This window comes from Diuraphis noxia, unplaced genomic scaffold (assembly GCF_037042655.1).
Source record: "Diuraphis noxia isolate RWA-SAM2 unplaced genomic scaffold, SU_Dnox_SAM2 contig0002, whole genome shotgun sequence".
NCBI lineage: Eukaryota > Metazoa > Arthropoda > Insecta > Hemiptera > Aphididae > Diuraphis > Diuraphis noxia.
In genome coordinates this window covers 18,481,745-18,762,016 of record NW_028301712.1, presented here as the reverse complement: position 1 = coordinate 18,762,016, position 280,272 = coordinate 18,481,745, and the positions used below count along the sequence as shown (strand labels likewise).

At 28.3% G+C, this 280,272-nt stretch overlaps 17 protein-coding genes, 3 non-coding genes and 2 pseudogenes across 37 annotated transcripts; 6 read left to right on the top strand and 16 right to left on the bottom strand.

Moving 5' to 3' along the window:
• Nucleotides 1–5,152: 5,152 nt before the first annotated feature.
• Nucleotides 5,153–41,040, bottom strand: LOC107173271 (neurensin-1-like). Its single transcript, XM_089220232.1, has 4 exons — nucleotides 40,782–41,040; nucleotides 19,091–19,203; nucleotides 16,183–16,618; nucleotides 5,153–6,359 (listed from the first exon to the last, which is right to left on the bottom strand). The coding sequence occupies exons 3-4, from the start codon at nucleotides 16,591–16,593 to the stop codon at nucleotides 5,853–5,855; spliced, it is 918 nt and encodes a 305-aa protein (XP_089076358.1). The 5' UTR covers nucleotides 16,594–16,618; nucleotides 19,091–19,203; nucleotides 40,782–41,040; the 3' UTR covers nucleotides 5,153–5,852.
• A 5,095-nt stretch (nucleotides 41,041–46,135) lies between these two features.
• On the top strand, nucleotides 46,136–46,217 carry TRNAS-GCU (transfer RNA serine (anticodon GCU)). Its single transcript has one exon. It is a non-coding gene; the product is annotated as a tRNA-Ser (tRNA).
• A 22,279-nt stretch (nucleotides 46,218–68,496) lies between these two features.
• On the bottom strand, nucleotides 68,497–68,578 carry TRNAS-GCU (transfer RNA serine (anticodon GCU)). The gene has a single exon. It is a non-coding gene; the product is annotated as a tRNA-Ser (tRNA).
• A 19,065-nt stretch (nucleotides 68,579–87,643) lies between these two features.
• Nucleotides 87,644–101,332, bottom strand: Sf3b3 (splicing factor 3b subunit 3). 3 transcript variants are annotated; one of them, XM_089219036.1, is made up of 18 exons: nucleotides 100,908–101,332; nucleotides 99,991–100,243; nucleotides 99,328–99,498; nucleotides 99,093–99,265; nucleotides 98,458–98,712; nucleotides 95,838–96,079; nucleotides 95,597–95,775; nucleotides 93,700–93,855; nucleotides 92,499–92,806; nucleotides 91,517–91,672; nucleotides 91,180–91,449; nucleotides 90,572–91,107; nucleotides 90,386–90,502; nucleotides 90,090–90,255; nucleotides 89,810–90,022; nucleotides 89,563–89,712; nucleotides 88,112–88,309; nucleotides 87,644–88,044 (listed from the first exon to the last, which is right to left on the bottom strand). In XM_089219036.1, exons 2-18 carry the CDS (start codon nucleotides 100,214–100,216, stop codon nucleotides 87,904–87,906), a joined length of 3,657 nt encoding a protein of 1,218 aa, XP_089075162.1. In that variant the 5' UTR covers nucleotides 100,217–100,243; nucleotides 100,908–101,332; the 3' UTR covers nucleotides 87,644–87,903. The 3 variants fall into 3 exon arrangements, with proteins under 3 accessions (XP_089075162.1, XP_089075164.1, XP_089075163.1); XM_089219038.1 differs by lacking the exon at nucleotides 100,908–101,332 and adding an exon at nucleotides 100,541–100,561; XM_089219037.1 differs by lacking the exon at nucleotides 100,908–101,332 and adding an exon at nucleotides 100,336–100,485.
• A 4,023-nt stretch (nucleotides 101,333–105,355) lies between these two features.
• Nucleotides 105,356–112,777, bottom strand: mre11 (double strand break repair nuclease mre11). Of its 2 annotated transcripts, none has more exons than XM_089219755.1 (9): nucleotides 111,409–112,777; nucleotides 108,506–108,668; nucleotides 108,217–108,356; nucleotides 107,751–108,149; nucleotides 107,429–107,671; nucleotides 106,444–106,661; nucleotides 106,218–106,366; nucleotides 106,018–106,144; nucleotides 105,356–105,948 (listed from the first exon to the last, which is right to left on the bottom strand). In XM_089219755.1, exons 3-9 carry the CDS (start codon nucleotides 108,344–108,346, stop codon nucleotides 105,724–105,726), a joined length of 1,491 nt encoding a protein of 496 aa, XP_089075881.1. In that variant the 5' UTR covers nucleotides 108,347–108,356; nucleotides 108,506–108,668; nucleotides 111,409–112,777; the 3' UTR covers nucleotides 105,356–105,723. The 2 variants fall into 2 exon arrangements, with proteins under 2 accessions (XP_089075881.1, XP_015379249.1); XM_015523763.2 differs by lacking the exon at nucleotides 111,409–112,777 and adding an exon at nucleotides 108,993–109,333.
• Nucleotides 112,778–113,133: 356 nt separating this feature from the next.
• EMC8-9 (ER membrane protein complex subunit 8/9) lies at nucleotides 113,134–115,816 on the bottom strand. Its single transcript, XM_015523755.2, has 4 exons — nucleotides 115,299–115,816; nucleotides 113,821–113,890; nucleotides 113,654–113,748; nucleotides 113,134–113,574 (listed from the first exon to the last, which is right to left on the bottom strand). Exons 1-4 carry the CDS (start codon nucleotides 115,571–115,573, stop codon nucleotides 113,376–113,378), a joined length of 639 nt encoding a protein of 212 aa, XP_015379241.2. The 5' UTR covers nucleotides 115,574–115,816; the 3' UTR covers nucleotides 113,134–113,375.
• A 78-nt stretch (nucleotides 115,817–115,894) lies between these two features.
• LOC107172550 (gustatory and odorant receptor 21a-like) lies at nucleotides 115,895–126,873 on the top strand. The gene is made up of 6 exons (XM_089218330.1): nucleotides 115,895–115,946; nucleotides 118,017–118,306; nucleotides 124,735–125,043; nucleotides 126,279–126,350; nucleotides 126,457–126,546; nucleotides 126,630–126,873. Exons 1-6 carry the CDS (start codon nucleotides 115,895–115,897, stop codon nucleotides 126,690–126,692), a joined length of 876 nt encoding a protein of 291 aa, XP_089074456.1. The 3' UTR covers nucleotides 126,693–126,873.
• Mccc2 (methylcrotonyl-CoA carboxylase subunit 2) lies at nucleotides 126,577–131,476 on the bottom strand. 4 transcript variants are annotated; one of them, XM_089219269.1, is made up of 12 exons: nucleotides 131,376–131,476; nucleotides 129,607–129,785; nucleotides 129,081–129,331; nucleotides 128,778–129,018; nucleotides 128,541–128,719; nucleotides 128,040–128,244; nucleotides 127,819–127,968; nucleotides 127,545–127,611; nucleotides 127,262–127,418; nucleotides 127,039–127,153; nucleotides 126,887–126,972; nucleotides 126,577–126,814 (listed from the first exon to the last, which is right to left on the bottom strand). In XM_089219269.1, exons 2-12 carry the CDS (start codon nucleotides 129,736–129,738, stop codon nucleotides 126,697–126,699), a joined length of 1,701 nt encoding a protein of 566 aa, XP_089075395.1. In that variant the 5' UTR covers nucleotides 129,739–129,785; nucleotides 131,376–131,476; the 3' UTR covers nucleotides 126,577–126,696. The 4 variants fall into 4 exon arrangements, with proteins under 4 accessions (XP_089075395.1, XP_015379240.2, XP_015379239.2 ...); XM_015523754.2 differs by lacking the exon at nucleotides 131,376–131,476 and adding an exon at nucleotides 129,871–130,016; XM_015523753.2 differs by lacking the exon at nucleotides 131,376–131,476 and adding an exon at nucleotides 129,871–129,980 and having other exon boundaries at nucleotides 129,607–129,802.
• Nucleotides 131,477–131,932: 456 nt separating this feature from the next.
• On the top strand, nucleotides 131,933–136,798 carry LOC107173318 (meiotic nuclear division protein 1 homolog). Its single transcript, XM_015523811.2, has 5 exons — nucleotides 131,933–132,251; nucleotides 135,660–135,762; nucleotides 135,941–136,077; nucleotides 136,162–136,414; nucleotides 136,522–136,798. The coding sequence occupies exons 2-5, from the start codon at nucleotides 135,673–135,675 to the stop codon at nucleotides 136,657–136,659; spliced, it is 618 nt and encodes a 205-aa protein (XP_015379297.1). The 5' UTR covers nucleotides 131,933–132,251; nucleotides 135,660–135,672; the 3' UTR covers nucleotides 136,660–136,798.
• On the top strand, nucleotides 133,053–133,936 carry LOC107173317 (putative OPA3-like protein CG13603). The gene has a single exon (XM_015523810.2). It carries the CDS (start codon nucleotides 133,186–133,188, stop codon nucleotides 133,828–133,830), a length of 645 nt encoding a protein of 214 aa, XP_015379296.1. The 5' UTR covers nucleotides 133,053–133,185; the 3' UTR covers nucleotides 133,831–133,936.
• LOC107173319 (zinc finger HIT domain-containing protein 1) lies at nucleotides 134,657–135,383 on the bottom strand. Its single transcript, XM_015523813.2, has 2 exons — nucleotides 135,133–135,383; nucleotides 134,657–135,055 (listed from the first exon to the last, which is right to left on the bottom strand). The coding sequence occupies exons 1-2, from the start codon at nucleotides 135,381–135,383 to the stop codon at nucleotides 134,827–134,829; spliced, it is 480 nt and encodes a 159-aa protein (XP_015379299.1). The 3' UTR covers nucleotides 134,657–134,826.
• Tfb5 (transcription factor B5) lies at nucleotides 135,368–136,944 on the bottom strand. Its single transcript, XM_015523814.2, has 2 exons — nucleotides 136,716–136,944; nucleotides 135,368–135,597 (listed from the first exon to the last, which is right to left on the bottom strand). Exons 1-2 carry the CDS (start codon nucleotides 136,748–136,750, stop codon nucleotides 135,423–135,425), a joined length of 210 nt encoding a protein of 69 aa, XP_015379300.1. The 5' UTR covers nucleotides 136,751–136,944; the 3' UTR covers nucleotides 135,368–135,422.
• Nucleotides 136,945–139,387: 2,443 nt separating this feature from the next.
• Nucleotides 139,388–139,506, bottom strand: LOC149058182 (5S ribosomal RNA). The gene has a single exon (XR_016190647.1). It is a non-coding gene; the product is annotated as a 5S ribosomal RNA (ribosomal RNA).
• Nucleotides 139,507–141,954: 2,448 nt separating this feature from the next.
• On the bottom strand, nucleotides 141,955–143,890 carry LOC149058181 (uncharacterized; annotated as a pseudogene).
• An 11,973-nt stretch (nucleotides 143,891–155,863) lies between these two features.
• LOC107173303 (tubulin alpha-1 chain) lies at nucleotides 155,864–159,636 on the top strand. Its single transcript, XM_015523790.2, has 3 exons — nucleotides 155,864–156,024; nucleotides 158,096–158,318; nucleotides 158,381–159,636. Exons 1-3 carry the CDS (start codon nucleotides 156,022–156,024, stop codon nucleotides 159,505–159,507), a joined length of 1,353 nt encoding a protein of 450 aa, XP_015379276.1. The 5' UTR covers nucleotides 155,864–156,021; the 3' UTR covers nucleotides 159,508–159,636.
• LOC107173291 (uncharacterized) lies at nucleotides 158,380–167,230 on the bottom strand. Its single transcript, XM_015523774.2, has 4 exons — nucleotides 166,717–167,230; nucleotides 163,776–163,918; nucleotides 160,713–160,811; nucleotides 158,380–160,641 (listed from the first exon to the last, which is right to left on the bottom strand). Exons 1-4 carry the CDS (start codon nucleotides 166,886–166,888, stop codon nucleotides 160,546–160,548), a joined length of 510 nt encoding a protein of 169 aa, XP_015379260.1. The 5' UTR covers nucleotides 166,889–167,230; the 3' UTR covers nucleotides 158,380–160,545.
• A 1,823-nt stretch (nucleotides 167,231–169,053) lies between these two features.
• Nucleotides 169,054–183,128, bottom strand: LOC107173269 (EF-hand calcium-binding domain-containing protein 4A-like). 6 transcript variants are annotated; one of them, XM_089219984.1, is made up of 8 exons: nucleotides 182,902–183,128; nucleotides 179,934–180,045; nucleotides 178,796–178,928; nucleotides 176,640–176,826; nucleotides 175,661–175,726; nucleotides 173,576–173,749; nucleotides 173,314–173,470; nucleotides 169,054–169,361 (listed from the first exon to the last, which is right to left on the bottom strand). In XM_089219984.1, exons 1-8 carry the CDS (start codon nucleotides 182,977–182,979, stop codon nucleotides 169,306–169,308), a joined length of 963 nt encoding a protein of 320 aa, XP_089076110.1. In that variant the 5' UTR covers nucleotides 182,980–183,128; the 3' UTR covers nucleotides 169,054–169,305. The 6 variants fall into 6 exon arrangements, with proteins under 6 accessions (XP_089076110.1, XP_089076111.1, XP_089076114.1 ...); XM_089219985.1 differs by having other exon boundaries at nucleotides 178,796–178,925; XM_089219988.1 differs by having other exon boundaries at nucleotides 179,934–180,069; nucleotides 182,902–183,039.
• Nucleotides 183,129–183,229: 101 nt separating this feature from the next.
• LOC149058180 (uncharacterized) lies at nucleotides 183,230–184,771 on the bottom strand (annotated as a pseudogene).
• Nucleotides 184,772–185,650: 879 nt separating this feature from the next.
• conu (Rho GTPase-activating protein conundrum) lies at nucleotides 185,651–252,794 on the bottom strand. Of its 2 annotated transcripts, none has more exons than XM_089220393.1 (14): nucleotides 252,500–252,794; nucleotides 215,116–215,268; nucleotides 201,691–202,074; nucleotides 199,347–199,456; nucleotides 190,218–190,360; nucleotides 188,867–189,023; nucleotides 188,657–188,792; nucleotides 188,340–188,511; nucleotides 187,918–188,262; nucleotides 187,624–187,813; nucleotides 187,370–187,553; nucleotides 187,084–187,250; nucleotides 186,773–186,963; nucleotides 185,651–186,146 (listed from the first exon to the last, which is right to left on the bottom strand). In XM_089220393.1, exons 2-14 carry the CDS (start codon nucleotides 215,119–215,121, stop codon nucleotides 186,037–186,039), a joined length of 2,295 nt encoding a protein of 764 aa, XP_089076519.1. In that variant the 5' UTR covers nucleotides 215,122–215,268; nucleotides 252,500–252,794; the 3' UTR covers nucleotides 185,651–186,036. The 2 variants fall into 2 exon arrangements, with proteins under 2 accessions (XP_089076519.1, XP_089076520.1); XM_089220394.1 differs by lacking the exon at nucleotides 252,500–252,794 and adding an exon at nucleotides 219,147–219,299.
• A 12,995-nt stretch (nucleotides 252,795–265,789) lies between these two features.
• On the bottom strand, nucleotides 265,790–269,287 carry LOC107173285 (trimeric intracellular cation channel type 1B.1). Of its 6 annotated transcripts, none has more exons than XM_015523756.2 (8): nucleotides 269,135–269,287; nucleotides 268,394–268,529; nucleotides 268,161–268,317; nucleotides 267,979–268,074; nucleotides 267,824–267,912; nucleotides 267,659–267,746; nucleotides 267,467–267,587; nucleotides 265,790–266,168 (listed from the first exon to the last, which is right to left on the bottom strand). In XM_015523756.2, exons 1-8 carry the CDS (start codon nucleotides 269,141–269,143, stop codon nucleotides 266,016–266,018), a joined length of 849 nt encoding a protein of 282 aa, XP_015379242.1. In that variant the 5' UTR covers nucleotides 269,144–269,287; the 3' UTR covers nucleotides 265,790–266,015. The 6 variants fall into 6 exon arrangements, with proteins under 6 accessions (XP_015379242.1, XP_015379247.1, XP_015379244.1 ...); XM_015523761.2 differs by lacking the exon at nucleotides 269,135–269,287 and adding an exon at nucleotides 268,921–269,124; XM_015523758.2 differs by lacking the exon at nucleotides 269,135–269,287 and adding an exon at nucleotides 268,603–268,911.
• A 3,085-nt stretch (nucleotides 269,288–272,372) lies between these two features.
• On the top strand, nucleotides 272,373–278,030 carry LOC107173304 (uncharacterized). The gene is made up of 3 exons (XM_015523791.2): nucleotides 272,373–272,447; nucleotides 274,657–275,158; nucleotides 277,802–278,030. Exons 2-3 carry the CDS (start codon nucleotides 274,759–274,761, stop codon nucleotides 277,954–277,956), a joined length of 555 nt encoding a protein of 184 aa, XP_015379277.2. The 5' UTR covers nucleotides 272,373–272,447; nucleotides 274,657–274,758; the 3' UTR covers nucleotides 277,957–278,030.
• LOC107173306 (Ejaculatory bulb protein III) lies at nucleotides 278,016–279,367 on the bottom strand. Its single transcript, XM_015523792.2, has 2 exons — nucleotides 279,098–279,367; nucleotides 278,016–278,402 (listed from the first exon to the last, which is right to left on the bottom strand). Exons 1-2 carry the CDS (start codon nucleotides 279,288–279,290, stop codon nucleotides 278,200–278,202), a joined length of 396 nt encoding a protein of 131 aa, XP_015379278.1. The 5' UTR covers nucleotides 279,291–279,367; the 3' UTR covers nucleotides 278,016–278,199.
• Nucleotides 279,368–280,272: the final 905 nt, after the last annotated feature.

Below are 280,272 nucleotides of genomic sequence, written 5' to 3'. Positions count from 1 at the left end.
AAATTTTTCTTATAATGATGCTTCGAGTTTTCATTATAGCTACTTGAAGGACAACTTATGGAAAACTTAGTGTTGTATTTCTAATCCTTAGTTATAAACACAAACATTTTTATGATTTTTCAACTTTAAAATTACTTGCAAATTTTCGCGTTTTCAACAGATTTCGTAAAAATTTGTACTATAAACCCTTATAAAAAAAAATTGTGGCTAACGATTTTTAATTTATTTTAGCTACAGTAAGAACAACTCATAAGGAACCTTGTATTAAATTTTCAAGTTTTTTGGTCATCTAAAATTTTTTTACCGACACTTCAAAAAAAAATGCTCATAAAAATCGAAAATTTCAGTGCTCTATAAATAACTCAAAAAGTCAAACATTTTTGAAAATTAAACTGTAAATATATAACACTAACATTAACATTTGGTGAAAATTTCAGGTATTTACAGTGATCAGTTTTTGAATTACAAACATATAAAAAAATCGATTTGGTCGAAAACTGGTTTAGTGTAAAAATTCCCGTTTTTCTGTCATTTTTTTTTTTGTTTTCCTCGATTTTTTTGAAAATTGTTGGAAAATGTTTACTTTTGACCTGTATAATGCATCAAGGATATTCACTTTTACATCAGAAACCACCCACAAAGTTTGAAATTGAAGCATTATTTCGACTAGTTATGCTATACACAGACACACAAAAAAAACACACACACATCATTGTAAAATCAATACATTCATCACTTCGTTCAGAATCTAAAACTTACACCATAGTAAAATCAATACATTCCTCTCTCTGCTTCTTAAATATTTATCCCTGTGTAGTACATTTCATTTTAATAAATAATTATACAAATGTTATTTTATAATGTTTAAATTGACTTATTTTTTTATGATTGAAATTTGATGTATCCAAAATGATACAAAAGTTACATAGTATGTAATAGTTTTAATATCTAATTATGTATTAATTGTTTTAAAACAAAGATGTTACATAAATGTATGGTGTATTTATACGGTTGATCAATAAGCTTACAGTTTTTTAATAATTAAACTTATTTTAAAATGTACCTATAAAATACTTAAAATCTGGTATAATTATTAATTAGGAACTACATTATTCAAATGAATATTAGTTTAATTATTGTACTACAATAAATTAATAATGTTTTTTTAAACTAGATTACTTATATTACTACATGGTTAGGTTTTTTATGTAGACTAATATTATGTAATACAGTACCTATACTATACATATACTTATTATCAGCTGTGTATTGTTTACTCAGCTGTATTTGGTTATCGTAATATTACATTATCCAATCACTTATTTAATCAATTTTTCGTCAAAATAAAGTACTTCCCGGGCTACATACTCAGTACTCTATATAATATACAGTATATAGACATGTATAGTACACTTTATAGTTATTACCTAGTACCTACTTATTAAAATTAAAAACTAAAACATGATTTTTGATTAAATTATATTATTTTCAGGATATATTTAAATGTCATGTTAATATGTGATGAATGATAATGCTTAAACATTATAGTTTATTTATACCCATCCGAAAACTAAATAATATATCAGATTTGGTTAAATTATAACTTTTAGTATTTGTGACATATATGAATTAATAATAATGTATGGGATGGACTAATACTATAATTATATATTTAAGCCAGATTATGTTCTAGAAGAGAAAAAACATTTTTGGACTTTTGGTTTCTATTTATACGTTTTCTTCATAATTACGATCTGTAAGCATAATATTTTCTGTATTAAATTAGCCTGAAATAAAAAAAGAAAACCATTTTTGACTAATAATTGAGAATTCATAGATAGGGTGTGTAATAATATAATACCTATATTATGGAGGTTAAAACTTAATTAGTTCAGTATACATATAATTAATAATTTATATTAATACAAACAGAGTGTTAATCATAATTGTTATTATTTTAAGCTTTTAGATATTTTTACAAAGCTTAAAATTCCACAGTAATTGTGTTATAGAAATTACAAAAGTTAAATATTATAATATAATGACTTTTTTTATAAATGTATTATTAAATGTTGTTACTTTCTGAGACAAGGAAGATATAGAACCTATTTAGTTGTAAATTAATACAATGCGTCAAATTATCAACTTTACAGTTTACATAAACAACAATACATCTTTTTTAAGTTGATGAAAGATATTAATAAATGGCGAATAAAATGTATAATACTAAGTAAAATATAATAATTCATGTTTAAGTAAGTCTTATAATTAGTTTTAGTACTTTAATATATCCAAAAAATAAGTTATTTTTAAATATATGTATTTTTTGTAATAAATAAAATTTATTTTTTTAAATGATATAATCGTAAATATATATTTAAATAAATAAATAAAAATATTATTTAAGTATGTAGGTATCTATTTTTTTCTCCTCTTTCTTCAAATATACTTATTGTAATCATTATTATAGAATTATATTTCTAATAAAAGATATATTTAAAAAAAAATAGGTATCTATAGTAAAACTTTTCGACTTAAAGATTAAATTTGAAAAATAATTTGCTGTTAACTGTATTTTATAAATATATATTTTTTTATTATTTGTAATTATTGACCATCAAAATTTTAAATTAAATAAATTTAAACGCTGTATAGTAAACACATATCTAATAAAATTAAAAAATAAAACTTTTTAAATACATTTGGAATAGGTAGTTTATTATTTTAACTAATTTTTATTTTTTACAACCATTGAACCATGAACATTATAAATGTGAATAAACTTATATTAATATGTGTATTATGTAGACATTGTGTAGATAAATATATTGAATAAATTCATTTTTAATTTATGTGAATGTAACAAAAAATATTTGGGAAGGAACTTTTACTCTACAAAATGAACACGGCGCACCATCACAAATTACAAACAATCATCACGTGTGTTACAAAAATAAAATATACAAAAAACAGTAAACATCCTGGCATAGAAACCACGATGAATACATAGGTACATTATGATTTTATGCTTATAAAAAATAACCTTATCCAGTAATTAATTTTTGATTTAAAATATTTTTTTTTTTAAACCTGTACTGTTTAATTTATATTATAATAAATTTTTGTTACAACACAATACCAGTATATATTTGTATATTTTAGAAATATTACTATATGAATTATAAGACTTTTTTGTCATCTTCTTAGATTACATTGCTTACCAAAAAATATATATAAACATAGCGTTGACATATCGTGTACAAATCTGTGATAAAATATAAACCAATATCCAATTTTCTGCAAATAACAAACCACAGCCTTTAATTAAATCACATAAAATATTCATACCACATCACAAAAAATATTAAGATTTATTTAAATCAACATTGATATTAATTATTAAAATAAACTTAATAAATTATAATTTTCTATTATAATACAATAACATGTTATTATTAAATTTATGGTTATTTAGATTTGTATAATATATTATATTATCATGTGTAATTGGACTATATAGTATATAATAATGGTTATTCTTATAGTTAAAAAGCGGTTATATAAAGTGTATTTGTGTCATACATTGCATGCTTAATAAATAAATATTAGTTTTCTTTAAAATTTCGTATGCTAATGATGAAAAAATAAAAATAATCGATATCCAGGACAAACGTTGATTCTTCAATTACAATGCTTTTATCGCAAATTCATATGGAGAAGACATATGTCATCTGTTTATTATTATTATTATAACGACAATAGTAAACTAAAAATAAATTCTGCTGAATGCTGATGCATATCAGAAAAAGGATATTATTTTTGGTTAAAGAACTGTGTCCGATAATTCGATAGCTTTATACAATATTATACGGCACATAAATATAACTTATTGGAATTATTAAAATGCAAAATATTGCTTAAAAGTAGCATTAAACTCTGTGTGGTTTAACAAAAAATAAAATGTTTCTTCTAAATCCATAGAATCGGACGCTGTCCCATCCTGTTTACCTAGTGGACGACACATAGGCGCAAACTGGGATGGGGAGTGCTATGGAATATACCGTGTTAGCCACTCCTAAATCACCTATAGCCCATCTTAATGCTAGGCATACATTTAAAAAAAAATGTATCTTTAGGGATATGTTTAATTTGTTGATGAAATAATAATAATAATTTTTTTCTAAGACATTAACATAATAATAGGTATATTATTATTACTAGAGCTGAAGATTTGTAGAAAATTGTATTATTTTAAGTTTACTGTAAAACATACTTTATTAACATTAATTATGAATTAGATTCAATAGATTAAAATTAATAAACAACTACTAATCAATTAAATATTGAAACTTTTATTTTTGATCCTTTCCAATTTTGATTTATATTGTCTTTTTTTTTGTTATTGAACATATTTGACATCAGCTGCAGCTATAAGACTAACTAAGTCACACTTAGTATACACAATTTTTTTTTTAGATTTTATTATACCTTATTTTTTGATCATTTTATTAGATACTTAATATTACTTTTTTTGATTCAGTCAATATTACAACTTTCATATGTTTTATGAATTTTTTGTTTAGTATTAAATGTTATGAATAAGCACGAAGTCTCTAATTCAAAATATCTTGTATTTTATAGATTTTAAGCTTTTAAATTATAATTCTTAATTATACATACAGTACACATTTTTATAAAGAATTTTTCAGGTTTTATAGTGCATAGGGGTTTCTAGTATAAAATTCACATAATTCATAGTAAAAACTAATTAAATCTTCAAGTAAAGTGTTGTCATTAGTTGACTAATTTGTATTGTCGTTTAGTAAATTATATGTTGAAAATATGTTAGGTTTTTTAACGAAATTTAAACGAAGGGTTGAAAGGAATAGTCCCTTAGAGTTCGCTTAAAAAATGTTTGTAGCCTATCAAATTTAAAACTGAATTTGCACCTATGACTAATTATTAAAACAGCACCTATTTTGCGAGAGGAGATGAAATGTGATAATTATGGATTGAAACTACAATTAACCTTCTATCTCAATTATTATTTATGCAAAGCATACTTAGCTATCTTTTTTTCCAAATCTTAAGATTTTTAAGAGCATATCAGGTTGAATGTTACAAGAGTTTCTGGTTTATAATCACATCATAGTTTAAGCTTTTGAAGTACATAGAATATTATATTTTATTTAAGTCATTATCATCAAAGTAATAATAATAATAATAATAATAACAAAAACAACAATATTTTTACTATTCTTGTCTCCGTCTTACAAGTGGGTGACTTACTAAATTTATTCCCAGCAGATCACGTTTACTTCGTTAGTTTAAAAATTTAGAGTGAATTGACTAATTATGAAACTTGATGGAAAAAACATTTTCTGTGTACGAAAGTGGGTTTCTTACGATAGTCAAATTTTTTATCAAGTTTTGCTCGTATAGTATATTATAAATTAAGAATGCACATAACTCGCTTTAAAATTTGAACAATCATAAAAAAACACGGATAATACTCTTACCACCAAGCTCCATAATATCAGGTCGATTCACTCTAATTTTTAAAGTAACAGAGCTATAACGGTGATTCGCTGAGCATAAATTTGCTACGTTACGCACTCGTGAGACGTAGTCAACAAATAATTATTAATGTCCGTGTACCGTCCTCTTAATACCATTAACGGAATAGTAAATTATAAGTCACTGTTGGGTGGAAAAACACTGACTGGCACTTATGAAAATTAAGTTCTAGCCAGATTACAGCGTAGGTATATAATATAGCATAATATCAATGATTATATATATATTTGACAATATTGCGTTTGATAATTGCATATTATTATTGTTATAGTATTTCAACTGTTGTCGGCGAACTGCAGTTTTATAGCCGTCGGGTCGGGCTGTACGTTCTCCAGCGTGCCCGTGATGGGTATTCGGACGGTTTGCACTTTGGTCGGCGACGGCCGCTCTTTGCCAACCTGCAGTTTCTTGGTCGCCCGTTCTTCGTCACTGCCACTGATAGCACCGCCACCGCCGCCCCTTATCACGGACGCCCAAAACCGGATGACGGTGAACACGAGACCGACGGCGAACACCATCGAACCGATGTAACGGCACGAGGCCAAGTGATCGTTGAACGAAACGGCCCTCCGGTCGATCACCTCCATGTGGACGGACCGGCCGACCACGGGGTCCTTGGTCGGTATAAGATGACCGGCGGCCATCGCTGCCGCCCCCACGGCCATCACGGCCAGTCCGAGTACCGCGTACACGCCACTGCAGTGGCGATACCAGCGGATTTCAGGTTCCACAAAGTATTTGAAGTCGTCGACGTCGTTTCCGCCGCCACCGCCAACGCCTTCCTGCACAGCAAATATATACTTGTAAACATATAACATAACGTACCAGAACTGGACAATCTTCTAAGGTTAAAAAATATATCACTTTTTTAATGGTTTTATATTCATGTGTATGTTCCTCCAGAGAAAATCTTAAAAGTACTTTTGAAGTCAAATATTAAGCGGTAAAATACGAACATCTAAGTAAATAACAAAAGAATGGATGATCGACATATTTGATTAAAATGCAAAAAGCGTATATTTTTTCATAAAGACTATCAAAGTTTAGCTACATAAAAAGATATGGTTAATCTTAAAACTCATCCAATTAAAGTTACACGTAGTATATACGATAAAACTTGTCTCATTTTGAGACAGGAAATGATTTTTAAAAAAGTTAGCGTTGAATAGAACACATTATACATAAAGCTTCGATGAAACATTATAGATTATATCCACGGACATACGACTAGATAGTTCTCATTATATACTACCGTAGTTGTGACCGATGTTGAAGTTGGTTGCTATTTGTAAAGCAGGAAATGTTTATTTTATATTAATCATATTGTGATAACATTGTTTTGTAAACATTACCTGCACTTTGTAAATAGTGGCTCACTTGATTGATAAGAAGGAGAAGATTATCTATAGTTAGGTTATACATGTATATGATTTATGATTATATCCTATTATTATTTATTCAAGACTTTTTAGAATTGCCCTCCACATAATAATAGTAATAATTATTATATATTATATATTATAATCCCTATGGACGTCGAACTATCAATTACCATCGATCAATAGTATAATCGACATATCTCCTATAGCCGAGGGATTTATAATACCTAAATCAAATATTACTATATAGGTAAATATTAAACTATATTCAGGTCATAACGTTTTATGTGCACAGCAGTTTATTCCAAGTTCGTGAAAAAATAATATTTTTAACGGTTTGTAATTTCGTATATATACGGCGGCAGGGCGTTCTCTGACGTTTTGAAAGTTTGATTCCGTAAAATAAGTAATACATATTATGTTTTCAAATTAAAAACCAAGTAGAAACCAAGTGTTTGGAAATATTGAAATTTTAAAGTAATTATATTATATAGTTATATGATATAATGACATTTTGACGTAGATATTATAATATATTATCATTATATTATGAGCTGGTTTAATAATTTTAAATACCTACCTATCAAAATATGTTAATTTTACCAAAAATTTATAAAATAACTCACATCAAAAACAATATCATTTTGATTAAGTAACAGCTTCGTCTGTTAGTGATAAATTTAAATTCGATGATACATCATTACATACGAAAAATGATACAAAGTGATACAGATATATGTATTTATGTATAGGTAGTTACTATTGAAACTTATTTTGATTTTAGTAATAAGGTAGATTGAATTAATTTTTGCAGGAAATATTGCATTTATTATATTATTAATTTTTAATTATCTATTATAAAAGTTTATAATTTTTATATAATATATTATAGTTATTAACTTTTAAGTCAATACCGACTTGTAGCAAAACAGTGTGAATAAATTCGTGGCATACAATATAGGAAATTTATACAAAGCATAAAATTTATCTAAATGTTTCGAAAATGTCATTATGTATATATAATATAATAATATATGTAAAAGCTTGAAATCCCCACCAAAAATATTACAGAAAAATAACTAAAATTATTATTATTCGTTAAAATATTTAAGTTCGTCTATTTTAGATCTTAAAAATAATAGGTATAAAAAAAACTCGTACATTAAGTATGAAACTATTGTAAAATCAATACATCCATTGCTTTGCTCTAAATTTAAAATTTAAATTATAAAAGAAACTTCATAGTTATTTTTAAATGTATTTTACTGGATAACACTTTTACAAGGCTACAACGATATCAACATTCAAAATCGATAATGACATTTTAATGGTCAAAAGCTTTGATATAATAGTACAGTTGATAAGTATATTTATACTATAGTAGACGTTTTATTTTTCTACTATACCGTTAAAAATTGCATCGCATGACATATTTTGATCGCAACGGTTTACTTTTATGTTAAGCTTCTGCAGTCTTATATTTTTGTTGGAAATTTAATTGGTTGTTAACAGTACTGTGCATATCAAACTTTATTTCCACCGGACCATGGGATCGAGACTCACAATTACTTTGGACTTTATTCCCATTTAATGATCCCACGCTGATCTTTGACTTTGACAGCCTTTCACACTCATGTCTATATCTCGAGAACGCGTTATATAATATATATATATATATATGACCTGATGATAAGGCACGGAAAACCCACCAATTCTATAGCGAAAATTCTCAAAAACTATCGTTAATGCAGTTCAAAAACTTTTTTTATGTTCTAATTATTGACGAACAGTGATTAATATAGCGATTCGATCAAGCAGTAGTAATGACCAACCATAATAGCTATTATCAAGAAGTTCTCGTCGTAGTTTATGCTCAAAAAGTAACTATAAAAGAAACTTACATTTGCGAAAATAAAGAGTATATAACTATTATATGAAAAACACAAATCTCATTTCTATAGAGAGGACGTGTATTATACTGTGTATAGTTCTATACAGTATACACTATACACAAACATAACATTATATAGAGAATAATAAGGGTTATACAAAAAGTTTGATGTTCAATGATACATGTAAATTGAACAGAACATTTCAAACTGTGTTTGTAATAACATTGCTATACCATTACATTTTGAGAAATATTTTCCACATCTGTCTTATAAAAGTATAATATTAACAAGAAATTCTGTTCGTTGACCCAAACTTGAATCTGTACCTATTTAGAAATGGCAATGGCATTAATAAATATTAATTTATATTGTGTATAGTTACCAATCATATGTATATGTATTGAAAATTTAGTATCGTTATTAAAATATTGTAACATTTTTTTTTATGCTTTTACATCTATAAGGATTAGCCATTAAACTCCCTTTTGCAGAAAATGTATGACTTGATGCATTAATTTCGCACAACGAATGAAAACGCTTTACCATTTTGTTGCTAACGGCTAATATCATAAACTACTGGACTGATTTCAATCAAAATAAGATCAATAGACTGCTCGAATCCCTGAGATTGTTCCTAGCTTATTTTTTTTATCCAATAAAAAATATCTAGGTTACTCTAAGATAAATTAGAACACAAATTTCATTTTGGCTTATGCAAATTAAATTTTTTTAAATTTTTTTTCATGGATAATCAATGACCATTGAATCTAGGGAAAAATCAACACGGAAAAAAGCCCCAAGACAAAAATTACACAGTTAAATAAGTTAAATACAACAATAGTAAGAAACGATATGGTAAAAAATGTCAAAAATTTATTTTGATCTAAAAATCAAAAATCACTGTTATCAATTATTAAGTTTAATTATTTAATAAAATATCAAAGATCGAATTGTATAATTATGGACTATGGTATAGGTAGCCATTAAACAATTTGAGATATCTCTTTCTTCACTTGAATATTGTTTACGTATATATTTTTTAATTTATTTTGTTATACTATGCATAAATCTTTCTTTTTTTTTATTTGGTAGTAATGTACCTAATTCATTTTGAGCTTATTTTGATTCGTCATTCGCTACCTCTAATCTATAAATTTCGTTATTAATACACACACATATATATATAATAGAGGGATGGCAATGTCCTATTGATTTTGAAAATCTATGATTCCACATTTCCACCCTTCAGTTTGATTATTATTCCAATTGCCATCGTTAAATGTATACTCGTATTATGCACATTCAAAAAACTATATGGTAGGTATGTATAATTATGTATAATGTATCGTGTATTCACTACGAAATCAAGATTTATATGTAACTGACGATTAGGATTGAAAATGTATGAAAGTTGCAGTTTATATTCATAATCTTAACATTGTTATCAAAAGTCATAAATTTTAAATCATCATTATACCCAATACTCAATATTTTATAGGATTTTACGTATACTTTTGTTTATATAATATATTCTATCTACAATAATTATTTGGCATTGGTTTGATAAGGTGCTCGACCTGCAATTTGCTGTTACCTATAGTAGCTATATACTTATAATAATAATAATACTATACAGAGTGTAACAGATAGACCTGACCAAAAGAAAAAAAAATTATGCTAATTCAACGTTTGACAAAATTTTTTAATATTATATAATACCTAAATAAATAATTTAAGAAATATAGTCATGTCAGAAAATTTTCAGTCATATTTTTAAAAAGTTATCACGTTCCAAATTAATTTAACCAAAAAAAAACATTGAATTTAAAAAAAAATCTTAAAAATAAACTACTTGACTTAGATAAATCTTTTTACCATCAAAATTATTCTTATAATCAGATTCACAAACAGGTTATTTTGAATTTATCCAATATTTTTTTCATTAAGTTAATTTTTTTTATTTTCAGTACTAAAAAAAAACATAAAAAAAATGTATTACGCATGTAGCGCTAGGGGCACTCAATGAACAAAAAAAATAAAATAAAAAATATTAATTTAAACAAAAATTATTCCAATAGTTAGTACTATCTGTTATATCTTGTATACTATATTATTACTTATAACTTTTTCTGGGTCGTTTTTTATTTGTGTCAGTTTTTAACATGCGTTTATTTCAGTGTCGCTTTTTACCGACTACATTGGTCGTCGCCGGTTACAAATTATATTACTATAATAGTTACCTGTAGTATAAATATGGCATTTATTAAGTATTTTCTGTAATACGTTGTTATACAGAAAAAATAATTGATTATTATTATATTTTCTTCGTGTTTTATATTTGCATTTTGTTTTTATTTGATTCAAATTCATTACATGCCAATTCTTTAGGCTCGAAGTCAAAAAGTGATTACGTTAAAGTAACATAATATAATCTCATGCGGTATCAAAAACACATGTCATTTTCTATACTTTCACCGTTTTACATACATTTCGTTCCAATTTTATATTTCTACTACAGTATTATCATGTATATTATAATTTAAATGTTATAAAATATCGAAAATAAGATCTGATATCGGCCAATTTAGATGAGGGGAAAAGAGATTTCGTTGTCATATTGAAAATTAAATGAGTGCCAATAAGGAGGTTCATAATTCTGACTAACGAATTCGTCAACAAGAACGTAGACATGTGTAAAATGCATTTATAAATTATATCAATAGACAAAAATTCTCTTGTAAAAATAATATTGAGTAATGAGAAATTGAAATACTTAATTTTCCAAACTCTCATTTATGGTGTAACGAAACGTCTACATTTAAGAAAATGATAATAATTGTTAAATTTTTTTGTACAACCGTCTCATCCTTAATGCGATTAGCTAGTATTTGTGCATAAATATGTGAATAAAAATGTCGTCAGTACTGTCTGGCTCATAAACTGTACATTAATTATTTTTTTATAGGTACAATAAATACAATGTCATTTAAAATCAAATATTAATCTAAATGTATTTATTTTTATCATAAATCGTATGGACACTGCAGTTAGTATGACCTGTCCAGTGTCCATCCTATACCATTATAGTGCGATATATATTAGTTCATCTTATTGTTACTGCGTGTACCCAATAAAGTCCTCCAGTCAAGTTCTTTCCATTGTTAAACAATACATATACTTTTCAAATAGTTTGAAAAACCTTTAAAGTGGGTATTTTATATAACAATTTATCAAACTATTTTAAAAGTGTATAGTGTTACCAAAAGTGACAGTTTTAAAATTGCTTTTCTTATACCTACCTACTATTATTTCATACTGACATAAATACGCACATTTACGCATGTTGGAAAAATTATATTATTTTTGTAACGCGTAAATGGGTACCTAATCCTTTTATTGTTGCTTGGTTCTTATGTACTTACAACGCTTCAGCAGTCTAAATAAATTCCCTCTTTACTTGGCGGCTATTGGATGGTGGTTTTTTTTATAGAAAACCTCTATGCACAAACAAAATTATGAGATAAAATCCAATCGTGATTATATTTTAAAATGTTTATTGTATCTAAGGAAATAATGTATTTTCAACATCGTATTATTCGTTTATAAATAATACTTTACGGGTAAATGACAATAAATTTTTGTTCAGCTTCAATTAATACGCCGAATTTTGAAATAATATTAGTCATAAGTTATGACTCATAATATAATTATACGTATATATATATATGTATTTAAGATATGCTTCCCAAGTGGGTTATTATTTATCTGTAATACAATGTATTGCTTTAAAGAAAATTCTTAAATTGATGAATGAGTTAAACTAATTATTAAAATAAAATATTGAAAATATTCGAAAACCTAATTTTCTGTTTATATTTAAAATACCTATACCTACAAAAAAAAATTAATCTTTTTACTTTTGAAAAAAAATCATGCATATTTAGTTTGAATAATATACTTGGATAAAAAATTACTCTATTCCATTTTTGCTTTGAAACCGTTAAATGGTTATACTTTTTAATACCTACCTACATTTTAAAATTATATGTGGTACGTTCTTTTATCAGAAAAAAATAACACGAAATACCGATTCTATACTTGTATAGGTACTATATATCACGTACACGTGAAGCTAGGAAAAAAATGCACGCAATAAACACTGAAAACCAAGAGACGTGAAAATCGACACCATTGCAGCCCATTGATCACGACTGTCCGATTATCACGGATAAAACACATTTGATGTGTTCTAGGTATAACGGGTATATATATCACGAATGTGCTGTTGTTTAAACTAAAACGGTTAAGGATCTTAGTATGAACAACGAAAATATAATTTACTTTCACGCTTTTGTCATATTATCTACACTTTTACATCTTGGCGTATACATTTTAATTGTACTAGAGTTTATCTTATACGGACTTACGGTTGTAACGAAAATACTAAATAGAGTGGGTGAGCCCGTCAAAATCTTAGCAAGTCTCGCTTAAAACAACACACAAAGGATAAGCTATACTTTTTTATAAATAATTAATACGTTTATCTGAGTCCTGACTTTCTCCTGTAGTGTTAAAACAGTAATAATATATACCTAGAAAGGCTAGAACCTACAACATTAGAATGTATATTATTTATATTTATTTATTTAATGGACGTTTGCATATATATTGCACCTATATTGGCTACATTACATAAAATATTATTATATAAATGATTTATTATAATATTATGCTATACCATAAAAATGGTTCCAACCGGATGAAGACATTTTTTTTAACGTAACTTTCCTTGTTTAACTATAATTTTGAAACACGTAAAATACATTTAAGTTTAAACGCTAATATTAACGAAAATTACAATCTAAAACTTTTCAAGTATACAATCTAACATTTCATAATTGGAATCATTTTAATATGAACTCTATAGTAATCAATAATATTAAAAAAGCAATCAGATCACCATACAAAGTACGTAGCACTAGTGCCCCCCAGCGGGAAAAAAGCGTTGGGACTGAAGGTTGGTTTCTCCTAGTATGTTAACCTATGTTCCTCTAGTAGAACATAATACCGAAGTGCCATCCCAGTGAAAATTATTTATAATATGATCTGAATGCAATAGAATCAAAATTCTTATTATAACACCAATTAATAACTATAGAAACGTATAGGTATTATATTTTAATCAAATTAAAATAACCACAAAATATTAGGTAAATTTTTCGAAAAATGTGCAAATTATTTTATGGTTACATTATTGTTACTGGATTTCTTTTTAATGGTTTATAAAATAACACCTGTGTAATCATAACATTTTTAGAAATCTTTTTTAACGATATACTTAGATTTAATCAAATACCATTCTATTATTACTGAAAAATGTATAATATACATAATCAATAATTATTACTTATTGGGTATATTAAGCTGCGAAATCCTATTAATACACACAATATGCATAAACCAAAATAAATGGGAAGTATAGGTACACATATAATTTAAACACTTTCTGATGTACTCGTAAGTGGTCGAAATTACATTTGTACTGAATAGTATGACTATTAACCAGAATTTTATTTTTTTATTTTATCTAAGTATCTCATTTAATATACACCTGTGGAACATTAGTTGGGGCAATCATTTTTAATGTAAATTTACCGTGGTCATTGTTTAACCTAATGAATTTTATCAAAAATCAAATAAATATATTTTTTATAATACGTTAACAGTCATTTAGAAATGGATAATTTTTGTAGAACTTCAGTGCCATAGTTAATAGACGATAGTGTTATAAATAACATTTTAAACGACCTATTTAAGCTATATTAAATAAATAACTATAATAGTTTCAATTCTTAATTACCATTAATTTATAATTTTAACTGACATATCAAATATATTATCTAATCTATTACATATAAGAATAGAAAATAATATTTATTCCAAAAAAAAATAAAAAAAATATTGATTGACTAATTAAAATGCATGTCTATCTTATTGTATGTGCACTTTGAAATCATAATTATTTTGCACCTATCTACATAACATAAGTCAAAGTTTCAAAATTTTATACCTATAATGCCTTTAGAAATTTATAAGAATTATTAGTAAAACTATAAAAACAAAAATAAAAAAGATGATCACAGTAGTCAGTTTTTGAGAAGTTCTATTTAAAATTATTTAATTATTTAACTTGTATATAGAAGTATTAAATCGAAAATGAGCTTTTATAAACATACTATTTTAAGGTGAATATTTTTTATACTCCAAACATATTTTAAACTAATAATTTTTTTCCTCAACTTATTTAAATTGCTGTTTTCTTACTAGTTAATCTTTATTTTGAGTTTAGTTCAAAAAAAAAAAAAAAACATTATCTTAGGATATTATAAAATATATCCTATGAAAAATAAAATGTAAATGCCAAGAAAACGTTAAAAACTCATTAATCGTGTGATTACTGATTACTATCATAAAAAATTGTATCACAAATTATAACTGTCTAGGTAAAGACAAATCTATGTTATTATTGCTATCACTTATATAATAATAATAATATTTTTTCGAATCTACAATAATTGTTGCCTTGAAAAAAATGTCTTAGAAAATTAATAGCAATTCAAAAATAATCACAACGTTTATTGATAATATATTATAGGTACACAAGTAGTCAGTGCATTACTAACTTTCATTGGCACCCACAAAGCAATGATATTTGGCACCAATATAATTAGCATACATATAATTTAATCATTTTCCGTTTTTTAAAATGTCCTATTTGCCACACCCTTGGCACGACTCTGCTGAAGTAGTTGTATATTTGTTATCAAAGAATAATTATTCGCACATAAGTCCATATGGTATGGTCGTAATGATAATTGATTTATAAGAAGTACATAGGCGACTATTGTAAAATATAGTTTGAAATCAATTGAATGAGTATTAATTTAAAATAATAAATGTATACATATAGATAACAACAACTCTGTAAATTATAAAATAATTAATTTTTTGATAAATCTATATTAGGTTGCTATATCTAATATTTTTTTGGGGATTCCGTATATATATCACGTTGATAACTTAAGTAAATTTTTAAATAAATCAGAAAAACAAGAGGGCTTATATCATATTATTATTTGACCCAGCTTTTTGCTAAAATTATAAGAAACTATATTATGGTCTAGGCAACTTATATTAAGTTTTACGTTTAATTAATAAACAATTTATAATATAGGTAAAAAATTTAAAAATATCTCATACATTTATTTGTTTTTAAGAATCGAAATATTTCATCATAACGAAACATAAGTATACGTGCAGTACTATATACAAACCTGAAACAATTGGCGGTCATCGGGATCATCATAGAACTCATGCAAGTAACTCTTTATGCCGAAACCCGTCAGTCGTCTGTCAGTCTGATCGTGGTAAGGCAACCGGACGTCGTCGTCCTTGTCGTCCGATCGTCGTGGCTGGTTACGTTTTTTCTTGGATCGGTCGATCGACGGCAAAGGTGACGGAGACAGAGACGACGAGGACACTGTCTTCGACGAATTCGTAACGAAGCTCACACGATTCGTGTTGGCTGATTTCTTGTTGTTATGCACCAGTATTCCCTTGGCGGTGGTGGAGGTACTGGTGGCACTGGTGGGCACACGACCATTTTTAGCGGCGGGCACAGGACTTGGGCAACCACTGCAGTCCGATGACACCGCCACGGAATCGTCATCGTTATCGGACGTCATGTGAACGGTCAACACAGGTGGGCCACTGAAACAAGCACGTGTAATTCAACAACAATAACAAAATACTACGAAAAACGATACTTCCGGCTCATTCTGCAGGACAACCTATATACGATATACATGTAGTAAAAGTATGAAATTGTCACCGTGAAACAAATATCCAATCGATTCGACTAATCGTCATTCCTTTGTATTATTATATCGTAGGTACCTACGCTGGACATAATAACACGGTTGTCTGAATACATGCAAGTACTCATTAAAATACATGTTTTATACCATATAGCTACTTACCTATATAACATAAACATGGTAATCGTTTATTCAAATGTTCTCGACCATCATCATCGTTTAAAGGATAATACCACGTATATGGTTATATTAGCTACCTATATTTTACACGAAAAAACTTACCCTTGCAAGCTGCTCTACAAATTGGGTATTCATTCATACAATTTTGAATAAGCAATAATAATATTATTATATAATCAAAAGCGATTTTATTTAAGAGGACGCCACATGGGAATTTGTTTACTTATCCGTATTACAAACGTACAACTTGGACAATTTTACGTTCATAATAATACGTTTTACTGTGTAACTTTTAAAATTAGAGTGAATTTATTTCTTATAAGATTTATAGACAAGAATATTATGTAGGGTACCTCGGAGGATTTGATTGCTGTTATTATTTTTAATTACGGTATGACTATTTTTTAAACGGTTAGGTTTTTGCACATTTTAAAACGATCATAACTTGCTTAAAAATAATAACATAAATGAAATACTCCGAGATGCCTTAGATAATATTCTTCCCTTTAAATTTTTTAAGAGGTAAATTAACTTTTATTTTAAAAATTATATAGTAACATGTATTATTGTGAATGTACAATATGTCATGTTGTACGTTTGTTAAACGGACACAACAAATGCCCGTGTGGTGTCCTCTTAAGTTATAATAATATAGACACAGTCTTCGGCAACTTCCATTGATTTTTCTATTATAGATATACGTCATACTATATGTGTTGAACTCTTTTAGTCTGTCATTAATATTTTTATTTTTTTTTGAGAAATTTTACAAATCAATGAGTTAAGTTTTACAAATGAAAAATTTGAAAACCAATTTAAAAGTATAATAGTTTGTACTTATAGGGAAATATTCAAAAAAGGCATGACATTGAATATAAATATAATTAAACATTTAATATATATTTGTGAAACCTTCTAGAAGACTTAAAATAATATTATTTACCGATTTCATCTATTCGTATACCACGCATAATATATTTCCGGAACAACGTACTTTTGTCGTATTTCGATAAAATATACTATAATATCATTGTCTATTGAAGAGTTCATTCGATGAAGTAACAAGAAAATCATTTCCTTGAATAATAAGTATGTAAGAAAGGAGTAAGAACTAATCAAAAGATATATAATAAAATGAATTCTATTAAAATGGCTTTAGATTTTGGTGAGTGGGTACAGAAGAGTGAGACGTACATCTTGTACTCGTATATTAATTATATAGCTTGAAATTAGCTATCCACTGTAATATTTGTTTAATAATTTGGAGTAAATTCTTGGGGTAGGGGGACAGTCAGTGGTAAAACTAAAACTTTATAAGGTAAAAAGACACTATTGCCCACTCAGTTAAATATGTGAGGTGGTAATCGCTGCTCTTGTCCTTTCCTCTTTAGATTACGCTTATTCACCACATGCAGATATATCTATATTCGTATAATATATACGGTTTTGGGAGTGGTGTTTGTCCTGTATAAATATGTTTACCTATTTTGGGGCACAACTTAGGCTTAACTATCGTACTTACTGAATTTATTTGAAAAGTGTATTATGTTTTACGATATATAGCACAAAAATCCCAATTGCTGCGGCCGCGGCACTGACATGGTACCTATAACACATTTATACACAAACACCACCCCAAAACCATCCAACTTTGGGACACTATATCTCGTCAACGGATTAACGAAAAATGAAAATTTAAACGTGAAAATTCATTAAAAAAATATCCTTATTAATTTATGATATTGTTCATATAGGTTGCCATTTAAAAATCAAAAGTTGATAGTGGTTTACCTAATAAATATAAGGACGAAAAATATTAAAAATTTATATAGTTTAAGAACAGCATAGATCTAAAATTTTGAAAAAAAAAAATTTGTAAAAAGTAAATAATTTTTATAAATAATGAGTGTTTTGCGCGTCACGAATCACTCTGTAGTGTTATCGTAACTTACTATGTATGAGTATCATGACCCAATGACCCAGTGCTCAATTTATAGTATAATAATATGGATCGAGTGGTTTCGCCACATTGTCAGTATAGTGGGTAATCAATTAATAAATTCAAACAATAATAATACCATACCAAAATATATTGTATTTTGCTTCGTTTGTTTTCAACAGCAATTGTTTATGTTGTATGCACGTTATGCACGTTATTTACCAATGTTTTCGCAGATTTACGCACCTGTAGCTGTTACTGTCGTGGCCGTCCTATCGTCGACCCGCTGCTGCCGCGATTGCATCCGCCACTGTCGAAGTTCCATCTGCGACGCACTCACGTCTCCGAGTGTCTTGAAACTAAGTACATAGAAGCAAAATCATAGTTATTAATGAGCACCCAAATTCGCTGTGTGCAGGATTGTGGCATACCCATCGGGGAGGTTTTAGAGGATTTACCCCATCTCCACATTATCCAAATCACAAATCACTTATTTGTGCCTTTGGTACTACCTCCCCCCACAATTCATTTGAATTTAATATCCCTTATAACACTCCATCCCCTCGTTGAAAATTTCTGAGCATGCCACTGGTCATTGGTAGGTATTTGATGATAACATATATGTTTCTTATTCATCCCGGCCTTCTAACACGCGAAATACAGAGACTAAATAGTTTTATGTGGTCCTATACACAGGTTTGTAATCCAGTAGCTGATTTAAAAATCTTTTAGTTGATCATTTGTATGAAAAAAACAATTCCCCCATAATATTATAACAATTTTGAGATGGGTTTGGTTAGCCGATTTTTTTATTTTAACGGGTATAATAAGTGATTTTTACTGTACCTGAGTACCTACTTATATTATAAAATAATGTACATAATACACAATAGTTCCACAGACTAGAGATACCTATATGACTATATATAATACAATACTGGTGGACGAGGTGGCCGAGTGGTCTACTGCGTCGGCTGTAGCTCAGCTGGACCGGGTTCGATCCTCGACCATCGGGCGGCATTTTTCTCCGGGCAAGTCAGGGTGTCCGGAGAACAAGTGCCGCCATCCCCCACTCCGGAGCATGGCAGAAACCTACGAGTGCCCCAATAGAAATTCTGCCAAAACTCTCACCCACGTGTAAAACCAACCTACAGTTCCATAAGAACCTACAGTACTACCCGCTTCCCAATGGCCTTAGTTGCCGCGGGATAATTAAAAAAAAAAAAAAAATACAATAAAATACTATATACCTACCAGCGGTCTTTAAGCTTTTTGATTCGCAACCCAATTTTCTAACCATACACTTCTAAAAAAGTTAAATTGCTTAATGTCTTAGTATGCCATTGTAGGAGTAATCCGACCCGTCGAGATCCAATCTTAAAGTTTACACGACCCAAAATTGGGTAGCAACCCATATAGTTTGAAGACCACTGCTGTCTACTATAGAGCAGGGTAGATAACCCACGACACGCGTCCCAAAAGTGGTACGTTTACCAAATTTCAATGGCACACAAAAAATTAAAACTGAGAAAAATTATACTATTCTTAAAATTTTAAATTTCGCTTTTAAAAATGTCAAAGAGATAAATTATAAAAATTTTATATGTACCTATTATATTCCTATAAGTTAAATTGATTATGTTGCTATATTATATCACTATATTTATTATTTTCTAATTAGTGGCTAAAACTTTGGGCACGTAAAAAATTGTCAAACCCTTGATTGCAAAAGTTTGGCACTAGACCTAAAAAAGCATCGCTACCCTGCTATAGAGCGTTTGACATTTAACGGCAGTGCCGTGCGGTAAATTTTGTACATAATCACAATAAATTTTCTTATTGGTTATTTTTTTAAAACATGGACTTTTATGGGTTCCCAATGAATATTACGTGACAGTCTGGTTTAATATTTAACAACAATAAAACGTACCGTACCACAATAATGCGTATAACGTTGTGCGATAAACGTTTGCTAAACACGTAAACGTGAACCACATAACATTATTAAGTACATATATATAGGTATAGTAATAGTATACACGATTCATAATACAACCAGCGGAATTCAGAAGGCCATAAAAGTTACAGCTGGTGTACCTCTCGAGCTGCTGATGCAGCTATTATTTTTATAACATTTCGAACAAAGCCCGATACACGTCATGATGTATAAGATTACAAATAGGTAGGTAGGTGCTGAAATCGATCGTGTAATAAGTAATAGAAGTCGCTTTATGAAGAATGTTGCTAATGCAACGCATTCAATCCTATATACTTAGTGAATTTTCCAAACGTAAAAGGTTGCAGATGGCGTACAAAATAACATCATGAATTACTGTCGTGTAAAATGTATATATATATATATATACGCGTTATATAAAATTGATGTTAATTAATTACCAGCATTTAACTTACATTTTATGTGTATTAATTCATCTTATATCATCCATAAATATAATATAAGTAACTTGTATGTATGCGTGTTGACTGTTGGTGTTTCATTTATTTAATTAAAATGTCTGAAAGAAACTTCTATACACAATGATAATACTTATGATATTAAGATTATATTTCATAGTATTTCTTCACTAATCAATAATCAGATAATCCTTATTTATCATAAAATTATAGATATCACATTATACAAGCAAGTGCGTAATTATTGAGAAATTTCTCACGAAAATCAAATTATTTACATTTTTGATCACTATCCAACCCTATAATATTAATGCGTAGGTACTAGGTAGATAAAGTAAACCATTACTCAATAAAATTAAATTTGGTTCTAAAAACTAATTTAAAATCTAATACTTAGTTTTACTGAAAATTAATCATTTACTTAACTCTTTAAATACTTACTATTTCTATAATAAAAGTTAATCAAACTTTTTAAGTAAAAACAAAAACTAAAATATACTTAATTTTAGTTTGTTATACATAATATTCTTGAAAACGTTTACATCTATGGCCTATATATATATATATATATATATATATATGTTACGGGCAATGTGGACTACATTTTTTTTTAACCAACTGATATTATTTTTCATTATTGTTATAAATTATAAATTATAATTGTATTATAATTATAGTTTTTTTATTTTTATCATAAATTATTTATTATTTTTAAAACAATAATTATGATTACCTATATTCATATATCATATTAATATTACGAATGTTTGTAAGGAATATCAAAAGAAATTGACAAATATTATCATTTTATTTCTATTTTAAACTATAATTTTAATATTAGCTATTTATTCGTAAAATATTTAGAAGCATGACACTTGGAATTACATAATCTATCTGCTTTTTTACACTTGCATTTATTTGTTTTGCAACTCTGTGTACAAGTACACCGATCATATCCTTGTCCTCCTAAATTAGAAAAAGAGCGTGCTGCTTCTCGCAACGAATTTGAATTGGACGGCAGGTCTTTGATTTGTACACATTTTTCTTTAAAAATCGTAAATTGGTTTCTGCAGTACAGTTGTTGCAGTTTTTCTTCAGACGTGCCAATTACCGATATAAAAAATAATATTAGTTGGTTAAAAAAAAATGTGCTCCACATTTCGCGGGCAGGGCCACATTGCCTGTAACATATATATGCTCAATCTGCGGAAACGCACTGAGCATACGTACCGGCCGCAGTCGCTAGCTACCGGATGGGTGACCACCCGGGGTTTTTAGCAACATATCCTTGCCACACATACATAAACACGTGTTACAACCCTACCCACCTAAAAACCTACAAACAAATACACAAAAATAACCCCAACCGTACCACCCCACATCCAATTGCCTATGTTTGGGACTTTAATTTAATTTCATGAGATTGTGAAAAAAGCATGGTTTCAATTAAGGTAGAAATAATAGAGTTAATCTAGAACATTATGTTTTAAAATTACGCATATTATTTAAACGTAAATTCATAATTTAAATCTTCCTGATAAACTTCATTATGTTATTATCATCCTTTATAAAACAATTGACCCACTTGCGACGAATTGCGTATATTTCGTTGTATTCTCGCTATCAGATTATTGAAAACCACAAAGATATTATATAAATATGTGGTATGGTTCGATTTAAAAATATATTTTTCAAAAGTCACTCGGGATGTGCTTATAATCTGACCGTTTAGGTTTTTGACGAGTGGCTTATAGGATATAATGAGCATTTAGCCATATCCAATGAATGCCTTAGGGGCATACAGCATCATCATCGAACCATCCATTTATGTTATACGAACGAAATTAGTCTACAAATCCCGCCAGGATAGCCTATTAATTTTCGGAAGAATTCCTTTTGCTGTAACAAAATGAGTGATGTTCAAAATACGAATTCTTTATCAATTAGATAGGTATTAAATCATAGCAAGATATTTGTTCCCCAAATTCATTTGCTACAATATGATGCTGATTATATATTTATATTATACTCCAGATAAATTATACAATTGTGCAGATATTTTTTTCATCAACCAAAATTACAAATCGTATATAAAAAAAAAGTTTGAATACAAATTAGCTTAGGTACGATTATCTAGAGATATAGTATATCTAAAAATAAGTTTAATGCATGTATTTGGTTTTTATATCTCTAAATCTCTAAATAATATTTAATACAAATTCAAGTTGATGAACAGATTGAACCTGATTATTTATATTATTTGATTTAAAGCATTCACGCTATACATAGTTAATATACCCATCAGTTACAAATTCCATCTATATTCTATAATCAAATAGGATTCTGTAATTAAAAGTTTTATATCGTAAATTTGTACTGACTACTAGGTAGCAGTATATCTAACTAAAATGTTAACTAATAATGAAAGCTATAAACTACTGTAAAAAAATATAAACAATTTGAAATTCATATTAAAATCAATAAATTATTTAGGTAAAAAAAAAGTCTGGCATTATTTAAAATTATTTTGGTTGATATTAAACGTCGAAGCGTTACAGAATAAGAAACTGAGTAGGTATAGAATAAATTGAAGCGTGATTTGTATTCAAAATACCAAGTTTCCCTGATTTAGCGATGCTCGTATACTACCCAGCAGATTGCAAGGCTTAAATGGAGCTACAACATAGTTTTGTTTGAAATTATTTTAAAATATTTTTTATGTATTTTAATTAAAAAAATACAAATCACGTATAATATACAATTATTTTAAGATGTATGACGTCGTATTATTCCTCCATTTCTTCATTTTAAATCAACATAGTACATAACAAGTAACATCTTCATTGTGTATGTTTTAATGCATTAATTCAAAACTTGCTTTAAATATTTTCCTAATTTGATAATTTGTTATTAATATTCGTCAGCTACGATAATATTTAACGTAATGTTAAGCAAAGGAAATAAGAAAGTATAATTTAAAGAAGTTCAAACTGATAGAATGTACATCTTATAGCCACTGAATATAAATCGAATTCATAACACTAGAAATAGCGTCTAAATGTTCAATAATTAATCATTTTTAAAAGATGAAAACAAATGGCAGCAAAAAAAATGGATACGGATATCCATTACTCCATCACACATAACATAAATAATCTAAAATAATAAAATATTATGAATTATTAATGATACGCTTTTACGGTTTATACTTTATAGCGTTAGTTTAATAACATAGTTTTTGAATTCAACGAGAATTTACTTTACTACAATAATATAAATATATACATATACGTGTATTTTAGTGTTATATTTTATAAGAAATAGCAGATAGAAAATGTGATAGGGACAAATGGATTACCTCCATCAGTTTGAATAAAACATTTCGTTCTATAAGCGTTTACACAAAAAGTTTTTTTTTGGTACTTGGCTGACAGGCAAAAAAGTAAAAGATAAAATTAAAAATTTTTTTTTAGAAATCTAAACAACATCTATTATAGAATATATTATTTAGTAATATTAAATCTGTCTACTAATCAAAACCACATAAAAATACGATTTTTTATCTTCGAAATAATGTGTAGAACTGAAATAATAATTAAATTCTGATTTTTAATTTTTATCCAACTTAAAATACCATTTAATAATTTTAATATAATTCAGAAGCAGAATATACAATAATAATAATATAAAGACAAACGTGTTGGTGTAAAAAATAATTTTAGCACAGTGGATTAAATGTATATTTCATAATGTATAATGGTCTATGGGTCCATTATAATCAATAATAGTTGATTATAACTATAAGGAAACAATATAAAATGTGGAAGATAAAGAAAAATAGTTTATTATTCTTATATAGGCAGCAAGGTATATTTGACATTATTACCTATATGATTTAGATAGATGAAAACATATTATTATATCAATATAATGTATTAGGTACATGGACATATCCATATGTATGACTGATTATTTATAGTAATCACCTTGAGAAAAATGAGAAGGTTATCCCCGAATTTTTTAACAGCGTGTTTGAATAATATCCAATATTTTATAAGCATCAACAACAGGCCGACAGGGTTATTAGCTAACATTAGGTTTAACAGGGACTTAAATAATTTTATCGGTTTGGGTTAGAACAAAAATGTAAAATGTTGGTTTCGATTAATATATGGGTTTGACCTTTTTTTTAAAATACTTGCTATTTATTTATTTATTTAAAAATCAATTACTGTATGAATATTGTATACCTAATAAAAATTGTCATTGTATTAAGAAAATGTATTTAATGAAAGCTATTTATGGTCAGGTGCTTCAGAGTTTAAGTTATATCATATCAATAATATTAACACTAAAATAATTGGAGAGTAAAATATGTCACTATGATATGCTAAATATAATATATTATAGACTATAGTGTAATTCTTTTTTTTTTCAATATAATAATATATGACATAGCTTTCATTTTATCATTGTCTAAAAAAAATCATGAAACGCTGATCGTGTTTTTTTATTCATTAAAAATTCAAAAATAGTTGTTATGTAGATTTATTAATTTATAACATGAAGAGAAAGCTATTTCGAAATCGATTAAATTTGAATGAATGAGATCAACTATTATATTTTAAATAATACAACATACTATTGTAAAATTGTATGATTTTCACACTTTTATGACTAATGCTTATCAACGATAGGTAAGAAACACTATTTTTATTTGTTTTTTTTTTAACATTGTTTAAAATATCTATGACGACAGTTATGATGAACTGCTGTATACAAATAAATGTTATAGACGTATATTATGGAATGATCTTTGTTAAATAATTAGAGCTATATAATGTGCAACATATCCTCAGCCACACGTTGATTTCATTGCAAAGATCATTGGGCTATGAAATTGATTAGTACCAGCTAGTGCATGTTCATGAACTCATGGTGGATATATTGAACAATATTATATAAAAAAAAAATATTACATACAATTTCAACGATTATAGTGAATAGTGATTCTTATTAATATCTATTAATATTAGCATAAGTTATCAAAGTATGAAAACCATAAAATACCTATTGGTATTTTTTAAAATAAAGGTGCTATTCGCTGAATAGTATTTTTCGTATAATAGAATAATATCCAAGGATATCCGACGTCTTAAGCGTCTGAAACCATACGACTTAGTTTAAGATTTTAGATTAAGGCAGGAGACACTTCATTGGAAGTGACTCCATCAACGTGTAATATATATATATATATATTTTATGTCAAGTATGTAAAATATGTGTAATTGTCAAACATATTTATAAAGACCTTTGGGTCGTTTAAATAATAAAGCCCCAGGGCATTTAAAAAAAAAAAAAAATTCGCTGAATATTCAACTAATTTTAAAACTGTTGTCCCCCCTCATATTTTTATAAATTATTATCCAGTCTCAATAAACCTATACTTATAATTTTCATTTTAATATTTAATTTTTGTAATTTTTGAGTGCATTAAAGCTGTATAACCCGATTTTTTTTTTTTATTAAGAACTTTCAGTATAACTATTATAGTTCAACAATTACAATATTGATAGAAAGTATAACCCGAATAATACCACACGAATAGATAAATAAATATTGTATATTATGTGAACAAGCAATAAGCTCCATTAGAAAAAAAGCACACGTTGTCTTCTTGAGTTCATACATCGTATCCTTGAAATTAACTTCAAATAAAATAAATAGCGTTATGGTATGAGTAAGAAATTCAATTATGAATAGCGCGAACATTTTTTACCTGATTCTCTATTGAAATTTTATGAGTTTTACCTACCGTATATATAACGTTTATGAAACTTAACAGCTCTTAATAATATAATATTACGTTTTTCTTTAAGTGTTATCTACTAAGTAGGGTAGTTTAAATTCAAGTATAAAAATGAAATAGAAAAAAATAGGTCAGCATTTCAGCGGTGGATGTTTGTCCATCGTCCTTTCGGTCCTCGGACAGGATAGTTTAATTTTACTGTATTACGTAGATTTGAATGCAATGATTGAATTTGATAAAAAACGATTCTGAGCGGATAAGGGAATCTTTTTTATTTTATTTTATTCGTTTCGATGGTGATAAACAAAGCGTTATAAGAGTAGCTTAAGAACGATTTATATAAATAGGTAATTTTATAATTAGGAAATATCATAAAAATGAAAAAAAATATAAAATAAAAGAAAAAGCTGAAGAGTCACTCAAATGTTTTGAAAATTTTATCATGTCTAGGTAAGGTTAGGTTAGGTTAGTAAACGACCTAAATTTCAAGTTTTTACGAATATTTTTAACCGAATTACAAAAAAAAAACTCCCAAAATTAAAATGTCTATAAATAGCTCGAAAATGGCTAAATTTTTCTGAACTTTGAACCGTAAGGAACAAAATCTAAAATACAACAAAAAAGATTTCTTGTCATTTTTAATTTGAAGCAATATTTCTGGTAGAAAACGTCGTCCGTAATTATTCAAAATTATAAAATCGTGAATCGTACGTTTTTCTCTTTTATAGCTGCTTTTATTTCGAGTACCGTTTCGAAAATCAAAAAATGACCTCTCTAAAGTACCAGCTCAAGAACATTACCTTCCAGAAAAATACTCGATACTTACAACCAACATTTTATAAATATAAATAATTATTTATGTAATGAATACAGATATTTATAGTTTTATTCTGCAGACATATTTTACTATCATATTTTTATAAAATAAGTATTATATAATTTGATTTGTCATTAATCTAATAATTATAAAGTAGGAATAAATAATAAATTGTTTATAAATAAAATTAGCTAGGTACCTACCTATTTTGTTCAGACGTTTAACAATAATAACATGTTTGACGTATAAAAATGAAGAAAAATTATAAATACTTATTCATTTTTAAGTCAAGTTTTTGAAAGTTTTTTGTGGTGTTTTTGTTAATTAGTTGTGAAACTTTATGTAACATTATTGTGAACTAAAAATGATTAAATTTGTATTTTATATCATACAAACTTATATTGTAACAAAACGCATTCAATAATACAATGTCAGTAAGTCACCTTCCTTATGTTTCATAACAAAAAAAACTAGGTGTTTTTTTTTTTTTTAAATAATAAATGTAGTACCTATGGCTTCCCAACTTGGATGTACCCATCTAGTGGGCCCCAACCTCATATGCCACTGATAGTGTAGTACTTAAGCATTAATAATGCTAACAGAAAGGAGGCTGAACATAAACAAGAATAATATATACAATGATGTATCTACCTAGAAAAAGCTTTCAACACCATAAATTGGAATTTATCGATCATTTCCTTAAATAGAGCTCGGTTGAATTAGAGAGACAGGAAAGTTATTACTCAATTCTTTGTCTGTTTATAGGTACAAAGAACAAGAAAAAGTAGTTAGAATTCAGAAATCAGAAATGTAGTATGTACAGCCGAAATTGGAAGAGTACGCTATACTTATTGTCGCCATATCCATTCAATATACTTATAGAAAGAAGTTATTAAGGAACTGAAGAAAAAAGCTAAGGTTACAATCATAAACAGGAAAGTATCAGATATATTAGATTTTCTGAAAATATTGCTATGATAACTGGGGCAGTGGAAATCTTACAACACTAATTGGATTAGTTTAACGATATACTGCTACAACGCTTCCTTATGTTCTTATGAAAATAAATAAGAAGACAAAAGTTATGGTGGTGACTAAAGAGAGTATTCCTTATTAATATACAAGTAGATAATCTGCAAGTGATTACTGTATACAGCATTATAAATATTTGGTAAGCACACAGTTTGTTTGTGATAGCAGAATAGATGAAAATTTTTGTCAAAAGATTTAGCAAAAATATTAGTTACTATGAATGGATATAGTTTTAAGCCTATAATTTATAATTGGTCAAAACACCCGAAATACCTGTGGTAAAAATATACGCAATTCATTTAAATGAATTTAAGAAAAAGTAATTCCACCGGCTTTTTATTTTTACGGGCAATATCACACAGGATCAACTAGTAATAACTATTTTATTTTCTGTAACCAATGGCAACAATTTAATATATTGTAAATGAATAAAAAAATAATCTTTTTTCGTGAGTAAAATATATTCAAAATTTATATGTTAAAAGGTAAAAAGTAAGTAATAAAAAGTAACCTATAACTGATCTTGCTGAATCTATTGACGAAAATGTTATGAAAATCGGTCGGAAAAACTATGAATTGCATAATGGTTTAAATATACGTTTAAAGTCTTTGATTTTTATAATAGGTGTATTGATGAATCTAGCAGATTCTATACAGCTTTTCTCCAAATAATGCTAGTGGATTCACCCCGTCTTAAACTCTGTTAAATGGAAATAAACTACACGCATTTTAGATTCTGTATGGAAGGACGAATGCGTTGATTTTATTACAAAGTTTGTTTTTTGCGTGTTTTTGCCTTTTAGAACAAATAAAAATAATTCCATTGCTCACTTCAGCATATTTTCTGATAATTAAATGAATCTTGTTTGGTACTTTGGTGGAAGGGAAGGTGTTCAAAAGATAAAAATCTTCTTAAAAAAAGTCGAGAAAAAACCTAATAAAATACAATATTTTTCATAATTGTTTCTACCATAAACAAAAAACAGTTAACAGAAAAATAAGATTAATTTTTATAACCTTTTGAAGTTCAAATTCAAAACGAAGTTGATAATCCCACGTAAATAAATAATTTCTTATCGAACGATTTTTATTTTTTGTAATTTAAAAACCAATAACCCTGAAAATTTAATACAAGGTTCCTAGTTGGTTGTTAAAATAGCAATTCAAAATCAACCAAGATAATAGATGCTTAGACGCAATTTTTGTTTTCACTAAATTCATCAAAATCATGAAAATTTGCAAATTATTTTCTAATTAGAAATTTATAAAATTTTCAAAGAAATGTTTATAGCTTGATTTGATAATATAAAACATGTTTTTTATAAGTATTTCATACTGTGACATAAATGTCAAAAAAATATATAAACACAGTTTTAAAAAAATAAATATTTTAAGTTCAAATTTGGATGAAATTAGATGTTTAAGCTTTAAACAAATAACAACAATTTCAGTTGCTCTGTTGTGATTTGAAAATTATTATTGAGTACTTGAAATTTTCAAAGTATACCACTTTAATAATTTATGCGAAAATACAATGTTTTTGCAAAAATTAATTCAACCAACCGTATCACTAACAGTAACATAAATTATTTTAAATAATATAATAAAATATTTAAATTTACTAGATCGATAGACCATAGTCTTTGCTTCAAATTATTTTTCGTATATAATGATTTTATATCATTGATTTCAAATTAAACTCATCCAATACATTGGCTCACGCGTCGTTAAATGTATAGCAGAGCAAAGCCACCTTCTTATTGTAGGTACATCAATTTCAATAACTATTTTGTTTTCCAATTACAACCTTTTATACGGTTGAATTAAATTTCGTTTTTTTGTGGCCAACAAATCCATGTGTGAGCTCCTCTTTAAATTAAATAATTAAAATAATTTGCTCCTAGGTAGAAATTTTTGGATATAGGATACCTCACACACACACATTGCCTTTATCAATATATATATAGTTGTAGCCTGTCTACAGTAGCCATATAGGTTTTACATTTGGTATAACATAATGTGCTATTCAAAACGACTTATTGGTATATTTTATACCTTTAACATTTTATTCCTCATCAACTATTAAATAAAATATACAAGGGTATTATTAAATATTATGAATTGTGTGCTTCGAAAAGTACAATGGATTTAAATTTACTATACAACTATTATATATAGCGTTAGAAATAGTATATACATTTAGATGTTGGTGTATATCTTTTAAATATTTACATTGTGTAGTATTAAACACGTAATTTCGTAATTAATTCTACGTTCTATTTATTTGTTTCTGGTGAAAACAAACAACTTACTGAAATGTAAAGCTTTACAAATAGATATTACAAAGAACACAAAACATACAGAACTTTTCCGTTGACGTTTTAACCCGATAAAATAAAAATAATTGAGTTTGCTTATTATTACCATTTACCAAGTAACAATCACACGTTAACCATTATAAACAATACGAATCGAATTTTGAGGTTATTATATAGGATAGACGAGTTCGAAGTTCTCAAATTGTCAACTAAATTATAGCTTGGATAGATGAATATATTCGCAATCATTATAAATTTGAAATTATTAATTTTAGACGTATGAGTATTACAGTTTTTATATGAATAATAAAATATTGGAAATTCAGTTAATTGATGGCATTACCTAATTTAGTGATGGGCACTGATGGCAGATGGCTAGTACAATGTTACAATAAAAAATCTTTACAGTTTACAATACATAGTTATATAAGTCATATTTAACAAGTTAACAACAATGATTAAACATTAATAGACAAATATTTTTAGGCATTCTTCTTCACTCAATGTTCATTATACTGTTCTTTGGTTCGTTCCATACTTGAGTATGTCATCTCAAGTCTTCAGGACCTTACTATACGGCCGCCAAGTCATCAGTTTAGAGCTAATACACTTTGCGTTTCCTTTCAACATTTACGACTGCTCATCTATTCTCTATTCGTTAGGTCTACCAAGTACCAATACTATTATCTGATAGACGAATCTATGATAACTTGCTATTACTACAAATGGTTCAACCGATGCCCTTTACTTCATATATATTTATCGTATCAACTTTCGAGTAGAGTTGCCAACTTTTAATTTGGAAAATACTGGTCCAAGGAAACAAAATATAAGGTCATTATTTTCCGTTAATTTTTATTTTATATTACTTGAAACTAAATTCTATCGTCTATAACACTATTACTCAAGCTACGAGTTCCTTTATGTTCCGTTCGCTCAATCTCTCCTTATAATACTGTCTCCAAACACAACGAATTTTAGCCACAATCGTCCAATTACCTAATTAAAGTCTTGTCTAACTTTCTAATCATTTCAGAGGCTAGTTCACAATCACTGCCACTTAATTAAATATGTTGTATTTCTTTATATATTTTGTAATATTGAGCCCTGCTCGTTGTTAATTAATAAAACAAAATGACTTGGAATGCACTTAAATATCTATTGGCTATAGAAACTGAATTTGATTAAAAAAAAATATGAAAAGCAATTATTATTAAATTGAGAAAATTTAAAATGTTTTGTGACAATGTCACCCACATAACATTTTTTTAAATTATGTTGACTATTTAACATGATGAAATTGCCATTCGTCGATTTAAATATTGAATACCGACTAATAATTTATTATAATTATTGATTAATACTATGAAAATATTATCCAATATAAAAGCTATCCATTCACTTGTCTACTCACCATTCTACGTTGGTAAAACGTATATTCAATTAAATAAAAATCAATTAATGTTGAATTTTCGAAATACTCACAACCTTTTAAATTATTTTTTCTCATTCAATTTTCAGTATCTCATATACAATATACTTTATATTGGTAGGCCTTCACTTTATTATTTATTTCTATTGTATCTTTGGCGATAAGTGATTTATTTCAAATCCAAGTATGATTTTATCAATATGAAAAAATGAATGATAAACAAGGATGAACAATGCACAAGAGTAAATATATAGGTATTATTGAATTACCGTGGCACCGAGGAGGGGCAAATCGATATCAAATAACGGTGGTGATATCGTATTAGTATCGCATATTTTGTATACATTTTAATATTTCTTCAAATGTTCTTACTAATAGTAATTTCTTAAATAATTATAATGACAAATTTTGAATGTACAGATATTTTAAATTTATCTCACAGTCATCGGTCCTTGTAAAAACTATTTATGCAACGATAATAATATTATATAATATGAAAATTCAATCAAATACCTATTCTTGAATACTAAGTATAGAACCTGTGTATAAGTTTTCGATTATATTTTAATTATTTTAATCCAATAAAAACTTATTAATTGATATAGACAAATATATACAGAGTGAATCATCAAATAATATCAGCCCTACCCCATACTGCCCAAATAAAATTTAATATCGTCTCGTATTGTGTAGGCATCTTACACCTATACATACTTTTCAACCAGAGACATTTTTAATATAGTATTAACAGCAAAAAATCAACAATTAGCACTTTCTGTAACTGTTGTCTGTTAAGAACGTAAATCCCTTTTTTTGTTCTTTTACATTTTGCTATCATGTTGACAATAATCTTATCGAGAATCTGTTGAGCTATTTCATAAAGCTTTCAAATTTAAAATATCGATTTACAAAAACTTTAGTACTTGTTGAGTATTATAATTTCAAAGAATAAAATTATCTTTTAATTCTTGCATTTGATCGTGCTTCAAGGTTTTGCATGTAAAAACCTGAAATTTCAGAAGAGGTGCTACATTGGCACCACGAGTACTTAGTTCTCTCTTTTCATACAAAACTTTATACTAATTTTATTATAATTACAATATATTACATAATATGAACCTACGAATATATGATTATTGTAAACTTTTGCGTTCTTACAAAGTATTATAATAAGACGTAATTACTATCTAAACTAATTCCAAATTATCCACTGTCATAAATTGAATTTATATAAATCAAATAATGTGATAGATATTTTATTTTTAATCGCTATATGTATTCTTTATCAATATTATAATACTGACTCACACTAAAATAAATATCAAAAAAGCATTTATTACCTTATATAGTGTATAGGTAATTGATGTTATTCAATTAAAAAAAAAAAAAATTATATGATTAAGTATAACAATTTTATTACGACAAAAAAAAAATGTTCAATTTATTACTGACAAACATTGAACTGTTTTTAAATCGTAGTAGGTAATTATTTAAGTACACCCACAAATTATATGGTCGAATGAACGTTATTTAAGTCATTGTAGTAAAACAAAACCCATATATTATACAGCTATTTGGAAAAATCATAGATATATTTGCAGGCATTTAAAATATTATAAGAACGTTGTTAGCGTTATCTCATAAATACACATTTAAAAGCAAACTTAATACGATCGTCCGAGTCGTCCGACTATATAAAATAGCGCTATTCAAAGTTTAAATTCTTCAGTAACGTCATTGTGCATTAAAATAAATATCTTTAAGTCATAAGACGCCGGATAAATATAAAAAATAAGAGGAATTGTGTTAAGGGTTTGGTTTTTATTATTCAAGATATACGAGATAACTATTACTGAATACGACAGAATTATTCGTTTGAATTTTCTAAACGGTATACGTCATTATTTTACATTTTATCCAACAACTAACCAACCCTATACACTACTACCTACGTTAAACAAATATATTGACCGGAGATAGCTTTTAATAACAACCCACTCACGCTTAAACACTGTTGGCTACAATTAGGCTACAATTACCAGGTGTAATGGTACCTTCACCGTTTTCAGTAAAGTCACGGAAGCCCCATTACCAAATGGTTCACAAAACAAATAGTTTAGCAAATGGCAATTGTTAGTAACTGTTTATGGGTTATGACTTATGACGTTTCATTCCATGTTTTCATTTCGTTTGTCCGTTTGTGTGTTTGATGAGGATGTGCACCATTCCCCACGCGTGTCCCCAAATTATTTGAACCAAGGATAAATAAACACAAATAGCGTTAAAATAATATAAATTAATGTGTTTCGAAAATTGTACCTTGCCATATACCTAATTACAATCTTAAAATGCCGCTATTAAAGTTTAAAATATGCCACATCGTAATAAAAAACTGCTCATTTTATCATTGCAGATGAATGTACAATATTTCATTATCTATTATAGACTCTAGACCTCAAATGTTTAATAAAATGTAAAATAGTAAGTAACATATGAAATTAGTAAACTTATCGCAATAATGCTTTTAACTTTTGAGTGAAGAAATTCTCACGATAAAGTTATTGATTCACATAAATATTTCAAGGGAAGTGAAACGAAAATCGATTAAAAATACAGCTAATAGGATATATAATAATATATAATATGATACATTTTTACTTTGACTTCAGATTTTGAGGAGAAAGATAAATGTTATAATATTATAAGATTATTCATCGTATCTATAAATATATCAATTTTGAGAATTCTGGTAGTAGTAGCTATAGTAATTATGGTTTCAGAATAATCGATAAAAACAAAATACAAATTGAGTAAAACGGAAATTTGATAAAATACAAAACCATTTTTAGACAAAATCGATTTTGCTATTAAAAAATTAACAATTGTAGAGACATATAAATTTTAAAATTTGTATTTGATATTATTGTAGATATTTGACATATCTAGTACACTCGAGTAATATAATGCCACCTATACACATAACTTGTAAGAATTAAAGAGCTTAAGTTCTTGCTGTTGTCTATTATTTATGAAGAAATGGCCACAAAGTTTATAATTTGTAAGATATAAATATTTATTATCGTTTATACCAGTGAAGATGAGTTTATTATTAAAATAAATATAAAAAATTAATTATTAATTAATATATATAAGTTAGGTAAGCTCTGTAAAAATTAATGAAAATATCTAAGAAAACTTAAAATGGCTCAAATATACTTTTGGCCTAGCTAAAGCATCGCATCACTCTCTCTATTTACGCGTATGTAATTAGTATTGATATACCTGCAAGTAAAAGTACATATTTAACTGATAAATAAACCTTTTTCCGAACGTGTAGTGAATGATAAATTATGAACTACGATGTATTCAAGCATATAAACTAGTTATTAGCATGTATAATAGTTAACACTTAATATAAAGTTAATACTGATTGTCTAATACATATTCTAACACCCACCTAAATTTAAAAAAAAATGTATATTTTTTACAAAATAATAATTTATTACCTTAGGTAAGGTTAGGTTAGGTAATTTACCTATATTATATAGTTTTAAGAAATAATAGTATTCATTTTACTAATTTAATCATGCCAGGATGCGTTTTATCATACATATTATATAGCAAAGGATATATTATATTATATTGTTATAAATTATTGAGAGACCTAAATATAAACATAAATAAACACTACTACGGTGGTCGACGGTTCTGATAATTAAAGTTAATATTTAATCACATTTTACAAGAGATATATACAATTTTTGTTATTATTATTCAAAGAGTTAAGTTCCCCGTTCATAAACCTTAAACAATTTTCTTTTAATCTACAGTAATTCAACTGTAGCAAACAATGGTGGTGAATGGTGATGATAAAATTGTACGTTTAGCTCTCTCAGTCCCTCGTATTTACAATGATTTTCACATTGCAAGGTCTTATTTCAGAAAACTACCCACGCGTTCGCTGTGTCACGTCCAAACATTTGAAAACACTTACCAACGTTGTGTGTCGCAAAGTTTTGATAAGAAAAATATTAAACAAAAGTCAATACGGTTCCATTTGTGTAAACACCACGGGATGCGAATTAACTACTCCACAAAGTCATGACGTGGGGTAATTCTACACTATATATACGCATCATATATATGTATAATGTATGAGAACATTGCTGGTATTATTGTAGGTATAAATCAAAGACCATGGAAATGAAACCGAATTAAAGGGAATCTATTCAATATGTTAATTGAGGGAGGAATTGTTTTCTTTACAGATACATATAATATGACACACATTGTAGAAAATTTATTCATTTCGATTTTATATTATATACGTACCTAGTAGTTGATAATTCGTAATTTTGCGAATATTGTCGAATAAATACGAACTACAAAAATATAGTAATACCACTATAGTAAATAATTAATTTATCTAATTCATAACACTATAATAACATACGATTTATACATTTAAATATCAAAAAATATAGTAATATATGTATAGAGGGTAATAAACAGATATTCGTTTTGAACAGAATTGTTTCTGTATAATATTTTTACTTTTATGATCCTGTGAATCGACAATATTGTGCATTCCTATTAAGATTGAATGAAACATCAATTAATATATATCACGACATTGCAGATCATTAAATTCGGTCCATGTAATTAGTCGTCAAATAAAACTTTATTTTATACCAATTCGATAAAAATGTAATTTAAATTTTCGTTATTCGATTTACCTACTGTTATCAGTTTTTTTTTTTGCGTCATGAGACGACTTTAAATGATTAAAGAGTTCACAGTATTTTATATTAAATTTTATTTTTCTAGCAAATAAAACAATCATTATTAGACATTTATATAATAATTAAATATTTAAAAAAAAATATGCTCTTGATGTTTTACTTTAAAAAAAATATATAATAAAATTAATATGAAAATATTCACATTTTTAAGACATAATATATTATATTATTTAATGCATTATTTTTCCTCACACTCGTATTTCATAGTACAAAAAAAGATTTTTTATTTTATAATCTATCCATCCTATTAAAAAATTGTACTTATACTCTGATCGGTTTTAAAACATATCAAAGAGAGGGTGGGGAAATACCGTACTATTAACTTCTATACGTTGTAGAACTTGCAATATTTTAGGAATTTGAAATTGGATTGCGTAATTATATCACAAATATTGGCATATTCGATAATATTTACGCATTATTTAAAAATCTTAAGTTGAACCTAAAAAAAAATTCAAATTTGAATGTACTAAAATACACGATTTTGCCCAATAGGTGGGATAAAACCGTATTAGCCTTGAGGCAAAACCGTTTAGACGGTTTTATGATCTAAAATAGTAAAAATATATATAATCAGTGAGGCGCACTTTGTAATATATTTTAATTTCCCCCAAGTCCGTATACAGAGGATTAGAAGGGTTCCATCCTCCCTAAATTTTTAAAGTAGTTATACATTTATATACTTATTTTTTTATGTATATTAGTTAAAATATTTTGACCCCCTTCACTTCCCCGATAATCCACTATTGACGATTTGTTTTGCGCACATAATTACGAACTATTTTTAATAAAAAGTTATAAAGTAAATTATAACACATTGAGTTGGTTCTGAATACATACGTTTTTGTCCCAACGGTTTTGCCCCACATTAGGTGGTTTTAAATTAACAGCAATTAACTAAAAAGTATAAGCAATAGTCCTCCAAATTATATCATTAAATATACTATACTTCCTTTTCCGTAATTTGATGCAATTTTTTTTACATCAAACAAAGTTAAGTAAAACAATATATGAAAAAAAAAATAGTGATTAATACATATTTTGCGATAACAGGAATTTAAGAGGAATTATAAATGAGGTTAATAGTTATATCGATAACTATAAACATACAGTCATAGAAAAATGAACATCAATAATTTTTTTTCTACCTTCACTCATTGTTCAGATCTCATCATACTGTAATTCCTCTAGTACGGAACTACCCAGCTTTCCCCTACACATTTTTCATTTATTCGTTATCTATCATATTATTATTTTTTTTTTTTTTGTGTCTTAACATTTTTATATTTTTGCTAAACTAATGAAAAAAATATAGTATATTGTCACTACTTAACTCATTGTTAATAGCTCAGATACTTTTTAGATTGTGAGTAGTACTAGAAAGCTATTAGTTTCACAATAACGAATGTTCTTCAGTTAAAACATTTTGGAGATTGAAAAGTTTCATTCAGTTCCTTCCTCTATATATTGGAAAATATACAAAACTATATGATGAGCGAAGCAAGAATATTATGTGCCACAAACCTATAAATGATTTAGAATTTAATAAAACAAGTAAGTAAGTTTCAACAATTATTTAACTTGAAATTAAATGGTAGTTAATGAAAAATATCGCATTATATTAAAATATTTTTTTTACGTTTTATAAGATTGCTTGAGTAACAAAATTCAATCATGCAATATTATAATCAGTAACAATTTGCCCGACAACTGGCTATCGATAATAGAAGTAAATGCCTAGTGTTTATAATGTTTATATATTTTAAAAAGAACTAGACAAAACTACAAAAGACACTAGGTATCATTAAATATCTCAAACTTCGTTAGTAAATAAATGTTTGAATAATTTAAATAGTTGTGATGTAACCTACCTTTATTTAAATTAAATTATTAGTTAAGTAATAAAATGAAACTACTATATATTACTTAATTTGGTAAACATAAGTATTCAATTATCTATAAGTCTGGTAAGACAGGTGGTACTTAAAAAAATAATTGTGTGGCTAAAAATATTAATACACTCACTTAAGGTTTATCCAACGAAATTATTGTTAAAATTGAAGAATAATTTATTTTAGTACTTTTAATGAATTTAATGTTTCTGTCGATGCATACATCGAACATTTTAGATTCTGAGCGGAACGAAGAATGTATTGATTTTACAATGATGTGTGTGTTTTGACTAAATACGTAAAAATTACGACAATGTTCAAATTATCTTAGTTAGAAATTCATAAAAAATTTTCTTTTTTAATCTAAGATTTAAAAATTTAGTACAAGGCTTCCAACATATTGTTACAATAGCAGTTGAAAAATATTAAAAATACATAGGCCTGATTTATTTTTATAAGCATTTAAAGTTCAAATTTTGACTAAATACGTGAAAATTACGGCAATCTTCAAATTATCTTAGATAGGAATTCATAAAAATTTTTATTTTTCAATCTGAGATTTGAAAATTTAATTCAAGATTCCTTATTAGTTTATCTACCTTTATCAGAAAAAGAATTTAAAAAATATCCACCGGAAAATCAAATTTTTTAATAAGTAATAATAATCTATAATATTATATCCTAGACAGATAAACCATCTCCGCTCAGAATTTTTTTTTGTATAGGTACAATGATTTAATATCATTGGATTCAAATTTAATTCCATCCATTACTACAGTAACCCACTTGTAAACTACTGCACAGCAGAGATATCCACTTCCCCGTTTTTTTTAATTATTATTGGAGAATGAGTTTTAAATAATCATCATGCATTGAAATTTCGTTTACATATTTTGTGTTCCATTTATACTTTATAGAGTTTACAGAGGATAATAAAATCATTATTGGCATTTGGCCTGTAAGTACTAAATATGTTCTGCAAGACATCGCGTAAAAGCAAAATATTATTAATACACGTATATCTAAACGTTATTAGTTTATTACATATTATAATACATAGCTCTCGGTGCATTGACCTCGTTTCATTATCACGGCGATATTACTATCATTATTGTTGTTATTATTATTATTATTATTATTTATTTATTAATATTTGCCGACGGTTGATAAAAAAAAAAAAATTTGCAAAAAAATACGTTATCCGCGTTCGCCACCGTTCGATCGAATTTTTATTATACTATACAGTTTGGGAGATGACAATAATAATTAATATTAATATTGGTACCTAATAATAACTAATAATATAAAATTGATGGTGTCTTCGATATGATATTGTTATATAACGTGTGATTATCGTTTTGGTTTTTGCGCAGTATAGGTATGAGATAGAAATTTTAAAAATGAATTTTTTTTTACTCACTGGAAGCGGACGACACGGCGGCGTGGCTTTGTGTGTATACAGGTGTATGAGATCGGCGAATCCAAACGGTTTTCACCGCGTAATGATGACGGCGGTGATGATGATGACAACAATAATAATGATGATGATGACGATGGCGGAGATGATGATAACGTTGTCGGCGGCGGCACGGCGTACTCTGTCTCTCGCGAGGGGTAGCTATCGGCGTGCTGATTACACTGCGTTCGGCGAATGAATGGGAATTGCGCGCGTCTCCGCCGCCGTGGTCGTGTATAACGTTGTATTTGCGCGCACTCACACACTAACAGCGCACAATCGCAAAAACACGCAAATGCACACACACACACACACAGTTGCACTTTACATGGATGTATAATGTATATATATACTGTATACACGTATATGCACTCTACTGGCGTTCGATGCCGGCGCCGCCGCCTCTCCCAGTGTCGCCCCCGAAACAAAAATCTCGACCACGTTTTCCATAATAATGTTATTGTTGTTGTTGTTAGCAGCTCTCGTAACAGCAGCTGTACACATTACGTATACGTATACCTATTTATAATAATATTTATTATAAAACACGAAATGTTTTGGATAACACACCTCCTAAATACCTTACAATACATTAATATTATAATAATTGATATTAAGTGATTGGTACTGCACGCTGTGCACCGCTTGAACATAATATTATTGTGTACGGCAGTCGACAATAATGTTGAACCACCGCGAAGACCATATTGTCATAATATTATGTAGCTCGGTAGATGGGTAACATTAATTATATTATATTAAATATCAATAATATAACTTGAGGCCATTTATCGAACATTCAAACGCTGAAACTTTTAGAACATTTTTTAAAAAATCCCACAACAATCAAAAAAATACATAATAGGTAATACTAATATAATGTAACACTATTGTATATATATAATATGTGGTGGCGAAAAGATTGAAAAATACATCATATTCGTTTATCATTGTATATTTATATAGTATAATATCTTACACGCCAGATGTTACGATAAATTATGCGATATTATATTATTGATTAGGTACCTATATTATATTATATTATATTCGGCACTAGTTACCTATATTTTATTTCAAGTGTTTAGTACGACGATTTGACTGACGAAAAAATAATATTATTTAAAAACCAATTTAAAATTTAAATTCTTTAACCAACAATTAATATGATCGTCAATTTTGTAATTTTTCGATAATAGGATTCAATTGGATTTTTCATGTTTGTACACAGACTACAACAAACATTTGCAGTTACATTTAATTTGATTTAAAAAATTGTTTTTACAAATGAAAAACATGTATGTGTCATGGGTGGCCAGTAATATATAGGTATCCTAAAAAGAGTATAGGCGCTAATTAATATTCAAAGATATGTGGAAAATTGTATGAAATGTTTCGATTAAAATGCAATTATGGTACTAATACAATAATACATATCATTATACATACCGTTAATACATTTGTGTTGAATTCGATTTAATATGTTTGTAATAATATTATGAACTCTCCTAATAAATATGCGAATGCATAAATAGTCCCATTAAAGGTATAACCGTATAAATGGGTTATAGCCGTTATAGGTACGAGGTACCAAAATATAACTAGTAATAATTATTATTATTATGCGAATATTATGTTTTATAACCTAGTCTCAGTTGACGAATAAAATATCGACTGAATAAAATAACATAGTTTGCGCTGCTCTGATCGATATAGTGTTTATACACATTACCAGAGACCAGCCTTTATAATATGTATATATATATTATACACGTACGCAGTACGCTCCTTTTAAACTAAACGCTTTTATTTTTTATATTTAACGAGCACGCACTACGTAATTATATTATGTTATAGCGATAAAATAATAAAGAAAAAAGGCGCGTTAAATAAACATTGATGGTTATAGAATACCTAGGAATACGAAACAAAATATCGTATAGTTTTTAGACAAATATTTATTACTTTGAAATTATTATAATATATTTTATATAATATTTTCGTGCGCTGGTTTAACAGTGTATAAAGTACATTAACTAAACAAAAAACTCACCGTTTGCATTTTATACTTTAGTTGAATTATAAATTATAATACGAATTTACCTATTTTTTTCATTATTATTATTAATTATTCATTTTGTTTTAAAGGTTTTTATCGTTTGATTATTCTGCATTGATAAATCGATATTTATAACCAATTGACCTAAAAAATCTCATAACAAATGATTGTATATTTGTATGTGAACAATGAATTGTTATGCATACGTCAAATACGGGTTTCATTTATAATAAGTAAATTTAAATTACATTTTTTGGTCTTATCGTATCGGGGGACGCAACTGCACAATAAACGTTCTAATACTTAAACGTGTTATTTATAAAATTATAACCAATGGTTATAATGAAATATATATATATTACAATGATATATATATATATATATATTACAATGAAAATTTTATTTGCTCAATTATAATGTAAATTGAAAGTTTTGTATACTCGAAATTAATACAACGCATTTGAGATGCACAAAATTTTAAGGCGTTTTTAGTCTTATAACATTCCTATTAGAATTAATTAATACATTTTAATATTCAGTAGCTTGATAGTGTACGAGGACTATAATATGATAAAATAAAAAAAAATACAGGTTCTGTATTATGTGTAGGAATTCAATGATTATCGATAATTAGAATAACTTTTCAGTATTCGAAACAAGTTTTTCAGCATATTGTTTATTTTTCAAATAGTTTCTTTTTATTTGGTATACAACTATACATGTTGATATTATTTTTCAAATTTAGTGAGTTAAACTTTTCTTCTCTACTTCTCATCGTTATATTTATCACTGCAACAAAAACCTTTCGTTTGATCGTTGTTTATCAATTCAATTGTATTACCTACCTACTTATAGTAATTGGTGATTAATGGATAGAAACCAAAAATAGAAAACTGTCCTAACCTAACCTAACCTAACCTATATTGGCTACCATCCAAACTTGAACAATATTTCCAATCCGAGTCAATGAATTTAATGTTCAACTTTTTTTAAGTATTATAAAAATAATAAGTACCTATACAACATAATATTACTTATTGGATAGGTTAAACACATTTAATCAAATTCAAATATAAAATTACATTTTTTAATTTAGTTTTGTCGTATACCTAGAACGGTAATATCTACATTACTATCTATTTATAAAAATTGAAAAAGATAATCAATCAATTTTTAAAGAACGTTATTATATTAATACCTATCGTTAACAAAATAAACATTAGTATATGGCATATGCCATATGGTTGTGTATATGGTTAAACTATAAAAATTCAAAGAATTTATAAAAAAACTTTATAATTTTCGGAGGGTATGACGATTAACTTTAAATTTACGAAAACAAATTAAAACACATACAAACCTGCCAAGTAGACAAGTATATTAATGTTTCAGTTTATGTTTTTTGCGTTGCTGTTTTTTTGTTTTTTTTTTTTTTTTTTTTACAAATATGCATTGTAAATGAAGTCATTTGCACGATTACTTTCTAAAACAAAATAAGAAATAAAATGTTATTAAGGGAATTTCAAGCATGTAGTGTTCATTCCCTAGAGTTGTTACACATTTATACAACACTAAAAAATCGATTTAAAGCGAAAATAAGAGAAATAAATACGGTTTTTTATGATAGTGTACAAACATCTTTCTTAATATCCATTTCCTTCAAATGCGTGTGCGTATAATATTCATTAAATTCGTATATCCCGGTTAATTTTCAAATTTGTATCTATCAAAAAAAAAAAAAAAAAAGAACTGCCAAAATAACCTGAATCATTGATTTTATGCAAATATTTTTTTGAGAAACAAAATATATGATCAATGTTCATAATCCTACAAATTCAGTTCAGAATAACATTCAGAACTTACAATCCACTTCCGTTTCAAAACGTACAATATGTCCATCGCATAAACCACTGCAATTACCATTAATGTAATTTATTTATGATAATATAAACTAAACATTAGTGATTTAACCATTGTACACGCAATGTAGACATAAAACGATAAACATTGAGTGAACATATCGTATTTATAATTTGCATCGATAAAAGTAAGTGCTTTCATGTGATAGTTTAGAATATATTATATATATAATGGACGTTGCGACCCGCAATTATATTGTTGTCTATCAAATGTAAAAAGTTAAAATTAGGGTGACTATAGCTGTAATTATCGAAAATAAACGTGACGAGTAGATATATTTGAAACAATCTATAAAATACAAGTTCTGTTCTAAATAGAGAAACAGTAAAATTATTAAAAAATGTATCAATAGAAATGATAATATTTATATTACGATTTTTGTTTCAATTCGAGTTTTCTTCCGGGGTAGGTACAACGGTACAAGCATGATCGCCCCAGAAATTGTTCTAGGGGGGGGGGAAATTAATTTAAAAATGAATGAAGTTTTTTAGACGTTTAATGATTACATTTTGGCGCGTTATAGATAATTCTTTGGAAGACAAATTTAAAATTCTAGGAGGGGAAGTGCGCGGTCTTACCCACCCTGGGCCCTGGGGACGCCCATGGCTACAATCATTGATTATAAATAGCTTGTCACCAACTTTTATTTTCAGAGCTAGGAAAATGTTTACCGAGTACCCATGTTACAGGATTCTATTGGTATTTACCATTTGAATAAGTTTTGGTTGTATTTGTTTATAAATATGAATATAATAATTTTTTTTTTTAATGTTTTATTCAATCTGTTAAGAAAATATAAATAATAATAAATTAATAAGAACAGTTGAGGAAGTAAATAGATAATGATAATAATAATAAAAAATAAATAATAATCAAATATTGATAGTTGAGTACACACTATTAACTAGCAAACTAGCAAATAAGAGGTATAGCAGGAAAAGGTACATAATATAGTGTAGTAGGTATATACAAAATATTTTGTCACTATATTGTATGTTAAATTTTCTTCAATTTCCTAAACTCTTTTTGAATCAATAAAATAGTAAAATCGCTACAATAATATTTTCATAATAAATTTACTTAATATATTATATTATTATATAACTTGGTATATTTAAAACGTTTATACTTAAGTACTTAATAAGATATATATGTCATATATAGTATATAGATATATAAAGTTGTTTATACATTTTTTAACATAATATGAATAATATTTCTTATAAATCTGTAATAATTTTTATTTTTATTCAATCTCAGTGTTCAATTATAAAAAAAAGTATACAACAGTTTTATACATTTACCATTAAATTGTCAAAATGTCATAGTTTCCTCACCTGACGAGGTGGCCGAGTGGTTAAGGCGTTGGACTGCTAATCCAATGTGCTCTGCACGCGTGGGTTCGAATCCCATCTTCGTCGAGCGGGTAGATATTTTTTTGGAAATCTACAATATTTTTTTTTGCGTTTATCATTTTCGCAGATAATTTGTTCAATTGTGTATATAAATATAATTTCATATTATTCTACATAATATTTCTAATTTCGATTTTATATGCAAATAAAAGGGCGTTGATGGCCATTGACGGTTAACTGTAAACTGCTGTAAACATAATAATATTACAGAAAAACATTAGGTCCCGATATTATGATAAATCAAAATCCATTTCCACTAGCAAAATATATACTCTTGTAACATTAAATTTACAGTAAATAATGTGCTTACATTTATCGTATGGCACATTTTCGTTGACGTACATAAATGCTCACGTCACTTAGTAAAAATTGTTACACGTGTCATTTTTAAGTGTACTACAACACTAACTGTACAAGTAAATTAGAGGTTAGTTGTCAAATGTGTGTGCCGTGTGGTGTGTCTAGACACCTTATAATAAATTTAATTATTTATAGGCGTACCCGTGTTATCCTTAAATTAAAGTGAGTTTGTTTCCTTAACGACTTACATATTACGGTAATAAATGAGTTATAAAATGAAAGCAAATATGAAATAGGTAAGTATAGTAAATAGTAATAATATATTAATACTAATACGTATATCATAAGAGGACGTTATACCCGCATGTATTGTCTCCGTATTACAAATGCATAACATAGCAATTTTTACGCTCAGCAGAACACGTGTGAGTTATAAGTATTTTAAGATATTCAAACAATTTTAAATTTTAAAATACTCATAACTCGCTTTAAAATTAAAATATAATAAAAAGCCCACGAGAAGCCCTCGATAATCCCTAACCTTTCATTTGTATAAGAGGTAATTCACTCTAAGTTTTAAGCTCACCGAGCTAAACATGATATGCTGGGCGTAAAATTTGCTATGTTAAGCACTTGTAAGACGGAGACAACACAATATGCGGGTAAAACGTCCTCATAAGTAAGCGTTGTACGGAAAAATAGTTTGGTACCTTGATACTTTATGTATAAAATTATTTAAGCGTAAGTATAAAATCCAGCCAAAATGTTTTGTTAGTTATTGATAGTAAAACAATTATCCAGATGCATAGAATATTTTTAGTTCGTAATTTTAGTTAAATTTGTAATGCTGTTAGACTCTTATTAGACATAACTATTTTATTTAGTTCAAATTCAAGTCAACCAATATACGTAAATAAAAATACCTAACTTAATATAATCTAATGTAATAGTAATTTAATGAAATAAAAATAAATAGGGCTATAATATTATAGTTTGATTTGAAAATAGTTAAATATGACCGCGAATAAACATCATGGCAGTTAATTTTTTATAATAAAAGTAACAATAATTTTAAAATTTAAAGTTATCGAAAAAATTAACTCTTGACGGGCATTGATTAGGTAAATGTGATTATTTTGATTAGGTAAGTGAACGATGTGTTTTGGAAACCTTTCTCGCATCATCCGAATTCGGTCAAAATTGAATTTCATATTTTTAGATTCTGAACGTGATGAACGTATTTTTATATTATTTTTAATATATTTAAATATTTTTTTTTGTGTCTGTGTACAGCATAACTACTCGAAATAATGCTTCGATTTCAAACTTTGGGGGTGGTTTCCGATGTAAAAGTGAAGATCCTTGGTGCATTATAGAGATCAAAAGTAAACATTTTCCAACATTTTTCAAAAAAATCGAGAAAAACAAAAAAAAAATGACAGAAAAACGGAAATTTTTACCCAAAACCAGTTTTCGACCAAATCGATTTTTTTTATATGGTTGTAATTCAACAAGTAATCACTGTAAATACTTGAAATTTTCACCAAATGTTTATGTTAGTATTATCTATATACAGTTTAATTTTCAAATTAAATTTTGACTTTTTTTGAGTTATTTATAGACCATTGAAATTTTTGACTTTTTTGAGAATTTTTTTTTTTGAAGTGTCGGTAAAAAAATGTTGGACGACCAAAAAAACTTGAAAATTTAATACAAGGTTCCTTATGAGTTGTTCTTATTGTAGCTAAAAAAAATTAAAAATCGTAAGTCACGATTTTTTTTTAATAAGCGTTTATAGTTCAAAATTTTACGAAATCTGTCGAAAACGCGAAAATTTGCAAGTAATTTTGAAGTTGAAAAATCATAAAATTTTTTGCGTTTATAACTAAGGATTAAAAATACAACACTAAGTTTTTCATAAGTTTTCCTTTAAAGTAGTTATAGAGACAACTCGAAGCATCATTATAGGACAAATTTTAAGTGCGTTTAAATTTTAAATTTTTACGAAATAGTGTAACGATAACGATTTATCCTCAAACTATTTAAAATATTTGTTATTATTCAAAAAGTATAAGTCCTAGATACTTGAAAATTTTACCAGTTATTAGGATTGGCATTTTCTTTACATGATTTAATTTTCAAAATATTTTGACTTTTTTTGAGATATTTATAGACGACTGAAATTTTCAATTTGTCTGAAAATTTATTTTTTGAAGTGTCGATAAAATTTTTTGGCCCAATAAATATACTTGAAAATTTATTACAAATTTTCTCATAAGTTATTCTTATAGTAATTAAAAAATTATAAAAATACATAGGCACAATTTTTTTTATTAGCATTTGAAGTTCAAATATTGACTTAATACGTAAAAATTAAGGCAATGTTCAAATTATCTTAGATAGAAATTCAAAAAAAATTTTCTTTTTAAATCTAAGCTTTGAAAATTTAATACAAGATTCCTTACAAATTTGTCAATCTTTATCACAAAAAAATGTCCACCGGAAATTCAAATTAAATTTTTATTAGCATTTGAATTTCAAATATTGACAAAAATTCGTCAACACCATGAATATTTGCAAATTATTTTGTAGTTCAAAATTCATAATATTGTTTTGTATTTATATCTAAGGTTATAAAATTTAACACCAAGTTTTCCATAAGTTTTGCTTCAAATAGCTATAGAGAAAATTTGAAGCGTTTGAGTTTTAAATTTTTATGAAATCGCGTAATGATAACGATTTATCCTCAAACCAGGTATTCGTAAATCTATGATAATATAAGGTATTATGAATATGATAACTACACTAATTGATTAACCATGCCATATGCAAAATGCGTCTTAATTGAAAAATAAAATATTTGTTTCAAAATAGAATATATGACAATATTTAAATATAATATATCCTAGACTGACAAATCATCTCCGTTCAGAATCGTTTTTCGTATACAATGATACCTATCATTGCATTCAAATTTAATCCCATGCATTACATTAACCTACTGTACAGCAGAGAGACATCCACGACTTACCCGCTTTTTTTATCGTTGAGTTCATACATGGGTCATTTGTGGGTGAACACTGAACGTGTTAAATCGAGTTGTTATTTTAAACAAAAAAAATTTATAATCGGTCTGAAAACAAATAATACATCTATTGTTGATAGTTATTTCATATGGGTACACTGTATACCATATATACATACTGAAAATGATTACAAATGAAACTCTCTGTTGTTTTTGTTCAAAATACATAAAACAATTATTCGGGATCGTTTCATAAAGTAGCGAAATCTCACGATTTACATCAAACTTCTAGTTCAATGGGCATGAATATTGTAGAAAACTAGAAAATGAATGTGTACTCATCGGGATTTTACTCGTTGATCTTCCTGTCCTCCAAAACATAATGTATTATACTCTCATCGCATATATTTTTAATCAGAACACTATACTAAATCATTAATATAATTCATCTTATAGATTTTGAACAAAGCAATGAATGTATTGGTTATAAAATGAAGCTGCAGTAATTGCCCCAATGCTCTTTAATCTTTACATCTCAGACCAGCCCACCTCACCCCATACTCTAGTCGGTGACTTCGCTGACAACAAAGCCATATTAACAACCAGCTCAGACCCTGTCCTAGCTTCCTCTTACATACAAAATCATCTCAACGCTCTTGAATCGTGGTACAAAACTTGGGGAGTAAAAATGAATGAAGGTAAATCTATCCACGGTACCTTCGCACTTCGCCACGGCATATGCCAAACACTATTCCTCAATAACCAACCGCTCCCTTCTGCCCAGTGTGTACGATACCTCGGCATCCTTATTAATCGCCGCCTCACCTGGAAACTTCACATAATTAGTAAAACCCGTACACTTAACGACCGCTTCCGTCTCCTTCGTCCACTTCTAACATCTAAGCATATGAAACTCTCTAATAAACTCCTGATCTATAAACTCCTATTCAGGCCCATTTGGACTTATGGGATCCAACTATGGGGCGCTGCCAAAATCTCCAACATCAACTGCATCCAAAGATTTCAATCAAAAACTCTACGTACAATTCTTAAAGCGCCATTCTTTGTTTCTAATCTCACCCTCCACTCCGACCTCAAAATTCTGTATGTCTCTGAATTAGCGAAAATGCATTATAAACGTATCAATAGCCGCCTAGCTCACCATACAAATCCCTTAATCTCTGACCTATCACAGGTAACCCAACTAAAAGATTAAAAAGGCAGTGGTGTCGTGACCTGCTAGCCTAAGTGAATATATGTACAATAATAACCTATAGCCTAAAAAAATCTCACTCATGTCGTAGTACCTCCACTGGGAGGCCTCTACAATCCGCCAAATCTGTCATTGTATATATTATTTTTATTTTTATTTTTGTTTTATCTTAGCTTCTATCATCAATTATTCTTATTGTTCTCCTTTGAAACAGATTGAATAAAACATAATAATAAAAAAAAAAAACCCCTTTTAAAAACCAGTCAACCCAATTTTCGACAAAATAGATTTTGATGTTTTTGTTGTAATTCAAAAACAAACGGCTGTTGATACTAGATACCTTAAAATTGTAAATTTATTTAAAATATTTATTTAAGACATAATTTTTTGTACATAAATAAATTTTTACAATGCCTAATTTGGATTTTTTTTTAAATCTTATTTATGGATAATTTAAATTTCCGACACAATGCTCCTTATGGCTACTTCTAACATATTATTATACAGCAATTAAAAAAAAAAAATAAAAATATATAGTCATAATCGTGATTTTGGAATTTTTCATTTTATAGTTTTAAGTTTTTAATTGTTTTAAGTGTTTTAAGTTTTTTTTGAAAATCATTTACCTAAAACTATTGAAAATCCATTTGGAATATAAATATGCAATTTGGTTTTAAACCGACAAAAGGGATGGATCAGGCAATAACAAAAACAAAAATATATTAGAGAAACAAAAAAAATGTGTATTGATTTACCTTGAATTGAACTAAGCTTTTGGTTCGATCAATCACGATATTCTAATACCTAAATAAAATGAATAACATCGAGATAACTGGCTTCTTCGCTCTGTAGAATTATTCACATCTTATACTTTAGTGATAGGAAACAATTACTTAAAATAAACAAAACATAAAGTGATGAAATGAAGATTTAATGTGGGGTATGTACCGCAAGAAATGACGATTTCACCGATTTTTTCAATATACCTACAGCTAAATGATATTAAAAATTTACTCTTAAACAGTTTTTTTAGTTTGCTATGCTGATGACACCGTATTAATTTGCTCCGAAAATGCGTGGGAAGAGGTGTTTAACACTGTAACTGAAGATCTCAAAATTACAGAACACTGGCTTAATATAAATAACTTACTTTTAAACTACGAAAAAACCAATATTTTTTCATATTCATAGCAAATAAATGCATCACCAAACAAAAAAGATATTATACTATTAACTTGATAATACGTGCTAGGTATAAGTATGATATTAATTACCAATGTAAAAAAAAAAAGATTATGAATAACAATAAATATTTGGATGTTGGATGTAGAAATATGCTCAAATATGAAATGGAATGAACAAATTAATTCAATACTGTAAAAGATTTATAAAGAAAATGATTTATATAATAAGAGAGTTTCAAGATATCTTAATTATGAAAGATTTGAGGGTAATTTACTTGTCACTGATAGAATTAATTCTTTCATATGGAATAATAGATTACTCTCTAGATTGCAAAATACAAGTCAAAATACATTAATTAGAATCATCTTAAAAAAAAAGATAGAAAACACTATATGATTAAATATCCTAAATATCAAAAACTTATATTTAAAATAAGTAATACTTAAAAAAATCCATATTGTCCCATCACCCGTATATCATGGTGTTGGCACAAAATTAGCTAAAAATAATTATACAATACACTGTCCTCACAAAACAGGCTTATGGAAACAATTTGAATTTTTCGGAATAAAGATCCTCAATCTAATAATAATCTAATAAAATAAAACCAAAAAACTCACTCCTATTACCAGTTACTACTACGTAGGTTTAAAAGAGACTTTACTAAAAGGCTTCTTTCTGAATCTAACACTAATTAATTATTATAAAATACTTATACCTACTATTTTTTTTCTTTTTTTTTTTTAATACGCCTCAACTACCGGGGTTATTGGCGTTTCAAAATACATATTATTATAGTTTACTTAATTTTTACAAAATAAATATTAAATAGGTGAAAAATTGTTAAACTCTTTGAAAAATTCTAAAAGTGATGATGTTCTCTCTCAGTTTGGTGCAACTATTTCACACAGATTGCTGGGGAGCATCAGTTTGTGTTTAGCGTCTTTTGTGAGGAGGCATTCAGTTAAAATATGACTTATACTAATACTTTTGTATTATGGCTATTTTTTCCTTATTTTTTTTACTAATGATTTATATTTAGTTCTAGACATTTTTGAGTTCATAAATAAAAAAAGTATACTTTTAGTTTTATTACTCACTTACTCGATAAATATTATTAATTTTTCTTAATTTTATATAATTTATAACTTTTAAGCACTATACATAATATATATGTCCAATAATTATACTAATGTTTATATAATAACCATTGGACCTCGACACGAGAATACTCAGTGAGGCTCAACATTATTATTATTTTTTTTTTGAGGGATAAATAAATAGTAATAATAATAATATAATATTATACATTATTAGGGGAATGACAAAATCTTTTAACGTACCTATAGTATTATACTTACTTGCAATTTATAATCGTCAGTCCTTAATTCGTTTATTTTTTAACCACAACTCATCAGATGTGTATAGACTCGTTTCATCTAACATTAAGAGATACTCATTCACCGTAAATTGAAACTCACTTTGCTCACAACTTTAACCGAAGTCTTATTGTATTTTTTTTTTGATTGGAATACTTTTATACGCAGTATAGCCAAACTTTAAATAGGTACATTTGTGTAAATGAATTATGATGATTTATTACATTTGGAGTGACGTCATAAGGCCATTAAAATAGTTTTTATCGTGTCGTGATGCATTAAAAGTTTGAACGTATTACCTAAATAAAAATTTATCTTAAAACTATATTCAGAGTCGTTTTGAATATTTAAGTAAAAACACCCTCAATATTATATTTATTACAACTTAACAACTGTGACTTGTAAAGTACTTATGTCATTTGTCAACTACAAGGTCAACATTTTTTCTATTGAAAACGATTCTTCTTCCGAATGGAAATTTTCAAATTATATGATGGTATTATTTTTAAACATATATTGTATATTTTACATTAATAATGCAGTTGATGAAAATCTGATTTTTGAGATTTTTAAATATACTTTAAGACCATATAATTTGATATATTTTTTTTACTACTTAAATATTGTCTTGCCATGGTGATATAAACTTCTGTCCAAATAGGAACTTTATTTATGTAGGTATACTGTAAATTATTCATACATGCTAGTCGTATATATAACATGTTTATTGTTGTTAGAGAGAACCACTATGTTTTTAAGTTTTTTCTCTCTCGTCACTCTGACGTAATCGTATCAAATGTTACTTCAGTCACCAACGTAATATGATCTGTTAAATTAAAAAGATCAGTTTGACTCATAGCCATTTCCCGGAAAATATATCGAATTATATATAATAAATTTAATACAGCGTGTACCTATAGTTCCCAGCACCTACACCCTACACTGGTTAATACTAGACAGTAAAATATATTGACAATCAATTACTGAGATTATTATTCAATGAACTGTCAAATGGATCAAATGTGTAAAGCCATTTTACTCAACACATAGAGTAGTTTGGCGTGTAACTGTAATTTATATGCACTCATCATAATACTCGCATATTTACGTAGGTATATTTTACATTGAATATAAGTATTCCCTATGGGCTAGGACCCTAGGCCTATACAAAACCTGTCGTAATGATGATTGTTTATTTGATAATATTATAATATATGAAATGATTTTTTTATACGTTCCATTGTGTAATATTATATAGTTAAAAGAAATTATAATAACATAATACAAATGTATTATTGATCTATTGCAATGTATACAAGCAGCATTTTATAAGAGTAAAACAGAAAGGAAACAAAAATAAATCTTAAAAAAAAACAAAAACAAAAAATGTACATGTTCAAAATGTCAACACTCGATAGTTATATTTTTTTGAATGTCAATGATAATAAATACAAAATTTATTTTGTTAATAAGAAAAAACGGAACTACGTTAGTATCGTAGCCATGGTTATCAACATATTTTTCGTTTTTCTCTAAAAAAAAACGTACGTTACTCTGCTGTACCAATACCTATCTACATATTTAATTCACATCCATATTTTATAACTAGAGGTCGGATTTTTATGATCTTACATATTTGTTTCTAGTCTATGCAGTTAAATGGGAGTGAGAAATCTTTACGATTCATGAAACACAAAATTCATAGGAAAAAATTTATTTTGCATAAAAAAGCATATTTTATGGGTTAGAGAATATTTGAGAATATTTTTGTAATATCGGCATATAATGAATATATTTCACGTTTATCAGCACTTTGATAGGTATAATAATGTTCACCAAATAATTCTGTTTATAAATAATAAATTTCTGGGTTTTAATAAAAATTAATCGTAGGTTATTTTGTTAGCCAAAATAAATTTAAACTGAATTTTTTTTAATATTAAAAGAATATTTTGCATATTTAAGGACATAAAACATCATATATCTGGTATTGTAAAAGAATATTAAGAGAATATATTGCCTAATTTATGCGACATAAAAACATCATATTTTAAGGATTTTAAGAGATTATAAATCCGACCTCTATTTATAACTATATTTACTACTATTCATGATGGCTATGGTGAATTTTAAATAATAATAACTTAGTGAACTATCGTTGTAATTTACAGTTTAATTTAACTGGGTTAATTTCTAAGGAGTACAATATACTATATATTTTTCTCTTTGATGTAAAAGAGTTTTGAATTATACTTATATGAAATGTGTAGTAGTTTATTTATTCAATGCGCATACATCACAGAACTAAAACATAAAAAGTTAATTTTTTTTACCTCAACTTACTCCGCAATTTGAACAATTACATGCTATTACAAAAACTTTACTTTAATTATAAACACCAAGTGTAAGTTCTTAGTACTTACCTACTTCACTGTGCTTGAGTGTCTTGAGGGAAGAACCAACCAGCGAAGGCACTTCGGTGTGAATTTACAAATTATTTAGGATTTTATTTTATTTTTAATTTTTTTAATTTATACGATCTCGAGGCCATTGTCGCTTGAGTCTTCTAGGGAGTTCCCCAAGGATGGAGATGGATAGTAACTTTTTAACATAAGGATTAGTGTGGTTACGAATTCGATTTCTGAATTTAGAGTAAATAATAGCTTGACTGTTTCAATGACTTTAGGAATATGGAGATTAGTATTATAGGGTGTGATTAGAGATATAAGGAGGAGCATTGGTTATGATTCTGAGTATTTTAGATTGGAACACTTGTATTTTTTGAATATTCGATTTTTTTGCAGTGCCACAGACCTGCACCTAACCATATTGGCTTAAGGAGGAGATTGTAGATGTGAATTTTGGTTCTGAAGGATAGTTTTGAGAGCTTAACAAGGATTGGTCTGAGAGAGTAAAGTCGTTTGTTTAATATTATTTTTGTTATATGGATGTGTATAGCCCACGTTAGACGTTTGTCGAAAATTATACCTAGATATTTATCTGTGTCAGAATTTGGTATATGTTTGTTGTTTATATCGGTGTTGTACGATTGAGAACTATTACCTTTTTATCAAAACGATTGATAACGATTGTCGGCAGATCAGAGAAATAATATTTTGTAATTAAAAATCAAAGGATTGAGAACGATTTTTCGAGCGACGTTGTCATTTATCTTAACTTTTAATAATAATTTTTAGGGCTGGGATTTTGATCCAAGGCCATATTTTTTTGGTGTTTTGAAATGTTGTTGATTAAAACTTAATTTTTTGTATTTTTATTTTGCATTTCTTGACAAAATTCACCTTAAATTTGTTTATAAAATGAACGAAAATTTTTGCGATTATCAAAAGACTTTCCGCATGTTATTTGCTTTTGATTTTTGATTTTTGAAATTTTTAATATTAAACTGACAAATAAAAATATTAATATGTTGTAAATAAGTATTAATTTTTTAAATTTTGATCTTAAAAAATGCCTTAAGCTGACAAATAAGTGATAAATGATGTATTGATTTTACAATGATGTGTGTGTGTTTATTTTTATTTATCAAATTTAATTCCACGTAAATTTATTCTGTAACTAAAAACTCAAAGAAATATAGTAATTGATATCTTTTATATATATTGTATATTTTTAATTAATGTGGCAACGTTGCATAAAAGTTAGCAGGTAAAAAACTAAAAAGTTCTCAATCGTGTTATTAAAAAAGGTACAGCCGATAAGAACCGTTCTCAATCGTGTTCTATCCGTTTATATGTACTGGGGGAGGTTGGCTGTGACGAAGAGCAAAGGTAGTGTGTACAAATTTACTTTAAATTATTTTGTCCCGCCAGTGAGAGTACGTGTGTGATAGATCGTTCAGGTGGTTTTGGAGAGAGGTTGAAACTAAGCCCCGGTCGGTGTGGGAGGAGTATATTACTTTTTTGTCAGCATATTCGGGAATTTGAGTAATCGAATTGGTGGGCAGATCTGCCGAGTACAAGTTAAATAGAGTTGGAGATGCAACTGCGCCTTGAGAAACGCCAGCTAATATTGGAGAGATACTGAAGAATTATATTCCTGATCTGACATAGAAGTGTCGCTCACTTAAATATGATTTAAAGAATACGTAGTATGACGGGGTAGAGAGGATTTTAATTTGAAAAGAAGGCCAGGGTGCCAGACTTTGTTGAAGGCTTGTGAAATGTCGAGAAACACTGCTGAGGTGTAAAGTTTCTTTTCTAGGGAGCAGGCAATAGTATCAGCCATACGGTGTATTTGGTGGATAGTTGAGTGATATTCTCTAAATCCAAATTGTGTGTCAGGAATTAGTTTCTTTTCTTTGATGATTGGGTAAATTCTGATCAATATTAATTTTTCAAAAAGTGTTGAGAAGAAAGGTAATAAGCTAATAGGTCTGTATGATGAAGGGTATTGAGGGTTCCGAGAGTATTGAAGAATTGCTCAAATAATATTGGTGAGATTATTTTGTTAGGACTTTATGATAAGTAGTTTATAAGTATTTAAAGTTTTGATGAGTGGAATAGTGGACCAATATTTTGTGAGGTAATGGCGTACCACTCCACTCCGTTCTAATATACATCGTATAATTACATTGTACAATAGCAATGTATAATAATATATAATAGTATGGTTATGTACGTTATCGATTTAGATAATAATATATTTCAAATTTAAATAATTGATTAGTATCGATCTAAAAAAATCATATTATCAATCAATGTATGTACCAATCAGGACAAATCAATTGTCGAAAAGTGAAGGATATTTGGATGTTTTTTGCGTCGTCAATATTGGTATGTAAACCTAAGCAGCGTACTATATAGATCAAATATGAAAAACATATCACAATAATTTCATTCTAGTTACGACAAGAAAAGTTTCTTAATAAATAATAACGCATATTATAATATGAATGGCATATAGAAAGAGAAAAGTAGGTACGTACCTACGAGTAATAATATTGTGATGATAGAATACAGGAAGAACCTGTAGAGAACTAAAGAATCCGAATGAACTGGAATGTCTGTACACTGACGGCCATGCATCTAAAACGGTATTGGCGTTAACACTTCAAAACATTCTGATCATTCTCGAAACGCCGAGAAGTATTTCAAAAATGTTCATTTAGACAATTCTTTTTTTCTCAGAAAAGACGCATTGAATGCGTTTCGAAAATAATAAATACCTACACATAATTTATTCAATTAAACGTTTTCAATTTATGGATCTATTTTTCATTGCTGTGCATACGACTTTGATGTTAGTTGGAAATATTTGTAAGACTATGATAATTTTAATATTTTAAAATAATTAATATTTTTAAATACATTGTTTTAAAACAATCAATAAAAAAACTTGTAAGAATATGTGATATGTTGACTCAATAAACGAAGAAAAAAACTACCAATACTATTTAGGTACTTCGAGAAATTAAGTTAAATTTAATTAAATTCTCTCATTCAAATCAAACTTTTCAATGTTTTTCTGAATATATATTAATAAATGTTAATTTATGTTACTATAATTATTTATTAAATATTGATATCAAGGTTTATTGATTCTCATAATTCCTTGGACAATATTATAACATCTTTTTTATAACGATATCATTATGGATAAATATTATTCATATTCATAATAATAAATAAATAGATATTACTTCCTAAATAGTAAATACCTCTTCATAATATTATATATGATGAAAATAAGACTCAAATTGAATGTACAAAAGGTTGATAAAAGATTAAAAATTTAAAACACGATATTTATAAATTCGTGGAAAATAGTTAATTACAAAGTATTAAAATTATATCACGAGTATATAAAAGGTAGGTATATTGGTACATATTTATAAGTCACAGTTACAGTGTCATTTTTATTGAAATAAATTACTTTTTCTTAAACAGTTTATTTACTTTTAAAAAAGATTTTGATTTTTGAGTAAAGTTCGAATCTTTACAGAAACAGTCCTTGAAGATTGTTATTATTAGCCACCGTCATTTTTGTTTACCAAGAAAACAAACTTTTATCGAAGACCCATCGTTATATAATAGTATCGGTGTAACATTTCAAATGCACTCTAAATTTCAATTGAAATTAATTTTGAACTGAAACTAAGAATTCATTAAAAGTTAAAGAGAACACATTGTAATATTTAACCCAAATTTACTAAAAAAAAATAAAAACTATTGAATTTAAAAAATAAAAATTCATACCAATAATTGTGTTTATTTTTACATTATGTTTTTTAAATTTAAATTTAAATATTTTAATGTTTTATTTGAATAGATAAAAAAACGATATTATGTAGTTTTATTTTTCCACGAACAAATAATCCATGCTTATCAGACCAAAGTCTAAAATCTAAATTATACCTATATATCATATTATAACAAATATATCTGTGGTATAATTTAACTAACAATAAAATGTTCTAATCATAAATATTTTTATAAGTCTAATCCCAGCCTGCGTAGTCATAAGTTGATTTATTACTTTATATAAATGGCAACATTTTGGCAATAGATGTATAACATTTGTATCACTAAGTTTAAATGACCTAGTCAGTGAAACTTTAAATTTATTAAAAATCAAAAAATTAATTAACATTCATTTCTTGTATACGAGACGAAGGTAATGCCAATTAATAATTTTGTTATTCACCTTAAAATAACAAAAAAATATAACATATATAATATATAAAATATATATACATATATCTAAAACATAATGTCTCTTATCTCAACCAAACGTTTGACATCATTTAATTATTATAGCTTTACTTGATCCGCCTTTGTTTAAGCGCAAACGTACGTTTTCATTACGATTCCGTCTGGTGGCGTCATGTCTGCAGAATAATATTAATATAATGTACTCGGGAATTTTCTACTCTCTAGATTCCAGAAATTGTATTAAGATTTCCGTTCATTTCATTTCCCTTTGAATTATATGGTTTTACATTCAAACATAAAATATGTTTAAGCATATTATGACTAAATTCAGTATTGTGCACAGATAACTTTTAAATTATCTAGATAAGATAACCGATAACTGAATAAAAAAAACTATTTAGATAAAAGATAAGACAACTTCCTTTTTATTTAGAATAAAAAATTGATAATCATATATATGTATAGTAAAGATTTTAGGTTTTACAATACTTTTTAAATCAAATTAAATTATATTATACAAATATTTTTAATCACGTAGTTAATACTTTTTATTACTTTATATAAAAATACAATATACTTAGATTAAATTAATAAATTTGAATATAAAAAATTAAAAACATATGTATACAGGGTGTCCCGCGAGGATTTACCCATTGCGATATCTCACGAAATAATGGAGATATCAAAATTCTGGTTTTTTAATAAGATTCACGGGGATAAGAACTACAATTATTTCAATTTTAAATTTATTTTAATGTTTTTGTAAAAAATGTAAAAAATATATTTTTTTATTTAATTATTTCAAAAAATATTAAAAATAGCCATTTTGTAGGGTTTATTTTTCTGAAAATATTGACGTTTCAAAATTTTATTTTCATTAATTTCCTGATTTTTAATATTTTTCTAGTTTTGAAGAAATAAGATATGATTATAATTTATTACACTATTGGGAACACGGAAGTTATTCGGCCGGTCGTATGGGAATGCGCGCGGCGTGGTGGGTCATATGTTTGATAACATTACAGTGTTAAATAATTCGCAATTTTTCTCGAAACTGAAAAAAATATTAAAAATCAGGAAATTAATGAAAATAAATTTTGGAACGTCAATATCTTCAGAAAAATAAACTCTACAAAATGGCTATTTTAATTTTTTTTGGAAATAATTAAATAAAAAAATTTATTTTTTAACTTTTTTACCAAAACCTTAAAATCAATTAAAACATGAAATAATTGTAATTCTTATCCCTGTGAGTCCTAAACAAAACCAGAATTTCGATATCACCAAGACAAGAGTGAAGCGTTTGTGATTTTGCAAGAGTACTTATTTTATTTCGGTTTTTTTTTTTTTTTTGCATCAATTCTAAAATGAAATACTACATAATGTCTAGCATAAAAATATCCTACACTTATTAGAATACACTTATTTATTTTAAGTATAAATTTTTGTTTTTCTTGACGCCCTTCAAACTACTAGAAATATTTGAAAAAAAATATTAGTTAAATTTTTTCCTACCAGAAAAAAATGTTGAAGTAGTGAATCGGATAATTTTTAGTCTTAAAATGTGATGAAAGACAGAAAAAACACATCATAGTAAAATCAATACATTCTTCGCTCAGAATTTAATGATTAAAATGTTTTAAATATTTCAATTTTACGTTTTCATTTTTATTATACATCATAAAGAAAAGAGAAAGTTTTTTTTTTATTAATAATAAATATACTAATACAAGCCAAACCTAAAGTTTAATTATAATGATTTTTTTTTTTTAATTTTTATTCATGAATTAAAAATTATACAATTTCTAGGCATACCATTATAATAATAATTTATAGTTAAATATGTTACCAAATATGCATTCCTAATATAATATAATAGCTATTGTTTAGGTTAACAATAAACTTATTTCTCATTTCTTATTAAAGTTATTAATTAGTATCTTTCCCTATTATAATAACTGAAAATTTAAAAATATATAAACAAAAACAAGTATGAAAGTGATATATTTCTGAGTAGTTTGTACTTTAATACTTGAAGAGGATTCGAAAATGTTGAAAATGAAATGAGTTTTTTATTTATTAAATATGATAACGCTGTAAAATGTATTTATTTTTCATCAATTTTAAATTATTTTCTGGTTTAAATATTTTTATCCTCATTATTCCCATAGCTATTTAAAATATTAAATTATATACTTATTTTGTTCTTAAAAAGTTATCCGTACTACCTACGGATAACCTAACCGTATTACATTACCCAACGTAATTGATTATTTTCATAAAACTTTAAACTTCCTAGTCACCATCGTACGTGGTTTAAATGCATGAGTATACGATTTTTATTCTAACATGATTGCATAGGGGGAAAGGTCGAATCTATTTAATAAAATCATTTGTGTCATGATTTATATTAGAATTGTTAAGTCACGTTGAACTGAATATATCTATCACAGTTTTAGTTAAACATTTTAAACCAACAACCTTGTTAAAATTCGGATATATATTTATTTTTCACAGTGTACGCTGTACGCATTAAGTACCTATATGATAGAAATAAGATATTTTCAAAATTCAATAATACACTTACACGGCGTTTTAAATCGGCAAATTAGGTACATTGCTGCTTTCGAGGGTTCAATTTACAGATTATTACAAAAATTAAGATGAACTATGATTAACTTTTAAATAAAGTGTCACCATTTTATTTCTCCTTTGGGAGTTTGCCTCTGAATGTCCGACCAGTGTTCTAAGCCTGAAATTATACTTGAAGTTAAATGCGTGTGCTAGTCGGGTACAAAATTCACTATACACACAAGTCTTCTCATGCGTTTCGTCTCGCATTTATCACGACGGCAACCACCTTACATAAGTTGAATATAAATTCAATTTAAATATGCCAACCTTAAGAATGCGATCTGTATGTATAATATTAAATGGATACCATCCACCTAACTTATAACATCTTCACTCAAGTAAAAACATAACATTATTTATCATGCATACTACATTCGAGGTGAGATTTATCTAAATATTGATGGGAAATAGAGCTAGTATCTACGTAATGTTAAAATAATATAATATTAAATCAACAATTTACTAATAAAACTCGTCCGTTATTGATTCTTTGTTGTTTAATACAAATATCAACACTAATAAAATAGTTCTAACTTAGTTAAAAAAGATAAGAACTATACCTTTAAACATTTAAAAGTATGTTACAACCCATCATCCAGATTTGGATCAAAAACTTAAACCACAAATTACGTATAATTATAACCTATTATTTTAATTTTTAGATTCTGAGCGGAGCGAGGAATGTATTGGTTTTACAATGGTATTTATTTATTTTTATTTTTTATTCTGTAAACACTTTTTCTACCTTTAAACTTGCTTAAAAATATCAAGTGTAGCATTTTTTCTGAAAGGTTATGTTCTTGAGCTGGTACTTTAGAAAGGTCATTTTTCGATTTTCGAAACGGTACTCGAAATAAAAGTGGTTAAAAGAGAAAAAAGTACGATTTCGCGATTTTATTTTATTTACGGACGATATATTTATTTTTTTAATTATAACAATATAACTGTGGCTTTGTGCAAGAAGGGCCAATGTCATATTTTGACAATGATCAGGAATTAAAAAAAAAAAACATATTGGCCAAATTTTAAAATTTACAAAAAAATCTTAAATTTTATGCAGGAACTCTAAAAATCCTATTACTTAATTAAATTGCATTCTATTTCTTTGCATGGCTCTCATTTTGTTTTTAACTACAAATACACATTCGCCGTCGATTTTCATTTCCCGCGGTTGGGTGATGGTCGTTTTCACATTATCATATTTTTTACGCCATTATGTATAAGTACCTAAACTCTTCTTGGAGTTAAAACAACAATACATTTTGTTTTTGATTAATATCATTTTTATTGTTACTTTTAGTTGTTTAACGTTATTATAACATTATTTATTTTTAAATTAATTTTCATAAATAAGTAAAGTTGACAACAAGCATTCTTAAAAATATTGTAATTCTTTAGAAAAAAAGTATCAAGTTTATTTTTTTTAATCAACGAGTTTTTAACGAGTTACATTCAACTAGCTAACAAAGTAACAACTATCCTACTTAAATCCTACGCATTAAACCATAAAACAATCTCAAATTAACTTAAATACTATTATATTCTTAAAACAACCGAAATATCGGTACTAACAATAGATTTCATACAACTTTAAAATTTAAAATTTAAACAGTTTTAAAATGAGATATATTGATTTTAAATGAAACATTAATAAATTTCAATGAAATAACTAAGTACTATAATTTTACTGTTTATAATTTGTTGCTTTTTTTAATGCTTAACAAAGCTAAAACAATGTTTAATGCTCAACGCTGAATATTTAAATCGACGCTCCATTATGTTTTTAATTAAAAAAAAGATTAAAATTAGTTTTTAGTATGTAACATCTTAGTTAGGAATTAATTTAACTACCACATTTTTAAGTGTATGGTTTTTGAAAAAATCGTGTATTAATTTAAGAATAAAAAATAATATATAATTATAATTATAACTTAAGGACATTGAAAAAAAAACCCTATACAAGTTACATTTTGACTTCTCACAAAAAATGCATAGCCGATGGAATAAGTGAAATTAGCCTCCGTGGTTACCATTTACTGCATAATTATGGATGAGCGTCTATTAAACTAAATTCATATATACATAATGTATTCATCATTTACCCGAAAACAATTTCAAAATACTCATTCACCGTAAATAAATTAAAATATTAAATAATCTAAGACTCTCGTGTTTGGGAAATGTTGCTAAAAAAAATGCTATTTTAGGTATATAATACATCCATAATTTATATGTTTTTAATATAATATGATATTCTTGATGTAGAATTCAGTTCACTTATATATCGCTGGATTAAGACCGAGCATAGCCCTAAGCATAAGATTTTTTAATAGCTCATTGTAAAAGAAAAATTTTAAATTTAAAAAAAATAGTCCGCTCCGGCGGTTATAGTGTTATCTAGCCCTAGTCACGTGCCAACCTCGTCTAAAGGTTGATCCGAAACTGTTCACTTATAAAGTTGATTCTTTTTATAGATAAAAATTTAAATTTATATGCATGTCTTTATTTTCATTGCTTATATTATAAATCTTCAAAGACATCACTGCTAGTTTTTCTCCAGGTTATTTCCACCTATGATTTTGAATTTTTATGTTTCATATTGGTCGTGAAGCGTATACATTATTTATTTTTCAACATCAATGTAAGTATATACGCCGTCTCTGGATACATGTCCAAATAAATAGATAGACTATAGACTAGTTTATATAACAGGTAAACAAATCTATCTGTCCTATAGGGTTGGTAAATTTATTTTTTATCTTTAAGCCAAGATATTTTTTCCTTACGCCAAAACCGTTTAAAGGAAAAATTATTTAGGTATACCAAAGTGGTCACAGCGAAACTTTAATGTGACCCAACTATAAAGTGCTCCAGCTAATTACGCATAATTTGGGTCAACATATTGTTATCTAATCTTTAGTTTTAAACGAAGTTGTCGGCCTATCATATTTTGTAGAATAACTTGGCGTGCGTGTGTATCATTTTCATTGTATACATTTTGAAGGTCATCGCTCAATAAATAAAAATAAAAAAAAAATTATATTTTTTTATATTTAGGTATTCACGTGCATTATATGACACTATCAATAATATTTAGGATATTAAAAATCGAATCTTTCTAACTTAATATAATTAATCAATCATAATCCGTTCTCAAAATAAAATCCATCAAACCAAATTTCTTCAGTTTTGTCTGGCTTTTTAATGTAAAAGCCACTTTTTCATCGACTGCAGCCCCATCTAATATTCTTATGATCGATTATATTTATACGAAAACCAAAGTTAATCCTGAATATTTATTAGTAAATACCGAGATGATTATAAATATAATTTTGCATTAGAGTGATTTTCGTCAACACAATAATTAAACTGGATGTCAGCTCACTATTTGTTGACTATTGCAATGTATTTAAATTATCTTAGAGTAAAATCAACAATTACAAAAATTTTAGAGAATAATATTTTTAAGGTTTAACATATTTATTATTTTATTTGTATTGTTTATTTATTATTTAATATACTAATAATAATATTTATTTACTTAATAATATCGTAATATTTTACAATAGACTATGATATATTAAAATATCAGAAGTTGATCATTTCCAAACAACTGGCTGTGGCGCTATGCGGAAGTTAGAGTTCACTATAGAGTACTATATTGATTCACCTGTTTTGTTTCAAAACAATGTTATTAAGTTAAAAAATAATAAAATATAAGCTATAAAACTTAAACCTTAAACAATATTGTTCTCTATGTACATTACAAATTACTTTTCAACCAATAACAAGAGGGTATACTTAGATGTTGAGATTTAATTTGTAATTTATTAAAATAAATGAAACTGAAAAATAATAAATTCGTTGTGTAATTATTGTACTGCAAATGGAAGTATAAGGAAAAAATGTATAACCTGTACAGTGTAAACTTATTATAATTTAAAATGTAATAAGTACCTATGTAAAAGTATTTCAGCATTTTTCTATGGATAATTATTTTGAGTTCACACAATAAAATTTAGTTTAATAAACTACATAATAATATACAAATCGTTCAATTTGAGTCAACGACAAGTTGATTTATTACTATTATTATTTATTCATCCAGTCATTAATTTAAATTATTTAATTGATTGATAATAAATTATATATATATATATATTTTTATTATTTCATTAAAAATCGAATTAACTAAAATGTCCATTTTCAATATAAAAAAACCCATTAACTAAATGTCTTAAGAAAAACGAATTAAACTTGATTATTTTGAACGTTTCGGATCCCGCGTTGTCCCTTGAGCATTGTGAGTGTGACTGATCCGCAACGATCACTAAAGCAGTAAAGCCCGTAGCCTAAAGTGTAAGAATAAATAAATAAATTATTCAAAATAAATAATATTATGTATGTAGTATGTACAGTTTTATTTTTGGTTAGCTTCTTGTTTCTAAAAATTTCTAAAAATAGCTTATGGTTGAAACATCGAAATTTCTTAAAAATTATTTGAAAAATGGAACTTCTTTATTATCATAGGTGGTTTTTTCGTATATAATCTACCATTTCATTAAAATATCAATAAATACATAAATGTAGAAATACATATATTATTATATTACATAATTCGATCCTCAAATGAAAAATATATTCTCAGCGGGTTAGAAAAAAAAACTTTGACAAAATATCATTCATTACGTAAACGGTATATAAATCGCACGCTGTTATCTAATAATCTAATAACTAATTATAAAACAATACTATAATTAATTTTTATTATTTTATTATTTATAAAAAATATTTATTATGTATTACAATAATTTACAATATACTTTTAACATATCTTAGGAAATATTCAAATGGATCGTCTTTATCAATTTTTAGACACCACCATGCTTCGTTCTATTAAATATGATAGCAACAAAGATGATGACGTGCCTTGTATTTTTTTTAACTACCTATGCAGTTTACGAAGTTATAAAACTTCTCATATGCGAGTACTCGACTTTTATTTTTTAAGAGAGGCACAGTGTTCACAAAGAAGAGTTAAAATAAATTATTTTTCCTTTAAACACGCGTATAATAGTTGCATCTGACCCCATGGACTTCATTGTCTATTAAAAATTCCAACTCTTTAAATTAATTCAAACTTTGTTCAATATTCGTTGCATAATATTCGATGTAACGGTATTCAAAACTTTAAAATGTTCTATTATTTATATTATAATCTGTATGACTGTAATAATATGAACTGTATATCTATTTTTTTATAAAAAAAATGTTCATTTTCCATCGACCATCGTGTATCACAAAATAGTTTAAGAAGTAAAATATTGTAATATTGTAATTATTAGTCACCGTCAACTCTACACCCTGCGGGTAGGTATTATATATTATCATGATTATCGAAATAAAAGTGGACTTTGACTAGGATAAAGTTTGATCGTCGATTCGGTGGGAACTTGAAATGACTAGATGATAGATGCGTATAGACGACATTACAACAAGTGTGAGATAGACAGCATACTATATAACTAATATACAACATTACCCTATTGGCTATTAATGCTATTATTATTTATTACTATTCGTTTTTTAGGGAAAAAAATATTTAGATTTCAATAATTAAATTGTTCCATTGCTCAAAGTAAACATTAAAGATAAAAAAAGCGTTTGAACCCGAAACAAATCAAAATATTATGACATTCTTTTAATAATATGTTTTGGCTCCAAAATTTTGTTTATTACTACTTGGTGTTAAAGAGAACGCATATTTATCAATACTGAAAAATTGAAAAACACAGTGGAACGAAAGTTGGCGTCAGTGAAAAAAATTGCTCGATGAGTACGAGGCATATCGAACAAGTTTTTATTTTCGTGACCTCGACGAGGATGGGATTCGAACCCACGCGTGCAGAGCACATTGGATTAGCAGTCCAACGCCTTAACCACTCGGCCACCTCGTCACATGAGACATAGTTGGGAAATCAAACTATTTTATAACCCAAAATAGGTAATGTAATAAGTATACGTGTATTATACGACTACATCAGTTTGCCCGTAATAACCATAGATAAATTCTAAAATTGTGCATCGAATGAAATCGAATTATTCTGCAATGCGTTTTATTATAGAAACTAAAAGTTTATTAAATTATAACTAAAAATTGCAAAACTGGATAAACTGAACAATATAGATAGGATAGATACTATAGATTCTGCAGTAGTACTAGTTGTCACAGCTTTTATTTTTTAGTGAACTCCGACACTAAATGTGTGTTAGTCCGAAATTGAAAGTGATGTGCACTAAGGATTCGTGAAATGTGTACCTACAAAATACTAATTAATAACACTACAAGCTAGATAGTAGGTAGTAACTATATATAATTTAAATTATTTCTAGTTATCACTAATCGACGATAATTGACTATCAAGAATCTGATATCAGCTGTGATACATCAGACAACCGATGAGGACTTGAATATATTTATTTATTTTATTTAATTTCATATATACATATGAATATATCTATTAAATTTTAAATTATATATCCTACATAAGAAGGAAATGGAACTTTTGTTCTTAAGAAGAAGCGATATCATACATTAAAATATAATATAATTTATTAATAGTTTTCAAATTTATACCAAACATAAGTATATATTCAGTTCATAAAATTATAATCATATGGAAGTGTTGTAGAAGGAGGGGGCTCGGGGACTTTTTAGCCATTGTAGGTTAAAAAATATGTACCTAGTACGTATCCTTATGAAAAATAGAGGCTGAGAGATAGAATGCGCGTTTTCCATCTGGGCGAGTGTCAGTGTTTATTCCACTAAAAATACTGTTGGGGTGAATAATTAGTAGTAATATTTAATAAGTTCTATGCGTCATTGCTCATTGGTAAATTAATCTATGCTTACATTATACTTTATAGCAACGAACATTGTAACTTGGAAAATTTAAAATAATGTAGTAAAATCACATGCAATATACAGCACCGATTGTTAAAATAAAATATTTTATGATTTTGGATAAATATTCCGAAGAGTAAAATAAAAATATTTTGGGCCCTCCTTTTGTTATTGAGTTATTCTCTAGGAGACTAGGAAGACGGCGTATTGTTATTAATTTTAAGATAGGGTTTGGATTAATTTTACACCCACTGAACTGATTCTTTATGTATATACGATCACCCTTGCAACTCTGTAGGGTGGTGATGAACCAATGCTATGAATTAATCATTAATACACTAAAAACCGTTAAATACGCAATAAAAACTGGTAAAATATGCAAAAATATGCACTTCTGGTTAGGTATTTATGCTATATAATCCTAAAATGCAAAACAGCACAAGATTAATATTTTATAACTCTATACAATTACAAAACATCAATAAATATTAAATTATAGCAAATAGTATTTCTAATAAAGTTTTGTCGGTATAATATTATTTGGAGTAGTTTTTACGTTGTTGTTTTAATTAAATAGTTGGCTATTTTTTTGTGTTCTGCGTGTTTTAAAAGTAACAATGAATGTATTACCTATAGGCTATAGTACTAAATACTTTTCGTCTTAATTTTTATTCATCGACAACCACACTATTGATGAAAATATTATAACTAAATAATTAGTAATAAATGCCAAATTATAAACATCAATCTGTCTTTGAAGCGAGTATTATAAGTATTTTAAAATGTACAATTTTAAAATACTAATAACTCGCTTCAAAATTAAAATAGCGTAAAGAGCCCATGAGGTCGTCTAAATAATATCGGTGATATTATACGATTGCATACGTTTTTCCCTTTTAGTAAAACGATTTCGTACGATTTCTCTACCTAGGCCTTAAAAAAAATACTATTGCGTACGAAAATGAGTGCAACGTTGCCAACAGGTACTACTAAATTTAATTTAATTTAAAACCCATTATTTATTTTTATTTTTTTTTATTGGTCTTGAAATTTATACAATTTCTGCTTCGACTACTAGGCCATTAGCATATCACTATAAACATTAATTAATTAATTATACATATAAACCCATTATTATAGTCAATTAAAAACAATATAAAAAGCGGGTAAGTGTATGTAGGTAGCTCTGCTGTACATTAGTTGGTGCCGGTGGTGGGGCGGACCTGCTCTGACTAGGGTAGGTTAGGTTTAAATGCAATGATAGGTATCATGGTATACGAAAAACGATTCTGAACGGAGATGATTTGTCAGTCTAGGATATATTATATTAAAATATTGACATATATTCTACTTTGAAACAAATATTTTATTTTTCAATTAGGACGCATTTTGCATAAGGCATGGTTAATCAATTTTTCCAAAAACATTGCATGTAGTTATAAATTATAATAATTCATAATACCTTATATTGTCTTATAGATATACATATACCTGATTTCATAAAAATTTAAAACTCAAACGCACTTAACATTTTTCCTATAATGATGCTTCGAGTTTCCTCTATAGCTACTTGAAGGAAACCTTATGGAAAACTTAGTGTTGTATTTTTAATCCTTAGTTACAGGCCAGTCGCTAGAGCATAAGCAGGTTAGGCCATTGCCTAAGGGCGGAAACATTTTCAATGAAACTGGGGCGGCATTTTTTTTATGATGGAAAATTCGTTGTATTTAATTGTTTTATTGGTTGGCGTTGGCAATCAATAATAAATCCGAAAGATGAATATCACATTTCAAAACAACACTATAGTGTATATAAGAACAATTTGAGAAGTGGGTATCTATTATCTTATCTAATGTTGTACACAATATATTATTATTTTATATTTATCTATCTATATCTATATATAATACACGGGTTTCAATGTTGACCGGCTGCGCGCTGATCTGGAATTGCCATGATATTATCTTATCGCAGTGTCGGAGCAATTGGCAGATAAAAATAGAAAACCTTAATAATTATAACAACGTTTGATGATTTACAATAAATAAATAAATAAATAAATTCGTACTACGAATTTTGTTTTTGACTGTCGGTGGTCGGTGGTCGGTCGTCAGTCGTCACTGTTCAAACGCGCAACGACAAAGAAATACAAGTAAGTAAGTACATAATATTGTAATTATGATATTATCATATATTATAATACATATTTAATTCGCAATTTTTTTTATAAGCGCTTAAATTTCAAATATAATAAATAATATATATATTCTTTATATATATATTTATTTATTTATTATCAGTGGTGTATTGGTGTAAAAATGTTTGGGTATACGCACTTTAAGCTATATTTTATTGCAAAAAAAAATTTTCTCGCTACACTCGAAATATTAATTACATAATAGATTACAAACTACATTAAACAATTTATACTATAATCTTCGCTTATTCTATTTGTATACACAGTATTTCAGTTTGTATGTTAATTGTTAATATACTTTTAATTATTATTCAGACACTCAATCGATAAAATTTTTGATTTTAAAATTATAAAATATTTATATTAACTATTTTATTAATATTATAACTTTATAAGATTATTATTTTTATCATTATAGGTATAAGACGTTTATTAATTTATGGAAATAACAATATTGTATTAACTTTTTAAAATTTATTAAATACAACAATAATTTAAAATTAAATTTGTAAAATGTTATTCATCATATTAATAATGTGATAAAATTGTATACTGTAATATATTTAGCTTTTGATTGAAAAGGGCGGCATTACGTTTGCCGAAGGGCGGAAAATTTCTTGCGACGGGCCTGCTTAGTTATAAACACAAAACATTTTATGATTTTACAACTTCAAAATTACTTGCAAATTTTCGCGTTTTCGACAGATTTCGAATGATTTGTCAGTCTAGGATATATTATATTTAAATATTGTCATATATTCTATTTTGAAACAAATATTTTATTTTTCAATTAAGACGCATTTTGCATATGGCATGGTTAATCAATTAGTGTAGTTATCATATTCATAATACCTTATATTATCATAGATTTACGAATACCTGGTTTGAGGATAAATCGTTATCATTACGCGATTTCATAAAAATTTAAAACTCAAACGCTTCAAATTTTCTCTATAGCTATTTGAAGCAAAACTTATGGAAAACTTGGTGTTAAATTTTATAACCTTAGATATAAATACAAACAATATTATGAATTTTGAACTACAAAATAATTTGCAAATATTCATGGTGTTGACGAATTTTTGTCAATATTTGAAATTCAAATGCTAATAAAAATTTAATTTGAATTTCCGGTGGACATTTTTTTGTGATAAAGATTGACAAATTTGTAAGGAATCTTGTATTAAATTTTCAAAGCTTAGATTTAAAAAGAAAATTTTTTTTGAATTTCTATCTAAGATAATTTGAACATTGCCTTAATTTTTACGTATTAAGTCAATATTTGAACTTCAAATGCTAATAAAAAAAATTGTGCCTATGTATTTTTATAATTTTTTAATTACTATAAGAATAACTTATGAGAAAATTTGTAATAAATTTTCAAGTATTTTTATTGGGCCAAAAAATTTTATCGACACTTCAAAAAATAAATTTTCAGACAAATTGAAAATTTCAGTCGTCTATAAATATCTCAAAAAAAGTCAAAATATTTTGAAAATTAAATCATGTAAAGAAAATGCCAATCCTAATAACTGGTAAAATTTTCAAGTATCTAGGACTTATACTTTTTGAATAATAACAAATATTTTAAATAGTTTGAGGATAAATCGTTATCGTTACACTATTTCGTAAAAATTTAAAATTTAAACGCACTTAAAATTTGTCCTATAATGATGCTTCGAGTTGTCTCTATAACTACTTTAAAGGAAAACTTATGAAAAACTTAGTGTTGTATTTTTAATCCTTAGTTATAAACGCAAAAAATTTTATGATTTTTCAACTTCAAAATTACTTGCAAATTTTCGCGTTTTCGACAGATTTCGTAAAATTTTGAACTATAAACGCTTATAAAAAAAAATGTGACTAACGATTTTTAATTTTTTTTAACTACAATAAAAACAACTCATAAGGAACCTTGTATTAAATTCTCAAGTTTTTTTGGTCATCCAAAATTTTTTAACCGACACTTCAAAAGAAAATTCTCATAAAAATCGAAAATTTCAGTGGTCTATACCTCAAAAAAGTCAAAAATGTTTGAAAATTAAACTGTATATAGATAATACTAACATAAACATTTGGTGAAAATTTCAAGTATTTACAGTGATTACTTGTTGAATTACAACCATATAAAAAAAATCGATTTGGTCGAAAACTGGTTTTGCGTAAAAATTTCCGTTTTTCGGTCATTTTTTTTTTTTTTTTTGTTTTTCTCGATTTTTTTGAAAACTGTTGAAAAATGTTTACTTTTGACCTGTATAATGCATCAATTTTACTCACTTTTACATCAGAAACCACTCCCAAAGTTTGAAATTGAAGCATTATTTCAACTAGTTATGCTGCACAGATTAAAAAAAAAAACACATCATTGTAAAATCAATACATTCATCACTTCGTTCAAAATCTAAAAAATAATATAATTTAAAAAAAACTAAAAAGTAAAAACAAAAATAATATTTATAAAAACAACATTTATAGAATTATTATAAGTTAAAACCTTGGTATCAATAATCAGTCCCTGATAAAAATTTAATACATTACCATCTATTTTAAATTGGTCGTATAGTTATTACTTTTATTACATGGTTAATTTTTTGGATATCTTTAGTTAGAATAGCTTTGGATAAATTTTTTTGTACAGTGGATATTTTTATGTTGATTTCAGCCTGCATTTCTTTTAATGCTTCAATGACAAAGTATATTGGTGGATGTGTGCTATAGAATTAAGCGTTAAAAGTTCTGTAGAAACTCTCTGGACAATTTGTAGTTCTGACATTAAAGTAAGTAAAAATTATAGAATTAAGAATTATAGAATCTAGTTATTTGATGAACTTTATTTTTATGTATCAGAAGATAAACTTTATAAATTAATTTATAAAAATATAATAATACCTTTTATTTATTGAAGGTTCTTCAGCTCATATATTAGTTGGAAATATACAAATTGGTTGTATATAATTTTTTAAATATATAATCTGAAAAGTCTAGCCCATCTTCATCGGGACAATCGACTACTAGTTCAACAAACCCGTCTTAGACGGTTTGTTAAGGCAAAAATGATAGACCGAAAACATTTTTAACCGTTTTCCTAATATACTCGTATCCATAGGCGTAATCTGGGGGGCAAGAGGGGGTAACTGCCACTCCAGATATTTTATTGAGGGGGCAATAGTATCGTTTTGCCCCCCTTTAAAAGTCATAACTTAAAATTCATTTTCTATTTTATCATAGCAAAATTAAACAGCATAATGGATTGTTTAATAATTAATAATAATAGATTTATCGTTTTCACTTTTTGAGTGCCTAAGATTATTACTTATTAATAGTATCATTTTAAACCGAGCGCCTTCGTATCGTAATACTAGGAATTGCAGATAGATGACAGTGATGGCATGGTGGATTATTAGTTATTACCACAATAGCACAATTCGAACTAAGATTAGTTATATTTATATGCATTTTTAGTTTTACTACTGCTTGCCCCCCAGGATTGACTCCAAGTTACGCCACTGTTCGTATCATTCGAGTATACACTCCTCAATTTTTTATTTGAGTTTATGTATATAAAAAATGCAGTTATATGTAACAATATATGTATTTTATTTAACCGATGTGAGTTAGTAATTTATCAAATACTTCATAATGATGCCACCAAGATTGACTTAAATGGAAACGTCATCCAGAAAAGTTGTACGTTTGGAAAAACTTCCCTCGCAGCTTCGTGTACTCCATATATATTAATAGTTTGAGATGTGTGCTGTAAATATAATTCTTTAATAAATTAGATGCGCATTGAATTGTGCCATCTGAAAAATATTCTGTGCAAAACTCATAAAATTTAAATTGTCTTCAGTTGTGATACAGATAAATGATTTATGCATCGGAATGTGGATACATTTTTTACTGTTCAATTTAAAAATATCATCATTTTGCATTTCCCAAATTTTATCTATGGATTCATCAAAAGATATTGGGTATATAAGAAAGTTTTTCCGTCTTGCCATATACATGGCTTTTCGAACAGAAGAAATATTCGTATGTACAATATGTGTAGTTAAATTTGTCAGTAATTCTTTTCTTAAAATTTTGCCTGGTCGAGTTGAAATTAAATCGCTGGCTTTTCGTTTGCGATTTTCTCTGAACATTTGGCGTTCAATATTTTGAGATGTTATTGCTTTATGCTTGTGCTAACCAATTATTGCATTAACTTGAGTTATTTTGACATCAGTTAAATTGCTGGCATAACAACTTTTGTTATAACATATTCATTTTAACAATTTGTCTTTGCGTTTTCTTATAAAACAATATTTATGTGAAGAAACCACAGCTCACTCTTTCTCACGTTCTGGCATTATAATTTTTCAAGAATTCTCCATGGTTAACCCACTATTACTCACTAACACTAATACCAGCGACTTATCGAATGACAAGTAAGTCGTATACTTATATAATGATGCTAAAGTGCAGTAACACACCAGGAAATCTGATAAAATAACTGATATTTTATCTTATCTTTTAGTATTTTATAGATTATCGAAAACTATTGGCCTGGGAAAAATAGTCCAGTAACGTTTATGAAATTGTATCAAATATAAGCAATCATTTATTAAAATAAGTTATTTTACAAATTTGAACAACGGCAACGTTGCCTACGCACCCAATAATATTCTTAGGTACCTTTACATTTTATAAGAAGTCAATTCACTCTAATTTTTTAACCAACGGAGCTAAAGGTGATCTTCTGAATGTAAAATTTGCTATGTTACGTACTTGTATGACGGAGACAACATATGCGGGTATCACGTCCTCTTAAATTAATAAACCTAATAAATGTGAACTTAAATTTAATTTAATATGGTTATATATGTTTATTTAAAATAAAATAAGGTATATTTAAATTTTTGACACTAAAAAATTTTAATTAATTTTTTTATCCCTTGATATCTAAAAGGTTGATGACTCCGGTATAATATAATGTATAAGACTATAAGACATATTTTTGAGGCTCATACAAATACATTTTAAGTAAATTTATTAAATTGACATCATTGATCTGCATAAATATAATTATATAAAATATAATATATGTAAGTACGCCCACGTGTAATAGTACTCGTATTGTATACAAATTATCCGTTTGATACGCAGACATTATTCATTCACAATATAATATGCAACGTAACCATTTTTCAACGCACAGCGCCCATTGAAAATATAAAATTAAAAAAATTATGATGAATAATGAATAATATAAAAAAAATAAAAAAATGCCTGCAATTTCATATAATTCACACCGCTTTTCATAATAAAGCAATATTATATTAGATTTTCGAATGTAAGATATGAAAAGAAATTTTTATGAATTTCTGACCCAAAATAATTTGAGAAATATAGTAATTCTGACAAATGTTGTCAAAAGTATAATTTCAGAGTTCAAACGATCATAAATTAAAAACATAACTATAAACATCTAGTAATTTCAAGTATCTGCGTTATTTGTTATTGAGATTCGATTTTGTTGAAAACTGCCGGTTTTTTTTAAAGCTTTGAAGTTTTTGAAAAATAAGTGTTGCAATTTTTACGTTCCCTCCCAAACAAAAAATATTAAAAAGATTCACTTTTCTATTAGAAAAGATGCTAATTTAAAAAATCATGATATTTATACTGCTCTAAAATATGATGATATCTAGAAAAAACCACGAATCATCGTTGTAAAATCAATACATCCATCACTCCGCTCAAAATTATTGAATAAGATAAATGCCTACAAGACTACAATTTATAGGTTTTTATTTTATTGATTGCAAATACAACTCGACATCAAAGGCCATTATTTAACATGATATTATCTAATATAATTTACAACTATGGTACATTACGAGAACGCTTGAACAAAACGATTAAATTTTGTTAATTAAAATAGTTGATCTTAGGAATTTTGAGATCTTCTTGTTATAGTCTGAGTTATCAGGTTAATTTACAGGTTTGTTGTCAAGAGTAAGTATGTAAGTGAGTTATTGAGTTATACATTTCAATATTAGTTCATTGTATTATATATTATATAATAATATTATATTATATAATGTACTTAGTAGTATATTGTTCAATTGTTACATAATTAGGGAGGTAGTTAGGTACTAAGTTACTATAGCTTACTACTATCATGACAAAGTATATTTCGCGATTTCGCCATTTTATTTTCACGTTTATGATTTATTCTGTTCTGTAATTTCCCATACCAAAGTCATTCGCGGATATACATAGAAATTTTTTTTTTTTTTTTTTTGGGGGGGGGCTACGATTTTTCTTATGAACCAAAGCCGTGGGGTTAGGTTAGGTTAGGTTAGATCTCAACATTTTTAACTTAAATATACAATATATATTTTTAAAAATGTTTCTTAATATTTTTTACTGAACTGTACAATATTTTTATAATATGGCAAACATTTTAGAGGGGCTTTGCGGCTATCAGGGGGGGGGGGGGGGCTAAGCCCACCGGATATCCGCCAATGACCAAAGTATAATTTTAATCCAATAATTTACAAATTGAGGCAAATATAATAAAATTAGATTTATATTTAAATTTTGCACATTTTATTTGGTGATTATCTTTTAGAACCTAAATATAACCTATATAAGAGGTTAACATTCATTTTCTCAATAAGACGTTTAAACTTTGGAAGTTTTTAGAAATGTGTTATTTCGATAATTTGAAAGCCATTACAAACAAAATTTTGCGCTATTTTAATAATAATATTTTTTTATGTTTTTACATTTTACCTAAAGACAGGCAGACATTTTTAATTTCATATTGCCAATATTTTTTGTAGTGGCAGCCGCTTATGATACTTTACTCTTATAGTTTAAACTTTAAATACTAAGGTAATAATGTATAATTAGTTAACTGTTATAGAAGTCAAGAAACTCATTTAAAATTTGATTATTATAATATAAATTTAAATTCTCAGGAATATTAAATCAAAAGTGTATGATGTCATTCGATTTCGATAGAGCAAAAAAGTTGACAACGAAAAATAAAAAATAAATATTATTAAGTACCTAACTAATAATTTAAAATTAATTTTTAAAAATACTTCCAAAACCTTACAAACGTCTCAAGAAAATTAGTGTTTACCTTTCAAAGAATCGCCTTTATAATGTGAGGGCTGATGTAACATCACAGGGACCGTTAATGGTTTTAGTATTTATTTTGGTATAAACGTCAATCAGAATAAGTAAAAAATAATAAATGTAATTTTAATGGATTTCAGCCTTCAACTTTCAAGTGGGTATCGGTTTGATGGGTTCGTGTCGAGGTCAAGTATGACTTTTGTGTGTAGCCCTTATTCATTGCAAGCATAAAGATACCTAGTACATATATAACTCAGTTTTTCATTCTAAATGTTGAATTAAGACCAATACGTACCAACGAACAAATTTCAGATTTAAATTTAAAATGAGTCTGTACTTTTCGTGACGACGAGGACAGTAATTTAATATCTGCTACTCTGCTATAAAATGTGACGTAAAAAGTATTTCTAAATAATTTTTTCTGGCAAATAAATAGATACCTATCAATTTTCATCATTATATTTTTCATACCCAGTTTTAATTGTCCTTTTTCTTAGAAATTTTCTTACAAGCTAATAAGAAAATTATCTAGTTGAATTACAATGTTAAATAAATTATTCAATTGGTCCCGAATAATAGGGAAAGTATATACATTCTACAATTTCTATACTCTCTTATAACGTAATATTAACATTTTGAAATTTTTCTACTAAACTTTTACAAAAAAAAAAGTAAGGCATTTTATTATTCATTTAAAAAAAAATAATATTTATGCCAAAAATTCATTGTCAAATCAAATTTTCGTAACATATTTTATTGATATTTATTACGATTACGCGTTCACTTATACCGAACGGCGAACACCTGCATAGTCACAACTTCGCGTCTGTGCATTAAATAATTAATTTAAATATATAATATGTATATTGCATATAGTGTATACAGTATAGCCAATAGCCATAAAAGTATATAATCTATATATTGTATAAGTATATAATATATACAGGATGCCCCGCGAGGATTTACCCATTGTGATATCTCACGAAGTAATGGAGATATTAAAATTCTGATTTTGCTATAAGACTCGCAGGGATAAGAACTACAACTATTAGATTCTGAGCGGAGTGAAGAATATATTGATTTTGTTTAATTTGTTTTAATGTTTTGATAAAAAAATTTAAAATATATTTTTTTATTCAATTATTTCCAAAAATAAAAAATAAAAATAGCCATTTTGTAGAGTTTATTTTTTTGAAAATATTGACGTTTCAAAATTTTATTTTCATTTATTTCCTGATTGTTTATAAATAATTCCTGAAATAAAGTATATAAAGTATGATAATAACTAGGAACAATATAAGCGTTCGGCCGGCTGTACGAGCATGCACACGCGCGGCGCGGCGTTTCACATGTTTGATAATTTGCAATTTTTTTCGAAACTAAAAAAAAATTAAAAATCTAGAAATCAACGAAAATAGAACTTTGAAACATCTATATTTTCAGAAAAATAAACTCTACAAAATGGCTATTTTTTTTATTTTTTTTTTTTTGAAATAATATATATTTATTTTTTAACTTTTTCACTAAAACATTAAAATAAATTAAAATATGAAATAATTGTAGTTCTTATCCTTGTGAGTCGCATTTTGGTATCTTCATTATTTTGGGAGATATCGCAATGGGTAAATCTTCGCGAAACACTCGTATATTAGTATACATATATGTAAAAAATGGTTTGGGTTTAACACACATATAATATTGCATTATTTATTGTTTAACCCGTCGTTGGTCGCGTGGTGAGAGATTCTCTCATTACGATATTATTTTGGTCACCACTGTCTGTTATATCGGTTTATTGCCTATTAGTTGTGCTATACCTTATCAGATACAGATAATCTAAAAATAGATGGGCATTAAACGACTTTGTAATTGATTACATACTTTCAGTATCCGTTTAACGTGACTCGTATACACACAGTGAGAGAAATTCTCTATACGCGACCAAACAAGTACTTTTTTTGTGTGCATTATTTTATTATGGATAATAACATATCTGCTTGGCTTGAGGAAGCTGACGATGATATGTTAGATGATTTTGACCTCGATGAAGATGACAGTGATGGAGACGTATTAGATAATCCAGAAAATAGTTATCAATCTATTGGAAATCTATTTTTTTTAGTAATAACAATATGTATTAATGCTCGATTATTCAAATTGTAATGTGTAATGTATTTTGTAAAACAGAAAAAATATATAAATACTGAAATATATATAGTTTATAAGTGCTCATTTATATAAAATAAATGTGTTTGGTAGTTTATTACATATTATAAGACATATTGAAGAAAGTGAGAGAATCTCTCACCACGCGACCAAAGTAGTACAAAAAAAAGACGCGACCAACGACGGGTTAAATACGTAGGCGCTAAGTACCTACTTTTAAACTGTAATGGATTACATAGTTTGATACCTACTGGCTACCAATCAGTATTAATGTATTATCGTAAATGGAATTATACCTATATAAATAATTAAAAAACGAATATTAAAAAAAAAAAATGTGTAATGTTTGCATTTTGTTTCAAATAACAGTCAGTCTCAGTAGTGGTAATAAACTTACTAATAACTCCCAGGTGATACACAAAATTGATTACATATCGGTAGTAGATACTAATCTGTACATAATATAAATAATATTATCAACATGTTATTTTTATATAAACAACTAATATATATATATATATATAAATTATAATTAGCGGCCAGTCGCCACCGTAATGATTTACTTAGGCAGAGATAGGTAGATAGGTGTATAAAGTATAAACTATGGTTTAGTAATGTGATTACAATATATAACCTAACGTTAGATTATTGACAATATTACCAGATTACCCATTGGCCAATGGGGGACGTATTTGTTTGATGGACAATGAAATACGTAAATACTGAATTGTGTATTAAAGTGAAAAATATAGTAATATTTTTCCAAGATGGAAGTTTTCAACAAACAAATTAATGTAAAACTATTATTCTCATTATTCTATTCGTTTTATTTGTTCATGATTATTTCTGTGGTTAGGTTAGGTTAGTTGCATACAGGAGACATCAGCAATGTAGGTCATCATTTCTCTATTGGCTGTCACTACATAATTTCTAAATAGTGTCAAATCAAGCGGATGTAAAAAATATTTCAATTCAAAAATCGACGTGATCTACGTAAAGACCGTCTCGTGCGTGGTACCCATTTCCGGAGAAGAAATTTAACAATAATAATTTTTGTCGCCTGCAGAGATATTTCCTGCGGAACCTACAACGACGGTGAAATCGCGTGGGTTTATTTAGCCGGGTTTTTGAAGTTAATAATAATATAATATACACGGTATTGTTCGCCAAGCATTCTCTCTTCCTTTAATTCTCATATACTACAGAAGTTATTCGAATTCAGTTTTTTGAAATATTTTATTAAGTAATACGCCAACATATTAATAATATATTGCTTCATAATATTTATAGATACTCAATTTCTAAAATTAAAATGAATTTACCTCGAATAAAATTTAAAGGAAAGAAATAAAGAATATTATCCGGGGTATCTCTGAGGATTTCAGGATTTTATTGATATTATTATTTTTTTTTTAAAGTAAAGACCATTTAAAACTGTTTTCTTTTTTTTTACATTTTAAAACGATCATAATTTGCTTAAAAATATTGATATCAATAAAATCCCCCGAGATTCCAGATACCCCAGATAATATTCTTGTCTTTAATTTTTTTCAAGAGGTAATTCGCTTTTAAATGTATAGATTGAGTAGAATGTATTGTTGAAAACATAAAATTTGTCATGTTTGTTTGAATTTGAAGATGAAGACAACAAATGCCCGTCGGGTAGCCAGGGGCGTATACAAGGGGTAATGTGGGGGTCTGACCCCCCCCCCCCCTAAGCCTTTTATAAAAACATGTTCTTAGTATAAGGGAGTTGCTAGGAAACATAAAAGAAATGGATATGATTTTTGGAAGTTTTCATTTCGTCACACACAAAAAGATGGTAAACTAATGAGTAATGACTAATGACTAATGAATAATGACCAATTGGTAATCACATTAATATTTTGTTATATTTATTTCATATAATATTATATAGGAATTAGGAATAACGTATAAATATAATAAATCATTATTTATTTAAAAGTATAAAAATATATGAACGACCGGCTGTCGCCACCGCTACCAATAATAAGTTATCGCTAATAACGACGACGCGCGATGCCCGCATATCCGTGCGGATAATAATAGATTTTCCTGCATTACAAAGAGTTTAATAAAATAACAATATAAATGTAATGCTCGTTGTTTTGAAATAAGTACTAAAATTTGTCCATTGAAAGCTAAAAATAGGTTTATTAATAATTAATAAATAATATTGATATATAAAAACAAAAACGAGAATCGGAATATTCGGAATCCTATCACTCATCATTCGTCAGTAACTTATGATGTGCTCATTGTTTATGATATTATTCCGAGACGCCAAGTCGATTAAATTGTGCATTTAAAATTTAAATAATTATGAGGAAACAACAAACTTTAAACGATTTTTTAAACCATCCTCGGCTAAAGTGTTACCTTATACAATTGAAAAACGAAATTCTGATGATGCCGATGATGGTTCCATTATTCCTACAACGCCAAAATTAAGACATGTGGATGGTTCAGAAATTGCTGAACCTCCAATTCAACGTCTTAACGATATTGGATTAATTATAAATTGTGATTTAAAAGATGCTGTTAAAAATCTTGTAAGTAAATTGTTATAATTATTTATTTTCTGTACATTTTTATATGAATGAATAAGTACCTAGAATTATTACTTTTAATTATTTATGAGTTGTTTTTTGTTAATTAATTAATAAAGATTTTAACTAATGTATGGATTCCAGCAGAATCATATAAATTCTGGAATTCTGGATTCTGAATTATCTAAAAAAAAAAGGAAACTTGATTTTTATAATAGGTAATTGATATTTAAATTGTAGGATTTTGTTATTAACTGTATTAAATATATTAATATAACATGACGTATTAATGTATTATTATTTTAATGAGTAGTTAAGTTGTCAAAATAATGTTATGATTTTCAACTTGAGTAGTTTTCCGGTTGGAAAGTAAATCTAGTAGTTGTATTGGGGAGGTAAAATTTTGAAATTCCCAATAGTTTTCAAAAACACGGGAAAATCAACAAAAAATTAACGAAAAAACTGGATTTTTTACGCAATATCAATTTTATATATTGGTGTAACTCTAAAACAAATTACTAGATACCTGAAATTTTTAATGAATCCTAATATTGGCATTTTCTATATTTGATAAAATTTTCAAAATATTTCAAATTTTCCTTTTTTTTAGTTTTTTATTCTATAAATGTCATTCATTGGGTAAAAACCTTGAAAATTTAATTCAAGGTTCCCCATGAGTTGATATAATATAAGTTGTAAAATATTAAAAAAACATACCTTGCCACGTTTTTATTTTATGACTATTTTAAGTTCAAATGTTGATAAAATGTATTTAATTGAAAATTAACAAATTATTTAGTAGTTAAAAATTTATAAAATTTACAACTTTTATGCTAAGGATTGAAAATTTAAAACAAAATTCCACGTAAGTTGTTCGTTCTGCGACGAAAAAAAACCTTTAACTATATAGTTTTTTTTTGTATACATATAGTTATTTTAAGTTCACATTTTGATGAAATTACGTTATACTAAAATAATCAAGAATACCTATTTTAGTAATATTATCGTAATTTAAATTTGTTATTCGTGGGTAGTAAGTACTTAAAATTTCTATACTCTAGAGTAGGTATACTTTCTATTCTAATTTTAATAGTTTACATCGTTGATGAATTAGAATTTATATTAAGAGGACGCCATACCCGCATGTGTTGTCTCCGTCATACAAGTGCGTAGCATAGCAAATTTTACGCTCAGTAGATCACATTTATCTCCGTTAATTTAAATTTTAGAGTGAATTGACCTATTATAAAAATTAAAGGCAAGATTATTACCGAGGGCATCTCATAGGCTTTTTATTATATTTTAATTTTAAACCGAGTTATAAGTATTTTTAGATATAAAAATAATTTACAATTTTAAAATAGTCATAACTCAGTTTAAAATTAAAATATAATAAAAAGCCTATGAGATGCCCTCAGTAATAATCTTACCTTTAATATTTATAATAAGTCAATTCACTCTAAATTTTAAATTAACGGAGATAATCGTGATCTGCAATCTGCTGAACGTAAAATTTGGTATGCTACGCACTTGTACGACGGAGACAACACATGCGGGTGTGGCGTCCTCTTAATACTTTATAAAAATTGTATAATAATTATACTATTATTATACTATGAATAACCGAGTGAGTCAAGCACATAATGAATCTGATTTGAATAATTTGGAATTTATTTATAGGTACCTACATTTTTTCTTTTATAATAACAATATTATAGTATTTAATATAAAAAATTTACCAATTTTAATTATAATTAATATTTTACCTATAAATATAGAACAAAATATTGTAAACTTACAAATTTTATACCTTCTCAATCGTTTTTCATATACAATATACAAAGATATTATTGTATCATTGAATTCAAATTTAATACTATCATTTACAGTATCCCACTTGTAACCTACAACAGAGAGACATCCACTTACTCTCTTGTTTTTATTTTTGGACTTTTTAAATTTAAATGATTTATGCGATTCGCCGATTTCGGTTTGTATTTCTTTTCAGCTATATAAAATATTAAATTATGGAAGATTAAAACTATAATTAAAATCTGTAACCAGTTAATTATTTTCAGAATAAGCTAATAATAATCTCCCATCTTTATTATATTTTTATCAGTACAAATTTTAGTACTTAATTTTTTTTACAAATCATGAAAATTTTAGGAATAATACTGTTACTAATCAGTGGCGTAATTAGGAATTTTTCTAAGGGGGGGATAAGCATTTTTTTCCACACAAAATACTTAGATTTTCAAGTACAATATTTCATAAAAAATTCTTAAACTAATATATATGTACACAAAATGTATTAATAAATGTGCTTTAAAATTCTACACGATTTAGTACCTATACAATATTATAATTTCTTCAAAATGTAAATTTTGAATATATTAGAATTAAAATTTACTTTTAAATTAAATAATAATTTATAGATTTCTTGATATTAATTATATTTAATATATTTCGTCGTGATGTCAGCACAATAAAACATATTATAATTCCACAAGCTTCAAATTAATATATTATAAATATACACATTATATAGGCTCTGGGGGGGGATATATCCCCCTTAATTACGCCCCTGTTACTAATTGATAACTAATAAAGTAATAACTATATATTGTTTTATTATAATTATTGTTGAGATCGTGTGTAATTAGTATCTATCCAGAATTCTACGATTTACCTATAAACGTACTTATGATGCAACGAATACCATAAAAATAATAAGCATTATCTTAGTAGCAAAAACGAGCCCTGAGGATCGCCATGGGAACGGGACGAGTACGCGGTGGCGGTCGATGAAGAGAGCGCGTGGGCGCCCCCTTTGCAGTCGTACAACCCGCGGGAAACAGACCTTATGGATTACATATACGTAGTCGTCGTCGTCTTTCTCGCACTTTTAACAACATAATATTATATAATAGAGTTAAATACTCATCGTCAAACGAAATTCCAATCGATTCTCGACCCTCCATTAAAAGTTAATTAGAAACCTACCCTTAACGTAGCTTTAAGTTTGAATCTTTTCTAATAGATTCAATTTATTTGCGAACAAGGAGAATCACGTTCAACTCACATTAACAGTAATGTTTACACAACTTTTTGCAAACGCATTACAAAACATCACTGATGATATTGATTGCATGATGTAAGTAGAGATTTGCAGTGGAGGAACGTTGTATTAGTGGTCTCTCTTACTGCTAGCAGTATGGTTGACAGCAATAAAACAACCAAGAATGTACTAAGTTATATTTTAAGGTTATCAAGAATGGCGAATGTGGTCCATTACAAAAGTGAGTGAGACTACCCACCCATCTAACCCGTTATTACTTAATGAGATTCAACCACTATTTAACAATCACCTTAGGTTCATTTCTTTTCAAACTATTTACAACTAAAACAATATCCTAATCAACTTTACAGATGTTTCAGTACTTGATTTGGGAAAAAATTATATTAGGAAGATGCAAAATATAAAAAAAATGGGCTTACCAGAATATTTAATGTCTTAGGTATTAATTAGGATATAATTATAAGGGTAGACATAAATATTTACTTATCAAAAAAGAAAAATAAGACATTTTAGATTAAGAGGACGCTACATCCATATGTGTTGTCTCCGTCTTACAAGGACGTAACATTGCAAAAACTGTTTCGCGCGGGAAAGAACCGAGAAAGCTAGAGTTATAACTAAGAAACAAAATTTTCACCACATAAAAAGGAGAATTTTGTCTGTGCAATATCGTTTTTATTTTTTCGATATCACTTAAACAAAAAAAATTCTTATTGTTTTATAATACATTAATTTTATGTTTTTTAAGCATGAATAACTTTTTTTGTAGTTCTGTTATTGAAAAAATAAAGACAATATTGCACAGACAAAATTCTCCTTTTTATGTGGTGAAAATTCCGTTTCTTAGTTATAACTGTAGCTTTCTCGGTTCTTTCCCGCGCGAAACAGTTTTTGCAATGTTACGCACTTATAAGACGGTGACAACACATGCGGGTGTAGCATCCTCTTAAGATTAAAAAGGAAAAATAAAAATGATTTGGTCAAGAATTTGTTTACTTAACTATTTGGTGAACTCAATAGTATATGATGTTAAAACAAATCATGGTCTTATGAATAATCTATTACACATAAAAAGTATTCAACATGACATAGTGTGCTTAGACCAGGAACTTATTTTAACAAAGTTAGACATTTTGTTACTTTTAACTGAACAACTCATTGAATAAAAATAAAAATAATTACATTTTAAATTGTTTAAAATAAATATGATACAAAAAACTAAGATAGGTAATAATTTAAAATGCGTATCTTGTCCTAATGTCTTCAAGTCTTTTAGAAACTTCAGCAGGTGTTTTGTCGAGATCTGCTGCAATGCTTTTCTGTTTTGCAATATCAATAGAATTATATTGTTCACAGAGATCACCATCACAAACATTCTAAATCAAAAAGAAATAACAATTACAGGAAATATCGCACAAAAAAATGATTGATTAATTTGCATACTTTTACGGGGAAATAGTAAGATCGATACGATAAATGATCTCTTCCACAAAGTGGTGGGTTCTCAGATCTCATATGCATTTCAAGATGCTGGAAAAAGTCTTGTTCTTCATGAGCAGTGAACGGCACAAGAACACCAATGGTACCAGTGACAGTAGCATAAACAAGAGATTCAGAACCACCCGGTATCAATGTAGCTTTCTATAACATAAATAAAAACTTATTATTAGGAATGACTAATACATAAAGAATATCATAGGAAGTTCTTATATGAATTCAAAAACTTATTGTTGGTAATATGCATTGTTTGGAAAGAACGTCGTTCATGAACGCATGTTCACACGTTCACGTTCATAGTTAGTGAACGATACGCGAACGTCGCTCATGTTTTAAAACAGAACGTGAACGACGTTTATATTTTTAATGAATTTGAACGATTTTGAAGACGCTCAAATTTATTTACTATTTAATAAATATAATATGTTAATATGTATATAATTTAGATACTTTAGAAAATGTATATGCTCTAAAGTCTAAATTGTTTTTATTTTTGGGTTGAGACCTATATGTTTATGGGTTTTTATACAAACTGCTGATAAACTATTTACAAACAAAAAATTATATGAACGACCTTATGAATGCGTTCATTTTTTCAAAGAACGTGAACGTGAACGCATTCGTTTGAAAAAACATGAATGAGTTCCTTTTTTAAGGACTGACCGTGAACGTGAACGAATTCATTTTTTTAGTGAACGTTCTGAACACTGGTAATATGCTTGTTATTTAATTTAGATACTATCATAATATCATTAGACGTATTACTTATACATAAATGTTATATATAATGCTTAAACTGAAAAAAAAAATGGGGAATTTATCAGTGTCTGTTGTAGTTTATTTATTCTGTGATATTACATTAAAGCTCATAAAATTAAAAGAGCAATCATTTTAACATGCTTAATTAGCAATTATTTATGAATAATTTAAGTGATTGATCGTGAAAATTTATCACTATAGATTTAGTTAAAAAATAAAAATTTAAAACATTCAATGATATATTATGTAATGTCAATGAACAATCTAATTCAAAGAAATTAATTTGTTTCAAGACTGTATTATCTTTTATTTGAAAACAACAAATTTGTTTATTTTATATAAATAATACAGATTATTAATATTTAAATAGTAAGAATAAAAATAAAAACTTCAAATGTATAAATTAATTAATACTAGTAATTTAGTTTTTATAAATTGTCTGATCAGTCATAATGAAAATTAATCATTTAAAACTCATAAGTCTAACGTGTGCGAGATATAAACATCATATCAGACAGTTTAAAAAACAAATATTTTATGTTTATCAGATTAAAAACATAGGGAGGACAGTACAAAGAACCTATTATATAAGTACAGATTAAAAGCATGTTCTTCACTTAACATAATATATCACTTACCTGTATTGAAGTACAAATTTCTCCAATATGAAAATTCACAATGAAATCAGCTTTTTGGGAAGCTCCGTTAAGTAAACCACGATCCCAAAGGCTTTTATTACCTGTTGGATCATCATCCACTTCATCGGATATTGATGAAGCTAGGCGAACCTGAAATTATTAAAACTCAAATAATTTTTTTTTTTCATTCACTTTTCACAAGAATTAATATGGTCTAATTTTTATTAATTTTCAACTAATTACATACCACTGAAATATTTCCACATTTGTCAGCAGTTGCAACTGTATTGTAATCAAGTATTTCCATAGCAGTAATATATCTAGGTTGTGTATCATCAGCAAAAATAATTAATTGATTTTCATTACGCTTATATCGTACCATATACACACTTTCTTGAACATCGCTCACATAAATTCTACACCCCATAACACGAATTCCCATTATTAATAGTGGGATTTGCTAAAAGATAATAACAATTTAATAAACATTCAATAGAAAGTTGTATAATTTATAAGTTTTTACTCACTTTATTTTCACATTTCCGCAAGAGTTTCTTTTTACCAATATCATAAAGACGTAAAATTCTACCAATACCAATTATCACACGTCCTTGAAATCCACATATTGCAGTTGGCACATTATCAACTGTAGTCTTATGAACCAATTCCAATGAAGTGCATGTTGGGTTAACTCTGAAAACAATATATTACATAAAAATAAATATCAACTAATAATATTAGTAAAAATAATTGTTATTACGTAAATTCTTATGTATTTTTTAGATATTTTAATTAATTTTGAACAATTTTTATCTTAACTTACTTATAAGTGTATATATATCCACATGTAACATGTCTTGGATTCAAATGAAGTTCATTTGCGACCCCAAAAAGAACAAACTGTGAATCTGGATAACTTGAAAAACGTACTAGAGCAACACTACAACATACAAAAAGAAATCAGTTAAGAAAAAAACATGAATACATATTATTAAAATTAAATACAAACCTCATAACTGCTTCATTTTGAGGGAATCTATAAACAGCTTCGGTTATGCCTTGAACTGGATTAAACAATCTGACTAATGATGCCCACATTCCAGGACCAGCTTTGGGAGCACCAAAAATGTTTTCTGGTAAATCTTCATTCAAAAAAGCTTCAGCCATTTCCTTGGCTAACTCTTGTTCTTCTTCTCCAGCAGCTTCCTGCATTTCTTCTGCCATTTGTATTCGCCTCTGTTTTTTGGTTTGCTCAGTGTAAGCATTGTGTTCAGTTTCAACCACAATTAAGTGAGCAGAATCGGGGTGGATAACAAACTTTCTGGGTGTATATTCAACCGGGAATGAAACTTGGTTGAAAACAGCACCCAATTTTTCTAATGCCAGAATGCGCAAAGTATTACCCGAAATAGCAACAATACCTTCAGGACACTGTTCGGAAGAGAAACCAGATGCATATTCCAAACTTTCATATGATAATGGAGTTAGGTGAAAACGATTTTGGTAGTAATAACTAAGCCACGATCTACTTGACATTGCAAGTACCTAAAAATAAAATACAAGCATGATTAAACCAATACTTGCATATCATGATTTGTTAAAGATATTTCAACTTACTGCTTCATTTCCCCTGGTTCTAATTTTAAATAGTTTTACAGGTTTTCCTCCTAAGTAACGTGCTCGCGTATCAGCCATTTCTCCAGTAACACCATCCAGTACTGTGCGAAGTAATACACCATTTTGTAAACCAATGTTCAAATACAACATTGATAGTGAATTCATTGCTGGTTCATCTGAAGAACCACCGTCACTAGCGCCCATCTCTACAATACATAATGATTCAGGCATGGCTGGTATCGCTTGCATTTTTAATTGTACTAAACAGTCCTTTAAATACAAGATTGATATTTAATATTAAAATATTAGAAACATACAACAACAAATTAATACTAACTGTAGTATCTAAAGAAATTATTCGGACAGTTTCATCAGTCAAACCAACAGCTAAAAAGCGTGACATCTGTTCTCCAGAAGGAGCATTTGCTAATGCCATACAAAGAACATCAGAATTCATTTCTTTACGATCTTTATGTTCATTTAAATGTCCAGTCTAGAGTAAAAAAAATAATCAATTATAACTAAAATTGAATACAATATAATATTTAAGAATCAAATTTAATATCAAAATACAAAAACAAAATGTGTAAACATGGTTCACTTCAATGAGCATTTATCGGCTATTAGAAGGCGACATATTTGCTATTTTATCTAGCATAACTTGTAAAATTTATTGTAATTATTCAATAAATAATAAATAATTCAAATGCATTCAAAATTCACATGACCTAACTTTGTTCAAATTTAGTTATTCAATTTTAGATTGTATGATAAATGTACAAACATGGTTCACTTCAATGAGCATATATCGGCTTTTAGAAGGCGACATATTTGCTATTTTATCTAGCATAACTTGTAAAATTTATTGTAATTATTCAATAAATAATAAATAATTCAAATGCATTCAAAATTCACATGACCTAACTTTGTTCAAATTTAGTTATTCAATTTTAGATTGTATGATAAATGTACAAACATGGTTCACTTCAATGAGCATATATCGGCTTTTAGAAGGCGACATATTTGTTTTTTTTTTTAGCATCTTTTAAAATAATGTATTTGAAACATTTCATTAAATTCAATATTTCAAATTATTTATGATGCTTTCAAGTTAAAAAAAAATATAACATCCTTAATAGTCATTAACTTTATTATCTTAGCAGTATATATTATTTGTAACTTAATATGTCAGAATGAAATGTTGTTTCGATTACAATTAAGTATTATTTTTTTTAATCAATTAAAAATAACAAGTAATATTAAGTAAACACATAAATAAATTGTAGTTTTTGTTTGACTAGACTAGATAGTATATTTACCGGATCCATTTCAAAATATACAAGTTCACCACCACCAAGAGCAATCACAACTTGTCGTTGATTAGCTGCACACTTAACTATCTTCTTTTTTTCAGGGGCTTTCCAGTCATGCATTCGTTTGTCAGAACGTATGTGACGCACACCATTAGGATATATTTGTACAACAGCATCATCGCCTAATGGAGAACAAGATAGTGTTGGTGTAGTTCCTAAGAAACCTGAATCGGAAACTTCTTCCACAGTTTCTCCAATAGACAATACTAGAGTGGCATTTGAGAAAGACACAATGATATAGGCATCAAAATTTTCTGAAAGAATGAAAATAAAAAAAAATTATCATAAAATATTGTTTCAATGGTAGATGGAAAAATTTTGGATCAAAAAGAAAAACAATTGAACTATGATCTTTAATAAGAAACAAAATAAAAAGTTGACTAATATTGACAAAAGTTGATTATCAGAAATATAACAGAAGATTATACTATTAAATTTTTCAAAAATCAGAATCAATACGGTAAAAACTTTTGGAGACTTCAAGTTGTATTTTTTATCAAAATAAGTTAAACTATGTTGTGATCAATAGTAGACAACTAGTTGATTGTTTAGTGTTGGAATGTCCAATATTAGGACTCATCCCATTTACATCAAGATGCTGAAACAGTGAAAATATTATACACCAGTATTTTCTTGTCAGTTTTTAATTTTTCTTACAACATAAATTAAGAAACTCGTATTTCTTTAAACATTTCGGCTGAGGAAGTAGTGTTCTTATTTTATAAATGGATTTCTTCAATCACTCCCGTCCAACTCTAACACTTACCTATTTGATTCAGAGCCACTACGGTGATTCAATACCTGAAAAATAAACGAACTGATGTTTGATAGATTTTATAATCTATTCACCAGCGCATTAATATACGATTGGATTTTAAGATTTTAAAAGAATATTAAAATATAAGAGTGGACATTTTGGGAGGTTTTAAGCTTATGAATAACCTAAGTCCCTACCTAATTATAGATAAGATTAAGCAAATAAAGTATTGGTAGACTAAAATTAGTAAATATTGGTACATCTAATCTTATTAACATAAATATAATAACTTTGTAAGTTTAAGAACTATAAAATATAAAATTAAAAATAAATACTAATTCAAAGTTATGTATACTAGTTTGTGATAAAAATGAATGTTTAAAATCTTACCATCTGCTCTTCTTTTCACTGTCCATACTGCATTTGGACTCCCAGGTAGTTCAGATACTGCCATTTCTGAAACTTCAAGCCCATGCCTTAACACTCTTAAGGTAGATCTTGGACCTCGGCCACAAGCCATATATAATTGTGGAGTATCTTCAGCAGCTATTATATGAAATCAATATCTTCATTAATATTTGTAAAAACATAACTTTAACTTTATAAGTATTAACCAAGAAGTTAAAAATTATGTGTTAGTAATGTTTTATTTATATTTATGTAATTGAAAATATTTTATCAGATCCGCAGATTAACACTGGCATCATTTAACATTCAGGCCAAGTCGTGTATGTTATCATCATTTTTAAGAAGGTAATAGTTATTAGTATGAATATCAATAAATTATATTTATTTTAAAACATAAAGTTATTGAAATATAAAAATATATCGAGTGTTTCCACACAACTAATTTAATTAACAACTAAGCTGTAGGATAGTTAAACGAATTTTTCTCCCAACCAATATTGAACTTTTAACCAAAATGATTAAAAATGGTAAGTTGTTGGTAACATATTTAATTTCTACTTAGTATAGTTGAAACTCCTAAATCAGATCCGCAGATTAACACTGGCATCATTTAACATTCAGGCCAAGTCGTGTATTTTATCATCATTTTTAAGAAGGTAATAGTTATTAGTATGAATATCAATAAATTATATTTATTTTAAAATATAAAGTTATTGAAATATAAAAGTGTATCGAGTGTTTCCACACAACTAATTTAATTAACAACTAAGCTGTAGGATAGTTAAACGAATTTTTCTCCCAACCAATATTGAACTTTTAACCAAAATGATTAAAAATGGTAAGTTGTTGGTAACATATTTAATTTCTACAAGTTGAGTTGAAACTTCTAAATCAGATCCGCAGATTAACACTGGCATCATTTAACGTTCAGGCCAGACGTGTAATTTTATCATCATTTATAATAAGATTATGGATATCGTTAGTATGAATATTAATAAATGGTCTTTATTTTAGAATATAAACTTATTGAAATATAAAAATGTATCGAGTGTTTCCACACAACTAATTTAATTAACAACTAAGCTGTAGGATAGTTAAACGAATTTTTCTCCCAACCAATATTGAACTTTTAACCAAAATGATTAAAAATGGTAAGTTGTTGGTAACATATTTAATTTCTACTTAGTATAGTTGAAACTCCTAAATCAGATCCGCAGATTAACACTGGCATCATTTAACATTCAGGCCAAGACGTGTAATTTTATCATCATTTATAATAAGATTATATGGATATCGTTAGTATGAATATTAATAAATGATCATTATTTTAGAATATAAACTTATTGAAATATAAAAATGTATCGAGTGTTTCCACACAACTAATTTAATTAACAACTAAGCTGTAGGATAGTTAAACGAATTTTTCTCCCAACCAATATTGAACTTTTAACCAAAATGATTAAAAATGGTAAGTTGTTGGTAACATATTTAATTTCTACAAGTTGAGTTGAAACTTCTAAATCAGATCCGCAGATTAACACTGGCATCATTTAACATTCAGGCCAGACATGTAATTTTATCATCATTTTTAATAAGATTATAGCTATAGTTAATATGAATATCAATAAATTATATTTATTTTAAAATATAAAGTTATTGAAAAAAAAAAAATGTATCGAGTGTTTCCACACAACTAATTTAATTAACAACTAAGTTGTAGGATAGTTAAACGATTTTTTTCTTCCAACCAATATTGAACTTTTAACCAAAATGATTAAAAATGGTAAGTTGTTGGTCAATTTCTTATTATAATAAAGTTTAAATTAGTCCATTATTAAAACTCATAATAGGAAATAAGTATACAATTTAATATTATTACCTAAATCGGCAACTTGACACGCCATAATAGGTGACAATGAATCCATTTCATCAACTAATACTAAATTTCTCAATAGCCTTGGAGCAAAAAAAAATGTATCTCCTTCTTCTAGAGGCATTGCTGAACTAAACTCTGGCTCATCATCATCATCGCCCAAATTCGCAATTTGATACAAATAACTATATAATTTAAAAATATTAATACTCGTTTATTATCAATAAATTTGAAATATAATACTCACTGGTTACCAAACTCAGATGCAACAAATAAAAAACCAGTTTTTAGAACACACATGGCAGAAGCTACTGGTACAGTATCAAAATATTTCAACCTAATTTCTGTAACAAACTCTTCATTGGTCTCTAATGTCACTTTGAAAACATCACCTTGTTCAGTCTGAACCAAGAAGAAAAACATAGACTTAGTCTTGTGTGTAGCACTACAAACTAGAATCATTCCTCTTTCAGGGTCATCTAAATCATTCTGAAAATATTTAATAACTTAATTATAAAAAAAATCAACAATTACAATACATATAGGATACCTACATACTTATTATAACAAATACAATAGATAATAGATAGTGTAGTTCAAATATCATAGTTAATTATTGTAAGACAGTACAGAATGAAATTGTTATTAAACTGAACAAAATCCAAACATCAAAGTAGCATCTATTATTATTGCACTTAATTTACGACCGATGTGGGAAAAATAATCGCACATAAGAGATACCTATAGTGCATTAATATATTTCAATGTATATATATATTCAAGATAATACATTCTAATTCTTAAAATAGAAAGAAAATAAATGATGTTAAGGGAATCCAATACTGGCATTTGTTCTCTCTCTTAAAGTGTGTAACATAACAAATTACGGTCAGGAGATCACGTGTAGTTTAGTTAGTTTTAAGACTAGAATAAATCGATTTCTTAAGAAACTTGATGGCTAGAACATTATCTGTGTTTGTTTGTGAAATTTCACAATAGAACAATTTTGGGTGGATAAAATAGCATAAATTGAAATGTTCATAACTCACTTTCAAATTGAACTATTGTAAAAAAAACATATACAGACACACATTAATGAAACTATATGTGATATGCTAAGGATAAATTTGGAATGTTACACACTTATAAGACAAAGACAACTAATACCAGTTAATCCCTATGAACTAAACAAACTAATACCACACTGGCATTTAATTACTATATTTTATGGTCTTGTAATAAACTAAATTTACATTTAACAGATCATGAAGTTGTATTAATTTTAATAATAGGTACAATGAATTTACCATCATATAAATTTAAAGTAAAAGCATTGTCTGTATTAAGGTACAGGTGTTTTACAATATTTTTTATTAAAAACAAATTTACAGTATTATTAAAATTAACAAAACTCAATGCCTGCAGGTGATAAGAGGCCAGCAGGTGACTTACTTCTTATTCAAAAACATGATATAGAAGATAAACTCTCACGCCTCATAGTGATACAATTTCAAATTTATTTTTCCTTTCTTTTTTTGAAAGAGAAACACTTCAGTAAGAATATAGGCCATGTTGAACTTGGGTTTTAAAATTCTATTTTTAAATAATATATTACATATTAATATGACTAAATTTCAGAAACTTGATATTTTAACTGTTATAAGCAGGGTTCGGGACTTATAGCATTTGCATACTTTTTTTATTTATTGTAAAATGTAGCAGAGTACGAAATAAATTCATTTCTCAATGTCGTGATACCAAATCTAAAATTTGAATGTGCATATTTTTGCATATTTCATACATTTTGCAGGAAAGTGCTTATTTTTACGTTATTGTGCTTATTTTGAATATTTTGGAAAATTATCCAAAATTTCAATCGATCTAAAAAAACAAATAGTAATGCAATCTATGAACCTATATACTATATATAACTCTTTATAATTTTTTCGTGATTAGAAAATATGATGGCCCGTATTGTTTGTATCGCAATTCAAAATTCGGAAACATTTAATTATTCAATGTAACAATGAAGGTAAGGCATAAATATAAAATTATTTATTTATTGAATTTAATTTTTAATTTTTCCCATCATTATATAGTTTACGAATAAAATTCAAAAAACTCGGAAATTCAAGAAACTATCAGTTGATTTTTTAAATTTTTTATGTGATACTAATAATTGTAATTGATAATTAGGTATTAATAAAATAATAAATATATTAAATGCATATTTTTTAATTTTTTGTGCATATTTTAGCGCTTATTATAGTGCTATAAGTCCCGAAACCTGGTTATAAGCAATAAAATTAAAAATTAGTCCAATATGTCCTGTAGAAAATTACTTTTTTTAAGCAAAAAAAAATATATATAATTAGACTACCCTACTACAATGTGAACTTTTCCTGTAAAGCATATTTAGACCAAAATATCAGGCTTTTCACTTTTAATGGATGTGCATTTAACATGTGGGCGCGTGCGTAGATAGCTCAATACCACATAAGCCACTCACACTTACATCATCGCTGACAACTAACATAAATGCAATGAACAACAACAAACTTACATGTTGCTTACATATTTCCCCTTAATAAAGACCACTTAACAACTGAATAATACTGTTATGTGCTTGTAAGATATAAAAATTAAATATGTCATCTTATTAATCAACTTAAGTAACATAATCATTGTTAGATAATGCTGATAAGGAATTACATTAACATAAAATATAATCCAATAAAATAAGAAGCATATTGTATTATTGTAGCACTCATTAACGACCGGTGTGGGAAAAATACTCGCACACAAGAGATACCTATAGTGCATTAAACCTACATTGAAGTAACATTATATTAAAAAGATCTATTTACACGTCTACGCGGTATGGGACATCGTATGTCTGGTTGTTCTCCTTGATTTTTGTAAGTAATATAATTTTCGGAACATATTAGTACACCACCTGGACCATCTTTATCACCAGGAACAGTGATAAGTGAATTAGCATGTTCTTCTAAAGGTTCGCTATATTTACGAACTACGTGATTTAAACCAAAATCAACTTCATAAAATGTAAGAGTTTGTCTCGTAGTTTGAACAGCTTCTCCAGTTGGATCTGCATCCACTTCCTATTAACATAATTAAAATTAAATTATTTATATTTTATTTATTTATTATTAAATTATAAACTTAAGTCAAATCTTATTTTTGTGAGTTATGGAATAAATTTTGTTTTTTTGAACCACAATTTTGAATATTTCAAACTTTAAAGGACAGACTTTAGATTGCAATTGTATTTAGGTATCAATACTAAAAACGATGGTTTAAGTTAGAACTGAAAATTAATACATTAATACAGGTTTTTTATAACAAACCAAGGAATATATGGATTTAAACTATCTAAGCAACCATAACTGAATAAATATGATATTGTTTTTAGCAAACAAATTCTCTCCAAAAGTGTGTTAAAAACTATGGTTTTAATTATAAACATTTTATTTTTAATTACCTCATAGTCAATTTCAAGGCATGCAAAAATTGGATTGTCAAAAGCCACATCTATTCCAACCATGTGGTAAACAAGTGTATTGCTTTTATTAGCTTCCAAAGGAGATGAAATTGTAAGCCGTGCTTCAGCATCTCTGTTAGGAATATACACTAACTTTTGTTTTTCTACCGCACCTAGAATAATGTTTGATAATTAGTAATAAATATTTAATTTATTATATGCATTTAAGATATACCAATCATTATAGCTCTTCCTTTAGGATCAATGGCCAAATACTGTCCAGGAACAATTCGCCTACATCCACTCTTTCCAAAAGTTTCTTGATGCACTTTATCCAAGACATTTTTTGAAGGTAGATATTCCAGTATAACAATTCTTCCAGAATCAGATCCAACAACTATGTAATCTAAAGTTTAATTTAAACACACAAAACCAAATTAAAATAAGTACTTTAATCAAATTTTAATTCAAACAGTAATAAAATTGAAGAATATTCTATAATCTACTACATATTTATTGTGTTAGGGAATAACATGGTGTATCAAACACTATTGTTATTCTGCTTTATTGGTTTGCTTGCTCTTAAGGTTACCAAATAATTTAATTGACAAAACATGCCATGTCATATTGGCTGGTCCACATAAAATTTAAAAAATAAGCAATAACTGAAATTTACCATCACAGGCAGGACCAAAACATTATCAAAATTTTTTTTTTAATTATACACTGATTTGTTTAAATTTTTTGTGGTCTCTTCGTGGACACGGTATTATAGTAAATGTTTGAATATTGCAAAAAATATATGAAGATAAAAATGAAAAAGGTTAAATATATTCAAACGAAAAAAATTATATTATTTTAAGGAAGGTAATAAAAACATAAATAAACAAGATTTTACCTTTAGTACCACCAGACTGCCTAAAACTCATCAAAGCACGAATAATTCCAAATACTTCTACGGTTAACAATGTGTGGACTTTGCCAGTATTTGGATCAGGTCTCATAAGCTCTAAAGATTTGCCTCGAGAGACTAAAATTTCTTGTAATTTTCCTCCACTAAAATTTCCATGGATAGCGTGCGTAATGCCGCTACCCCGTTGCAATGTCATATTATACAAATACATGATTGCGTATTTTTATGATTGGTTAATCTAAAATAAAATAAAATAAAGATAATGTTACACATGGCAAAATATAAGGTACCTAGTATGATTTTAAAAATATTATTTTATATAATACCAACATTAATAGGTATCAGAGCATCAGGTTTATCTTATTACACCACCGAAATAATGCTATCTATAAGTTTAAAAATAAATAAATGGGGAAGTAGGTACCTACTCAGTTACTACGAAACGAAAAAACTATAATATGCGAAAAGCAGAAAAATCAAGTTAATGATCGTCTCGCTAGACTTAGCCGATTTTATGAATTTATGATACACGTACCGCGTCGTCACTCGTCAGTCGTCACGCGCATATCAACTATCGAGGGCAGCGCATGCTGGCGTGCACACTGTACAACTTGAGCTGTTTGGCGGGGCGCCGGTGCTCGAAAGTCGAAACAGAAGCGACGTTAATAAATTGTAAAAACGATGTTTTAACCTCAAAAAATAGGCATTCAACATTTTGCTTCCTAAAGTTATGGGCTTATGGACGGGGGGGGGGGGGGGACCGGAAAGGAATACAAAATTTTAACTAAAACCCACTAACCAAACGTTAAACACGACGTCTTGTCTAGCGGAAATCAGCAATTATAATACGGTCAACGGTCATGCGGCTTCGCCTAAATATTAAGCATTAACTTGTACGTTACCTGCCAACGACAGTGGTGCTTGGCTACTGTTCGACTGTTCCGTTCACACAGCAAACACACTACGACGAACGAATGACATTAGTTTTTGGTAGCATAGCCGATAGCGTGTCTGGCGAATACCGGACGGACAACCAGAAAGGAGGTATCAATCGACCAAAACGGCGATTCCCAGGATATTTTAACTCGTTCAAGAATTCACAACACGAAACGGCCGTCTGCCGGCGTATACGAACCATGTATTGTACTACTCGATGATAACCAAATACTTCTATAGATTTGTACAAAGTAGAACTAACGATGCATAACAGTTTTAACAAATAACGACGAATGAGAACTTGTGACTAGAGAACAAATTAAGAAGTAGCTATATAAAGCATAGACGTTCAGCATAAGCCGGACGGACAGTCGGACAATGCAGAGAAGACATTACGGGCATTACCATTTGGCGTTTACCAAATATTACCACTTTACCAGTTACCACGGTACATCACCGCGTTAACCAAATCGTAGGGTTTGATGGTGGAAGGGTGGTTCATATTGTGACAGTTATGCCACGTTCGACATAAATTAATTTTTCTTTCGTTTTGTTCATACTGTGTTACTCTCTTTCCCGCGTATTTTCGAATATTTGAAATCTTCCATACTGTATTTTACGAGGGACACATACAAATTTGAAAAATTATTAATATGAAACCGTATTATAATTTATATTGGATCTAAACCTCCATCGGAAATACATATTGTGCAAACTGTATTTTTATTGACTGCTAATATGCTATTTCTTTGGAACCGTAATCTTTGAAAAATATTTTTTCTGCATTTTTTTTTATCTAGTTGAACTATAAGTTAGAAAAGAGAAATAAGTGTATAGCACACGGTGCTTGGTAGATTAAATAAACAATAGTCGCTACTTATTAACTACTAGGCGAGTAAGTAATATAGTTTATTTAAGATGTTATCGTATATTCGTATTCAAACCACTGACAAGTGGAACACTGCAGACACTATTGACACAAATGTTATAATACCTACGTGTCTTACAGGTGTTGCTCGTAGTACAAGCTACTATATAATAAATATAGGTAAAATATACCGATATTTAACTCATGTAAAACTATATACACTACTATAATTTCAAACCAATATTGGTTTTTTCTATCAAGTCAAAGCCCCTCGTGAAACGTGAATACAAATGCATTATTCACGAAAAATATTATTTTTTATTTTAGGGAATACGAATATCTAAAATATTTTATATTTTATTATTATTTGTCTTAATATTTTTATACATTTAAAATTTAAATGGATGTTAATTTTTTTTTTTTTTTTGAGGCACTATTTAGACAAATCGATTTCTTGGATTTATTAGCAACAACAATAACAGATAGTTTCAAGTACTTATAGGGTCCGTATTACAAAAGAATGGTGATTTTGATGAAGATGTTATGTAGAGGATGAAGTGTAGATGGATGAAGTGTGGAGAAGCATCAGATTTTATGGCTTTATGCAATAAAAGAATTCCAATCAGGTTAAAAGAAAAATTGTATAAGACAGTAGTAAGGCCGACGATGATAATGTATGGAACGGAATGTTGAGCTATAGATAATACAATTGAAAGAATAATAAGTATTGCGGAGATGAGAATGGATGATTGGAGTGACGAGAGAGGACAGAATAAGAAATTAGTAGGTACATAAGAGCTAGGTAGTATAGGATAGGCTTGCCATTCATCCCAGTATGACTACCGTAACAGTCTGGATTTTTACAGCATGTCTAGGTGTCCCAGCAGGTCATTAATTTTGTCCCGGTTTATGGAAGACAAGAGAAAATAACTTTAATATTATTTTGTTTAATAATAAAACATGGAATAATATTATACATAGCATTTGGGTTTAATTTGTAATGAATTTTATTTAAAAATTAAAAGTAATACAGATGTATTTAAAACAATTCATTCAACCGAAAAGTATGAACATTGGGTTATTACTAACAATTAATAAATGTAAATGCAGTAAATGTAGTTTATGTAAAAAATTGTGTTGGTTGAAACATTTTTCAATTAAATATGGGATATTATTAATTCTCGTATAATTATTTTTATATTTTGGTTTTTAATATTTTTATTTGTATTAGCTTCTATAGTATTAAACTATGATAGCTCAACAATATTACAATTGAACATGATAATAAACAAATTATACGAAAAAAAAATGGTTATTCAATATGATGTCCTGGTTTGGTGTTTTTAAAATCTGGCAACCCTAGACAGTATAGGAGTGGCTCCAAAAGTTGATGAATTGTGTGAGAATAGGTTGAGATGGCTAGGAGGCTAGGACACGTTTTAAGCAGAGAAAAAACTGAGGTAATTTCAGTGACAATAAGAAATATGAGTGCGGATGGAAAAGGAGAAATAGAGGAAGACCGAAAAAGAGATGGTTTGAAGTTATAGAGCAGCGGTCGGCAACTTTACTGGCGGACCGCGGTCCGAATCCGGACCGTGCAGGAACGCAGAAAGCCTCCGGACCGTTGACATGTCTTAACATTTTTTCTTCATATTGCTATTATAAAAACATAAAGATTTGGCAAACATTTGTTTCACTGAACCTCATTTATTTATTATTTTAATCTTTGGGACTCCAATGGAAATTACTTGCCGACCCCTGTTATAGAGTGTAATAGGAGAATCATAGAATGACTGGTGTTTGTAAAGAGGATGCTAAGGATCGTAGTAAATGGAAATTGAGGGCTAGCTGGGTGGCCAACCCCAAATAGTTGGGAGAGAAGGCGATGAAAAAGAAGATAAGCAAACAGCAACAATACAACCCTAATTACATTTAGTTAATTTTTTTTACAAATGTTTGTTTTCAAACAATGCTAGTGAGATTTGGGCTGATGTAAAATAGAAAAAAAACATTATAAAAGTATGGAATAGAATTTTCATTTTAAAAGATTCTAAAAACTCTTAAAAATAAGACTATTAGTAAATTATATTAACTTAACTAGTGCTTTTTTTAAGCTATGTACCTACTAAGATTTTTATAACGGTTAGTAATTAATATTAGTATTTTGAGATTGGCATATCTCACATGCTTTATTAATACAACTTCTAAATCCAACAGATTAAAATTTGTTATAATTATTTTTCTTTCGTTTTTATATCTAGTATTAATATCTATGCTCACAAGTACGAATATAATTTTTATTTTCGTACGCTAAAGTACATTATTTTAAAAAGCCTAGCTAAGTTATGTTAAATTCTGTGTAAACTATATAAAATAGGTCTAAACACTGTAAAGTACTAAAAAAATTTGACAGGCGGCAGCCTTAGTAGGTATATATTTAAATTTAATAATGTTGTCCATAGTGGTTTTTAACTATTAATCTAAAGAGATGAAATCAAAATTACCATATTTCAAATCTCTATACACAAAAGTAATAAATAACTGATTATAAAACTCTGATAAGTATATTACACTTGGATTTTATAGGTATGTCAAATAAATTTCTAATGTTTCTATACATACAAAAATGCTGTCTTATAAAACGATCATACTAGTCCCCGGACATTTTTCTAAGGGTGGTGGGAGGAGAAGAGTAAAATTAATTAAAGAAATAAATGAAGATTTTTTTCATTAATTTTATGCTTACATTTTAAAAGTAATCTATGTTTGCTAAATTGGCACTTTACAGATAATGCTTTAAAAACAAATTTAAAATTGTAAAGGGCAAGTGCCCCGTTTTGGGCCCAATGCCCATGTAAATTATATCACATAATATTGTATAATTTTTAATTATTAATATATAGTAAGTATTATTATTTTTTTAGTCATAGATGTATAAGGTTTTAAATTATTATTCTTATCTCGTTATTTATTTTAAAGTAGAGGATGTTTTAGATAACACCATGTGTGTAGACTTTGTTTAACATAATGCCCAATATTTTTTCCTCAATGGGCCACTTTGGTAAACAATTATCACCTAGTGGAGTAGCGGGCCACCAAATATAAAAGTTACACGTAAATAGGGTTCAACATGTACATAAAACATTAATCATTAATTATAATGTTCTATTAAATAAATTTTAATACTTGAAAAATAATAAAAGACAACTATGAAAAAAAAAAATTATTCAGCAAATCCCAACAGTTAATTTATTTTTATAAAAATAATTATTATAATTTTAAATATATTTAACATTTTCAATCTAAATATTAATAAGTATTAATTTGAATACCCTAATATTATGATTGATTTTAGTGATAAGGATATTAACATTCATAATCAAAAATTAAAATCATACAAACTTTATTTTACAAGGTAAACTATATTTTTCAATATTTTAAAAATGGTATGTAGGAAGATTTAATGTGTGCCTATGTAGTTCAAGACACCATTGATAGTAAATACTATTTTAAAATTAATATGATTCAGAAAAACAGAAACAGGTATAATTATTCAACAAATTTTATTCATTTTTGAACTTCATTGATACAGCAGTAAGTTTATTAAAGTTGGTTCTAGAAAATTATTAATTTTATAGACATTGAAAATATAACAAAAACTTAATATTATTGTGAATTCATCATATTATTTAAGATAAAAATATAAAATTGTACATTAGAACCATTCACTTTAAAGGTATTATGAAATTGTTGCATTTCATTTGTTTTATAGGATTATTACAAACAAAATAAACCAGTTATTATACTTTTTAAGTCTGTTATAGCTTGTACGTATAACATAACAATAAAAAAGTAATTGACAAACTAATAATACAATTTAAATGGGAAAAATCATTATTGACAATATTTTATTTTTAAAAATTTAAAGTAGTCTGGCCTCTTGCTCTTCCTCTAGCTCTGGTAGTAGCTCTAGGTGCTCTGCTTCCACGACCTCTTTTCCCTCGGCTATTTTGAACACCTGTACTTGCAGGAGTATTATTACTAATTTCTTCGTCATCTGATTTTACAGGAGAAATATTTGAATCATTGTCAGAATCATTTTGAGTTGTATATTGCTGGGAAATCAATACTTCACGAACCTTAAATTAAAATAGTATTAAATTATCCATACTAATTCATTAATATTTATTAATAAATTAATATCATACATCATTAGCTTCATCTTTTGATTTTTGCGTGCGAGAATTATGAAAACTAATAATGTGTTCTGAAATGTTATGCTCATTAAGACCTTCTTGTTTTATAACATGATTCTTCATTTTTTTCTTTTGATGTCTAACAACAATATGGTTTTATTAAAATATTAGTAAATATTATCCTTCTTCACTATAATTCTTTTAATACTTACTCAACAACTTTATTTATTGCATCAGGACGTGATTTATTTACAAGCCAATCAACCGCTTCAGCCATACCATCTACAGATAATAATTCCAGTTGATTTTCTTCATTAGCAGTTCTAAAATATTGATCAACAATATGTTCAATTTTCTCCATCTAAAATAAAATAATTATAAATATTAAAGTAAATTAAATTGGATTGGTTTTCTATTAGGTCTGTATAAGATTAATACTTCTTCGTCATCCATAATATTTGAAAGAACTTGATCATCAATGAACTTAGCTTTTTTTTGAACACTTTTCTTTTCAATTCTTAATAATATCATATCATTAGAATTAGCAACACGGTCTTGAAATTCCTGACCAAACTGAATACTATTAAAATGTTGAGTTTCATTAGTATATTCAACTCTGAGACGTATTAATGGTAATTTTGGTTGTTTAGGGTGACCTAAGCAAAATGATTAAATTATTATGGTTAATACGTCTTTTTAAATGAGTAAATTTCAGTTCATTAAAAAAGACATATGTTAATTCCAATTTTGAATATAATATTTAAGGTATAAATTTTATTTAAGTTACATATATCAAATTAAAAAAAAATATAAATAAGTTCTCATACATTATGAGGGTTTCCTCCAAATCAATCTCCTGACACATAACTTTCCAATTTTGTAAATTGTATTAATGTAAATATATATTTTTAATAAAATAACATTAGGCAATGGCTGATAGTGAAATTCAACAGTTATATTAAACAATAGAGGAAAATTCATATGATAAGAAGATAAATTTTGAAAGATTGATATAGACTGGTGGTGGGTTTATAATATTATAATCATAGATAATCTTTATTATCTATGTTTATAATGCATAAATAACAATCAGTGGCGCCGATCCTATATACTGGTGGGGCGACTGTTCCTCCATTGAGTGGGTGGGTGGGTCGTAAGTGGTTAGAGTGGTTGTTGATGGGGGTAGAATACGATTGTAATGTGTAAAAATAATTCATATAAGGAGAAATAAAATATAAATATTCCTGAATATCAAAAACCCATGAAAATATGCGATTATGTCATCTCTGGGTGGGGCGAGTATTAATTTTTGTACTTGGTACTATCTTTAAAAATTGAATTTGTCGCCACTAGTAACAATATTAGTATTTAACAATTAAATATAAATTAATTATTAAAAAAATTAAAAGTATTTCAAACTTACCGCTATATTTTAGATTTAATCTCAATAATATATCCTCAATTTGCCTTCTAACAAATTCCTGAGTTTTCTTTGAAGTACTAACATCTTCATCACATTCTGACAGTCGTATTGTTTCAAAGTGCATAAGCCTAACAGTTTTCAGTTCCAGTGGTTCCATTTTGAAATGTTTACCGCTGATAGTTAACAATCCAACATATTTGTTACCTGCTTCTCCTTCACACATTGATGTTGCTACTGTACTGCCTAAAAATAAAATAGTAATAATTAGTTAAAGCATAAGTATATTTATGATGTTATACAAATTAACTATTATTGCTATTACCTGGCTGACAAATATAACCTGAATTTGATTCCCCTTGAGAAGGATCAATTAAACTCTCATGTTCATGTCCCCAAATAGTAAGCATTATATGACTTGGAATACATTTTTCAGATAAATATTTTGTACCTGGCCGATTTACACGATTTTGATGACATACGAATATATTGAACCAATCATCTACATCTTCTAATGGGCGATTCATAAATACTTTTTTATCTTTAAATAACCGTTCCAACCTTTCATCACGAACATGACTCAAACCATAGATAGCAATTTTATTTGATCCTTTTTTTAAAAGTATAGGATTTATTTTAAGCTCTTGAAGATTTGTTTGTTTTCCAAAGTAATTAATTAAGCCCATTGAGCTTAAAAGATCCATACATGACATCTCTCTATAGCCTAAAAATATTTTATTTATATATTAATAATTTTTGAATTATATAAAATGTCCAATGAAATATTTTACCACAAGGGTCATCGTGATTGCCATGAATTGAAAAAACTGGAATTGAAACATTAAGATTTTGATCTTCAAAATTTACGATGGGATGATTGCAATGTTTAAATACTTCAGCTTGGTCACAAACAAATTCCATATTTATAGGTCTATAGAATAAAAAAAGTAAAATATTATATACCTACACACTAGTCTCACTATTTAAAATCAGTGAATAATAATCGATTAGTAGTTTTTTATTAGGATCGCAATCACTTTCAGAAAGATAAGTTTATTTTAAAATTCTTTTAATATTTACTTGTCACCCAAACAATAAGAACGCAAAAGGGAAATGCATCTTTCCAAAGATGCTACTGAAGGTTGGTTGACATGAAATAGATCACCAGCCAACAAAATAAAATCAACTTCATGTTTAACTGCTAATTGTAACACTTCTTCAAATGTATTGAATGTGTCATCAGCTAGAACAATAATGCGTAAAAATTAGTAAGTATATTATATAATTTGTAGGTTTTACCTATAATTAGTTAGATAACGATCATTAAAATGTTATTTGAAATAAAATTATAGTAACAATTTTGATAAAAATATAAATGAAAATATTTTCCTAAGGAAATGTGTACTGCATAAAACTAGCAAATCTTTGTATATTATTTAATAAAAATAATAATGAAATACTTAGCCACTTAGATGTATTAATATATTGTATTATTATACTAAAATAACATGTAGCCACGTATAGTACAGGTCACATATTATAGATATAATGTAATTTTTGTTTTCACCTCGAACCAAATTTTTTTCTTCGAAACCTAAATGTATGTCTGTTGCTACAAGAATTTTGAAGTTTTCAGAATTGTCTTGAACTACTTTGGAAGACATTTTTCAATTAAAATGTGACTATGAGACTAATACTAGTGTAACACGTAGAATGAGAAAATTAATTTTAAATTCCTAAGTAGTGCTCAGTACTCAAAGTTTAAAGAGTAAGGATAAAATTAAGAATTGAAACGTTAAAAATAAGCCATTGAATTAACAATTTATTCAAAATTCTATATAAATATTAAATATATTATGAGCTAAGAGCTAATTCGTTTTAAACTTCAAATGTATGTACCGTACTGTCGGCACATTTTTCACTTATCACTCCAGATAAAGTGATAAGACAATAACGACAAGTCAACAATACTCTAAAATTGTCTACTCATACCTTATAAAGCTTATAATATTATGGTCGAAGATTATTAGCATGTTATATTTATATCATGATTATTACTTATTATTATAATATTACGCAGTTGACTCTTGATTATTCAAACCTTCGATCATTAAAATCTTTCAGTAATTCGAAGTAATTGCTTGTCCCTTTAAAAATCTCGTTACAATTTGAATAAAAACAGTGCATTTAGACACACTTGGTAATTTCGTGGTAAAATGTTAGTAAAAATTATATTTAGCCGTAAACACTTGGCAATTCGAAGTGTATCACCAATCATCAAACTATATTTCTTATGATCTTATTGTTGATAATTTACCTCAATTGTATATAATTGTATAAATGATCTTATTATTCCCAATAAATACCGAAATATTATCGAAGAGGCGATTTTTTTCTCATAACTTGGTAATCCCAATTATTTTATTGCCCTTTTAATATTTAGGAATATTAATAAATCTAGGAATATTTGACAGTTTTAATAGTAATAGTTTTAACATTATAACATTACAATTAATTTTTTTTTTTTTTAAAGTACTAAGGATTTAGAAGGTTAAAAAGGCAATGGCCAAGAGATCTGCTCAATACCTAATTAAAAAAAAAAAAAAATTATAATAAAAACCCTAATTATAAAAATAAAATAAATAAACTCAAACCCTAACTTCTTGACAGGTGGCACTGCTGGGAGCCTTCCTTTTCTGTAACTAATGTTATTTTTTTTCTTTCTAAGTCACCACACTTACTTATTATACACTGTATGTATAGATTGTAAATAAACTTTTATCGTCAATAAAAATAAAAAAAGTACCAAGGATAATATTAGCAATTGGTAATTTTAAGATTACAATAATATTCTGATATTGACATATTTACAATAGTATAACTATAATATATAGGTAACTATAAGTAACTGAAGTCGTTGAGTACTAGAGTGAAGATTTGGATGTTGAGAGGTGGCTTTGTGTAGGAGGTCGTGGGGACGACCTCGTTTTAGATATGTGATACGTGTGTTAATTAAGGAGTGGAAGTGATGAGGAATGGAAGTTAGAGCATCTAGGAGGGGGTATAGGATTAATTTTAGCTCGTTAAGGAAACTTGTAACGATTTGGAGAAGTTGATCGGATGGTGGTGTATTTGCTGTGGTTTCGGCATATGAGGGTTTTTCTTTCGGGTTTGAGAGTAGCATATCATGCCCACTTCTGAGGGGTGTAGGTGGTACAGTTTGAGTTTGAGTGTGTTGATTAACTCTTTTTGTTGTTTTAGTTTTGAATTTGATGTGGCTTAATATTTTTTTGAAGGTTTGGGCGTTTGGCAACCTTTGTAATTGGCAGTGTGGTTTCCGCTCCACATTTCACGCATCATAGTTTTCGGTGGCAATAGTTGCGTGCATGTCCATACTTTTGGCAGTGATGACATAGGATAGGACTGGATACTCGATACTGGATAAATATTAGTTACACAGTTACACTAGTTACACTTATCAAAATCATAAACAATCGTTTATACTCTTAAATTAAATATTAATTATATAATACAGTTTTATTAATACAAGTTATTGAATTATTTATTAGTATTCATCATGCATAATATTGGGATATTATGTTCCTTAGTGTTCTTACCTAACTTACTTTAAAATTTTTTATAAAAAGGTCATTTATTCATATTCATTAAAAATTATAATCATTCATCATAATAGTATAAAAGTAGGTACCATTGTAATAATTAAGTTATTTAGTTACCTAATATACGTTTGTTCCCCATCCGAAAAAAAATGCCCAAAAATAGTGAATAGTCATGTTCGGTAAAGTAGAAAAGTTCCCTGTTTGCAATCTATTATCTACTTATTTCACTCCTACTCCTACATATTATTATTAGCTTATGACTTATGATCATACAAAATTACAAAATTACTATTATGTTTCCTATGTTTATCGTCAAGACGAGCATGGAGTAAGTTAAGTTCCAAATTTTCTATTACCACTTACTAGTCTAAACACAATGGACCAAACGGTTTTCTTGTCACAGCAGTCTGATTGTTAGAATCTTACGACGAAAATCTTGCAGTTTGAGAAGCCCTTTTTTCTATTTAGTTCTACAATACGAACCACAAAGTAATAATAAATTAAAAATGATATCGATAATAATTAATAGGTACAATTACTGTTATTTGATATTGATCATCGAAATTAATAATCACAATCTTTTTATCAAAAAATGTTTAACAATAAAACAATAATAAGGTACTTAATTTATAAAAATTATTTTTCAACAGCACAATAACACACCAATACTTATTATACTTTATGTTACTATGAGTAACAAAATTTTTTTCATAATCCCATTCCCATGAGCCAATATATGCAAATCACCTGAAAAAATTTAGTTCGTAAGATATAATGACATTCCTCCTAATCGCATCACGTTGTGGTATATGACAGGATGTAGAATCAACAAAAGGCGATGTGAAGTCAATAGTTTAAAGAGATTTGTTTAGAATGCGTTTTAACTGTACCCATCAAAACTTATAGAAGCAACATATAAAACATTTTTTGATTGTGAGACTGCAAAGACTTGATTAAAAGAAAAACCTTAATAACCATTCTAATTTGTATTCGTTTAATGAATTAAATTCACGGTCCAACCCAATAGAGCTTAAATCATTAATACAAATTTAATTTTTCACATATTTTTTTATAATTACAAATTATTAAGAAATGAAAATTATATTTATAGCTTAATCCTCATATTAAAAACATTGAACTTGAAATACCTAAACTATAAAACCATTTTAGATTTTATAGTTTATAAATATATACTTATACTTAAAAATAACAAATTCCTTGCCATTCATTAATTTTGGAAAAATAATCCAGTGTGATTCATAAATACATATGTAACCAGTGACGTGGCGATGGGGGTAATCGTGAGGCAGCCGCCTGTCAGTTTTTTTTGGTAGGTGATGGGTGAAGCTGGGTGGATGGGAAATAATTTAAATTCATAATAACGAATTTAGGAAAATAACACATAAAATTATATTTTAATATTGATATAAACAAAAGCTAGTATCCAGTAGGCAGTGGTTACTAACCATTAGTTGGTAATAATACCTACCTAATAATTACAATTGTCTTTGAAAAGCAATCACCTCCCCCCCCAACTCTATTTCCAATTGAGAGACAAAATTATGGTTGACGAGTGAGTGGGTGGGTGGGTATCGCAAAATATATTTGCCTCTGAAAATATTCGAGTTCGCCACACCACTGTATTTAACTATATCTTAAAAAAATGTACTAAGACATAATTACTTTATTAAAATTGTATATAAATTTAAATAAGTTATAAAATATACTTATTTAATAAGTATAAATTACAAAGCAATAAAGAAAAGTTCATTGTAAATTACTTAATATGCATATGTGTATACCTTTAAATTCTGAACATAAGCCATTAATGATTTCAAAGACATTAATAATATTAATAATTTGTGGTATAAATGTTTTCACTATACAATAGTATTGTATGTGGTACTATTTGTATATTATAGTATATAAATGGTGAATAAATATTATATAATTATAGTCTTATACATAAAATTGCAATATAAATTGTATATTATAAATTAATAATTATAACCCCGATAAATAACATAAAAATACCATTAGTACCTTAAGCATAATAAAACAACATTTAGAAAGAAATAATGGCATAAATTTCAAGATGTTGTGGAACAATTTATTTTTAGAAATTATCAAATAATTAATTTAATGTTTTTCTTTAACTAGATATATTTAAACTATCATCATTTCCTTTAGAAATAATAAATAATAGTATGAAAACAAGAAAATGACTGATACTTGATAATTGAACTAAAAAACAATTCTTAATGCTAATCTAAAATAATAATAATGAATCAAAATTTAATTTGTTTCATTCCCTCATCCCATTCCAATTGTCAAGAAACTGATTTATTAATCATCAGCCTTTTTCCCATGTCATGTCCAGATGTTCTTTCCACGCAGTTAGAAAATTCTGTATTGAGCCAGTCTAATGACAAATTATCCAAATGATTGTCAAAGTCTACCAAATTATTATACAATTGTTGTTGTAATACAGCTGATGCAGCTGCTAATGTTACATTTTCTATTTGTACGCTAAATGAAAATAATAAAATAAATTATTGTTTATTTAATATTATTTTACTATTCAGTATTCAATGAATACTATTCATACTTAGAATTATTCAGGCGTTTCCATTTTCCATCATCTTGTGTGTGCACTAACAGTGCACTTTCTTTTTGATTTAACTCCATTAATCGATTATTGATCTAAAAAAATGTAATTTTGAAATATTAGTCATTTAAATCAGAAATATAAAGAAAAAAATATATATTACTAACCACAACCATGCAGACATCTGCTTCATGTTCAACAATCTTATCTATAATCTTATGGGCTGGTCTATCATAACTACAAACATTTGAATTATCATAATAAATGTAGGTATTTAAAAATATATATGTATAATAGATTGCTTAGGCAATTCAAATTCAAGATGATTAATTTAGAACAACTACGAAATTATGCATCTGCTTTTGTTTCACAAAACAATATCAGACAATAGACATTGGGAATGAGAAAATGACGATTGATGAATCAACAAAACGCATCACATCGCCAACTGGTTTTTTTTAAATCACAGCAACCACAGACGAGTTAATTGATAAAGTATTTTCAAATATAGAATAAAATTACAGAAATCATCAGTGGCTCAGTTTACAGGTTATATTAGCAGCCTAAAACAACAATGTAATTAAAATCAATATCAGACATCAGTATCAAAAACAGCAGTTCAGGCGACACGAAAATGTAAAAGTCTATTGAGACTGATATGAATCAAGACGAAGTTATCAATTACCTAACTGAATTCATGAACTCACTTGATTTGCCAGGCATGCCATCCTATGATCTAACATTGAAAATCGGTGTGATCATCATTCTTCAACTAAACATCAATCCACAACTACTTAACAAATGCACAAAGCTTTCGGTAAAAAAGTTGATGCACAACATTATCAAAAAAAAACAATTTTACATGAAAATTTTAAAAGCGAAGAAGTACTGTTGTCACGTATCCCAATGATTACAACAGATATGCCATTTGAATTCATACGTTTTTTTTTTAAATACAACAAAACACAAGGGATCAGACAGTAATTTATAAACTTAAATGAAAAATTTGCATTATAACAAAACCTAGACACTTAGATACTGCAACAATTTTCTGGGATAAAACTTATCTAAAGTACATACCTACCTAAATTAAATTAGTTTACATAAAAACAATTTATCTACATAGTTAATTACAGGTACAGTACCTAACCTAAATATAAATATTTATTGAGAGTAAAAAATTTTTTTATTTAGGTAATTTTGCAATAACAATGTGTTAAAATAGATACCTAGTAGGTACTACTATTTTTGCCCAAGCTACTAACACAAATTCAGTTTCATTCTTGTTCCTAGTAGTTAAGCTACTAATGATCACCTAATTAATGATAATATATATTTCAATTATTTAATTAAATACATTAGGATTAACATGATAGGTACATAGTATATACAGTAAATAGTATATTTTGATAAATTTTATATTTACACACAATTAATAACACAATATTAAACATTTTCTAAGAAAAAATTTGAATATGCCAATACGAGTTGGGTAAATTTTGAATATTCAAGAAGTTAAAAATGAAATATATAAGAACCCTGTCGATGTCTATCAAACTTTTATCTTGAAATTCATGAATAATTATGCAATACAAATATTAAAAGGTTAATCAAATTTTAATCTACATCTAGGTGTAATAGATACCTTAAGTCATCCAGCGTTTCATTAGCTAGATAATAGCCAGCGATGTACATATTGCATGTACTAGCTGATTGATCGATTTGCATCAAGGCGATCTCTGACATCGGTGACACATGGAGACACTGATGGAACAATGGAACAGTGTCCACTATAACCAACTTATCGCCCTTTGAAGAGTTCTCAGCGACCAGTAATCCATTTACTTCACAGTGAGGATATTTGGCGGCATGTGCGACCATTTTACAATACGCCAACGTCGAAAAAGACACTTTCGACATTATTAATAGAAGGTAGGGGGAATGAATTTTTGAAAGGAAATATAAAACAGGATTGACTCCAATTCAGGTAAAATATGTTTAGTCACTACTTAGAGACACTTATTCGAGTTACTTATAAATTGCTAGTAGGCACTAGGCAGTTGCTATAGAATTAACCAAAAAACATCAGTAAATTTTACCATAAAAAATAGTTATTAGTTAATAGTTTAATACCTCTTGTCATTGATTATGGACAAATCATTGATAGCTCATGATTAACCATAGCTAACTATATATTGTTCTGTTACCATAGATAACAAATACTTGTATTATCTAATATCTATGTCAGCAACTTTGCTGATTCTAGTATTAACACGCAGCCATGGAATAAACAGTAATAACTTGATTCTCAGATCATTGTGTATATATTATTTAGTATAATCGTATATTATATATTTATATAGTATAATTTATTGTCTGTGGTATAAATGTATAATATAGCGCCTGCTAATAATTTAAAAAAATGAAAGGATTTTAGTATCCATTTTTCATTATAAATATTATGTCCATGTCCGTATACCTATTACCTAAACCTAATTATAATAATTAATAACCATCAAGTGTTTAATCGATAAGAAGACAAAATAACAATAAGTATACAATTAAAATATATAATTTTTATTTATCATTATATTATTATAATATTTATAACATTAATATTGGATAAAATATTTATCGGTTGTTTTGAAATGTCTGTGCTTTCCAACTTTGTCCTGGTAGGAAAATTTAATTTTTGATGTCAAACTAGCACCCTGCGTCCCTGCTTCGACAGTAGTAGGGCGGAATAAAAATGGTTGGAATGATACTCAGATATTAAAATATTACAATCATTGTTAACTTAACTTTAAATTGGTCTCTAAACTAGTCTGGCCGAAACGAGAATCATATAAAAACAAAATCTGGTCCCGCTCAGAGCTTCATACAGTGTACACAAAACTCAAACTAACATTTACAATATTCGCGTTAGCGATACTAAAATCTAATCAGTTGTCCACGAAAAATTAAGCACTATCCCCCACATGACAAAATCATTTGACCTTCACTGGCTTCACTGCTTACAGATATAGCATACTATAACGAGAGCGGAGAGACACAAATTGTGGTAACTCTGCGGGCTCTACTACAGACAAAAGTACAAAACCATCTTATACCTTATTTATTTTTTTTATCTGTTGGTTTATTTACTAGCATAACTTATCCGCTAATTTTGCCTCCAGATTTAAATCTATTATACCGAATATTACCAATAATATTTGCCATTTGGTTCAATAAGGTACGGCTGCCTAGATCTTCTATTATACAATTTAATCGTTTACGTATAGGGCATCACTTAATACCCTCACACGCTTATAAATTAAATTTAAATGATTCCCCTTTTTGCACTCTGCAATATGGATGAACGATGAACATATTTGCGATTTGTCCCATATTTTCTTCAATTGTTCCTCTCTTTTCATTAAGCGTCTGAGCCTAATTACTTCTCTCAATTTCTTGAATGTTCCTTTCAATCTCCACTCCATTTTAAACTCCAACTCTGAACAACTCATTATTATTATTATTTCTTTTATTCAAGAGGCTGGCTTTATTATCTGAGTCTTTTTGTCTATATAATTTATTATATCTTTAGCTATATTTATAACTTAATTTTACTATTATTCTATTGTTTTGTTTTTTTTTCTTATTATTATATTGATTGTTAATTCTATAACGTATTGTAATTGTTGAGCTAGATTTAAAATAACAAGCTAAAAAAATAAAAATAAAATACCTTATAGGTATACTTAAGTTATTAAGTTCCTCTTTCTATGATATATAACATTTCTATATTTAAGCTATAGTGTTAGGAGTATTAGTAGGTTTATTAACCGGCAGGATTAGGGTTAACCTATAATAAAATCGGAGTATAATAATCTCATATTATTAATTCTATAATATGTTAACGATTTAACTGAACTACTTAGTCATTTAGTTCATTTTTTTATTATTATTAAAATCTATGAGGTACCAAACATCGATTTAAAATTACCTAAATATCATAATTTAAATAATAAATATTATTTTATAAAAATTGATTTATATTATTTGGATTAATTTAAGCTCTCCCAACAATTCATTGGGGTAAACGACAGTCTCATCACAGTAGACATCTCGTGGATGAAATTTAGTCCTCCTCTCGAACCGGTCTGCTGTTCTAGAAATCGCGTTCTAATAATTCCTCTGTTCATATTGGCCATCGCCCATCATCTCCCTCGCCCTTTCCGATTTTCCATTTCCTCTCTATGACTGCCCTGTAGAAGATCCTATTTGATGCTCATTGCTCATATACCTCATACTTATACTTACAAAATACAAATTATAATCATTATATAAATATATGATTTCAATTGTAATTTGTATTTATCAGCTGACGAGAACGCGTTTGGGGTAGCTTCTAATCATAAGGCTGACCAGCGATATTTCATATTGGAATGGACGTACACGGCGGTTTTCTACGCGTTTTCGTGTATCGTATTTTACCGCCTAATCTACGCAGAAAGTATATTGGAACCGTGCCTGGATGACCTGACCTTAGACAATATCAACTATGTGCTGATGACATTGCTGTCTGTCCTCATTGTTTTGTTGAATCCGTTATTAGCGAGCAGAGCACGTGAGAACCGAGAAGAATATTTCAAACTATGGCGTGAATATCAGGTTTATTTATTATGATTAATAAATTATAACATACCTATTATATGTATATCATAATTTTTGTGCTATTATTATAATAATCATTATATACGCCATAAATAATGATTCATGACAATAGATCTGTATGTGCAGATCTTCCTACCAACGGGAAAACTATGACCACATTATTCAATCGCCAAATAAAAATTACAACCAATTATGAAATCAAGACAACATCTAATCCTCATTTTTATTTAATAAATTCAGTATGTTTTTAAATATTATATATCTAATCTATATACACTATTATACAGGCAAATATTTTCTATTTACACTTGTTTATTTTAACTTAAAATATCATATCCTTCATTGGATTATCAAGTATTGTAGGAAATACTTAAGGGAGGAGGGACTTCTATATGCCTTATTCCCAGTTATAGACAATTTCACAGAGTAAGACTATAAAAAAAACTTAGGTTATGTTATTTGAACAATATTACGTAATCAAACTTTAAAACGTGAAGTAATATATATCAAGATCCAGGAATTAAAGCCTTTCCGTCAAGAATTTCAACTGGACCCTTTTAGTTAATAACATCAATCATTGAAAAATATAATAAAAATGTTATGTTATATACTTATTGTAAATGTAAAATATCTATGTTTGTTCACATTCACAAAAAACAATAGAACATATTACATAGGTAAGTATACTAAATCAGTGTTTCTCAACCTGGGGGTCGCGACCCCTTTGGGGGGTCGCCAACTTATTATTTAGGGTCGCAATCGAATGATTTAAATCAATGTGAAAATTAAAAGCTCAAATAATAAAAAAATAAAATCAATAAAATATTATTATATTACATACCTATTACGAGTATAGATTATTTATATTAAAATGGAAAACACACTATTATCATTTTTAAAGCGATATTACTCTATGACGTCTATTAAAGAATCTATAATAAACGTTGAATATAGATTATTAAGTATCAACCTAAGATAAGGCCACCGCCGCGGCCGCAGTGCACACTGCACATATTATATTATTATATATATTTATGTCACAGTTCATCATTTACATCGCCGTGCCGTGCGCCGTTGTAAAATATAAGTTAATAAGTTGCATTTTTATATTGTTTTTCACATTTTTATACACTTTATCTTTATTTGACTTTATGTATTATTATAAAATATTTCTAATATGAGTAAACAGTTGCAAATGACAAACTTTTTCAAACAACCGCACAATACATCGACTTCTGATAATCAAAACTCAAATATTACAAAAAAACATAATTTGGATAATACTCATGAGAATTAGCTTGATGAAGTCAATTAAACCAAGAATTGACGAAATAATATCACATCAACAGCAACAACCAAGCCATTAAAAATCTTAATATAAAAATATATTTATATAATAAAATGAAATATTTAAAGTACGTTTTTTTTAATTTTAAATAAATATTATATTATAATATGTATCTTTTATATTTCTCGTGTACAGTACTTGTAGTAACTATAGACTCTAGAGTATTTATAATGATAATCTAAGCGAGTATGTAAAAATATATATGTAGGGGTCGCTAAAAAATTTAAATTTAAAAAAGGGGTCGCCACAGTAAAAAGGTTGAGAAACACTGCAGTGTAAAGGATACAAGGGAAAGTAACATGATTATGACCAGTATAGCCGAACCTTATGTTTAGGTTAGATTTTGAAAATTTAAGATAGGGCCGCTTCATATTGACCACTTTCCTCTCCACGGTATTCCATTTTTACCGATATTAAGATATTAGGCATCTTGAAATGTTTTTCGCCCTAATACTATAGATTTATAGGACTTCGGAGCCATAACTTATTGCTAGTTTATTTTTTTTTATTAAATTAGGATGAACTTTGAATAATAATTTTTTTTCATCGATACATAATTTTTCAATATTTGAATAAACTTCAAATTGTATTCAAAGTCTCAAAGGCCATTGTTTTTAATGTCATTTTTTAAAAAAAATATAGCGTAAATTAAGAATATATTTTTATGAGTAAGTTAGGATTTTGAAAAAAATTGACATTATCACGAAAATGTTCAACTTAATTTGAGTTAGAAATAAAATATTTCTCTTTATATCTAAAATTTTAATTTTTAATATTAGATACTTTAAAAGCCCATATAAATATATATATATATTATCTACTTTAAACCAAACAATATTTGAATGTTTTGAAAATTGACACGTACAATATGTATTTTCGAAAATTCTATATGATTTTTAAATCATTACATTTAATTTTCATTATCTATACATACGGCTATTATCAAAGTTTTTTTATTATGGTAGGTTCTTAAAAATAAAGTTTGTTTTTATAAGAACACTTCACTAGAAAAGGATTTGTATAAATGTATACTTGTCTAATGTCTAGGATTTCGGTGGCATGTTCTTCGTTAATTAATTTTTAATGCTAACTTAGTGGCCAAATTTGAACATGTAAAAATTATCAATTTCTAAATGTACGCAAGGACAATGATTTTAAAAACTAATTGTCATACAAATGATTGTCATTATACTCAGTTATGTATAGATTTTAGGTAATATTTCTTTTGTTGTAGTTTATACGAAAACCGTGACTTTCACAAAAACTCTATACTATCCATACGTTGCAATTATCACCATCATCATAATGTACGTTTGAGTGGTTATAACTGCAACGTATGGATAGTACAGGGTTTGTGAAAGTCACGGTTTTCGTATAAACTACAAAAAAAGAAATATTACCTAAAATCTATGCATAACTAAGTATAATGAGAATCATTTGTATGACAATTAGTTTTTAAAAACATTTTCCTTGCGAACATTTAGAAATTGATAATTTTTAGTATTTTTACATGTTCAAATTTGGCCACTAAGTTAGCATTAAAAATTAATTAACGAAGAACATGCCACCGAAATCCTAGACATTAGACAAGTATACATTTATACAAATCCTTTTCTAGTGAAGTGTTCTTATAAAAACAAACTTTATTTTTAAGTACCTACCATAATATAAAAATTTTGATAATAGTCGTATGTATATAGATAATGTAAACTAAACGTAACGATTTAAAAATCATATAGAATTTTCGAAAATACATATTGTACGTATCGACTGTCAAAACATTCAAATTGTTTAAAGTAGACAATATAGATATATATTTATATAAGCTTTCAAGGTATCTGATATTCAATATTCAAATTTTAGATGCAAAAATAAATATTTTATTTTCAACTTAAATTAATTTGAAAAGTTTCGTGAATAATTTATATACAACACGATTAAATAGATAATATTATTAAATTATACATCATATATTATTATGTTGTAAAATAATTAAGATTTAATTGATGGGCATATTACTAGAGCCACAACAAATCATTAACAGGAAGAATTTCTTTGTCCTACTCCACAATGATTTACGCCGCTTTGCAATAACCGGGGTTATCGTCGGCTCTGCATCGTCACTACAACCGACGTCGATTGTCGGTTCCAGGAAATTAACTGACTCTGGACGTTTCGTCAAGCCACCTTCAGACTCGACCTCACCAAACTGTATTGAAATGTTGGGCATCGATACTGCTCGTCTGTATGGTAGCGAATTCTCGAGATCATGAATTTCAGATGCAATAGCAAGCATCACTGGTGCCGCCGCACTCATGAATCCAATATGATAACAAAATGTCGGACTCTCATAAGCCGCTATAATTGTAGGGATCGGTCCTGTAGTTGGTTCGTCTGGACTGTCTGGAGTCACCATCACTGAATCTTCTACCCTTGATGAGTTACTGGACAGTGTATCCATCGCGATATTCGACTCTTCGGGACATTTCTCGGCAACAGAAGATGTCTGAAGCACTGCCATATTGGGCATTGAATGACATCTTCTGCTCTGCGATAAATCCACGGGCCCATGACTTTCCAGTGCTTTTGGTTGATTTGTACGGAGATCAGGAAAATTCTGCAACATACAATCGGTCGTGGATTCCACGATTGGATCGCCGGCAGAAGATCTCTCCATCTCTGGCACTGAGCTAAGTCTTTCACCCGGCTGCAAACTAGCTAGACCGCGACTTTCCAAAATGTTCCGTTTATTTCCCTGAAAACCTTTGAAAACTTGATGCATTGGGTCATTTTTGGATGATGCATTCTGCGTATTATCACCTTTTAACATCTTCAATTCGCTGATAATTGACATGATGATCGTTAAATATTACGTAGTTTTGATTAGTAAAATTAAGTAACACTTAATATATCTCAATAATTCTATAGGTACAATAAGAATACAAGTATACTTAACAACTTTTAATAACAAATGAACGAAATATAATATGTGACCGTTTCAAATAGTAAATTAAGAATGAAAAAATATATCATGATAATATTTATTTTAACTATTATTTTTGCTATGACAACAAGATTGTTATTTATTTATTATAGCTTTAAATACTAGCTTATTATTATACCTAAGAATAATATAAAATAGACACTCGTGTTTCTGTATCCTATTCTGGTATACAGTAAAAGTATGCGTATAATATACCTAGTTATATCATACCGTATCCGTAATCTGATAGAATGTTATCAACGTGGACAATGGAAATTTTATAAATATATATTGTTCTGTGATAATGATGAAATGATTTATTTAAGTGGTAAGGTATGCAACGCCCACCTAGAGACCGTGTTCTAGGCCAAAGTCACCCGATTTCGCCAATAAACACAGTGTCTATTTACCCTTGTAAAATTATTATTTAATATCACGTTAATTTTAAAATTGTGTACCGAGGAATTAACTAAGTTAGGAAAAAGCACACTCTGTAAGCGTCCTAAATCCCCAGATGTTCCTATATTTTAATATTATACAATGCAATAAACTAAAACTCTTATACATTTTAACACGTTAAATTTTTGTATCAAATTTTCTTAAGCTTTTCAATATTTTTTAAACTTTTCAATGTAGTTATAACTAGTAACTACATATATTTTTATATTTTGTATACTGCCTAGCACGAATTTACTTTGAATTAAATTAAAATATATTCATTGATTTTTGTTTTTCTATGATTTAGCAATTAGATGCGTACATGCATCAATGTCCGATTCGTAAAAATAGATCATTACAGCCGTACGTCGCGCAACGTTCGTATTGAACTTACCAATATATTTGATAGATTATCACAGTTATTACTATGCCTTCATAATAGACAAATTTTGTATTACTGTATTTGAAAATATGAAATACAGCAAAAAATGAATGAACTTTGTTCGCCTCTGCCTATTTATAATATAAATTTCAGGTCTTTATTCTATAGGAAGATTCATATTGCAATAATTAGTTTAACAACTTAGTGAGAATAAATCCAAAACTGTGCAACCCCCCCCCCCACCATAATTAAAACATCGCATTCAAAATATGAGATAGCTAGGACTAACAAATTATGTGATGGTCAAGTGTTAATGCAATGTTAAATTATTCTCAAACAGTGTTGAATTCAGGTATACTTCAGGGGGGACGAATGCCCCCACTGAAATTTCTTTCGCCCCCCTGACAAATACAACTTTCTGACTTTCAACAAAATGTACCTATTTATTAAATGCACAATACTCGTTACGATTACCGCACCAAATGGCGTCCAATAAAATATAATTTATTTATATCAATGTTTTTATACCGTATTGTTGGAATATTGTATGAAAATAAGTATTGAAGACGAAGAAGACCCACCTTAGGAGTTCATTGAAGAAACAATTGATTTGTATGCAAGAAAAAAAACTCATAGCATATTAGCATAATAAGATTAATTTAAAAACAAATAATTAATAGGTTTCTAATTTATTCTGTAATTTTTTCAATATTTATAATTTCTGAATTGTAATAAATTATAATAATACAATTTATAATATGTGACGACCTTAGATTAACCTTAGATTGATTTAAAAAATTTAAAAATTAATAATTTGTTTTATAACTTTTTAAATATTTATAATTTCTGAATTGCGATAAATAATAATAATAGGTAATACGATTTGTAATGGTGACAACCTTAGATTGATTTAAAAATTTAAAAAAATAATAATTTGTTTTCAATTTGTTTTGTAGTTTTATATAAATTTGAAATGTCTAAATTATAAATATTAAATTGTAATAAGAATAATTACCTATTAATAGATATAATTCATAATACTTGTACTAAAATGAGGTATCACCATTCACCAATGAAAAAAAAGTGAGCCCCTCCCCCCCAGAAAAATTGTCTGGATTCAACACTGTTCTCAAACAATTCAGGGGATGAACTCCAGCCAAATGTTGCAACGCGTTGCACCATTGCAAAACTGCCAAAACTATATATACTGTACCACCACTACCTTCTCAATCATCACCTAAATATTATGAATAATGTGGGCTTTATTGATTTAGGTGCAGATGACAACTATGACCAAGTCGAACAGCGGCAAAGGTGTCGAAGGGCGCGTGTCCCGCTTCATCGAACTTTGGCGAAAACTTTCAGGCATGTCCAGCAGGCTGATGGAAACCGGTCGAGGTCAGTACGAATTCAATTTCGCTGTACAGTCGGTGATCGTCGTACAAGCTCTATACGGTATCGTCGCCTTGTACATCGGTCGACATCACTCAATTTTACATTACAACGTATACTATCCAACCGCCGTATGGTCAATTTTAAATCTGGTTGTTCTGTGCGAGGCTGCGTATTCGGTCACTAATCAAGTAGGTACACCCTTGACCCACCAGCCACCACCCTACACCCATCCATATGATGGCATATATGATATGACAGGGATGGTAAATTATTTGAATGCTATTATACGTGCCAAAAATTATTTTGTTTTTCGATCGTACCATAAAAAATAGTATATATCATACTATAGTATGTCATGAAAAAAAATTATCGTAGTAACGTCTGCTATACCTAAATATAATATATATATATATATATGTAGTCAAACTATTTTGTTTTGTGTGCCCTCAAAATCTTTACGCGTGCTGTGGATTTGCAATCCCTGCGATATGATAAACGGATAAACCCCATGCGTTTAAATATAAATGATCGAACCGTTTGTAAAGATCGTTCGTATAATAAAGGAAAACGCACCATTTTATTTTTTCAAATATAGGTAGGTACACTAACTTTTATAATAAGTCGTTTTATATACTTATAGCAAAGTACAATGTCCAATTGTTGTGTATTTACACATTAATGTCTGTAAATTATTATTTATATAGATATACCAAAACAATTATAAAAAGAGAGAATTAGTTGTTAAACCAATAATTTCATCACTTCATCACATATAACTTCTCACTACCAGACAGATCATATAGATAGGCGAGTTCAATCTGATGACAGTTATCATTTTAGTTTATCAAGAGTATTTAACAAAATTTGTTTAACACGGACGTGCAAGCAATGGTTGAATTGGAAAAAATAAATAAAGGTGGACTCTAAATCAAGTTTAACAATCAATCAAATTAATCTAATAGTAACCTTATTCCTTGATGAATATAATAAAGGGGTACGCTATGATTTGAAGAAAAATGAAGAGTAGCTCAGTCCCCCTGCGTCCTTCCCCAATTAAACCACTGCGTGCAGGAGAATGTCACGATAAACATCTATATGTACTTGATATTTTTACTATGTAGGACTCCTTATGTAATTTTCAAAATAATCAGGGAAAACAAACCTAAAACACTTTTGTTTACAAAATCGATTTTTTTTTTTTTTGTAAATCATTAATAAGGATTATAGGTAGTCGATATTTGAAATTTCCAACAGATGTTTTCATATGAATTTTCAAGACATAAGAAATTTCCAAAATTTTCAATAATTTGGATCTTTTTTAGCTATTTAAAAATTATTTACAATTTTCAATTTTTTTTTGGCTTATACCTATTCAACCTTTTTATGATACTCAACCTAATTTAAGCAATGTGAATTATCATAGGTGGGATTCAAAACTAATATAGCAATACAATCAATGGATTGTAATAGATTCAGTTTAGAAACTCAAGAGGAGGTAAGTAATCAGTTATCATTTATCAATAAAAATTATTTAACAATGATTCCTTTGAATTAACTTCAATATTGAATATTAATTATACCTAAACTACTTATTACATTAGATTTTCACGGCTTTGAAAACTATCCAATCCAACACACCTATAATAACTGTAAGTGGCTACTTCACCATGGACCGATCATACATACTGAGCGTAAGTAAAGGATGGAATAAAATAATTCAATGAACAATAATTATCATATAAATATAATAAAATATATGTAATAATTTTAACAGTATCTCGGAGTAGCTGTGTCATATATCATTGTTCTGGCACAATTTAAAATTGGTACTTCTTAATAGATTACATCCGGAAAATACCATACTTGGTCTGCTGAACTGGTGAATTTTGGATGGCAGACAAGCTCAATGCCAACACCTGCCTAGTCTGAGCAGGATCGATGATTCCGTCATCCCAACACCTATTGATATTTTGCATGATAAAATGATATAATCATAATTTTTATTGGGTTTGACTGAATTGTTTTACTTACCTCGCACTAGAATAATATGGATTTCCTTCGTTCTCAAATTGTCTGATCACTGGATCTTTTAGAATTTTTTCTTCTTCTTTTGTTAACTACAAAAATAATAACAATCAATAAATAATATTATTAAGATCCTAATGATGGTAATTTGATTTTACCAGTTTTCCTTCTCTAATCTTTTTGTCACTTTGAATTTGAGCTAGAACACCTGCAGCTTGTTCGCCTCCCATTATACTTATTCGAGAATTCGGCCACATATACATAAATCTTGGTCTACATCAAAGCACAAAATAAAAATATTGATTAATTTTAACCCAATCAATATTTTCTAATTAATCATCACAATTTAAATTAAAAACCAGAAATTGTTGTATTACCTACCCATATGCTCTTCCGCACATTCCATAATTTCCAGCTCCATAAGATCCACCAATCACTACGGTAATTTTAGGAACAGATGCACAGGATACTGCTGTAACCATTTTAGCACCATTTTTAGCGATACCGCCGGCTTCAGCATCTTTTCCAACCATAAAACCTGACAAATCATTTAAGGTTAGGTTAACATTTATTAGGTTGTCAATAAACTTATTAATATTAGTAATAGTAAGGTAAGTTGTACTTTGTACATAAAACATTTATTTCAAAATAAAATTCAACATACCAGTAATGTTTTGTAAAAATAGCAATGGAATGTTTCGCTGACAACATAGTTCAATAAAATGTGTACCCTAAGAGAAATTTAATTTTGAATCAATATTATTATTTAATAAGAATATAATTATGAATTATGATTCAAGTTTATATTTTAAGGGCGTTGAGAGAGGTATCCTCAAATTCAGAAAATTATAATTTATGTTCAATAGGCCATAGGTAGACAGATATAAAATAATTGTTGTATGCAAAAATAAATTAAAAAATGAACATAATTTTCATACCTTTAACGCAGACTCGGAAAATAACACCCCATTATTACCAATTATGCCAATAGGGTAACCACATAGTTTAGCAAATCCAGTTACCAATGTTTCTCCATAATTTTTTTTAAATTCAGAAAACACAGATCCATCCACTATTCTTGAAATGACCTAAAAAATATAATAATTTAATTATGAGATCATTGAAAAAAAATTTTGAACAAAATGCAAATGATAATTACTTCTCTGACATCATAGTTCTTTTTTAAATTACTTCCAACAATTCCATATAATTCTTCTTCAGGATATAATGGTGGCTCTGGCACACTGAGATCACTTTTTATATCTTGTTTGTTATTATTATTATTTAAATTTGCAATAATCGTTTTGGTAATATGAAGTGCATGATAATCGTCATTAGCGTAATGATCAGAAACTCCAGAAACACTATTATAGTATTATGAAACAATTATTAATATAATATATTATAAAAAAAAATTAAAAAGTAATTAAACATAATAATAATATCAACAGTTTACAATTGATACAATGATGTATTAGTGAACTAGGTACCATATTATTTATGGTTTGTAGATATCTATACAAAAAATTCAATTGAATCTAGATTAGGTATTCATCAATCTCTAATACCACTACAACAATATTTTATGTACTGCAAGTGTACTTGGACTTTGAAGTAACACTATTATATTATTAATTTTGTTTATGTACAATATTCTTACGAGCAGTGAAGTTTGGCACCACCCAGATCTTCTGAAGATACTATTTCCCCAGTTGCAGCTTTTACCAAAGGAGGGCCAGCAAGAAAAATTGTTCCAGTCTTTTTGACAATTACACTTTCATCAGCCATGGCAGGTAAATAAGCAGCACCTGCTGTACAACTTCCCATCACTACAGCTATCTGAAAAATTCTTGTGATTATAAAATGCTAATATACAGCTATAATTTAAATATCTAACTTGTGTTATATTTTTTGAAGACATGATGGCTTCATTAAAAAATATTCTCCCAAAATGTTCTCTATCAGGAAAAATGTCTGCCTGTTTTTTTAAGTAACCACCACCAGAGTCCACCAAATAAACACAAGGTAAATTATTTTCACTGGCTATTTCTTGAGCTCTTAAATGTTTTTTTACTGTGATAGGAAAGTAAGACCCACCTTTAACTGTAGCATCATTGGCAATGATCATACATTCCTTTCTATCAACAAAGGACTTGTTAATGATGAATTAAATTCCTTTATATTTAAAAAAAACTGTTACTTGGAAATACGTCCAATCCCCGTAACTATTCCACCACATGGAACCGTTTCTTTATAAAGATCATGTCCAGCCAATTGTGACAATTCTAAAAATGGCGAACCTGGATCTAAAAGATAATCTATACGATCACGCACTAGTAGTTTTCCTTTGGACGTGTGTCTTAACTTATCTTTTGAATCACCACCAGATACTGAATTGGTTACAGCCTTTTTTAAATTGTGCACCAAAATTTCCATTGCAGTTCGATTTTCCTACAATCAAGATACCAGACTAAAATTGCTGATCAAAAATAGGTTACAATTGGAAATATATGATTCCTGAACATATAAAATTGCATGTTTAAAGTTTTTGAATTTAAGTCAATTCTTATAAGTATTATTATATAAGTACCAATTAATATCATAGTATACTCTTATATGGATCTAATATGACTAGACATAGTTCTCATAATTTGTTTGCTCTTTAACTATTGTAACAATGTCAAAAATCGTAAATCTATGAATACCTATATAAAATTATAAGCTACCTGATATTCTTTTGAATTGACATCAATCCTGGACTCCAGTACAGATCCATTTGAGACATCGGAAAAATGTGATAAACATTGACAACTACGGAAGATGACATATCTCCTCAGTATTTTATTACCGCTCAACATTTTTATTGAAATACCCTTGTAATTTATTTTTTATGAACTCTTTAAACCTGTAACAGTTTGTAAACTATCATGAAACATAAATATTTTATTTTAAATATAATACTAATATTAATTTATTCGGTCAACAGATACCTATAAAAAATATGTAAAACCTTTTCCCAACAGCACATAGTTAATGACTACCAGACTACACACTGTTGTCTGTTTATAACAGAAATCAATCTCTGACGTTTTAAATTGAACAAAGTACACAAATAAGATAAGATAAAGCGTTTAGAGTTCAATAGACCATCAATAAAATATTTTTTGTAAGTAGATACTAAAACAATGATAGGTATAATTTAAATACTAACATATTTGTGTATAAAATCCATGAAAAATATAAAATATTTAGTTATTACTGTGTTACTTGTTAATAGTATAATCTTATAGGCAGTAAATTTATATGAATAATTAATAGGCAAATTATTAATTCTGAAAGTTTATGTAGTTAGTTCTGATAACCATATTATATTATTCACCTATGATAGCAAAATGTCCTCATTTTACCTCACATGACTTAAATATATAGCAAATTAAATAATTATCTGTAACTAACTTATTTATATTCTTTATATTTCTATTAAATTGATTTTAATCCCATTATAAGCAGTTTGTCAGTTCATTGTAGAGAGAACAAAAATGGACAGAAAACTATAAAATTGATCTAGCCTTACTGTGAAATTCTTTTCTATGAAGCTACCACAATAGAAACTACTATAGACATCAGTTTCCCCTTCTAAAGAAGGATCATCTTAGTTTAGTTTAACAAATTGTTTGAACAATTTTAACTGAAAACTTAAAATAAAAAATTAAGATTTAAACTATATTAAATTTCTAAATCCTGAGTATGAAATTATAAAAGTTTTAATTATAGCAACACTAAACCTGTAATACAGGTATTATTTATAATGACTGCAATATTAAAGGAAGGGACAAATATTGGAGATTAAGTATGTCTGAATGTCCTGGAAATCAAGATTAATATAAATGTCATATAAACACTGCCAGTCAAGATGTCACAAGCATGAAAATATATACTGAAAGTGAGAGAAACTCTTTAGGAATTATTGGCCAAAATCATATTAGGTATATCATAGTGTTTAGATTCATTGTTAGAAAAATATAACTTAAATTAAATTTATATGCATTTCATAAATTATAATTTAATAGGTATTCAATATTGTCTACACTATACGCCATATTTGTAGTTCTGCAATGTCAGTAACTATTTATAACACAGCAGATATCATATTATGTTGTTCTTGTTTTTAATATTATTTACATTAATTACTTGAAATAATTGTATTTAATAATATGGACAAATATATTGCTATTATAGTAAATTAAGTATTATTTAAAAAGCGAGTAGGTTAATATTTAACTTTTTAAATACCGATCTAATTTACAAGTTAATTATAGGTATAGGTGGTAATAGAATAAGGGCTGTTCTTGCAATGTCCGGTTAAAGTTAACGGACACTTAACCGGCAGAATTTTATCAGTAAAAATTACACTAACCGTCAGTTAACTATTAACGGACACCTAACTGGACATTGAAAGAACCGACCTAGTATATTACCATAATTTTTTTCTTACCAACTATTAATGCAAATCTATGAAACTCAAATACTAAATTGTTGATCAATACAAATTGCAATACTCAACATAATAGTGAGTGCCGTACAGGCATGGATTGTGATTTGTGACACACACGAAATACTGAATCTACATGAATGGTGAATAAGTATCATGAACTACTATTAATAACTACTACCACTACTACTAGTATAAGTTATATATATAATATATTATGTTATGTATCCTAAACATATATATATATATATATGTGTGTGAGTGTGTGTATATAGGAATTTATAGGATTGATTACAAAATACATTATTTTATTCTATGTACATTTATAATTTGTAGTTATGATTTAGTACATAAATTTAATTTACATATTATTATTTTGTACTCAATATCAAATAAATTATAGCCTACAATATTATACTCATACTATGCCAAAATATAAAACAGAAATTAATCGATATAAAACAAATTACAATATTTTCTAATAATTGTTAAAATGTCAATTGACTCAATTGACATCTATGACCTATATTTATTATAGCTATAAGCTATATTATATTATGATTATAAATTAATAAATTATTATAAAATAAAAGTACTGATTAGTTGATTAGCTATCATAGCGTTGTAGCTTATCAATTGTATTGTATCAAAATTTTGATTTTGGCGCGTAATATTATCTTTATATTATGATACCCAAATCTTCATAATTACTATTCATTAATTCCTATAAATCTAAAAAATACCTATACAATTTTCAATATTATTATTTAATATTTATATTGTAATTGATTAAGTATTCGAAAATCTGTATTGTATTCAGTGAATTATTTATTTGGATTTCAAAGCGCATTGAAAAAAAGCTGGAGGTTAGAAGGCAATGTAAGTACCAATTTAAATTTAAATAAGAACATACATATTATTATTTACTTCTAATATTTTAAGACGATTGTATTAGTCACAGGCCTATTAACTAAATGTTTAGTCTTAGTTATGTTAAGTTGTCTTAATTAATAGGTCTATGGTATTAGTACCCAAGCAATATTAAACGCACAGCCATCATATTATATTTTTTTTTTTAAACTTGTGCAATATCTATCAACGATTAAATGTATAATACTCACTATTACAACTACATGCATTTTTAGATTATTATTGGATATAAAAGTATTTTAAGTATTGATTATTTGTATTATAGGTAGGTTTTGAAATTTTTATTCAGTTTATTAATTGTACGTATACTATGAACAGTTATGACATATTTTAAATATATTATAGAAGCTAAAGTTGTAAACTAAGTATTTGCTATTATTCAGTTATGACTGACAACAGTGACAACTGGACAGCTTCTCGTCGGCAACTATTTATTCGTGGTAAATACTACTGTTGTTCAATAACTTTCTATACAATATACGAATCTAGGAGAAAAAAGCAACGGAAAAAAAAGCAATGAAAAAAAAGCAAATGAAATAAAAGCACAAAGAAAAAAAAGCAAATGAAAAAAATATAAACTAATAATTTAAAATTTAACTAAAAATATAAAACTAAATGCATATTGCATCAATATTGCGTCAATATAAAACATAAATAATGTAATATTTGACAGCTTCATCACGCTGCATTTTCTTTCCCAATTTCACATTACTGATAAGTGATAACAAATTTCCCTTATCAAACAGATATCATTTTTTATTTTTATTCAAAAAAACAATGTCAGTTTGATTCTAAAATAAATGTTTAACCTTTTAGTTTTCGCATTATGTATTTATGTCTGAACGAGGTTTAATCTAAAAATATTTAGTAGTTTTAATCAACAATGGTAGCACTCGGTGCTTTCCCAGCGGCCAAGCTTGGCGCTTTACTATTGCGCCAAGTAAGTAAACCAATTGCTAATTTTGTTAAAGAACGAGCCAAACAATCTCCAGTATTTCGATCATATGTTTGCATGCCACCTGCTCAGTTTTATAATTGGTGTGAAGTTAAAATGAAGATGTATTTCATGAACCTTGGTACTTCCGGAAAGGTAAAACCTTTAAGTGAGACTATGGCCATTGAACTTGGATCAAATTTACTTGGCGAAGGTATTATATTTTTTGTCGCCGCTGCTTTACTATTGTTTGAATATAATAGACAAGTACGTAAAGAACAAGCTAAAGAAGATATGCGTTCACAAGAACAAGAAGATTTAATTAATTCAATAAGGGATTTGGACTTAATGACCGAACAACACACTGCTGAAATTAGACGTCTTACTTACCTGGTCGATGATTTAATATCTAAAATTAACAGTAAATCATACCCTGAACCAGGGATCACCTCAGATACACCTTCAAGTAGTAATAACAAAGTCAATACCAAACATCAAGAACCTGACCTAAAGAAACAAGTTTCTAATGATATTAATGAAAATGTATTATTTAAAAGCATTAAAATGTTAATCCAATCAATACAACAAGTATGACTAAATTAGGGGTTTTTTCTTGTAGAATTATTTTGTTCAGATATTGTTAACACTTGATTAAAGAGACTATTAAGCTCTTAAAAAATAAAGTTACTTGTATTCACAACGGTTTTAAATTAATTTTACCTAGTACTGTAAAATTTTAAATTTATAAAAAAGATTATGGTTGAATAAAATATTCACATGTGCTGTATAGTATTTATTTTTAATATGCCGTTTTAGATCAAAATATTATAAGAGCTTTTATGTATTTTAAAAATATTATTCACATGCCTAATTACTAAAGTATTTAATTTTGAAATACTACCTAAACCATTTCTAGTAAAAAATTTGAAAAATGAATTATTTGTAACAAATACTTACTTTAATATTTAATTACCATTTGTAGCTGAATATTTAAAAATTAAGTGTTCTTGTAGTATTATAGATACGAAATAATCAAATTAAATACAATATTTTATTTATAATGTAATATTGTCATCAAACAATAATACAAATTATAATTTATTTAAGGTAAATAGTTAATATAATTGTAATTAGTTATAAATAATACTCAATTTGAATACAAATTCAAGCAGAATTAACATTTTATACACTAACTACAACCAAAATATTCTCAAATTCTCAATGTTTAATATTAAAATACATGAACCAAAATGTTGACATTACTTGTCAAAAATATAATTATACAAATTATTAAAAATTATCCACGTCAAATGTTCTACTACTTTAGAATAATAATTACGTAATTATTTAGTTTTTAACCTTAATATTGTATCAATAATAATTCCATACATTTTGATCATGGAAAAAATTAAGACAAGTATTATTTTTTAAAGATCAGATGTGTAATTAATGGTATTTATATACATTTTTAAAAAACATTAACATTTGTGACAAATTAAAACTTATTATGTATATAATCATAATTTGTTTAATTGAGATTATAAAAATTAAACATTTATGAGAAATCATATTATTTACAATGCCACAAATTTATACGGCCCATTTAAGACATCGTGTGGCTTGGTGTGTACCTAAACACGGAATACAACAATATCGTGCACCACATGTTGTACACGTATATGAACTCCTAAATCCACAAACAGCACAAAATATTCTGCGTGGTAAATTTGATGAGGGTGCTTCAATTGTATTATAGTTGGGCGGATCACGGTTGTTAAATTGATCAGCTTCGATTAATTGTTCAAATGTCCTTCGAAATCTAATAAAATATTAAATAAAGTTTGTAAAATCATACTTTTTACAATTCATAAACTAGAATAATAATTAGATAATTACTTTTGTTTGTAATATTCAGCACTCTTTTCCTTTTTACGTCTCGCTCCTTTAGCCTCAATAGTGTCTAAAAATTTAGGTGCTTTTTTGTTCAAAACAATGTCAGCATGTGGATCTTGTTGATAGTTATCCATTTCTAAGCTTTCCAGAGCTCGACGTGCCCTGCGATTTCTGGTTGCTGTATCAAGGACCTTTTTTTTATCTGCATCTTTTAACCTTCCGGATTCCCTACCCATTCCTACTTTTGAAGACATTTTTAACTATTAGAAAAAATTATTAAAAAACTAATAGTTTTAATTTTGAGTGAAAGTAAGTTGGTCCATTAATTCATCAACACGATCTTCTAATGTGTCCAATACATCAGTTGAAACAAATAAATGTTCTTCATCCAATTCTTGTAGAATAAATTTTTTCCCAAGGGCATTAGTTTGATCCAATTGTAATAAAAACTGTTTCATTGACTGATCACTTACAAAAAAAAAAAAAAAATGATAAGTTAATAACAAGTATATTATGCCATTGTGTTCTAGAATCCCAACAAAAATGTCTAAAAGAAAACAAGTCAGTGCAGAGGAAAAACGAACCAGGATGTTGGATTTATTTCATGAAAAAAAAGATTTTTACCAGCTCAAAGTAATACTTAAATATATTTTAATTTTAACAGATTTTTGATAACTCAATAAGAAACAATTAGTGTTATTGTTTATATGATGAATATAGTCCAGTGTATAAGACAGGAACAATTATTTATTTTTAGTAATGAGTATTCTATTTTATTATTATTTTTACACATAAATATTTAACTATTTAGGAATTAGAAAAAATTGCACCAAAAGAAAAACAAATAATAGTGCAATCAGTAAAAGATGTCATTCAAAATTTGGTAGATGATGGTTTAGTTGATACTGATAAAATAGGAACATCGGTCTATTTTTGGTCTTTTCCAAGGTAACTACTTGTATTATTATAGATTTGTTAGCATTTTGTTGTTAGGTTTACTTATACATCAAATATTGTTAATATTTACTTTAGCAAAGCAAAAATTGTTAAGAAAAATGTACTAGCTAATGCTAAAACAAAATTGGAAGAGTATGAAAAAAAGCTTAATAAAAATATAGAAATTATTAAAAAAGAAAAATTAGGAAAAGAGGTAACAGATGAAAGACAAGCATTCTTGGACAAACTCAAGGTACTCAACGAAGAAAAATCACGTTTAGAAAGTGAACTAAAAAAATATGAAGATTCCAATCCAGTAGAGTTTGAGCGTATGAAGAAAAGAATTGAAGTATGTAAAATAAATGTTCAATGTCAGATTACTGTTATAAAACATTGTATAGGATAATTAAGTAAATTTTTTTAATTTTGTATTCATGCGTTAATACCTAATTGTAGGTGGCCAAGGAAGCGGGAAACCGTTGGACGGATAATGTTTTTTCAGTGAAGTCGTGGTGCAAGAAGAAGTTTTTCTTAGAAGATAGCGTCATTGACAAACAGTTTGGAATTCCAGAAGACTTGGACTATTTAGAATGAACGATAATGTGCACTGCAAACCATGTATCCTACTTTTTTACTACATTTTTACTTACCATGTAATTAATGTTCCCTTGGACACGTGAACCATGTTTTTCCAGTTTTTCAAATTATTATAAAACAGTAAATTGCCTATTAATTCATTTATCTTTCCTAACTAATCAATTTTGATTGTGCCAATAGAATACTCGGGCCCAACGCCCAAGACACACAGATAGCTATTTTTATTTTGTCATGGAACTCTAGAAGTCTATAATAGAGACTGTAGAATAATAAAGTTAAGATGTTATAACAGTTTACACTTTACAGTTAACAGTTAACACTAAATTGCGCGTATCACCATTCGCCGGGGACGAACCACAACCAAGATTTAAGATATAGGTACAGTCTGTATAATATCTTAAATCGTGACCACAACCAACAGGACATAGATTACGTATTATTTTGCGCGTTCTGTTCATGCCACTTCTGTTGTTGTTCGGGTACCATATTCACCACGAATTACCTTTTGTCCCACAATTTTTTCCAAGTCAACTTATTCCAATGATATTAATTTCCACATTTTACATTTATTTCAATGCAATATTTATTTATATTAATTATAGACAGATGTTTGCCATAAAATATTTCAACCAGTTATTACTTATTAATTATTATCCAGTACTTTACAAATATACTTTTGTCCCGAAGAACGTTTGTTCCATAATGTTTTTGTTCCACATAAGACATAACTTCTTATACAAAACCACAAACAAAATATTTCGAACAGCAGCTGCAGATGTTCATTCGCATATAACTTATTATATATCATTCAACATTCATTCATTCGGGAACGCACGGGTAAGAATGGTCTTACCATAGACGTCCTATTAACAAATGAACTGCGCATTGATAATATTTAGTGTCGCCGATATGAACGTAGGGCAATCATGGATAAATATCTCACAAGGATTTACTCTAAGAAAAATTTATCCGCTCAAAACATATTTAGGTATTATAGACCTATTAACAATTAATAAGTCTATGTTATATACCTAACAGAAATTATTTAACCCATCCAGTGGCGTATTTTGGTTGATTTCTCGGGGGGTGTCAACATTTATTGAACCTCAAAAACAAAATTTTTAGTATTATTTACTAATGTAAAAAGATATTGAATTAATTTTTTAACAAATTAATATGTTAGGAATTGACACGAAGTCTTACATTTGATAAAAAATGGTATACTATAAAATAAGTGACAATATATTAGGACTTTTTTTTAAATGCCGGGGGGTGTCAAGACATGGAGGACACCCCCCCCCCCCCCAAAAAATACGCCACTGAACCCATCTATGATTAACTTTGTAGTTTGTACTTTCGTAACTCGGTTATAATATAATAATTACTATTCATTATATTTAGGTAGTAGTTTTATTTAATATAAATATTTCAAAATGGTAAACTGGTTTTCTTTCAAAGGTTGCTCAAACAATTCTAAAATTCCAGAAATTAAACTTCATAGGTAAAACCGTAAAACACTTTTTTAAATTAATTAGTTATAAGTATAACTATTAACTATGTAAATAATTAATTCAAAACTATGTCCTAGGGTACCTCAATATAGGTAAAGATTGGACTGCTGTAATACAAAAAGTAAATCCTAATTTTGTACTTACAGCCAGTGGCGGACTGGGAGAAAAACACAGCCCGGGAAAATCATAATTGTAGAGGCCCTCAATATACTAACGGCCTTTTAAATATATAATATATTTTTTATACGTCATGTGGATGCTATAACGGTCTATACCAGCGGTTCCCAACCTTTTTAGTTTCGCGGACCACTAATTTTGTAAAAAAATATTTGAGGCCCACCCATAGCATACATATACGTTTTCATAAAATTATAATATATATTATATTATATAATATATATTATAATTATATACATATATACATGTATATATAGTTATTAGGAAAAAAACATTTTAAAAATTTAAAAAAAAAAACAATTGTTTATTAAAAAAAAACTTAATTCAACTTTATCACAAGATAAACAATTTAATGTGATTTTTGACATTGCTTGTTCTTCACGAGAAAGTCAATATCTGGATTAAAACTTGTTAGTTTTAGTCTTAAATCATTCTCAACATTCAGTTTATTCCTATATTTATTTTTTAAATAAATTAAAGTAGAAAAAGCACGTTCACATAGATAAGTTGCGAAAAGCCCATCAAGTTTCTGGGTGCAATTTTAGCGATTTCTGGATAGTCTTTCTCGAACATTTAACCAGAAATTAGTTGACCATAGGAAACCTAGTTGTCTCGGGATCTAAATTACTAGAAAAATACACAAAAATATTCAAATTTACTTATGTTTATGAGTTATGACTTATCGTCGATCGGCAGCACGACAGGCTTAGATCTAAGACGAAAGGTAACATGAAGGATCTACTAATTTAGTGATATTTTGAACTTTTGGAAGATAATTAATTGAGAAAAAAAAAATTGGAAAAACTGGAATTGAATTGAATTGCATACTAAGTTTTGGGCATAATATATTGTATTGTTTTTTTTTGCCGTAATTCAAAAATGAATTTGATGCGGCTTAAAGAGTTAAAAAAGATTAATCATTATTTAAAATTGTCTTGGTAAGAAGAACTACAAAAAATCAACCTTGATAACGGAAAAAAAATTTAATTGTGAACAATGTTAAAATTTATGATTCTATTTAAAATAAAGCAAAAAAATGCCAACGGCACGTAGTGTTCCCAAGCGGTCACCCATCCAAGTACTAACTACGCCCGACGTTGCTTAACTTCAGTGATCGGACGAGAACTGGTGTATTCAACGTGGTATGGTCGTTGGCGTTGAGAGTGCTACAAATTACAGCATTTAAATATGAGATCATTTACAATATCTAAAATTTAAATTAATCAACAAATAAAATGTAGTTAATATATTTTTTGTGTGTTGTGATATAGGTCATTTTTATCATTTTCTAAAATTATATATTTTCTGAATAACATCAAATAATGTTACGAATTCTAAACAAGGACTGGTTCTATATCCTTTAACCGGGAAGGGGGAGCTAATTTAGGTTCAAGAATTTAATTACCTATCCGTATAATGTTTTTACTCATAAAATTTATATCAATAGTTATATCTATATATTTGTTTCAGAATAACAACATTTTAAATAGAAATATTGATATAAATTTTCATCCGAAACCATTTAACTATCTTTAAAATATATAAACATAAAATTGATAACAAAAATAATCTGTTTATTTAAAAAATATTTATATTACATTATTATAGTAGTGATCTAATTGTATATTTTACAGAGCAATTCAGAGCATTTAAATGTCCATAAATATTATGACCATATTTTTCAATGATGATTTTTTATACTTAATAATTTATACAGTGATATATCATAATATTCGCCTTAGAAAAATTGATAGCCTAGTCTTAAGCCGCGTTTACACGGTAACGGTGACAGTTGATGTTTCAATGTTAAAGAACTGTCATGGCAGTACTGTCACACTATCTAACGTGGCTAGATAATCGAAAGTAATGTCGCCGTGTAAACCACCTTTTAAGGGGGAGAGGGCTGGGCTAATGCCCTGTAGTAAATCAAGAGGAATGTGATTGCGCTATATATATTATGATTTATGAATGTAGGAAAAAAAAGCTATGGAAAAAAATCCACGAAAAAAAAGCCAAACTACAACAATTAAATATATATCAATTAAAATTAAAGTATTAAATTTGGTATATTATTTAAAAAAATTTTACACATTATATATTGTATACATAATTATTAATACACATGTTATATGTTATTATTTATTATTCATAGTAATAAATATATTTTAGATTCTAAACAGCAATGAATGTATTGATTTTATTAAACAAAAAGTTTAAATTAAAAATATATATAAATTTATTTATTTCAAGATAGCATGTATTTCATACTGCAACATGTACATTTAAAAAAGAATCACCCTATACGAAGTATATACATTATACATATCTATGGTGTAAGACAAAAATCAATTGATTTCAAGATAATATCCACAAAATATTATTATTATTTTTATTCAATGTATATTAATATATTATATTAACAATTTTATATATGAATACGGACAATACAGTATGATCAACTGTGTTAAAATTTTTAAATTAATTAACATATAACGTGTGTATTAATAATATTATAAATACATATATATGTATATATTAAATATATGTATACAATATGACCAATTTTTAAAAAATTTTAAAAATACTTTAAATTTTATTTTTTTTGTATATTTAATTATAATTATTTTTTATATATTTGACCAATAATGTGTAAACAATTTTTAAATAATACCTAATTTAATACTTTAATTTTAATTGTTACAGGTATATTTAATTATTGTAATTTGACTTTTTTTTCTGACTACCATATATAATATATATTATTATTATTATATTTGAATTTATCTTCTTTTCATCTATGTGTGATTTACCATTGATATATATATATATTGTCCACGCATTCCAGTACATATATATGTGTGTCTATGTGTGTGTCATATGCAGACTTGTAAAGTACTTGAGTAAAAGTATTCAAATACTTGTTAAGTACTCAAATACGTATTCTAAATACATTTGAAAAAAGTACTTGGGTATATTATTTGAATACTTTTTTCAAGGTATCTGTATTTAAAATCAAATACTATTTTTAAATACTTTTTTCGTCTAACTTTTTAATTATTCTAACTTAATTAATCTTATTCTAATTAATTTAAGTAAAATTAGAGTTCTAAAATAAAAAAAATAATTTAGTTTATTAATAAATAATAATTCAATTTATCTATAAGGCCATTAGGCCAAGGAAAAAAGATAAAACATATTTTAAAAAAAAAGTATTTAAAACTATCTGTAAATACTTTTTAAAAGTATCTTTTACAAGACTCGTCATATGTGCACACGCATGCAAATACACATATTCGTATAAGGACTCCTATTAAGGCTATTATATAGTAAAATTAACTTACCATCAGTGGCGCCGAACCCTATATTAAGGTCGGGCCATTGCCCGACATATTTTGAAAATTTAAGATAGGGCCGCTTCATATTGACCATTTTCCTCTCCACGGTATGCCATTTTTTCCGATATTAAGATGTTGAGCCTCTTGAAATATTTTTTGCCCTACTAGATTTTTAGGACTTCGGCGCCACTGCTTACCATAGTTTGACTACAGATTTGTCACGTGTTCAATGAGTACAGGAATAAATAATAGGTATAATATTAATCAACTTATAATGCAATGTTAATCAACATGAGTGATATATTATTGATATTTGGTTAATACATTTATTATTTATGACACAAAGATACTTTAAAGTTTAAATACACATTAATCTATCAGCTCTCCACGTATGACCATCACCAAAGACCAAGGCCATAACTGCAGGGGGCCCCCCGGACCCCCCAAAATTTTAGCAGTGAATATAATTAATTAACTATAAATTGTATTGAAGAATAATTGTAAAAATGAAGTGTTTAGTATCTATATTTAAAACAATGTTGGACACCCCGAAATTTTTTTCGAGTTACGGCCTTGCCAAAGATACACGCAGGGAGAGAGTCGTTGTGTCCAAGTGCCCAATGGTCCATTTTTAAAAAAATTTTGTGTGTATTTTAGTATGGAAATAAGGTAATGTTGGCTCTATATCCATAGTTTTAATTGTATTATATATTTTTTTTTTTTTTTTTGTAAATTGTGCATAATATAATGTGTTGTGCTGGAGAATATTCCTACTATGAGTTTTATACTCCACCCAAATGTTTAGTAAATTATAGTCATGTTGATGCTGGTTTATAAAATATTAATATAGCTCTCCAAATAATAAATATACGAATATACCTAAGGGCTAAGAGTCCCGAAATGTATGATCCAAATGTGGTGAACCATCCCCACATTTTATATAATCTGTCTTCAATTATTTTGGATATAGTAATGTCATCAATTAAGGTTTTAAGCGTAATCCTTGATCTACATATGAATACTCCATGGATTGTCTAGCTATATTTTTTTTGTACTGTCTGGATTTATTGTGGTAGTAGTAGGTGTTTTTGTAGTGCTGCCATAGTGTCTTGAGAGTAAATTCCTGCTGTCATTAAATGTTTTGTAATTCAAAATCCATGATGTGGAGGATCTTTGTTATTTTTTTATTTCCACAAGAGTTGGTTCAACTCCATACTATTCTGAATCACGACGGAATGCTGTAGGATGGTATTCATTCTATCATATCAATTTGGGTGCCACAATTTTATAGAATATTGGTTTTTGGTGACATTAAGTATGTTTTGTTATTAAGTGTAACTGGTAATTCATTGTAACATGCAGTTTATTTTGCATGATGTATATCTACTGGCTTACATTCAATTAATTAGATTATTTTCCCTTATTTTATTGCTATGTTTTCTGGACCTTGTCCCATAGCATATGCAAATTCATCTAGACTGTATCTGTATGTAGCTAATGATAATTTAAATGACAATTGGGTTCTTTTGATTTCACAATGCTTCCTTATTAATTCATTATATAATGACGTTATTGAGTTTTTTCAAAAGTTTTCTATGCAGACAAATGTTGTGTTGACATATGCCATAAGGTCTGTGTTTTAAAGTGAAATTCTGTTAGTGGAGAAATTACCTATGCATAAATACATTGTCTTTTAATATAAATAATTGTGGGTGTTCCATTTTTGTATGAGTGGTGCTTCACATGCGAATGTTCTTTATACTTGTTTTTGAAGGCGAAGAATATGTTTTAACTTTTAAGTTTTAACCAAAAATGTATGTGTTTGTAACAAGTCATTTGGTGTGTGTTCTGAAGTCATTAGTGTTGCAGGGCCATCATATTATAGTAGGTAGGTACATCAAAATTATGTGCGGCATAATTTTGATATATGATATTGTTATTCCAGACTGTTTAACCTCTGTTATTCCATCTATTCCACACATTTCTGATAATTTCATTCTAGTTCCGGTTGGTAGGTAAAATTAATAAGTCGTCTTTACTAATGATATTCGCGAAACCTTCACTTAGTTGTATTTTGCAATTGCCTTGTACAACAACATTTTTTCTAGATCCTTTATCAGTTGCATAACCACCTAACCAAGGCGTTCCTTGGTAATCTCCATTTTTGTCAATGCTGCCAGCTACTGCATGTGTAGCAAACGTGGTATGATTGATTATTTATCCCGTTATAATGTCACCTGAAGGCACTGAACTCATAGGCATAGAGTTCAGTGCCTGAAGGTTAGGTTAGGCCCCCTCCCTCTAAAATCACTAATAAGTAATAGTTCTTAAATTTGTAAAATTCAACTTTGAGCATTGAGCCCAATTCAAAAATCATACAACTTTGTTTGATCCTCGTTAGTTAAAATAATAAAATTCATATTTAAATGTTCGTACATAATTTTTAAATTTTGTCGTAAAACACATCTTAAGAGTTCAATGTATATCCATATATCTTAATTAAAAATAGACAGAATATAATATTTACTTTACGATTGTCGGAGAATTGTAGACGGAAATACGGAACTAATAATATTATTGGAAATAAGGAACTCAACAGAGACTAGTGTTTTTCATCTTTTTTTTTCAAAACAAATCAAATACATATGTTATATTTATAATACAAATTACATGCAGAAATTATTTAAAAAAATATATTTGAACTATAACAATATACTTATACCTACATGATTGATGCTTGGTTTAGGATCGACTTTTGGAAAAGGCAATAGTCCATAATTTCCAATTTTAATAAATTATTGTATAATTTTTTTTTCTGAGATAAATTAAATACTTACATCTTTCAAATAATTTTGATTTTAAAATAATATGTATACATTTTAATCAATAAAATAAAATAATAATTAAATAGACTTGAAAATTATTTATGATACATCGATCTCTTATAGCAATCGATTTTCCTTTTGATAAATTCAGATGATAATTCGGTATACGGATAATAAGTTATATTAAGTAAAATAAAATATTATACGATTTTGTGCAAGTAATAACAATAAGAAAAAATACAATATCACAAATTCTACAAAAGTATCAAAAATTTCATGTCATAAGGTTATAACCTGAAGTGTAAACTAAAAATACTATGGAGACATGGAGTATACGATAAGTAAGTATTCTTGTATTAGGGATACCTTCTATACCTCATTAGTTATTCAGGTTATTCTAAATTTAGTATATCAAATAACATTACTTTTGCATGAATAATTTAAAATTTTTATCGTTTAATAAACACACACGCGCAATATTAAATTATTAACTTACAATACCAATGAAATCAAAAAGTTGAATTTTAACGTTGCTTTAGCACGCGATGAACTTCTGACTGTCAACTGTACATATTTTGTGAATTGTGAGTCATCCAACGACCCTATATTGTATATTGTGTATAATATAAAATATATATAAAATATATTATACTGCGTTTACCCTCGAATTACTCTGCGAAAACATGCAGTATGACTGTTTAGTTTACCTAATGCGTATTACAGTAAAATCGATGTACTGAACCGTATAATATTGTGACTCATACAATAATATTCATAAGTAGCAATAGTACCATACAGACACATAAATATTTAATTGGCTTTTTAGGTACTAAGGTACATAATAATTCATCGTCACATATATTGTCTCAGTATAATAACTAAAGAAAATATCATTGCACATTTTATGTTCCAATGAATATATTTTACATCAAATTTTTAATATTATTCAATCGAATCGCGAAAAAAATGGCCACGGAAAAAACCCCAAACTAAAAAATACAACCCGGAGAAAAAACCCACGAAAAAAGCCCAAAAAAATATATTATACATGATATATTTACATTTATTTATAGATACGTATTTTAAATAATATATACATATATTTAATTAATTTTTTTTAACTTTTTAACTTCAATTAAATTTTGTATTGTTTTAACTTAGCTTTTTATAGTTAATTATCATTATTGTACAGTTAAGTTAATTTACAAGTAAGTCATGTGATTTGGGTAGTTCAAGGTAACACTAGCGTGTAGCTAAATCAACTTTATAGTTCAACCTAAATAAGTTATATTTAAAATAGCTATAATGTCAAAATCATTTTATATTAAATATCGATTCAAATAATTGTATTAATAAATGAGTTAAATTAATCCAAGTAAATGATTATTAATTAACCCTTAATAAGTGTTTTGTTGTTAATTCAACACTAGATTTGTACGTGATAGTTAACAATACAATCTATATTATATGTTACCACAAGTCCAGAAACGTGAATATATTTTGTATTTTTAATATTTTGTTTTTATGTTCTGTTAAAAATGTATTATTCTATCACAGAAATAAAAATATTATATGATTGTAAATCCATTGTATAATCAACAATCAACTACAGTTTATAAAATATTACAATTTACAATGATTGCACTTTTATTTTCTTGGGCTTTTTTTCCGTGGGTTTTTTTCTGGGGTGTATTTTTCAGTTTGGGTTTTTGTTCCGTGGCCATTTTTTCCGCCTACCTATTCAATCATTCACTATTAAATTTCGAGGAAAAAATTATTTACACGAAAGACTTTTATTTTCAAGATTTTAAAGCATATAAAATTATCGATAATCATTTTTAAATTAATGCAACATTGATCATTGACAAAATATGAAAAGACATCCACTTTCGATTTAATGGCCTATTCACCTCAACCAGTAATAAAATACCATTATTATTTATTAACTGCTCAATGTGTTCAAACTAATAAGCAAAAAAATAACAGTAGGTATAAAGGTGATATAAATAATTAATAAATCCATATATTTTGTTGCAGAAACTACTGTATGAAATAAACTTATAATGAAGTTGTATCTAGCTATAGTATAGTATAGACCCCCCGAATTTGTATTTAACATTTTTATAGTTTTATAATTTGAAAATTCACATCCACCACCTTTTTGAACATCTACAGGATCCATCCACTACTGCAGCGCGCTGTAAAAAAATACTCAAACCTAATATTATGTTAAATGGAAAGATGTCCAGCTTTGGTGTTGCAGCTAATGGCTGTGAAACTTTTTTGTGTTGCTTTTTTTTCACTCTAACGCTCAAGTGACTGGCGCTACTTTATTATAGATATTTAAATAACTAAATTAGTAATAACTGGCGCACTGCTTTTACATGCTATACAATATTAGAAAGTAGAATGTAGTGAAAATCGTAAGCAGTATGCTTCTTTTATCTTTATTCAGCGCATATGCATATATTGTTATAGTAATAATATATTACTGTAATTAATAATAAAATACACATTACACTATTACAGTGTTGTATATCGTATATATATTTCTTTTTTACTTTTAGTATTGCTCAAATACGGAGCTATAATACATTTATACTATATCATTTTCATTAATTAATTTTTTCCACGAATAATAGAAAAATAAACTCTTGCTACTCTTGTTAAATGTAACTGTTATCTACTCGTATAATGTAATTTGAACGTACCGCGTGTTCTAAATTAAAAATTAAAAATATTAAAAATATTTTATCCAATATATTGTCTTCTAAACTAAATATTTATAAATAAAATATAACTTATACCTTTAAATGATTATGTATTTATTTTGTACTTTTAATTTATATATATGTTCATAGCTTCAAAATTAAAAATAAACAAGAAGTCCAAAAACATAAATTATCACAAAAGTAACTGAAAATATTATATCAAATTATTGTATGAGATCTTAAAAATATTAAAATATATTATTTTTTAATTATTTTAAAAAACTTTAATTTTGTAAGTGACAATAATTTGTAATTTACTAATTTCGGACTATAAGTCTGACTCGAAATATTTTGTGCTCTGGCTTTTGATCCGACGATAGACAGAAACAAAATTAAAGTTTTTCCGTCTTTTTCCAAATCGGACTTCGTTTTAACACCGATTACCATATAATGTTCTCTACATAAAAATACGATGACATTTTTTATGCAGAATCTATCAAACTTTATATTCATATGTAATAGGTACAAAATTATAATATTAAAAATATTAATACATATTAATATCGATATGAGATGTGATTAAAAGATTAAAAAATAGTAATTTCTATAAATACGTACTTGTAAATCGTGATTAATATTATGATTATAAATTATAACTGGGAGTGGTGGTCTCAGTCAATGTTTATAAAACATTTATATATATATATATGTATATATGTATATAGCTACTATATTATTTTGTTGTTGACGCTTGAAAATCATGGATTCCCAATAAGTCACGGTTGATTGATGTACAAATCACAAATGTATATATCGTTCTGTGGAACAATTCAAAAGCTTCCTCTATTCATATAATACCTATTGTTATAAAAAGCTTATTGTTGTTGATTAAAAAAAATCAGCTACGCCCGAACGCTCGGGCACAGAATATAACAATCTCGGGTGCGTTACCTATCGTTATGTATAGATGGTCTGACGGTCGGAAAACAATTAATATTTGTGATAATTGGTATAAAATAAACTATTATTTATCATGATAATACTTCCGTAGCGAGTACGATGGCGATAAGTAAGAAGTGGTTAGTGGAACGGGGAGGAAGAAAGAGGCACCTAACAACCAAACAATATAATGTATAGAAAGAAATATGGAATTGTCTTCTGTCGCCCCGGATTCAGGCTAAAATCGAAGCTGTACGAGTAAGTAGTAAAAACGTACGACGTTCAGGAGGGGAAGAGTGGGCACAGTGGGCAGACGATTGTGTTTCTCCATGGAACGGTGAGGCGTGGGTATGGACTATGGACTACAGAGGCCGTCGCCGTCGCCACAGAGTGGCGCGCGCAGACCATATTTGGAATTGTTTAGCCGGGCCGAACAGCGTCGGTCGTTCTGCAGACCAGCCGTCGCCGTGCACCTTTTCGAATTATCGCCGACGCCGTCACCGTTCAAAACTGTAACTGCCGACTCTGTGCCGCCTAGCTAGACTCTGTTGACGCCACATGGACTACAGAATCGGAATATGGAATATGGATCGATCTGAACGTTGTCGTTCGATCGATTGTCTTATTCTGTGGTTCGATATTTTGCGCGGTGTAACTGGTGGAAGAGAGGATCTTCACCGGTTGTTTAATGATATTATACTCCAATATACTCGATATCTAACTATAATAACATTATTATAGACTTGGCAAAAAAATGTCCCTCAAATTGTGATTGTCAACATAATATTTGGAAAAATATTACGTCCGTACTGCCAGGTCTGCGCCGTGACTATCGTTTGTCCTTAGATTTAATATAATATATTTTCAAATTGTATTGTTCACGAGCGTAGCTGGACGGAGGGAGATCTGCGATGTATATTCCTTTGTCGCCATCATAATATTATATTATTTATTATAATATTGAGAACATTTATTATTTTTTCCACCGTGCAATTAGAAACAGCTACGGAGATCAGAAAATAAAAATACAGAATTCTTTTGTAGCGCAAAATATAAAAGTTACTCGACGCTACTGCAGTTGGGAATATTTATTTTTATTTTTTTTAAGAATATGTTAAACTTACGTGGTATTCAGTACGGTAAACACGTTGCCATGTTATTTCACATATCACGTCGACCGCTTAACAAGATTCCGTTTAAGGATAAATCCTCGAGTAAAACGGTTGGTGAAACTCAATAATCCGTTGTGCAATCCGACTTATTTAAACCTATAATCGAGCTTTCCCCGTGTATTATGCACACGCAATATAATGTAATTCCTTATCCCAAGTGGTTGTGTTTAGGTTATGAATTATAATAATCCGACATAACCACTCTTTTTTTAGTCGAAATTTATATTTCCATCGTGTTCAATCTTCCGAAATTCATTTGAGTAAATTATAATTGAATAAAAATTCTATAATTAACGATAGTCGACACATTATAACAAGAATTAAAAATACACACGTAAAATTAATTTGATTTAGGGATGTTAGTTAATAGTAAGAAAAAAATTGTTCAGCTATACCTATTTTATATCGTAAAATAATTAATAACTATATAATCCGAATATACAAAAATACATACTAACTACTGACAAATTTGATTACGAGTTTTTAGTTATTGAACCTACTGCTTACATATATATAATAAAATTAAAATAAGTAATACAATAAAATATTTCATTTAGACCTTTAGTATAAATATGTTCCTAAAACTATTGTAGCAACGAATCATATATGTTATGTGTAGGGTAATAATAAACGTTATTGTTAAGCAATAACGATAAATTATTTTGTACAATAAACTGATTATGAATTATAATATTTATTGACTATTTAGTACCATTTTTATTTTTCTACACACGGAAATAGGTTATATATGAAATTTAATCATTGTTATTGCTTTTTTGTTTATATATTATAGGAGTAATATAACCTGAACATGACATTGAGTCCTATTTATAATTTATATTCAGTCATTGAATTTTGAAAATAAAACTTTTAAGAAAACGCAAATAAACGATAATTGGGAGTATCACAGTAGGTATGCTGGTATCAGTGGTATGCATATTATCTTTACCATATAATATAATAGTCATACCAAATTCAAATTATAGTGAAATATGCATTAAAATGTATACTAAATTATTAGAGTTATAACTTCTTATATCTTACTATTTTTACCAGTATTACTGTATTAGCCATTAGTTCATTCATGACTCATAGACCATTACCATATTAGTACTAGTATATTGTACGATTACTATAGGCAGGTGTGAATACTGAGTTAGTGAGTTCTGACGTTACTATGAATTGTCATTAATTAATAATTGTTTAAAATACATTCAGAGTGTTTACAGACTGCAGAAGTGCAGAATGATGCCATTTTACCCAGAGTCCCAGAATGTTAACTCCAATTAAACAAAAAAAATGAATTTATTCAAATTCTTAATTTTGGAATTTTTAAATATACTCAAACACAATATTTTTATTTAAAAATAATTCAAGAATCTTCTTGATTTTGTTTGTATCGCTTAAAAAGTATTATGTACTCTGTAGTAATATAAATTTCTTTTTTTTTAATTGATAAATTTTACTCTTACTTTAATTATTTAGTTGATCATTTTTTGAAAATGTTTATGTACCAAATTCCAAATTTTAACGAGTAGGTTCTCTCAATAGTTTTTACTAAGGATATAAACATAATATAATGAACATTAAATGGCTTTAAAAATATAAAATATATGTTATATTGGATATAATATTTTATATTTATCATAAGAGTACTTCGACTATTTGTACAAAAAAAAATTGATGATAGATTGATAGATTAATACTTAAGAGGATGCCACACCCGCATGTGCTGTCCGTTTTACAAGTGCGTAACATAGCAAAAACTATTTAGCGCAGGAAAGAACCAAGAAAGCTACAGTTATAACCAGGGCTTGGATTTGTATGCAATAAAAAATTGTAAAATATGCATTTTATTTACCAAAATATGCAAAAGTATGCATTTTAATTTCTATCTTAGATTTTATATTGACCGACATACTTTTATTAATTGTGTTTATCTTTCTCCGTCAAACTATTCAATCTTTAATCGCATACCTATTGTACCATAGGATTGTATTTATAAAAATAAAATTTGCATTTGACAAAAAAATCAATTTTATTACTTTAATCAGCTGAGCTAGAATTAAATACGAAGTATTAATATTAAATTATAAATATTAATTACGAAATATATTATAAAACATACATTTTTCGCATTCTTATAATGGAAATATGCAATAATATTAATTTTATTCAATATATGCATTAATATGCATTTTATCCAAAATATGCAAAAACATGCAAAATAAAAACACCAAAATTTATCTCATCATGAGGTGATTCGTGGACATTACTGACAAAATCAAAAATCAGAAGTCGCAAAAAAAACATGCTGTTGCATACAAATCCTAGCCCTGGTTATAACTAAGAAACGAAATTTTCACCGCATAAAAAGAAGAAATTTGTCTGTGCAATATAGTTTTTATTTTTTCGATATCAGAACTAAAAAAAAGTTATTCGTGCTTAAAAATAATGTATTATGAAACAATAAGAACTTTTTTGTGTAATATAAGTGATAAATTAAGTGATATCGAAAAAATAAAAACGATATTGCATAGACGAAATTCTCCTTTTCATATGGTGAAAATTTCGTTTCTTAGTTATAAGTGTTATAACTGTAGATTTTTGTAGAAGTTAAATAACTTAAAAACTACAGTGATAGCCAATATATACAAAATGACGTAATCACAATGCATAATACAATTACAATAGGCATAAATCACTACATGATAAAAAAATATTTAAAATTTAAATAAAAAGAAGCCTTCAATTAAAATCTGAATTCAAAATTTTAAGTATATTCGTTATGATTATTTCGAAACACTACAACTAACAACCATGTTAAAAATATAATAATAATTAGATTTTTAAAAATAATATTCACTAATTATAGTAATTACTAATTACATTTGTTTTTAATGTAAGCCATGTAAAAAAAATCCTCCAACACAAAAGAGAAAAACATTGGTATACCAAACGAATATTAATATTAACATTAATTTAGATGGTTTACAGTCTGGGCACTTGTGTGCTCGGTCGTACATGTCTACATAATATATTATTTTATATTTTTACCGTGGTTCGTTGAATAAGTAGGCAATGTCTACATACAGACAGATCGTGAAACAAGAAATTCAATAATAGAGTGAAAGGAAGTAAAAGAAGCTTCATCTTAGACACAGAAAGCTTTTTTTCTACCTCAGATGTGTCTAATAATAAATTATAATCTCCAGGATTTTTGGCATCTATTTCTACAGCGAGCCAACCCAGATGTTTATCAAGCACAGGTCTTCTTTTATTTTATTTTATTAATTATAAAATGTTTCGGATATTGCTATTACAACTATTTTTTTTCCTTCTATAATTTGTGATTTATGAATTTTGAAATTAATGTCATAGATTATTAGTGCTAGTATTTACGAATACCAATAAAAATAGAAATAGAAATAATGTAAGAGGTCTTGTATATTATATTTATAGTAATCTTCATTTTCTGATGGTGAGTCTTCGCTGCCTGTTAGTAGAATGTCCTGGGGTAGGGGCGGAGTGGCTCACCGGGATACCGGGAAAATTCCCGGTGGCCTGGAAGCTAAATGGTCCGTTTACCTAAAGTATAGATAGAAAAAAAAATAATGTAGGGTAATGAAAGAGTTTATTTATCTATGTACGAAGACGAAATCGAATTTAATTGATTATTTCTTTATTATTTTGATATTTTAAATTATCATAAAGCCATTATTATAATTATATCTAAAGCTAAAATAGTTTATTCTTTGTAAGTTGCTATATTTATTTTAATTTCATTAGAACATATTATGATTTATTATTGTTTTGGTTTGTGTGTTTTTATTTCGGTTTTATAGTTTTGTTAATAGTTTTATCTGTAAAATACATACACTATAATATTATTTATTATTATATATTATTTTAGTACCTATTTGTTGTTTGCCTGCCTATATACGTATATATTTACATACAAAATTAGATAAAATACAATTTTTAACCAGGAGATGAAAATTTTGAGTGGCCTGGAGGAACTTAATTTTCGTGACCTGAATTTTTTTCCCACTCCGTCCCTGTCCTGGGGTAGTTGAGGCCGCAGACGTCTGGTCAGGGGTTTTTTGATTTTTTCTCTAGGTTGTAATGTCGAAGCACAGCGCACAGGTCTTATAAACTCCGAACAAATCAGTACTTTTAGTACTGTTGGTGAAACTTTTTAATGTTTATGTATTATTAAAATAGTTTGATATTTAAACTAATAAAATAAATATTGTTATGTATTATGTCGGACCGTTTTCTTTTGTACAGAAAATAAGTTAAAGAAACGTTTGAAATATAATCCTATTATTGTTGGGAAGCCTTTTAATTTTCAATTTTAATACATTTTCAATAATGCAGGAATATATTTTGATTTTGATGTTATACAATACTCTATAGGTATAGTGCATTCATGCTCATGTCCACCCATTACTTTTCAATTATTTTTCATTGGTGAGAATTGGTCCAACTATAATATTATAATATTAGTCTAATAATAATAATAATAATAATAAAGATAATAATGTAATTATTACATATTATACTTAAAGGTATAAAAATTTACCAGTTAACGACTCGGGTTTCTAAATATCATACATCATTTTAAAATAATAAATAAACGTGCTAACTGCCTACATAAGACTTCCGCAAGGTTATATTTCATAATGCCTTGAAAAGTTTAGTGTTTTTTTTTTTTTGATACCTACGCATTGAATTACTTAATTCGATACTGAGTATCCGGATAGGCTAATTTTCAATAGGTCTTGTTTTACTATTAATCATTAATAGTAAAACAAGATCTACTAATAAGACATGGTACATTAATAAATAATGTAGGTACTATGTCTTATTGCCTATCAATATAATGTTTTATTTTGTCGGAAATTCATATTGTATAAATTCATTTTTAAACGTTATTAATCACGTTACCTACTACTCACTACTCACTAGGTTTACATTGTAATACTATACTAAATAGTGAAGTAGACCTAGTAGATAACAACAATATTAAAGGAAAAAATGAACTGACAATTTATTAATACTAACACAGAATAAACAATTATTCTAATACCTATGAGAAATGATAAGTGTGTTGTCATTGTCATAACATGATGTATGTGAGTTAAACTTAAAAGCGATGATAAAACAAGTGGTGTACACTGTACTTATTAGCTACTGCTACTGAAATTGCAGATTTGCTATAGAATTATGTATGTATTTGGTTAGACCAATATTTAATACTTAGATGCGTTAGAGCTAAAATAATTATGGACGATAAAACTATTATGGTAGACTTCCAAAATATATAAGTATGATAAAAAATCCGATATATTTAATTAGGCTAAATGAAAATTACGACGTGATACACAATTTATGCTTCAATTAATATTTAGTATTAATGATATCCATTTTAATTAAATGATTAGCCTGACGAAGTGAACTATTTAGTCTGGTAGGTATTAATATCAGCAATATAACATTTTAGACTTTTTTACTTTTTACTTTTTTAATTATTGTTACAGAATAAAATGAATATTGGTTTGCAAAAATAGCTAATTCAATTCTTTTTATTTCTAAATATTATTATAATGTTAAATCATATTATACTGTACTATTTTACTGTAATTCAACTATAATAGACCGACAGACAACAAACAACAGTCATAACTCATAATAGTATGAAGCTATTAGCTTTTAACCGAGTACAACATATGTTATTGTTTATAATAAATTACATAAACTATAATTTTATTAGTTTTCTATTCCACTTTTCTGAGTAATTTTATACCAAGTCCGACTAGATTTGTTAGACAAAATGAAAGTTAATTTTGTATTTTATCTAAGTGTAGAACAATGTTATTGTATTTCCAGTTTCCATATTTAAAATCATATCCTGCACTCTGTGGTACTGTAGAATAAAACAGTGTTGAGAGTTGTAACGGCATATAGATATAGCGAGACAAACATATTAATATGAATCGAACTATATAAGGTGACACATTCATCACTTTATTATACAGCTATCGTTACGAGCAAAAGCGGTCGTGCACGGAAACCCAAGATTCCTAAACGTGTGACACGATTCACTTTCGTCAAGAATAAAAAAAATCGTCGAATTCGAAAGGACAAATGGACGAACGAAAACCGTTAAGGACTCGGTTAAAGGTTATTTAGTTCGGTTTCGATAAGAGCCACGCCATATCGTCATGCCGAAGTAAATAAGTAATTCGACGGATAAAGAAACGGCGACTAAACATTTAACCGTCGGGGCGAGGCGCAGCGTTGGTCGGTACGAGACGGACAAACATCCGATGGAGTTGGAGCGAGAGCGATAAAACATCAAAAAGGAAATAATTTAACGGACTTTTGCTTGGCGGACGGGTCGGGGCGGGGTACGTTCGTTGCGTGTGCGTCGGTGATTCACGGGCGAGCGGTGCGGATGTGGTGGGAAGCGTAGGCACCGCATTGCCGGTGTGCCGAACAGCGCGTCGTCGGTCTGCAGACGAGTTTCGGAGCATACAACACGGGTACCGTCGGCCATTGGACGTCAATTTGTGTTTGGACGTGAACGAAGCCGCTTCGATTGCTTCTTGTCTGACATAATACAACTTCGAGTTTTTTTACTTCGACAATTCGTTCCTATCCAACGAAATCACTAAAACTTCAAAATGGTAAGTAAACGATATTTGGTTTAGCGCAATGTCACAATATTATAATATTATTTTCGTTCGCGATCGTTGTTCGTGTTTTGCGCTTCGATAGTCATCACTCTTCCAAACGGACGCCACGCCATCTTGACTCGTCCACGCTTCGGGCGCGGTAGCCGGTCAACAACCGTTGCTGCCGCTTTCACGTTTATTTTCCGACCGATATCGGCGGTCACTGGTATCCGCGCAGTTACCTTTTTCTTCGACCGCTTCCGGCCGACAATCGGGCGAACGCTACAGTAGGGCGTGACCGGAACTCGGCGCTGAAAAAACCGTTAACCGAGAGCGTCTTTCTTTACGCCCGTGTACATGGTCCGTATGACGTGGCTGTTTTCTAAACCGGACGTGACCGTGATTTCAACAAAATAATGCTTACCAACAACCTACTACGAAACTTGGGAAATTATATTAACCGTCGAAATTTCGATATTTTCAATTATTTTGTGGAGCGGTTCAATATAAAATTGATTTATGTTTTGTTTTGTTTTTAAAAATCTTACGTGATTCTTGTCGACGCACTTGTTTCGGTAAGGGCGTTGTCATTGTTATATTTCACTCTGTAGGGGGTTAGTGTCTATAGTTTATGTCATTAATATTAATTGTTCCCTATTCGAATTAATGGTTTTGAATGTTTCGGCATGCACACGAGGAAAGTGACAGTTTAGTCTAATAACACCTGAATGTAGTACTGATGAATGTGTTTCGCTACAGTTATTTGAATTACTGTTCGGCTCCCATCATTGATTAAATTGTTTATTTTTTTAATCAATAACTTATTATTATTTGTTATACTATAAGTAGTATTTGAAGTTATTAAAGATAAAAAAAATGTTTGATAGTAGGCCCCTTTTGGTGTTATTTTGCTTAGGCAAATGTTTTTTTATATCAAAATTTGAATTTATACAACATGCAGTTGTTGTGATATTTCTCAAAGGATTATATTATTATTGGAATTTTGATATTGACCACTGCTTTATATTTTATTTTTATCCTATTACTTTTTCACCCAAAATTAATTTTTAACTTTCTCTAAACGCTGTTGTTATAATAATTTGTTATAATACTTGAACATAATATGTTGGACTAAATGTAAATATATATCTAGTGTATAAAACCTACCTAACCTATTCACAAGTATTATTTAAATTGGTTGTAAGAATAGTGTTTACTTAGGTACAAAAATTAAATTTTAAATGATTGAATTCCACGAAGAACTATTCTGCAAATTTGATTCATGTTTTCTTTAAGTACCTATTTATAACTAAGAAATACAAAAATTGAGTTTACATTATTGCCTATATTATCCAACATTTTTAATTTTGCTAATGCACATAATTAATGTGTTAAATCTTGTTAATTAACAAATTTTGAATTGTTAATATTTTAATTATTATAAAATAAGTAATAATAAAATATACTTATTATTAGAATCTTAATTTATACTTTTGATATAGGTACTCTTCATTATTTTTGACGTTGCATTCCTATTCAGACTTAAATTGAATTGGGTATTTTGAAAAGGGCCCATCTCGAATTTTTACCAAAATAGATTTCAGAAAACTTAATGAATCGCTTTTCCAATAAAATTTAACTTCAAGAATAATATATTACAAGAGCTTAACATTAAATATAGTCTGTAATTTTAGGAAAAAAAAAATGGTTCAATAAAAACAAAATTAAAAAGACAATCAGTTTTTGAGTTTCCTAAAAATTTTTAATTTTCAGATATGAGCTCTTTTCAAAATTCCCAAATCAATTTCAATTTAGATATGACATTGATATTACTCTTCTATAAATATAACATAATAGAAAATATTTAGATACTATATTTTGTTCGCCTCGTTGCCTTTTTTCTTATACTTATTGAACCAACAACAAAAGGTAATTGAATTGTGTATACATTACTACTGTATTATGTAATGTCATATATTAATTTGGTTGCCTCACTGTCAATTGATATAATATTCAACTACTAAATATACATTTTTCAATATATCTTATTGACAACCTTTTAATAAAATAATCATTTTTATAGCGTGAATGTATCTCTGTACACGTTGGCCAAGCTGGTGTGCAAATTGGTAATGCCTGCTGGGAATTGTACTGTTTGGAACATGGAATTGCTCCAGATGGTCAAATGCCATCTGACAAAACCATTGGAGGTGGAGATGACAGCTTCAACACCTTCTTCAGTGAAACTGGCTCAGGCAAACATGTGCCAAGAGCTGTGTTCGTTGATCTCGAACCAACTGTTGTTGGTAAGTTTGTAGTGTAAAAATATAATTTCTATTAAAGAATCTAATTTATATTTTGGTTACAGATGAGGTAAGAACTGGAACATACCGCCAGTTGTTCCACCCTGAACAGTTGATCACTGGTAAGGAAGATGCTGCCAATAACTACGCTCGTGGACACTACACTATTGGAAAAGAGATTGTTGATGTTGTTTTGGACAGAATCAGGAAATTGGCTGACCAGTGCACTGGTCTTCAAGGTTTCTTGATCTTCCACTCTTTCGGAGGTGGTACTGGATCAGGTTTTACATCTTTGTTGATGGAAAGACTTAGTGTTGACTACGGAAAGAAGAGTAAATTGGAATTCGCCATCTACCCAGCCCCTCAAGTGTCCACTGCTGTAGTTGAGCCATACAACTCCATCTTGACCACACATACAACACTTGAACACAGTGACTGTGCATTCATGGTTGATAATGAAGCCATCTATGACATTTGCCGTCGTAATCTTGATATTGAACGTCCAACATACACTAACTTGAATCGTCTCATTGGCCAGATTGTTTCTTCAATCACAGCTTCTCTCCGTTTTGATGGTGCCCTCAATGTTGACTTGACTGAATTCCAGACCAATTTGGTCCCATATCCCCGTATTCATTTCCCATTGGTCACCTATGCTCCAGTTATCTCCGCTGAAAAGGCTTACCATGAACAATTGTCTGTATCAGAAATCACCAATGCCTGTTTTGAACCAGCTAACCAAATGGTGAAATGTGACCCACGTCACGGAAAATACATGGCTTGTTGTATGTTGTACCGTGGTGATGTTGTACCCAAAGATGTCAACGCTGCCATTGCTTCCATCAAGACCAAGAGGACCATTCAGTTTGTTGACTGGTGTCCAACTGGTTTCAAAGTTGGTATCAATTACCAACCCCCAACTGTGGTACCTGGTGGTGACTTGGCTAAAGTACAACGTGCTGTATGTATGTTGTCTAACACTACAGCTATTGCTGAAGCTTGGGCAAGGTTGGACCACAAGTTCGACTTGATGTATGCCAAGCGTGCTTTTGTCCATTGGTATGTCGGAGAAGGTATGGAAGAAGGAGAATTCTCTGAAGCTCGTGAAGATTTGGCCGCTCTTGAGAAAGATTACGAAGAGGTTGGCATGGACTCCGTCGAAGGCGAAGGCGAAGGTGGTGAAGAATACTAAACACCAAAGTTCCAGACAACCCATGCTTGATTTTACAACTCCAAAAATTAAATTAACCTCAGTATTTTTTTTTTATATCGACATTTTTAGACATTTTATTATTTAAAAGAAAGCAAACTTCAAATGAAATCATTTTGTTTTTATTTCTTAACAAAATTCTATAATATCCTTATCCTCACAACTTCGTACTTTCCATGACCAATTATAGATAGGTATCATTACAGTTTTTTGATACACATCCCCTGCTCAAATATTACTTCACCTATATCATAGTTTTCCATATCTTATTGGCTGACATCTTTGATGTTTGGTTTGTATCAGAAATTTGATTCAGTTGAATAATTTAAACATAAAATTTACCATGTATGTTATATGATGGCATTAAAATTGTTTTAAATTATTTAACTAAACACTAAACAGTGCAGCGTTTTAACTTTTAAAATAGCTTACATTTTTATCTGTTGTTATATATATTATATGAATGTCATCATATAATCATAGTAAATTGTAAAAACAGTTTTGGAGACGTTAACTGTTTTAAAAAAGTTTAAATACTACTATGCAGTTTATTAATTAAAGACTAATTTTATTTTAAACTGTCAATGACATATTATAAATGCAGTAACTTTCTCTATGACAAATAACCAAGTAAAAATTAAAGAAATTATTTTAATTTATTGGTTATGTTTATGTAGTTAAGTATATAGATTGTTTAAACTTTAAATTGATTGTTGTTTTTTAATATTATATTGAATTACCTAAATGCCTAATACATTATAAAATAAATATAATTCATAATAATTACTGTGAACACAAAAACTGAAATTCGATAATAAGTAAATAACATCTAATGATAATATGGTAAACAAAATCAACCAATTGGAAATGGAAAACTATGTCATTGGCCGGAGGTAAAGGAGATGCGCATACTGCAAAAATTAGTACAACTTAGATGATACTTATCTATTTTGTCATGGTAATTTTTGCTTATATTACTAAATGCCAATTAATTTGTACAGTTCTTGATTGAAAGTGGATTTAATCTTTTGGGTACATTTTTCTTAGTGATTTATTTGGAATGTATACAGTTCCATCAAAACTTTCAAAATATTGGTCTATCATTTTGTGGTTGACCTAAAATGTAATTTTATTTTGAATTTAATTTACATTTTTAATGGAATGTTAGATACAAATATTTAAATTACCTTAATGTGTTCCAGTTGGACTACAATTTTATCTTGATCTAATTTGATCAATTTATGAGGTTCTGCTAAAATTAGGTATTCTGGTTCTTTAGTGAGATCCTGATAACATAAAATATAAGAATATAACTACAATATTTTTTATTTATTTAAATTTAAATGCAATGCATTAAACTATTGCAGGATGTCCATTGTATCCAAGCTTTGTTGTTGATTGACTGCCATAAAAAAAAAAAAACTGATGGTACTGCGGACTCAAACACGTTGAATCAATAAATTTATATTTTTATTTTTGTGGAAAATTGAAATGCGATCGACTTAAAAATTAACTGCTAGATTTTAATGGTTGCAAAATTCTGGTTAGAAAAGTTTAAAAGGTAATATAAATCTAGTGTGCATTTGTTTTGTTTGAATTTAATAATACCTATTTATTATACAGGGTGTCCCGTTAGGATTTACCCATTGCGATATCTCCCGAAATAATGGTGATATCGAAATTCTGATTTTGTAATAAGACTCGCAGGGATAAGAATTACAATTATTTCATTAAAACTGGAAAAAATCAGGAAATTAATGAAAATAAAATGATGAAACGTCAATATTTTCAGAAAAATAAACTCTACAAAATGGCTATCTTTAATTTTTTTGGAAATAATTAAATAAAAAAATATATTTTTAACTTTTTTACCCCAAACATTAAAATAAATTTAAAAATGAAGTAATTATAGTTCTTATCCCTGTTAATCTTATTATAAAACCAGAATTTTGATATCTCCATTATTTCGTTAGATATCGCAATGGGTAAATCCTCGCGGGACACCTGTATATATGTATATATATATGTTAGCGTTAATGTATGAAATTCCGTAATTATATAGAATAACTAGTTATTTTATAGAATTACGGGTACTTTCAGTTAATGTATTGAATGAATCCATAAATATATACTTCAACTAGTTATTCTACATATCAACTAGATATTTTATAAACTAACAATAAGGGTTTAGTTAATGTATTTAAAACTATTATTGAATAAAAGTTATAATTAAATAACAAATTACAAAAAAAATCAAATGTTATAGTATTAAGTCAAACAAGCCTTACAATATTATATAAAATATTAATATTAATTTATTTCACATCAATTTATTAGAATAATTATTAAAATCTTAATCAATTTACAAATTAAAAAATCAAATTTTAGTATAAGTCAAACACACCTTACATTATTATAATATAAAATATTAATATTAATTTTTTTTTCACGTCAATGTGTATTTGTATAATTTTTTTTTTTTAATTTACAATTTATTTATTAGTACAGGAACTTTTTGGGTGGCATTTAGAATTACATAGTAAATTATTTTTTAAACATATGCACCGTTTTGTGGTGCACTTTTGTTGGCATGTACATTTAAAAAACCCTTGTCCATTACCAATTGATTGGGATTCGGATGCTTTTCGAAGGCAAATATCTAGATCTGGAACGTCATTAAGTGTAATAAACTCTTCTGTGCATAAATTAAATTGCACCAATTGCGGTACACTGTCACACGAATAAGTCTAGTCTATACCAAATGGTGTGGTTCAATACTATCTCATCTTATTATTTTTATTAATAAAAACAACAACGGTAACAAATTTTGTATGTTATCTAATCTAGTCCCGGTCATCTACCTAATGATATAAATTTCATACATTAACGAAAACCCAATCGGTATTTTATATATTACCTAGTAAAACCGTGTGATTTATTTATTAACGAACATATTTAGGAATTTTATAGAATAACTAGTTATTTAATAAAATAACGTATTACATACATTACCGCTAACATATATATATACCAGATGATTCTTTTATCATTAAACATTCATTATTTCAAAAATTATTAATGTTTTTAAAAATATTTTTTCCATTGTTTCAAGTTGTTAAAAACCAACGTTTTTATTAAAAAATTAAATTTTTAAATATTTTTTATCCTTGTCATTTTTTAAGTTTTTTACTTTTTTGAATGATAACATAGTTTTAATTTAATATTCCAAAGCAGAATATTTTTCTAAGGATTTTGATTCATAAAAATCAAATTTAGGACGAGTAGTTTATCAGTTATAAGTATTTAAAGTTTAGATTGGCAGAGTGGAGTAATACGGCCGGTACGGGGTTACCCCGCAAAATATTTGTCAACTACTCCGCTTGTCTAAGCTTTAAATACTTATAACTGATAAACTACTCGTCCTAAATTTGATTTTTATGAATTAAAATACTTAGAAAAATATTCTGCTTTGGAATATGAAATTAAAACTCTATGCTGTCATCCAAAAAAGTAAAAAATTTTAAAAATGATAAGGATAAAAAATATTTAAACATATAATTTTTTAATAAAAACGTTGGTTTTTTAACAACTTGAAACTATGTAAAATAATATTTTCAAAATCAATAATAATTTTTGAAATAATGAGTGTTCAATAATAAAAGAATCACCCAGTATACTGATAAAATATACACTTTATCTTTGGATTTCTTGTTGTAATAAGTGGGACATGGGCCACTCATGGTTTTCCAATGTCCCAAATATGAGGTCCTTATTTTGGAGACCCCTGACCTATAGTATGACCAGTGTATTTATATTATATTTTTTCTTTACTTTGACGCGGGCGCGCGTAATAGCCGTTTGAATTCAAACGGCCTTTGCGCGGGAACCCGCGCAATTATTTCTCTTTTCAACCTTCAATCGACGACGTGCGATAAGCGCGCCTGGAGCGGTCGATCCGCCGAGAATGAACCGGTCGGCAGTGAGTTCTCTGATCGACACGGAATGACACACGGCCCTCATCCTCCCGAACACGACATTCATTTTGAGTGTATAATCTTTTTTGTTTTTTTTCGTGTTGATCTTTATCTTGCGGTTGTATTTTTCAACCACCACAATAAAAGAATCATAATACCGCGAACGGTTTGTGTTTTTTTTCCTCCACCAGTGACACCACTGATCCACGTGGCATCCGTCCAGGACCGCCACAACTTTTAACTACTATTATTCGAGTGTTTTAGTACTAAACTCACCGTCATATCAATGTCCCATCCAATGATAACACCAGGGTTCATAGTATGTATCAATACCACGTTTCCAATTCCGAATTTTAAGTGAGGTGGTCTAAAATTTCGAATTAAATTTTCTGGAATTTCTTGATCTTCCGGTGATTCAACTGCAAATAATTTTGATATAGCTACTCAAATAGTCGTATGTACTTTGGAGGTAATTTTCTTAAAAAAATATTGAGAAAACTGTAAGTTACTTAAATTTAACAATCGGTTAATTGTAAACTCAGCCTTCTATTAAGAATTACATATTATTGTACCTATTTACTTACTTAAAATATTATAGTAAATATTCAAATAATAATTTTAATATTTTGTAGTATTAAATTCTAAGTGGAGCTATTAAAGTATTTACTTTACAATGATTCGGGTTACAACAAAAAATGTTGTATTATCACCTTCTGGAGCAACTTAATTAACATTTTAAATTATATTATATATTTTTTATATTTAATGAATCTAGTGATCACATTGGGTGATCAAAAGGAAAACATTTCTAGCACGTTTCTTAATAAATTGAAAGAACGTGAATTTTTACGCAGAAGTGGTTTTTGTCAAAATCGATTTTCTTATATTGAAGTTAGTTAACCAAAAACAAATAACTATAGAATATAGATACTATTTTTCTGTAATCTATTGTATATTTGTATAATATTGAATGTAGTTAATCTTTGAGCTATTTATAGAAATTAAAAACGTCAAATTATTTTTTCACAGATATTTAAAAATGTTTGCTTTGTCAAAAGCTTGAATATTTAGTACAATAGGTGTTATGTAAGTTATTTTAACTGAAAGTTAAAAAAAATATGTAACATAATTTGTATTATAAGCGTTTGAAGTTCAATTTTTTACAATATTTCAGTGTATTTCATAAAAAATATTTATTCTATTTTGAAGGGACAATTTATATTATTAATATACTACATTACAGAATGACATTTTTAAATATTTTGATTTATTTTAAGATATTGCTTTATTATTTTCTATACCATGTTACTAATAAAAATATATGATAAACTTATATTTAGTAATAAAGGTTGTCAGATCGTTTCTTATCAGGTTTATATCTCATATGCAATGATTTATCCTTAAATTAAAATTTAATACATTCATTACAGTGACTTATGGTAACTTTATGACGATTAGTACTTAACTCTTACTGTATAGTAGAGTGGTTACCTATTTTTTAGATTTATTTTATGATAAATATAGTAGATATACTAGATATCTATTGACTATAGCATTTAGATATTTTTCTGAAAAACTACTATAGGTAATTTACTAATTTTACATAATGTTCGGAATATATAACTATTTACAATCGTGCATCTATTTTATGGTCATGGTGTATAGTTTATAAGAAACCCAAACATTTTTAATTAAAAAAAATATCTGCCAAACGCCCAAACATAACTTATTAGATAAAAACGAATCCACGACACAAGTGTAGCTGATTTGCATATTCATAACGCCGTGTGATAAACTTTTAATTATTGAATAAATATTATAAGTATACTAAATATTATATAATAAATTGATGGTTACAATTTATCATCGATCGAATTATAAAAAACAGAAAATTTGATCTACTATCACGTACGTTTGATTTTGAAATTGTGTTCAATTTATTTATTACGGAAAAAAAATCGTTTCGAGTAGGGATTTCTAGTTTCTAATAATATTTTTTAATTCATTTGAGTTAGGTATACTTTTAGCAATTAATTTTTGTAAAAGTAATACGTGGTGTAAGGTAAACTAATTTTTTCCAAGAGCATACCATATATTATACCATATGATTAAATATGTATGTTGTTAACCTTAACTTTTAAGTTAAGTTATAAACTTACTAAATTATTACTTGTTATTCGCATACCTCATAATGGAAATAAATATATGCGTAATGGTGAAAAGTCCCTGTGTTTAATACTTTTTGAATTAGAACAAAATAACTATAATCAAAATTTTTTGTTTAATGATCTAATGTTTTCGAAAAAACTTGATGGTTTCAAAAGTCTATAAATAACACAATAGAAGATAAAATATTTTGAAAATGTCAATTGCTAAGTGGTTTAAAAATAAATAAATAAAAATAGAATTATTTTTTTAATGTTTTATCTATTTAAAAAGTACCGAGAATTTTTTGACTTTTGACACTGTAAAAGTAAAACTAAGTCTTAAAGTATATGACAGATACAAAATAAATTATAGTATAGAGTAATACACATTCATTACTTTTCTGCTCAGAATCCAACGTAGGTGGAAACTGGATTCCAGATTCACAGATTCAGCTTTTAGACTTAAGTTAAAATCAAAGGAGAACATGGATGTGGTCAGAGGGAATATAAATAGTCAGTTAATGTCAAAAAAGGAAGATGAAGAATGAAGGCAAAGATCGCAGTAAAGTTAGATATTTAATCAATGGGTCTAATATGTAAAGAATACCGGTTTTATTAATGTAATATCTACTACTTTGTTGTAACTTAAGTCTTAATTCATGTTATCGCATTTATATATACAATTTTCAATGATTAACAAGCAATGTGTAATAAAGATATCTTCTCAACAGGTTGACGCTTTTACGAGAAAAGTGTGGCCTGAACGGAAATAATTCCTGAACATCCTTGATTAAAAAAAAAAAAAAATAGAATCCGAAAAAAGCCTTCTACACGAAAGATCTATTCTCTTTTATTCATCTTATTTCTCATTGTATTATATTTCGCAGAATATTACTACCTACCAAATGATTGAGGAGCGTTTGTTTTAGTTATCACAAATTTTTGTTTCACGATGTTGGAAGACGTAGGTACTATATGTAAGTCGTCGACGTATATATATATTTATATTATTATTAATATATCTAATTTCAGGAAAAGTTTTAAATTATTCAAGGGAGTCAAACACTTACTCTCATCGTCGACGTATTCGGTAACCAAGTGCAGCAGGTCATCCTGTAAGCTTTTAGTGATTTCCGATACTAAGTTTCTAAAGTCTTGGTTGTACTTCAGCAAATACATTTTCAATAGCACCGCCGACGTCGCTAGCAACAGCGTCAATCCAACGACGAGTCTGACTTGCATGATGCAGCTGAAGTAAGTATATGTATATACCTATATTAAAGTATTGATGAATTATGCAGCTCTCCTGCACGGGTCATCAGCGCCCTGTCTATCATATAATAGATGATCGACGACGATAGTTTTTGTTTTAGGTTTTTTTTCTTAAAGAATACTGTTTTTATAATGACATAATAGCGTGACGCGTGTAGGTATTTTAAGATTAAAGACTAAATCGTAATGAATGTATAAACCACGGGCATTGTTTCGTGAAAATATTCGATACTTGTACGCGAATGAAAAGAAATACCTATACCTATATCGAAAATACGTAAACTCTCGATATTGGTTGATAATAAAACAATAATTTGCATTACTACGATCAAATAATGTGATACGAAAGTAGGTTATATACTTATATGATTTTATTTTCCACACTTTGTTCGTTGGTTTTCTGTAGACACAGGTGTTATAGTATACACATGCGTGATATGTGAGTAATATAATTTATACAGAGTAATTATTTTAACAGTAATTCAGTCGTTCAAGATTCATTAACTAAAAAAGTAATAACATTTAGCAGTGTAATTTTTTTGATATAATATTATACTAAAAATTTGAAAAAAATATTTTACTATTTTATTGTTATTACATTATTAGTTTTTATAATTACTTAAAACTTACATTTTTAATTTCATATTTTAAAGCCTGATTGTTGATGAAAAATGTCCTACCTTATATTCTTAGTTCGGTTATACGTACTCAGCACTCCACATCAGTATCGTGATACTGCACTGGTGTGAACACCAGATAGCCATAACACTTTAAAAATATATTGTACAGCGCTGCTTTCCGTTATATTTCACAAATCTTTGAGAGGGTTTGGCACAAAGATCTTTTTGAATTAAAACAGATTTTACCTTCTTAGCAACTCTATAAGTTATCGTCAAATCTATAAAATCCTATGTAACTGAATACACTTTCACTGGTTGTGTTTAACCTGACCACTCCCGTGTATCTCTCATTCAAGCGGGATTCAAATTTTTATAGACATTTTCATTTCAACATTTCATGAAATCGAACGAAAAATAACGGTTTTAGTTATTTTTATGTAATTCTAAAAACGTTAATTGTAGAACTTTATCTCGTTATGCGTATAATATAATTACTTTCTACGCGAAATTAAATTTCATCAAAACATTTAGACTAATTATAATCAATTTATATAAAATACTACGTGTTTACAAAGTACGAAACATTTATTGACATCATTTTACGTGGTACGTTGGCATTGATTTATGAATTATAAGTCACTAAAAATAATTTATAATATAATACTAGCTACATAAATTGATAAAAGATATTCAATGTTCCTGGATAAAAATATTGAAATCTAAACCATAGCACTATATTCTTCTTTTCCTTCGTCTTCTCTCCCAACTATTTGGGGTCGGACACCTTGGTTCTCAATTTCCACTTACTACGATCCTTATAATCATCCTCACGAACACTAATCATTCTCATATCGCACACTAAACCATCTCTTTTTCGGTCTTCCTCTTCCTTTCTAAATTATAACATTATATTAATAATAAATAAATAAATTACTATAAGTACCTGACGCAAATAAATAATAAAATATAATTTATAAATATAGTCACTATACTCACTGATGACCGTCACTCACCACTAGGTGTCTCTCTTTAGAATCTTTTTTCGTTTGCAATAACTTAAATTTGACTAGGTACTTTATTAATGTGATCATTGTGACTTAGGTACTTACTATTATAAATGCAAGATACAAACGAAATTCTTTATACCTACATCATGGTGATTTCTCTGAGTTTTCAGTAAATCAAAATTTTCAAACACTTCTCGAAGTACCTAATTAATGAATGATTATTGTAAAAATATAATTATATTATATAATCTACCCATTAAACACCTACCTGGCTATACATGGCTTTCGGTTGACTTATTTTTATCATAAAAAAGACAAAATTATTATGTTATGTATTTTTTATAATTATAGAGTATATTGACTACGTAGTCATGAGTTATGCCATTCTCATATACTTAAACTTAATACCACAATTTATTATTTTATAAAAAAATACCCAACAAAATTGCGTTATTATTATTACCTATATATAAATGTGATGGTTGTACCCTAATAAATAATTATAATATTAACAATTGTAATGTAAACTATAATAACTTTGTAGCTGATGCTCAAATTCGAATGTATAGTAACAATAATAGTAATAATAATAATAATAATAATAATAATAATAATAATAAAAATATAATAATGATGATATTGTTGATGGTGTATCAGTGTATTATAAAGTCTTTAGTTGCGTTTTATTAGATATTCGAATCGTACCATTAACAGAGAAATTTAGGTTGAGTATGGCGGTGATAATGACGCTGCCCGAGTGTCAGTTCAACAGTATGTTTTTCATGTCCTGAAGGATTTCTAATTGTTGCAAAAGTCCTGAAATGCATACAAAAATAAAAAAGTTACAATGGTACAATAATATAACATTTATTACATAACGTAATAAAATGTATAGCGTTTATGTTTTAAATTGAGGAATGATACACTGACACAGTGTTATTAATGGCACGATTATAAGGGGATTGGAGGGGTGCTATTTACTATTTAACACTTTTGACACTCAAGCAGAGAGCAGTTAAGCACTTTCAAGTCTTGAATTCATAGATAGTTTTGTTTTGAAGTATTGTTAGGAGCTTTACTTCCGCAGTCCCATGCTATATGAATGTTTAATCATTTTAGCAAGTACAAGATTTTGATTAATTTCAATACGTATAAGAATTTACCTATAATGTAAATGATATTAATTAAACTTTTAAAATATTTAAATAAATTGTAGATCATCTTATAATTCATAAGATTTGTAGGAAAAACAAATGCGTACAATTTGTTTTTTATTGCCTAGATGGTAGATCAATTAATACTTAATAGTAATTAACCAAGTTTTAATAATTGCGCATAGGTACACGTATATAATGTAGAAATTATTATTTGTTGAAAATCAAAATATGTATAAGAGCAGTTTAAAAAAATATTGTCTCAAATTTTTTTTCAAAAATATTTGGAGGTAGTATTTTCGAAAGGGCTTTGCATTTACCGTAGCCTTTCCTAATAATTCAGTCATATAAGATATTTACACATTTAACTTAGGTACCTATTTGTTTCAAATATATACCATTATACCCCATACGGTTATATGTATCAATGTATGACAGTCGTGAATGTTATATTGATAGAAATTTCGATTTACTTTTTGAACTTATAGGCCTGTGGTTTGCATCTTAATTGGACTCATTAGTCGTGACCCATTTTAGTTGTTATTTAACAATAGTTATATTAAAAAATAATAATATTCATCAATATCTTTTTTAATGTGTAAAACTGTACCAATTTTTAAAATAATTAGGTACTACTATTACGCTCATTGAATTATTGCTTCATAATACAATTTAACAATTTAAGTCAACATTATAGAGAATAACAGAATTTAAAATTTGATCTCATTCTTCCAAAATGCTGTACATAAACAATTTTGATCTTGAAATTTGGTTACACGTAATTTTTTTATACCTACGACAGTACTACTGTAGTGCAGAAGTAAGTGGTACACTAAGTACTGTTTATTTTTATACACACGTTCATGTATCTATACATTAACATATGATTCATACTTTATGTATCTACGTCAAAAATATTAATCCAGTAAAATATAGATGGATACGATTTTTGTATTTTCACCGTTGTATAATTATTGATATCAAGGTGTACGTGATGACGTTAATCTTAAAGGTTGTTTATTAATCTACTATAGATACTATAATACTACGATAATACTACGAATATAATATTATAAAATATAATTACAGATTCATATATATTCAGTTGCAATTCTAGAAAATAATATAAGTTTAATATCGTAGCCCTTTTACGAGTTTTATTTAAGATAGGTACTAATATATAGCTATCAAAAACTTCAACATACTCCAATAATCAATTATAGGTTTTAGAGTAGAGATTTAAGCAATTTAAGTTAACTCCCCGAATAATCGATACGTTATATAATATAGGTATGTAGAGAGTTTGAATTTTAATCAATTATTGCTAAGTTTCATCGTTTACGAAAAAACGCAATGTTTACTTACATCACTGTAGGTAATACCATTGATTATAGAATAGATGATATTCTATAATCAATGGTAATACGTAGGTGTCGTTTACACTATATGTAAATGGTCCTAAGCTTAATTTATATGAATATAAATAATATAGGTACGATGTGTGATGAAGTGTCGTAATTAGGAATTTGTCTTGGGGGGGGGGGGGGATAAACATTTTTTTCCACACAAAATACTTAGATTTTCAAGTACAATATCTGGGAAAACTATTTCATCAAAAATTCTTAACTAATATATATGTACACAAAATGTATTAATAAATGTGCTTTAAAATTCTACAGAATTTAGTACCTATACAATATTATAATAATTTCTTCAAAATGTAAATTTTGAATATATTAGAATTAAAATTTACTTTTAAATTAAATAATAATTTATAGATTTCTTGATATTAATTATATTTAATATATTTCGTCGTGATGTCAGCACGATAAGACATATAATTCCATAAGCTTCAAATTAATATATTATAAATATACACATTATATAGGCTCTGGGGGGGATATATCCCCTCACCCCCCTTAATTACGCCCCTAGTGTGATGTGTTAATGTTTTTAATGCATGTAATAATATGAGACAGTGTTAGTTATTAGTTCATAAATTTAGGTCAGGTCTTATCATAGTTTTCTAATAATACATATGAATGGAGAATTTACAATGATAACACAATTTTAGAAATGAAACAAACTTATTTGAAAAATATCTACTTGTATATAATATAAGTAGTATATTTAAAATATATTATGCAAAAAATTCTATTGTGTTCTTCAATATTTCTTAACTAAAATATAGCTAACAAAAGCATAAACTATACGTCTTGTCATTTGGTAATTGTTATGACTTATATATGAGTTGTAACTTTAAAAGTACACAATAAAAACAAATGACAATACATTTTAATTCTTAACATAATATATTTGTAATTGGTATTTGCTACTTGTAAATAGTTGTAGTAATAATTATAGTATGGGTATGGTAAAATATTAAAATAAAACTGGATGTCTATATAGATGGTCACTTATATTATTATAATCTATATAGGTAAAGTATGTCATATTATTCAGATATTGAAAATATTTCATTAAGTTATATCATCAAACTATTTGGGTTCTTAATTTTAATGAGCATATAACTCTGAACTCATAACATAGAAAATATTTACTAGGCAGTTGACAGTTGATACACTCGAATGAGCAAAAAATAATAATTGAGTAATTGCTTATGAAATCAAAAAACAAGCATGATTTATTTAAATATATTTTTGTTATAATAATATTAAAATAACCGTTCCTGTGTTCCCATCGAAGTAATATAGTTTAATTTCATACACCATTTAACAGTAACATCTCGCTTAAAAAATTAAGAAGCTCTACAATGACCATATCAAAAGATAGTCTTAAGCAGAAAAGCGTCTTAAGTGACTTTTAATGTGTACAGTTTTCTAAGCAACACACATTATTTTAGTTTTAATGTATTATCTATAATTTTATTTGTATAGAAATTATTAAGACAGTAAACCACTTCGAAATTGTGTGTGCCTATTTGAGGTTTGTACAATCCCCACGGTCCACACCAAATTAAATTGAGCCACTGATGGTACGCTATAGCGTATTGTACCACACTGAAATCACATGTTACAAATTGATTTTATAACAATATAAGTAGTTACTCATGAAGTATCTAAGAATGTTTTAAGGCTATTGTGTAGTACATATAATGCATGCAATAAAAATCATTTACAATACTTCAGAAGCAGATATATAATCTTGTAAAATTAATTATTAAATTGAATTACGCTTTAAAAAAAATAATATCATTAACAATACACACATAGATAAAATATGTATAATGCTTTATATATAACCACTACAAAGGTTTAGTCATATATTTCGTATGTTTTAATTTGTGTTGCAGTATCATATGCTGCAATAGTGGAATTATTGTATGTTAAGTTAAGCATCATATATTTCAGTATTTCTCATTAAAAATATGAAACCATTTATAATAAATACCATTTTTTTTTTGAATTCACCAAAGTTATTTTAAATTTAATTTTTTTATTACTAACTAAAGTTATTTAAAATTCAAATCTAATATTGGTAAAATATTTATATTATATGTTACTTAAAAGTAGATATGTATGTATTGCATACACTTTATCTATGAATATAATATATATATTATAAAATATAAGAACTGCAAAGTTAAAGCACACCTTCTTCTTTCATGGAGACCAAATTTTTCGCCACGTAGAACCCTTGTTTGAAGTGTTTCTCATTGTCCGCGGCGGACTCCACATTGGTCCTCTCTATGATTTCTTCAAGCTGACAGGTTTTAGCCCGTTCCGCGTCCAAATCATTCAACAGCCTTTCCTGTAAGCATCATAATTGTGGATTGTCATTCATATCGTCCATTCCATTTGAACTTCGATCTATTAATAATAACAACCGATTTATCGCACGGTTTATATTACTTACACGGGTTTCGATAAGTTTGGCGTTTTCCGCCATAACCGCCAGTTCACGCTGTTGGGCCGCCACTAGCTGTCCGGCGAATTCTTGCCTAGTCGATACAGCGGCTCGGAACCTATCCTCCTTATCGGCCAGTTCGTTTTCCAACGCGGTTAGTTCTAACCGGAATTTTCTCTGGTCCTACACACGTTTTTAATCTTTTAATATTTGAAGTCGAAAGTTTTTATAAAAATGTATAACCTGAAATCCTTTGATTTCGATTGTATTGTCTATAACCACTAACCGGTATTCGCAAAAACCCGAAGTTAAAAAACAATCACCAAAAAACGAATTACGGTTCTCGATGTGTACTTTATTCCACACCAAAGTTTTTGGACATACAATCATTTCAATCATTAGATACTCCAAAAATAATTCTTATCGTAAGAACAACATACTAATAAGCTATACTTAAAAGGAAGCTTTGCGGAAGTCTGTGGTCTCCGTTTTAAAAGTGTGTAACACAAACAATTTTTAGTACCGCAGCTCACGTTTAGCTCCGTTAATTTAAAAGTTAGAGTAAATCGACTGAATCGACTTATTAGGAAATTCGATGGTAAGAATATTATTTGTGTTTGTATGTGGGTTTTTCACGATGATTCAGTTTTTAAGTCAGTTATGAGCAGTCATAATTTACGTTATATAATATACACAAGACTTACAAAAAAATTGTCAAAGCCATAAGTCAATACTGCACATATTTCTTATTTACAAATTATATAAGTAATTAATATTAATTGAAATCGTGTGGAGACGTGGGGTTATGCTTACTCCCTTCCGGGTCTCCCTACTGCAGTGGCGGTTATAACTGACTTTTAAGGGGGGGGGCGGAAATTATAAAATTCATAGGACAATAATGAGTCGTTGGAATTTTTCCCCAATATTTTGAAATAATCCAAAATAGGTTCACCTTGTACTTACAATTAAATAAAAAAAAGTATAATCACAGATGCACAGTTAATCAACCATTGTAATAATAAAAATCTAAAATACAAGCATATTATGTCTTTTTTTTTTGTTCAGCAAAACGTGTAATAATATATGTGAGTTTATGAGTATATAGCGTTTATTATATTTTTAGATTTATATTAAGAGGACGCTACACCCTCATGTGTTGTCTCCGTCTTACAAGTGCGTAACATTGCAAAAACTGTTTCACACGGGAAAGAACCGAGAAAGATATAGTTATAACTTATAACTAAGAAACGAAATTTTCACCACATAAAAAGGAGGATTGTGTCTGTGCAATATCGTTTTTATTTTTTCGATATCCGAACTACAAAAAAGTTATTCATGCTTAAAAACACAAAATTAATATATTATAAAACAATAAGAATTTTTTTTTGTATAAATGATATCGAAAAAATAAAAACCATATTGCACAGTCAAAATTCTCCTTTTTATGTGGTGAACATATCGTTTCTTAGTTATAATTGTATCTTTCTCGGTTCTTTACCGCGTGAAACAGTTTTTGCAATGTTACGCACTTGTAAGACGGAGACAACACATACGGGTGTAGCGTCCTCTTAAAATTATCGTAATATCAGAATGGGAAATCTATTACATTATTGAGATTATTCCTAGCAGCCATATATATATATATATATATATATATACATATATAAACAATGGCACACAACTTTCTGAATAACATATTACGTAGGTACTAGGTAGGTAGTACGTACATATACTATAATAACAAAAATTAATAAAATGTACTACAATTATTTAAAAATATACTGTATATTAATTATATTACGCAAGACAACTTTACAAATTGCTGATACTATTTCTATAAATTAGAAACACAAAAAAATAGTACCATGATTAATAGTTCTTTCAATAATTTACTATAAAATTTCAATTATAATTTATTATAAAAAAACACGGACCAGGGGGGGGCGATCCACCTATCGCCCCCCCCCCCCCCTTATAACCGCCACTGCCCTACTGGATCCTTTGTCACGGAAATTTTCGTTTACGTCTCACGTGATTTTCTATGTAGCACGTAGTGAAAATTATTGACATGATGGTTAATAGTTTAATACGTACTTCAAGTTTGGTCTTTTCTTGCTCTTCGCGGAAATGAGATTCAAGTTCTTCGAATAGTTTTTGCATCTGAAAATCAAATCGCACGTGACGGTCTTATAATACTCATTATTTATTATTTTCGGCGATGTTCACGCATCATTGTGACCAGGGATAACGCAAATAATAGATTAATAAGCGCAAAGAAGTTTAGATATAATTGATAACACTAGAAAATAAAATGTGATTCACTAAGCATGCTCTCTGTCCTCTTTTAATGTAATGTAGTTATTCAACATTTGATTTTGGTATGTTTATACATACTTTTAGGCATAAGAAAGCCTTGTGGATATACAAAATTCTGTTTTTCAAGCGACAACTCTTCTATTCTATTGTAAATTATTCATCTGGATTATTTGGCGGACCTATTAAAATCAAAATTCAAACAAGTTGTTTTTGAGTTGTATAACTTGGTCTACAAAGAATAAAAGGTCCATGATGATGGGTTTGGAAGCTTTGGGGTCTATGGAGACTAGACAATTTTAGTGATGACCTATTTAAATCTTTCAACATTTATAAATTGTAAGGTCTAAGCTAGTCGCTAGATCGAAGCCAGATCAAAACTAGATCAATAATTATGTATAATTAATATTTTGTAAAATCATCAATAAAGATTATTATCCTTATTAGGCACGTTTGAATAACGGTTGTCTGTTGAACCTACTCGTTTGAATTTTGAATAAGGTAAACAACATTTTCACAACAATATTTGCTAAATAAATTACAGTAGAAAAAAACTGGTGGGTGGGTTCTTGTTTGAAAAACCGAAGTTCGTATCGCCACAGTCAACAGAACATTCCTCAAATAGTAAAAAAATCTCAATACTTCGAAAATATGCCTTTAAATATATTTCAAAAATCAAAATTTGAAAATAAATTAAAGACAAGGAATGAGGTGAGCATGTTCGGTAAATCATCCTGCATAATGTATATCAATAATGTACGTTGTTTTGGTGTTGGATCTCGCGGCTCTGTAAGATCTCTTCCAGCTCCCTGTCGCGTTCGACCATCTTTACCAGGTCCACGTGCAGTGCTCTGAGAAACGCTTCGACGCGGCCCACCGAGACCGCATCACTGTCCGGTTCCATTTGCGAGGCTGCCTTGCATATGTTTTCTAAATGTCCTACGCTCCTGCCAAAATCATACTGATTGTTAATAATCAATAAGTCATGTGACATCGGCGATTAATAACCATTTACAGCCATCATAGTGATTCATTGGATTACTCATTTCTCTGTATAAATGTTTAGGTATGTCCCACAATGTATTTATAAGTATGGACTGAGTTAATACTTATAATTATCTAATTAATCATTGATTTGAAATACGGTTTTTAGATATTCGACATGATGACTTCTAAGTTTTCCAAAATCACTTAAATTTAACCGAGAAAACGACCGTTTAGTGATACAATCACCTTGTAAAATATGCATCTTTACGCACGTATTGAAAATCTATTCGCATTTGCGTTGTCTCCGCTTTTAAATACATACAACATTTCGTGTATCAATTAGATTGATTTGAGGTATCATCAAACTTAAAGTTAAGAATGTATCATAATTCCTTTTATTGGTGTTTAAATTATAAAGCAAGCCACGATAATTTTAAAAATGTAAGCAATGTTTACATATTGCTACGTGTCTAACCCTAGATGTGCCCTACTCCTATTGATAGGAGATAACTTTTAAGTTTAAAGATTGATGATAGTTCAATTTACTCAAGTATTAAATTTAATAATACAAAATTGGTTCTGCTGAACGAAAATTTGTTGTCTGTAGGTATCGTATGTTCAGGGCCGTCCCGAAAAAAAACTATGGGGGGGGGGGGTGTAGACTAACTAATTTCCAACTCGTGGAGTCAAAAAAATTTTCTAGCTTCGCTCGAAGAATATTATCTTATAATTTTATTTTACCATTTTTATTTGCTTTGTGTTTAAAAAAAACATACTTTTTTAGTTTTATAAATTTAAATAAAAGAAAATGTTTTTATTATTCTCTTTGGTATCAAATACAAAGAGACACCAAGTATAGACACCAAAATATTATTTTTAATTATGTTGATATTATAAATCATTATATAGTAGGTATATTGTATATAGTACAAAATAATAAATCTACATTTTTACCAAACATTTTATTATAAAACAATAGAATATAATTTCGATGAAGAGGTATTCAAATAAAAATATTTTAATACATATTAAACATACAAATATATATGTATAAAAAATATAAAAAACATAAACAAATTTTTTTTTTTTATTAAAAATTAAACTTGTAAAATATTAACAGTTAAATTTCTATTCTGCGTTCTTTCAATTTTTACCACTGTTGTGCTAATTTATTAATGTCCAATTGGTCCACAATATCTTTTTCTATTTCTAATATTACTAAAGAATTTAATCAGTCATCCTTCATTGTCGATCTGATAAATTTCTTAACTAATTTAAATTTACTGAATGCCCTTTCATTCGATGCTACAGTCACTGTAGAAGTTAGAAATAACCTAACCTAACGACATAATAAATTAGCACATGGTAAAATATGTTTGACTTCTTCAGACTTTTCCATTAAACATTTAAAATTTTTTGAATCATTTGGTAACATGTTAAATAATATCTCTAATTGAGCCTGGACTTAATCTAGATCTTTTAGATTGGAATCTGTACTATCTGGTGGAAATAAAGATCGAGCAGTAAGCACTTTCGCGGAACGACAGTATTTCATTATCATTTTATTAATATTTTTATTTTTACTTATCAGTTATAATACTAATATTACCCATAGTTATTGTATGGTATTCTTATATCTACAATATTATAAATAAAGTAGAGATATTTTTTTTTCATAGGAAAATACTTAAATTATGAATTTTATTGTATAATATAAATACAATTTATAGTTAAATATTATAATAAAATACTTAAAATATTATTAAATTGCCGACTCAATGACCTATCGATGAGCCATTGTGCCAACTGGGCCCAACTATAACTGTCATGGGAGGTGGCTCACCCCTACTCTCCCCCTCAAGACGGCCCTGCGTATGTTTGTATAACGAAGACAACACACGCGGATTAGGGGTGTTCTCAATCACTTACAATTTTAACATGTTCATTTCTTTAATGGTTTGAAAAAGTGTTTGGATGTCTTCTGTGTAAGAACATTTGAACGAAACAATGTTTTGTTGCTCCTTCAATCGATTATTCCGGAAATTCATTGGCGCCGTGTCTTCTGTGTGCAAATTTATAATATATAAGTAGTTAATAGTATCGTTAAGACTTATATCAGCACAAGCCTGCTTTAATAATCATGTTTTAATTAATTTATATTAGATATATTATAATATTCATTATATTTATATATTTTCAAGCTGATTATTATGATCTATGATTTTAAATTTTAATCAATTTCCAAATGTTTAGGTAATATAATAATAATAACTATATACATATATGCAAGTTATAATCAAATTCAAAATCTAATAAACAGTGCAATATTTTCAAAGAACGGATGACTGCAAAGATTTAATATTTCAATAACAGTGTATATGTTATTTTTGACATCCTTTTAACTCAACGTCCAACTATCCACATTCACCCACCCAGGGCCGGATTAAGATTTTTTGCGCCCCGGGGCAAACCTACCTAAAATTAAGAACTACTTTTTAATAATACATAAACATAACATTGTTTTACTATAATTTGGCTATTATTATATAATATTAGAAATATATTAAAATTATATGAAAACAATCTTTTTAATATTACTATATACCTAAACAATGTAAATACATTTATTAAAATAACAATTTTGTAAACATGATTTAATATTTATTTAATTATTAATTATTATTATGGCGCGGACTCTGTGACTGTAGTTATTATTTGTAATTCAGATATCGGTAAATTCGTGAAAACGCGTATGTGAGTTTGCGCGCCGTGTACACTGTCGTAATCGCTAATAGTTTTTTCACTCTAAATGGTACCCACAATATTTCAAAACTTTGCGCCTTTAAAATCTTGCGCCCGGGGGCAGATGCCCCCTCTGCCCCCCCTTTAATCCAGCCCTGCACCCACCAATTTGTATATGAATCGTGATATTGTCACTACTGGTCGTTGGTATAGTCCTAATAAGCGATGAGACATTATAGTTAATCTAATTCTCCACTATTTTTAGTTAGTGTATTCACTGAGCAACCCGCTTATATAAAATCATAAGCTATATGTAGGTACTCACTGAACTTTTCCAAAAACTGACTGAGTGTGAGGTAACCCTTTTGCTCGACATCCAATGTATCAAATACGATCTCCAATTGTTCCGGAGTCATCGAGAGCTCGTCTTTTAATTTCTAAGTAAATCATTATTATTTAAACTAAACAAATAATAAATACATATGTTTCAATATTAGGTATGGCTTACACGAGTTAAATACTAAATTTAGAATTTAGGGTACGAATGCAATATCTCGTGTAGGTTATCATCGATTAAATTCATTGTAATCAATTTAAAATGTACCCTCCCCCCCTTTTTCCCGAGTGACCTCTAGAGTCTAGATCAACTGCCGGGTATTATAATATAGTACTGGTATGAATAATACAGTTATTACTTTATTGTTTATTAGTGGGTTTGAGTACGTGCGTTCGATAGTTTTGTATAGGTATATAAAAGTACTAACCACTATAGGTATATATTAGTATATTACTACACAGTGACAAAGCACCATACAAGACGCTATGGCTATAATATATGCCGTCGGATCGTTTATTCAATTTTAAATATTAGTTGTACGCACCACTGTATATGTATTATTATATATAGGTGTCTACTGTGCAGTTCTTTGAGAATCTATACATACTTTTTTTTTCTTTAATATTTATTGTCTGTACGGCGTCGTAGTATACGTTATAATAGTAATATTATGTACTTCGTCATTGCTGTCGTATATAATATGCATATATTGCTTTCCGCGCAGACAATAATAATATAATACTGTATAGTTAAGACACAAATTACGATAATTATCTTTGCTTGTTCGTTGTTTAATAATAATCGGGTGCATTATATTATATAGATACCTACCTACCTATTTAGAATACGAAGCAGTAAAATAATTAGTTATTTGGTGCGTTATTACGTCCGACGACGGACTGGTTTCGAGTTGTGAGAGCGTACTATATATACCTATCTAATCAAATTTAAAACGTCATACATTTCCTTCGTAGAATACCAAAACGCTAGCTATCATGTAGGTACCTACGACAAAAATTCGATCGTCGAAACGTTTATAAGTTCTGCACACACAATAATAATTTTAATATTTTGTAAGTACGTTAATAATAATTGCCTGCAGATAATGAGTTTGATTATACGACGAGATTATATTCTATCGTCATTGATTGTTTTTAATACTCTCTTGAATCGGCTCGTTAATCGAAATCGAAATGATTGTCGCTTATGATTTATTTTCCTATCCATATTTTCATTGCATGTAATACACGTGCAACATTTACTTTTTTCGCTCTTAATTTATATACACCTATAGGTATATATTTATATAAAATATGTATACCTAATAAATATTTTAAACTGTATATGCTATATTATAGATTTATAACAATGATGTGCAATACACATATTATGTTTTATAGCATTTTATTGTGTTGTTTTGTAAGAATGTATTTTGTTCATGTTAAAATTTGATATTAAATGGTTTAGAAGAATTCAATGGGAAACTCGGTTCGACAACATGCGTGTTTAAACAAGTGTTCGCTATTATTATTATAGGTGTAAAAATCGCTGACACGTATTTGGCAACTTTTAACATAAACACAAAACAATTATATATTATAATATACATTTATACAGGGTTTAAATGCAATTCATATTTCGTATGATGTGCTTTTTGAAATTCAATCGAATATTTTGGATGTACTAATAATCTAATTAATTTATATAAGAAATTGACGATCCAATAATGTAGGCGATTATCTTAGTTCGACTTGACGATAATATAATATAATCGATACATAATTAAGGTTATGTATGTGATGTCGTTGTGGTCGTTGGGTGTTGGATTGGGTAATGTGGGTATTGTCATTAGAGTAAAATAAGTCAACTGTACTAGATATTAAGCTTATTGTGCTACTATTGAATAGGCTACGAGTATAATTATTAAGTTGAGTACCTAGGCGGACTAAAAATGAAAATAATAATAATTATCTATACTTAAATAAAGACGCACTGGTATTAATCATAAAAATATAAAATTGAGGTAAAAAATGAACGGGATTTAAAAATTCAAAATAAAAGTTATTTTTAAAACACTGTACATTTTATACAACATTATAATATAATATAATAAGTAGGCGCATGATGGTGTATCACATTACACCGTTCAATATATACGTACCTATTGATCCATCGCCGACGAAAATTCGAAATTTCAGTTTACTTTGAAATTAAATTTGAAAAAGGTATATCTACTTGATATGGTGCTTGTATTTATCGAGACTTGAAAAGTGTCGACTCGATCGTTCTATGTAGTGTATTTTTATATTATAATATTATTATACTGTTTGAGACTTGTTTGCAACATTATTGTGACAATCGCCACTTGTCGCTAACACTCGATTGATTCGCCTAGCCAACACAATATATAGTTTATTGTCAATTGCACTCATCTTGAATCTCGGGCATTATCTATCGATATACCTACTCAAGGGGCTTTATTCGCCCGATTATTTACAATTACGATATATTACAAAACATCAGTTGGTAGATTGAATTCGAGCCGAGCATACACACAGCAGACTTCGGTTCGAGACCAAACTATACGCGCAAATAATACATTTTCTCTTATGTAATAAAATAATATTGCATTGTAATAATATCTATATACTATATAATATACGCGTGCCATGTGTGTGTGTGTGTGTGTGACATAAATGATTACGAGTTAGATTCGTTAAGTTTTCCGATTAAAACCAAAATCATCCGTCGTCGTCTTTCGTCCTATTTTTCACGAGATTATACTATTATTATTATTATTCGTATTGTATAAGATAATATTGCACGCTTGGGATTGCTGCAGCTCGACATTAACACGAAAAACATCACGATAAGTCTTTTTAATCGAAACGTCAGCAACAACACTATAGACTTATTCTACAATAATTATTATATTTTACAATATCTATTCGCTTACTTGCATGTCCCGCCTCACGATGAACCCCTTTCCCTCGGGGTCACCGAGCTGAAAGAGCTTGTGTCCGATGGCCTCCATGGCGGAGGTTAGGTTAACCTACCACGTGGACGGTATTTTTTCAATAATTTTATTCTTATCTCGGAACTCGGCCACGACCCGGTGCCGTATGTCGTGCTCGTCGGTAGCAATAACGATATACCGCGGTCGCAGTTGTCGCGGTCGCCCGGGTGGGCAAGTGCACAGGCTGCGCACAAAGCTGCGTTCGCGCGCGGCAGTCCAAGGCCGAGTGAGCACAGTTCGCCTCATCGTCAAAAGCGGACCGGCGGTGAAATTTCTCAAAGTTACCATCGGATTATAACCGTCGTAGTCGCTGTCCCTAGAATAAAGTACTAGACCTCCATACTCCATAGGTCCTCACGAGTAGAGGTACCTATTTCAAATTGGGTCTGCGAATTATAATTGTTTATTATCTTATCAGATTGGGTTATTATTTTTATTGCGGAGTCCGAATTTATTGTTAACTTTGCGCTAATGAGGGTCCGACGGTGGAAAAGTTTGGGAAACACTGTCTATACTTGCAGCGTTATAGTCGATTCTATACCTTCGATCGGCATGATAGCTGGTGTACTTATATTTACTACTAAGTCTATTAGAAATTACGTAGGTAATAATGCTATTAATTTTTTTTTTTTATGATTCACGATGTATAAAAATTTAAAGTGTGTGATTCAAAGTCGAAAATTACTGAAGGTTTAGATGATTTACAATTGTTTGCAATTTTGATTGTAAAAAATAAATGTTACGGCGATGTTGATTAATGTAAATCCTAAATCGACGTCGTCGTCGCACTTGATTGGAAACGCTCATCCACGAGTGTCCATCATCACTGATTCGTGTACGCACAATTTATATTATGTAATATATACTTTACCTACACACTGTATTTTGCATAATATTACGCATCGATAATATTTTCTTTTATTATTATTGATAATAACTGCCTCGGTGACTGGGGGGTCGTTGGCTAAAATAAATTGTACATAATTATTAATTTAGGGATACATTATTGTTAACCTGAGTAGAAACTTATAACTATACAGATGATAGTATAGAAAAGAGAATACGTATACAATTAATAATAATACGTAATAGGTTAATACATTATACATTTCTAATACATATTATCAGGGCACATTTCTATATACATTTTTTTAAATTTTGTATCTCTGAGGAATCTGAAAACATTGATAATACCGTCCGCGGCGTTTAGATTTTTTGCTAGATGGTGGATTAGATTTTACTTCGAGCGTTGTATTTCTTACTTTCTGCATTCGGCTAAGATTGTTTGACTGTCAGAGGATAGTTTCAGGTTGAGAATATAGGCGGATTTTCTTTTTTCACCAGGAAAACATGAGTTAATCTGGTATGGCCTATTCTATGCCTGTTTATTACGGTCATTTTTTCTTATCTAGTAAATGCGATGATAGGCCATGGAAGGATATAGTTTTTTATTTCGTTTAATTTAGTGTTGGATATTTTTCATTCGTTTAGCCATCAGTTAATAATTTTTCCTTTAATTATCAGTTTAATATCGGATATTGAATATATACTATAGACATTGGATTGAATCTGCTGATATAATGACATCTTTAGCAAGTTTATCCACTCTTTCATTTCCGGTAATATCAGTATGGCTCTGTATCCAAATTATTTTAATGATTAAGTTTTCTTTTCGTGATGAGTATATTTGGTTCTGTATTGTTCTGGCAGTCTCGTTTGGTCTAAAAAAGTTTTGAATACTCACGAAAGTACTAAAGGAATCACTAAAAATTATAGTGTTCGTATATGTGTCACTATTCTGAATTTTATAAATATTATATTTGTTTATAAATCATAATATTATGAACAAAGCTTTAACGCGCGTGTATCATACGATGTTTACTACATGGATCTATTATTCGTGTCGTTACCTATGGGCTTTTATGGCTGTACGCAGTTCCGTGAAATATGAGTGGTGGCGGGGATACGTCATCTCTGGGGTCAAGTGTTTGGTCTGGGGGGGGGATGCTCCCCCGAGGACGCTTTGATAAGGTCCTTGATTTGGCCTAATGCGCCAGTCATGGTCCCTCGCATAAGCAGGAACTTTGTACGTGGTTTAAGTCATCTGTTATTTGTTAATCTTTATACTATCCAACTATTGGTTGAATGCAAGTGTCCGATTGTAGATAAAATAACTGTCGCCAGAATCTGATGTCTACCTATGCAAACCGCCTAAAATAGATCTTCTAGTTTTTTTGGGTTTCTCTTTTATATTGACGTCAGCATTGTCTCCGAGTGTACCGTGTCATCCATCGCTTTCATATCTTCACACGGCATACCCACGTGCTTATAGTGATAGTTTGGACATTTTTTGAAAGTTATATGCTCTGTGGAGTGTGATCTAGTCGTCTGTTTCGGAGGTAGGTAAATTATTATAGGTGTCTATTAATTCAGCCACTTGATTCCACGTACAAACAACTAATGGCGCTTTTGAATGGAAAAGTTGCTAAGCCAGTGATGTTTAGTGGTGAGTAGCAGTGAATGAAATTGAAACTGGTAATTCAACTAGTTCCACCCTTTCAAACGTCTAAAAGCCAGGCTTAATTAATCATTTATATATAATTCACATTCCTGTGTATGTGCTTAATAAAATTACTTTTAATACCTAAAGGAACGTATCAAGTGTAATTGTGTAAAAACAAGAAAAATATTGTTGTATTACCAAATTTTTCAAAATTGTATAATAGTTATAATTTATTTTGTCCCTTGCATTATTTATACATTTTGATCGACAATTAAGTAAATAATAAAAAAATATATATATAAATAGATGACGTCATTACAGTTGTTGGTATCATTTTTCATAAACAAATAGGTATCAATAGTAATAGTAATAATAATAATACAAATAAAAATTAACAATATGTATGCAATATGCATCTTGATAAAATGTACAGTATAAAATCTCGGGTTTTTTCAACATAATATCAAAACAAAACAATTAAAAAATATATGATGGATTTTTGGTTTTACACTCCCTATTAATCGCACAGAAATAAATTCAAATGACTCAGCTCAAACCACATATTATGTCAGTCATACATGTGTCATGCCGTTTCTGTGATCACATTTGACGAACCACTGAGCGTTCGGGTTCACTTGGTATACGGCCATCATGTTAGCGGTGGGTTCTATGCGCCGCTGACCTGTACGCAACCGTAAAAAATACACATGAGTACGTTATGTTGCCGCCACATTATAGTTAAATTATTATTAGAATTGATAAAATAATATAATAATAATAATATGCAAGACGGCCACGTTGTTTTAAATTCAAGTTATGGCCGAAACACGGTTAATAATAATAACAATAATAACGTGGAAGCCTAGTGGAAAAATCAATAGTTTTGTGGAATATATTAAATATTTTAAAGGTTTTTTCAGTCCGATGGTTTTCACTTTTTCAGGGTTAAAATTTTAAAATTGTATAGTTTAAAATGTTTAAATAATTTATCGGATTTTTTAAAAATTTAAGCGATTAAATAAAATAATTCTTCTTTTTGGTACGGAAAAAATTGTTTAAAATTTAAGTGCAATCTAAAAATTATTATTCGAATGTGATGAACGATGATTTATATATTATGTCTATTTATTTTAAAAGTATAAACTTCTAATTTGAATAGATACATAAAACCATAATAAAAACTAATATGATGTAATTCGAAATAACTTAAAATGTTCATCATTAAGTTGTAAGTAAATATACAGAATTGTTCAGTGAAAAGTCAAATATAGAATTGATACATTTTTTTTTTTATAATTTGAGCCTTACCGATATTTCCACCAGTCTCATATAAGAAATGTGTCCGAGTGGCCATATCAGGATCAGCAGTTGTTAACAAGCACGACAAGTTTCCATTAGGAGCAAGTTCAGTTAATGCCCTTGACTTGAGGTCCTTGCGGCCAGATTTAGCCATGTGCCCGTTTTTCGTTACTGTTTGCTTAGCAGCTTCTTCCACAATCCTTAAAAAGCATATTAAATTAGTTATTCATACATAAAAAATAATATATGATACATCTGATGTTGAAATAATATATTATATTATGATAATAATTCGATAATGGCTTATGAAATATACTTACTTAAGTATAACGTCGCCGACTGTGGTTGAATCAGATAAGAACAATGGAATACCGGAAATCCGAAATTGAGGTGCATCAACGCGGACCACGCCGTCTTGATAATCTACCTCGTTGTTGATCTTTTTGGTGACAATATCCGTTTTCTTTTTGCCAAGGAACCTTCTTACCTGAAATAAATAAAGATTATTAAAGTAAAAAAAAAATATATATATAATAAATTGATAAAAAATAACGGTTATTTAATAATTTCTGGATTATCTTTTTAGTGTTTTAAATTAATACTCACTGGATTATTGTTTTCTTTCAGTCTGCATTGGTACAGTTCATTGTTATGTCTAAGCTGGGTCATAAGGTCGTTAGGAACTAGGCATAACTCTTCGATGTGGTTCATTAGAGTTTCGGTTAGACGACAGCTACGGGCAGCCTGGTCCAGATGTGACTGCAAGTCTTTTTTCTCCAAATGCACAGACCTATAATAATGAAACAAATATGATTATAACTTTTACATTTACGGATTTCGTTTCATACTTTGTATCTTACCTAGGAGGGAATAGAGACGGTGCGATGATCATGGCCACGTTATGTTCGGTCATTTTATTTTCTAGGACATGTCTTTGCTGATATTCGACCAGTTTAGACATGAACTGCAATAGGGCACGCAATGTGGCCCTGTTCTCTGTAGGTAACAGTAGCACCAATAGGTTTAGAGCCCTCACAGTGTCGGGTACAGCTGCAAGTTAAGATTAATATAATGAGGTATATTAAGCATATACTCTCCCTAGCCACTCAGTTCGTAAGGCATACAAACGAGTGCCGGTTACTATAGATACTTACAGTAGCTCTGGTAAAACAAGTTGACCAGCTCGTGGGTGAGCAATAACCCGGGCAGGTCTCTGAGCAAACGTTTCAGAAAAGCAACTAGATCATGTACAGAACATTTTTCTAACAGCTGATCAGCTTCTTCGTGCTTGGCATAGAAAAACTTCTCAACAGCACAACACAGTTTATCGACTTTCGCTTTTGGGGCTGCCATACGCAACAGACCTTGCTCACCCAATCCACGTTTTTCCAACTGTCCGAGAACCTTCTGGACAATCAAAGGTACTTGTACGCGGCGGTTGGCGATAGCCTCATCCCGGTCGACGAGCGTTGACAACGAAACACCAAAAATGGTACCTTCTAACAAAGCAACAACGAACAGCGATAATTAACTATAGTTGATACTCGTTACGTTTGTCTCCGTTCGTTTTAATTACCTTCTCTTCTTTTGCGTTTATGTGGTTTTCCTTTATGAAACGGTATACCAGCACTGTCAAACATGGAGGAAAGTTCGAGGAATAGCAGAGGGCGTAGCTTTGCTAAATCTTCGTCACTAAGAGAGTCCGGCCAGGTTCTACCTGTGTTTTCGTCAACAGGAGAACAGGATCTCTGCAAATAAAGTAAAAAAAAAAAAAAAAACATAATTTCATTATTAAATATTGTATTACTTGTTTATTTATAAATTCATCATAATGCGTTATAGTTGTCCAAATGTAGTCGTAGTGTATATGTAATATAATTCATATATACATACCTCCAATTGGTAATTGTTATTTTGCCACATCTCTTCAAATCCCACGTATTGGGAACTATCTCGGTGATTATCGCTTGATTCGTATAAACAACCGTGACTGCGGGTCAGGCTAGATTGAGGCACTACTAAATCCATGCTGTATAGGCGCAAAAAGAAATCGAACGTTACGACGGTTATATATATAAAAAAAAAATAATGCATTCATCATACTTAGGAGAACCGACGTGTTCATCAGAAGAACTTGAGTACAAATGGAGTGGATCGCTACCGCTACGATTTCTGTCTTTGACCAAAGGCAACGGTCGTTGTTCGAATTTGTGACCACGCACGGTGCCAAGTCTTTGAAAACCAACCATTGTAATACCGTCTGTAATGATAATAATCTTTGAAATTATTTTTCAAGTACTAAAAATATAATTAAGACATATAGGTAGTTATTAGAGTTTACTGTAAAAAAGGCAGGAACTAGGTATGTATCTAGATGGTATGATATAATATTATGATGTATTTTGGTTTAAAAGTAAAAGCTAAATAAAAATAGAAGTAAAAAAGTGGAGAGATTTCAGTAATTTGTCTTTAATAGCTAGGTAAAGTGGTTGACAAAATAATATAATCATAGCATTATTTTCTTGAGATTTAAATTGAAGTTGAAACATCGAAATCGCGTGATTTAAGTAATAGTTATAATAGGCGTAAAATTAAATGTACCTAATGGTTAAAATCGTGAAATTATTTATTTTACGTTTTATGGTGTATAATATAATAATTATCTATAATTATAGTCACAAGGGAAATCGGCAGTGATTATGTATTTATTTGACTACTGGTAGATTTTGATTTCTTAAAATTATCATTTTTCCATGTAAAACGAACGAATCTAAATAATATGAAAATAAGGTATATAAATAATATTAATATGGCAGAACTGTGGAACTACAATATGGTACAATATTTTAATTACTTTTGGTACCTATCCGAGTCTGACAATAATTTGTTACTATTAGCACTTGGAATAACTTGATCATTTCGAGACAGTTGTACATAAACAATATTCGAGTGATATAATTGTTTATATTTATATATGCATTTTTTATTCTATACAGTAACGAATATTTAACTGATTAGTCGTAATTAATAGCAATAAAGTATTTGCTACTCTAATACGTTTTTGACTTTATTCGTTGTTGCTATATAGGTAGTAGGTACTCGAACGAATATCAGACGGTTCCACAGTTAAAATTATTCTTTTATTCAGTAGGTCCGCATTCGAATTACAATAAATTAATAAAATTTGTATGAATTTCACTTTTGTTGTTATTAAATACATTTGAATAATATATTTTTATCATATTTAAAAATGTTCAAGATTCAGAGGATTATGGTTTCAGCATATATTCAGCATATATCAGCTAATTCTTAACGAAGAGTAGGCTTCCTGAATGTCCAGCTGCACAATAATTGCTATTAAGACAAACGAGAAAATACTTTTATAATGATAAGTATTTCTGTAATTTGTCACTTCGAGTATAATGTAACAGTCAAATGTATGATATACACTCACCACTCTCAGAAGCGACGATACCATTATTGCTTCGATTGCTCCTGCGGAATATGTCTCTTGACGGTAGAACTGGGGCACTAGGCATTCGACGGACGTCTTTTTTTGAATACCCAACTCTCAGTTCGTGATTGGAATCCGTATATCTGGAAAAAAAATATTATATTAATGTATTTACTGTGCCAAATAATCCATATACCTATGTGTTGCAGATGTTAGTCGTATGACTCGTATGATCTTATTCTAAATTGTTAAAATGTCATCGTATACTTAAAATATTTCATCACGAGTAGGAAATGTTGGTATATAGGTAACTTTATGTACATAAAATGTTTAATACACCTATTCTAAAACAGTGAAGTATTTGAATTTTGTATTGATCGAATTGTACAATTATTTATAAGACTAGGGTGTCACACTACAGGGAAAAAACATTGTTTGTGTAATTTTTACCGGGAAAGTCGTACTATTTTCCTGTAGTAAACCACCAGTTTTAACAAACTATCTTTTTGTAATCAGAATACCAAACACAGTGGTTATCTATACTCTATGACGTACGTTTGTTAATCGAAAACGAACTCGACGTGTTACAAATCGAATCGAAATGAGCAACCGAAATATTATCAATTATTAGCGATGAGTGATAGCAAAAGTCGTCGTCATCGGGAAACAGAAAAATAATGAAAATAATGAAAACGTATTAATCTATTATCATCGTCATCCCCAAACAACGAAAATGATTTAAAAATTAAGTTCGTCAGTCACTCAAATATTGATAATTTTATCATTTGTCAAAACAATATTTTGTTTTACTACTATGTATAGAAAATAAATAGAATAATGTTAACATAAACGATTCAAGTGACAATATCGGCCATTCCGAAACGCTCTATCGTGACAACGGGTCTCTTCTAAACAATATACTCAAAACCATAACAGTTCCGGGCAAACCGGTACATAATAATATTATGATGGTAACACTATATAGGTAAGCGCCGACGCGTATAATGCGTGTGAAGTACCTAATAGATTCGTATCGACCGGTCAAACGTAACAAAAAAAAAAAAAAAAAAACTAGTAAATTCTCGTTCGCATCTTATTGTATTATAAGTATTAATATTTATTATGATGATGATGAGCACATGTTTTCAAGGCGGTATTATTACCGTCAGTTAGGTTCCCCGAGAAAACACATACCTCGGTGGTAGATACACACTACCTGTACGTATGACTGGGCCACGTCATGTTTTTAATTACCCACAATATCCTTGACCTATCGAGAGCATGGTATTATGGTATTCGGGTTCATTGAGTGACATTCAAATAACATATTAATATTTTGTTGTTGTCTCATAACAGCGTAAAAGTATTCAATCCATTTTATGTTGATACTTGATACTAGCCGGGTATCGAATAAACAGTTTCACTCTGTGACCGTGTGAAGTTCGTTAAGTGAACATCTATTATATTATATAAAAGTAGCTGTTGATATAATAATCGTTTAAAACGAAAATGTTAGCCACAGAAAGTGGTCTTATGTGTATATAATGTGCTTGTTTGGGTTTTCGGGGAATAACTACACGACATTAGATACCATACGAAAAACCTATGTGTAGTACACACACACACACAAAAACAAAAATCTGCCGAAAATATAAAATCTATTGTAATGATAAATATATAAAAAAATTCGAGTTTGCTAAAACAAACGAAACAAAACGTGACTAGCTTTCGTTTTGCGGTGGTTAATTCATAAGCTATTGTTTGGTCGTGTCCGTGGCTTATTAATGCCAACCTTGACTTGTGGGAAAATTCAACGCGGAGAGTAAAAATAATAATAATAATAATAGATATATACTTATAAAGCATGGGCTGCGGTGCGAGAGAGACCGTTTACGGGAGCGAGCGGTCACTTAATTACGAGAGTGGAGAGAGCCTTGGAACGGCAGGAAACATTACAAATTGTACAAAAAATGATATATTATATTACATTATACTCGTATGTGCTCGCTGACGGAAAAAAAACAGTTAAAATTAAGCTAAGCAACAGTCGTTAATGCACACACTCGACAGAAGGAGATGGGGCGTAATAAATAACAACGGAAACCCGTGTATTCCGCGAAACACTCTATTATTATTTATTATTATCATCACCGAAAACTCATAAAAAATAATATAGTCACATGGAAAAGCAAAAGTGCATTAGCACCGTCGGGTCGATGCGCATTCATCCGAAAGTATTTTTATGCGCAAACACATACGTTTTTCACGTCCACCAGTAAACTTACTTACATGCAAAATGTTTGATTTAATTAGGGGTATTATATACACTTATGTAAGTAATTTTCTTTGTCTGTCTATTTCAGCGATTTTTATGGAAGTAATTGTGAGCCATTATAGGTTATAAAAACATTTATACCTATCTCATTTTAACAAATAAATATAATTTATATTTATTTAAAATTTTTTCTATGATGATGCTTCGAGTTTTCTCTAAAGCTACTTGAAGGAAAACTTATGGAAAACTTAGTGTTGTATTTTTAATCCTTAGTTATAAACACAAACAATATTATGATTTTTCAACTTCAAAATTACTTGCAAATTTTCGCGTTTTTTAACTATAAACGCTATAAAAAAAAGTTGTGACTAACGATTTTTAATTTTTTTTATTCATCCAAACATTTTTTATCAACACTTCAAAAAAAAATTCCCATAATCGAATATTTCAGTGGTCTATAAATAACTCAAAAAAAGTCAAAAAATTTTGAAAATTAAACTATATATAGATAACACTAACATAAACATTTGGTGAAAATTTCAAGTATTTACAGTGATTAGTTTTTGAATTACAAACATATAAAAAAATCGATTTGGTCGAAAACTGGTTTTGCGTAAAAATTCCCGTTTTTCTGTCATTTTTTTTGTTGTTTTTCTCGATTTTTTTGAAAACTGTTAGAAAATGTTTACTTTTGACCTCTATAATGCACCAAGGATATTCACTTTTACATCGGAAACCACCCCCAAAGTTTGAAATTGAAGCATTATTTCGACTAGTTATGCTGTACACAGACACACAAAAAAATACACATCATTGTAAAATCAATACATTCATCACTTCGTTCAGAATCTAAAAATAAAAATTGACTAATATTATTATGAAAACTGATACACAACAATCTAAAGTTGTGAATGAAAATGTATATAAGCAGATAAGGACTAAAGGAATTAGTACCTTTTTTTGTTTGATTGAGGAAATTATGTATCCTTCAGAAAAGACAACATAGAAAACCTTTTATCGAGACACCGGGGCACTTTATACAAATACGAGACATCTCTTAAAAAATGGGACAAAAAGGATTCTATTAGATTAAAGCTAATGAGCATTAAAATATCGATTATATTTATATGCAGTTATAAATGTCTACTATCGTTAAACAATTATCAGATTTTCCGATTGGAGTATTATTATACTATTTGAGTTTGGCGGCCATCATACAGGTAAATACAAATGTATAATAAAAAAGTGTTTAGGATTAACACCACAATATTAGGTAACTGCTGTGCAGTGGTGTGTTATATATACACTTATGCCTACGTAAAGAAAAGCGGTCAGCACGCGCTGCGCAGCCCCGTAGGAGGTCATCGTCAGTCACCGCCATGATATATATAGAACATAAGTACGTATATATATATATATATATTATTATTTTGTTATTTATCGTTAGTCGACGTCCGTCGGTATACGTAATAGGTATATAATATGTAATAATAATAAACGCGGTAAACTGCTTAAGACAATAAATTGGCCACGGTCAGCCACCTCGCGGTCCTCATTTACACTCGCTGAGGTCTAAAATATTTTGTTTTTCAAACGAGGAAACAAAAACTTAAAAAAAAAACAAACAAACAAACCACCCCGTCGCCAGTCACAAGGTTTTTGATTTCGGGATTGATTATACATACATATTATTACAGTTGAGATTTGCCGCTGAGAACAATCACTTCCTAGCATATATCTACAATTATCTCCGGGTGGAACAATTTTTATTTACTTTGGTTATAACTTATGTGGCCTTATGCATGCCTATGTTGGCTGTGTAGATATAATACACATTACACACGTCATTTAGTTTAACGTGTAATCGCATGTGTACATAAATTAACAGTAGATTATTATATATGTACTTAAATACTTTATACTATAAAGATTAAGTATATATACAAATAGTACATTATACATCAGAATCAGATCATACATTAAATCTGGGTACAAAGAGATTTTACTTAAATATGCGTTTATCTTAATTTTGAATTTGAATACCAACCTTGAGAAGAAAAAAAAACATCAACAAAAATTTTATACGTATTTCTGTATTCTCTGTTATGTATTACATTTAATATGCTTAGGGTTTATGGTGGAATATTATATTCGTATGACTGTTATTGTTATAATGTATTATGAATTACAAATGAATAATAATGTTTTCTGCTGGTAAAATGTTACCAACAATAATGTAACCATCACAAGACGCTAATATAATTATAGGCAATAGAAGTTGAAGTAAAATAAAATGAAGGTCATAGAAGGACAATTACAATAGGTCATAAGACTTCAACATTCAAAGATGCAGGATTGACAACATTTTGTAGTGTATTTAACGCGGGTGATATAAACTGATCTAATGAATATATAGGTTTTCAAATTTATATAAATATATAATTGTAATAAATTGTGAATGTTTTAATTGATTCAATTTTTATGGTGTATAATGTATTCGAGTTGTTAACTATACAGACGTACATCATAAAAAGTGTTTTTAAAAAGCCATAAAAGATAATTACAGGCACAATAATGCTCATGTCATGTTCTATTTCTCTTAATCGGGAAACTATTCGATTTGATCCAAATATAATAACGGAAGATGATAATAGGTATGTACTTATAATAAGATATTTGTTTGAATAATGTTTATTTTATTGTCTGAAAAACTTAATTTTAATTAAATTCAATCTTGTATAATATTATGAGTTAGTTTACCATCATACTATCATAGTATTGCGCTTTAAGTTTTTTTCGACCTTGTATAAAAATTCTAAAGTCAATAAGTGTTTTAAATTATTACCTTTTGGAATTTTAATGATGTTAATATATAGGTTATACACTTAAACGTTATTAGTTTATAAATTTAATGTATATGTGCAAGAATTTTGATTGGGAAATAATGAACGCATGATTACGAATGTAATTGAAATTGAATAGCTTATAGTTGGTTTCATTTTTACCATAATAATATGGAGATTGGACGAGTGTAACATTTTTTATTTTCTAATCATTTTCAAGTGAAAATTATAACAATATTTTTGAACCGTTGCTTTTATTTATAAATTTGTTTTTCTTTTTTAAATTTGTTAAATTACATTATTTAACGAACGTTTTTAAATTGTAAAGAATGATATTTTTATCGGGCATGATGCCTTAGAAATATAACGTAATGAATGTGCGTAAACAAAATTAACTAGGTATACATTTAAATGGTTTCGTAGGCGTTGGTGGTCTTATGGGAATCGATCACTCTTTTTATTAGATTTTTGATACGCATTAACGCGTGTGCATCGATTACACTGTGTGCCAGTATATGTCCTAGATTATTAGTGTACCAATTCAGCCACCGACAATCGATTGGTGACTATATACTGTTGTAAAACATACAGTGGCGTAATTAGGAACTTGGTTTAAAGGTGATTATATAGTTTTAGCAAAATCTGTAAGCCTCATACATTAACCTAACCTGACCAAATATAAAATTTTAGAAGTAAAATCAAAAAAAATGTTGGGGGTATCTATCCCCAACAGGACACTCATCACCTTTAATTATGCTCCTGAAAACATAACGATGAATAATCAGTATATACGCCAGAAGGTGTTGAAAATGATATTATATTATTGTCCCTCATCTTTTGCGAACGGTAGGTAATTATGCCATAATTGTGTTTGGTCATATTATATGTATATTATTATATTACATTGTTCTAGCATGTTACACGTTATAATATGTTCAGTATATACCTGTACAATGACACGGCGTGTCGGACACGTGGTTATTGTGCTTACCAGTCTGCAAAGTCGAATAGTTTAAGTAAATCATAACGAGTGGGAGTTGAGTACGAATAATATGTATATTATTATGTTTTATATACGTATGATATTTGAGTACAAAGAAATTCTCTTCAAGTGTCAATTTTCAGTAGGTATATATACTACTTTTACTACTATAGTACTAGATATGGCAAATACTTCGGTACATATAGGATTGAACAAATTAATAATTACATACCTATTACCTATTATAATACGTAAAATATTTTAGAAAAAAATTTTTTTGGTTGATAAGTCATTGGTAAGTATATTATATAATAGGATAATATTAAAATAATGCCAATAAGTCAGTACTATGAAATCAAAGTTATTATACACAAATGACAATAGCTGCACATTATCGTCATCAATAGCCAATAGGTAATGATCAAGATAATTTTAATTTGGGTTCGTAATATAAAATCAACTTCTCACTACCGATATAATTTTAATTGTCGAGTCTTAAAAAATAATATAATATATGTGTAAGAACAATACGCGTTTTGTAAATTATATATATATATGTATAAAATTAAACACAAAAATCCACAAATATCTATAGTACAATTATTTTGTGTTCGTACTGTTCGGTGTTTGTACAGGCTCGCTTTAAGAGCTTTTGGTTTATCTATAGACGCGACTAGGTAAAATTGAGTTTGATGATCGCTGGTATATACACGGTGCGTAATGGACATGATTATAATATAACGAGTAACGACGCATTTATAGCTCTTGACTGCTGTGAAGCGTGCCAAGGGAAACCCAAGACACAACATAAGCACATAATATTATGATGATATGAAAATATTGAATATATTCGCATATGATCTGTGACTTGGCTAATAAAATATATAGGACCATCATCGGTAACTAATCGAGTGTTAATTCTCGTGACCCGCGACCAGACGACTATACGGGTGACCGGTTTGAAATTATATTATTATTTTATCGCCCAGCCGTGTCCTATTATAATTTGCACGATGTAGGTATAGGTGGATTGCACTTGCGGTATCAAAATCAGATTAATATGAATAAACTTCCGTTGTAGGACGACTCAGGAAAACCCAACGAAATGTGGTCTTCGGGGTACGGAATATGGCCTATTATATATTGTTGAAGACCTAAATCGAAAATAAAACGATTCGCCATCTTTTTATGGTGTAGACGAAATGTCGGCAATATTGTTGTAGCCATGTATATGTAATACTACACAAACATAACAAATTATCAATTTACTATTATTGTTATCAAATGTATTTGTAGGAACCACACACATATACAATTATGTTTTGAATTTGATTCAAGCTATACTTAGGATATTTTTCAATGTAGCAATTTGACATTGTATACTATTATAAAGTAGGTATTGCTGCATAGGTACATTGTAAAAATTTCATTGAGAATCTACTATTTTTATTGGCCTGTTTACATTTTTTTTTTTTTAGAAAGAGACAATAATTGCAAAATAAGTACTATATAGTTTCGCTTCATTCAACATCTAAGATGAAATTACAATTTACTAAAACAATCGAAATTGTATTACACAATTTTTAAAGCTATTAAATATTAAGTATTTGAGTGAGTTATATATAGTGAAAAAACAGATCTCTATTTTCAAACTATACGCTGTTTGTAGTTAATTCAAGTATTTCCATCTGCGAGGCTCGAAATTTAGTTTTTTTTAAATACTCATGTCGGACCCAGATTAGGCATATGTATTATGATTTATGAATATTAATTTTTGTCTAAAACGTTTTACGGTCAACCAACCACATATTATGCGCTATAATTACTATTTTGACTGCACGCATATTCTTTATATGCAACGAATATTTTAGTGCATAATATACTCCGAACCCAACCTCAGGCTAAATATATAAATATAATAATTAACTCGTACGTAATAAATTATTAAATGTACCGTACAGTACAAATTGGTAATTAAATATTTAAGCCAAAATGAAATCTAATATTTAATGCATTCGGTAGAATTATGCGAGCCATCGATATATTATATTGTATATGTATAACAAATCCGTTGAAAATTAACCGTTTCGTGGTGGGAGTTATTTTGATATCCATATAGGTTGTTGTATCTAATGCAGGTACCTACCTATATTATGATATTACATTATATAGCCATAGGTGGTCGTAAAATCTTTTAATCGTAATCCAGCGGATCCGATACGAATTAAGAAGATCGTTCGGACACGTTTTCCTACGCGAAATGCAAAAACTAACTTGAGTTAATAAAATGTAACGACTGAATTTAAAGTACTGTTGTAGTGTGTAGTAGTTATACCTATACGCAATTGTACACTCGAAACACGGACCGATCACCTATAGAATTTGAGTGATTGTATGAGTATATTTAAAACCTAAACTCATTCGATATTGCTAAATAATAATTGTGCTAAGCGGGAACAATGTAAATAAGTAAATAAATAAATATGAATTATTATATTTTCATCCATAGCTTATTGCTATAAATGGGGCTAAAGGCATGCTTGTCAACAATCGATTAAATTAATTAATTTAAGCGTATTAATCTATTTTGTTTTATTGTGTGTGTGATTATAATGACTCGCGAACACAAAGAAAAACGATTACAAATCATTTTGAAACCATATTAGCATAATATTATATAATGGACATATTATTACAATCGATTAATGAAACTATGTGCGCTCAAAGATAATATAAATGGGTGTAATTAATGTTGTGCTAATGATTTCTGTTTTCATTAGATATCACTTGTTTCACATATTTCTACCGATATTGTTTTCCAACAATGAGTAATTAATTCCGCTGTAAAGTTATTTTACGTACCTATGCGTAAATTTTTTTTTTTATTGCATTTTAACAATCTATTACACTATTACTATATATACTACCTATTTGTTTTAGACACGTTTTTATGTTCGTAAAGCGTTATGCAATTTTTTGCGATTCCCGTACGAGGTCGGTAACCCAAAAACGAAAATTTCTCTACTCACTTGGGTAATGGTGTAGGTACTGCTATTTCCGTTTGAGACCATGACATAGGTGGGCTATTTGAATCCGAATCCGGTGTGGCGCTTCTCGACCTGGAGCTGGAACTCAAACTCTGAAACAATGGACAACACATGTCAGACACTATAATTCTTGTTGTAAACATAAGAAAGACTAACGAATATTGCTCGAAAATAATTCTGTCTAACAAACTGCAATATGATATTATTATTCACGTCCATAAACTATAGGTGCCATACAAATTAATTGATCAAAAAAAACACTGTAAATATTATCACACGCGTGTATTATACTGTATGGTGGCTAGATAGGAATGTTATCAAAATTATGGAAACGTAAGGTATGAATTACAGTAAAAAAAAAAAAAAAAAAATAATTCGCTAAACAGTGTCTGACAAGAACATATTTTAAAAAAAAGTATTGTTTAATCGTCTAAATATCTGATCGTTGTAAAATCGGCACATAACCATAGATAATGTAACGGACCGAGAACATAATGCATTAGGTACTTAATACTTATTAAAACCACTGATTTCTATAGCATAGAAATGTATGAATAAAACTAAACGCTTGAAAAGCCCCATAGATATCTTAGTGGTAACTGTGGTTAAATACAGAATCAAATCAAGTGATATATATTATTATCATAGATATATAGGTGTTATCCATAGATGATAGATAATACAAAATGGACACGAAATTGATGTTAATCAAAATATAATACGCTCAATATATGTATAATCCCTCTAAATCTTAGTTTTAAATCAATTTGTAATATTAATTTGAATTTAAATCTGTATTTTTATACCATGTTGATTTTTGTATATAATAATTATATAATACATCCATATTATATGATTTGTATGACTTTAACCAAAAATTTCAATTTGATATACGTATATGATGTAGAATATGTTGTATTTATTTTTTAAATCAGTGTTCATTATATTTTTTTTATCTATTAACCACGTGTTTATCAAATATTTTCATATTGACCACCAGTAGAATATAACCAATATTTTAGTAATTCTGAGTTTCTTCGGACACGCTACTCTTATGATTACCGACATAACTAGCTAGTATACGTCTTATCCTTTATGAAGGTATTTTATATTTATTTGCATCACTTGACGTGCAAATGCACTCTTATTATGCATTTAACACCGTAGTGCAATTTATTTTATTATAATTTTTGAATACCTTCCGCCTTCGTTGTAATAAATATTATTAGTATTTATTTTAACTACGTTCGATGAATATTAAAGATGAACCTTGTAATCAGTAATAACCAGGACAAACTTCCACAAATGTATAAAAATATAATATGATAATTTAATGCACATAAATAAGTGTATAACATAAAATGTTACTGTGTAGACGCATATATAATTTATTGTTTGAAATCGACTACAAACATATATTTTTTTTTCTAAGTATTTCATTAGCATTAGGTATGTAGTGTCGGTTTTTTTTGGGATGTATTATTGTTTTGTTTGCGTATTTTAATTCCAACCATATATATAGTAACCATTTAAATTGTATAAGGGCATTTAGACTCGGCTAATCCGAAATTAGATCACGCTACTGTTTTATTAGATTATTTTTTAAACATACATCGTAAAAACAAATAGAATTTGTTTAAATAAATCAGAGATACATAAATAACAAAATGTGAAATAATGATATTACGCTTTTAGGAATTAAATATTATCATTGTCGTTATACCTAATTGTATTCTATGTGTTGTAGTCTAAACGAAATTATCGAATTTTGAGAATTGCTATAATCCTTTATAGCCATGAATAGAATATCAGATACCGGCATTTTATGTAATAATGTAATATATTATCAAATAATTTACGGATCACACATAGAAACGTAGTAATAGTGGATTATCTGATGTCGTTAAAAAAATCATAAATTAGTGTTAAAGTATCTACTGTAACACCTAGTTTACATAAAAATGTAATTTATAAGGTAAATCCTGCAATTATAACTAACAGCGAATGTGATGCTCTTTGTGTCTTTCATAATATAATATATACACTATACGCATTTGTAATATTTATAATCACCTAAACAATTTTCTGAAGTTTAGTATTAGATTGATGAGGTTTATAGCAGTGGGTAGTAAGTACCTTCAAGTATTTTGTATTCCATATTATCAGAGTATTTTTGTACATTGATAAAAAATAGCGACAGCTTTTAGTTAAAACCATTAAATAATTATTCCTAGCCTCAAATTGTAATATATTACACTATTAATGTCGAAAAACTGTTGGATACCTACATCCCCTAAAGTTTTCTACAGCGAATACTCAAACTTACTTCAAAGTCGCGGAAAACGTCTCTGATGTCAGGTTTTTTGTGCCTTGCCTTCAGCTGTCTGCCCCTTTGTCGGACCGTATGGTTGAGTGAATGTACTCTCAGCCTGACAGCGTCTGCTTGTCTGGTTGAGAGATGTCTGATCGCTGGTTCAAGTTCCGAGTCCGGAACTTCGCACCCGTTCTCGAACGATTCAGTCAGGAACGACAGACCAGCGGATGACAGCCATTCGGCTTCCACTGCGCCTTCCGGTAAATGAGTGACGGCGAATTCTTGTTCCGGTGGACATTCTTCGTCCAGGTAACTATCGAGTTGCCTTGTTTCCTGTATGATCTTATACTCATTCCAATAGTCTTCGAAGTCTTGACTCACGTCAGTCTCCATAGCCTACGAAAAAAATTAAACAGTTTTGTTATTATTTTAAACACACATCATATTAATACATTATATTACATGCGTAGCGAATATCATACAATTACATTGATACATATTATAATTAATAATTAGTATTAGGTGAATTTTAGTTTGTGCCTCATCGGTTTGAGGTGTGTTTAACTTTCAAATCTGTTTACAAGGTAATTCATTAAGTGTATATCCGTTGTTTTATGATGGTTTTAATGACTTTCTATTACAGTATTACTCCACTGAAGACCAAATCAGACATTCTCAATGAATCACCCTATTTATTTTAATATAGTCTAAACTTGGCTAATTTCCATTTAATCATACTGAAAAGATTTTTAAGAATTAAGGGATCTTATTATAAATGTCAAAAAATAAAATTGAGTTTTTAGAAAAGTCGAACATGTTGTAAAATCACGTATCCTTGTGTCATAACTTGTATTTATCTTTAAATTAAAGATAATTACAATAAATTATATTTTATCCTAGGGCGGAATCTAGTTTAAAGTTTTATATTTTAAGAAAAGTAATTAACATTCATTTTAGAAATATTTATCCCTTGTATTTTATTTATGTCAATTAAAACACTTTTAAAAGGTTTTATTTTTGTAATAGTTTAACTATAAATGTAATTAAAATGCAGTTTGGTTTTATCTTAAAATTTTTAATATAGCTGAAAAAAAACTCAAAAAAGATTATTTAAAAAATATCAATGTATTATATTTTAAGATTAAATTTATTGACGTTAGAATCTTCAAATAAAAATTAAAAATCATAATTATTTATAAGTATAGGTATATCAGACAATATTTAATTTGAACATTTTGGACATAAATCATAATTTACAGAGCCATAGGGTGTTTTCGGACAGGCTGGGAAAGTTGCCAAACTTGTATGGCATGTTACAAATGGCTTTAAGTTCATATTATGATATCAGATAACCCATGTTCTCATAATGTTACTGTGGCGCTTGAAAATATATAGGTTTTTCCTTTGATATTCATTGCACCTATTCTCAACTCTTCATAATATTATCATCAATCCAGATATAATAATTGTCGATTACTATATATTATAGATATGGTATGGAGTATTATCCATGCATTGGATATTATCTCAGTTTATCAGTTTATGATGTTTGAATGTAAACTCTGATAAATTAGAAACTCGATTAATCGATCGATTTAATTTACGAGGTGGAATCATTTAACAGCGCAGAGGTATTACTCGCAGAATTTTAGCCATCACGCAAAAGTTCTGCATACATAAATCGTGCACTTTCGACGGGTGTAACCTATGGCAAAAATTCCAGTAAGACCACCTTCGACGACTCGACTTATTTGATACCCAATATCATTATAAGGTTTTCGGTTTCGACGCGCGACGTAACTTCACCTCCCGTCAGCGCAAGCATTGAAATTCTCAGCATGAAAAATGTATACTGCACATACGGCTAATTGGATTCGTTAGCAGAGTGTGTATGCAGATATAATATGCAGACGAGGAAGCCCTTCGAGTAGTTTTGACAAACATACGAAACTGATTATCATACACGTTGTATAATATACGATATATATACTTTCCTAAATCAGTATTACTAACATTCACCTGTCCATGGTCAAGACGGGGCGCTTCCCCCCCTAGAATTTTAAATCTGTTTTTCAAAGCATTAAATGTATTTTTTAAATTAATTCCTCTTCCCCCTAGAAAAATTTCTGCGGACCCCCGTCTACCTGTCTTTTGTTCAGTATACTCACATTCACGTGTACCTATTATTATACCCTCTTTGTTCAGCTTGGGGATATAAATTATCATGCATGGTCACCGTTATTACACCTGAGTCGTTTTTACTCAAAGTTTGTAATATAATAATAAATATGCTTACAGGGTGATGATTATTTTATTCCATGTGAATAAAATATGATTAACTCAAATCTTGAGCATTACAAGAACTAATGTTGATAAATATTAAATATATAGGTTCTCAATTCCTGTGCGTATTGTCCGTTGTATTTCCTAAGACTTGCAGTATATAGCCGGGTCCGGGCGCAGGGTAAAGTGATCGCCTCGTGTGCGTGACGAAGTTATAATTAAGTTATACTTTATTGTCAGGTATTACTTATACGCTGTAGTCTACATATTATACTCAGCTATAGTGCTACGTATAGACCGGTCGGTCGATTGGGTCCCGGAAAGTAACAACCTAGCCGGGAGAACATCTATACCGCGGTATGATTATGACGACCACGGCGGGAGGCACACAATTTTATTTTAATCGTATATACCTATACCGTACACCTGTATATAGCGATCATTGTTCAACGTATTACCGTCGCCGATTGTAAATGGGCTGTATGGCACCATGTAATTATTCTGTATTATTATACCGGGGGTTTGTTGATCTCGGTGTTAAATAATATTATATTATCATGTGTGGTGCGTATGATGTATATTATGAATCATATATACGCGCTTGTTCAGGCACACTGCAACGAGGTGCCCATACTGCGCGAAAAAATTGAATTCCGATCGAGTTTCCCTCGAGGGGACGTGCGCACAATACGAATTCGGTGCAGTACAAACGCGTTGCGGTACGATGGCCAGGAAACCCCGGAATTGTTCGCATTATAGGCTTCTCGTGTACACGATAATTGGATTGTTTTAGAAACGGCCGCGAACGAGTCAGTCGATTGGATTCGTGAAATACATTGTTGTTACTCGTTACTGTTTACATGCCTACGGCATTATCGTAGGTGTTATATTTATACTTTTACACTATATAACGCGCCATCGCCCAACCACCTTATTATTATGGTCTGAGCTGTAATAATGTAATTTTCCTAGTTCGTTTGTGGCGTTCAAAACGTCTTATCACTTTATAATATAACACAATATAAGACTAGACGATTCCGTGTCATAATTAAGCAGAAAAATTGCTCGAAAAATGAGATAGGTACACGCGAGTTAGACTATACTGAATTTGTATTATATTTGAAATATATGTATTATAACAAAACCATTGCAAACGATTCAGAGTGGAGTTTGATTCACCCAAAAATGGTCAAGATATCATCAGACTGTCAGAGCTACTGTTTACGTTTCTTCACTGATTTGTTCCAAATTACCAAATGTTTTTATAATTACATACCTATTGGACGATTTTAAAATGTATAATTTAAATACCTACACCACTTGTATTAAATTTACACTCGATTTACGTAGCTATATGAAAAATAATAATAACATTTTACTGCCTGAAAAATCGTTTCCTATAAATGTGTGAAGTCTCGTCTGTCTGGGCTTTTACGTATTTTAAGTTAGCTTTAAACTCGTAGATTATAGATAATTGATGTGTGTAGGTATGTCATTAAGGGCGAATTTTTAAAATATGTATATTTATTACGGTCATTAGGCGTAAAGGGTGTTTTTATAATATTTTCCTCAATAAATGTGATATTTTATACTATTTGTTGAATTATATATAGCTCTTCACATTTATATGAATACATTATAAATTATAGGCGATACAGTGAATTGTTTATGGGTTTGATGCGCTTAACTTTCCTCAATAATAATTAGGTACTTTTAATATTAAATAGTTCGTAAATTCCACACTTTAACCAAAATATTTTCATTAGTCATCATTGATATATTTTAATATCAGCACGAGTAATATAAAACTAATGACTACATTATACGTCTTATAAAGTTGTAAATTCCATAGGTATACGTATAGAATGCTGTGCTATGGGTACCTACATTGATACTAGTGAAGTAGTGACTGTATGAGGAGGTATATACGTACAACTACTTTCAAATTGATCATTATATTATTCTATATTTAGGCTTATATTTTCACAATCCGAAGTATGTTAAGAAAGTTATAAATAGTTAATGTAATAATAATTACCTGAATTATTTTATGCAGTTTTTTTTATAGAAAATTGGTTTCTGGCTTTCTGCGTTAAGTTGCATTCTGTTGGAAATGAATTTAGTTTATTTTTTTTGAAAATCCATTTTTATAGTCAAGGAATAAACTTTATATTTGATAAAATAATTATAGAAATTATGTGACTCAGTTATAATAACTTTTTAATAGAACGAAACTAGTATATTATACATTTATATAAACATTATAACGTTTATTAATTGCTATTTATTTTTTTACTCTAATCTCAATCACTTTAAGTAATAAATTCTTATGATGAAAGAAATGTACGCATATACTAATAGTTTCAAAAGTTACTTACGAATTGTATACAGGAATTATTTAACATTTAATTATTACATTAAACCGTGTAGTATAATCCTCAATTCTAACTATAGGTACCTATATTAAACGACTGGAACTTTGATGAATAGAACACGTAAGTACAAAAGAAAATTGTATCTTCATTATGTCAGAGTTGCTTATAAATTATCCTGTCTCTCACCCTTGCACCAATAATTGGATCGTTATATCTTATTATTTTTATGTCAGCCATACATGTTTATTGTTTAATCTACCGCACAGCACGTGGGGATAATATGACCTACTGCATGTAGTTTTAGCCAAAAGCGTACACATAGGGTTTCATCTTTTATTATATTATTATTATTTCTTGTTTTTCGTGAAACCTATATACAAAAAGAATAATGTATTAAACGCCTTTACAAATATAACACCTTAACTAATTTTTTAGTCTGTTCCTATACCTCAAAGACACTTGTTTTGTAAACCAAAAAAAAAAAAAAACATAATTTAATAAAAGATACAATTCAATAGATACCATCTGTAAAAATAACTGGTATAAAGTTATATAGGCATAAGTTCACATAGATAAACTTGAAATTTGTAATTTTCTAATACCTAATAATAATACACCAAAATGTAATTATTCGGAAAATAAAAATTCTAAGTACCTACTAAGGTGATTATAATTATAATTCGTTACCCATAATAATTTATATATAATAGTTAAAGTCTAATTAATAAAAATCTTGGGAAATCGTTCTGCTGCATAGCAGTGGCTAAATTTGGTCATGGCGTATGGTGCGAGAGGATTGAAAATTCTCCTCCCTGATAAAAATATGTTTCTATATGTTATGAGCACTTCTAATAAAACCATTGTGATCACTGTGACCATTTCCAAAAAAGTTTGACAATATTTAAGTAAATCCGACCAACAAATGTTAATTACATATCATTGTTTTAAAGCCGGTGAAATACATAGGTTTTTAAAATAATTTCCAAAAATCGTTTGAGAGCTTTACTGCATTGCTATGCTGTAGGTATTTCAATATATTTGTGCAATACTGATTAGTGTTAATTACGAAATAATATTATCTTACTTATGTACAGCTAGCATAGTCCAATTTTCCTAATTATATTTTTATAATAAAATATATAACAGCATACCTAATAGGTACCTATAAAAAATAATATCTAAATTTAAATTAGTACTTAAATAAGATTTGTCAGTTTTTAAAAAAGTCATGGGGAATTACTGGGTTAGGTATATAATTATTGATATTAGTAATTTCTTTTGTATATTAGTAGTTCAGGAAGTTAAATTAATTTTTGTAACATCATAGTAAAACGTATATCGTATCTATATGCATATAAAAGTTATTATGATATTATATCGTATGAATTATCGTTATCAATAAATGACTTAAAACATTCTATTAGATTTTCAAATCTTTTGACATAAAAATAAAAATGTAGTCAACAAAAATAGAAAAATTTAAAAGGTTTTTACTTTTGATACCTAAAGTTAAAACTTTTTTACTCTGTTCTTAATAATTTTATCATAATTTATACATTTAATTTTCCCTGTTTCAATGTATTAAATAATGCATTAAAACATAATTATTAAACATATATATGGTGGAAAATCATCCAAATAATACACATATCTTATCGATAGGGATAGTACTGTCGTGAAATTAATCAGTTATTTGAGTGTTATAAATATTATTACGACTTATGAGTAAGTATAATCACATTGAATATATCTATAAGATATTGGGCGTTACACTGGTCTGAAATACACTTTCTTCCGGTAAATCAGAAAGCCCTATGGCTATAATCTATTCAAAATGGTCCATATTCTATTGAGACATTGTATATCAGTGCAAATCATCTGACGAAATTTATATTGGGTTCGATGAAACTTTCGCAAGGACTCGGTTAGGTATAGTAGGTATAAGTACCTATCCCAAGTTTAAATACCAATCGGTGTGTATGGAACAATTTTTTTTTTTTTTTGAGTGACATTATAGAAAACGTGTTGTGATTTAAATTTACTTAAAAGACCAGTATGTAGTAAACATATTTTGTGCAGCGAAAACTATAGTAGTAAAACAGGCTGACACAGATTCATCAAATGTGTATAAAGCCGTATAGAATAATCGAGACAGAAGTCGAAAAAATTATTTGTACTCGAAGGTACAAATCGATTTTCAAACCAGTTTTAAGATGTATAAAAACATATTATTTTGTTTGCTAGTTTACCGTTGAGAATACTGCTATATAGAACGGTTGCAAGCTTCATTACAATAAATTATATTTTAATACTTATATAAAAAAAATTACTTACATTATCTGTTAAATAAAGTATCTAACAAGTTTTAAAGTAAACTGTCATGTTATATTATAATAATTGCAAAAAGTGATTTTGCATTAAAAGTGAAAAATACAACAAGGTTTAAGGATTAATTGATATATAATTAAACACTGAAATTATGAATATTGAGCTAGTTTCTTCACAATAAGTAATAAGTAATAACGCATGTTATAATAATAATAATAATAATAATAATAATAATAATGAGATAATTACAGTGTAGTCTTAAGCACGTATACGTATTATATGTATATTGTATACGCATTGCCGCATAGGATGCAAGCACGAATATAATTTAAATCGCATGAGGGACTTAGCATATTATATATATCATATATACACTCATACACACGCATGCACATATAAGTCAAATTAAAGTTTAAAAGTAGTTTAAATTATTATGATATTAAAAAAAAAAAAAAATACAAAATACAAAACTATAAAATTGTTTAACCTACATTTTGTTCGTTGACGCCGTAATATGCTTAGTAATATTATTATGCGTGTAATAAATTTACATAATACATTTTTATTTCGTACTCTGTTTGTAAATATACCTAAGAAAAAATAAATAGGAAAATATTTAAAAAAAAATATGCGATTTATTAATATTTTTAAACTGTTATTGCGTACATTTGTGTATAAACAACAACAATAATAATAACATGACTCTTGCCTCATTTTTTTTTTTTACAAATTAATTCAATTTGGAATATAATAACTATATGTGATTGTGTTGACTGGTGCATCGGAAACAGGTGACACGTTAATAGATCCGTATAAACACGTTTATCCGTTATGCAATTTGAACGACATCAGTATAATATTTGCAACGTACCTCGCGGGATCAACAATGAAAACAGTATCACAATTGTATTATAATTGTTGCTCAAAGCGTAAACGTGGGTAGTTTACGGACGGGTGATTGGAAGATAGAAATTATTATGTGTAGGTACTTATGTATAATAAAAAATATACATACAGTTAAAATGATGTCACTATTTAATACCTGCACGTCAGCTCCAGAATGTCGAGTGACAAAATAAATCGTTAATCGTTCACCTGAATGTAGACGAAAACTGTATATTTTTAATCAAACCACTAATCTAATATAATTGCATATGTATAAGTATATCTTTGGCGAATTTCAAAAAAAAAATAAAGCATCGAGAGAGAAAAATTAACCTTGTTACTTTAAATACCTTCATTCTATATAGTGGTTCTACTGATTACAGCAGCGAATCTTGCGATGAGCATTTAATTTGATCTTTTTGTTTTATAATTAACCTAAATAATTGAGTGATATTTTTTTCGTCCAACGACAGTGCGTATAAATAAACGACAGGAAATGCGTGTTATTATAATATTATGGTTTACAATTTGCTCCAAATGTTTTTAAAGTAACATGAACAACGCACGTTAGAACTTAAACACGCTGTTCGGAATAAATTTTGTTTTAAATATAAACGATCGCACAGCACACAATACACATTATGTGCATAAGTGCATATAACTATCTAGAAGATGTTATAGGAGTCTAATAATAGGGCCAATTGTTTCGGACGAATATATATTAGATGTCAAGACGTCCAGAAGTTCTTTTAACTTTTATATATACGACCGAAGATAATTATTATATTAGTTTTTAGTTATTAGCCTAGTTTTTATTGCGCGTTGTACGAATTTACCCATTTAATTACAATAAAAGAAATAATATCTGCAATAGATCATAAACGACAGATGACTTACTAAATCACCTAACATTTAACTCAAACATATACCGATAGCCTGGACCAAACCTATCTGATATGTTTATTTTTAACTTCGACTATGGTTCCGGTATGCGGTCTACTGGCTGTTAACAATTAAACATTATTTACCTATAATGTGTGTAAACGCGTGTTTCGGAAACAAGTTATTACGAGCGGATACAAATTCTTATCAGTGATACCTATTAGTCGCGTGACTGCCGGAAGTTTATGTAAATCAAACTACCGATCACACATCAAACTATTGAAATGTAGAGCACTAGGAAAACTTCATAGTCTGATTTAGAAAATACTCGTCAACTGTCGGATAGTCCCGATAGTCTAAGTCTTTGGTTATAATAATTTTCAAAAATAATATTTAGATTGACTGCAGACAGTTGATGGATATCAAAAAAAACGATATAATAAATATGATATAATGGATAGATCATGGAGTAGATGTAAGACAGGTTTAATCTAAGTCATTATCTGTAAGATTATATCAGTTAATGATTAATATACAAATTTGTGAATAGCATTAAATTAAATATACTAGACGAGTACCTTTAAAATTGTTTTTCTACATAAATTATAAATAAATAGCGATTTTTTTTTTTTTAATTATTTACAATTGTTTTTGATCATTGAGTAATATTATAATAGCATAATCGCATGATGCATACCGGAACAACGGCCATGTTTTTTGTACACATTATTTTGCCTACAACCTACGATAGATGTATTTATTTGTATATTCGACAATAATAATAATATTACTGTCATATTTTGTTATCGGTCGGCAACGTAGTAGAATTGCGTAGAATTGCATACCTATACACTACACTACTACAGAGTATTTAATGTTATTACACTTGTACCCGCGCATGTGCATATAATATGATAATATCGCAATTATACGCCGAGTGCAGCTTATTATAATAATATTATGCATTTCCGTTATCGTTATGTACACATCGCGAATCTAGGTACTTGGTATTTTAATGATAATATTTGAGCTGAGATAAAAATACTATATATATAGTGACGGCAGCAAAAGGAGGGTGTGTTGTCGAGGCTCGTTCTTTTGTGAGCGAAACCGCCGACGCCGCCGGAGGGAAGTGGCGGCCATAGGTCTGGTATATCGTGGGGGGAAAAAAGGAGCAATATCAGAGTTTTTGAGAAGCGGCGGCGAACACGTTTGCCTTGAGATGGACCCAGCGAGAAAACGACCGGACGAAAACGGCATATGTGTGCCGGCCACCTCCCCACCATGCCACACCGCCACACCATCGATCATTCTCCGGACGCGAAAATACCCACGTTGCCGATTTCACGATATCGATAGTTATTTTACAACGTATAGGCAAGGCAGTTTGGCATAATATTTAAATATTGTATCATTTGAATGTGTACAATAAAATATAATAATTATTATTTATCTATACGAGATTGGTTATTATACATATATACAGGGTAATTGATTTATCAAACAACACTCATTATTTAAAAAAGTATTGACTTTTTTCTAAATATTTTTATACGTGGTTTCAAGTTATTAAAAAAACAAACGTTTTTATTTAAAAACAATTTTTTTAATATTTTTTATCCTTATCATTTTTTAAGTTTTTTACTTTTTTGAATGACATTATAGAATTTTATAATTTCATAATTCAAAGTGTTTGTCCACTACTCCGCTTGTCTAAACTATAAATATTTATAACTCATAAACTACTCGTCATAAATTCGATTTTTATGAATCAAAATACTTAGAAAAATATTCTGCTTTGGAATATGAAATTAAAACTCTATGTTATATATATAGTGAATCCAAATATTAATGTAAGGTATCTTAAAAATATAGGCTCGACTGTCGTCTGATAGTCTCTACCCGCGGTTCAGACTCGACTGTCTGGCTATGCAAATAATATATTATATGCTCGTACTCTACGTTCCTGTGTTCTGTGTTACCTAAGCGAATCCGTCGAGTGCGACTAGTGCGAGATAAATGACGAGTCAGTAATCTCGTTACAATATCATTAAAATATAAATGATGGTACAATAGGTGACATGAATATCATCAGATAAAATATACGACCACGACGTAGAACACTAATAGTCGCAGTCGGAAATGCGATCGTAATATTGCACCTACCGACAATGTTAGGGGGTCGTACCTATCTATTATTAGTTATTATTTTTTAATAATCGTCGCTGTTGTAGTTAATTATATAGTAATAGCATTATCGTCCCCAAAGTCCAAACGACAATAATTATTCCGTTAAAAACGCGCGGGCAATCGGCAAAATGATTTATCGATCACTTTGGTTTCTGGCTGGTTTCCTCGGCCACAGTGATCGATCTTCGCCTGCCAAATCTCATTAGATTTGAGATTATAATGTGTGCACGGGTATTACGACGAACGCCTACCACGCGCCGAATGCATATTATAATATTATTTATTATATTTATTATGGCTTAAAGGTCGTAGTGTTGTACACACACACACACTGAAGTTGTTGTACATTGTACATAATGATATATAGTACACATACCGCATACATATTATTATTGTTGTTGTTACTTGTTGTCGTCGTTGTTGGAGTATGCGCCATGTAGATACTAACGTGTACCTACATAATAATAATATTATATAGGCGCGTAGGTACCTACTCGATGCTCATTAAGGGACACCGCCGAGTAGTTTCGTTCGTTTTACTATCCATTACCATCGTTATCGTTTTGTGCTTTCGTATATAAATATTATATTCTTCGCATTATTGTTGTATTATATATTTATGTTATAAATTTATAATATACTTGTTGGTGTTCTGTGTTGTTACTCGCCAACGCCGGCGGTTAATCGTTGCATATTATATACACGCTCGCCATGTTGAAACACAGTCCGGTGACGACATTTTTTTGTTGCCAATGCTATTCGCTGGAGAGCGTTCCACAAAATTAATTGACCCTTTTTACTGGTTGCAATATTATATAAAATATAATATATCCGGTATAAATAAGCCGCGTACCCTATCAGCATAACTCGAATGAATATAATATATATTGTAAAAATATAAGTCGTAGGACACTGCATTTTCGGAGTAACGCGCTAATTATCGTATAATATCATCAGACCGATTCTTATGACTCGAGATAATTTCATCGGCAGTTGAATGATTATTGTACGATTCTTTTTTTTTTTACAAGTATTGTAAAACAACATTTTTCAAAGATTTTTTTCTGTTTTTATAGTTGTAAATTAAAATTATTTTAATCACTGAAATCGCGAAGAGTTTTGAAATATCCAGTGTTCTATGTACAAAATATTATATTGAAGTATATCGATTATGGAACCAAATCTTAAATAATTAAATTAAATGTTGCCCAATAATTAGGTCATTATTTATTATGTCATTAAATTCTTAGATAAGATTATAAATAGTTGAGACCTTGAAAGTAAAGGCCTTAAGGGATGGCCACTGTGGCCCTGTATGTTCGCTCCACTACACTCAATTAAAAACTTAAAATATCTAATTATAAAAAGGGATGTTACTTAATAGTGTAAGTCGTAAGGCGTAACTTAAAGTGGAAATTATGTGTAATAGGATTGAAGGTTAGCTTATAAGTTAAATCTTTAATATTTTTTCTAAGGTTTTCACAATATTATTTGACATGCATAAATAATAGTCAGTCTGCACGTTCATCGTATTGTGCGATTATTGATAGAAGATTCAAATTCAAATATATTACTTTCAGTTTTTCTATGCGTCTGACAGCTTTTAAAAATATATTTTTAACCATGAAAATTATTTTATTTAATTAAAAAAAATTAAATTTCTTGATTTTATGAATGCAATATAAAATTTTTTCTTACAATGTTATAACTAAATGAGAAATATTTACTCGGTAAAAATGTGAAGTCATTACAATGGTAAAAATTATCCTCTCGGAAAATAGGGTAAAAACATGTACTCAAGACGAAGTATCATGTAATCAATTTTTTACTAACTAATTTTATCTATTATAAGCTTAGAGACGTATTTGACACTTTCCAAAGTTGAAGATAAAGTGTTTTTAAAATAAAATGTATCTTGTTATTAACACTTAAATCCGATCTATAAATTTATAAAAAAAATAGACTTTGATCATTGATTTAATATTAATTATTTATACAATATCATCATTCATTAAAATTTCCAGGAAATTAAATACAAGTAAGTATAGGTTGCCATAATAAAAAATATATAATTTATACATTAATCTTATAGGTAAATAAACACCTTGATGTTAGCGTATATTTAGGAATAAAATAAGTTACCTATAAAACAAATAGATTTTCAAAAATATTCTTGCAAGCTTGTAACTAAGACAGTATAAACAAATTAATGACCAAGATAAATTGAAAAATAACTTAAGTTTATAAGTTATATGATGTTAGTTGAATTTAAAATCTGTTAATATCTTCGTTGCCTGCTAATAAGTAATATTTACTAAAAAATTATTTACCATTGGCATTATTCATGTTCTAAACTATCTATATAATGCTTGAAAGAGAACTCAAATATACCTATATGTCAGTACTAATAATTATTTAAAAAAACTTTTTAAACCAATAATTTGTTAGTCTTAGAATACATTAAAGTTTCAAAAAGTAAATAATATCATCTTACCTTCATTAGAGTCAACTCAATTGATGGAATATTGAAGTCCAGCTTCTAAAATATTGATCTATGATTGTAAAGTGGAAATCAAAGCTTCTTGTCGAAAAATCTATGATTCCAAATAAAATGATCAAAAACTGATTCGTTGCCCCGCATCGTCAACTAAAAAATTAAATTATACAAAACGTTAATTTTTGTTATGAGAAGTTGTTTCGAAGATGATGTTGTAGAAACTTATATGGTGTACAGCAAAACGAAAGATATAGCTATGGATTTAATTTACAGTCTCCAGGCGGCAGATAAAATAGATGATGTTTTAATTTTCTATTAGACTACTATAACAGATTAAAGATAATTATAAAAATGTTGAAAGAAAAATGTAATATTTACCCCCAAAGAAAAAATCAAACTGATTACCTATATTCCTTAAAAGTATATAATTATATTGAGTTTCAAACAAATTGATAAACCAAATTGTTTTATTGAGATTTTAATCTATAGGTCGCAAATTAGATGGGGTATTAAATTATTTACCTGACACAAAAAAAAATAAGTCTATATTTTATTTAACGTTAAAAAAATATCGGTCAGGTACGGTCGAATCAAGTTTGAAAATATCTATTCGTCAAAATCAATTACACTAACTTTATGGGGTATAAAAGAAAATCCAATTACACGCCGAAGAATGGGTGGTAAAAATGTGGATCTATACTGATTGAAATGAAAAAAAAAACGAAAACGCAAACGTTGTAGAAAACGTACAATCAAATTATTATACGTACATTGTAAAATTCAGAAAATTAGAATACATAGTATTTGTTAATATTAAATATTTTATTATGTTCCTACATATATGTATTGTAGGCTAAAATGGGTTATAGGTACTAGATATGGGTATTATATCTTTTATAAAATAAGGCCACAACTATAACATTGTCAAAACTAAAAACGCTCTGAATAGGCAATGTAGTACTAATATATAAATAATATGTAAAGCCGCGTCGAACTTTTATATAATAATATACGAAGACGTATACGCGCGTTCGAATATTATTATTGCGAGAGAGACACGAAAAAAAAAAGATAATCGAGAACCATAACGCTGTGAGCTATAGCAATAATATAAATATGTAACAGTTACATTGTGTGTTGAGCAAAAATGACCATAATAATAATAATAATAATAATAATAGCTAGTATACCTAATATTACAAACACGTCACACTGGTATACTATAGCCGGTAAATTATTGCATTAATATATGATATTATATATACAGGGCGATTTTTTTATCATGAACCACTCATTATTTCAAAAAGTATCAATGTTTTTGAAAATATTTTTTTACAAAGTTTCATGTTGTTATAAAACAACGTTTTTATGAAAAAATTATATTTTTTAATATTTTTTATCCTTATAATTTTTTAAGTTTTTTACTTTTTTGAATGGCAACCTAGAGTTTTAATTTCATATCCCAAAGCAGAATATTTTTCTAAGTATTTTGATACGTAAAAGTCGAATTTTGGACGAGTAGTTTATGAGTTATAAGTATTTAAAGTTTAGATTGGCGGAGTGGAGTGGTACGGGGTTACCCCGCAAAATGTTTGTCCACTACTCCGCTTGTCTAAACTTTAAATACTTATAACTCATGAACTACTCGTCCAAAATTCGATTTTTACGTATCAAAATACTTAGAAAAATATTCTGCTTTGGAATATGAAATTAAAACTCTATGTTGCCATTCAAAAAAGTAAAAAACTTAAAAAATTATAAGGATAAAAAATACTAAAAAATATAATTTTTTCATAAAAACGTTGTTTTTTTAACAATATGAAACTTTGTAAAAAAATATTTTAAAAAACATTGATACTTTTTGAAATAATGAGTGGTTCATGATAAAAAAATCACCCTGTAGACTCGTGATTGCACTGTTGCAGCCTGGAATCTTCGTAATTAGTGATGATAATATCGTACACGAAAAATACACATTCCATAATCGCACTCGCACATTTTATATGGACCGTTTAACGCGCTTTTGAAACAACGATAAATAAAAAAAATGAAACACACCTTCACCTTTTCACTATCCGTCTGGTCGAGCGCGACCCACGACTGCACACGGTCCACACCGCGGATGAGAGGAAAAGTACATAAACAAGCATGTGCATAATAATAAAATGTACGAATGCCGGAGTGCATATAATAATAATAATAATAATACAATGTATAACAATGCGCGTGCGAAACACGTGTATATAATATAAATAATATGTTTTTTTATTTTTATAATAATAATTAAATAATGCGCGATAGACACGGCGGCATGGGTCCCAGGCATACCTTACACATATAAATACATACATTCATACATATTATATATATATAAATGGGTAATGACTAATGGTATATATGCGAGGGCACGGCGCGCACACGTCCGTCCGCGAAAATTTCTCCGGTTTCACGGTAATCCCGCCGCGGAGAGTTATGCGAAAAACCTCAGCAAACGAACACGCACACAATGCAACATAACGCCGGCTATAAAATTATGTTTTACTCGTCTGCGCAAACAATAGCGGAAGACGGGAAAAAAGAAAAATCACGAATCGTATACACTATATATATACACATCATCACAGTATACAGTAATAATAGTAATACGCCGTTTACAGGTGGTACACGACATCATGCGATACATACCTATATAACACAGTTCGTAAATTGTCGAAAAAAAAGTTAATAACAATAGTAGAAATATCGCGGACGCAAATATGATCGATCATAACTGAAAAATAATATTAGATAGACGGCGTTAATATTATTATTATTATTATTATTATTATTATTATTATTATCATCATCTGCATTGTTATTTATTACTAACACACGGACACAATATATATTGTAAAAATAATATTATAATATCTTTACGTCTATATGATTACTATAATATATATATATTTGGTACACGTCACATTATAATATTATGTACGTAAGGCGGCGGTGGGGTTTTCGCGGCTCGACGTTTATGTGGAACAACCACACACGAGGCAGTAAAATGTAGAAAAGCGAAAGTCGGCGGCGGCGGCGACCAGAAGATTCTTCTGCAGCAACTCGACGGCGGTGTCGATTCGGACATTTAGCTCGCGGTGTGTGAGTGTGTGTGTGTGTGTGTGTGTGTGTGTGTGTGTGTGTGTGTGTGTGTGTGTGTGTGTGTGTGTGTGTGTGTGTGTGTGTATATGTATATGTACACCCATTACCCCAATGAATTATTATTATTATTATTATTTTAAGGACGACAAAACTCGACGAATCCGCCGCGACCGAGGCGATGTCCCCGGAGGTGAATTTCGCAAAACGCACACTCATAATGATATAATGATATCTATTACCTATATACGATATCCGTGTTCACTACTGCAGCACACACCCGTGTGTGTGTGTGTGCGTGTGTGTGCGAGAGCGAGTGCACACGCGTAGGCAGGGGTATTACAATATTATTATATTATATAGTATTTCATACGCCTCGATATTATAGCTAGTGTAATATATTATAATAACATAATAGTAGCCACCCGTGAGATGTCCGAAAATCCCGTTCGATTAGGCACGAGATATTATTATAATTATAATTTAAAAGTTATAACGTATAGGTAGTAAAACCGCCATGCTGCAACAATACTGTATTCGGTCATCGTGAGTCGACAGCATATAATATACCGAATATTATACGTAGGTACCTATAGTACCTACTGTTGACTATTATTATTTATTATTACACAAGTACTACACGTTTTCGTGTCGCTGTGAACTGTCTGTTCTTCCGCAAGTCAGTCGGTATTTATATTACATATTATATAGACGGTCAAAAATAATGATCAACATTCAACCTATTAAAGACAAAAACGCACAATTAGACGAGAAATACATCGCGAATCCGGAATCACGCACACAGTGTCGACTATATAAATTATAAAGACAATAAAAACGGCTTTGAATATTAATGATGTTTAAATAATAATAACTTTTCATCAGCGACTTACTTGAAAATTGTTAAATTAACCATCTCCGCATTTTTTTAGACGTCTATTTTTGCCAAATAATTTTCGACATCTCGTGTAATTTTCAAGACCGATTAAAATAATTTTTTTATTTTATTCTGTAATTTATTATATTGACCGATTAATATACGGTGGTAAAATCGCGTGTTGTATATAGTAAATCACTTTTTATATGTTGGCACTTAATATATCTACGTATATAATATTATATACAGAGAGGAACGTTGTATACCGTGTGAATTTCAAATTTTATACCGTAAAAAATTATAATCAGCACGACTAAAGACTGACGACCTTACCTAAGTACATCTTACTAATATATGTACTGAAAGTGTATACGTAATTTCTAATCTATAGATTGAACTAAGCTCATTGATTAGATAATTAACTAATACCAATAATCACAAATTAATATGTATCATTGATTTATCATGCATGTAACAGAGTTCATTGCCATTGTAAAAATTGCGTTCATCAATTGATTATTGTTTATTAACCTCTTCACACACAATATTACGTTACGACCAGAGTAACGACACTACAATAAGCCATTCATTATTTAATTTTCTATTATATTGTGTATATAACGTGTACAAAACAATAAAAAGTATACATCATCAATAAGTCGTCGTAGACCATAGGTAAGATAAATTAGATAAATTAATTATATTTAATTATATTCTTTACATATTTTGTACATATATTATACTGTAGTAAAAAATGAAAATCCCTTCATTATAGAGCAGCATTCAATAATTAAAAGTCACCGATAAAACTTTTCTTTACGTGAGGTTCGTGTTAGGTGGTGCTGGTTTAACTAAATACCTACATCAGAAGTCAATATGCCATAAAAACCTAACTGCAGTTCGTAAAAAAAAATTCATTATTTTTCAAATACTTACATAGTATCTTAGTTATAAACAACTTTGTAATTAAATATTTATCTAAGTATTACAAACGTAAGTTATTTTTTATTGTGGTGACTGGCAATTTAATTTTGTCATATTTTATAGTTAATAGTAAAAAACTAATAGCATTTTTAATTTGTGTATAATGTACTATAATACATAAATAATCGTAAGTTCGACGTACTACATGATGGTTAATGATTTTATTTATTAAAAACACAAAAGCACACGCAATGGTTATTTATTTTGATTTGTAAAAACAAGTTTGTGAGATAAAAAAAATACTACACACGACGTTTAAAAATGAATTAATTAAATAATAATCACTATGCAGTGTGCCTATATACATTGTACAATACACGTTTTAGCATATTTAATATTGTTTTTATAATATACGTACGAATAGATGAAATAATGGTTTACAATTATGTGTTTTTTTTTTAAATTTTTGTATCTGCTACCTTTAACCTTTAATAAGAGCAGTAAAAATGCTTCAACTTTCTAATTTTAGAGTATGGTTTTTGGTAAAAATTGAATCTATATATTTTGGTACATTAGGGGATAAAAACTTTTTTTTTTAAACGGTAGGTATTTGGGAAAAACGAAAAATTTTATGCAATATCTTGACAAAATCGATTTCGTTTTTTTGATTTGATTCGAAAATTAACGTTTACGATAAAAATTTGAATATTTTGATAAGTATACTTGTAGGCCAGTGTATAGCCTATATGGGGGAGTGTTCATATCATCATCTAAATCCCATACAAGGACGAATTATTAGTATGTGTGTCACTACAATAATGCTAATAAACCACTTACGTTTCCGCGACCTGTACGATCGTTCATCGTGGACGTTGTTGTATTTTTTCCATACCTTAATTATTTTGCACCTCTTGAAAATAGTCGCGGTACATATTAGATGCCCCATTATGGATATGATTTGATGACACCGTCGCGATGACTAATCGAAATAATGATAAATACATTTCGATACGGTTCAATATTTTTTTATTAATCGTACTATATTTTATCCATTATACGTTTTTGTAAGCTATAAAATATTATTATTTACTATAGCCATAGTTTAACACCGTGAAACGTTGTTTTCGTCCATATATAGTCCATATATCGGTTATCAACCGTGGTCCATACTAAACTATATATAATATTATATATATATATATATATATATATAGTATAATATAAGTAGATATTGCTGTTATTATGTTATATTATAGCGATTTGGATTTCGTATTATGTTTTTTTTTTGTGTTGTAGCAGCAATAGTGGTGCACTATTATTATCGACGAAAACCGTAAAACAATATCGTTCGGAGAGAACATAATAATAATACGTTAGCATATTTTTGGACCTAGGTGTGTGTCGGTGAAGCTGCTAACACAACAACTGTAAGCATTAGAAACGAGCAGTCTGAGAAGACATACAATAAAGGACGTTGTCAAAACGAGACGAGTGTGATATATATTATAATTATTGTATTGCTAAAATGAAATTAGACGAAATGAAAATGAAACGTCTTGCATAATTCCGTGGACCTATACTAAGATGGACGTCCGTGTGCCATAAAATATAGTTAAATAATTATTATTGTAAACGACTTGGACAGCGAGGAGAGAATAGAGAGGGCTAATTATTTCATGTATTTTGATAATCAGCCGCCAAAATTTAGAAAAATCAATACAATATTTTTATAACGCCCAAACGGCCAGCGCGAGTGCGATGGTAAAAAGCGCACGTGTGGTAGCGAGATTATGTTTCCGGTAAAAGATACATATTATAGCACGATGTGATAGAATGGTATAACTATCATAATTTAAGAGTTAAAGTTAAAAGATCGATAACACGAAAACAATTTTTTATAAATAAATCCAGAGTTTCTTGGTTCTTGTTTTGTTTCATTCGATCCACAAGCTATATATTATATTTTGTTCTATGGTCGTTGATCATCCATACGTAGTGAAGTTTAGAAAATAGAAAAACAAAATGTTTTTCCTATTTCTTTTCAAACTCACGCGCAGTATTTTCATCAAATTGTATACTATATATATATTATATATGTATGACAATATAAAATATCCTTCATTTACAGTTATTATTTTCTAAGAAATAAATTATTATTTCGACTTAAATGTTCTATTAAAACACGATATATACGAAATATATTAATTTTTAAACAAAATGATTATTAACCATCGATATTTTTTTATCAAAATATACATAATAACCCACTCTTTTACGAAGTGTGGGAGAGGGTGGGGTGGTTTGTGCACGTGACACGCGGAGAGTACTCGGCACTTTTATCATAATGTGGCACTTAATGAATGAAGCACAGCTATAAATATACTAATATAATATAATATAGTTAATATATCCACTCGATATCATACAAGCGTATTGTATATAATATTGTGTATGATACGTATGTAGGCACTCGAGACGAGTTGTTTTCGTGTCGCAGCTGCAGATAAGTACGTCTTACAATACATAATAATATGAGGAAAAAACCGAACCGGCCACGAGCGTCATAAAACTATAAATGCACGTTATCTCCGCGAAAACCACAATAAATTCGCGTGGTTTTAATCATATTTTATCTGTCGCGGAATTATACAGGCTTCGCGTGTTTGCAGTGTTTGCGAAACTATACCGCGAGTCTAACTATATACGACGCATTTTATTTTTTCCTCAAACGCGCGTCATCGCCGACTTTTATTGCGCGAACGTCGTCAAAGAAAGACATCAGAACGTGCGCGCGTTAATAAATGGACGGACTACCGCGATTATAAAATATTGTATACATATTATATTGGTACACATTGTTTTCAAATATTTATTATATTTTCTACACGTCTACGTCTATATTATAGTATATAGACGTCAGTCAGAATGATCTCTTGCAGAGTAGTTTCGTGCGCGAAAAAAAATTCAGGGGAGGGACATAAACAATTTACAATAATCAATATTAAATATTATTATTCGATTGATAGAAATAAATATTGTATAACTATTAATAATTGTTGGGGGATAGGATTTGAACACCCAAACTCCATCTGTAAACTTGACTTCAATCTATACCTACCTAATAGAATACGACGTCGTGGATTCGGATAATCGCTATGATTTGGGTACTTGAGAATTCCTCATAATTGTTATTATACGTTGTGAATAGTTTAAAAGCGAAATTAAGATAAAATGCGTTTAGTACCTACGAGGTGAGAACGGGCTGCGGGCTGTAGTATGAACGCAGAACGAACGAGCAGCGGATCTGTCGTAAATTCATATAACCACATATTATTATTATTAATACGATGTTGTATAATTGAGTCGTTCAGAATATTATGTGAGACAACGATTGGCTTGTACTCGTAAAACGTAAATAAATATAAATATATTAGTATGTTATTGGATAAAAGATGATTAATGTAAAGAAATAAATTAAGTTCAGAGGTCGAATTACGATTTCGTAGACAATGTAAGTTGATTTATTACAGATAGGTATATAAGTTCTGATGGTGTAATGTGTGTATGATGTGCGAGTGTATAATAACACTAATAATAGGTGCTTGAATTGCAAAAGAAAATTATCTATAAGCATCGAGGCAAAAATGTAGGTAGGTAAGTAGGTATTGAAAATGTGTGTTCTCATCGAGACCTATTGCACATTATAATGCGATGTACAATATAATGTGTTATTCAGAAACATTTGATGGGATACGCTGAACAATTATTAAAATGCGAGAAGAGGACAAGAGGTGCCTACACTCTGGGCCACCGACCCTTTATTTAATGCAAGCACGGCACTTGTATTATTATTATAACACAAATGACCAAAAAAGTGTCGAATCATACCATTATAATATCGTTAAGCGACGAAAGGGGTCCAGAATAATTTAATGCATCCGACAGCCAATAAATAACAATGATATCACCCGTTGCAGTAAAGTTAACACCAACACCACAATAAATTTATGTTAAAAGTTTGGGATTGGGTTGAAGATTGTATGCTTCTCGTCTCCGGCAACGACATGCCACAGGTGTACTGCTTATATGTTATTATTATTATGTAGGTTAGGTTAGGTATAGGACATGTATGTAGTGGTAGTGGTCAGTAGGTATACACCGCGCACTGCAGTCAACGATGACCAATTCCGATTTCATATATGGGTTTATTTTCCATATGAAAATCGGTCTAATCCTTAACTCATAATTTTAGATGATAAATTATTATATAATATTCCGGATAAGTAAATAATGTCATGTACCTATACTTAACAGTATTTATAATGCAGGAAAACTAGATAGCTCTACTGTGGCACTGCAACCCCCTTTTCTTCACCATCACTGCGCATCACGATAGTCGTCATGCAATACATATTCAGCGATTTTCATTGGTGTAGGGCGGTGATCTATCCGATAGAGTCTATCGCACGTCATGTATCTTCTTATGATAGGTCGTGATGTACACAACGATTTTGTTACGTCCGTCTGCGAACCAGTAGTGCCGGGTGCGCGGAAAGTCGTGACTGGCCCCGTGGAAGGACGAGATGATCATCGTCGTAACAATTTTTCTGACGCATACTAACACACACACACACACGGATGGACAGTGAATCACAGTGCAAGACAAAAGATTGTGTGGATTCCGCAACAGTCAATAATACGTTTATATAATATACTCATATATATATATATGTGTGTGTATATATATTATATACACATGTGTACCGGCTAACAATCCGATTTCAATAACACGAAAACGTTATTTTGGCAAGTCTGGATGTATATTTTGGTTACGCATATAGGCAAAATAAACAGACACGTCACGAGTTCATGACTAGCATATAAGCCACCAACTTTAGGGTTTAATTAATTTTAAACAGATATAAAATAAAAATGACATGATATTAGGTTGTACGTATAATGAGAAACAGCCGATGCACATACATATATATTATGTTTGCCACTAATTAATATTATTGTTGTTATCTTTTAAAAACTAATGGTGACATATACAGCAATAATAAAAATTAGTAATATTAGTGAATTACCAGAAGTTTTCAAAAAATGTATGAATATTTTCAGAGTATATTTTATATTTTAAAAATATAATTCGACGAAGTCAAAGTTTTCTAAATGAAAAATAATTTGTTTGACAGAGTGAATCCGATTGAATTGCAATATTAAGAGTAATTTATTGTTTTATATAATTTATCAAACAAAACTATTTGTAGACCCTAAATTTGATGACATATAGTGTACTGAAGTTAAGTTATTTTTTGTAGCAGATTAGCCGAATATAAATATTATAATATAAAATATATAAAAATTGATTATAAATATTATAATAATCCAAGAACAGCCTTGAAACCTGTTGAGTTAACCTTGAGTTCTTTTATTTATTGATTAATTTGTGTAAAATACGTTACACAACAATAATATATAGTTAATTTATAAATCTTATTCATTGTAGACCATTAATAGTGTTTTCCAATTTTCATATGTCCGACATACAATATAATACATTATTGATACCTCATATAATATAATATATAAAAATAAGACGTATAAAAACCAGTGCAAGGTTAATTTATATTAATTTAAAATATATTCTTTCACCGTAATTAATTTGAGCGCAACTATAATTTATATGTTTCAAAATTATATTCAAATTGTGTATATGTCGTAGCATTTCGTGAAATCGGTCTTTTCGTGAAATCGGTCTTTTCGTGAAAAGATAACCACTTCGTGAAATGGAAACACGTTTTTTACACTTTGTGAAATTCAGAAATATTCCACGAAATGGTCACTCAAATTTAACATTGTGTAACATTATTTAAGTTAAATCTATAAGGGTAGAATAAATTGTTAAATGTTGTATTTCAGTTCACAAAATGAACGGCCACTTTGTGAAAAAATTACACGATGTTAAATTTGAGTGACCATCTCGTGAAATATTTTTGAATTTCACAAAGTGTTTCAAAAAACGTGTTTCCATTTCACGAAATGGTCATCTTTTCATGAAAAGATCAATTCCACGAAGTGGTTAAGACATATACATAGATAACCGTTTTATATCGTCTTACGATCAAACCACTTGAATGCCTTAACAGCGTATTTAATCCAGCAAAATTAATTTCATATTTATGTGGTTTCTTTATAAAAACAAAAAAAAAAAAGTTAAAATTAAAATATTGGCCATTGATCAACTAATAATTGGTGACATAGCCACATAGGTAAGTATAAATTATGCACAAACCAGAACACTAATAAAGTGTGTGCAGAATTTTGAAAATATTAATGCCAACAACGTTATGTGTAGATATACAAATGAAATCTCGCCTTAAAAAATATATAAAAATAATTTGAAGGTGACCGATATATAATACATATTATTAATATATTATTGTATACAAGCGCAATGTACATGACCTGATTAAGAACAATAATATGTTACCGAGAGAACATATTGACAATTGTATTGTTGAAAATACATATATTTTGATTACCACAACTGACCGGTATACGACATATTAAGAGATTTGCATTCGTTACAATGACAAATAAAGCTTCGTCGTAGATAATAAATTCATAATTAATTTTGTCCATTGTAGTTGCAGTGTAGTTTCACAACCAATATATTCTTATCTTCTTTTCTCTCGGCAGTCGGCACACAATAAAATGACGATAATTTTTTTTTTTACTTCTTCCACCGTCTTGGTATATAACTGGTACAGGTGCTAGATAGGCACATTGTTCGGGCGTACAATGGAAAACCAATTTTGTAGACTTCAATAATCTATTTTAACTCGCGGATAAACAATAAATATAAATATGTCGAACAATTTTCGACGGGGAAAAAGTATAAACAATAAAGAATTCCGAATTATTGCGGCTTGAGCTCGACCGCTAATGGAAAACTTTCAATTTTTGACCGCAAATTTTACATAAATACCGTTTTTCCAAACACCGAAGGTATATGAAAACAACATATAATAAATTAATGACGGATCCGTCGAAATACGAGCCGTATGATACGACAACTACCTATATATATCGTTCTACTTTCGTCTTTCTTGCTGCAGCATCGATATAAGCAGACACTTATACAAGTAATACGTACATACTGACAACTGCTGGACATCACGCCATTCAAACATTTTCCAAACTGTTTCCAAATCCAGCCATGTATTGTTTGCGCATAATAAAACTTTTCTCCTGAATAGAGCTTAAAGGACATTAATTTGGTATTGAACACCTAATTTGAGAGTTCGGCGACGATTTAGTGCCACTCCAACCAAAGAATTATACCTATAAAGCACAGAATGTCGAACAAACTCATAGCCGCTGTCATATTATATGACATACATAATAATATAATATTTAGTTTTATGCGTGTATATATAAATCAACGACATTATAGATATTTCTATCCCAGCATTATGCATAGTGCAATATCACGACGAGTCGACGAAGTGCGAACGCAGCAGGAGATAGTCTCGAAGTCAAAGGGTTTGAAACAAAGGTGTTGGATCGCATACGCTATTATTATTGATGTAGGTGAATTATGTGAAAATAGTTCTCGACTATAAGTGCTATATATATATATTTATACTAGGCGTGCCGTGCGAGGAGTTTTTAACTAAAGCTTGGGACTTGGGCACTAAAGAATGACTAAGATTTCGTCCAGTCAGAGTATATAATATACATAATACTTAGGTAATGCTTATATGTATTGGGTACTTTCGGCTCGTTGTGAGAAATTCCACTAAAGTAATGCGATTGGACGCGATTTGCCGAATATGGTCAGAAATATCGTATATTAAATTATCGAGTGTATAAATATTAAGTATATACATATAGGTACTCGTATGCAATTTTATGTAGGAATATGTAACAATATATAATATTATACAATGTTATAGTTACTGTATAATATTATTCCATTGAAAACAAATACTAATTTTTTCGATAAGATTTTTTTCATAATTTAGTCATTGTGGAGCAAAATTTTTTGAAAAAAATTATCTTTGTTATCATTTTTTATGGTCATAATTCTTAATGTATTTTTTTTTCCAGAACAAAGCATTAATTTTAATTTTAATATTCCTGAAACAGAATATTTATTTATTTTTTTGATAATTTTTCTATGCATACTACATGAAAATGGAAAAAATGGAGTTTTGAATGAGTTATCAATTATAGCTATAAGCCTGTAAAATTTATAATTTATAAGTATTTAAAGTTTAGATGAACGACATTTAATAGAATAAAGGCCGAAGACTACTTCACAAGATGTTTGTCTACCATTTCCCTTAACTAAACCTAAAAGTTAATTTTATTATTATTATTATATGTACTATTAACTAATTCTAACTAATTTGATTTTTTGTCAATGACATCCTCAAAAAAATGTTTGATTCAAAACATGATAGGTATTAAAAATGTATGTTGTGAAAAAAAACTTACTGAAATGATAACGATAAAAAATAAAATTTAAAAATTAAATACCGATTAATATTGGAGATTCTGAAGAAAGTTTGTTGAATATGGCGCAGGTGATATCAAATGAGTGAAATTTATAAGTTGACAAATACGAATGGGTTTGAGGGGGAAACCAAACTCGTCAAATTTGGTGTAGGTTTGAAGTAGGGAGAATAGAGTTATAAGGACAAGGTTTTGAGGATGATGTGCGTAGGAGGTAATGATTGCAGGTCTTCAACAAATGGTCAGTTTTTTTATACTGTTATATCGCTAGCTGCAGAGTAAGATACGATGATTTCAGAACTATTGGGGAGAGGGTTAAAGTGTCGAGATGAATTTTTCCGACGAAGGTTTCAAGTGCTCATCGAATGAATAAGGGAATGTAGGTAATTGATTTATAATATAATACGTTATACATCAGGAACTTGTAGACTATACATATTATTGTGCCTACTTATCGTGTTGGTATACCGCGGTTAGAAAAATATCGAATACATTCAATATCGATCAACGTTCGTAGTGCGGTTTGTACACATATCTAATAATATTATAATATGCGTGTATCGTTGTCGAACAAATTACTTTCAAAATATATAATATTATACACAATAATATTAAAGCGATGTATAAAAAAAATGTACCAAATGATGAGTATTTCTTTTTTTCTGCAGTAATATACGTATATTATATAGATACCTAATATAATAGCAGAAAATGTGGTCTCGATTTAACGGCACTAATGCTAAACGATTCCACTCTCCCATTTTAATCGACGTCGACAATTACGACACGCTTGCTCGTATACCTATTATAATAATATCAATAATAATTGAAAATATTCCTATGCCCCTTATACGTACCTATTGTAGGTAGGTATGGCCGTATGGATATAAAATATGTATAATATGCATCGAAAGATGTGCGTTTGTTTTCAATCGATATTAACATAATAATTTATTATCGGCCGTTGCAATCGTGCATACATATTATAGGCATACCCATAATAATGTTAATGTGTTTACTCGATTGATATTATTACCATTATCTATCATACGCAACAATGCGCATTATATTATTTATAATATATAATATATATGTTCAATATTTGTTTAATATGAGCAATGCGAGTTTATGTCATTTCGAAATTTTAAGGTGCGGCGTGCAACGATACAATAATATTATATAGGTACCTAACTATACTACCTATATTTAGGTATTATAATATTTTTATGAGACAAACAAAACTCGATTCAATTTCTATTACGAGTACGACGACTTTATACTGTTGTAACTTACTGTTTTATTATTCAAAATGTTTACAAATCTGAATTCAAAAAATTTAACTCGTTTCGTGTATATTATTATCTTTTTTTTTTTTACCAATACGAATTCATTGAGTGACGTGTGAGTTTCATTGGCCAGTTATTAATATATTGCGGCTGATACAAAGAAAAAAAATGGACTAGCCACTAATATATTATAAGTACCAATATCGTTTGTCATCTGTATACGGGGATAACAATATTATAAGATTATTAGATGAAGTGAAGTGATGCATATACAGTTGCGTGATCAACAGTAATTAACTGGCCTGTAGTGATGCAGGTATAATTGTGAAATTGGAAGATTCAAAATAATATGTATTAGGTACGTTTCCATCATGATATCGACTCGACATCACAATAATATCCGCTAGTGCTATAATGACGTGTGGTTTATTTTCTTCGACATTTTTTTTTATTATTATTATTTACGTACGCCTCAAGGTATGTGATGGTATGCATCCGACTGACCGTGGCGCGGCATAGTATGCAACTGGAATTATTCATCATCATCATTATCATCATTATCATCATTATTATTATGATCGTTATTATTAAATGATAATATTATGTTTGATTGAGAAATCGTCGCAAGGCGAGAAACAATGGACGTTTGAAAAATAAATGCACGCCGCGTAAACATATCACAATATAATCTTGGTCGTATACCGCATTTGCTGTACGGCGGCATCGTATTAATAAAAGCCAAAATGGAAATGTGTTGCGTATATTTTATTTAGGTACGACCCGTGTGCGTAATTGTATGATAATAATAATATTGTGAATGTGTGGCTGACATTTATTGCGTACTGAACAGGACGAAAAAATATAATTTTAACCAATAACAGTATACCTAATATGTTTATTGTTTATTATTATTTATATATCTACACTTCCACCAGATCGTGCCGAATATTATTCCGTCTGCCAAACATTCGAAAAAATAAGTATAGGTACCGCCTCCGTGGGATCCAAAGTCAAATTATCGCGGGTATAAGGAATCGCCGTCAAATCGAACCATTCCCGCTGCTTCGTCCGAAATCAAAAAATCAAAGATATACGTAGGTTATACTCACACTATTGTTTGATTGTCATATACTACGCGCATTAGTATATTATATTGTTGTTATATATATAGTTATTGTTATATGTATAGTTATTGTTATTGTTACACCTATAATGCAAATTGTGAAACACGTAAATGTTATTGTTCTTTTCGTACGTACGCATAGATCGTCGGTAAATGTTATTACAAACAACTTGTTTCGAATTTGAACTGAACAAATAGGAGGGGGTAAGGGAGTACAATAAGTAGATTGTGGCCTGGAATAATTATTTGTGGCCAATGTACACGCATATTGGCATCGACAGTTGAAATGTCTCCACATCGACTAAATCTCGTCTGAGAGTTGTAACATTGAACAGACTTTGTCTAATCAAACATTTAAGATAGTTTTATTAGTTACCTGACAAAGTAAACCTGCCTTTGTACGTATTTTTATGTCGATAAAATATAATATGGTTCAATCTAGAATAATTCGTAAAAAGATATATTATCATGAAAATAATTGACAAACGAATAAAAAGACTTGACGATTTGGTAGTGAAATCAAGCGATACGAATGATGATTGACCACATATTGTTGAATGAGTATAAAAAATAAGGGCTGAGGAGAATACGTCATATTGAAACATTGAAATTGACACAGGCACTTGGCGTCCTTGCAGCTTACTGCTGAAATACATCTATGACTGTTTTTCCTCGTTGAAATATTTACTTTAAATTATTATTATAATCATCTAGAACTCTAAAGCAAAGCATTAGAGACAGAAAACAATTAATACAGAAAAAACGATTATTTAGTACATTGTGTACACCGCCTTTACTGTTAAGATTGTATTAATATTAATATTATTATTGATAATATTTTTATTATTAATAATGTTAGTATTAATATTCAAGAACAAAATTTAGAAAGATTTTTATAATTATAGATATATGCGCATTTAACTAGAAGTCAAGGAATTTACATTAAAGAAAAAGAAAGAATTGTTTAGTATATAGTTCTGGTTCCTGAAATATTGTGGCGAAAATAATTGAAAAGGACCTGAATAAAGTCACAAAAGTCGTATTCACTATATTGGAGAGAGTATAAACATAGAAGTGGACTATGCTCATATTACCATCTCTGGAAATAGGCATATATGTTGTATATAAAGATAAACGTTACCGATAAACGGACACGGAATACTTTATACACACATACTAAATATGTTTTCCGAGAGTACTCAACTGTGCCTTTTTTGATTTAAAACTTAAATATGATAAAATGTATCTCATTTAAAATTTAAGCGTTTCTCTCCGCCGAACTCGCAGACCTGCAAAATACTAAGTTGCCATACGATTTATATTGCCATGAAGTGAACATTTTTAATTATTTAATTATTATTATGTTACCGTGTAACTACCGCTTCAATGCGTATTACATAATGATACAACATAATAATTTTACAGTATCATACCGTCATTATTGTAAAATCGTAAGAAAATTTTCAAATGTTTACGAATGTCTCTGAACCATTATTACTCTGTGGATATATAAAAGTGCAATGTGGTATAATAAAAAATAATATACACATCTGAAACCAACGGTATCTATATGGATCACCAAGTGCTCAAAAAATGTTTAATTTCGAGACGAATTTTAGTCAAAAAAAATTGCAACGTTTTTTGTGCTCATCAGAAATAGGTTGTAAATTACATAGATAATGCTGCACAGATCACCCGCGATGACGCGATGTACCTACAAATTCGAACGTATATGATACATAGGTATTATATATATATTTACCTCCTTATTTTACGTTGTTATGGTTGACACGATTGTACTGTATTGGCCGGTGACTGCAGGTGATGGTAATTTCTGCATTTTTTTTTTCATACTATCTATCGTCCGAATTTTCGAAGAATAAATAAAGAATGTGAATTTTTTCGCCTCGGTCTATGGAATATCTAGGTCTCATATATTTATTGATTATGTGCACTCATATTATATACACAGTGATGTGAGAAAATTCGTTTTTCACGACCTACTTTTGGTTTCAATATACAAAATAGTAGTATAGTGTGGCCCGCTGGTTCGGGAGCACTTAAACATTAGATCGGTTTCGGTCGTCCGCAAGAGAAAAATATTAGTAATAATAATGTGTTTGCTCAGAGTGCTCTTATATTTTTCCGGTCAACTGTGTTCAAGTCATTAGTCATTACTCATTTAGATTCTCATAGTCAAATTGCGTCATGTTTTACATAATCGAGTGACTTACGTCTTATTTGGTATTAAAATTAATAATATACCTAACATATCTGGTGAATGGATTAAATACAAATAATAAATATTTATTTATTATCGATTGCTACAGACTAAAAATAAGCCACAGTCATCATTATCAAAGTTTATTTTATTTTATTAAAACGGATTACATATATATTTGGTGTTGTGTTAATTGCTTTTCCTCACTTACCCATGCAAAGACGATTCACCCAGCATGCTCACCCTCTTTTTTCCTTCAACTATAAAAATGTATTTAAATTCTGATTTTCGAGAATTTTAAGTAGATAGAACCTCTATCATAGAGGTACACCTAAACCTAAGCCTAAGTACCATATTTTTAAATAACTATGGTCTATGACCCCATCATGTATTATCTTATAATCCCACCAAGCTAATTAATTCTTCGCTCAAATCTCGATTTAGATACATAATATATACAACATTTTCAAAAAATTCACCTCAATATTTGAAAGTATAACCCTTAATTCTTAAAAAAGCATATACTTAAAAATTTCAAAAATATTGATTTTTATCGAATTAATTATTTAAAAAAAAATAAGAGTAAGCACGCTTGGTGAATCGCTGTGTGTGAGTTATTAACCTGTTTCTAACGAAAATATTATTGAATACCTATACTATTTTTTTCTATTTTGATCAAATAACTACGTCTTCAATTATTATTTTAAATGCGTATTAAACATGTCGTTAAATATCTGTTAGTTCATTTTTTATAAATTATAATATTACCATTTAATCCACTACGGTGCTAATAATAAAATATTTTTAGTATTTTAATTTACGATGTTATTGCTGTTGGTATTGGTATAGAATTATTAATATAATATTTCTATCTATGACATTTTAGTAGTTATTTAACTTTTAGATAAAAATAAATAATATGCAGGTAAATATCTTATGATAGATGTTTAAACACGCAAATAATTTCTAGGAATTGAATTATAATAATATATAATGTTAATAAGTAAATTAACAGCTATTTCATCATTTTACTTATTAGTACCAATAGGCAATAAATGAATTAATTTATATCTATTTGTACTAAAAATGTTCACAGAAGAGAATACGTTATTTTATACAATATATACTAATTTTGAATTCAAATTACATTGTCATACCTACATGTATTTAGGAGGTATCGTTTTAGAAAGAAAAAAAATTTAAAAATATCTAATTATTTCTGTATTATAAATTCGTATAAAAGTATATGGATTATGGAAGCACAGTCTAAAACACTACTTATAAAACATGTTTAGTAGAATTAATTTATACTTGAAATATGATCATACTAGGGAAAGTGAACTTGAGTGAGTTTTAAAATACATTGCCGAAAAATTAACGTTCAAACCAACGAATTTCAATTTGTTAAATATTTTCACATTAATTTGTTCTAATTTTTTGTATACATAATAATATTTAAACGAACGAATAAAATAAATAACATAACATCATATTATATACCTTTCACGTGACTGACATGAGTAGCCGCCATCAACCGAATAATAATCTAGTTCCGTACAGTTTTAAACGTAATTACTAATGTATTAAATTGTTCCACTGCGCGACTACATTGGACACAAAAGCGAAATTTCAAAAAATAATGCTGTTAGCCCATCAAAGTTACATCACATTGAATATTAATCATCAAAAGGCGATCGACGTTAAATCATTTACGAGTGCAATCACAAAAATCATCACCACGAGTGATTGGGCTGGTGGTGGTAATGGGGAGGGGGAGATAAAATTGATCCAAAAACACCAAAAAACTTTGTTGGTCATGCAGATAAATAAATATTTAAAGATCTATAATCTGTGATAATTAGGTATAGATGTTAGATTTTTTTTTTTTATTGACGATAAAAGTTTATTTACAATCTATACATACAGTGTATAATAAGTAAGTGTGGTGACTTAAAAAGAAAAAAAATAACATTAGTTACAGAGAAGGAAGGCTCCCAGCAGTGCCACCTGACAAGAAGTTAGGGTTTGAGTTTATTTATTTTATTTTTTATAATTAGGGTTTTTATTTTAATTTTTGTTTTTTTAATTAGGTATTGAGCAGATCTCTTGGTCATTGCCTTTTTATCCTTCTAGGAATGATTGAGGTAGAGGATAAACTTTTAATTATGGAGTTTGAATGAGTGCGGAGCGTTGAGTGGAATTTTGAGTAATAGGATTTGGCTAAGTCGTTTAGGGTTGGTATGTTCAGGTCTTTATGTAGATTTTTATTGGTAACATACCAAGGGGCAGAGGTTATTAGCCGTAGACATATGGATTGGAATGCTTGGAGGGTTTTAGTGTTTGATGGTTTAGCTGGCCCCCATAGTTGAATGCCGTAGAGCCAAGCCGGACGAATTATCGATTTGTATATCATAAGTTTGTAGGTTAAAGAAAGTTTTGATTTTAATAGGGGTCTCAAAAGATGAAGTCTTGAGTTCACTGATTTGCGTTTTTGTTTAAGATGTTGGTATAGATGTTAGGTATTTATATTTAAAATAACTTTTATAGAAATCATAACTGCTTGACAATGAGTTCTAATCATAATTCGTATGTTGGTAATGTATTATGAATAAAATCAAGTTTGAATTATCATGTCTCTGTGAGAGAATTATGTTACCATCATAAAATTATAATTATAACAATATTTTTTTTATTTGGATATCCCATTTTACGTATTGTGATATCTGTTGGCATATTTCACACTCTCGTATAGTCGTATATTCCTCGTAGATACCTAGTTACTTCCTATTATAATTTTACTATTAATGTATTTAAATATCACACAATAAGTCTGTTGTCTTGAGTGTATTACTCATCAAATGATATACAAACTAACGCATCGCACGCACTTACGTCACGCAATATACATATTGTTTTATACGTATCTTTTATAATAATAATCGATTAGAATAAAATATCGAATCCGGCTCGAAAACGACTCACGTTGGGGGATGAATTGCGCTCGTGGGTACTCTACTCCACAGAACGATTATTATTTATTATAAATACAATATGTTCAGATAATTATTATTGTGATTGTAATAACGATTTGATATTTTTATCAAGGTATTGTGTGCGTGCGTCATATCGGTAATATTCTGCAGCAGGAAGTACAGTATCGTTTGATCGATTCGCGTACGGAAATTACTCGATTTGTAGTTTGTACCCATACCTAAATAATAATAATAATAAATGAATTTGTTTAATTTCACTTTTTTTATTACTAATGTCTAATAATAATGTTTGCTGGATTTACGAGAAACGACACGAAATTACGATAAACGGTAAAATTCGCTGCGCATCACTTCACGGACACTTATACCCAAATCCTTCGCCGATAGTGTTTGAGGTTTTTTCCTTCATATATTTTAAGTTTATTTTATTTTCATCCGACCGTCGTTGTGTCTTTGTCATTTGTTCGGGCGATTTCGCGTCACTAATGAACTATAAATCTGTCGTATTTGTTCTGGTATGACGGTAAAACACGTGTTTTTTTTCGCATTTTTCCTTTATTGTTTTTACCACCCAATCTTCGGCGTCTTACGATTTACGACCGCGACGTGCTGTATCGCCTATAATAACATGGCCGCAAGCCCGCAGATGATAATAATATAATATTATTATATATTATTATTGTTACGTGTATGATAATAATATGTTGTGTTGTAAAAAAGTCGTTTTTACTTTTGTTTTTTCACAATGTTTATCGTAATCATTGTGTTTGTGCTCCGTCGGGGATTTTCGGGTTCTGAAAACAGTAGCGTTGAAAGCGATGATTATTTGGCAATAACATCAAAACATCGAGTGAAATCGTTATAAACTAGGAAAAAAATACTCGATATAATTTGGTTTATATAAATCGGATTAATCGTCGTAATCGATTAGCGGTAACGGCCAAGAGTATAATATTATTATAACACAAAATACTAAATATTATTTTTACGTTTATACAACATAGAAACAACAACGATTTTCCTTAACGTTTCAAATAATAAAATTACGCACAAACGAAGAAACCGCAAGGTCGTAATATTAATGGCTTGGAAAGCGAAAATCCTGTTAAATCATATAACTTGAAAAGAAAATGTAGATCAGTGATCACTATATTAAAGTGACAACCGACAAATTTCGAAACATTTATAAAATTATGTTATTGATTAACGAATTCGATCGGAGTGCTTAAGTACCTTGCATAAATTGCATAATATCAGGGAAATGCATAATGTCATGGTGATTGACCGCATCTAGTTCTAGTTTTGAATAAATGAATCTATAATGTTTGATAATGACACAATTGAATAAATATTATTAAATCAAAATTATAAATACGAATGTATATTCATATATTATATAGGTGGTATACATGGTATTATATAAATATTAAATGTATGTACATACTCATATAATTGGTTATACTTATTTTATTTATACAAGTTATGCAAGTACATTTTTATAAAAATAACAAATATTTCCTCGAAAACAGTATTATAAAATTTTTAAAGGAACTTATTCTTTTGAAAAACAAAAAACTATTCGTCAAACACCAACCAAAAAATATTTCATAATATAAGAGAAAAGATGCAGAGCTCGATGGTTATATGATATTAATGATTTTATTGTGTTCAGTGTCGCATTATAGATATTTGTTTTTTTAATATTGAATGCATTTTTTTGATATACTTACAAGTATTTGGTAAGGCTGTGATAGACCACGAAAAAAGTAAAATTAATATTAGGTAACGATTTTGAATGAGTATTTAAATTATAATGTATACTAAGAATATTTTTTAGATTATACAATATTAAACAATTGTGAAAAAATGTCCACCTTATTTTAACAAAAAGATGGACATTTTTTGTCGTAATTGTAGTTACATTTTATACATACATAACATACTTATCAAAGATTTTGTAATGTCATAAATTAAACTGCACAAAGTTATATTAATATTAATGAGGAATAAATTATGTTTTTTAGATTTCAATTAAACCATTGTTAGTTCACAAACAATCCATCTTAGGTAGTTTTAATGTATCTATTGATTATCCAAATTTGTTGCCGATTAAATTATGTATAATTTAATAATAAGTGCTTGAAACCAAACCAAAAACCTAGCTTATTATGTAATTACACTAATAATTTGTGACCTACTGCGATTATCAAAAAACATATGAAATGTAATTTAATATATATATGTATACTAAATAAAGTTAAATTTAATATTTTTATCCGTTGTACGACTAGATACAAGAAAGGCGTTAAAATTAAATTATATATTAAAACTAACTACATATATTATTTAAAAGTAGGTGCTAAAAAACTTCAGCCTGCACGTATTTTAAATATACATTGAATGTATCTCGATTAAAAACCTTGAAAACCATTCTTCACCAAGCATAAAACAATAAAGTTCTCTATCCGGTTTGTATAGGAAGAATAAATTACGGTCGTAATTAAATCTAACAGTTAATATCAGTAAACAATTATTATAAATACAAATAATGACATAAGTTTGCCGGACGTTCCCATGATTTTCCAGTCATACGATAAGACGCAACGATGAGGAAAGTCCCAATAATATTCAAGATATTTTAAAAGGAGTGTCGATTTTAATATTTTAAAATATAAGTCAACATAAAAAATATAAAACAACCATATTTCGCCTCGGTATAATACATATACATGCTACCCGTAGCCGCCTGTAGATAGTAATCGGTGATACGAGAAGATAATAACAATATAGCCATTCATTACTTTTATATATTAGTACGGAGGGCTAGTTACTTTTATAAAATAGGTAGGTACCTCTATCTTAGAATCTTACCCAAGTAAGATGGCTCAGTAACTCTGATTGCTAATTGCAAACATTAATGTTCCATATAAAACGCAACCTAGTTAAAGTGCTCATTAGTCGTTACACATGGTCACAATATTATGATGGCCAGATGACTATGTGTAGGTACACATCATATTATTATGCCGCAGTAAAATGACTGAGACAAAACACACTAATATATTATAATATCATAGATTTGCTAGCTGTTGTTTATTTGAAAAAAACATAGAACAATAATTCAACAGTTTTGTGAAAATACATATGAATATAGGTACTTACCCATAACGTAGAAACACGACTACTGCACACGTACACACGTATTTAAGTACACTATGTACATTCATTATACAATTGTACATATATATGGACGGTATATATATCAACATACCATTATGACGGTATATAATATAATTATGACGTGAATCATATATATATAAATATATATATATATATATATGTATATTATACAGACGCAATTGACGCATCACGAAAATTGTCAATAAATCTAAATGCATAATCACTAGAAAATGTTTGGTTATCTATTTCGATTAAAATATAAGTGCACGCGAGGTAATTTTTTACTTCATTTACAAAACCTTATTACTCATGCACCTGATGAGTAATATATCGCTCATCACAAAAGTATAAGACGAAGACCACTCCACCCTAATGTTTTTCGTGTTCATGAGGGTCATCACACACTTGTAATGATAATATACCGTATGAGAAAAAAAAACAAAAACAAGATCGACGACGTCGCCGGAATGTAAAAAACCGGCCTAGCAGACGTTTGATTCCTGTTAAAAAAAAACCCTTTCCCTATAATATACCCATTCGAAAAATAAGACGTCCATCGGAAAATGCTCATTGGTGTGTTATAACACCGAAAACGAGTAGGTAAACCCACATAAAATAATATATGGTCATTTGAACCGAGATCAAGCCGATATAATATCTATACGCATTCAGACGACTTTAGGTTTTCGTTTACGCTATAAACAACGCAGCTATTATACGTTGGTCTTGCTTCGTTTCTGTATTATATTTTACTAGGTACCCGAACGACACAGCTCGCTTTAAATCTATTTACAAATATAACATAACATTATATTGTTAGGCATGATGATAATACATATATTACGTATATTATACACCTACTATAATAATCATGTGTAGTATTTTTTTATTGGAATAGTTTTTATACTTAAAAAATGAAATAATAAAATATTGTGTAACGCGATGATTTAAAATAAAAAACCACAAAAAATCGCCTTAAAATTTGTAGGCGTTATGACGATGAATAGCGATCTATGTTGAATTAATTATCACACGTACATACATAACTGATCGAGTTCTTGCAGGTTACATGATGTGTGACAACCGAAATTCGGCCACGGCGGTGAACAAAACCATTGTCCGCCGTCGTGATACTCTCATCGGATACGGTCACGTACCTATATATATATATATATATATATATATATATATATATATATATATATATATATATATACAACGCTGTCGAGCCCGGCATCCTGAAGAACTCCTATAGGTAAGACCAGTAAAACATAAGGTGGGAAGTGCAGTGTCCTACAGACTCAGACAACAGCTAGACGATTATTATTTCTAAGCGTTAAGTAACTTTCCGGATGATGGGTAAAATTGTATATGCGAGTTGACTTTATCAAAAGGGCGTATGGTTAATCAATAATGAATAATGATATATACTATTTAGGTATTTAAAACTAGAAATCAACCGGATTTTCAGTAAACTAAATAAAAATTAAGGATACCTACCTATATATGGTTTGCCTGTGCAAATAATAAATTAAAACATCTACGATTTAGCAAATATTTCATACTTTCTCACATAAGTTATATATTATAAACAGGCATATATATATGTGACATTGCAATTTGAACAATTATACAATATTAGCAGTTTTAAACATTACACACGTGACACGATATAATAATATTAGTTTTGTCCTTAAATGTGTTAATTATGTCAAGTAATTTAGTTGGACCAAAAATGTATTTTATGGTTAACAGGTATGATTAATTCATAAACAAAAAATTGCTCAAGATCTAGATGTGGTAACGCAACAGTCATATAAAGCGTCTGCCGTAGGTACATTCATTATATCAGAATGACTTCCAAGTGATTTGAATAATTAAAAAATCTAAAATTTATAATAATTTATAACTGATTGAAAAATAAAATGTAAACGTTGATATAAGCAATAAAGATATGAAGTTGAAATCTTTTATCACGAGAAATAAAAAAATTATATTGTAAGTCTGTTACATGGGTACATTAACAATTCTGGAAACATACCGATATTTAGAATAATAAATACCAGCGGGTTAGGGTCAAGACCACATCCAAACAGTCGTCAAACATGTTCAGGAAAACGATGGGTTTTTTTATATATGTAAAATAGACCGATGAAGTATAGTTCGACCTCTGGAATTTCGAATACGTTACTGAACAAATTAAACAGATTTTTTTTTTGAATAAAACATCTGGATAGCATATATAAACGTACCTTTATACCATAAAGAATAATTCTCTACTTTTTAATGTGAAAGTAATATTAATATAATCAATATCTTCGAGTGTTATGTTATTGCAACAGTAATAATGAGCACATGAACAGTATTATTACTTACAAGTTACATTATGTTATTAAATTTACATTGAAAAATAATGGTTAATGTTATTATATCAATGTGCATAAAAGTCGTGAAATATTATACAGGTAGGTAGTTAACACAATATTGAAAATGCTACTATATGTAATATAGGCTATAGCTATTGTACGTTAGGTACTTAGTGTACCTCGTAAAGAATACATTGAAGTAGTCATAAATACCAATATATATTATAATCTATAAGTACAAATACTAAAATACTTTTCAATAAAATGATTATTGAATGTAGGTATTAGTAATATAATAGGTATATAGAGGGGATTCGTCAATCATGCTCATGAATTTATTAAAGTTCAAAGTTTTGTAATTTTTAGTTATACAATCAAATACCATGATTTAAAATTATTGATTTTTTTTTATATTAGTTTAAGAGTTCTTTCAAATGAAAACCCCTCTTTTTACTATCAATTATTAAGCGAATCATATTTTTGAAAATGTTGATGTACCTATTTCAAAATTCTAATGAATAGTTTTTTGTTATTAAAATGTTTGTACTAAGAATAATAAACACTAGTCTTATTAGAAAATAGTTTTACTAAAATAAAAATATAGTCATAAAATTTGATCAATAATGTATTATACTTGTGTTACCAATAATAAATAGTGATAGATTACTAACATTTTCAAATAGGCAATAGCCCTCAAATCTTGTAAACTCATTATCTTTTCAAAAACTACTCAATAGTCCTCAAATCTTATAAACCCATTACATTTTTAAAAACTACTCGTATAAATTTTGATTTTGATACGTCAAAATGTTCGGAAAAATAATCCCTTGTATAATTTACAGAAGAAAAGAGTGTTATTATTTGAAAACAGAAGTTGAAATTAATATTCGAAAACAATAATAAGTATTTACAACACAATTTAAATACTTTACATTATTATTAAAAAAGTATTTACATTTTTAAGCTAATTAGTTAATTTATAGACAAAGGTAGATACAGTTCTACTTTATGAAAATTGACCCAAACCATATATGTATAATGCATATTAGTTCACCCTGATGTTGTGAAAATACGATGCAAAATGGACAACCATGAATTCATGATTTAATTGTTAAACAGATTGAAAATATGTGCGATTTGATGGTCTTTGTGCTCCTGCCATCGCACTTATATACGGTTTCTATAGAACTTATTTTTAAAGGTGGCGTGATACTTTGAATTCAAACGGTTTTATACCTATCAATGTTAAAACAAAATCTATTTTACGATTAAAATAATAATTAAAGATTTAATGAATATCCTTTGAGTATTCGAATTAATGAACAATCCAATTTGCAGGACAAAGCGAAACTCAACGGTGAATAACCGATTTAGAAAATAAAATATCTCCTGCTGAACCACACATAAACAAGACAATCACCTAAATTGCGGTTAAATCGTTCATTACCACTGTGACCACAATAATTTTGTTTCATTTTTCATGCTGCTCCCCAATCCTACTGTGGGTCGGATTTAACCAACTAGTGTCATCAATCACAATTTAAGAAACCAGATCACTGGATCAACCAATTTTTTCTTTTAAATTTTGATTGGTGAATAATCGGAAAAATATGTCGCATTATTGCAGGAAAAAAATATTTTTTCTTTAGATGAATTTTCTAAAAAAAAGAAACAAAAATGATGGATCATTTTTCGCACTGTGTATTGCTATATCACATTATCACGTTTAAGTCAAAAAACGATTGTTGTTCGTGATACCTATTTAAATCGGTGTACCGTAACACGTCAAGTATCATGCGTTATCTTTATTGGAAGTTTAAATATTTGCTAACGATTATATAAAGTTTTATGGTTAGTCATTGGCGGCTACTGTGACTGAATTGGACAAGCGTTTTAATAGTTTATCAAAGTGCGCTCTTATTCGAAGTTAAAAATTCAACGAAAACGTGAAAAATGTTACTGATCATCTGTTTACGATAATTTTATTATATGTAGACTATATTCTATGACAGCAGTCGATAACTGAATACTTTTATACGACAGAACATTACAGAGAGAAAAATAAAAATTTGATTTAATATTTAAATTAATTTTTAAACTGTAATGGAATAATATTTTAAACATAGTTATATTTATTATTCAGAGAAATCCCAATTAAAATTGATTACTAATAAATACTTAAGAATCTGGGTTGTTATAACTAATAATAATAAACTTATTTTCCCTATTGCAAATACATTTAAAATTGAAGAAAAATTTTAATCAATTTGTATCTAATTATATTCCTTTTTAATGTGTTTTGTATAGATATATTGTACCTAAATTTGGCTTGTTGCATTCAAAATTATAATCACGTCTAATGGGAATGCCTAAAAAACAATAACTGTACCCTTCACTCACATGCCTCCTATTATAAAACTATAAGTTTGATCATCCAGCTAAAAATGTGCGTGTGACACAATTTCATGATCAGAAGTTAAAGAACGCGGTGTGTGTATTGTCTGTAAGTTCGTGCGCAGTATTGCAAATGCATCTGGTCTCTCATAATATCATACGCCGAAACACAGCCAAAATACTAATTCCAATATAGTTGGTATTATCAAATACGAACGATAGTTAAATTATAATTTCAAGTTTTAATCGAAATGTTGCGCAATATAGAGACGAAAATAAATAAACTTAAACGAATTGTGTAGCTTTATTCAGCTTGATTAACATTAAAGCATGGACATTTAATGTAAAATTAAGATGGACAATATTACAAATTCACAATAAATTAAAATTATTAAAAAATTCATTGCGATGTTCAAAATTAAAAAGAACTTTTAAATAAAATGAGGTATATTTAATAATAACGAATATGAAAAATTTTCGGTATCAAACATAAAAATAATCAGAGAATTATAACTTCCTTTTTTCTATAAGCAATGATTTATTTGACCTTGATATCATCTATTACTTCAATTTATAATTTATAATAATCACTTCATGATCAGGCCATCGGCATATTTGTATTAAACTTCAGGGCCAAGTGGTAAGCAGTGAATGAAACGTCTCTTTTATTAAATAATAAAAGACTCACGGAAAAGAAAGACTATATCTATTTTAATATTATAGTATAACTATAGTAAAATAAGATCCACTATTAGGGTTTAATAACACACAAGAGTTCAGAGAGAAAGTGTTAGAAAATTAATATAATATAACTTATAAGAAATAATTTTGTTATTTTAGTTAAAAAATTAAAAACTTATCATATCGTTTTAAATAAGAGTAAACAATGTTTACAAAAGATTTGGAAAAATCTAAATTCAATATTTGATAAAAAGTAATGTTATTAATAATTTTGATGAATTAAAGTTTAAATTTCTTAAATTTCTATACGATTTTTAAAATTTCTCAAAAATTAAACAAATTGTCTCTATATTACTACCACATAGCATATCTGAGTTAAATTTTTAACATGTAAAGGTAGAAGTTATTCTGGTTGCTACGTTATAACACTTTTAGTGCTTATTTAACGTAAAAAACAAGTCATTGTAAAATCTGCCATTTTTCGCATAGAATATATCTATTTGTCTACGTTAAAATAATGACGTTAGTTATAGCACAGTGAATAAGTACATAACCCACAGTGTAAAAGTCAGTACCTATTGTCATTACATCATCATTACGATCTACATTAATGAAGATTAATTTGCTTTTGAAGATAGTTATAGACACTTTCGCTTACGATGAGAAGTTTGTATGGTAAATTTAAGCAGTGCACGAATAATGTTAGGTAACAAAAAAGAATCAGGAAAACATTAAATTATTTGACACTGAGTGAATATGATTTAATTCGATGACTTTTGTCTGAATTAAATTAATATTATAGGAAAATGACATTAACATCAAGTCATAGACATTATTTTATAAAGTCAATTGGTATGAAGCAATGTTTCCTGCACAGTTCCATGAATAACATATTCTATGCTTTCTATGATCAATCTCTGTATACGACGTTCAAAAAAATTTCATAATTTATTATCCTATATATAATTCATCAGCTAGGTATATTATTATGTTCGTTATTTGAAACACAGTGGTATCAAGTAATTCAGTAATTCAAATAATTCAAAATAACTAACTTTTAAATTATTTCTACTACCTAATAAAAATCTAACATAAAGATTAAATTATCATATTTGAGTAATGAATGCAATATTAATATTTAATAAGATTATAGTTTTAAGAAGAAACATAATTAAATTAAATTTCCTATTTATATTAAATTGTATTGTTAAAATCAATAAAAACAACCCATAGGTACATTTAAATATAATTAATAATATAATAATATTATTCTAGTCATATTAAAGATCAAAATTCTTATAAGGGATTCATTTTTTTGAAGAATTTGGATTATAAGCACAAAACTATGCAGATACTTACTATGGTAGGTAGCTCAATGACATTTCTTTGAAATGATTTAGTTTAATTATGATACATTATACTTTGTATAATACTAGTCAAGAGTAGATGGTATTATGTATAATAGATAGCTATATACATATTATGTAGCCAAATGCATTAAGTATAGTTTTATATAAAATTTGGATAGAACCTTCAACGATTGACGATTGTAAACCACACCACCGTAACCTTTTTTAGAATCTAAAGTGTAAAGATAAAACAATATAAATCTGATTTGGATATACAATATTGTATTTTTGTTGTTGTGTTTGTCATTGTCATTATACCTTTTGGAGTAGTAAAAAATGTGGATTAATATTAGTCTGTTTATAGAAATTTTATTAATTTTTTCAAAGTGTTGATAAATATTTTACTAATTGTGTTGTATAGATTTTAAATAAAATGTTTAGTAAAATTAAAAAAATTAAAAAGTGTTAATAAAAGTATATGGTCAAAAAGCTTGAGAAAATGTCATGCAAGATTAGGTGCACATGAGTTGCTTTTATAGAAATTTTAAAATTAAAATTTTATTTTTAGACATAAAGTTTGACAAAATGTATAACATTTATCTTATATTATGTGTACCTAATTCGGTTTTAGCAAAAATAGTTCAACCTACAAACACACTAAAATAAAAATAAATTACTTGTAGCATTATACATTACAAATACAATAAAATATTCTTACAAATAAGGCTTGATTATATCTGATTAGATCGTTGTTCGTATGCATTGCAATGGTTTATAATTGAATTCAAATTTAACCCATTCATTACAGTGACCTACTCAATTATGACTTACGAGATACATAAAATAACTACTACACAGCAAAGCGGCTTCTCCGGTTTTTATTTTTTTAATTGAGAAACTATCATAACACATAAAATAATAATAAATTTAATTATTTGACAATTTGTTTTTTTTTTTTAATTGGAAAATTGTCATATTATTTCAATATCTCTTACAAATCTAAAATTTGTTTAACAAAACGTTTTCGCGTTGCTCAGTGAAAATATAAAGATACTTTTAACATTTAAAAAACTTGTACGTTAAAACTTAAAAATAAACTCTTAAATGAAAAAACTCGAGTTATGACCACAGACTTTTAACTACAAAGTAGGTACAAACTGCGCCATAATTACAATTATATCACTCACTACCCGATATTTATGGGATTTTCTGATCCAAATCTATATAAGTGAAACAAAAATAATACTGGTGTAGTGAACATCGTGAATTGGTCGAGATGATTATTACTGGCTATATTTACTACTTAACATAACCTTTTTCAAGATTATTAATCTACTAACGTAGATTACACAGTAAAATAATTATAACTAACCTTTTTTCTTACCTGCTATTTTATTACAGTTTAAATGTCCTCCACTTTCATATAACTTACAAATATCTTGATAAAGTTTTGAGCCCAATAATGGATAGGTATATTGCTAGATGTTAATTGTTCTATTGAGCACATGTCAAGTGCCCTAAAGTAACATATCAGAAAATGTAACAATAATACATTTAGTGATAAAAATTTACCTACCGATCCATTTCGTTTTTAAAATATAACTAAAAATATTCATAATTTATACGAAAATTCATACCATAACGCATTATGGAAAGTAAAAACTGAATAGACTCACCCATAATTATATTTACTATAATGTAGTACGTACCCGACTCATGTCTTACTGTTGTTAAATTATTGCTCTACTAGATAATTCAGATATTACACGAAATACAATCTTTTGAAGTTAACATCTAATATTACTAATTTCACTAAATAATGTTTACCGCTGTCTATTTTGACTATAATACGAATACAAAATAATAGTTATATAAAACAAACTATTTTTTTCATTACGATTTTAAATGATTTATATAATTTTATGGAATAAATATAAATAATAAATGTTTTGACATTACATTAACCATTCAAATTTCTAATCTTAAGTAAACAGTTTCACTTTAAATGATAATTAGATAAGTCCTTGAAATTAATTTATTGACCATAGACACTTAGACATCCATTTGTCAACAATGTCAACAAAACCATATCGGTTTCCTTAAGGATTGTATAATACATGATTATATTACAGGACATTAACTAAACAATTTATTATTTGTCAAAATAATAACTTGGGTTATACTTCGGAATAATTCAATATCGATACAATTTAATTTTAAAGTAAGTATCTACGCAATGCATAAATATAAAATTATCGATTAATAAAAGGGTAATTATTCATTTATTACTTATTATTATTTTTTATTTGAAGAGTAAAATATTAGGAAAAACATGGATAAAATATTTCATGGAAAAGACCAAAAATGTTTTGGATTATTTCCTATTTTCTGTAATTGAAATAAAAGTGTTTATGCAATATTTGTTTTCAATCCACGAGAAAATGTGAAATCAGTTCCATGTTACAAATTTCAGTAATAAAACTAAATTAAAATATAGATAATACTGAGGTAACTTTTTTTAATCTACATCCGCCATTTAATTACCGTTCCGTGCAATTGAATTCGAATCTATACCGTTTTATTCTCTCTCTCTCTCTCTCTCTCTCTCAGTGGATTAATTTCAAGAGTCCGTTTCGGGGATAAATATCAGCAATACCTATACAAATCCTGATGTTTTATAATTATAAGTAGTTACTATAGACATATTTAAATCATTCATATTTCATGTTGGTATTTAGGTATATTATACAATCATTTAATATGTATAATTATATTAAAACTCCAACAAAATTCTTAAACAATTATTTTTAAAGAAAACTTTGATAAAAAATGAAATAATATTTTAATCATTGATAAATATTAATATCAGTAAGCGTGGTTAAGTTAAACTGAAATATTTATTTTAAATTTTAGTTGTTTATGTGATAATAAATAGTTAAACGATATCAATTGATATATTTAATAAGTTACTAAAATAATAGCTGGTAAACATTCTACACTCCTTGGTCCTAGTTTTTTATTTTTGTTAAAAAAAATGTTTACACTATACAATTAATACAAATAATAAATTATGCAAAATCAATTACAACATAATATTTTAAGTTTCATAGTGATGAATTAACAACAACAAATATATTTTATACCTATTTATTCAAGGCAATTACAATCATCAAACCGTTATTTCTCGATTTTAAATCGTAATGATTTTCACACTCAGAATTCTGCATTTAAAAGAATTTCGAAAGTGATTGATGATTGTCAAAAATTAAGTAAATATGTATACCATAATTATAAAATTCTAATCTAAATTAAATAGCTATTTATTATATATATTTAAACGATTAAAGGAAAATAAGAAGATAATTACTCAACTATAAATTCTAACAAATCTGTCCTAAACAATTTAACTATTAATTGGTTAAGTAGTTTTTGTCAAATTTTAGAATTATAATAGCCAATAATATGTAACATTCATGAAAACTCAGAAAACTGTTGCTGAAAATCGAATTGAAAAATATAATTTCTATTTCCGACCGGTTTCTATAATATGATACATATTTCGCAGAAGAAAAAATTATAATTTCATATACCTATCTAATTGAATAATACGTATTCAATGTAGATACTTTTTTATGTATAGCACTTTTTAATAATAATAAATACAATTATGGTAAAAGTACTACAATAACAGGTCATTAATGATTTTACAAATCCTTGACCCAGTTGAATGTGTAAGAAATATATATGTATGCGTTGCGGATCAAACTCATCATCTCTTAACTCTATTGACTAGTTCTGGTTAATTAATCGTATAGAATTCCTCCGTGTTACCACTTAATAGATAAGATACTCGAATAGGAAAAAAAGAGAGAGAATGAAATTACGGGCGATAGTCGGATAGTGTTAAGGAGGGGTCGAGATTTTAGCAGTTTGCATATGTATAACTTTAAGGTCAACCAACAGGTTACAAGGTGAATTCCACTCTTATACGCATAACATATATATAATATATATATATGCATAATATACATGTACAATTGTACATACATACTATTTTAGTACCCACATAATGATTATAATAATAATAACAACATTGGTTAGATTTCAGACCGGCAAAATATAGAACCGTTTCTACTGAATAAAATCGAATGACTAAATCAGAATGCACAAATGCAGACGTTCAAGTCTCTCGTCACCCACATATCGTTCTATAGACAAATTATCAGTTACCTAATTAAAGTCAAGTGAAACAAACACCCATGGGCCATGACAATGCTTAAATCCTAAGGTTTTATATAGTACACTACAAAAAACAATCGTATTAAAAATCTCAATAACCTTACACAGTTCAATATACATTAAAAAAAAAGCATTTAATATAACAATATAGTCAAGTATAAAATAAATGTACGATTTTCTCTCAAATTTGTAATTGTATGAAATGTATTTCAATAATAATTAGTCCATACTTTAGCTCCAAATTCATGCGTAATTAAGTTCTAAGAAGGCAGTAAATATTAGGAGGTACCTAACATGAAATAAATGCTTGCAGTAGTAATGTTGTTTTATACAATTTTACGCTACGCACGTACTCAGTGGGTGTAAAAAGTCTCAAATATTAAATCAAGACAATCATCACCTGTTAACCTACTCTACTATATATTATATTGTATACTAAAAAAACTCAAATAAAAAAATAACTCGCAGTGGGCGCTTAACATGTATATTATATAAGTATACAACCACATTTACAAAGAGACACTATTCATTTTGATTCAAATGTACAATATTGTTATACTTATTGGATTTGAAAAAAAACAAGTTTAAAATAAAAAAAATTATTCATTCTGACATTTTATAAATAGTACAGACAGTACAGCACCATTTTAATATTACAACTATAATTTCATGCACATTTTATTAGGTTTTTGGAAAAAAAATGTAATTTATGTTTAAACAGCACATACATTCAATTAGGTTTATCATATAAAATATTTTTTTGTTTAATATAAAAGAATATTTAAAATCTATGCTTCAATGTAATCAGAAAATTAGGCAGCATTATGTACATATACCTAATATAATAACAATAATGTAACGTGTGAGAAGGGAGGCCATCCAGTGATAGAGCCCAACGTTGAATCAACTACTACATAAGTACAAAATATTTAACTAACTAGCATCACCTTTAATATAAAGTCTCTTGAATACTTTTTTAGAGGTTTTAATTGATGTAAATTACATATACATTCCATCTCAAATTAATAAATTCTTAACTATGAAAATATATAAATACATGGTTTATGTAAACATTAAGTTTCTAGTTATGTTCAAAGGAAGAACTATTATAATCTTCTAAACCATAAACCTATACCTGGTTAAATATACCAGCTATAACATGTTTGACTAAAAGTGATAATGAAGACGAGTGTGAGGTGGAACAAATATAATTTATTAGGATACAAAACGTTATTATTTAAACTTAACTTAACTTTTTAGCGTACATATACTCACTGCTCGTATGGCTACATTCAAGTAAAGCTAATTTTTACAAAAACTGTTAGATCAATCAAAATTATTACTGATTAAATAGGTATATGCCAGTAATACTAATATCCGATTATCTATCAGAAAAAAATCTTCTTTTAATAAAATACCATAATAATTTTTGTATTCAATAATTAAATGATAAACGTGAATGAATCATATACACGATTATTAAAAGTGTATAATGTAAACGATTGTCAACATTCATATAAGTATTATAAGTTCAATGTAAGCATATCGAATTACGTTCAATAGCTGAGCGGCAATTTCAAGGGTAATTATTATTTGTAAACTATTCCTTAACGGGGACAGTGAGCTAATTAAAATGTATTTGTTTAAACGTTCCGATAAATGTATTCAGATTTCAGACGTTGAATAATTTGAATGTTAGTGAAACGTATGACGAATATGTGCTGTTGCAGGTGCCTTTTAAAAGGATACGCCATAGTGGTGAACACGGTCTTGAAATAAATTACTGATTTGTGCTGTACGATGTTCAAATCCATTTGCAACACATTAATATTAGGTAGGTATAGAATATAGATTAAGACTATTAGGCCTCAGAAAAGCTTATTTATAGCCTATAGGCATGTATCGTGATATAGGCACATAGCAACGTTTTAAAAGTAGGTAACAATAATATGGTCTAACCCAAATTATGGCCGTAATTGAAAAATGTATTGTTTTGGGCGATTTCGCCATATGTATGATTCGTATTTAAATAAATGTCGCTGATTTGAGTAAGTTTAAGTCCTACGTATATATTATGTGCATGTACTCACTCTTCATACGGTGCGGGACGTAGCGAACCCGCTGGTCTTTAGACCGATCGCTTTTTACGCATTTGAAGTCAAACACGGGAAGGAAAAAATCCAGTCTCAGAGCTTCCGGATGGATTAAATTTAAAACAAAACAGACGTAAACTTGTGAACTACAAAAACGCTCACGGGCGGACAAACGCAATCCGAAAAACGAACTCTGGACGGACGGAACGCACGCGCGAGCGTCGACGACACAATCAAGACGCGGACGACGGACTGCTCGGTACGGAATGCGGCCACCGACTAAGCGGCAAGCGCGTAACGTGATGTGGTGTGTGGCATGGCATGTGTACCGCCGCCGCGCCGTCGCCACCGCCACCGCCGCCACCTCCGCCGTCAATGTTCAACAGGTTAAGATATATTCAGGTTAAGATGGGCACAGCCCACGGGAGTTCGGGCGACGGGTCGGGACGAAATCCACGAGGAAAAAAAACCAAATCATCATGTACACGTATATACAATCTATAGATATGTATGATACTACGATTTAGGAAGGTATAATATTATTATTTATTATTATGAATGTGCCTGTTTATACCTGCTGCAGAACGGCTATACATAATAATACAATATATCAAGTAATAAAGGATCCTTATTTATCCTATAAATACGCCGCTGCAAGTGAAAAACGAGTTTGGGGGAAAAAATACGAAACGAAAGAGAGAAAACTGTAAGATACAATAGAAAAACAGCCCTATACCATGCGACGATAATAACAAAATAGTGTGTATATACGAGCGAGGGTTGTTTTCGTTGAATTGCAGCAACTATCGCGCGTACATACAGGGTGATATTTAAGACATGCTGATCGACCTCGTTTTCCCTTTATTAGTACATTCACACAAATCATGATTTTTAAAATTTAATAATATGCCTTAAGAGTTAAGACTATATATTCAAATTTCTGAATTTGTTTTAAAACTTGCAGAAGAGTGTCCTGTGGTGATACTAACTTCTAATTTTCAAATGAAAACCTCTTTTTACTACAAATTGTTTAGTAGATGATTTTATTGAAAATTATGATGTATCTTAATCAAAATTATAATGAGGAGTTTCCGAGTTATTAAAACGATTACAAAAAGGATAATAATACCTACTTAAAAATGGTTTTATAAAAATATAAACTATAACATTTTGTAGTATTTATTTTGTTATAGGAACTTGGATCTTTTTACAAATTATTTATTTTTATAAGTCAATAGAAGTACCTAACTAATTATTAACTTTTTCAAATCATTTGAGCCCCTAAATCTACGCGTTTCCATAGATATATTATCCTTAGTACACTAAGTTATATATAACTCAAAAACTACTCACTTGAATTGTGATTTAGGTAGATACAAAAAATTCACAAAAAAATAACTGCTTCATAATTAAAAATTAAAAATCGGTCCCTATTTAAAAAAACAGAAGTTTTTATTGTTGAAAGATCATCTTTAAGTAGTACGAAAAATTTCAAGGGTTCCAAAATATTCTCTTCGGGTGCACCTATATAAAAATTCAAAAAAAAAAATCAGAATTTGTATGTATACATAATTTAAGCATGAAATATCAAATAGGGTGACTGGGTGAGCTTGTTTAAAAATCACCCTATATAATATAATATGTCTATACAGCAATAACAGCCAGCTGTGTTCGTGCAGGGCCTGCATATATATATATATATATATATATATATATATATATATATATATATGTATAATATATATTAATATATATTAATATAATTGTATATACCTATTGCTGTGTACGATACACTTATATAACTAGTTATATTTCCAACTGAGGGGAAGAGGGTAGGGTAGTAATAATTGCTATACCCATCAAACGGGCATAATATAATATGTCAGACTATTATGGGCTATCTACCTACTGCATATTAAGTATATTTTTTATAATTTAGGTATCCATCATTATTACCTATTATATGCGATATAATTTATTATAATTTACGTAGAACAATAGTTTGTGACAGGGTGGTAGACTACGATGCATTTGGCCAATTTCCCAGAACATTAAAAAATAAGGAAAATTCAATATTTAAAAACCTCGGCTTGTTAAAAAGATATCCTGATGAAATACAAACGCGGGAGTAATATTCTAACGATTATTTTATTTCACTTTAAGGATTGTTCAGAGTTAAACTCATAATGAGACTTTTTTTCGTCCCGTCATTATTTTTTGTGGTTTTCCACCACACATTTACACCTGTCAACAGCTACGAGTCTAAATAATATTATGTTTTATATAATTAAACAGTAAAAATGAGTGTAGAAAGTGAGTGATTCTGTTCGGTCACTTCAGTTAGGTTAGGTTAGGTTACATGACGATTAACTTATTTTTATATTTTATATTACAACCAATATATTTCAAATTGGTAACTACTATCGGTTATTAGTTATTACTTGCTAGTCTAAAGCTAAGAAATTCAATTTCTATGGTACGATATTTAAAGCTATTAAAATACAACAATAACCAAAACGGAAAATTTTATCTCGAATGCTTCACGTTAGTTTTGTAGACTTGAGATTTAATTAAAATAATCAGCCTGTAGATATAGTGTATTATAAATACAGAGTAACTTTTTAAGCATTTTGATATTTAATTGATTTAATACTTGATAAGTATACTGTGGTGATACAAACTTCTATTTTCAAATGTAAACCCCTTTTTTACTACGAATTATTTAGTGGGTAATTTTATTGAAAAGTTTGATATATTAAAATCAAAATTCTAATGACGAGTTTCTGATTCATTAAAATGTCTATGAAAAAGGAAATACTTAAAAATGGTTTTATAAAAATATAAACTATATTATGAAATATTAGATGTAGTATTATACTTGGAACTTTTTACAAATTATTCATATTGATAGATAAATATTAATAACTATTACTAATTTCTAATTTTTCCAAATCGTCTAAAAGCCCATTTATCTACTCAATCAACATTATCATAAATATATTATCCTTTGTACACTAATTGTATAACATAAAAACTACTTTAGTTTGAATAATTATGATTTAGATGCATCAAAATAGTTTCCTATTTAAAAAAACAGAAGTTTATTTCGCCACAAGTTCATCCTAAAGGGATAAAAAAAATTTCAAAGATTCGAAAATATTGTTTTAGTGAAAAACGTGAAAAAACGTTTCAAACATTTGTCGGTTTAGTTCCCTAATTTGTAAAAGCCGTTTAGTACCACAATAATATTGGGACACGACTGTTTCCAATTATCCATTTCATTACAATATGTGATCACCGATTTCATCAATATCATTTATGGAAGATAAAATTGTAAAATTGGGGTTATGAAGTATCGTATGATGCGTATTTTTCTTCATTTTTATCACAAAGTTACGAACTTTACGACTTAGGCCGATTACATGCATAATTTAAGCATAAAAATGATGGGATGAACGTGCTTAAAAAATCACCCTGTATATAGGTAATATAGTCTAATAATTTATAATATTTATTATTTACATATTATGCATGCGTATAGGTATACACGATGATTTAAGTATATCTTGTCATGGTTCGTGATTCCACTCACTTGAATAAAAATAATAGCTATAGGTACAATAATATACATATAATATTACACCATCGTAATCTTGAAAACGCGGCAAGACTTGCATAGTTGCATATACTGACGTCGAGACCATGTTCTCAGTTTCATTTTGTTTGATATGAATATGACTATATACAGTGTAATTTTTTTTTTTTATTGTATCTGCCAATTAGATACGTTACGTACCATACCTCTGAAAAGTCGTAATTTGGGAATCACAAATAAAGAGAATAATAAAATGTCAAATGATTTTATAAAATGATTAATATTATAGATATAATACCATTAATACTTACACACGACTAAACATAGATACATAATAAATAACATAAATCATAATGAATGTGTATATTGTTCTTAAAAGGAGCTACAAACGTTTTTCTTTTTATATTTATCAGTCATTGTTCGTGGCTATATAATGAAAAACGTTATCATCAAGAACAAAAAAAAAGTTAAAGTATTAATAGCTATATAAGTATAACTCAGTATAAGTTCTGATATACTATAATAATAATAATAAACAGATTATTATAATATTATTGTTGTAAATAGTATTTAATTTCAATAAATGGCGATTGGACAATAATAATTGATTTGATAAATTAACTTGAATAATTAATAAATAAATACAATTTCCCCGCTCTAAATGAATAATAATATCAGATAACATTTTAGATTCTGAACGAAGTGATGAATGTATTGATTTTACAATGATGTGTGTTTTTTTTTTTGTTTTTGTGTCACAGCATATAACTAGTCGAAATAATGCTTCGATTTCAAACTTTGGGGGTGGTTTCCGATGTAAAAATGAAGATCCTTGGTGCATTATAGAGGTCAAAAGTAAACATTTTCCAACAGTTTTTTTTAAAAAATCGAGAAAAACAAAAAAAAAAATGACAGAAAAACGGGAATTTTTACGCCAAACCAATTTTCGACCAAATCGATTTTTTTATTTGGTTGTACTTCAAAAACTAATCACTGTAAATACTTGAAATTTTTACCAAATGTTTATGTTAGTGTTATCTATATACAGTTTAATTTTCACAAATTTTTAACTTTTTTTGAGTTATTTATAGGCCGGCCACTGAAATTTTAAACTTTTTTAAGAATTTTTTTGAAGTGCTGGTAAAAAAATGTTGAACGACAAAAAAAACTTGAAAATTTAATACAAGGTTCCTTATGAGTTGTTCTTATTGTAGCTAAAAAAAATTAAAAAGCGTTAGTCACAATTTTTTTTAATAATAAGCATTTATAGTTCAAATTTTTACGAAATCTGTCGAAAACGCGAAAATTTGAAAGTAATTTGAAAGTTGAAAAATCATAAAAAATTTTGTGTTTATAACTAAGGATTAAAAATACAACACTAAGTTTTCTATTAGTTTTCCTTCGAGTAGCTATAGATAAAACTCGAAACATCATAATAGGAAAAATTTTAAGTGCATTTGAATTTTAAATTTTTACAAAATAGCGTAACGATAACGATTTATCCTCAAACGATTTTAAATATTTGTTATTATTCAAAAAGTATAAGTCGTAGATACTTTAAAATTTTACCAGTTATTTAGATTGGCATTTTATTTACATGATTTAATTTTCAAAATATTTTGACTTTTTTTGAGATATTTATAGACAACTGAAATTTTCAATTTTTCTGAAAATTTTTTTTGAAGTGTCGATAAAATTTTTTTGGCCCTATCAAAATACTTGAAAATTTTATACAAAGTTTCTCATAAGTTATTCTTAGAGTGATTAAAAAATTATAAGAATTCATAGGCACAATTTTTTTAATTAGCATTTGAAGTTCAAATATTGACTTAATACGTAAAAATTACGGCTAGGTTCAAATTATCTTAAATAGAAATTCATAAATGTTTTTCTTTTTAATTCTAAGATTTGAAAATTTAATACAAGGTTATTAACATATTTTTACAATAGCAGTTGCAAAATAAAACAAAATTCAAAGTCACGATTTTTTTTTTAAACGCATTCGAATTTTAATTTTGACAACATACGTAAAAATCTCGAAAATTCGTAAATTATTTTATTCTAGAAATTCATAAAAAATTTTCCTTTTATATCTAAGATTTGAAAATTTAATACAAAGCTCCTAAAATATTTATACAATAGCAGTTGAAAAATAGAAGAAATGCACAGTCACATTTTATTTACAAGCATTTAAATTTAAATTTTGACAACATACGTAAAAATCACGAAAATTCGCAAATTATTTTAAGCTAGAAATTCATAAAAAATTTTCTTTTTAAATCTAAGATTTGAAAATTTTTAATTATCTATAATATACCCTAGACAGATAATCCATCTCCGTTCAGAATCGTTTTTCGTATACAATGATACCTATCATTGCATTCAAATTTAACCTACCCTAGTCAGAGGTCCACCCCACCCCCTAATGTACAGCAGAGCGATACCCACTTACCCGCTTTTTTTTTTTACAATAACTAGTTTATTTGGTACATCAGATTCTTCAGAAAAGTTTGAACATATAATAAAATACTTATTATCATTCAACATATTATAATAATATACAATTATGGATACTTTTTTCAAATCTACAAGTAATATTAAACAGTAAAGTTATGTTTTGGCAAAGTAAAATATAATATAAGCTCAATCTAACCCTTTAAACTTGAAGCTTTTTTTCTATGTTGATAAATATTTAGTGTATTTACTAATCTATTATGTTTTATGTTAAAATTTTCTACCGATTATCAGAAATTATCCGACTAATTAGGTTTTTGTTTTCTTTTGTTGCAAAAATCAACTATTTACGAATATACAACAAATTATGATTTATATCACAGATGGTCAGATTATGGTGTAACATTTAATATGCTAAGTTAATTTTATCATTATCGATTAAAATTAAATAAATTATACGGCTAAACATAATAATGCATTTTGCTGTTGATCTCATCCCCTTCAACTAGCACATAGGTACTATAATATGATTGAGTCACAGTCGTTAAGTTATTAGTTTATTTCATATTAAATAATTTATAGTCGATGCATTGAAATCAGATAAACCAACGGAACGAGCTACCTCAAGGTTCAAATAGACCAACATTTCATATTTTATAATTTATTCTAATAGTATGTCGACAGTCTTCGAAAAGCTTCTTCTCTGTCGTTTAAGATCAGTTTTAAAATAAACTAGAATGACACCTCAAAAGTTATTTACAGAGCGCTAAAAGAAAAAAGTTTTTCAGTTGTGTATTTCTATAGTCCAATTTCTAGAAACCAACATTCTATGACGTTTTCTGCACAATATAAGAGTCACTCATAAAACTACGAGAACAACTTACTACACACTTCTGGTGCAGTGCATCACAGTTTCTTATCTGAACGACGATTTTGAGTTATAAATATATCGGCCGGATAAAAAGAAGAAATTATCACTTATACGGTCCACCAAACCACAGCATATTATACAAAATATGGACTAATATTGGTTAAAAATCAAGATAATTAATAGTATGGTAAGTCGGTGCTCGTAAAATTGTAAATTTGTTATACTAATAATGTGCCTAATCATATTATATTATACATGCATAGTGCGTAGAACCGTGAATATCCTACAGCGTTGCTAGATCACATAATAGCCCGACAAAAAGATTCAGCTAAATCCCTGGTTGGTCGTATAGGTATTAAAGCACTGTCATTATACCGCCTGAATTATTGTAAGAATAATACCATTTCCGCTGGGGCGTTGGAAAAGAATCCAACAATCAAAGACAAAGTGCGTAGGTACCTACCCAAATTGTACTGCATGGCCAATGTAGAGACACTACAATAATCGGAATTTGCAAACAAACGCTATATAATACCTATATAGTCCTGTGTTGTAACTTGTAGATATCGTATGTTACCAAAACGATTTGGATTAATGGTTAATAATATATTGTATAGACTAGGTATGTCTATAGAAGTATAATAAGAATGTCTTACCTCGGTGTTTCATCAACATTTTTTTTAATCTGGTTAACTGCGGATTTTGGAAAATGATCAGGTTCTTATACAGGTTTTAGGTAGGCTGCAGATATAATAAAATAAATATAAGGGAGCCACTGCACACAGTTTTTAGCATCTAAAGTTAAGATTAATTTAGTCAAGGCAATTAGGTAGTTCATTATTATTATTATGAGTAAGTATGCTATACTGTTATTATTTACAAACTAATTTTTTCCATAATTACATTTACATATAATAATAATAAATGCTAACATATATAATATGATGATGGCGCGGTTTGACACCAAGACAAAACTTCTTTCGGCGTTGTTCTCTAGTTCAATGTTTTAATCACGCCTCTGGCCTCTCGTTATTAGAAAATAATATATGTATTATTGTGACATACGATTTTGCACAGTATACCTTTTTTTTTATCTATACGCGATTCTGCAAATTTTTGTCATATTTTTTTTTTTACTTGTGAATGTAATATATTATATGCGATGCATTAAAGTTGTTGCAGCGTTGCCAGTTGTTAATAGTGAGTATTTATAAATATATATATGCACACAATAATATGATAATAAGTTTTAAAAATGTATTGTATTTTGTATTAAAAATTACAACAAACTAGATAAAATAATATTGAACTATGTTTATAATAGTTTAATAAATAATTAATGATATACCTAGTCTTGCCATAAGTTATATCTCTTATAGTCCTCATAGAAAAGTGTATATTTATTTTATTTTATAAAAATAAAAAATTTGATATCATTTATTCTTTATTAACTTGGCATCTAAATAAAAAAAAAACTAAATACTATTCGAAATTTCCACCGTTTGAATTTATACACTTCTTCAGATCTAATACTTAACAGAATCGAGATAGCTGATTTTACCAATTATTTAAATCCTATCTTAATGATTTGATATTTCGTTGAGGATTAGAGCAAGTCTTCTCCTCTAAAACACTCTATAGTCTGAAGTCCCGTCCAAAGGATTGAGGTCTGGACTTCCTGAGGGAAAATCATGAGCTGCGACAAATCCTTTTAATATGATATTTTTTTTATTTAAAAACCGGAAACGGGTGGGAACTGTTTATGACAATACTGCCACTCGTTGCCGAATCATTTATTCACCAACATAGTAAGTTATATAAATATGGAAGCCTCTAACCATTCTGCATTCAGAAAAGCTTTGTAGGTAATTTGATCTTCAACCAGCATTGTGTCGTTTTTGTGTTATGCACAGGAGCTAGATCTTGCTAAAACTTATTGAAAATTATATTCAAAAACAAAGTCATTAGTGGTATCGTAAAATATTTTTGGAACAACTGATAAGGACAGAACTCATGACCATGACTAAAAGTAATATAGTATATTTAGGTAAATGTATTATTTATATATACAATTATGATTTATGATAATTAATTTCAATATTGTGTATCCCTTAAGAGGTCGATGTATTCGCATATCATGTCACCACGTGTTATTAACGTATAATATGCCAAAATGGCAAAATTTACGTCCAGCAGTTTCAATTGTTTACTACAACTAGCCTAAACATTACAGTGAATTGACTTATTATCAAACCTAAATGTTGGAACATTATCTATGTTCTCTCGCTGAATTTATTTGTACGATATTTACATTTTTTAAATATTAATGTACCTAGCTATTATTCATTCTCATAATTTTCACTTAAAAATTAAAACATTATCCAACGAGAGAACTCGGATATTCTTACTTTTAGGTTTAATAATAGGTCAGTTCACTTTATAATATAAAACTGAAACTACTTGACGTACTTCTAGGTATGTCATTCGTTAGTAAGACAAAAACAACATTTATGCGAGCGCGAGTCCTCTTAATAGTTGTATATCAATGACTAATTCGAGACCAGCATTAATAATAGTAGATGAATTTTTATGTGTAAAAAAAATAATAACATAACAATTATTTGTTTTAAAATTAATAATTATTTTGGTGTTCTTTAAAACTATTCAACAATACTTTTACATTCGAATAAAATAAATAAGGATATTGTATAACTAAAGTGATTATGTGAACATTATCGACTACGGTCTATGGTAGAGGCAATCAATTTTATGACACGCTCTGTCAATCGTTAGAAAACTATTCAACCAAGATAATTATAATTATAAATTTAAAGGACGTTAAAACGCATTAAGTTCATACCTTAAACGGTAAAGGAAAACAGCAAGACAATACTTCTGGTTCAGATCGATAATCATTACGATTTTACAGTATAGATACTAGATAGTTAGATTTACTTTAAATACTGTTAGCTAATCGGTAAAAAATAATTAGCTTTGACGTTATAAATGAATAACTTTTAGAGCTAAACTTACAAATAATGATGCAGAAAAAACTACATAAATTTATAGTTCAATTACCTTAATGCATCTCGCTACCTTCCGACTTCCAACTTTGAGATTAGACCATTGGAGACATTATACTTTTTGTTAGAAAAATTTCTTGCTATAGGTTAGATAGATAATGTGAAGCCTGTGTAATATGGAAACGGCTTGGACCGGATATTTTTTTCCAGGTTATTACCACTTAAAAAAAAATTTAGAAAAATGATTAAATATATTTTATACTTAGGTACCTACTTGTTATGTACATATTTAGTACCCATTACATCATAAAAATTACAAGTAATAAAAGAAAAAAAATTATTAAATACATATGTATTTTATTATATACTCGAAAATTGTTATATTTATTCACATTTTTCCAAAATTCTTCCAATGTTTTTTGTTTTGTTAAATTACTAAATTACCTGCCATTTTCTTTTCTACTAAATTTTTCAAAGTGAAAATTGATTCCGAAAATTCTTTTTCATTATTTTAATGCAATGCGAACATTTCTTATAGGTAGTTTTATTTCATAAAGATCATTTTTATATATTTTGCTGAGCAATATTATCGGGTCGTTATCAGAACTGGATTGTTCAACGCCCTTTAAAACACAATTTATTTTATTACTACGTTTATTATCATTAGCATTAGTACCTACATATTATAAATACTTATCGATGTTAACATGTTCTTCACTATCTACTTTTTTTATTTATCGTTAAAATTTGGTTTACTGTTAAATTATCTTTTTCACCTGACTCGATTAGTTTAATACTTTCATTTATGGTAAAAATATTTATTTTTGGACGTCATATTTAATATACGTCTATACGCAGTCCGCGACATAACACTACTACAACATTTACCGTTAAAATAAATTTATTGCGACGAAGTTATCTGTATCGACATAGATTATATTATTATTTATTGACTGATAATTTTAAAATACACCATGTACAATTTCCATGATATACAGTAGCATGACAAAATATCGTTTCCATTTGCACGTGAAACAGTTTCCATCTTACTTTAGGTAACGATGTATTTAAAAATACATTAGGTTCGCTGGGACCCTAACATATTCCCATAAAAGTCAGTTTTCCACTCAATTCAGGTTCCATATTACACAGGTTTTACTGTATTATATAAAGTAATAAATTGAAGTTAATAAACGGTTTTTTGAAATATTATTTTGTTTGTTATTGCGTATAAGTCTATTTATTGATTTAATTTAATGAAATAAAAAAAAAAAAAATACTTAGGTACCTTAGATATCGAAAATAAAAACACATGGAGGAATACTATGTAACTTTTTACAGGTTATGCTTGTGCAAAAATTACAATGCGGTATTATTATGAAAAAAAAAAACGGAAGTGTTACAACTAACATTTACTAAATCAACGAACTTACTATGTATAATATTATTGTTGGGTGTAAATTTATAGTTTATAGATCCTATACTTAAAATGAAGCTATATATATGTGTGTGTGTGTTTGTATTCTATTGTTATTAATGTTATTATCACTATTGTTAATGATTTAGATTTATTTCTTTTATCATATACTTATTGGTTTATAAATCACCGTAACTAAGATATTTTCCATCGGTAAAGTTAAAAGAAAATTATTACCACACTTACAGTTTTCTCCGGATCCTCGTCTGTACGATCTAATTCCCAATCAAATCGTTTTCGCATTAAAAAGAAAATCGGTTTTCTTATTTTGTTACAATTTAAAAACTAATAACTGAATAAATTTAATAGGTACTAGTGTACTACCTTTTAGTTGTTAATTATTAAATTAGTTTATTAATTAATAATTAATGTTACATAGATTTCACCATTTACTTTACAAGTATTATATCTTAATATATTATTATACATAAAAGCGCGACAATTCACAATTGCCTAATTCGAACTCTTTTAAAAACTGTCCACCACCTTAAATATGAACAGTACCTAAATAAATAAACATCAGTATAGGTATACCACACGACATTAATTAACTATTTTGAATTCTAGCCAATATAAAGTTATATGATGATCTGTTTGCAAAAAAATAAATTATGCGGTAATATTAGTTTTGCTTATAAAAACTAAAAATCAATTTTTCACTGCACCCGACGACATAATATTAAAATGTCATCTAATTTCGTATAATATTCAATTAAGATTTAAGTGACACAAGTAAAATCACCAGTTGTACATTATACCAAAGCTTTACAGATCACTTTTATTTTAATATTTAAATAGTATTTAATGAAACACAGTGAAATAATATGTGCTTGACAGACCACAGTTGCAGACCGTAATGTGTGTTCCGTGATAAGACATGAGAATCTTCTTCAGTCGCATGTGACAGTTATGTGGCCTATACCGAGGTGACCAGAGAAAACTTTTACATGCTTAAAAAAGGCGATTATGCCGGGCCTGGCACAGTTACGTCATGTGGTTATTTTAGATATCTATCCCTAACTCTTATATTATTTTTTTTTTAGATTGGATTACATCATTTTAGAAGATCTGACTACAAAGATTTAGCATTGTATTTTAATTTGAAGAATATTTTTATTTTTTGTGTTTTGTTGTTGTGTGCTCCTTTAAGAGGAAGTATCAACTGCAAGTGTGATGTTATGTATTACTTGCCTCCAATCCTCTACTCTTCTTCTTATAATCTTAAAAATAACAAATTAAATTTGTTTTCAGTAGAATTATTGTTGTATTAACAAACTAAGGTAAGCAAGATTTTCTACATTTGACATTCGTACAATATTTATCCTTATCTACCTATGAAAAAATTACTAAAAATTCAATTATTGTAATGAGCTATTAACTGACTTATAAATGCAGATGATGTTCTACTTTTAAGCTCAGTCAAGGGTTAATTTACTGTAAAGTAAAATAAACATGTAATAGGGCATACAAGTATAACAGCTAAAATTATAGATTTTTAATATAATATAGGTATTATAGATTTTATATCTGCAGAAAAATTATTTACAATTACAGCAATACAATTCAACATTGAAAGTGAAAAAATTTTATGGCATTATGTATGTTACTTATACTAGTTATTCATATCCATAACTATATCTGAAGTATAAGTTCAATGTCACAACAAACATACATAAAGTAATAAATAACCAGTCATGTAATTCATCTCAAGATTTGACAAAAAATAATCTTTTTATGAATTGAATATATACTCTACTAAAAAGATTACTACAATAATTTAAATGATGTAATAGATACCCAAAATAGTTAAATAGTTTTTTTACATAAATTATTGTGAGATAATAAAATAATTTTTTGCTGTAGAAAGTCCTGTTAGTTTTAACAATTTATTAATATTACATTAAATTTAGTTATAAATATTAAATACAACAAAAATAATACATTTAAAAAAAAAACCTGATTTTATAATTAATAGTCAATTGGGGAACATTATGATTTGTTTTTGTGCATGAAAAATGCATTGACTAGATATAAAATAATTCATCACATAGTGAATTTCATAATTTAAAACATAAACCAAATTTCACTTGTGGTTAGTCTTTCTTTTTTGTATCAACTTTGTCGTCTTTGGTATTTTTGAATGCTTTTGTGGTATAATCAAAGATACCTCCAAAGAATATTGCGCATATCAAGTTTTCAAATGGTAGCATTGGCTCATGTATACCCAAAATCATTGAAGAAAATACCTTGAAAATAATAAGATACATTATTTAAAATTAATAAATTATTTTATATACATATTAATTAATTGTATATACCATAAACATCTACTTAATTATTTTTGAAATTATTAAGTCTGATTAAGGTTTTACACATTTTATTTTATTTTTGATGAGCAAAGGCATTAAAAATGATGGTATAGGTAGTATTGACACACCTACCTACCTTTACAATGAACATTTTTCATTTTTTATGATTTAATCTAAGCTTATATATTTATTATATTATTACATAGTAAATAATACACTTATTTAGGATGCTTTATACATTAAAGCTTATAAAATATGATGACAAAAATGGTAAATTACTATGTCATTAGTTTAAATTTATAATTATTTTCTATTCTTAATCTTTTCATTGAGTAATGCCTTTGTATATTTAATTTGGTCCTCAAGAGTTAAACCTATAAAAACTTAATATTTTGTATAAAATAAAATAGAATAGAATAGTATTCTAGAATTTCTTTTTATCTGCTAAACAAAAAAAAATTATGTTTTTTTAAAATATTTTCATTAATAGTTTGCTGTTTGAAATTTAAATAAAAAACACAAACATAATTAGTGGATATTGGTGAATAAAATACCAAACAAACTGGTTACTAGGATATAAAGTAAATAATTATTACTATTGTTATTATAGTCATTCAAATTCTAAATAAGAAGTGGATAGTAAAATAACTTAAAAATACAATAGTATTTAACTTTTATACTCTATACTTTAACATGAAATGATAAAATTAAATAATAGTTTGTTTAACTTGTGCAAAAATACTTTGAGAATAATTCTTTAAATTAATATCCGACTAAATATATGTAAATATTTGAAAAAAAAATATCAATCCAAATTTTTAAATATAAATGTAGATAACAGTTTTTGAAATAAATAACTAAACAAATAGCAATTTAATATTTAAATAGATTTACTTAGTTGATGTGTCAGCTTTTATAGAAATTAAAAAAACTGAAATCTATAGTTGTTATTTGGGTGCATAACAAGGATTGTTACACAAGGACAAATATAACATCTAGCGTATTTAAATGTATACTATTTAAATTGGTGCAAATTACAGCAAAGACAAATTTTGATTATCTAGATAATATTTCAAGACTTAATGTCAAGTTAATAGCAAAATATGTGGATTGTGTCCAAGTGAAACATGGCGTCATTTGTAAGGGATGATTTTAGATTTTCTCACTTTTAACTGTTTTATTCAATTAAATTTGAGCATTACAATAAATTAATATTTATAATATATTTTACAAACCTTGAAGTATATGAAGAAACCGATGACAAAAACATAAACAAAAGCATGTGGAGCTGATATTAAATCACTTTTAATATCAAGTACAAACACCACGGATGCTATAATGCATGCTTTAGTAGTACTGCAAAAAATAAAATAAAAATAATAATATTATAATGCAGTTTAAAAATCACACTAATCTGTTTTACATACAAACTGGGTTGTAATGTCTCAATAGATGTGGGTGTCCACACTCCTCTTAAAAGTCTTTCAATAATTTTTGTAAATGAAGCACCATTTCCTGGAATTAATGAACGGTAAGTAAAATAATACTGTTAAATAAAATTGTAAGATGAGCACATGCATGAGTTTTAATACCTTTAAGGGTTCCGATTAAAACCATTATGACATAGGCGTTGGGATATAATTTAGCTGCATGCAATACTCCATCATGTACTTTTTTACAACTGAAAATGACCGATTTTTTACAAGAATACAAAGACATTAACATAAATACTGAGGTAAACACATACCGATATATTTCTTTCATGACGGAAAACACTAATTTCACAGGAAGAAACTTTGCAATACTATATCCAATATCAAAAGGTGTGTAAAAAACTAGATACCTGTGGAAAATCAGTACAGTTAAAAAATCAAATAGGGAGTTTATGCCGATCAATTCAAACAGTTATTATTATATTTTAGTAATTACCAAACGGCTGTTGCAATCAAAAGCTGTTGAGAATTTTTGAGCGGTGCTAGAGGGGGTTCGCCAAGTAGAGCAGCGCTCAACATGCCTCCAGCAAAGACGACCAACATTGTAGACAGCCAACAGGAAATGGGGTGCTTGCGTGAAAAAGCCAGTGCTCCTATGGAATGTGACACGTACACATACAGAGGTAAGTAAGGATTTTCGACAATTTAAAGCACTCATAACACTGTTACCTGGACCGAGGTCGTCACGGACATGGAGCGCACATAGGACGCTATGCGCAACATCAAAGTACGGGTACATCTTCCATTTGGTCACTTGGCTGGCAAACTCCAAAAACGATTCTGCATCCATGTTCACGGTTCCGTCCTATATCACCACATATAATATTAAATTAATAAATAGTATGAGCTGAATCAATCGATCTATATTATAGTACTACAGCAGCAGTCGTGGTGATCTCCAGACTCCAACGGCGTACCTACCAATAGTCGTGCCGGATTCTGTGCGGTGCACCGTCAGCGTTTACCCGGCGAATTATCTCTCGTTAAACGGGCAGACCTGCCAGCGAATCGCGAGATAATTATAGCACAATGCCCCGGCGAGTAGTGCCGACGATGTATTAATAAAACGCGCGACAAACGACGACGGCTGCGATGCGCGCAGTGGACGACACTCGACAGTGTCGCGATGACGTTCAGGCGATGTGCGATTTATATAGAAGAAAACAAATAAATATGAAGAAAAAAAAAACACTCACGAAATCTTCTTCAGCAGTAGGCCACGCCGGCGATAAATATTAAATTATTTTAAATAATAATTACAATTAATATTCAATAATGAATAGCGACACAGTGTACGCCAACGCCTCCGCCGCCAATATTGTCAAATAATACAATTGCTAACAGTGCTTAGTGCTCATCACAACTAATGACAACTTAATAAGTATACTATCATAATATGACAAAATAGACCTTTTTCATGGGATTTTTCTCTCATTTCTGTTATAGATAAAAAATGTGCAGTGTGTACTGTTGAGACGTTTGAATAGTTAAGTGTTGTATCTTGGCTGCTTTTTTAAATTAACACACTACGCTATTACCACAGACTATTCTGTGTTATTACAATTTAATACTACTATATAAGATAGTAGATACTATATTATCTCCACAGCACGCGCGTGGTTGGCTGTTATCACCAAACGGCTACCGCCAACAGATAACAATAAATTACAAGACTCGTACAACCTGACAATACAATACATGCAAAATGCCATACACTCTTAAGACTTACATTGGTGTAAGCGCAAAATGCTATTTGCTAAGTTTATTTTTTATTTATTAGAGCCTCAACAACTAAAGTTATTGGCATATTGTACAATCTAAACATTAAATTAGGTGCTAAATAACATTATGAATATTAAGTACAATGCAGATTATTTATAAAGGTGTAAGGTGTAACGTTAAAATATACAAGTACAACATAGCTTACATAGGTAGTGAGAAAAAAAAATACAAATATGTCAGATAAGGTTGTACAATTTGGTTATTTTAAGAAACTTTATGATTTTGATAGTGCTTTCGTGATCGGGTCCAAGTGCTTCATATAGATGCTCAAGTATACTTAAGGCTGTTCTGGTGTCTGCGTAGTTTCGACAGTATAGGAGGATATTATGTTTAAGTGTTTAACATTTAGAGCTTCCCCACAAGTTGTACATGGGTCTGGGTCTTCTCGTTGCTACGTTTAAATGATAGCGTTAAAACGGTTTGAAATTAAATTTCGGTTTTTTAAATTCTTTAACTACGTGGTGTGAGCTTTTTAACTTTTAAAACCGTTTTAACGCCATCATATAAACGTTTTATATGTATATCACTTTTGGTAAAAAAATGTGGTGGTAGGTAATAAAAAAATAGGCACCAACTAAGAAAAAAAATAGTATTATTTCCTCTTTATGAATTACAACTTTTACAATTTTTGTTATTGTTTATTATTATTTGTAGATTCATTCTACCTTTAAGCCCGTTAGGCTTTAACAATTTATTAATTTTATTAGACTTAGGTAAGTATAAATGTGTTAGGTATACGTATACTAAGTGATGGTGATCCATAACAGTAATTTGATAACAACATTTCTAAATAACTTTACTTTTTTAACGATACCATCCATTTTATATTTCATATTCCAAAGTAAATTGTTATTCAGAATATTTTAATCTATAAATAGATCAATGTTCAAACAATTCGTTCATTACTTCATCATACAATTTATATCTAGGACCACTATAATAGATAATAAATAATTAAAAACACATTTATTATACAATTATGAATGATGAAATCACTTTTTATTACATATTATTATAAGTATTAAATTTCTTTTAATAATATAAATAATGCAATAATAAAAAAATATTTAAAGTATTTTATTTTATGAAAATTGTTTCTTTCTTACTTTTGCTTTAGCAAACGTATCAATTAAATCCTCGAAGTTTTTTTACGCTTTTCATAGCCACTAGGTACTTTTTTAGACATGATCACAATATTTACTTTTGATCGACGGGTGATGACTGACGACTAACAACAGAATAGCTTTATTAATGACAAAATAATATCGAAAAACTATGACTGTTTTAGCCGGGTTGTACTATGTATTAGAATAACGCCGATAATGGATGATGAATCGATTGTAATCAACAGACTTCTATACGGTTTCTTAGACTTATTCAGTTCTTAATATTTAATGCATAATCTTGTTATTTATGTTCCAGAATAATAATTATATTTATATTATATATATATCTACAATTCTACAATACCAATATTGCAGACGCCGCGTAGATAGGGGCAAACGTTGCACATCAAATAATCTATAACCCACCTATAAGCATGTTGCATGTATCAGTTATTTTTTTAGTTATTAAATTTGTTTTATTTTAAAGTGATTTAATTTTATTAGAACATAGTTTTATGAAAAACTAAAATTCTATAATAATAGTGATCTGCTTTTTGGATTCACCACATTATTTGAAGGACCCTCTTTCCCTCTGGGCTCGTGGCACTTGCCCGTCGTGGCACCCTATCGGTACGCCACTGATATTAATTAATTTTACTCTAAGCTTTGTGTCGAAACTGACTCAAGAGCCTTGTTGTGGCCGCCCTTGCTATACAGTATAGAATAAAGGTTATAGGTACACATTTGGTTGAATATTTAGAAGAGTTAGACATTTGAACTAAATTAGGAAGTTCTAACTAAGAATTTTACTTTGCAATTTGCATTATTCTAGACTAGAATAATGCAAAGTAAAGTGACCCGTAGAATCTACGACCCCGCGCTTTCTCACTCACATACTACTATATACATTCCATTGTATTTTATGATTTTTTTACAGTATTAGAATATACAAAAGCTAAAATATAATATATTCGGAGTTGGGCAGTAATCAGTATCATATATGGAAGTTACATTACCAATTATGTTACATTTGTGTAACTTGTAATTTCAAATTACTAATTTGTAACTAATTACGTGATTATTACCTAAGTAAATTTAAAGTGTAACTGCATGTTACAATAATATCTGTATTACAACTTAAAATAATAAATATAATATCTAAAGTTATACATTTAAAAATTACATTATATTATTCACTTTTTGTTCCGTCCCCAGTCGCGTAAGGAGTGGGATTACCTAAGTATAAATTTAATTAAGTTTTTTACAGTTTTCGTATATCAATATCATAAATAATACCTAAATTTATTGAGATAAAAAATGTCAATAAGAGTGGGAAGGTTTAAATTATCAAACCCCCCTGGCTACGCAACTGTAGTCCATTTCAAAATGCAAAAGTTATAGTTATATTCTACTTGTTAAACACATTTCAATGAACATTAAAGACATTTCGACAAGAAATAATATTGATTCGATCTGAAAATATATATAATATTATAATTGTCAATATGTTATCGTTAAAAGTGCTACAGTCTGATTATTATTCAATCACACCTACTGCTTTTTATATTATAAAATAGCACATAATACCTACGCATTATTTACAATTTTGTAATTATAAGACAGCCACACAATTGTCTTTTTAAATCAATTAATTATACTAACGCATATGCATGGACAAACATTTTTATTTTTATGCGTCAACTAAATAAAATAATTATCTCTTATCTAAACCTAATTAACGCATTTCTATAACGAATCTTAAACGTATTTAATATGCGTCAGTCGATTATACAAAACCCAGCAAGCAACGTTCGATTTTTCTACTTAATAATGTTGTAAGTAAAATAACAAATAATTAAGAGTTGACGTAGTTTTACGGTTAAATTTTTAAAAATTATTTATATATTATACAATGTTTATATAAATTTATATATTTATTATTATGAGTACATTAGTACAAATTAAATTTGATTCAAGTTATACGAAAATAATTGCTTGTGAAAATATAATACATATGTGATATGTCACGTTATATGATCTCCTGGTAATCTCTTTATTTATAGTAGGTAATCTAATATAAAACTTTTTTAGTGACATTTAGGGAAATTCAATTATTCATCCAAATAAATTAAATATTTTTCAAATTTAATGAGTCCAAAAACTAACATCCTCCTTAATGTTTCTGATAACTTTATTAATAGACATTCGTCTTCCATTCTAAAGTTTCTTAATTCATTTTCAACCAAAAGTTTTGTATCCTTTATATTTTTTATGCAACTAATACATTATATGATTTAAGTATATGGCCATTAGTTATAATATGTTGTGAATGATATAATAAACTAATAATTATAATAATATTTATCACGTAACATCCTTGTATTTAATTGTTGAAGTTCAATACAGTGGTAGCGATGAACTATAATAATAACAATAAAAAACTGTATATTGTGTACTTATAATAAATTTAAAAAAAAAAAACAATTTTCTGAAATTATATTTTAAATTTAGGCATAATTATAGTGAGGATTTTGGAGGTAAACCTTTAAAGTTATCCTTATAAAATTACGAGACAAAAATTTAAATGTTCACATGAATCAACTAGTAGGTAGTAGGTGCAGTATAATATGTGATTAATAATACAGTAATTATAAGAATAAGAACAATTAACAAATGTAAGGTTTTTTTTAAAGTTATTATAATATTACCAAATGCTTTCTTAAAAGATATACAAATTCATTCACAATAGCCGCATAATAACCTATAATTGAGACACAAAAGAACAAAAGTCCAATTAAAATATTCATTTATTTTCTAGATAAAAAAAGCGTATTTATACAGAATTACATTTTTTTTCCAATTGATGCTTTAAGATGAGCGAAAACCATTAGCTAACAAGCAAATTTTTTAGAAACAGTATAAGACATAATTTTAAAAATCGTAGATTTTGACCCTTGTTTGTATAAGTGAAGTGATTGTCATTATATAGGTAATTACATATCAATCAAATTAAAGTAAAATAGTATAAAAATAGTTAAGTAATAATAAAAACTAATTCATAATTAAGTTATAATTTATATCAGTACTAAATCACAATATACATCTAATTATTTACTTAAAATCTTCTTAAATGTATAGAACATCTTTTTATTTTAAATAGTTAATATACATTAATAATTAACTGTTCATTCGTTTTTCAATTTTTACAATTGTTCGATTGTAATGTAATACAGTATAATCTGAAACCAATTAGCAATTTAAAAAATGTAATACTCTTTATAAATAACTATTAAACTTTAGATTCAAAGAATATAAAATTTAATAATTATAATATAATTATTGAAATTAAATTACATTGATAATACGTTATGTTTTAAATTTGTTTTTAATATCACATAGAATAAATCATGGTGATTGTAATGACTGAATTATTTTTATATCTACATATACCTACCTACTATTTATTTTTTTATACTATACGATTTCTTGTTGTAAAGGCACTTACAATAAACTTATTATATAATTATAAATTGTAATGAACTTTTGTTGTTTGGAAGTGTGATTAAATTTAAAAATATTTCAGAACGATTATTCGTAATTTTTCGTTTTTTTTTTATCCTAGGCACTTTTTTAAAATTTAATATAACATTAAAATTAGTTTTTCAACATGTCCAATTTTCCAATTTTATTTTTCAATTTTATTTAGTAATTTAGTAGAAGATAAAGCTTCAATTCATAGATGTAATAAAAATTATTTATTTATCTAATCATCATCAAATCAATAAGACAATAGCCAATGTTATGAAAATTTTTATGCGAGTGCACTGTACATCGATATAGTGTATATCTGGCAACTACTATTCATTTCATAGGAAATACCATTGTTTTTCGCTAGTTTTGCTTACAAACTTACAAACTTTTTCTTACACAGCAATCAATGTACGTAAGTAAAAAACATGTACGTGTTCCGTCATTATGTTGATCCCTAGCTGACTTAAACTTCATATAATAATAAATTGTAATATTGAAATTTCTGTGTTATAGATTTTTGGTAGAAATCGGTTACTAGTTTTGCGAAGAATTGTGTAGAAATCGCGTACACATATATATATTATAAACAATATACATGTATAATAACACAACAACATGTTTATCGGACGTCAACACCGCCAGAACCACACCGCATCGTGTCGCAACATGTCATCGTTTTGCCTGAATTCTGTGATCTTAATGACCGTGACCACGGTTGTGGTGACACACGCCGCATTTACTGGGAGCACCACCTTAAATGACGAACCGGGCAGTGATATTCATCTGTTCAAGGAGGACGTCGACTACAAAGAAAACAACTCCGATAGCGAAGAAGGTTTTTTTTTTACCATCACAAATTTTTTCGGACGCAGAAGACACGATGAGGATGGTGACAAACCAGATTTCATCACCACTTTTGACATAATCAGGCTTTTGGACGAGAAATACGCTATGAAACAATTTTATTGCGTTATAAATGAAGATTCGTGTGACGCCGTCGGATTGAGACTCAAAGGTAAGACGTAGTTAAATAGAATGCGCTTAATGTGTACTGTGACGGTACCTTCGGCATAATACTTAAACGTATTATAGTATTTAAGTATAACAGAGTACTTATTATTATAAGTCTCCAAATTCGAAGAGGGGAGGGGCACTAAATATTTGTCTTAACTCTAAATGTCTAAATTTTTTGAAAATTTAATTGTGTAGAAAAATATGATGTTTTTAGTAATAGTTCACATTTCTAATAACTCTTATAAACAATGTCATGAAATATTAGGAAGTCACTTCAATCGCTCCTAAATAATGTAGCTTTAAGGCTAACCTTTTTAAAATGTCTATTAATAAATACTTATGGAGAATCTTGTCATAATAATTTACTAATTTTCGAGATTTTGATCGATGTTATGAACATTTGAACTTCATATATATAGGAGAATATGAATAAATAAAAATAATAAATAAAATTTAATATAATATAAATAAATAAATAAACAAATAAATAAATACCTACATATAAATTAAAATTAAAAATTGAAATTATATATTTCCGATTAATATTTAATAAGGGTATGTTAAATCCTATTCCAAATAACACATATTATATTGTTATAAATTCAATTCAATCATCACTCCATTCAGAATCTAAGTTTAAAATTCTTCAACTTTATAAGTATTAATATTTGCCTATATTTAACCCCTTAAAAATCATCTTTATTATGGTCATCTTAATAAACTAATTATCCACTTAAAGCATCTTACAGAAAAGGTTATTAATGAAAAAAAGAAAGTAAAAAGTAAAAATTATCTCTACTAAATATTAAAAAAAAAAAGTTTATAAGGAAAATTAAAATGTTGCATATATTATTGCACTTAGTATAACTACCTACTAGGAAGTTGGATGTAAAATTGAATTTATATAGCTGACATAACTTCGTTTTCTTATTATAAATCGATTTCAACTCGTAAATTGTTACTTCAATATTCTGTACGAATGTACATCTTAAGAATAAAATACATTAATCAAAATTTGTAAAGTCTCTGGTGTACGTCGTATCATCACTATCAGCAAATGAGAAAATTTCTTATCATTTCACTGACTTATATACTGAATTAAATATGCTAAAGAACTTTTATACCAAGTTTTAAAATGCTGAAATTATTTGATAGATTGTGTTAAATATATTATATACAAATATTAAATTGATAAACTATAATAGTAGTGAATATATTATATATATAATTCCAATAAAATGATATTGGCAGACAAACTGAAGCCGCCAGAAATAAACATAACATCATCCCAGAACATCTATACGAATCACTAGGCCTGAACATAGAAACCACCACAAATACTCTAAGCTTCATCAAAGATATACAAATCGGAAATTTATTGTAAAAAATTAACCATAATATGTAAATATGTAGTGTACTAACAAAATCATTGTAATAACTAATCTTATATAATTGTTAATTGTCAAACGTCAGCCAGTGGCCTTCGCTGCCGAGGCTTATTCTAATAAAAAAAAAAAATGATATTGTTCTATGAAAACACGAGACACGAATTTATTTATTTAAATACAAAAAAATAATAAAATAAAATATTTATAATACGAGTAGTATTCTACATAAATGGTAACATTTTCGAAATATTTTAACTCTTTTTAAGCTGTTTATAGCCTTGACATTTCTTTAGAATTATTCTCGATAAAGTGTTTCCTTATTAAAAAACGTGCATTTTCAATGAATCATTTTCAAAACAATTATTTTTATGTATTTAAAGCTAAAATTTTTTCAAATCTTTAAATTATTTTTCGGTTAAAAATTCATTAAAGTTATTCTTTTCATGGCTAATATTAGAAATATTAAGAGGGTGCAACACTCGTATTATTTGTGTCTTAGTCTTAAAAACGCGTAACATAGCAAATTTACGTTCAGCAATTCACGTTTTACTCCATTAGTTTAAAAATTAAAGTGAATATACTATTATGAAACTTGATGGTAAAAACATTATCTGTGTTTTGTTGTAAGTATTTTTACGATAATTCAGTTTTGAAGTAAATCATGAGCATTTTTATTTTACAATTTATTATACGCCCATATCTCACTTAAAAAATGAAAAATAATTCCATCGAAACACAGATAATGTTTTTACCATCAAGTTTCATAATAGGTCTACTCACTCTAATTTTCAAGCTAATGGAGTAAAACTGTAAAACGTGAACTGCTGAGCGTAAATTTGCCATGTTACACATTTGTAAGACTGAGACAACAAATACGGGTGTTGCGCTCTCTTAATAGAATATTCCTAACTAGTTATTCCACCTCTATAAAAAATAAATACTTTTATGTTATTTATAGCTATTAGATATTTCCGATGTTTATTATTTTTTTTTTTAACTATTCAATTTGATTATTTATAAAAATATGTAGAATTACACACCGTTTTTTATCTGCAATGGTTATCATCGAGAGCTTAATATTATAATACATTAATTACAACAATATGCTCGAAAACTACTGTACAGCAGATTGGTACCCACTTGTTCATCTTTATTATCCTTAATCAACTCTCTTTCTATATTTTATAGACAGTCGTAATTCATAAGTACATAGTTAATAATTTTTTATCCTTAAACTATCATACTTTATTTTTCAGCTACTATACCTGAAGAGATAAACAATGATTGTGAACGCTGTACCTCAACAGAGACCAGCAATATCCGACGAATTTTAAATTACGTGAAAAAACACTATCCAGAATTTTGGGATCGTGTCGAACCAATTTATAGAACTAACAAGACTACAGCTTAAACTATATTAATATCGTTCAAGTACATAGAATAATTAAAAACAACGTAAATAATGACAAATTTGTTCATAAATAATTAGTATTTATTTTAATAGAAACATATTAAATCTAATTTTTATAAGCATATAATTAAATTATATTAAAATACCTTAAGTAGAAAGAAATACATCATTCTTTTTGTACTGGATCAAATACAACGGAAAATGCATAGGAAAAGTTTAAGAAATAATAAAGAATGAAATGAATTAATTTTTAGCACCTGCAGCCTTTTCTGAGTCGAGTTTTTCGAGCTTCTTCTTGTATTCGCCCGATGGGTCGTATTTGGCGGTCAAACGATCAAAGTCGCTAGAACGGTTCTTGATCAAAAACTTAATCACTTTTTCTGATCTGTCCTTTTGTACCTCGGTACATTTGCTGCAGTCAGTTTTTAATGCATCTGGTAGAACTTCTGTAAATTTAATGAGACAACAAAATACAACATTATAACATTACAGTATATTATTATGAAAACGAAGTATAAAAAAATTAATAAAAATTTCAATAAAGCTAGAAAAAAAACAAGGATAAATCACATTTCTTTCTGAATGATATACAGTATACACGGTAATTTATTTAATCTAAATGAAAAAAAATTACAACACCCGGTGAAAGTGATATCTATCCGAGTCAACAAGGTCTTATATCGATATAATATGTTTGATGTGAAAGTGAAACCAGTAATATTATGAATACAAATATTGTTAGTGTTGATCTTATTGATCATTACGGTATCTTTGTTAAGTATAGCACTATGTATAATTATTAAATTAATGTTCACGAGTTGATAATTTAGTATGATAAATAAAATTATATTACCTACTGACGTACCTTTAAAATTTTAAATAAGTATTGGGTTAAATATTGAATAAATATATTGATTTTTTTTCAATAAATTAGCGATTAGTTGATACTTATTTGATACATATATAGTAGTTGTTATAGTATATATCAGAAGCATATCGGTATTTAAAATTTTAAACACTTATCGTTAAAGTTAAACCAATGGCATTATAAATATTAAATTATGATTATTGTAATTAAATAATAAATAATCTATTTAATATAATACATGTAATAGTATACGTTTGTTCTTATATGACTTACTCCTCAGTTCTCGGCCTTCGTTGGTACAATTTCCTTCGTCTAACAAGCATTTGATGTAGCTGGTTAAAATTCTGTTGTTGTTCAACACCTTGTCTACGTCAAAGTTATCAAATTTAGTTGTGTACTTTTCTTCCGCCAATGTGAAGCACGCCAGAGACGCGACCAGAACGACAAATAAATTAAAATGGGCCATTTTATCAGTTTTAACGAATAAATATTCTTGAAAAATTAGTTTTTGTTAAATCGAAAATATCATATGATAAAACTAAACAAATCACGGTATCTGCACAGCCTTATATACCATTCCCACGGCGATCAGATTAAAGAGAGGAAGTACAGATAGTTCGATTTAGTGGGAGAGGTATACCGGTTTTTAATAGCACGTCCATTATATTGTAGATGTTAAATAAATTTGAAAAATATACAATTACGTATTGTAATAGATGTTGCACAGATAGTAAACAATTTTAAAGTAAATGTGAACTCAGTTAATTGCGATTTATTAAATATATCAATAATAAAATATATATATATATATATATATTGTTTATGTATGTATGTGTATTATGTATCATATTTATGATAGGTACCTATGCCATACTATTTATAATGAAAAAAAATAGACACATATACTTAACTATAATTAATAATTTGTTTTGTACAATTAGTTATAACTAATTATATATTACAAAATATAGTTTCTCTTTAACTGTTTTCCATCAGTCCATCAATGCAATTCTTTTTGATGAACATTTAAATTTTTTTGAATATATTTAACGCCTGTCTGGGGCTAGTCTTTCCTGTGTAATCGTTGCTCCAATGTTAAACAAATGTTTAAAATACAAATTAAAAAGTATAATTTCTTTTTATAAATGATTTATATATTTATATATATTTATATTACATACATATATATAATATATTACATATATTTTATTATATATTGTATGATATAGGTATGATTATGTATGTATCTTATATCGTACCGGGGATATATAAAAACAAACATAAATTAAAAACTCTTTGGTAGTTCTTTTAATGTAATAAAAGACAATTGGTAATTTTAGTTTATCTATTCTGGTCTTTTTATATTGATTATTTTTTCATAATATATCTTGCTTGCATTGTAGTAAATTGTTATATATATATTTTTATCAATTTTAAATTTCTAAAAC

What these genes read in the sequence shown, in the direction of transcription:
- mre11 (XM_015523763.2), bottom strand. Translation starts at nt 109,089, where the DNA reads ATGTCTTCCAAAGTAGTTCAAGACAATTCTGAAAACTTCAAAATTCTT. An exon ending in CAATCACGATGACCCTTGTG is followed by an intron (nt 108,150 to 108,216) that starts GTAAAATATTTC and finishes AAATATTTTTAG; the next exon opens with GCTATAGAGAGATGTCATGT. An exon ending in CAAAAGATGAAGCTAATGAT is followed by an intron (nt 105,949 to 106,017) that starts GTATGATATTAA and finishes TTTTAATTTAAG; the next exon opens with GTTCGTGAAGTATTGATTTC.
- LOC107173317 (XM_015523810.2), top strand. Translation starts at nt 133,186, where the DNA reads ATGGTAGCACTCGGTGCTTTCCCAGCGGCCAAGCTTGGCGCTTTACTA.
- LOC107172550 (XM_089218330.1), top strand. Translation starts at nt 115,895, where the DNA reads ATGTCAGCAACTTTGCTGATTCTAGTATTAACACGCAGCCATGGAATA. An exon ending in AACTATGGCGTGAATATCAG is followed by an intron (nt 118,307 to 124,734) that starts GTTTATTTATTA and finishes TTATTGATTTAG; the next exon opens with GTGCAGATGACAACTATGAC. An exon ending in CGTATTCGGTCACTAATCAA is followed by an intron (nt 125,044 to 126,278) that starts GTAGGTACACCC and finishes GAATTATCATAG; the next exon opens with GTGGGATTCAAAACTAATAT.
- LOC107173285 (XM_015523756.2), bottom strand. An exon ending in CCGTGACGACCTCGGTCCAG is followed by an intron (nt 268,318 to 268,393) that starts GTAACAGTGTTA and finishes CACATTCCATAG; the next exon opens with GAGCACTGGCTTTTTCACGC. An exon ending in GTCATGAAAGAAATATATCG is followed by an intron (nt 267,913 to 267,978) that starts GTATGTGTTTAC and finishes GGTCATTTTCAG; the next exon opens with TTGTAAAAAAGTACATGATG.
- LOC107173318 (XM_015523811.2), top strand. Translation starts at nt 135,673, where the DNA reads ATGTCTAAAAGAAAACAAGTCAGTGCAGAGGAAAAACGAACCAGGATG. An exon ending in TATTTTTGGTCTTTTCCAAG is followed by an intron (nt 136,078 to 136,161) that starts GTAACTACTTGT and finishes TATTTACTTTAG; the next exon opens with CAAAGCAAAAATTGTTAAGA. An exon ending in GTATGAAGAAAAGAATTGAA is followed by an intron (nt 136,415 to 136,521) that starts GTATGTAAAATA and finishes ACCTAATTGTAG; the next exon opens with GTGGCCAAGGAAGCGGGAAA.
- LOC107173271 (XM_089220232.1), bottom strand. Translation starts at nt 16,593, where the DNA reads ATGACGTCCGATAACGATGACGATTCCGTGGCGGTGTCATCGGACTGC. An exon ending in ATGACCGCCAATTGTTTCAG is followed by an intron (nt 6,360 to 16,182) that starts GTTTGTATATAG and finishes TTTGCTGTGCAG; the next exon opens with GAAGGCGTTGGCGGTGGCGG.
- LOC107173304 (XM_015523791.2), top strand. Translation starts at nt 274,759, where the DNA reads ATGTTTATCGGACGTCAACACCGCCAGAACCACACCGCATCGTGTCGC. An exon ending in CGTCGGATTGAGACTCAAAG is followed by an intron (nt 275,159 to 277,801) that starts GTAAGACGTAGT and finishes TTTATTTTTCAG; the next exon opens with CTACTATACCTGAAGAGATA.
- LOC107173291 (XM_015523774.2), bottom strand. Translation starts at nt 166,888, where the DNA reads ATGCAAGTCAGACTCGTCGTTGGATTGACGCTGTTGCTAGCGACGTCG. An exon ending in CGAATACGTCGACGATGAGA is followed by an intron (nt 163,919 to 166,716) that starts GTAAGTGTTTGA and finishes AATTATTTGCAG; the next exon opens with TTGAATCACCGGAAGATCAA. An exon ending in GATGGGACATTGATATGACG is followed by an intron (nt 160,812 to 163,775) that starts GTGAGTTTAGTA and finishes TTATGTTATCAG; the next exon opens with GATCTCACTAAAGAACCAGA.
- LOC107173306 (XM_015523792.2), bottom strand. Translation starts at nt 279,290, where the DNA reads ATGGCCCATTTTAATTTATTTGTCGTTCTGGTCGCGTCTCTGGCGTGC. An exon ending in CGAAGGCCGAGAACTGAGGA is followed by an intron (nt 278,403 to 279,097) that starts GTAAGTCATATA and finishes TTAAATTTACAG; the next exon opens with AAGTTCTACCAGATGCATTA.
- Tfb5 (XM_015523814.2), bottom strand. Translation starts at nt 136,750, where the DNA reads ATGGTTCACGTGTCCAAGGGAACATTAATTACATG. An exon ending in AAGGGAACATTAATTACATG is followed by an intron (nt 135,598 to 136,715) that starts GTAAGTAAAAAT and finishes TTTTTTTGTAAG; the next exon opens with TGATCAGTCAATGAAACAGT.
- Mccc2 (XM_089219269.1), bottom strand. Translation starts at nt 129,738, where the DNA reads ATGTTGAGCGGTAATAAAATACTGAGGAGATATGTCATCTTCCGTAGT. An exon ending in GGTGCCAAACTTCACTGCTC is followed by an intron (nt 128,245 to 128,540) that starts GTAAGAATATTG and finishes ATACTATAATAG; the next exon opens with TGTTTCTGGAGTTTCTGATC. An exon ending in AGAACTATGATGTCAGAGAA is followed by an intron (nt 127,969 to 128,039) that starts GTAATTATCATT and finishes TATATTTTTTAG; the next exon opens with GTCATTTCAAGAATAGTGGA.
- EMC8-9 (XM_015523755.2), bottom strand. Translation starts at nt 115,573, where the DNA reads ATGTCGAAAGTGTCTTTTTCGACGTTGGCGTATTGTAAAATGGTCGCA. An exon ending in GAAACGCTGGATGACTTAAG is followed by an intron (nt 113,891 to 115,298) that starts GTATCTATTACA and finishes AAATGTTTGTAG; the next exon opens with TTATGATAGACCAGCCCATA. An exon ending in CAGATGTCTGCATGGTTGTG is followed by an intron (nt 113,749 to 113,820) that starts GTTAGTAATATA and finishes ACATTTTTTTAG; the next exon opens with ATCAATAATCGATTAATGGA.
- Sf3b3 (XM_089219036.1), bottom strand. Translation starts at nt 100,216, where the DNA reads ATGTATTTGTATAATATGACATTGCAACGGGGTAGCGGCATTACGCAC. An exon ending in GCCTTGAAATTGACTATGAG is followed by an intron (nt 98,713 to 99,092) that starts GTAATTAAAAAT and finishes TTATGTTAATAG; the next exon opens with GAAGTGGATGCAGATCCAAC. An exon ending in GTGTCAAGTTGCCGATTTAG is followed by an intron (nt 93,856 to 95,596) that starts GTAATAATATTA and finishes TTCATATAATAG; the next exon opens with CTGCTGAAGATACTCCACAA.
- LOC107173319 (XM_015523813.2), bottom strand. Translation starts at nt 135,383, where the DNA reads ATGTCTTCAAAAGTAGGAATGGGTAGGGAATCCGGAAGGTTAAAAGAT. An exon ending in GCTGAATATTACAAACAAAA is followed by an intron (nt 135,056 to 135,132) that starts GTAATTATCTAA and finishes ATATTTTATTAG; the next exon opens with ATTTCGAAGGACATTTGAAC.
- conu (XM_089220393.1), bottom strand. An exon ending in CCGTCTCTATTCCCTCCTAG is followed by an intron (nt 187,554 to 187,623) that starts GTAAGATACAAA and finishes TCATTATTATAG; the next exon opens with GTCTGTGCATTTGGAGAAAA. An exon ending in GTCGGCGACGTTATACTTAA is followed by an intron (nt 186,964 to 187,083) that starts GTAAGTATATTT and finishes ATGCTTTTTAAG; the next exon opens with GATTGTGGAAGAAGCTGCTA.
- LOC107173269 (XM_089219984.1), bottom strand. Translation starts at nt 182,979, where the DNA reads ATGGAGGCCATCGGACACAAGCTCTTTCAGCTCGGTGACCCCGAGGGA. An exon ending in GAAATGAACATGTTAAAATT is followed by an intron (nt 176,827 to 178,795) that starts GTAAGTGATTGA and finishes TGATTTTGGCAG; the next exon opens with GAGCGTAGGACATTTAGAAA. An exon ending in AGATCCAACACCAAAACAAC is followed by an intron (nt 175,727 to 176,639) that starts GTACATTATTGA and finishes TTTGATTTTCAG; the next exon opens with ATGCAAAAACTATTCGAAGA.
- LOC107173303 (XM_015523790.2), top strand. An exon ending in TCTCGAACCAACTGTTGTTG is followed by an intron (nt 158,319 to 158,380) that starts GTAAGTTTGTAG and finishes TTTTGGTTACAG; the next exon opens with ATGAGGTAAGAACTGGAACA.